This window comes from Equus asinus, chromosome 27, assembly GCF_041296235.1.
Source record: "Equus asinus isolate D_3611 breed Donkey chromosome 27, EquAss-T2T_v2, whole genome shotgun sequence".
In the NCBI taxonomy this organism is placed as follows: domain Eukaryota; kingdom Metazoa; phylum Chordata; class Mammalia; order Perissodactyla; family Equidae; genus Equus; species Equus asinus.
The window spans coordinates 33,812,069-34,100,426 of record NC_091816.1 but is presented as its reverse complement, the minus strand read 5'-3'; the positions used below and the strand labels follow the sequence as shown (position 1 = coordinate 34,100,426).

At 38.0% G+C, this 288,358-nt stretch overlaps 1 long non-coding RNA gene across 1 annotated transcript; it reads right to left on the bottom strand.

Moving 5' to 3' along the window:
• Positions 1–90,701: 90,701 nt before the first annotated feature.
• Positions 90,702–274,925, bottom strand: LOC123281459 (uncharacterized). The gene is made up of 3 exons (XR_011498858.1): positions 274,371–274,925; positions 92,997–93,133; positions 90,702–91,349 (listed from the first exon to the last, which is right to left on the bottom strand). It is a non-coding gene; the product is annotated as an uncharacterized lncRNA (long non-coding RNA).
• Positions 274,926–288,358: the final 13,433 nt, after the last annotated feature.

The window sequence follows — 288,358 nt, the reverse complement described above, 5'->3', positions numbered from 1 at the left end:
GCATCTGGGTTCAGCCTCAGAATTCCCAGAATTCATCACAGTTTGCTCTAGGCATCGCTTACCAACAAAACTATGAGATTAATTGTACTAGATGAGACTCATTGCCATCATAGATTGAGATGGAAGAAAACACCAAAACAAAAAGAAAGGTAAAACACCTTATCAGTTTGCATAGTGATCTCAGTTTAAGAAAAACAAATTTGCAAGCATCTCTTTGGATCTGTGGAGAAGAAACCTCCTACAATGTGTCTAGCAATAAAAGTATAATGAAGAATGATAACTAATCATTAGGGAAATGCAAATCAAAACCACAATGAGATATCACCTCACACTCATTACAATGGCTGTTATCAAAAAGACAAGAGATAACAAGTGTTGGAAAGCATGTGGAGAAAAGGAACCCTTGTGCACTATTGAGTGGGAATGTAAATTGGTGTACACACAATGGAAACACCATCGATATTTCTCAAAAAATTAAAAATTGGAATACCATATGACCCAGTTATTCCACTACTGGATATTTATCCAAAGAACATGAAATCACTAATTCAAAAGATATATCCACCCTTGTATTCACTGCAGCATTATTCACAATAGCCACGACACGGAAGCAACACAAGTACCCCTCAACAGATGAATGAATAAAGAAGATGTGGTGTATACACACAATGGAATACTACTCAGCCATAAAAAAGACAAAATCATGCCATTTGCGACAACATGGATGGACCTTCATGTTATTATGACAAGTGAAATAAGTCAGACAGAGAAAGACAAATACTTTATGATTTCACTCATATGTGGAAGATAAACACATAGATAAGGAAAACAGATTGGTGGTTACCAGAGGGAAGGGGGTAGAGACAGGGCAAAAGGGCTAAAGGGGAACATGTGTATGGTGATGTATATAAACTAGACTATTAGTGGTGAACATGATGCACTCTGTCCAGAAACTGAAATATAATGATGTACACCTGTAGTTTACAAAATGTTATAAGCTGATATGACCCCAACAAAATAAAAAAAAAGCCAAACTGACAAATCAAAGCCAAAGAAAATCTGATTTGAGAAAAAACCTTACAGTGTCATTGTAGGTATGCCAACAGATGTAGTATCCTCACTAAAGAAAAATAAATCATTTAAAAGTGAAAAAAAAATCGAAAGTAGAATTCCTATGTGCTCCAGCAATTCCACTTCTGTGTATTATCTGAAGAAAACAAAAACACACTTACTCAACAAGATATCTGTACTCTCATGTTCCTTGCATCATTATTTCCAATAGTCAAGACATGAAAACAACCGAAGTGTCTATCAGGGGATGACCGGATGAAGAAAATGTGTACATATGCACACAACGGAATAGATACGGATGCAATGGAATATTATTTGACCATAAAAAAGAAGGAAATCCTGCCATTTGTGACAACATGGAGGGACCTTGGAGGTATTATGATAAGTGAAATAAATCAGATAGAGAAATACAAATACAGTCATGTGTCACTTAAAATGTTCTAAGAAATGAATTGTTAGGAGATTTCGTCATTGTGTAAACATCATAGAGTGTACTTACACAAACCTAGATGGTAGAGTACTACACAGCTATGCTATATGGTACTCATGTGATGGGACCACCATCACGTATCCAGTCTGTTGTTGACCAAAATGTTGTTATGTGGTGTGCGACTATACTGTATGATCTGTTATATGCGGAATGTAAAAAAAAATTGAGCTCATTGATAGAGAGAAGAGATTGGTGATTGACAGAGGTGGTGGGGGGGACAGTGGGAAGTGGGTGAAATGTGTGACAAAAGGTACAAACCAGCTTTGTGCCAGCTGTACAATAAATAATTCCCAGGGATGTAATGTACAGCATGTTGACTATAGTTAATAATACTGTATTGCATATTTGAAAGCTGCTAAGAGAATAAATCATGAAAGTTCTCATCACAAGAAAAAAATGTGTTAACAATATGTAGTGATGAATGTTAACTAGGCCTTGTGGTGATCATTTTGCAACATATACATATATCAAATCATTATTTTGTACACCTCAAACTAACATAATGTTATATATCAATTATATATCAATAATTTTTTTTAAAAAAGAATGAAAATAATAATGACAATAGCAACGATGGGTAACTTTTATTCGAGGATTCTCTGTGCTTCCATGAGGTATTTCATTTGAATCTCATAATAAAACTCTGAGTTACATAGCTATTATTAATTCCATTCACCTATGAAAAAACTAAATTAGAGAGACATTGTCACAAGCCAGCAAGTGTCAGAAGGGGCTTCTGTGTAGTGAGTTCTTAACTTCGGTGCTACAGAGCAAGGATGAAGTCTCATTATACCCTAGACATAATTAATTGTAGAGTGCCTAATCATACTATTCTAACTTGAGGATATTGCTATTGTCATTTTTTTCATATATCAATATTATCTTATTAGGGTTTTGATAGATTCAATTTGATATACTTCAATCCTTTGAGCATCATTTTTTTTTCAAAACAATTTTTTTTCTCAAACTATATTCTACTACAGGACACTAATCTCTAAGGCTGTGTGGAATTACTGCATTAAGAATATATTCTTCAGAACTCAGGGCAATGAGAATCATTACTCTGCCCCCGTTTTTAGCGCGATCTGAGAGAGCTGGTGCTGGCTGATCCTGGCTGGTAAGAACTGGAATCCCCAAGGTGTTAGAACTAGAAGTTTGCTTTCATGCTATTTCAACAAAACATCTTTATAGTCGAATGCCCACCAAATAATCCTTATTTTACATATAATTTAGTTTATTGTATGATAGTTAAAATTGTCAGGAGACCCTAAATATCATAGTCACTTTACTGCTATATTATTTTATATATTTGAGGAGCTTGTGAACTGGTTAGTTTGCTACTGTTTTACAGAGTGCAGTCAAAGTGAGGACTCTGGAGAGACTGGAAGGGCCTGAGTTTCTGCACTTACAAGGTGAAGGGTCAAAATCTGGATCCTGCTATTTCAAGACGTCTCTTGACAGCTTACCAACACACTTTCTTCTGTTTATGCCCCTACCACGTATGTGATTTCTCCTCTGTCCTTCCTAGGAAGGTGTTTGTTGTCTTACCATTGAATGAATTAAAAAAAGATAGGATAAATCGCATGTGGAATTCAGTCTTAGGATTCTACAGTATATTATGTGGATTAAGAAACATTCCTAGCCTATAACCTATAACATAAATCAACTAAAAGATGATGAATATGCAGCTTAAGTGTTTGTTTCACTCCACCCCAGAACTCTTTTTTAGAGTCTATGACGTAAAAGGAATTTTGCTATGTATTTCAACTGTAATGGTTAATATATTGGTATAATGGAGCATGTAAACAAATTCTTTAAAACATGCAATATTTAAGCACAGAGCTGGAAGTATCTTTGTTTTAAATCATTTTACCTTTTACTAATGCTTTCCTTAGTTGACCGGGTTTAAATCTAATGGTCATACATATTAATTGACAGGTTTGTCAGACAAGTTTGCTCTGATTCATCCTAATTAGTATAGTGAGATTTTTAAAGGCCAGATCAGCATTTTAAACACCGAATATATTTTTGCCTATATGTGTTCAGGCAAGTAAAAAAATCTGAAATATTGTGAATATGATTTCTCATCCATTTCCTATATATTTTTTATAGTCTAATGGACAAAGTGGTTTACTTTCTATTTGTCATATTGGTTTATTTTCTAATTCTTCCAAAAATAATAGAAATTGTACAGTCATTCTACCATCAGCCCTTTACTCGTGCTTTTTATTCCAAACTTGACAAATATTTCCCATATTTCTTCTCAGATTACAAATTATCCAATCTTCTGAGTGTGGCTAAATCCTTCTCAAACGAGATCATCCCAACATCACTTCTCCTTCCTCAGACTGTTTCAGCTAATATTGTCTGCACCACCAATTAGGGGTAATCATAAGATATTCTGTGTTGGTTTGTTTCATACATATGTGAATGTATCCCCACAGTGATTTAAGTTTTTTAGGGCAAGAGTTGTTTAAAAAGTCAGTATTTTTCTGCCCCTTTATGTATGTAAGAAATACTTGACCGATTCTTTTAAAATGAGTATCTATATGGATTTTGAACCTAAGGTTTAGTTTTACAAATTTTGAGTATTACTATTTTTTTAAATTTTTTGATTCACTTGGAGAAGTCCAAAAAATTATTCAGAAAATTAACAGGGACCTCTAGCCTTAGTGAACCCTTTAAACTTCCCATTGCTCCTTCAAAATGCTTATTTATCTCTCTATATTTGGTAAGACAACTTTTAATCTGAGGAAAATGGAATATTTTAAAGTTGACAACTTGCTTCAAACCAAAGTTAACCTGTCTAGTTAGCTAACTCATTAAGTTGAATTTCTACTCTCGTGCTTCTCAAAGCCAAGCTGTTCTGAGATGATAAGGATCTCAGCTGAGCTGACAGGAACCACATGGCAGCTGTTTTATTCTTATATCCTACGCTCTCCTCTCCTCTTACCAAAATCCTGTTCCTTACTTTTGGGGGTCTGTAATTATTACTCAAGTTAGATCTACTTCAGATCTTTTCTACCTGCACGTATATTGGCCCAATTCCCATTCCACACCTTCTGTATCTATATCTTTCACATTCTTTAAGGACACTCTCTTATTTTCTTCTTTTCTTCCATTTTCCTATCAGTGCACTGGAAAATACGTGAAACAAGTTTAGAAGCAGGTCTAGTGTTGAGGGATAAATTGTATCCCTCCCCAAATTCGTATGTTGAAGTTCTGACCCCTAGCCCCTCAGAATGGGACTGTATTTGGAGATGCGGCCTTTAAAGAGGTGGCTAAGTTAACATGAGGTCATTAGAGTGGGTCCTAATCCAATATGGCTGGTATCCTTCTAAGAAGTAGAGGTGAGGACACAGGCAGACACAGAGGAAAGACCACGTGATGACAAAGGGAGAAGGCAGCCATCTGCAAGCCAAGGAGAGAGGTCTCAGAAGAAACCTTGATTTGAACTTCTAACTTGTAGAACTGTGAGAAAACAGATTTCTGCTGTTTAAGCCACCCAACTCTGGTATTTTATTATGACAGCTCTAGCAAACTAACACATCTACTAAATTCCTATGTTCAAGGACAGGAAACCCATGACCCATGAACAATAACTGGACACCATAAGAAACAAGGCAAGTATGGCAGATTGAATTTTCCAGAAATGGCCTCCATGCCATCTGGTCCCATATGCTCTTACAGGATCTTGCTCTTTCCCCTATCAAAAGATAGAACTTATGTCCCTTCCTTTTGAGGCTAGATGGACATTTTAGACTTTCTCAATTAATAGAGTTCAGCAGAAGTGACAAAATAGGAAAGGTGAAATGACTCTTCCAGGCTCTCTCTCTTTTGTCTTTGGAGCTCTGATGAGCCCACCATGGTAGAAAGACCAAATAGAGAGAAAGAGGATCCAGGAGTGTCCATTGTTCCACCTACACACTAGCTGTTCAAATCTTCCCCATCCAGGCATTAGACATGTGAGTGAAGAAGCTATCAAGAAGCTCCAGCCCCAGAATCATCTAACAACCTTATGAGAGACCTCAAGCTAGAATCATTCAGCCAAGTTGCTTGCAAATTTCATATCCACACAGACCATGAGAGATAATACATCATTACTATTGTTTTAAGCCACTGAGATTTGGGATGGTGTTTTAGGCAGCAGTTTTTACCCAGAATACTAAGAATACCTTGCATAAACAAAAATAATTCCAGAGTAATGAATGTAATAGAAGAAAACTTACGATGATTATGCAATTATAGGATGTACACTCTGCTTACTCTCTGCTGGCTCCCCCAGAATCTTGTCTCAGAACGCCTCTGATTGCCATGTGCCCCATGAGGCTGACCCTGCAGGCTCTATCTCCTGGGCTCCTTGCTGCCTGGGTTCCCACTGGGTTTGGTCAAGAGACAAAAGAGAGGATGCCAGGAGGAGAGAGAAACAGAAGTATGTCTTCTTTCTTATCTGGCTTTGGGCCTCACCACTGTCAATAGCTGGGTCCCTCCAAGATCACAGCCCCCACGTGGATCCCATGCTCCAATGTCCTAGACATGGCCAGGCACTGGAACCACTATCTAGTCACCTTCTCTATCCAGTCCAAGGGAGCCTACAAAACTCTCAGTGTCCTTAGTCTCTGATTCCTCCTGCCCTTGCTGTTTTTGTAACCTAGCCCATATCTCTAACTTAATTTTAATTAAATCCTCTTTATTTGAAACATGTGGGGTGAATTTTGTTTCCTATTAGGACCCTCATTACCAGAGTGGGAAGTCATCCTTAACAAGACTTTAGATCTATGACAGGAGAGGACATAAAGAAAAACACTGGCAGACATTTAAAAAAATACATTAAAAATACATTTAAAAAAGGTTTTATGAAGTTATGAATGATACAAACAAATTCAAAGGCAAGCAACAGAGCCAAATATTTGACAATCCTAAAATATATAACAGATAAATTCTTAGCATTCTTAAAATCCATAACAAAAAATACTTCTGTTAATCACTAAGAAAAATAACTTAGAAGGAAAAGGTGGGCAAATGAAATGAGCTGGCCTTTCTCAAAAAGAAAATCATAAATAGTCATTGCCTGTAACAAAAGGAATTTGGCTTCACCAATTACCAGAGAAAGGCAAATTAATGTATTGATAACAAAGTATTTTCACTGTAAGTTAGGTGAACTCAACAAACATTGGTAGTGCCTTGTGCAAAAACACAAATATGCATTTATGTACAGTGAACTTCTGTTCATTATACCAGCAGTTGGAAATCTAAGTTCTCTTAATAAAAAAATGGCTAAAATATGGTACAGTAATATTATGGTATTTCATGTAATTGCCGAGAAGAGTAAAGTAAGATTTATATGCAGATAAAGAATGACGTACATCAAACATTGTAAAAGGAATCAATAGATCAATTAATAATATGCATGGTATGATCCAAATTAGGTTAGAAAAATAGTGACGTGGTATTGATAGAAATAATAGAATCTACGAAAGCAATAGAAATAGAGCTGTATGAGAAAACGTCGAGGTACTTATAGTTGTATATCCACAGGCCTGGAATGATACATAAACGCTGATTGTTTTTAATTTGGGAGGGTTTTTGGTTGAGAGACTAATAGAAACTTCTACTTTTTCCTTGATGTAATGTGTATTGCTTACCTTTTTTTTTTTCCTACCATAGCCCTCTACTACTTGTATATTTTGAATATCAGAAGAGACCAATGCCAAGAAAGAGTTACGTTCTTGAAAATGTCTACAAGAGTCTCTCAAAGTGTCTAGTGGTCTCCTCACTCATTCTGTTCTTCCTAATTCTACTTCTCACCAAGAACTAGCATTCAATATAAATGCACAACTATTCCTATCAATCTTTAAAAAAAATTTTGTTAAATTTAAATAGTACTTTTTTATCCTTTTTTTCACTATATATGTGCTGTATTTGCATTATATTCTGTTTAAAAAGATTTTGTCTCCAAAATGTCACATTAAGGGAAGGAGGGAGGGAAGAGGGTGAAAGGGGTGATGAAACACATCTATATGGTGACGGATTGTAACAAATTTTGTGTGGTGAATATGATGTAATCTACACAGAAATCAAAATATAATGATGAATACCTGAAATTTACATAATGTCATAAACCAATGTTACCACAATAAAAAAGTTAAATTTTAAAAAAGGGAAAATTAAACTGAAGACCCAATATATTTCCGTGCTAGAACTGTCCAAAGACAAACCATAAAGGGAAGCAAAGTTTATCTTCATGTCTTCAGTGTCCCATGGGTTCCTCTTTTAGCACCTGCTTTCTAGCAGAGTCCCAATTAGTGATCATCGTCACCTATGAGAGCAGAGTGCCCTGACTTTATTTCTCAATTCTGTCATTCTTTTCAAGTAGTTTTTGGTCAATAAAAAGGGAAATTTATGGATTTTAATTCTATTTCATTATGCGTTAAAGGATGGAATTGAAATAACCTGACCTGAGTAGTAGTACAAAGAAAGAAAAACAAACAGTGGACCTACCCTAAAAGACTAAAATTTCACCTAAGATAAATTTTGGAAAATTTGGCTATTCCTGGATCTATTACCAGCTCTGTGCCTGCAGGCTTCTATTTGACAATTTAAAAAACATTTCTGTTGTAGTACAGTCTCTTTCAAGAAGGAAAATAAGTTAGGGGATGCACAGGTACTTAAAATCTGAAATAGATTTGCAAATACATTTTAAGAAAGCAGCTAATAAAAATCCAAACATGATGGCACAGCTTGAAACCAAAATCGGTGCACAATTCTGATGACAGTTCCCAAAGATTTTCATTAAAAACTTTTTCTTTGCTTAGTTCTTCTAATAATTCACCATTTTTGCTGAGCAACCCCAATTCTCACAAATGGATTTACTGCACCGTGAACTCAAACCGGCTCATTGTATCAGTAACTTCTTCCATAAACGTGAGAAATATATTTTTAAAAATACGGGAAAACTTTTATAGATGTAGAATGTTTGTGTATGTACAATTTCTGTTAATTTATACGATCACTCATTTATCATAACTCAATGATCCGCCCACCCATTTTTCTGGTGCTTTTACAACGCCTTTCACTTCTTTAGGATATCCTAATGCCTCACCTACATTTTGCAATTACCAACAAGTAGTCACTCTTCTCCTGTTTTTTGATTAAGCTTTCACGGCAGAATCATAAACTTAACTCTCCCATGCAAAATCACCTAATGCTCCTCTGCCTTTCCACTTATCATCTGGAAAGCCCATTACTATGTTCCATGTTTCACGTATTCATGAATTCCATGCATTCCCATCTTTGGACCTTGCTTATATCATTTCTGCCTCATTGGAATACACTTTCTCCTGTCAATTTCACATGTTCAAAACCTATCCATCTTCCATCACTCTCTCAAAAGCAATTCAGAATGAATTCACCATTCCATGGGAATTCTCTCTCTCTCCTCTCCCTTATATTGCTTCTGTCATTAAAATGTGATATATCCTAACTTAATTACCATTTTTAATCTACATTCTTTTATCTTCCTTGGTATACAAATTTCTCTGAGGACAAGATCTATGCCTGATTTATTTTTAAATTCTAGGCCATGCCTAAAATAAGTGTTCAATAAATATTTCTCAATTTATCAACATTTTGTAAACAAACACCTTTAGTTTTATAATACTGTGTTTAAAAAGCATGATGGTTTAAGAATCCAGAGCACTTTACATATATTACACCATGCTACACTGAAAATTATAAAACTGAAACAGAATTATCTGACTTTCCCAAGATTATATAGAAAATTTGACTTCTGTTTTGAAGACAGTTTGTACTGAATCTCTTAAAGTGCAAATTAAGTACTGCATTAACTATCATGTTCTTAAACACATCACCCTGAGCTTACAGTGGCCTTTGAGATGCAGCATTAGGCTATTTCATCCTTCCCCATGATGAGAGATTTCATCTCACTTTCAGTCATTGCTGAGCATTCATAAGCTTTCATCAGCTTATGTTTTAACAGAGATAGAATCTGAGTCTTGAGCAATTAGAGCAAACATAGCCACCTTAATAAGATGGCTTTTAAAAAGTGCCTTCCCTAAGCTACTCCTCAATATAAATTCTACCATTGATCCATAAAAATCACAGTGTGCCATTTCTTAAGATGTCTTTAATGTCTCTCTCTTTCCCTGTCCCTTCTTCTTCCCTTCTCCCTATCCTTTAGAAATTCCCATTAAAATCCAAATATGCATGAGCAGAGTCGTACCTTAGTAAGGTTTCAGTTCAATAATTCTTATTGAGCAAACCATGCCATCATAGATTCTGGGAACATAGAGATAAACAAAACACAGTGTCTGTCCTCAAGGGTAGCACAATGCGTAAACTGTTACGATAAAGATGTAGAGAAACACAGATGAGATAGTATTCATTCTGCCACACTGGATGCCAGACAGGGCTTCTAACAGGTGTTGATAAATGAACTGGGCCCTAATACAGCTCTATCCTGAGTGGACAGCATAAGGGACAGGGCACTGACATTGGTGGAAACTGATTAAGTGAAAATACAGCGGTTAACAGTGAAAAGCACGCTTACAGAGCAGCCTGTGGCAAATACTCCTTACATAATTCATCTTCAATTTCACATTGTTCTGGTGTACCATCTGATGCTGCTGGAGGGCAGAGAGCGCGTAGAGGAGGGGGATGGAAGAGAGAGGTGAAGTAATGCATGGTGAGAGGGAAGCTACAGCACAATGACAAATCTAGACAAGAAGAAGGAGAGGGCTGTTAGAGAAGACAGAAGATGCTAGGAATGACTTTATTTTACATCACAAAGTGAGCGAGAGACAGCAAAACAATATGTAGAATGAAATTCCTATGGTGATGATTCCAAACCCTCCTGGAAACCTCAGACTCTGTGATGTGGATCTTTACTTTATTTGCAATATCTCACAAATTCTTAGAAGTAGTGAACTTTGAGTTCTATAGGATAGACCAAACTTTTGACCAGAGTGATTTTATCTTAGTATGGTGAGACAGGTATATCATTACATATAATTAAATCTTTAAGTGGAAATATCAATAGTTCCTAATTAATCCCTCTGGCTAGAATATGAAATATTCCACAACAGAAAGTTCTTGGAGGTGGGGCATGGGTAAGTTAAAAGGCCTTTGATGTCATACAAATTGTAGATCATCAATTTAAGTGAATATCCAAAAAGACAAATATCAAGGAAAATGTGGGGGAGTGGAATAGGTGGGAACGACTAATGGAAATAATGTCTTGTAGTTTAAAAACAATTTTTCAGACAAAAATAACTTTTTTTTTCTTTTTTTTTTTTTTACAGCACAGTGCACACAAGGCATTTAGGGATCGCTGAGGTTTTCCTCACCAGCTATATGCCCTTGAACAAGTCCTAGAGTCCTTCAGGCTCTAAGTTTCAGTTCCAGGTCAGCTTAGTGAGCACGCCTCCTACCACCTGGGGGGTCCCCAAGATCCAGTGAGATAGTGATCCACTGGGTCACTTCCCAGTAAAAAGGATAATGCTGGAAGCGTGGTAGGGCTCAGTGAGCACTGTGTTATAGACTCTCCTAATCACTGGAGGTTAGGAAGCGTTGCTAGATGACCTCTTGCCAAGAATGCTACAGAGAGCCTTCACCCACTGGTCAGGCGGGACAAATGCACTAAGAGTCAATGAAATCCACCTGTGAGAGCAAAATAAAATCCCTGATGGAACTTCACAATCAAAATCAACAGCCGCTACCGTACTTTCCTTGGAAAGGAGGATAGAAAAAGTCTTTAACTTTCATCCACTTCAAGTACAGAGGACTCGGACATCAGCAGCTTTGTGGAGTCCACATCCGTCCCAGCTCCTGCCAGCAGGGTGAGCGCCGGCATCCCTACACAGGTGGACAGTGGTTTTTCAAAATGAGTCTGCAGCTCCGTCTAAAGAGAAGATGGTTTGAGTAATGCTATCCACCATGGATCTAAGGAGAGCAGTGCACTTTCGCCTGCTTTGTTATTTAATTTCTACCAGGGCATCTCTATTTTCAGCACTGACAGCTCCGTTTCTACCGCTCAGGCTGTGAGTGCAGAGCGCTTGAAATGGCTGTGGGTGACCTCCCTCCCGCCTCACCTGCGAGGGAAGCGGCCGCTCAGGCAGGGGATCTAACCTGGAGAAGGGTGAGGAAGGAGATGGATTTACTACGAACCCTTCACGCCTTGCTTACCAAAATCAAACTGACTCCCTCCTCCCAGATTGCCTTAAAATGTTTAACGTTTTGAAATTCAGATTCGCTGAACGTGAAGACATAAACAAGCACTTCCCTCCCAGTCCTTCCTAGCCACCTGTGGTAGCTGTCTCCCTAAGAGCCTGGCCCGGCAGTCGCTTCTCTTTCCTCACAGTTTGAGTCGGTGGAGATGGACGTGTGAGTAGTGAAAATGGAGCTTCCCGCCATGCATGCCAGTAGACACTGGGCTGGATTGCTCCTTTCCGCTTTGTGGAGAGCGATGGCATTCTCTTTCCAACTGCATAAATTAGAGCTGCTGCACAAAGTCTGCACCATTGAGCTCTAACATGCCAGCGTGGCTTGAAAAGCGTATTTCTTTAGAAATGGTTTTAACCATTTGTGAAATAAAGGAAATTTAAATATGTGGAATTTAAGGAAGGCCGCTCTCCCTTTTTGAAGACATGCAAATAGTATAGGGATCAGGGCACATGATGTCTTTTGTCTGTTCTCTGGGGAAAATTTGCTGCCCCAGCTCAGCCAAAGGCAACCTTACAGAATCAGTATAAACCTATTACCACTTCTCCAAAACAACTGCAATAACTTCAATACCAGAAGAAATTCCCAGGGTCTCTTTTGGAAAAAAGGAGCACGATGTTTTAAAGTACCGTGGATGGCAAGCAGGCAGCTTTGTTTCTTTGCAATGCCTCCACACAGCACGTGCTCAACAGAGCTTGCAGCCTGGTTATCTCTGCATGTCAGCATCACCTATGCCACAGGGCATTTCTAGAAAATAATAACCGCAGCTACATTCACAGAACCTTCCTATATCTTTCTTCGAGAGCACCGCATGCACTAACTCAGCAAATCCTTAAAACAGCCTGTTGACTAGGCACTATTTTTATCCTCATTGTAAATACAAAGATGTTACAGGAGCAGCCAAGGTCAGAGAACTAATAAGTGGAGAAGGCAGTCTGACTCCAGGGCCCACCCTCTTCACTTCCAAACAGCACGAGCAATGAGACATCAGTAACATGGATAAAGTCATGAGCAACAGAGGATGAACTTTGAGAAAGAAATTCAGGCTGCGGGCTTGACGTTTGATTGTGGTTGAACAAATCGTAGCCTTTCCTCTCTTGATCTTTTAATGCTCCGCACTTAGCAGAGTGACTGGTCAATAGCGGGTGTTGAATAAGAATGTGTCACATGAATCAATGCGAAGAGGAGCGTCATCTATGATAAGGCTGTTGTTGAAGAGGCAGAATCAGTACGACACCTAAAAGTATATGAGCAGACTTGACACAATCCTAGGACATTATTTTAATAGCAAAGAGAAACTTGGCCTCTTGGTGGAGTGATTAAGCTCTGATAAATTAATTTAACCATCTCAACTTCAAATGACTTAGTATTAGGGTCCAACAATGCATATCTAATTAGTGCCTGACCTAAAATATTTACACACACATGCACACACAATGAATACTCTATGCCCAATAAACACTCAGAAAAGGTAAGCTTATCTATCTACCATCTATCTATCCAATCACCTATTTAGCTATTATCTATCATTTATTGATCATTTATTTATCTAGCTGGGGATGTGCAATGGTGGGTATACTTATTAACATGTAAGTCTTCTGTATAGACTACGTAGGATATGTGTACTCTATATTAATACTATGAAAAAGCAAATAGGGAGATATTTATAAAAACACCTAAAATTTGTGATGATTAGAATATTAGCATTTCCAATTTTTGGTTGGATGATTGAAAGGGGGTTGGTTTGTCAAAAAGAGCACACTCTATAATTATAAGACAAATAATAAAAGGTCACTGACAATTGGTGAGTCATTTTTTTAAGCCAGTTACTTCATTTATTTTAAATTATTGCACAAAATAATATTTTATTCTTAGGTACAGCCTGCTATGAGCTGTAAGCCAAAATGACACACTTAAAATGTGTCCAAAGGTTAATTACAAATGAATGCTGCCAAAAATATAAGAAATTAGCAACTGAAAGTCAACTATGTGTTACTATACAGGCAGCTAAATATGGAAAGAAAACTAATATTGAATTGTTGGAAAGTGAATATAAATTGAGTGACAGTTGGTCAAGTGCCTCAGTTTTCTCTCGCATACAACGAGGACAATATCCTTGAGCTCTACTTCCTCAAAATGGCAAGATTAATTAGGATTTGTGAGGAATTTGTAATACCTGAGCTTAGAGAAAGGTGACAAGTAGCATCTAATTCTTCAAGTGTTATTTAATTTGAATCGTAAATAAGGAAATGGAATGTATTTTACCAAAAGTATAACTTCTGTCAATAATGACTGAATAATTAAAGGATGAACCAGAAACAGCTCTACTGATTTTTTCATCCTTTACGTAAGTAGGTTTTCTTTTCTCTTAGCTTTTACCCTGGAGAAGCATTATGTGCAACCTGGTTTCCTTTCTGTACAGAGGGAACAAATACTGAAGAATGATTAAAAAAGAATATCAGAAGGAGCTCTAATACAAAATTACATGGAATGTTGTCTGAGCGCTGATACTATTCTCTAGAGAGCTGATGTCTAGACTAACGCTCACTGTTTCCTGAGGATTTGATTTCAGGTTAAGTCAGGGCAGTGGTTCTCAAACTTTAACAAGCATTTGAATCACCTGCAGGGTCCGTTAAAACACAGAGTTCCAGGTTCAGGAAGCCTAGGCAGGGGCCTGAGGATTTGCACTTTTAGTAAATTCCAGGTGACACGGATGCTGCTTGCTGGGAACCACAGCTGAGAAAGATTGAGTTAGGAAATCCAATGGTTTCCAAACTGGAGTCCAGTTGGTTCTCCCAGGAAGCTTTTTCAAAAGTGCAGATTCCTGTCCCTGGCCAGGGTCCCAAGAATAAAAATTTTGGGGATGTATGATTTAATAATCTGCCCTGGTTTTATGCTCATCAGGTAACCTTGACTCACAGGAGCGAAAAAGCTAGTAAACCAAAAACCATTCCTTTCAGAGCTATTGAATCAGGTAGCCAAGGGCTGCATCAAATCTTAATGGGTTTTATACATTCAGAACCTCTGCCTCGCTCATCTGTGGTCGCCTTCTGGTTCAGTACGCATGCCAATGACATTGCCATGTAGCATGTTTTAATTTCCTAGAAGAGTGCAATCTTCAGTCCTATGGGAAAGACCCTCTATTAGTTCTCTCCTGGAAGCACCCAAAGCAAGAGAGAGGCAGTATGGCATACATAACGTTCAAAAGAACAGATTCTGGAGCCCGAGTACCTGGGTTTGAACCTGACTGTCATTTGCCAGCTGTGCTAACCTTGGGCAAAGTTTCTACATTCTCTTAGTTCCCTTGTGTGTAAAATGGGGATAATAATACCTCCCCAATAAAGACTAAGTCAATTAGAATGTGCACAGTGCCTGGAGTAGAGACAGACATATTTTAAGTGTTATATAGTTTTTTTAAATGTACGATTGGATGCTATTGAGTAAGAGGTTTTAACTAATACAACTATGACTTTTCAAACAATGTTTTCCTAAAATAGCTTATGTTCTTTCAATGAATAGTTATTGCTCTCCTCCAGGTGGCATTCAAATATAGGTGGGGCAAGCTCTAGATCAGATTATTCTAGATGAGGTCCATGATTGGATGAGCAGACAATGTGACATTTCAAATCACCCAGAGAGGCAGATCTCTAAATGCCTGAGGGCTTTTCTCAAATCCTTGGCTCTTGGTGTTTTCTCCTTCTTGATCTGCCATATGTCCCCCTTCTGTTCAGACTCTCTGATTGCCACAAGATCCCAAAAGTCCTCTGTAAACAAAATCAAAAGAAAAGGACCAGTCCAACATGTAATTGGAATTGGCAGCTACGTACACTGTCTGATCCTAAGACTTTAGGGAGTAAATGTTTTCCTGACACTTAATTGCTCTCTGTAAGTGTCATTTGTTTAACCTTTCTACTGGCCTTTTAGAATGCAAACAATACTAATAACAAACATAAACAGTACTAAAAATGATAACTTTTAAATAAAGGCTTATCACTCAATAAGCATTTATCCCTGTGGATAGATTTACAGGATTCGTTCAGAATCTGAGAGTAGTGACCCTTGTGTGTTCTAGTGATGTCCAAAAAAAAAAGGGTAAGGGAGAAGAATTAGGGTAAAGGATGGATGCTGAAAATATTAACACAAAGTTGAAGCTGGATCTCACAGTTTTCCCCCCTTCTCAGATAATGTAATGATCATCACTTGAGTATAAATTTTTATTGTCACTTCTTGTTTTAGAAATTAGAAAATCAAGTGAATTGAGGCTAGGTTTAATAACTACAAAAAAAGTGCTCCAATAAAATGACTATATTTTCCTTTATAAAATCGGGAAATATTTTTTTAAATGCCCACTGTTCCCAAGGATATAAACAATGGAAACTCTTACAGTGTACTGATAGGAGTCAAAACTCAAGAGGTAGTGACATTATGTTTTTAAAAACCTTGTGAACTAGAAATTTTACTTCTAAGGATTTATTTAAGGAAATAATAATGGATGTGTGCAAAATAATCTGTTACATGACAATATTTTAACTACCATTAAAAAATGAAATTCTCAATAATATTTATTAAAAATTGTGACATAGAATAGAATACTATGCCTTTATTAGACTTTTAATTAAAATAGCAAATGAAATTATTAAATTAATTTAAAATTATATTGAACTATAAAATTTATTAACTGAAAATGGTCAAATTATATTTTTAAAAGAAAAAGCAACTTGTATGACAGAATCTTCTGTATAGACTTATATTGTCAGAACAAATAAATGTAAAGAAAAAAGGGATTCAGAAATGTTAACAGAGATTATCTCTGCCTGGCAGGCTTTTGGGGGTTTTCATGTCTTTTTGTTTATCCACATCTTCTATGTTTTCTAAAATGAACATGCATTTTGTAATAAGGGCTGAGGAGCCTGCTGCCTTCCTTGGCTTGCTAGAGCAATGAAGTGTTCCTATATAGACACCTAACATCTTTAATTCTACCTTTGTCCCCTTCCGCCAATAAGTCCAAGCAAGAGGAGAAACAAACAAGCATGGGCTTATTAACCAATTCCATTTCCCCTTAGTTCCCCTCATGGCATTTTTCTTTTTCTGTTTGGGCACTAACGTTGGCGTCTTCTGCACCTTTTACTGCAAAAGGTCAATGACCCTAATCTCTAAGTTTGAGATGGGACAATTTGAGGAGGATCTTGGAGCCCTTTGTGTAGAAAGTTTCTTTCAGTCAGTCAATGCTTATAGACTTGTCAGCAAAAGTTTCCATAATTCCTCAGTCCTTCTTCATTTAGGAACGCAAAAGATCACAGCCAGACATGAGCACTAGGCATAGAGAATCAGTGAGATTTTCGTCTCATAATAGAATCTTGCTTTTTTTGCCTAGTGGAGTCACAACTGAGGAAGCCACTGTGGTCATCAAAATGGGTATAGGTGTTCAAACGAATAGCAAACATTAATGATATGTGTCACAGTGATGCGATCAATGACCCCCTCCTCCCAGAGGAATCCCTGCTTCCGTGGCAACAGGAGACCTACAAACTGTAAAGCATCCAGAGCTTAACCAAGAGGGAGAAGGGTCAACTGTTAAAGACCCGTATTAGTTCAAGGAGTTATTCTTCAAAATGTGCGCTCAGAATTAGGCTCAGGTATTATTATTAATTATTATTATTATAAATCTAAAATGTGCTAGGATTTTGAGCAACCAGTCGAGCATATCGCCTTGAGATTTTCCTCAAGTGTTCGGTGTTGAACGTCAGAGATTTGGTGAGGTGGAACTGTTTGATACTCCACAGGTCCAACTCTGCCACATGATTTTGCAACAAATAGCATTTACACGATTGCAATGTTGTAATTCTGCCTATTTTTACTATCCTCAGACAAAACATGAAAGCATTGATTATATTACAGTACATAATGTAAATGCTATAAACTCTGACATTGTAGAAATAATCGCGCAGGAAAAGTCTGGAGATGGAGAGCAGAAGAGGAAAATATTAGAAGGACATTAACTTATTCTTACTTAGCGGGAAATCTGATGTGCTCTCCTAGGTAGATCAAACAAGAAGTTAAGAATTATATATTCTTAAATCATAAATAGAACCAATAAAATACTAAAAATAAAAATGCAATGAATAAAAACAGAAAAGGAAGAGAGAATAAGACAGAAGTAGCATAATTTCTTCATCTTTCATTGTGGAGAAATTGTAGATATCATCTAAAAGTAATAAAAAAATAGAGGTACATACATGCAATATAGAATTATTATTTTATCAGAAGAACTACAGCAAAATAAAACAAAAATAATTAAAGATGAGCCTGGAGGTGAGAAGGGGCAATAACTATGTTTCTGTTTAATACTGTGATATCGATATGAATTTTAAAATGATACCATTACAGTGGCTTTATATGTACAATTTTATTACTTATATTATATATATATATTTATATGTTATATATAAATATAATTTATTTTATAACGAATGGTCTGGAAGTAGCAATGGGAGCAAAAAGGACAAGGCCAAACCTCCCAAATTTGAGCTGTGTGAGATTGGAAGTGAAAACAGCATCTATTTTAGCTGAAGTTCCCCGTGTCTCAGAGAGCACCCAGGCTTCTTTTGAGGCAAGGGGACAGGGAATGTTCAGAAAAGAGGGAGAAGTATTTGAGATGGGGTTGACTGCCAGCGCAGGCATGGAAGTGTTGGAAGACATAAAAGGAGAGGAGATGGAGGCATCTGGGAGGAGGGGCCGTGGGATGGAGGAGAGAATGTGCAAGATGATGGACAACCCAGAGGCGGAGACTTCTGTGGGAGACTGAGGTCTCAGATGTGATGAGAATCATCAATGATGATGATAATGATATCTGGCTTCACCCAAGTTTGTTTTTTTTAAAATTTCTCTGTGCATGTGCCAATATTGATCTGAGTCCTTCAAACATGGTATCTCATTTAAGACACGTGAGGCAGAAGAGATTCCACTCCAATATTCTGAGGAAATCTTCCTGTTTCTCCTTGGAGCGAGTCCTTGCAACTTCCCCTCCAGCAGTGAAGGGCAGCTCGCTCCCTCCCTGATAGTGTCACACCAGTTCCCTGTGTTCCTCTGGTGGAGATGGAGAGGTAGAAGCTGTGGAAATGATTTCCTCTATCTTTAGGTAATGCAGTTTCACCATCAGCTGCCTCACAGCAGAGTTGTGACATAGGAACAGTAAAGATCAAAATGCAAATATGAATTTTACCAAGGCACAAAGTTGCTGGTATTTCAACGGTTAAAGAGCAAAATAGATTATGTGATTTGCTGAGTACCCTGTACATAATCAGGATCCTCTCCCTTCTCTTCCTCTCCATCTGTGTGTGTGTGTGTGTGTATACATAGAGACACAAATACACATAAAGATATAAATAATGATTTTTAGTGACTAAGTTCAGTTTGAGACATACATTTATACATTTATGCTGGTGTAGGTGAGGAAGACGTTTCCTCTACCCACTCTGGGTCCTTCTGGCCAGACAATGAATTAAATTCACATGAGATAGAATAACAGGAGATAATTAAACAAACCTTTATAACATGCATACATGGGAGAGACCCATAAAAATGGAGTAACTCACCAAAATTGTGGAAGCTTTCACCTTAAATACCATCCTCAGCTCAAGACAAAGGAGGATGTTGTGGGCTAGGGGAGTCAGTTATGGGAGATTACCAGGAAAGCACAGTAAACAAGAGTAAGGTTATTATGCAGGCTTAAGTCCTTGCCTTCTGCATTGATAAGTGTTTTTAGAGATAAGGTCATGCCCCCTTCTTCCTGGTACAGAGAAGGAGACACCTTTACAGGTGGAGATTTCCTTTACAATGTAAATGTCTCTTTACAAAGAGTTAAACTATACTTTTCAGAGTTTCTCTCATGTTTGCAGTTTTTAAAAGTAACCAGTCCAAAATAATCCTCATGCCAAAGAGACATATCTCGGGGTGGCCAATTCCAATCCCCCACACTGCCCTATTTCTGGGATTAGCACTGCTGGTTTTACTAGTCCTGGCTTGACCACCTGGCCCTCTCTTGAGCATACTGTTGGCAGAACTCCAGAATAAGTTATGACCTCTCCATCCTTCCTTCAATCGCTATTTTTGCTCATTGCATCATTTGACCTAAAATGGTGGCTTCTAGTACTCAAAATGCTTCTGACAGTGGCTCGAATTTGTGGCTGACATCTGCTTCCCATTCTATGTCGTCCTGTTCAGGAAACTATAGCCAGAAAGTCCACTCAAGTGTACAATCAACATTACTTATTGGACACTACACAGACAGCTGTGCAATTGTCCTTGTCCTCCAGTGAGGGAATCTCTGGGGACCAGAAAATCTCCCTCTTTAACAGACAACAAACAAAGCATATACTGTGAACAGGTTCTTGAAAGAAAAAGCTACCAGCAGGAAGCTACATTGCTAGGGTTCTTGGTGCTAAAGAGCAGCGTGCTGCAGAAAACAAATGGAGGATTCATATGCAGGGGACCAGGATGCCATGGTAGCTGCATGGACACTTTCCTAACACTCCTTGCAGCAGGAATTGTTAACCAAAAAGTATTCAATTACACGGTGGCAGATGTAAAGGAGAAGTCAGACTTGTGGGAAATGAAGGGTTTGTTATTTCACTTAAAATTTTCAAGCTCTTTGATGTTCCTAACAGCAATTTCTGTCAATTCTCCCCACACAGACCTGGTTTTTGACTTACCCTCTTGTAGAATCTTTCAGTATTGCCCTAACTTCAGGAATATCTTATCTTGGCAAATGTTTTCCAAAACTACTCAAGGAAATGCATAATCTAGTTTATTTTTAATTCATATATATATACATACTTACATGTAAATATGTGTATGTATATATGTAAATATATGCATATATATTTGTATATATGTATGTGTGATGCATGTATATATGTGTATATATATTTATTTAAATTTTTACAAGATGTAGCTGGCTATAAAGGAGAGATGAGGCTTTGCAAAATGACTGAAATGAAACTCATGCTAATAAATCTTTACAATAAATTATCAACATTATCTGAGGTACCAACAGGTACCTTGCAGAGTACAAGGACTAGCCCCAGAATTTTTTAACTGTGACACATCACCATATAGAAACAGTTCTGTAGGTCTAAGCTATGATAGCTTGACTCTGCAATATGTCCCCTTTTCCACAGCTTGGTGGCTATCATATGCACTTTTCTTCCTAAAGAGTGACAGTTTCAAGTAATATAATTCTCCAGAGTGTGTTACTTGGGTCCTTTATGTTTTCTGATCATTGAACCTTGCTATAAAACTGTGCCATGTGAGTATCAAGTTTGTGAGCTTCTGTAATACTTTTCACTTTCAGTCTACAGGTTATCATGATTTCGCTGGAATACAACGTGGGTGTCTGAAAAGAAGAACTGAAATGGATGTTACGGTCTTCAGTTAAATTACCTCTCCATCTCTTTCTAGCATACCTTATAGCACTAAGAGTCAACAGTCAAATAAGCACAATCTCTCAGAACACATGCAGGGGAATTCAATATACCAACTCTTAGGTAGACAGTTTCTACAAATCTAAAGGATGGAACAGAAGGAGCCAGATAAAAAAGTTATAAAACATGTGCAGAATGAAAGCCATAGTTCTTTATTGGACTGAAACTTTCTCCTTGTTCAATAAGTATACATTTATTAACGATATTTTTCCACACTCTAGCAAAGAATGGAGCAGAAGTCTTCAAAACTTGAAAATTAAATGGTCATTGTGTGTCTGTTCCTAATTCTCAAGCCACTTCTGAGTCTCATTTTGGTCTTCTTAAAATTAGGAGATTCATCTAGATAACCTCTAAGGTCACTTTCAATCTGAAGATTCTGTTAACTGATTGATATTACTGTTACAGCCATATATCTCTCCTCTCTTCCTCCACCCTCAAGATAGATAGATAGATAGATAGATAGATAGATAGATAGATAGAATCTATTTTAAACACACACAGGTCCTAAAAACACAAGTTTAAGCCCTAAAAAACAATTTCTGAGAACATATTGTTCTTCTATTTTCTAGAACTATAGACTTTTTGGATAATTTTCTTTTTTATCAATATTGATAATTAGCAAAACCCATCGACATGAATTTTCAGTTAGAGGAAATGTACAGCTATCTCTGTAGAAATAGAATGGCATTGTCCGAGTTTGTCTTCTTGAAAATCGTCTGTGTCAGACCTGAGCATGGTGCCACAAGGAAAGGTGAATTGGGAGGACAGGTGGGTTGCAATCTTCTCACTCCTGTGGTTTCACTTCATGCTGTCTATATGGTCATCATCTTTACTCTAACATCATCAGACTTCATGACCTTATCACTTAGCCATTAAGATTTAGGGAGCTCTTTAGGTATAAGATAATTTTTATATTATAAAGACAAGCAAAATTTTCCTGTATTTTTTTAATTGTTATTTTTTAATTTTCCTCATAGTTTTCTGGTTCTTTGTTACTTAGGGAAAGTTTCTGGCACATTTCCTCCCTAAACAATAAGAAAAAGAAGATTTTCTAAGAGAAACTCTGTGTACATTTTGGAGAGTCAGAAATTCCATACCCCTCAATACCCTCAAATGAAGTTTGGATGATAGTCAAGGTCTGTTTATGTGCTAGCATTCTTAGAGAGCAAAGCATTTTATTAGTCTATCAGCAAACTTCAGTCTAAAGTCAAAAATTCCAGGGTGCACATTGGTGAGAAGAGAATATACACACATGTGCATTGGATTACTGAGACTGAAGAAAACTCAGCGGGTTTTCCATCCTCTCCATTTGATTGGCAATGAGTAACTGAGGCATGGAGAAAGATACCCACCCTTCTGAGGCTTCACGTGTAAGTCCAACTCCTAGTTTTCATACCTTCACTCCAGTGGTCTTTATCTATTACTATCCTTTCAGGAAAAGAATGAACTGGCTAGCAAGGAAACTTCAAATTAAGGAAGCCAAAAAGCCTTCTGTCCTGACAGAAACAACCAGATCGTCACGGATTAACAGCCTCCAGGTTAGAACAAACCTAAGATATAACTCGTGAGAAGTCCCAGTTCTTCCATTAACTACAAAGCAATTAATTGAATGCAAAAAAACCCAAAAATTAAACCACTTTATTGAAGTGGAATTGACATATAAAATGCTGTGCATATTTAATGTTACAACTTGATGAGTTTGGAAATAACTATACATCGTGAAACCATCACTGCAATCTATGCCATAAACATATCCTTCACCCGCAAACGTTTCCTCCTGCTGTCTTACTTACTAAAAATTTTTCTGATAGGAACACTTAACGTAAGATCTACCCTTTTAGCACATTTTTAAGTATGCAATTCAGTATTATTAACTATAGGCATTACAATTCAGCATTATTAACTATGTGCTGTACAGTAGGTCTCTAGGATTCAAGCTATGTGTAGACAAAAATGCCATGTGCGTTCTCAGATTTTCTCAGGCTCCCTCCTTATTTCTGAACATGCCATCTGAGTCTTGGACTGCATCATCTCCTTCATCACATCTTGCCATTCTTCCCAAACCGGAGAGAATCTGGTGGAGCCCTGGGCTCAGGACCCTCATAGCCTACATGCTGACCCCTCCACTTCTGGGAGTAGATAAAGTGCCACACCACGGGGATGGTGACATCCCCAGAGGGCCCTAGGAAGTCAAAAGATACACCCCATAACTGTGGAGGAACTAGCTCCCCTGGGGTAAACCACAGCCAATGAGAGAGGGGAGATGAGAAGAAACCAAGTACATGAATTAGCTTGCTTTCTCCCCTGCCGTGGATCGTTCTGATTTGTGTGTGTGTGAATTTCCCCCTTGTGTACATTCATAATCCCACACTCCAAGAAACACACCTGCCGACAAATCCACCGGGTCTCTTCTTGGCTCTTTGAAGTGGCAGCCAGCACAGTAACAAGTGGGATCACTGCTTCATGTGTTTTCTTCTCTCACATTTCCTTTTCTTCCACATGCTTACCACCTTAGGCTTGAAACTTCCCCAAACTGTGCACATATTGAGGTTTTCCTTGGTCTCTGCTTTATGGAAGACCGAAGCTAAGACAATTGGTGCCAGAAGTGTTTCTCAAAAGCAGGCCCTCAAGATGGAATTTTGCAGTAGGATTGCTTATCTATCTGAAAACAGTAGCAGCCCTCTGTGGATGGCAAGTGTCTTAGTCAGCTCCAGAGGCTATAACAAATGCCATAATCTGGGCATCTTAAAGAACAAACTTTTATTTCTCATCTTATAGTCCTAGAGGCTGTAAGTCCAAGATCAGGATGTCAGCGTTGTGGTATTCTTGGAGAGAGCCCTCTTCCTGAGTGTGTCCTCACATGGCCTCTCCTTGTGCATGCATGCAGAGAGAGAAAGCTCTTCCTCTTTTAGAGGGAATTTAATACCATGTTGGGGGCCCTGCCCTCATAACCTCATCTAAACCTAATCATGTCCCAAGGCCCCATCTCCAAATACCATCACATTGAGGATTAGAGGCTCAACACCTGTATTTTGGGGGGACACAAACTTGCAGTCTATGTCAATAAACAAGATGGTAATAACCTCTGACAAGAAGTGGCATCAGTATGCTCTTAGACATCAGTATTAGCAGCATATTTTCAAGTACCATGTCTAACCAGACAGGGAAAACGATAGAAGAAAACAACAAACGGGACTACATCAAACCAAATCTTTGGAGCCTGCCCTGATGGCCTAATTGTTAAAGTTTGGCATACTCTGCTTTGGAAGCCCAGGTTTGCTTCCCAGGCATGGAACTACACCCACTCGTCTCTCAGTAGCCAGGCTGTGGTGGTGGCTCATACAGAAAAACTGGAAGAACTTACAACTATACACAACTATGTGCTGGGGCTTTAGAGGGGAAAAAGAAGAAAAAAAGGAAGGAGGAAGATTGGCAACAGATGTTAGCATAGCGAATCTTCCCCTGCCAAAACCAAAACAAAACAAAACCCTAAACTAAACTAAAAAGCTTCTGTACAGCAAGAGAAATGACCAAGAAAATGAAAAGACAACTTAACAATTGGAGAAACTATTTCCAAATCATATATCAGATAAGAGGTTAATATCCAAAATATATAAAGAACTCATACAAGTCAACAACAAAAAAACAAACCAATTAAAAAATGGGCAAAAGATCTGAACAGACATTTTTCCAAAGAAGATATGCAATGGCCAACAGGCACATGAAAAGATGTTCAACATCACGAATTATCAGGGAAATGCAAATCAAAACTACAACGAGATATCACCTCACACTCTTCGGAATGGCTATAATTAACAAGAAAATAAATAACAAGTGTTGGAGAGGATGTGGAGAAAAAGGAATCCTCGTACACTGCTGGTGGGAGTGCAAAGTCGTGCAGCCACTATGGAAAACAGTACAGAGATTATTCGAAAAATTAAGAATAGAACTACCATATGATACAGCTATTCCACTCTTGTATATTTATCCAAAGAACATGAACACATGAATGTGTAAAGATACATGCACCCCTATGTTCGTTGTAGCATTAGTCACAACAGCCAAGACTTGGAAGCAACCTAGGTGCCCATCAAGGGATGAATAAAGAAGATGTGGTATATCTACACAATGGAATACTTCTCAGCCATAAAAAAAGGCAAAATCTTGCCATTTGTGACAATATGGATGGAACTTGAGGGTACTATGCTAAGCAAAATAAGTCCGAGGGAGAATGTCAAATACCATACGATCTCACTCAGAATATAAAAACAACGACAAACAAACACATAGAGATAGAGATTGGATTGGTGGTTACCAGAGGGGAGGTGGGGAGGAGAGAGGTGAAAGAGGTGATTAGGCACATGTGTATGGTGATGGATGGTAATTAGTCTTTGGGTAGTGAACATGATTTAATCCACAAGGAAATCGGAATATAACAATGTACACCTGAAATTTATATGATGTTACAAAGCAATCTTATCTCAATAAAAAGAAAATTGCTTCAGCTTTTCACCACTGGTTAACTGACATGAAGTGCAGGTGGAGAGGAAATCAATGTGAGAGCAAGTCACTGTGGAACTTAATATGAGAACAATGGGAAGTGCAATGACTGTGGAGTATGGTGGCTGCTTCTGATGGCACCAGAGAAATTGCAAAATAAGAACGAAAGGACCAGCATAGTCAATTTCCAACTTACCACAGGCTGCAGAAGTTTGAGGTCTCTGTGGCATCTTTAAAGGAGGACCTTACCTCTCTGAGTGCTAGACCAACCTGTGCTGGGAATGAAGATGAGGATCTGAGTACAAAGAGGGCAGAGATGCAAAAAAGGCTTGATGTGCATTCTCAGCAGACCTCAGAAGTCAAAGGAGGGGTCCAGAGAGAAAAATGCATGAAACTTAAGGTGGAGAAATTTTGGCAAATCAACCCCAAAATATTTAATCCCCAAATTCCCCTGAGCCTTCCTGGCTGGTAGAAACAGCTCTGGACAGAGGAGAAAAGGCTCCCTTCACTCAGAGACTATGTGGTGATCCCACCTGAAGCCACAGGATTCACCATAGGTTTCTTGTTCTCCATAAGACTCATCCTCCACCCAGCTCATTACCTCCAGGATGAAAACCAGAGTCAGGGAAGCCCAAACCCTATTCCAGGAAGAAACAGCATTTATACCAACAAGATTAGTATACTTGGTTCATATGGATAGGCATAAACTGGAGGGAAATGTGCAGAAGTGAGTGGAATAGAAGACTGGATAGGGGAGAATCAACCAACGAAAGGACACCTGGGATTTAATGTTTTGTCACGAGTCCCTGGAGCTGGCCCTAAATGTTTAAGGAAGCTCCTCGAAGTGTGGATTTAATGGATAGCAATATATATATGACCTACAGTGATAGTTATATGTGACACATATGACCTATACTAGATGAAGTGGACCTGCCAGAATTTTCCTAGCCTAATGTTGAAGGAGGAATCAGAAGCTTGGAAGTAGGAAAGTTCAAATGGATTTATATTGTATGGTGCCCAGAGGACATTCCCCAAGGAACATGAGAAAGCACTGCTAAGGGAGTGCTCCCACATCTCGTTTGAAATTTAGTGACTGTCCTGTACTGGCCAGGGTAGACAGAGCTGTAGTCTTGGAACCAGGATCCCTACTATCACTGGGGATCATGGGGTTACTAAAAGGCAGAGGCCAGGGGCAGTCCTCTACCATCATAGGCAAAGTGGGTGTAATTATTGCAATGGCAACAAAACCAGAGTGTAAACCTGGGTGTCTATTTATGACAATGTATCAGAGGTCATGATTTTCCCAGAAGTCAGAAAGATGAACAGCTGACTAAGGACCTACATGATTTTCACAATCATAAGGACTAGAAAGTTAATGCACAGAAACCACTGCCATGAGAAGTAGATCTGTGCGTGAGGACTGTGCAGATCCACTGTACGTATATGTGAAAACATTCTTTTGATTCTTCTGTAAAGAGACCTGCAGCCATTTTCTGGAGTATCCATTCAATGGAAAAGTGGACTATCCAGACTTCTCAAGGATGGATAGAAGTGAGGTCTGAACTGACCTATAATTGGGAACCTAAGACACCACCATCAACCCCAGGTTAGAATGGGAGCTCAGAAAAGCCAGGTGAATAAGGGAGTTATGTTTAAAATCTGTTCCACAATGTGTCCAAATGGCTCACCATATTTAGGATCCTAGTACCAATGTGTGGGAGAAGAAATCCTCCCTTTGATAATCACATCTAGTGACCCATTTTCAGTATTTGGGCTTCCTGTTGCTAAAATCTAGGACTCCACTGATTACTGTTCTCAATCCCAGGAAAATACAGGCAGTAATGCCACAGGACACAATTTGAGTTCCACTAAGGCAGATGCTGCAATGATCTCCTGGACATTTTTAGCTCCTCATAGCAAAAGATCCATGAGCAAAAAGGGAGTTGCTGCACTGGCTTGAATATTGATCCTAATTACCAGGAAGATGGACGGTTGCCCCAGCACAGTGGGGGCAGGCAGGGAAGGCTATGGCTGGGCTCCACCTGGGGAGCCTCTTTGCACTTCCATGGCATGACAATGACTGCTTGGGGGAAAATATAACAACTACAACCCAACAAAGGGCAGTAAACTAAGGGTCCAGACCCTCAGCTTCAAGGTCTGCATAGTTCCACCAGGCAATAAACCTAAAGTGAGGGTAAGGGAAACCTAAAATGAGGAGAAAAGGAGAAAAAAGATGAATATCAAAGATGACCTCAGGCCAACCACAACAGTAGGGACAGTAGCTTGGATCACAGATCCCTTAGCCTGGGATCTACAGGAGATAACAACCAGCCCTGAGCTTCAGGGAAGGAAGAGTCCCTTGCCTGACTGGAATTGCACTCCTGCCCTTGGGGAAGGAGTTAAAAGCTTTCTTTCCCACAGGGTCATAAGAAGGAAAAGCTATATCACGGCAGCATGCAAATCAGAAAGAAGACACAGGTACAGGCAAAAGTGGTGCAAGGGGTGGAATATATGGGACATAAACTCTGCATGACTTCTCAAATAATCTCAGTCTTTGTTTTTTTCCCCCAAATTCCTCCCAGACCACGTCACTATCATGACCGCCAATGTCCTCGTTGAGTTTCCTGAGCTTTGACACACATGGATTTCTACCTGTGCCAATGCACCCTTCAACCCTTTGCTTCTGGTCTTGGATGGCATGCCAGCAGGACTTCTGGCTCCCTCAGTATCGGTCATGTGGCTAAATGACATGTCCAGAAGTACAAGGTAATTAGCTCCCCATAGGGATGAAACTCAGCCAATGTGAGATGCACAAACAAATCTCCTCAATCCTTTTATTCCTCTGGGGACTGCTCCAGGGTGTGGGTTCTCCTTGCACACCTTCCTGGAAACGTCCCACCTGTTGAGCAAACAGACCTGATCATCATCTTGTAGTTTCTAATTTATGGCAATGCAGAAGTCCATGGCAAGTGCAATAACAGTTTCCATCTCACTGCATGACTTCCCATCCTCATGCCCCCATTTTTCTCACCTCACTGCTCTAGACTTGGGCCTCTCAAATACAGTGTTAGTATTTCAGTCTGTGCCTTAGGTTCTGCCTTCTGGAAAATCTTGATTAAGACAGCTTACAAGTTGCTGTCTATCATAAAAATATGATAGATGAATGGTAATATCATGACTAGTGCCAGTAAAAGGCAGGAAGGCAGAAGAAGAAGGTCTCATGGTATCTAGAAAAAGTTCCTTGATGTGTGAGATTGTGAGCGTTGGAAATAACTTTGGAACACGCCAAGATCAACTTCTGCATTTTAGAGATGAGGAAGTTAAATCTCAGAGCAATTGCTTGACTTTCCGGGGGTTATATAACTACACAATAGCACAAGTGAGATGAGAACCATGTCTTGGGAGTCTTAAATCAGAAGGCTTTCCACTGAATTATTTTGTGTATAGCAGGGGTTGGTTAAATTCCCCCACTATTCTCAAGAGTGCAGTTTCTAGAAACTGGTTATTGAACCTCAACCCCCCAATGAAGATATGGCTATCTTGTAGGCTGTCACATTAATGAAAATGCTTTAGACGAAAATGGTATTTCTGCATGGACCCAACCATGAGGAATAAAAACAATTATAATTATCTTATTTTCATTGTTACCAATGTGATTTCCATGCATGGAATTACACATGTTTTACAGAGTTCATTCACTCACTGATTCCAACTTTCAATACATGAGCAAATTTATATTTATGGTTCATAAGTCAGTTTTGCATCTGTCCATTCCCCAGAGCCTGACCATTTCTTGGTAAATGGTCAAAATTGAATTTCTAGAGCTACAAGCTTGAGTATCCCAGATCCTAGACCATTTTGAGTAATTCCTAAGGCTCAGCTTAATTTTTACACAGTCTGATAGCCTCTGTGCTCAAGATTACTGTAGGGAAATTACTGCTTCAAAGCACCCAAGAGTATCTTAGTGGGCTAAAAAAAAAAATGAACGAAACATTCACAAGTACCTACCATTCTCCCAAAGAGTTATGTTCACAGAGTGGGAATCTGAATCATGATGCTCTGTGACCTTACATAACATCCATGGACCTTAGCTCTCCCAGCATAAAATGAGGGCTTAGAACAGATGTTCTCTGAGGACTGCTTAAACTCTAACATTCTATGATTCATTATTATTTCCTCCTTAATGTATTTTTCCCTTTCTTGTTTCATTAAAGTTCCTTCTCCCAAACTCTTTATTACTTCTGTTTACAGATCTATTTTTAAAATAGCAATGCCTTGTTCTTCTCTCAAGAAATATTGGAAAATTTAATTAACTTTCATGAAATATTTTCATATGAGTTGCAGTGGGAGATTAGGCAATTTGCACCACTGTTGCATTACAGGCACATTTCAATGTGGCACGCAGGGGTTTGATGTGCAATGCTTTGCACCTTTATGGGAGTCATACAGTTTCTTAAAATGTAGTACTCTCTCTACTCTTTACTTTTGGCTGTTACATAATGCATGAGAACATTAATAGGAGCAATTTGGTAAGTCTAACAAAAACAAAAGAAAATGTACTTAATCCTAAGAATACTTGCAATTCAGCTACATTTTTCATAAATATTGAAATCCTTCTCTATATTTTGAGTTTATACAAAATAGACTGATTGCACTCTTAATGCACTCTTCAAACCTTATTTATGTACTGTTCTTGGAAGAGATGATGAGAATAAACAGGAGACTATGATTAAAGACTCAGAGAAAAGTAGAAAGAGCAAAGGTAAGAGAATTAAATGCTGCAATTCACCTGACAGCATTTGATTCCATTCTCTGGCCAAAAAAAGAGAAAAAAAGGAAATACATACTGTATAGGTAAAAAGAAACCACTAAAATAATAAACTCCTATTATATTTAGACTCCCACGCACATAGAGAGCTGGCACAAGGATCTCATAACATCTGTGTTCAAAGTAGATGCCAGAAAGGGCCATTAACATGAAATTTGGCAAAAGGAAGTCTGCAATTTCCCATCTTCATATTCATGCCTTTTCAGATCCCAACTTCTAGACGTCTTCTGACTTTTTGTCACCTTCCAGTTTACAAAATTTGCCTGCTTTGGTTGACCCATCCTGAACTAATTTCTTCCAGTTTTCCCTCTTGTTAATCTCAAGTACTGCAAAAATGCCTCTCATTTTCCCCTGTAGTAGACACCATATTCCCTTAGGGCATTACTGATGTCTCCCAGGTCTAAATAATTTATAGTCATAAGCATTTATGGGAGAAGCATGATTGGGAAAATGGTCTCCTGATGAGTGCTGAAAGTTTATTTTGGAAAAGGCAGGAATGTTGTGTGGTGTTACCTCCACACCCTGCATGATAGAAAAAGAATGGAGCTCAGCATTTGGCAACCTAATTCTGAAATGTTAATCCCTGATTTAGACAGATCTTGTTAGAGTTTCCATGTTTCTCTTCAAAGGGAGCTTGCTATGGATAAACCAATTTGCAGAAGATTAAGTCAAGATTTAAACAAACTTGATCTTCTAGTTCTCAGCACTAGCCTTTAGATGAGAGACACTTCAATTTCTTGGTTGATACCATGGTCTTTATTACTCCGATAGTGTGTTAATTTCAGAGACCAGAACTAACCAAAGGATTGTAGGTAAAGGGAGGCAGATTGAATTTTAACTGAATTTTAGTTTATGGAAGACAAACTCATATTGAGTTTGATTAGCAAGACAAAGACTGGTTCCTGAACTTCTGATCAGAGGAAATATTCAGAAAGACCCAGAAATGTTAGGAAATGGACTTTTACAGCCCATTTCGAGTTGGTTTCCTGACGGAAATCAGGAAACAAATGTTTCCCTCCTTCCATTCTTACAGGCTCTTCTTATGCACTCTGAACAATCTGGAACCTCCCTTCTGTCTTTTTGTCACTCAAAGATTGGGACACCCCAATCACATCACTGTCATCTACAGTCCGAGAAATGAAACAGAATGGAGGGCAGTCACTGAATTACTTCCTTTAGCTCAGTTCTTCTTCATTTACCAAATAATTCATTCTCCCCTTGTTTTCTCCCAGCCCCTCTTGATGCAGGGTCAGTGAGCCAAGGAGTCAAAAGAAAGATTTCTTGGGCTCTCAAGGTCTGGCAGTAGTGCTCTTTTATTTAGAGAATAGTGTGGAATAGCATGGGGACAGGACCCATGGGCAGGAAAGAGCTGCTGCCATAGGTTGAGGGTAGGGCTAAATTTAAGGTATAGGTATGTGAGTTATCTCTTCATAAGACAAGGGAAAGAATATGTAAAAAAAGTTGTTAAAATGGTATCAGTGCAGGTGGGGTCTGGTTATTGAGTGATCCTATAATTTTTAGATAAGAATCAAACTGGATTTAAGTAAATGGCTGAAGCCACCGCCTTAAATATTATTTTTAGCTAAAGACAAAGGAGGATGTTGGAGGTGGAGGGGGAGTCGATCATGGGAGATTACCACACAAGTACAGTAAACAAGATGCAGATTTAAGTCCTTGCCTTTGGCATTGATTAAGAGTTTCTAGAGATAAGATCATCCCCCTTCTTCCTGGTATGGAGAGGGAGACACCCCCACAGATGGAGATTTCCTTTACAAAGTAAATGCCTCTTAACAAAGGATACATAAATTCTACTCCTCAGAGCCTCCTTCCCGTCTCCAGTTCTTAACAGTAACAAGCCTGAAATAATCCTCATCACTCTGACTATTCTATGTTAGCCCATTTTAAATGCAGACATGTCTCAAAGCTCCATTCTTGGCCCTCACCTTTTCCAGTTCTCTCCTCTGGAGACTCTTCTGGAGAGTCACTCCATTGCCATGGTTGTGTGATAGAGATTCCCAGGTGGACGTCTCTTAACTCTAAACTGAACAACAGACTCAACATCTGCAAAGCTGCCTAGTTATCGTCCTCCTAAGCTTCTTGTTTTGGACGTTGAAGGCATTGCCCCAGCTAGAAAACTCTCAGTCCTCTTTTTTTGCTCATTCCTCACCACCCACATACAATCTGTCAACAATTTCTGTGATCCCACAGATACACTTGCTCACATCCATCTTGTTATTTTCAAATTCTAGGATGATCTCCCAGTTCAACACTATCTCTGCCCTGAAATGTCTGACCAGTGTCCTACCTCCTAGCTACTCAGAGTACATTAGCTTCACCTGGAGAGCCTGCTACAAATGCAGAATCCCAGGCCCCTCCCTGGACTCACTGAATCAGAATCTACATTTTAACAGGTAGCTCAGATGATTCCCATGCAGGCAAAAGTTTGAGAACACAGCCTCACTATCTGTTCTTCTCTTTCATCCTCCCTCCATCCTGTTGTCACTTGTTTTCAAACACGTGTAACTTCCAAGCTCCAAAAATCTTCAAAACAGACTTCTACCAGAAACATGACTGTGACGTTTTCAATATTGTAGTTAAAAACATGGTGGCTTGGGCCAGACTATCTGGATTCACATCCCCTCTGCTCCATATACGAGCTAAGCGCAAATGGTCAAGTGGCCTAACTTTCTGTGTGTCTCAGTTTCCTATCTATAAAATGGAGATAACAATTGCACTTACTTCATAGGATGTCGTGAGCACTAAATCGTGTGGAACACGATGTGGAGAAGTATTTGTCACGTGTACCATTACTACTCCCACTCCGCCTTTGACTATTTTCATTATTGTATTCCACCTGTGTATTGTACAAACACCATTAGGAGAATAGGAAGAAAATGCAAACTCCATTTTCAGCAAAACTAGGGGAGAGATATAATTCAAAGATATGTGTAAGGCCTGCTGAAAGTCGAGGAAGTCAGGCAAAAGCTGTGGCACGTTAACTGAGGGAAATATGCATGAGGTTCAGTGGTGGGATTGGAAGTTGACCTGGGTCATGCTGAAGTTGTAACCTTTATTGCAACAGCTAATATGGGATCAGGGCAAGGAAGACTAGCCACAGAAATGCTATTGCATTTTGTTTTACAGAAGGAAAAAGGAGAGGCTATCAAAGAACTCACACAGAGGAGCCTCTCTGAAGAAATTGGTCTTTCTCTTTCTTCATTGGAAAAGGAGAGGAACTTTGGGTTGGGAAATGTGGAAAGCTATCATTTCCTACAGGAAAGTTGCCCTGTAGGAACTCCTGTGAACAGCTGATCCGGGAAAATACCAAAACAGAAAAATAAACATACAAATAAAAATTGTTAAAGTACAAAAAAGAAGGAAACCTTGACAACAGATGAAGAATATTCTTAGGGAGATATTGTCATAAAGAAATAAAAATTTGGAGAAAAATTTCTCTGCCTTTCAAAAAAGAATCTTAAATGTAGCAATCACTACCACAAAGCACAAATACAACAATTCAGTGAAGAGATGATGAGACAACAGGAGAGGACAAAGCCTGAGTTTGCAATACTAAGGAAAGAAGAAAAACGTCCCAGAATTTAATACAAAATCAGCAAGATCCTAAGGGAAATCCTATGATACTGCAGACAACATAGTGACTGACATCGAAGAGAGAAATGCATAAAAAAGAAAATGGGAACTAATAGGAAGCAATATTGATGAGAAAGAAAACAGTAGATATATTAAAAAAAAAACAAACAGGTGAAGCAGTGCCAATGTATTCATACACAGCGTCTCTGAAAAGACTTTATACTGGAAGTCCCATTGTGTTCCATTCGTCTGTAGGTCTACGCATGGGCTAGCATCATGTGGTTTTGTTGTTGGAGCTTGATAATATATATTTTATATGTGATAAGCCTATTTCTCTTCAGTTTCCTTTTTTTTCATTTTCGTTTTTGAGTATTCCCTAGAAATTACTATTTTTATTTTTTACTTTTGCTTCTGCATGATGTTGAGATTCAGCTAACAACAAATTTTAAAAATCTTGCTATGTTTGTCATGATTTCATTACATTTATAATTTAACTGAGATGGAACAGCCATCTTTTCTGGATGCATAATAAAAGATGGCATGGCAAGTCAACAAAGAAAAGATGGATTATTAAGCAAAGGTGTATTTGGAGACAACTGACTAGATATGTGAAAAGATAACCTGCAGTATTATCTCATATTTTGCATCTAGATAAACTAAAAACAGAACAAAGTTTAAGTGTCAATCTTAAATGCCTTAAAACATTACAATGGCAGAGTGTGTATATAACCGTTCTGACCACTAAGTCAAGTATATGAAAACAAAACAAACAGACAAAACACCATGAACAAATTTGAAAGACAAGTAATCTGTAAGGAAAAATAATACTTGCAATTTATATGACCATAAAGAGTTTCTATCACTAATTTATAATGAAGTCCTTTAAATTTATAAGTAAAAGACCGCTGATAATAAAAATAGGTAAAAGCAGTGAATAGTGAGTTTATGGAAAATAAACACAAAAGGATCTCAACATACAAAGGAAGATGCTCAAATTCTCTTGTAATAAGAAAAGCGATTATTAAACTACCCCTAAGATTGTTTTATCTCGCTGATCAGTTAGTCAAAATTTGAAAGACGGATAGCACACTATTGGTAATGCTCTTGAAAAGGAAGCACCACATAGAATATAAATTAACATAATTCCTACAGAAGACAATCATTGATAACTATCAATATTAGAAATTTAATATCTTTTGAACTCAACAATCTTCATTCTTGCAGATTATTCTTGAAGTATCTTTGCTACATGCAAACCGATGATTTGAGATTGTAAAAGTTTAAAACCACTAAAAAAATATCAACAGGAGACTGGTAAAATAAATTACACTACTCCCATAGCATTCAGCTTTTTATAAAATATGGAAAATCTCCTAAATGTATATTTTAAGGAAGAAAAGCGAAGTAGGAAAAAGAGTGTGTAAGGTGCTTCTTTTTGTGTACAAAGAGGGAAATAATGTCCATTTATATTTGCCTAAAGAGGATACGCACATAAACAAATAAAAGTGGTTACCTGTGGATGTTGGAGGCAGGGGTATGAGCTGAGCAGATAGGAAAATACATATGGTATACATTTTTGGACGATATTAGTACATATACTATTTAGTAATTCTACAAAAGCATTTTTCAGTCTCCTCATTTCTCCAGGATGAAGCCCAAACTTCTGCACTAGATTTTCACCCTAACTTTGATGTGGCTCCTAGCATCGTCTTCCACCATCTAGCCTGGCTGAACTACACGCTATTCTCCTGACATGCTCTGTACATTCCTTTCCATGCTATTATTTAATTGTCATTCTCATTTCAAAATGCCCGTTCACCCCTCCTAACAGGTGGATGGAACCTATTTACCCCCCAACATCATCTTCCCCTCTGCCTTCATCCTCTCCTACTAAGGAAGCTGCCTCCTCTTTGGCACCCATCTAAAATCTGCCGTATTTATTATACTATGTCCTATGTTATAATCCTATTGTTCCACTTACGTTATTAAAATAAAGGCATTTTTACTATCAAAATGTTGATAGCAAATTAGTGAAAAAATATGTAAACAATAGAAACTAAAATTATGTAAGGAGATAATAATTTTACAGTAAAGTTAATGATCATGGTCAAAACACAAACGTTATAGAGTGTTTTTGAGCAGTTTAGAATCACTTACAGCAATAGCACTCTGATCCCAAGGACTTTGTAACTATCTTTTCTAGCTTAAGCACATTGGCTAAGGGTTTTTCCAGCTTCCAAGTATTTTTAGGCTTTAAAATTTGCACCTATATATCTTGTTCTCATTTTTATTACTTCTATTGTCATTTTGATTTATTAACTCTTACAATTCCTTTTCACCCAGAGGCATTAGAAAGGTTACCATGGAAGCCAAGAGGTCAAGAATAAAACAGGCCATCCTTGCTTCTAGAGTAACATGAGCCTGCATTGCAAGGACACAGATTTCTCTTGCAGCTGGCAATGTTCTGATAACCTTACAAATTCATACATTATTCTTGTGTTTTATCTTTTTGTCGTGTCTAACTACCTTGAAGACCTCAGGTCCCTGAAATAACCTCTTGGGATTATTTATTAAAATACTTAGAAAACTATATTTTGTCCTCCTTGACACTTCTTTTGCCCACTTCTCCATCACCCCCCACTCAACCCAATCTAAATTTCTTTAAGATTCTTTGTCTCTTACATCCATGAAATTTAATAATCTCTTTTATTAAACTCTTCACATTCTCTAATCCAATTCCAAACGACCATGCCTAATATCAAATCTTTACCCTTGTCTTTGAGATAGCAAATGGCTCCAGGAGGCAGGGGTCCATGTCTTAGCATTTTTTCACCTTTTCTTTTCTATTATTCTTTTAACTAAGCACTGAGGTGTTTTCAGTCTGAGAAATATTAGACAATCAATATCCAACATCACCAATTAAGATTTTCCAAGCTTGACTTTTCCATGATCTCTGAAAACACTGGAACTAAAACAATCTTTGTGAAAGAGATTTGCTCCAAGTTCTTATGCGTCTCAGCTCTAGCCTTCATTTTCTAATCCAAGGGCATCTACAGTTTTTCTTTCCTGGCCCATGATATGACTCTAATTTTCCAACAATAGGAATCTCTTATTTAGTAATTAAAGCCTCACAGGAATTATACAGCCCTTTAGTAAGACAATTTTCTAAAATGCCTACAATATGTTGTACGTATATATAGAATTTATACAATAAATATTAGTCATTATCATTTTTATATTTATATTTGAAAGCTGATGTTATGTCTTTTCTAATTTCCATAGGATTTTTGATAGAAATTTTCAGTTTCCAGAATCTAGTGAAATAGCATTCCTTTTGTTCTACCAAAAGAAAGAATACATACCACATTCAAATATCAGAGAATATCTTCTATACCACTAGCAGTCACTAACCCCATTTTGAGAAACCCTGGAGCAGGTCTGTATTAGTCAGCATCTTCAGAGAAACAGAACCAATCATGGAGGCTGAGAAGTCCCATCATCTGCCATCTGCAAGCTGGAGACGCAAGAAAGCCGGTGGTGTGGTTCTAAGGCCTGAGCGCTGGAGAGTCGAGGGCAGGAGAAGATCAATGTCCCAGCTCAATCAGTCAGGAGCAGAGAGTGAGTTCAAGCCTCCTCCATCTTTTTGTTTTATTTAGGCCCTCAGTGGACTGGATGGTGCCCACCCACATTGGGGAGGGCAATCTTCTTTTACATAGTGCACCAATTCAACGGCTTATCTTTTCTAGAAACACCCTGACAGACACACCCAGAAATAACTTTTAACCAGCTATCTGAGTACCCTGTGGCCCAGGTCTCATCTTATGCATATCTGTATCTACCACAGACTGGCCCCTGACTTAGGCATATGTCCTATAAGAGTAGGAAAAAATGAATGATGAGTGGGTCTATCAAATCACCACTTGCCACTCTTTTTTTCATTCAGATGACTAACCACTTTTACCATCACAATCCAAGATTTTTCTTTTCTTTTTTTTTTCTCCAGAAAACCAACTACCCTTTTAAACATCAGCACTCCACCTATTTTCCCAAATAAGTTTTTAATTTTTAGGGGCAATTATCTTCCTAGAAAATGTGAAATGCAGACAAACCTTAAACAGAAACTCTCAAATCTGAAAAGAACTTGAAAGAAGAATTCTTTTGAGAGTAGCAACTGCCAGCAATACCCTGGTAAGATACAGCAAAATGTAACCACATCCTCTTTTTTGCCCTATCAAGGGAGGTATATTTTAATTTGCTGAAAGGAAATCCATACCAAGTCAGTCTCAGTCTGTGCCATGCTGCTCCCCTCGGTCTGTAGAGCGAGACACTGATATCTCACCTGCTGCTCAGTAATTGTGAGAAGGAATTTCAATTCCAACCTCCGCAGGAGAAGAGGAACTCAGTTTGGAAGTTTCCATCTTGGTGGTCCGCACAAAAAAAGAAAACTCCGTTCAGAGGGTTAGATTTCGATGTCTCATTACAGATGGGCTCCCTTTTGATAATTCTACAATGCAGAAGGAAGACCCCATAGAGTTTAACTTTTAGAAAGAGAAAAGCAGATTTTCTTCGTTTTCAAGACGGTACCTCCTAAGAAGCATAAGGGATTTTTCTTTCTCATTGTTAATGTGTCTCCTTTTCAATAGACCTTGTTTCTGCCTTACCTCCATTTCTGAGCGGATTTTCATTTTAAGAGGAAAAACAAAAATGTTTCTCAAAGTTGACAAAGAGGCTTAGCCCAAATATAGCTTATTCTAATAGGTGTGCCTTACCTCACAGTATAAGAAAAATAGTGCTATGGCTTATTGTCAGCGAAAATCTAACTCTGTGCAAAACGTCTCTAAAACAAGGATGTTCCCCTGCAGCCACTTTCACCAAGTGAAGGAAGCTTTATTTGGTGTTTATCATTACAATAGGGCACTTAGTGAATTTTATACTCAAAGAGGAAAAGAAAATTACTACTGGTTATGAGAAAGCATTAAATTGCATAGTGCACTCAGCCATTTGCATACGCAGAAGCATTTCTTTTTTTTTTTTTACTTTTTCTTGGACAGTCCTCATAATTAAATGGGCCTATGGACAAATCATTAGTACCCTAACCATGGCTCACTCATGGGCCTATTGAGTAATGATAGGTACTCAGAAAAGAGATAATTGGAGCCAGAAGACTTCATGAAAGCCTCGAAGTTCATGGGAGATAACTGCTAAGCAAAGTTAGAAAAACACAAAGATAGAACATTGCTCATCATTTTGGCTTACAAATGATGAAATAATTCTTTTTTTCTGTCTCCTAAATATTATCATATACGGCATCTATGATGTTTTAAGAACCTGTAAAATAAGCTTATTTTTCCTCTTGCTATAGATGATTCTCACGATTTGGTAGCCACTGTGCAATATTATTTGATGAGAAAACTCAGATTGGGTCAGCGCTAATGACTAACAGGTGTGTGCAATGGTTTGCTGTGTTGTTTACATGTGGCTTACATATCTAGACTATGAGACAGAGCAACGTACAACAAGCTGTTGAGAGAAGCAGAATGCAAAGGGAAAATCACAAGGGGGCTGAGGTCAGATTCCAGTGAGACAAGGCGCAGACAGAAATTCCTAATTGGTACAATAGAGAAATGGGAAAGGAAGGCCAAAGTCAGACACTGGTGTAGCAGGAAGCTTCACATTTGAACAGACGAAGAAAAGACTCAGAGTCTAGGATGTGTTTAGATGAAATCTAGCAGAGTTTGCCTGGGAAGAATGGTCTGGGAATCTGGGAGTGAGAAATCCCTAAATCCACTGCAATGAGGTCTTCTTGGAAGGGACCCACTGTCTTTGGTTTGGCCCCAGTTGCCTTAGGAGCCCAGCCCTCTGGACCTGCTCCTGCCAGTAGGAACTATGTCAACTAGGCATTCTTACTTCAGTGAATATGGTAGTGTTTCAAACCTACAAACCTGTATCTAGGGAAGACAGTGTTTAATCACCCACAACAGTAACATGAAACTAAGAAAGATGTCTACACTACCAGCTGAAAATCATCTCAACAGTGAGTGAGTGACTGAAACCCTGGCCTCATAAATAAGGCTGATAGTTGACTGCTTACGATACATTACACCTCAGCGTTTGTCCAAAGCAATCATTACTCTATGAGTGAATTGCCATTTGCATTTTTTACTGCCCACCAAAGAGTACCTCTGAGAGCATACTGTGACAGTAATCTGCCAAAAACACAATTTGGCAGCTAACAGCAAAGGGTCTGTAGTTCCCAAAAAGTACCATCTCTCTCTCAGTGAGCTCGCTACATTATATTAGTGGACTCATCATTGCAATATTCCACCTGATAATACCAGCAATTATTATCTCTAATATGCTGCAAACAGCTCTTAAATAATGCATTGCAATAAATGGACCTGATAGTGTTCCTGGGCTAAATCAAAGTCTTACTCTCTTATTAATAAATGTTTGAAGGGGCAATTGCACCCTTTAGAGAAAGGATCTTAATGGATGGCCGGCCACCAATCAGAATGTGAACAGCAAATTATGCTTCAATAAAACAACTCCGCAGAACAAAATGCATCATTCCCTGAGCCCCACAGCAGCTGTATAGTGTTCTCTGATGCCCAGTTCGAAACGGGACTTAAATGAGACGGTTTTAATGGGTAGGTTTATTTTATCTCATGTTTTTGCAAATTAACCTTCCAGAGGAAGCATCTGCTGTGGTGAATCAAAGCCATTGGAAACGTCCTTGTGTTCACAAGCAAGCACTGAGTTCCTTCACATTCATCACTTTGTTTTTGCAATTCCCCAAGCCAAATATTTCTGTTTGTATTCTCAAAATAGGCAAATGTGTTTGTCTGCTCCTATTGAGTTTTTCTGTCTAGAATCAATGGGCTAAGACGTTAATAATTATGGCGTTTCTGGAATCTTAGCAGTGCAAGATTCGGAGCTATTGTCACAGCATTCTGCTGTGTCAAAATGACTTTTATAAAGTGAACTCTCTGAAAGAAAGCAGAGAAAACATTTCTCTAATGCACATAATAAAATTACAGAGCAAAAGAGAAGCATATTATACTTAAAATTGCCTATAAAAATGGATTTTGAAATTTAGCTTTATGGATGATAAAAATGAGAATGTTTCAATATAGGTCAATATTCAAATTTATGTAACATATCTACAGAAAATACATCCATAGCATGTCATCATCGATAGCATATTCATCAGTTTAAAAATGTGTCAGTTTCATTGTTAGAAAGTTCCAGTCATTCAATATAGAGCTTCAAACTGACACAAACTCAGAAGCTCCATATATGTTAGAGAAAAAAAAAAAGATCATTGCCAGCATCTACCAGAATAGCTGCTCATATCTGATTAGTCAATGAATAGTCACCAAGATTCAATTTATTAATTATTAAAATGGGTTAAGTAATTTTGCCCTTTCTAAGAAACTAAAAGAAATAAAAAGACGTACTTAACAAAAATGAAGAAACCTGGGGCATCTCCAACTCTACCGGCATACTTGATTGAAAGTCTCATTGATCATGAGTGGTCACACCCTTATTTGGCAGGCAAGAGGAGGCTATCATTATTTCTCACTGGCATCAGCTGTCATATCAGCCATCTGATAGAGTTTCTTCCAACAAGTATCATGATATTTTCCTTTAGGCAGACCAGAACTTAGTATCTATTTAGCATCCCAACTTTCCTCCTTTCCTCTGGTGTCTTTGTGTTTGACTCATCATCTCTTGCGTCTTGGCCTAGGTCTTAACGACTACCACCCACCAACTGTGTCTTGCCCTCCTGTCCATCTGCAAAGTCTCGGTTGTTGCAATTAGTATGTATTTAATACTTAGCACACACTCACATGTCATATAGTAATGTAGCCACCCCTGACATTACAGAGCAGAAAACTAAGGTCCAATGAAACAGATTTACTTAAGATTGTGCAAATACTTAGTGTTAGAACTGATTCTCAAAACAATTTCACCTCTTCTAAATCCTGTAATATGTTACTACCTATAGTCATAATGCTTTGCAATTTTCAAAGTCCTCTTAGGTAGATTGTCTCATTTTATCTTCAATATAAACCTATGAATAAGGAGAATGGGGCAGTCTTCTGTCTTTAAATTTGAGGAAAACTGTCTCTTCGGAGAAAGAGGTAGGGCGTTGTGATCAGGAGCAGTTGCAGGCCTTGGCATCAAACAGGACTGTATTTAGATTCCAGCTCTGTCAGTTATGAGATTGTGACAGTTTCAGTTTTCTTATCTGAGAAAAATAAGAATCTAAAAAATGAGGCTGAACCACTACAACACTTTAGAATGGCCCAAATCCTGAACAGTGACAACACCACATGCTGGCGAGGGTGTGGAGCAGCAGGAACTCTCATTCACTGATAGTGGGGATGCAAAACAATACAGCCAGCTTGGAAGACAGTTCGGCAGTTTCTTGCAAAACTAAACATGCTCTTGTCATACGATCCAGCAATTGTACTCCTTGGTATTTACTCAAAGGAGTTGAAAACTTACATCCACACAAAAACCTGCAGATGGTTGTTTACAGCAGCTTGATTTATAATGGCCAAAACTTGAAAGCAACCAAGGTGCTCTTCAGTAGGTGAATGGATAAACTGTGGTACATCCAGACAGTGGAATATTATTCAGCACTAAAAAGAAATGAGCTGTCTGGCTGTGAAAAGACATGGACAAATATTAAATGCATATGACTGAATGAAATAAGCCAATCTGCAAAGGCTACATATAGTATGATTCCAATCATACGACATTCTGGAAAAGAAAAAACAGTGGAGAGAGTAAAAACATCAGTGGTTGCCAAGGGTAAGGGGGTAGGGAGGGATGAGTAGGCAGAGCACAGAGGATTTTTTAGGGCGGTGAAACTACTCTGTATAACAATAAATGAAGGATATATGTTACTATACACTTGTCCAAACTCACAGAAAGCATAACACCCAGAGTGAACCCTCATGTAAACTATGGACCCTGGGTGGTTATGATGGGTCAGTGTAGGTTCATGGATTGCAAGATAGGTACCACTCTGGTAGGGGTGTTGATAGTCGGGGAGGCTGTGTGTTGGAGAGGTGGAAAGTGTATGGGCAATCTCTGTACTTTCCTTTCAGTTTTTGAGTGAACCTAAAATGGCTCTAAAAAAATTAGTCTTAAAAAATGAGATTGAAAACCTACTGCAGAGGGTTATCATAAGGATTAAATTAAATGAAGTATTTTATGAAATGTGCTTGACCCATCGTAAGCCCTTAATTAATGGAAGCAGTTATTTCAAAATCTTACTCATGCATAAACCCAGCTCACAACCTGTCACCTCTCTGAGGTCATTCTACTCTATTCTTATCATAATTGATAATTTCTCTGGATCATCTGTCAAATAAATTTTCATTGTTTAATACACATTTATTGAAAATTTACTAGGTACTGAGATATTTGAAGGAAAGAGAGAGGAAATACTCCAGAATATTACATATGAGCTTCTATATTCTGTGGGAATGAAGACACCGAGGGACATGAAAATGAGGGCCAGGGGAAGGAAGAGCAGGCCTTGGAATTTGGCTGAAGGAAAACAAAGCGCTAAATATAATGAAAATAATTTTTCAATGTATATTTATCATGAACTATTCATTTTTTAAAACATAAAAATTTTGATTTGGACAAACTTGGGTATATATCATCACCAAAAAGCAAATTTTAGGAAAACTGTAAGATATGTCCTGATCAATATAGACATCTCCTTTATGTAGGATTAAATTGTGAAAAAATCCCAGAATATTATTACCCAGCTAATCCAAATCACCTATATTCTAGAGGCTGATGATGATGATGCTCAGAGACCATTTCTAAGTTTGTTCCCTAAGATGATCCTGGGCCATCCTAATATGGTCAAATAAGGGCAGTAAAAATAATTAAAAATGATGACTAAACCCAAAATATTTCTTAAATAAATTATATTTTTAATTGAGGAAAATTTTTCCTAAACAAATTCAAAACCCAAATAGCTGCTGCGTTTGTCTGCTCAGATGATACAGCGTGCCAATGATACCCAGAATTGATAAGTGCTCAACTTACACGGCCAAATAGCAGGCTCCAGATTCACAGGATGCCCCTCCACGTGTTTTCTGCACAGTATTGTATATAAATTGCACAAGGAGATATTTTTAAATGTCTTCACCTTCGTCAAATCTCAAGATGAAACACTGAATATTCATCTTCTTAAATACTTACTGAAATATTTTGCTAGTAATTCTAACTTGAAAAAAAATTTCAGTTACTTCTTCCTCAGCAGATAAGCAAGTTGGAATGAAGAAGTTATAGAGTTATAGATTTGGTATCAGACAAGGATGTCACACAGGCTAAAGGTGGCACGTGAACAGACTATAGGAGCATGGTGGCTCAAGTTATGGAACACAACAAGTCCGGTTACCATCCTTCCCTTTCTCATCACTGTCTGTTTGCACGACAGGGTCCCCAGACACCCGAGATTCTCTGCCTCTGATTTAGATTCCCCAACCTACTCAATAACAGTTCTAGTTAGTATAGCTGAATAGATTTTGCCCAGAGTCAGGGGCATAGTGACAAACCCATTACTCAGAGAGTAAACTCCCTTTTTGAGTTAAAACATCCCCTTATCCCTGGGTGCATCATTCCTGACATGTAGCATTGTTAATGAGAGTGTGAATACCTTCAGACTTGTCACACGGCCTCTGAAAGTTGATGGAGGTCATTAGAGCACTGGTGAGCCATCTTTATTTCTGTGAAGACATGGAATTCCACGAAGACAGAACCCAGACATTAAATGCTATGTTTCTTCTTTTCTACTCTTTTGCAGGCTGGTGTGGATAAAAATAATGAAAATCATTGTATTAGTACCACATTAGTATTTATGGGATACTAGACATGTGCAAGACATTGTGCTAAGTACCTTACATACATTAGCCCATTTAGTCCTTATTCAATAAGTAGGCTTATTGGATGAGATAACAGAGGCATGAAGAAGTTAAATAGATTTCTGAAGGTACACAGCTAGTAAGTGCCAGAGACAGGCTTCAGAGCCAGATCTCTGAAATGAATCTGACTATTCTACCCGCATCCAACCTCATTCAACCTCCAGGTCAGCCACCTCTCACTGTTTCCTCTTCTCCTCCTACGATTTAGAGATAAATCTCACTTCCTATTCTAAGGTGATCACTGGGACTGAGGAATTATCTCTAACAGGTTCAGCAGCTACAAAAATTCAAGAAATCATTGTTCTAAACTAGCAAACTGACTGGACTAATTAAGACAACTTCTCTGACTAAACAAACCACTTGGGGCACAATCTCTGAACAAGGGCAGGAAACCAAGGTGTAATTGTTTAGTCGTAGTACATTATAATGTTATCAAAGAGGGCACCTAAATGACACAATGCCAATATGTGGCTGAAAAGTTGAAGAGACTGACCAATTTAGCTGGTGATTTATAAGCCAGGGACTCCAGGAGCAGAAATAAGGTGACAGGCTCAGCAACTAAGACCTACATCATTTACTTCTGTAATCAGGAGACAATAAAACATTTATTGGGTTCTAATTTCTAGGCAAAACTGGGGTTGCTTCCTTCATTAAGATTTTTCTGTGCACAGTACTCAGCAACAGAGTATTTCATTCCATCAGCCTCCCTGGGAAAGGATCACCTTTTTCTCTTGCTAGTAGCTGGCCTCTAATCTCCTGGAGAGCTAGTGACACAGTTCTTGCAGGAGTAAGATATACAGGCAATTGAACTTTTTTGTATTAGGATTTTTCTTTGATAGCTCCATCCCAACCTGATCTAATATTACACTGATATTTCTATAGCAGTTTACAATTTGCAAAGTACTTTCAAATTACCCAAATTATAATTTATACCAAATCTACAATATTGGCAGAAAATAGTAACTGAGTTTTTCAGATATAAATCCTGAAGCTAAGAGCATTGAAGAGACTTCCTCAACATAACACGACCATTTGAAATCAGGGCACCAGGGGAAGCCAGCTCTTTTTGCTGCCAATCTCATGCTTCCTCTATCACATCCCACTGCCTGAGCAAAAGCAAGGAATCAATGGTGTCAACCCACAACAATGCCATTCAGATTCTACCCTGACATGGACATAGTATCTATTCTGGGTCTTCTGTGTACCGAGTATTAGGCTCACAAAAGTGAACACAATGACACCTGCCTGTCCTGTTTATTGGGGATGCTGGAAGCATCAGCAGAGAACTACAATACAGTGTGATAGGTGCTCTTGTAGGGGCAATACTGGGGCCTTTGTGGTGCCTAGTGGCAGCACATAACTTGGCAATGATGCTTAGCTAAGATCTGGGGTTAGCTGAGTGCGTCAAGTGAGAAGCAGGCACTCAGGAATAGGAAGATCATATGTAAGAGCTCTGGGGTAGAGACAGCGGTGTCAAATGCATAGAGTCAGAGAGTGGAATGGGGGTCCTCAGGAGGGAGGGGAAGATGGGGAGATACTAATCAACAGGCATGAAGTTTCAGTCAAGCAAGACGAATCAGTTCTAGGGATCTGCTGTACAGCATTGTACCTATAGTCAAGAAAACTATATTGTGCATTTAAAGATCTGTTAACAGGGCAGATCTCATGTTAAGGATTCTTTCCACAAAAGAAAAGTAAATTTAAAAAAAAAGAAAAGAAAACGTGAAGAGGTCATCAAGACATAGGCAGAAGCAGACAAGTTAATTCAGCAGATGCTGGGTGTTCATCTCCGTGAGACCACAGGAGTGAGGGGAGCCCTGGACGTGGCTGGATTCCAGGTAAGTGGAACAGAGGCCCCACAAAGACTAAACCACATGGCCACCACTCCACTGCCCTGTCCATCTTGTAACAAATGTGCACTTTGGCCTTGAGAGAGAGAAAGGGAGGGTGGCCCTGAGGTGGGAGACAGAGACCAACCAGGAGGACATTTGCATATCCCCAGAAAGCCCAGTCCCGTCTGGAGGTGACCTGGAGGAAGCTGGGAATGCCCTTTGCCCTGGGCTTTCCTCCTTACTGAATCCTCAGCTTCTGCTCAACAATCCTTTTCCTAGAGCATCACCTTCACCATACATTCACGTCTCTGTTGTCTCCATTATAAGAAGAATGACATAATTCTGTGATTTGTTTGCCTTTTTTGGAAATGTCATTGGAGTTGTCTTGCTGAGTTTCTTTCCTTGAGATTCTGCTGGTGACATCAAAACCCTTAGCATCTCTGGAGAGTGGGTCAGGAGGGAAAGACAGCCAGCACCAGAGACAAAACTAAACAACAGCACACATGGACTGCTGTGTACGTCAGTGTACATCACTCCATTCCCATAGGATCAACCTTGTGTCAATCCTCTTCTCTAAAGACTTGTCTTCAAACAGCGGGTCTCACTGTCACCTGAAATTCAGCCAGCATGACATACGGGTCACAAGTTATGCATCAGATATTGTGCTGGGTAATGGAGACAAAAAATAAATAAATAAAAAACAAACACAAGCAAACACAAATAACTCTCTGCCTCTGAGGATCTTTGTAGATGCCAATGAATAGCTCCTCCAACACCACCTCTCCGTGCTTTTCCACTGGGAGACAAAATCAAATAAACAACTGAGGTAAAGTGTTTGACATCTTTATTTTTCCTTTTAATGTACAAAAGGAAAACACATTTACACAAACACATAAGGACACACTTTGAGATTGACCAGAACTCCCTATTTTTAATCAACATATAAAATACTCTGGCCTTAGTTCCAAACTCGCATAAGAAGACTCTGATGGCTTCCATCGGTACTTGGTCAGCGTCCCTGAGCCCTCATCTACTCCTCATCACTCTGCTTAACATATGTGTAGACTAATCCAGTGAGTGAATATTTATTTAGTACCTGCTAGGTATCAGAGGCTGATTTAAATCCCCGTACATGGGGACACGTACCGTCCTTACGTTTATTGAGTAATCCCCTCACAGATGCAGCCTGACAATATGAGGGCCAAAATACTTTGTCCTCCCTCACCTTACCTGGCTCAAAGATGTAATGAAAAAAAGGTCAACTGAAATTTTGCCATCTACTTTCTCTTCTACCTACATGTGATTTTTTTCTGAATCCACAGTTTCAATTTTTGTATTTTGCTCTTTCTCTCCAACACTTTTAATTAACTGCCTTTACTTGTTTGCTGCTTGTACTGTCACCTGAAATCCAATGCATTCAAAATCTAACTCAATGTTTTTATTCAAAAAAGATCCTACACCCTGCTTAACTCCCCAATGTCATGTCATCATTCTCCTAATATTCCACGAATTAACAACTTAATCCCAATACACTTTCCTGTTGAAATTTATCTATTATTTTCCTTTCTTCTCTATCCTCACTGCTCTTCTCCCTCCCTCATAGAAACACTTATCCACTTCAACCTCATCGATTGCAGAAGTGTTTCATTGTGTCTTTGACCCGGGGCTCTCTTCTTCCCAGTCTTTCTTCCATTTCAACGAGCCATCATAATAGTACTTCTTACTAAACAACCTTCATTGCATCCCACTTCCATATCAAGACTACATTCTTCTAGCTGCCCAGCCTTAACCCAATGGTACACGCCTTGATTTATTCAGAGAAATCCACGATCTTGAGGCTGCCCTGCTCTTTCCCATAGTCCCAGTCCTGCATTAGAGAAAGTGATTAATAGCTGTAAATATTCAGTTTTAAAGATGCTTTCACTAAGAGTTATTGTTGTTGTTCTTCTGACTATATTATTTCCAATAACACGGTTTTTAAAATTGAATTTCATTTCAAAATTAATTCAGAACAATAGATTAAAAGTTAAAGAAAGCAAGAAGCAAAGAAATATTTTGAGTCAAATAAAATCCATTCTTAGACAGTAAATACATGGAAAATGCCTAACTTCTATAGTCAGTTTCTAAAGCTAACTCATTGCTTCAACATTTACAAAGGCTAAAAAATTTCATGGGGAAAATCCCCCTGTCTTTCAAAGCACCCTCGAAAGTTGGAAGTGGAAGTGGGAAATCTGTCTTGCATTGTAGAAAAAATGATTCCAACCAGCAAAAGAGCTCATCTGAATTTTACAGGGGGTGACAACAGGTGATAATTAATCCTACGCCTATAGCCCAAGTGATCTGGAGGAATCTCGAGAAATTGACTTTCTCCATTCTATTACTCTTCCTTCTCAATTCTGGTATGTCTCTCTCTTTTAATATGTTTTTTCTCAAACACCAAACCTTATTTCCTCTTTACTCTCTTCCTGACTTCTATTTCTATAAAATGTTTTAACAGTTTTCTTTTTGTTACTGACCCTTCCCATCTCTTCCTAGCAGTTAACCTTAACTACCAGGATATGGAACTCAAGTATTTTTCTGAGTAAATATATTCGTTAAATTCAGGTTGTTTTTCCTTGTGTGTGACCCACAATTGATGTTTTCTCCTCAGAGGCAGTGTAGCTTGATTGAAAAGAGATTTCTGCTACTATTCGATAGAAACATCCTGCAAGAAATTTATTCGTTAGTTCCTTAATAAGGGTATATTTGGGGGAAGTAAGAGTCTCTCGTTCCCCTTTACTATTCCAATTTCCTCTTTAATTTGAAAAGATAGTTAAGTATAAAAATTGTCCATTTTCTCTTCAGGACAGCCACAAGAGATCCGCGGCGGGACCACCTCACTATTCTCAGTGTGCTACACCTGCTGGTCCACCTGAAACAGCAAAGCATAAGACAGTGGCATCCTGGTCCCTCTTTTTTTTCTTTAATTGATAAATTTTTATTTTTTTAGAGAAGTTTTAGGTTCACAGAAAACTTGAGCAGACGGACAGAGAGATCTCCTGCACCCCTCCCCACACAGGCACAGCCTCCCCCATTATCAACATCCCTACCTGAGTGGGACATTTGTTACAACTGATGAACCTACACTGGTATGTCCTTATCCCCCAGGGCCCACAATTTGTGATAGGGTTCACTGTTGGTGGGGTACTGTCTATGGGTTTGGACAAATATATAATGCCATGTATCTACCATTCTAGTATCATACAGAGTAATTTCACTTCCCTAGAAACGCTCTGTGCTCTGCCTGCTCATCACTTCCTCCCCTAACCCTTGGCAACCACTGATCTTTTTACTGTCTCCATAGTTTTGCCTTTTCCAGAAGGTCATATTTAGAACCCTGTGGTGTGTAGCCTTTCAGATTGCCTTCCACTTAGTCATATGCATTTAAGGTTCCTCCTTGTCTTTTGTAGCTTAGCTCATTTCTTTTTACGCTGAGTAATATTGTATTATCCACATTCTATTTACACAGGTCTCTCACTGAGTAGAACCCATCCCCATCTGCTGGAGTCTCATGGGTTAGTGAGAATCAAATAGAGCTCCAAAGTGCAAGGCCTTCTCCTTAAACAGTGGTAGTCAAAGCATACTTGTATTCGCACGTTTTCATTTTATTTTTAAAATGGAAAACTCGGATGGGAATTGAAGACAACCATTTCCTATTAGAAAGCTGGATCCACATGCATGGTCTCATTCCATCCTCACCCAAACCCTGGCAAGTAGACTTGATGATCACAATTACCAAAGCAGGTGAGGGGCTCCCTGGAGGTCACACAACTAATTAGGGACAAGAATGAGTCTGAATCCAGGTTCTCACATGTCACCAGTGTTTCTCACATCCAGACTCTGCCTCTCTAGGACTCGTACTCCTTCTCTGCGCTGCTTTGACTGTTTGTAGCTCGTATGAGTCTTTAAAAGAAGAGATTGTGAAAGCCATGATAAAGTACAGCTCTGTGGTTTCCAGGAGACTCTGAATGTCTGTGATGCCCCAAGGAATTTTGATTAAAGAGAGATGTTTCTTTCTTTTTATTTGTTTTCCGTGTCTCCTTTGGATATCAATTTTCTGTGATATTCCTGTCCTACTGCCAGAAAAAAAGAAGAGGTAAGTGTGTGTGCTTAAAGGATGCTATAAAAAGAATAAGTAGGCTAGGGCCTTCATAAACCTCAGGGACAAAAGATTTCATTCATCCCTTCTAGGGGAAAATATAAGCGTGTTCTTTCAGCATCTGACTAGACATATCAATTTGCCATTTTCGCGAAACCATTTGTTTCTCAAATTTCTGTGAGTACAGTAAGCAGAGAGTCCACAAAACATATGGCTCCCCAGGCTCTCATCCTAGGGGTTCTCAGTCAGTGGGTCTTCGATGGAGTCTGTGGAATGTACTTATTGGGTGCTCCATATTATTCTCAGCATCAGAAAATTTTGAGAGAGAGTGTTACAAACAAAGCCATACCTACAATATAGACACCTGGATGCAAATCAGTTAAATTCTAGCCAGGAATTATCTGCCCCCTCTACCAATGGATGTGAGTTGCTGACACTCAGCTCCCAAACATCCCTACAGATGACACATTTTTTTCAGAGAAGAAGAGCGGTGTCAGAAATGGAATTGGGCTCCTGTCTGTCTAGTTTGGCTGCATAAGAACCCAGAGCCCCCCATGGGAAAGCCTCCTGCTCCAAATGGGATGAGTTTCTTCCACCCACGTGCAGGTGGTGTGTGATAGTCTCTTTCATACACAGAAGAAAATCGTGATTCTTATTCTCAGTAATTGATTTTTGGCTACAGAATTAGGAGCTGAATATGGCAGCAGAGGTGAGTTCTTGGCTAATGTCCACCCTTCCAAACTGTGCATGTGTCCTCACATTTCCAACACAGGTGAGAGTACTTATGCACTGGAGTACTGACACTGAACAGTAAAAACTCCCAAATTCCCTCGTGGAAGAATGAAAATGCCACCTTTGTAAAATTACAACAGTTGGGAACTGAACAGTTACATTTCAAAAATAAATTTCAGCTTCTTTCACCGTTTTCTATTATAAAAAAATCTGAAATCTGTTCTTTAATACATAAGACTGTGACGTTGATCTGAAGATGATTATCACATTGAAATATACATAGGCAAGAGGGTACCTCATGGAAACAGAGCCCCGTTAAAGGAAATTCAACCACGTACACCTTCTTAAAGATGCAGAGATGTACTTTAATGAGTGAGCATATACCACATGACACAAATTTCAGTAAGGACATTGTTCTGATTTTATTATATCACACTGGGTTCTTTTATGTGATTGATAGTTATCAGGGTTAGGTCTAAGGCAGAAAGATCGGCATCAGACATGAAGAATGGTCTACGGATGGTTTCGACAGTTCATTCTCAAGGAGCTAAGAACTGAAGTGAACATCAACTCTGGTATGAAATTTTGCCAGAAATGCTAGAATAAGACTTCTCCAGAAACAGAGCTTGCAATTGACACTTTAGCCATATACCAAGGTGTCCCCTGGAATCACGTAGGATTACCCTCAGCCCATTGGTCTATGCAGATTCCTCCATTTCTTCCAGATTTTTTTAAGGAGATTTAGAGCTGGAATTTGTGAATTTCTCTGGTTGACTCAATTTTTTCAACAATGCTTCAAAAGACTTCCTATGATCAACTTGCATTTCACTTAGTATATACCAAGGTGTTCCACCTCATTCCTGACATTAGTAATATGCCCACAGCTCTTCATTTCTTGCCCGGTGGACCAGAGTATTCATCTTAAAGGAGGTTTACTCTTTAATAACCAAGGCTTTTCTAATTGACTCCTTTTTATTTCTATTTTGATTCATTTTCAGAATCAACAGCTCTTATGCTTATTTTTTCCCTCCGACACATTACTTCCTGGAAAACTCTGCCTGTTCTTCAACTTCAACTTGAGACAATTTTACTTTAAGCTCGCTTAACTGGACTCTTTTTGTGAAGAGAGGGACACTGTAGATCCCCATCAATTTCATCTTTATTTCTGACTTTTCTCCACACTCCTGATCTTGGTTTCATCAGTCACTCCAAGTTCATTTGTATCCAGACCCCATATAGATTTCTTCCTTACTTTGTCTTCAAGACTCCATTTTTTATTAGATGTCTCTTGGATTTTCTCATCCACATTTTTGCCCTTATCTCTGCTTTTTCTTGTAGCAGATTTCTCAGCTTAATAAAATTATGAGCAGAAACAGAGGATAGATAGTTAAAATTACTTCTTTATTTATTTTGGATGTTTGAATCCCAATATGGTCAATATTCCAATTTCCATATCTCAGAGACAATGCTGTCAGCTCCTGCTTTTCGGACTTAATGTGTCAGTTTCATTGTTAGAAAGTTCCAGTCATTCAATATAGAGCTTCAAACTGACACAAACTCAGAAGCTCCATATATGTTAGAGAAAAAAAAAAGATCATTGCCAGCATCTACCAGAATAGCTGCTCATATCTGATTAGTCAATGAATAGTCACCAAGATTCAATTTATTAATTATTAAAATGGGTTAAGTAATTTTGCCCTTTCTCAGAAACTAAAAGAAATAAAAAGACGTACTTAACAAAAATGAAGAAACCTGGGGCATCTCCAACTCTACCGGCATACTTGATTGAAAGTCTCATTGATCATGAGTGGTCACACCCTTATTTGGCAGGCAAGAGGAGGCTATCATTATTTCTCACTGGCATCAGCTGTCATATCAGCCATCTGATAGAGTTTCTTCCAACAAGTATCATGATATTTTCCTTTAGGCAGACCAGAACTTAGTATCTATTTAGCATCCCAACTTTCCTCCTTTCCTCTGGTGTCTTTGTGTTTGACTCATCATCTCTTGCGTCTTGGCCTAGGTCTTAACGACTACCACCCACCAACTGTGTCTTGCCCTCCTGTCCATCTGCAAAGTCTCGGTTGTTGCAATTAGTATGTATTTAATACTTAGCACACACTCACATGTCATATAGTAATGTAGCCACCCCTGACATTACAGAGCAGAAAACTAAGGTCCAATGAAACAGATTTACTTAAGATTGTGCAAATACTTAGTGTTAGAACTGATTCTCAAAACAATTTCACCTCTTCTAAATCCTGTAATATGTTACTACCTATAGTCATAATGCTTTGCAATTTTCAAAGTCCTCTTAGGTAGATTGTCTCATTTTATCTTCAATATAAACCTATGAATAAGGAGAATGGGGCAGTCTTCTGTCTTTAAATTTGAGGAAAACTGTCTCTTCGGAGAAAGAGGTAGGGCGTTGTGATCAGGAGCAGTTGCAGGCCTTGGCATCAAACAGGACTGTATTTAGATTCCAGCTCTGTCAGTTATGAGATTGTGACAGTTTCAGTTTTCTTATCTGAGAAAAATAAGAATCTAAAAAATGAGGCTGAACCACTACAACACTTTAGAATGGCCCAAATCCTGAACAGTGACAACACCACATGCTGGCGAGGGTGTGGAGCAGCAGGAACTCTCATTCACTGATAGTGGGGATGCAAAACAATACAGCCAGCTTGGAAGACAGTTCGGCAGTTTCTTGCAAAACTAAACATGCTCTTGTCATACGATCCAGCAATTGTACTCCTTGGTATTTACTCAAAGGAGTTGAAAACTTACATCCACACAAAAACCTGCAGATGGTTGTTTACAGCAGCTTGATTTATAATGGCCAAAACTTGAAAGCAACCAAGGTGCTCTTCAGTAGGTGAATGGATAAACTGTGGTACATCCAGACAGTGGAATATTATTCAGCACTAAAAAGAAATGAGCTGTCTGGCTGTGAAAAGACATGGACAAATATTAAATGCATATGACTGAATGAAATAAGCCAATCTGCAAAGGCTACATATAGTATGATTCCAATCATACGACATTCTGGAAAAGAAAAAACAGTGGAGAGAGTAAAAACATCAGTGGTTGCCAAGGGTAAGGGGGTAGGGAGGGATGAGTAGGCAGAGCACAGAGGATTTTTTAGGGCGGTGAAACTACTCTGTATAACAATAAATGAAGGATATATGTTACTATACACTTGTCCAAACTCACAGAAAGCATAACACCCAGAGTGAACCCTCATGTAAACTATGGACCCTGGGTGGTTATGATGGGTCAGTGTAGGTTCATGGATTGCAAGATAGGTACCACTCTGGTAGGGGTGTTGATAGTCGGGGAGGCTGTGTGTTGGAGAGGTGGAAAGTGTATGGGCAATCTCTGTACTTTCCTTTCAGTTTTTGAGTGAACCTAAAATGGCTCTAAAAAAATTAGTCTTAAAAAATGAGATTGAAAACCTACTGCAGAGGGTTATCATAAGGATTAAATTAAATGAAGTATTTTATGAAATGTGCTTGACCCATCGTAAGCCCTTAATTAATGGAAGCAGTTATTTCAAAATCTTACTCATGCATAAACCCAGCTCACAACCTGTCACCTCTCTGAGGTCATTCTACTCTATTCTTATCATAATTGATAATTTCTCTGGATCATCTGTCAAATAAATTTTCATTGTTTAATACACATTTATTGAAAATTTACTAGGTACTGAGATATTTGAAGGAAAGAGAGAGGAAATACTCCAGAATATTACATATGAGCTTCTATATTCTGTGGGAATGAAGACACCGAGGGACATGAAAATGAGGGCCAGGGGAAGGAAGAGCAGGCCTTGGAATTTGGCTGAAGGAAAACAAAGCGCTAAATATAATGAAAATAATTTTTCAATGTATATTTATCATGAACTATTCATTTTTTAAAACATAAAAATTTTGATTTGGACAAACTTGGGTATATATCATCACCAAAAAGCAAATTTTAGGAAAACTGTAAGATATGTCCTGATCAATATAGACATCTCCTTTATGTAGGATTAAATTGTGAAAAAATCCCAGAATATTATTACCCAGCTAATCCAAATCACCTATATTCTAGAGGCTGATGATGATGATGCTCAGAGACCATTTCTAAGTTTGTTCCCTAAGATGATCCTGGGCCATCCTAATATGGTCAAATAAGGGCAGTAAAAATAATTAAAAATGATGACTAAACCCAAAATATTTCTTAAATAAATTATATTTTTAATTGAGGAAAATTTTTCCTAAACAAATTCAAAACCCAAATAGCTGCTGCGTTTGTCTGCTCAGATGATACAGCGTGCCAATGATACCCAGAATTGATAAGTGCTCAACTTACACGGCCAAATAGCAGGCTCCAGATTCACAGGATGCCCCTCCACGTGTTTTCTGCACAGTATTGTATATAAATTGCACAAGGAGATATTTTTAAATGTCTTCACCTTCGTCAAATCTCAAGATGAAACACTGAATATTCATCTTCTTAAATACTTACTGAAATATTTTGCTAGTAATTCTAACTTGAAAAAAAATTTCAGTTACTTCTTCCTCAGCAGATAAGCAAGTTGGAATGAAGAAGTTATAGAGTTATAGATTTGGTATCAGACAAGGATGTCACACAGGCTAAAGGTGGCACGTGAACAGACTATAGGAGCATGGTGGCTCAAGTTATGGAACACAACAAGTCCGGTTACCATCCTTCCCTTTCTCATCACTGTCTGTTTGCACGACAGGGTCCCCAGACACCCGAGATTCTCTGCCTCTGATTTAGATTCCCCAACCTACTCAATAACAGTTCTAGTTAGTATAGCTGAATAGATTTTGCCCAGAGTCAGGGGCATAGTGACAAACCCATTACTCAGAGAGTAAACTCCCTTTTTGAGTTAAAACATCCCCTTATCCCTGGGTGCATCATTCCTGACATGTAGCATTGTTAATGAGAGTGTGAATACCTTCAGACTTGTCACACGGCCTCTGAAAGTTGATGGAGGTCATTAGAGCACTGGTGAGCCATCTTTATTTCTGTGAAGACATGGAATTCCACGAAGACAGAACCCAGACATTAAATGCTATGTTTCTTCTTTTCTACTCTTTTGCAGGCTGGTGTGGATAAAAATAATGAAAATCATTGTATTAGTACCACATTAGTATTTATGGGATACTAGACATGTGCAAGACATTGTGCTAAGTACCTTACATACATTAGCCCATTTAGTCCTTATTCAATAAGTAGGCTTATTGGATGAGATAACAGAGGCATGAAGAAGTTAAATAGATTTCTGAAGGTACACAGCTAGTAAGTGCCAGAGACAGGCTTCAGAGCCAGATCTCTGAAATGAATCTGACTATTCTACCCGCATCCAACCTCATTCAACCTCCAGGTCAGCCACCTCTCACTGTTTCCTCTTCTCCTCCTACGATTTAGAGATAAATCTCACTTCCTATTCTAAGGTGATCACTGGGACTGAGGAATTATCTCTAACAGGTTCAGCAGCTACAAAAATTCAAGAAATCATTGTTCTAAACTAGCAAACTGACTGGACTAATTAAGACAACTTCTCTGACTAAACAAACCACTTGGGGCACAATCTCTGAACAAGGGCAGGAAACCAAGGTGTAATTGTTTAGTCGTAGTACATTATAATGTTATCAAAGAGGGCACCTAAATGACACAATGCCAATATGTGGCTGAAAAGTTGAAGAGACTGACCAATTTAGCTGGTGATTTATAAGCCAGGGACTCCAGGAGCAGAAATAAGGTGACAGGCTCAGCAACTAAGACCTACATCATTTACTTCTGTAATCAGGAGACAATAAAACATTTATTGGGTTCTAATTTCTAGGCAAAACTGGGGTTGCTTCCTTCATTAAGATTTTTCTGTGCACAGTACTCAGCAACAGAGTATTTCATTCCATCAGCCTCCCTGGGAAAGGATCACCTTTTTCTCTTGCTAGTAGCTGGCCTCTAATCTCCTGGAGAGCTAGTGACACAGTTCTTGCAGGAGTAAGATATACAGGCAATTGAACTTTTTTGTATTAGGATTTTTCTTTGATAGCTCCATCCCAACCTGATCTAATATTACACTGATATTTCTATAGCAGTTTACAATTTGCAAAGTACTTTCAAATTACCCAAATTATAATTTATACCAAATCTACAATATTGGCAGAAAATAGTAACTGAGTTTTTCAGATATAAATCCTGAAGCTAAGAGCATTGAAGAGACTTCCTCAACATAACACGACCATTTGAAATCAGGGCACCAGGGGAAGCCAGCTCTTTTTGCTGCCAATCTCATGCTTCCTCTATCACATCCCACTGCCTGAGCAAAAGCAAGGAATCAATGGTGTCAACCCACAACAATGCCATTCAGATTCTACCCTGACATGGACATAGTATCTATTCTGGGTCTTCTGTGTACCGAGTATTAGGCTCACAAAAGTGAACACAATGACACCTGCCTGTCCTGTTTATTGGGGATGCTGGAAGCATCAGCAGAGAACTACAATACAGTGTGATAGGTGCTCTTGTAGGGGCAATACTGGGGCCTTTGTGGTGCCTAGTGGCAGCACATAACTTGGCAATGATGCTTAGCTAAGATCTGGGGTTAGCTGAGTGCGTCAAGTGAGAAGCAGGCACTCAGGAATAGGAAGATCATATGTAAGAGCTCTGGGGTAGAGACAGCGGTGTCAAATGCATAGAGTCAGAGAGTGGAATGGGGGTCCTCAGGAGGGAGGGGAAGATGGGGAGATACTAATCAACAGGCATGAAGTTTCAGTCAAGCAAGACGAATCAGTTCTAGGGATCTGCTGTACAGCATTGTACCTATAGTCAAGAAAACTATATTGTGCATTTAAAGATCTGTTAACAGGGCAGATCTCATGTTAAGGATTCTTTCCACAAAAGAAAAGTAAATTTAAAAAAAAAGAAAAGAAAACGTGAAGAGGTCATCAAGACATAGGCAGAAGCAGACAAGTTAATTCAGCAGATGCTGGGTGTTCATCTCCGTGAGACCACAGGAGTGAGGGGAGCCCTGGACGTGGCTGGATTCCAGGTAAGTGGAACAGAGGCCCCACAAAGACTAAACCACATGGCCACCACTCCACTGCCCTGTCCATCTTGTAACAAATGTGCACTTTGGCCTTGAGAGAGAGAAAGGGAGGGTGGCCCTGAGGTGGGAGACAGAGACCAACCAGGAGGACATTTGCATATCCCCAGAAAGCCCAGTCCCGTCTGGAGGTGACCTGGAGGAAGCTGGGAATGCCCTTTGCCCTGGGCTTTCCTCCTTACTGAATCCTCAGCTTCTGCTCAACAATCCTTTTCCTAGAGCATCACCTTCACCATACATTCACGTCTCTGTTGTCTCCATTATAAGAAGAATGACATAATTCTGTGATTTGTTTGCCTTTTTTGGAAATGTCATTGGAGTTGTCTTGCTGAGTTTCTTTCCTTGAGATTCTGCTGGTGACATCAAAACCCTTAGCATCTCTGGAGAGTGGGTCAGGAGGGAAAGACAGCCAGCACCAGAGACAAAACTAAACAACAGCACACATGGACTGCTGTGTACGTCAGTGTACATCACTCCATTCCCATAGGATCAACCTTGTGTCAATCCTCTTCTCTAAAGACTTGTCTTCAAACAGCGGGTCTCACTGTCACCTGAAATTCAGCCAGCATGACATACGGGTCACAAGTTATGCATCAGATATTGTGCTGGGTAATGGAGACAAAAAATAAATAAATAAAAAACAAACACAAGCAAACACAAATAACTCTCTGCCTCTGAGGATCTTTGTAGATGCCAATGAATAGCTCCTCCAACACCACCTCTCCGTGCTTTTCCACTGGGAGACAAAATCAAATAAACAACTGAGGTAAAGTGTTTGACATCTTTATTTTTCCTTTTAATGTACAAAAGGAAAACACATTTACACAAACACATAAGGACACACTTTGAGATTGACCAGAACTCCCTATTTTTAATCAACATATAAAATACTCTGGCCTTAGTTCCAAACTCGCATAAGAAGACTCTGATGGCTTCCATCGGTACTTGGTCAGCGTCCCTGAGCCCTCATCTACTCCTCATCACTCTGCTTAACATATGTGTAGACTAATCCAGTGAGTGAATATTTATTTAGTACCTGCTAGGTATCAGAGGCTGATTTAAATCCCCGTACATGGGGACACGTACCGTCCTTACGTTTATTGAGTAATCCCCTCACAGATGCAGCCTGACAATATGAGGGCCAAAATACTTTGTCCTCCCTCACCTTACCTGGCTCAAAGATGTAATGAAAAAAAGGTCAACTGAAATTTTGCCATCTACTTTCTCTTCTACCTACATGTGATTTTTTTCTGAATCCACAGTTTCAATTTTTGTATTTTGCTCTTTCTCTCCAACACTTTTAATTAACTGCCTTTACTTGTTTGCTGCTTGTACTGTCACCTGAAATCCAATGCATTCAAAATCTAACTCAATGTTTTTATTCAAAAAAGATCCTACACCCTGCTTAACTCCCCAATGTCATGTCATCATTCTCCTAATATTCCACGAATTAACAACTTAATCCCAATACACTTTCCTGTTGAAATTTATCTATTATTTTCCTTTCTTCTCTATCCTCACTGCTCTTCTCCCTCCCTCATAGAAACACTTATCCACTTCAACCTCATCGATTGCAGAAGTGTTTCATTGTGTCTTTGACCCGGGGCTCTCTTCTTCCCAGTCTTTCTTCCATTTCAACGAGCCATCATAATAGTACTTCTTACTAAACAACCTTCATTGCATCCCACTTCCATATCAAGACTACATTCTTCTAGCTGCCCAGCCTTAACCCAATGGTACACGCCTTGATTTATTCAGAGAAATCCACGATCTTGAGGCTGCCCTGCTCTTTCCCATAGTCCCAGTCCTGCATTAGAGAAAGTGATTAATAGCTGTAAATATTCAGTTTTAAAGATGCTTTCACTAAGAGTTATTGTTGTTGTTCTTCTGACTATATTATTTCCAATAACACGGTTTTTAAAATTGAATTTCATTTCAAAATTAATTCAGAACAATAGATTAAAAGTTAAAGAAAGCAAGAAGCAAAGAAATATTTTGAGTCAAATAAAATCCATTCTTAGACAGTAAATACATGGAAAATGCCTAACTTCTATAGTCAGTTTCTAAAGCTAACTCATTGCTTCAACATTTACAAAGGCTAAAAAATTTCATGGGGAAAATCCCCCTGTCTTTCAAAGCACCCTCGAAAGTTGGAAGTGGAAGTGGGAAATCTGTCTTGCATTGTAGAAAAAATGATTCCAACCAGCAAAAGAGCTCATCTGAATTTTACAGGGGGTGACAACAGGTGATAATTAATCCTACGCCTATAGCCCAAGTGATCTGGAGGAATCTCGAGAAATTGACTTTCTCCATTCTATTACTCTTCCTTCTCAATTCTGGTATGTCTCTCTCTTTTAATATGTTTTTTCTCAAACACCAAACCTTATTTCCTCTTTACTCTCTTCCTGACTTCTATTTCTATAAAATGTTTTAACAGTTTTCTTTTTGTTACTGACCCTTCCCATCTCTTCCTAGCAGTTAACCTTAACTACCAGGATATGGAACTCAAGTATTTTTCTGAGTAAATATATTCGTTAAATTCAGGTTGTTTTTCCTTGTGTGTGACCCACAATTGATGTTTTCTCCTCAGAGGCAGTGTAGCTTGATTGAAAAGAGATTTCTGCTACTATTCGATAGAAACATCCTGCAAGAAATTTATTCGTTAGTTCCTTAATAAGGGTATATTTGGGGGAAGTAAGAGTCTCTCGTTCCCCTTTACTATTCCAATTTCCTCTTTAATTTGAAAAGATAGTTAAGTATAAAAATTGTCCATTTTCTCTTCAGGACAGCCACAAGAGATCCGCGGCGGGACCACCTCACTATTCTCAGTGTGCTACACCTGCTGGTCCACCTGAAACAGCAAAGCATAAGACAGTGGCATCCTGGTCCCTCTTTTTTTTCTTTAATTGATAAATTTTTATTTTTTTAGAGAAGTTTTAGGTTCACAGAAAACTTGAGCAGACGGACAGAGAGATCTCCTGCACCCCTCCCCACACAGGCACAGCCTCCCCCATTATCAACATCCCTACCTGAGTGGGACATTTGTTACAACTGATGAACCTACACTGGTATGTCCTTATCCCCCAGGGCCCACAATTTGTGATAGGGTTCACTGTTGGTGGGGTACTGTCTATGGGTTTGGACAAATATATAATGCCATGTATCTACCATTCTAGTATCATACAGAGTAATTTCACTTCCCTAGAAACGCTCTGTGCTCTGCCTGCTCATCACTTCCTCCCCTAACCCTTGGCAACCACTGATCTTTTTACTGTCTCCATAGTTTTGCCTTTTCCAGAAGGTCATATTTAGAACCCTGTGGTGTGTAGCCTTTCAGATTGCCTTCTTTCACTTAGTCATATGCATTTAAGGTTCCTCCTTGTCTTTTTGTAGCTGGATAGCTCATTTCTTTTTACGCTGAGTAATATTGTATTATCCACATTCCCTATTTACACAGGTCTCTCACTGAGTAGAACCCATCCCCATCTGCTGGAGTCTCATGGGTTAGTGAGAATCAAATAGAGCTCCAAAGTGCAAGGCCCTTCTCCTTAAACAGTGGTAGTCAAAGCATACTTGTATTCGCACGTTTTCATTTTATTTTTAAAATGGAAAACTCGGATGGGAATTGAAGACAACCATTTCCTATTAGAAAGCTGGATCCACATGCATGGTCTCATTCCATCCTCACCCAAACCCTGGCAAGTAGACTTGATGATCACAATTACCAAAGCAGGTGAGGGGCTCCCTGGAGGTCACACAACTAATTAGGGACAAGAATGAGTCTGAATCCAGGTTCTCACATGTCACCAGTGTTTCTCACATCCAGACTCTGCCTCTCTAGGACTCGTACTCCTTCTCTGCGCTGCTTTGACTGTTTGTAGCTCGTATGAGTCTTTAAAAGAAGAGATTGTGAAAGCCATGATAAAGTACAGCTCTGTGGTTTCCAGGAGACTCTGAATGTCTGTGATGCCCCAAGGAATTTTGATTAAAGAGAGATGTTTCTTTCTTTTTATTTGTTTTCCGTGTCTCCTTTGGATATCAATTTTCTGTGATATTCCTGTCCTACTGCCAGAAAAAAAGAAGAGGTAAGTGTGTGTGCTTAAAGGATGCTATAAAAAGAATAAGTAGGCTAGGGCCTTCATAAACCTCAGGGACAAAAGATTTCATTCATCCCTTCTAGGGGAAAATATAAGCGTGTTCTTTCAGCATCTGACTAGACATATCAATTTGCCATTTTCGCGAAACCATTTGTTTCTCAAATTTCTGTGAGTACAGTAAGCAGAGAGTCCACAAAACATATGGCTCCCCAGGCTCTCATCCTAGGGGTTCTCAGTCAGTGGGTCTTCGATGGAGTCTGTGGAATGTACTTATTGGGTGCTCCATATTATTCTCAGCATCAGAAAATTTTGAGAGAGAGTGTTACAAACAAAGCCATACCTACAATATAGACACCTGGAGCATGCAAATCAGTTAAATTCTAGCCAGGAATTATCTGCCCCCTCTACCAATGGATGTGAGTTGCTGACACTCAGCTCCCAAACATCCCTACAGATGACACATTTTTTTCAGAGAAGCAAGAGCGGTGTCAGAAATGGAATCAGCTGGGCTCCTGTCTGTCTAGTTTGGCTGCACATAAAGAACCCAGAGCCCCCCATGGGAAAGCCTCCTGCTCCAAATGGGATGAGTTTCTTCCACCCACGTGCAGGTGGTGTGTGATAGTCTCTTTCATACACAGAAGAAAATCGTGATTCTTATTCTCAGTAATTGATTTTTGGCTACAGAATTAGGAGCTGAATATGGCAGCAGAGGTGAGTTCTTGGCTAATGTCCACCCTTCCAAACTGTGCATGTGTCCTCACATTTCCAACACAGGTGAGAGTACTTATGCACTGGAGTACTGACACTGAACAGTAAAAACTCCCAAATTCCCTCGTGGAAGAATGAAAATGCCACCTTTGTAAAATTACAACAGTTGGGAACTGAACAGTTACATTTCAAAAATAAATTTCAGCTTCTTTCACCGTTTTCTATTATAAAAAAATCTGAAATCTGTTCTTTAATACATAAGACTGTGACGTTGATCTGAAGATGATTATCACATTGAAATATACATAGGCAAGAGGGTACCTCATGGAAACAGAGCCCCGTTAAAGGAAATTCAACCACGTACACCTTCTTAAAGATGCAGAGATGTACTTTAATGAGTGAGCATATACCACATGACACAAATTTCAGTAAGGACATTGTTCTGATTTTATTATATCACACTGGGTTCTTTTATGTGATTGATAGTTATCAGGGTTAGGTCTAAGGCAGAAAGATCGGCATCAGACATGAAGAATGGTCTCCACGACAATGACGATGGTTTCGACAGTTCATTCTCTTTAAGGAGCTAAGACACTGAAGTGAACATCAACTCTGGTATGAGCAATTTTGCCAGACAATGCTAGAATAAGACTTCCCTCCCACCAAACAGAGCTTGCAATTGACACTTTAGCCATATACCAAGGTGTCCCCTGGAATCATTCAGTAGGACATCCAGTACCCAGCCCACAGCCATCATTTCTATGCCCGCCATTACCAACCAGAGTATTCATCTTTCTAAGGAGGTATTACCTCCCTGTTTGGATAACTTTAGAGGCTTTCTCTAATTCTGACTCATATTTTATTTCTATTTTGACCTTCATTTTCCTATGATCAACAGCTTTCTTTCTAAAGTGTGTATTTTTTTTCCCTCCGACACATTAACTAAAGCCTGGAAAACTCTGCCTGTTAGCTTTACAACTCTCAATACTTGAGACAATTTTACTTCTAAGCTCGCTTAACTGGAGGCCAGAAAGAAGTGAAGAGGTAGTAATCTTGGACCACTGTAGATCCCCAATCAATTTTTAATCACCATCTATTATTTCTAAGACATTTCTCCACACTCCTTGACATCTTGGGTGCCTGACTCAACTCAGTCACTCCAAGTAGCATTTATAAAGACCAGGACCCCATATCAAAACGATGCTTCACAATTCCTTCACCATCTTGTCTTCAAAACCTGTCACTTCCATCAAACTTTGACAATTAGATGTCCCAACTCTTTGGATTTTCTCATAACCTACCTTAATTTTGGTCCTTATCATCATCCGAAATCCTTGACTCTCCAGTACAGATAACACTCATGGCTCTTCCATACACGCACATGCACCCACATGCAGAGGCGCACACACAGGATAGATAGTTCTTTACTTTCTTCAGGACCTCCATTTTCTTATCCACTTTCTCCCAACTTGATCTAATGGCATCCACTTTGCCTAACTCTGCTTGCTCTTTAGACATTGCTCCCAGCTCCACTGCTTCCCCTTCGGACTCACTGTATCTTTGATTCCAGAGCCTACATTAACATTCTTTATCAATAAGCACTGCGTGTTTGAATTGTAAAAGGATTACGCAGCTTAAAGGATATTCCTTGAATAAAAGTAGGTGCCAGAAAAAGCAACGGCTGGGATGGAGTATAATATGATAACAGCGGGGATATTTTAATAGAACTTTTTTTCTACTGTCTCTTTGTCTCTCACAATACCAAGAACACTAGACGCCATTAAATAAGTGACTTTATGAGAGAGAGAAAGTTTGGATCAGCAATGAAAAATGTCCTTTTCAGAGAAGTGCTGCTGAAAGATTTTATTTTCTTCAGCCTTCGCTTTCCCTCCTCCCATAAATCTCCAGGGTTTCTATTTCAAAGGCTCCAAGTTACCACCTGCCACCTTTGATCAGCCTCACCGCCTCTTGAGTGCTGCTGCAAAAGCCACTTGACTGTTCTGGCTCCCAAAACTCTTGATGGCAAGCTTTGCTTATCCTCTTCAAGTTTTCTTCCAATTGATACTTTGACGAGTAGTTATTACTTCTATAGTCAACTCTCAAACTACAGAAAAACACAGGAAGAATTTGCCTCTGTCTTTTTCTCCAGAGAATGTTCCCATTTTTCATGCTCTTTAACAGACATGGGTTCTCATGTCAGATTGACATTACTCATAGAGCAAAATGGGGTGGTTTTATGGTTTTGGTTTTAGCTTTTTAGTTTTGTATTCGCATCTGTGTTTCTTCCTGAATGATGAGGCTTACTACTATGTACCCAAAAAATGTGCCTCTTACCAACGGCTGACCCTGTCTGACCCTTCGTCCTATGGCATCCACCTCAATCATGGTGTAAAGGAGACCATTAGGAGAGAATCAAAGCAGTGTTTCTGGTTTTTATTCAATAATGACATTTTGGAGACTAACATACTGATCTGATATTAAAAACAATTCTTCTAGGTTTTTTCCACAGCAAAAAGTATAGAGCAAAAATTAATGCATTTTTACCTTAGTGATGTAATCAAATTCTGATACTTGCCAAAGAGAGTTTCTGACCATTGTGTGCTTCTACATTCAGTTGAAATATGTGGATACAGAAATGTCATACTTAGTTAGACTGACCATAAGATGTGTACTTCTACTCAGGTGTTTGATTTATGTAAACTAGAAAGAAGGCTCTTACTAACACCTCTATGAAATCACATAGTTCTGTGTAGTCCCAGTAGGGATGCACTGAAGTAAAGGAAATGAAAGGACACCTAGGCTCCCCGTTATTGCTCTTGAGTTTATTATTGATTACCTTTCCTGAGTTTATGCTAATAAGACCTCTCCACCTAGGTACTAATAAATTATTCATTCATTCATTCAATAAATATTTATCGCTCTTTTATGATACACAAGACACTGTTCTAAGTTCTGAGGATACAGCAGTGAACAAAACAAACTCCATGTTCTCATGGAGTTGACATTCCCTTTGGGGAGACAGATAAGACAAAAGAGAAGAAAATGTAGGCTGAGAAGATAGAGAGTGCGAGGGCTGCAACCTGTGATAGCATGTCAGAGAGAGCAACTCTGAGAAGCAATACTCTCAGTGAGAAGAGTTCTAAGAGGTGAACCTGAAGGTGAGAAGAAATGATCTTCATTTCATTTTCTCAATAATTAAAGAAATCCCCATTGTATTTCAATAAAAGATTTAAATCCGGGGTGGCCCAGTGACATAATGCTTAAGCTCACCAGCTCTGCTTTGTTGCCCAGCGTTTGTGTGTTCAGATCCCAGGCGAGGACCTACAAACCTCTAGTCAAGTCTTGCTGTGGTGGCATTCCACATAGAAAACAGAGGAAGATTGGCACAGATGTTAGCTCAGGGACAATCTTCCTCAACAACAACAAAAAAGATTTAAATCTCAAAGCCTACAATATCATTAATTTCCTTTTAATATATTTTAACATAATAACAACATTTCTGTGCCCAAAGTTTTCTTTATTTTAAAATGCTGGTCAAAAATTCTTTAAAAAAAGGATGGGAAGATAAATTCTCTTTGTTATCCAAAAAAACAAGCTGGCATTACAGTCAGCCTGACGGCATTCTCGTGTCCTCTATGCCCACCAGACACTTTGAATCAGCACAATTTCTGGGACCGACAGACCTTGACTAAGTACCAGACCAGACACCTGTTAGAATAGATTTGCTTTTATAGAGCAACAAATTGGTAAAAATAGAGGTCAAAAGAATCGAGTTTCGTTACCTTAGCTGCATTTCAGCATGATTCTCTCTCAAACGTCACCTGGCCATGAACTGAAAACTAGACTCACTTTCTTTGAAAGAATGAGCACTAGGAAGGAAGACCCCACTGGAAGGATTAGTTAAAGTAAGGTTAATGGAAGCTGGGAATTGAGATTCTTGGCTTACTGTTCAACTTCAACTTACAAGGAAAAGTAATTGAGTTCCCCTTCGTGGCAGAGTGGAGAATCTAGAGGATGTATTTGTTGTCCTGGGAGTGGAAAGTCTGAATCTTGACTTTTCAAGCCAGCATGTAACCTCTCTTTTCTGATTCCTTTGGACCCTGGAGCCAAGACTACTGCATTGAAGGAAGAAGCAAGAGTCTCAGACACCTCCTAGACTGCAAGCTGTTTGAGGACAGGTGTTGTATCTGATTCACTTCAGCAATCGCAAAGCTAAAACAGTGCTTTACAGGAACTTGGAACTCAATGAATACTGTTTGAAGGAAGAAAGAAGAAAGAGAAGGAACAAGTGTATACTCGATAGTAAAAGGATTATCAGGCCCCACCATAGAGAATATTATAAAGTCTACTTTGTCTCGCTTACTACAGAAACGGTCCTAACGGTAAGAAGATGCCCTACTCGTTAAGAGAAACAGAGATTCTTATTCAAGAGATGAAGAACTATTCCCAAAACATCTTACTTCTATAAAAGTGGATTGATACAAATGATCTCTTCAGGACTAAAGATATTATTAAGATATTTTCTCTTTAAAGATATAGATACATAACTTAATTTTTATATAAGAACGCATTACTGGGAGACAGATAAGAATCTGGCCTTACTTCCTGGATATGGGTCATGACAAACTTCTAGCCAATAAATTTCTTCCACTCGTTCATTCTGTTCTCCATGGTACATGGCATTCATTCCAGAAACCTCTCATTTGATTCTTTCTCAACAGTTTTACAGGCCAAAGTTTCACCAAAACCGTTTTTACAAATGCTTCCATGGAGTTCAAAATAGGGTGTTGCCATAGTTTCAGTAAGATTATCCAATAAGATTATTGTTAGTCTTCCCAAATATAAATGATATTCATTGTTTTTATCAAAAGGGCTCGATTCACTGATGTCCTGTAAAGCATGTTGGTTTCTAGATCCATATCCTTCCATTAGCTTGCCAAGGCAACTTGGGAAATATCCAAAGACAGTAATAGCAAAATAAGCGAAAATAAACAAAACAAAAATTCATTTGAACTGTGATGCACATTTCACTTTAGCTAACAGCAAATAGGAGGAAATGTTACGTAAATTTTTAAATGGATGTTCTATTTACTAGTCTCACACATTTTGCATAATTGGCAAGTAATGTCACTATGTTCTCATGTCATTGTTTCTTGACTAGTCATGTGCACTTTGGGTGGAAAGCTGGCAACAGGAGCTCTCTCTGTCGATGCATCTGCTGATGCTATTTTTGGTGATTAAACAAACACTGTTAAAAGATTGATCTGTGCAGTTTTAAATTCTTTCCCAGATTTGTAGAGGAAGGTATGTATATAGAAGATATAGCCAACTGACTTTGTTCTAATCATCTACAACAAAATATCTCCAATGTTTCAGCAAAGAAGAGAGCAACATCTGCAGGTGTCCCCTATCAACAACATTGACCCAACTTCCAGCGTTGCCACATGTCAATGTAAATTTACAAGTTTCTCTTCCTTTCCTTTTCACCACCCTGTGCTAAGTTTAGAGCTTGGCCTGGAGCCCATAATGTCCTTCACATACGCTCTATTTCATATTTCATTACAAAGTCCTAGTAAGCCCATTTAATTAATGATATATAAAATGTTGTTTTGACCTCACCACATGGACTCTACAGCCTAGTGCATTTACTTTCCTCTCTGTAAGAAGCAGACATAGCACAGCCCACTGCAACAAAGTACAGACTTCACTAGAACAACTTAGAACTCCCAGTATTTCAATTTATTGATTTTCTCTTATGACAACAATCTTAAGAAGGACTGGAAAGGGGAAATCAAAAGAATATACCTGAAAATACCTTTCAAGGTATTGCAAATTTCATTTGCCATTCTTAGTCACTTTTTGGAACAATTTTGAAATAAAGTTGTAACAATTCCCTAGGAGTAAAAGGAAGATGAATGTATATAATATTGTAAAAAAAAAAAAAAAAAGAAGAAGATACGCATTCTAAGACTCAAGGGGATGATTATTCAGCTTTAGACTTAGTTTCACTTTTTTGTCACATATCTGGTTCTCAATTACTTTTAGGCTCCCTATCTCTGAAGACAAACAAAAAGGATGTGTATACTTTTTCCCTCTTTCAGTTCTGTGATTACAACTTTAATGTATTTGGATTATTGAGTGATTCCTAGATAAAAGTCACTTATATCTTAAGATTAAAAATAATAAGAATATACTTAAATTAAAAACATATATATATATAAAATATATTTACATCAATTCATCATAATAGACAATTGATGTATTAAGAAAACTAAAATACATGGTGGTATAGTGGTTAAGTTCACGCACTCTACTTCAGTGGTCCTGGGTTTGCGGGTTTGGATCCCAGGTGTGGACCTATGCACTGCTCATCAAGCCATGCTGTGGTAGTGTCCCATATACAAAAGAAAGGAAGATGGACACAGGTGTTAGCTCAGTGACAATCTTCCTCAAGCAAAAAAGAGGAGGATTGGCAACAGATGTTAACTCAGGGCCAATCTTCCTCACCAAAGAAAAGAAAAGAAAACTAAAATATAGAAAGTCACACTGAAGTATCCTTCGACTTTGTCTCACTTCCTGAATGTCAGCTTTGCCATGGAAACTGAATAGCAAAATAAGATTGGCTTTATGGTGCACAAATTGCAGTTGCCCTGAGATTGCAGTAATTTTCAAGCCATGCTTGAAAAATACCCATTTATCTTTTGCAACAAAGTGCATGGGGCTTTAGCTCTTCGGTAAGGTAATACCCGCTTTCTGCTGACAGCCCTTTATTTGGGATTATGTAGCACCAGGGTACATAACTTAAATGCGTGTGCTTATTCATAGAGGAAAACAGTTTTGTAAGCTACTAATGTTATATTCTTTGCTGCGATAAGAGCACTTACGATAACAGAGAAAAAGTATATTTGGAAATGACCTGGAAAACTTTCCTTTGTCTGTAATCTTTGCAGGCAGGTGATTACTTTCTGCTCACTATTGGCTATTCCATCTCACTACTGTCATTGCATACAGCCTGGTGCAATCTAAAGGGAGCAGAACCGGAATAGGAGCTCAGTGGCCAGAGTTCCAGCACCAGGTTTCCCATCCATTGATTGATGTTTTGAGTGACCTTGGGAGTGTGCCGGTCAGGGAGGAAATACTCATTGTTACTCTCAGTATTTTCATCTCATCAGCCCCATGAATGTTTGAAATGTAGGTCAATTGAGTTACCACATGACTAGAGGATGCTATTGGTGATATTGGCATTTCCTGGATCCTTACCAGGGATACTAAACATTCTATGTGTAGAACAGTCTTACATACACAAGCAAACAAATAAAGCAGTCTAAAACTAAGCTTATTTTTAGATCTAAGAATGTTCTGTGATTCTAGCTTGTATTTTGTAATCATATCTATGGCCATCATCCCTTATACCCAAGATCCTCAATTCTAATAGAATTCCTATTGAAAACCAAAGGGAAAATAATAACTGTTGAATTTCAGATGTCTTAGCAAAATTTGATTTTCAGAGCTCTGTCATTTATTCCTATCAAACCTTAAAAAAGCATTTATTCAATAATGTAATGGAAATTTTCCCAACATTGTTGGTCTTTTTTACCAAATCTGTGTCCCAAGATTTCAAACCATAGTACTGATATTTTATTTGCTAGTTAAGTGCTAATTACATGTAAAAATTTATATATTAGTATATCATCCTGAGAATCTTGACTTCCTATTAAGATAGCAGGAGAACTGTTTTGAGGAAAAGTATAATTAATTAGGACACCTGAGAAAGAGGTAGATATGATGAGTTCATTTCTAGCGGTCTTCTCACCAGCATGGTCAGCCCAGAAATGAAATAGAGACATTTTCTCCAGATTTCTTGCAAAACAGCTCAAATGAAAATTATGAAACAAATGGAATTAACGTAGTTCAAAAAGAAGTATTTTTTTGAAAAACCTCAAAGTTTGATTTTTATTTTTGATATAAAAAATTGTGTAAATTATCCACTAAAGGAAAAAAAATTTAAAACTTGGCATCTCTTCTTTATTTTCAACCAACAAAACTATTGCACCATTTCAACTTTAAATTACCATGGGCCTAAAGTGAACCAGAATATTGTAACCAGTTTTAAGATAGACAAGGGTTGCATCTGGTACCGAAAAGGGAAACATTAGTAAATTCATGCTAAATATGCAATGAGATCAAAAAGGGGTAATTTCAGGAAAATTGCTCATGCTTAAGATTATTGAAGGGTTTCATGTGTGAAATTACAATGCTTAAGTGATATCCTAGAATATGAAGAAAAATCTTCTCAACCTTATCTAGTCCTCAGAGTATGCCCTGAAGTAGAATGCTTGATCTTTCGTCTAATTTTCTCTCAGCTAATGGGATTGCCAATGCTCTCCTTGTTTTAATTCTTGTTTGAAGATTCTCGAGTCTTAATAACTTGTGGCAGCGAGTTCTACAGTTTAATTATAAGACATCTCATTAACCACATTTATCCATTTCAGATATGTTTCTTTTACGCCTACATTTTATAATCTCTTCAAACAGCAGCTACCATGAAGGCCTTCCAGGATAAATGAATTAGAGAACTTTTATAGGACAAGTCTGGGGTTGCTGCAAGAAAGTCAGCATACTAAAGAAGACAGAAGAAAGCGTATAAGCAAGCTTGCTCTCCTTTGCTTATTGGAAAGACCCCAGGCTAAGTGCTTATTGAACAGGCCATGTACATTATTATCTTGGCTTCCTAACGACTTGCTACCCCAGGCACTTCGTACAGGCTGTCAGTCATGTCGTATGTATTCCTGGAGCTCATAGTTTCACTTTGGATAAACAAATTTACATGCTTCCTATTTCATCATTGACTGAACCTACTAATATCGACAGATTATTTCCCCTAAAGCAGGACTGCAGGATTTTCCTTGCTCCAAAGACTCAATTATTGAAAAATTGCTCCTCTATGGTACTGCTATTTATCTTTCACCCCTCCAACAATCTTGGAATAAATATCATTTTATTTCTCTTTCTTACTTCTTTCCTAACTCCCAACTGGATTACACGTTTTGCAAAATAAGAATTGACTTTAATTGGAGAGTTTGATCTGGTTTAAAGGTGGGAATGAAGGAAGAGGAAAAAATTTAACACTTGTCATTTACTATCCTATATGACCTTGGGAAGTTTGCTTAACATCTCTAAGCTTCAATTTTTCATGTGTAAAATGGGGATAATAGTAACACCTACTTCATACTGTTTTGTGAGGATTAAATTGTATAATCCTTTTAGGAATGACAGTATAATGCCTGACAAGTAGACAGTACCCATTAGTTGTTATCGTTATTATTTACTGAATTTTCTGTAACCTGTCATAACAAATCCAAACTACCAAAAGCTATAACTACACACCATACAAGTCCTTTGACTTCCTGCTTTGTATTTTCTGAATTAAAATACTCTTCCTAAAAAGAGTGATGACTTGGGGCTGGCCCAGTGGCGCAGCGGTTAAGTTCGCTCGTTCCGCTTATCTGCAGCCTGGGGTTCACCAGTTCAGATCCTGGGTGGGGACATGGCACCTCTTGGCAAGCCATGCTGTGGCAGGCATCCCACGTATAAAGTAGAAAAAGATGGGCATGGATGTTAGCTCAGGGCCAATATTCCTCAGGAAAAAGAGGAGGATTGGCAGTAGTTAGCTCAGGGCTAATCTTCCTCAAAAAAAAAAAAAAAAAAAAAAGAAGAGTGATGACATAATCACCAAATTTTCACTCTAACAATACTACATTGATCTGTTGCAGAGAGAGGACAATAATGGGAGATGCTAAAGCAGGGATCCCAGACCTTCTTATCACACACAGCGCCTTAATGTAGATTCATTCTAGACAATATTGAGCAAAGTGGGAGAGGAAGAGAATATGGAAAATTGGTTTGCTGAGATGTAGGGAAACACTTCCCTTTGCCCCAGACACAGAGCATTTGACTAAGCAACTTGATCATGTATGTTCTAAAATGCTGTTCCTGAAATACTGAAATATGAATGGGATATTGCCCAAGTATCCCTTGCATGGTTTCTAATACGTCTGCAAGTTTAGTTATATATATGCTTCCTTTCATCTCTCAAAGCTTGGGGAATGAACTATAGATTTTCTGCAGGTCTACCTTGGTATAAGTTATGTACCCAGATATTAGTAAAAAAAAAAAAAAAAAAATCCCAGAATGTATTCCCTGAGGACTCTAGAGTGTGATGATGTAGATGCCAAATATCCTGTTTAAAAATGGCCATTAGGTCTAGCAGGTTAAGTTGAGAACCCTCTATGGGTTTTCTCAACACATAATCGTAGATTTGTTAGTTCTATCCCAGCAGGCAAATATTCTCATGGACATTCATTCATTCATTCATATTTTTAGTGCCTGGGATGTGTCAGACATGATGCTGAATAATGGAGAGTGAAAACAGACATGATACTGTGTTCAGGAACTTAAGTACAGTAGTGGAGAGAAAACTTCAATCAAAACCTCAAATAAGTAGGGGTAAATTACATTGCTGACAATGCTTACAAACAGATTAACATGATGCTATGGAAATATATAGTAGGGGTAATTGACTTAATCAGGTACCAGCGTAGGCTCACTTGAGAGAGCGTGGATTAAGCAGAGGTCTGAAAGATAAATATGAATAAACTGGACAGAGAAGATGGATAAGAGTGCTCCAGAAGGAGGGAGCATTGTGCTAGATCCATTTTTTCCCCCAAAAGCCAATGAAAAGTCACTGAAACATTTGAGCAGAAGGAAGGGCCCTGATGAGTGATGACTGCCGTTGCTGGGTGGAGATTGGAGTGGGGAGGGTGATAACAGAGGGAGGCCAGCTGGGATGCTATTAGCCTCATCTAAATTAAGGATATGAATGTCTTGGACAACAAAAGTGGACATAAATTCAGTAGAGAAATTTGACAGAATTTTAGGAAAAAATTTTTAAAACTGACTCTCAAATTCTGGCTTCCATTAATGAATGCTTTATTTTTACGTATGGAGACAGGAAATTCTCAAAAAGACCTATGTTTGAGCAGAAAGATTCCTAATTCACGTACCAAATCCTTTCAACACTAGGTTTACACTTTAATTCTCTGGAAACAGGCTGTTGGCCCCCACACGGCTGACCATGTTCTCAGAACCCCAGTATTTCTTGAGGAAGTCAGAATCGGAGCTGGCTGTAATGTCCTGAGAGTAACTCAAACTTCATGAAGAGAAATGTGAGAATGATGAACGCTTCTTCTCGCCTACCCTCTCAAGCTGTGATTTTTTCTCTCATTCCCTTACATCACTGGACTTGTTGGCGGAATAAGTTTAATTCTGTATTAGTTTCCAATTGCTGTAGGTCAGGAGTCCAACACGAGTCTTAGGAGGTTAAAATAAGGCATTGGCAGCCTGTGTTCCCTTATGGAGACTCTAGCAGGGAATCTTTTTCCTGTTCACTTGACTTGGCAGAATTCAGTTCCTTGAGGCTACGGAATCCAGGTCCCCATTTTCTTGCTTGCTGTGAGCTGAGGGCCAGCCACAATTTTTAATGTTGCTGCAGCCCTTGGCTCTTGGTTCCCTTTCTCCATCTTCAAAGCCAGCAACATTGCGTCTTTTGGACTCTTCTTCCATAGTCACATCTTCCTCTAACGACAGCGAGGAAAAGTTCTCTGACTTTAAGGACCCCTTGTGGTTAAATGAGTCCCATATAATCACAAGGTCCCCATCTCAGTGTCCCTAATTTAATCACTTCTGCAAATTCCCTTTTGCCACATAAGGTAGTAAAGTCACAGGTTCTACGAATTAGGCTGTGGACATCTTTGGGGTCTGGGGGCATCATTTTTCTACCGTAACTTCTTACTCCTCATTGCTGCCCCCAAATGATTCTCTCCCTTCTTTCCAAAAACTCTCCAGATTTGCAATAAGGAGTGAGTGGATGATATAAACTGATGGCATGGGATTCAGTCATCTACCAAATCCCAGTTTTTGCCTCTTCTTTTCCTGAAGATATTAGCTCCTGGATCATGATCACCATTCATGTTGTACCTTCTTGCTAATAGCAGTGTCTACAAAGATGACCCTTCCAGTGCTCTGTCCACTAAATATCTGGACCTTGGCCTTTAATTGTCTTGACCCACACCCTTCCTAAACCGTCCACTCTCATGGTCATACCCTAGTCCCTATTATTGCCAAATTCTTCTACCCTTTCCTAATCTCGGTGTCAAGTATTGTATTCTCTGACTATCTCCATCTCTCTTCTGATCTCACTCTTATTTATACCATAACTGCAGTAATATATCAACACTACCTAGACCTACCGTGCATTGTCCTGCCATCTCTCTATTGTCTCTCACTTCTCTCCTTTCTCAGCTTAAATTGCAGGAATCATAGTTACAAATGCTAACTTCTCTCTAAAACCCTGTCCTCACAAACTTTGTTCGTCTTACTTGGAAAGGTCTCAACCCTCACTAAATCTAGTTTTCTGCCATTCTCTGTTAATATTAGTGCAGCTGCATGTGAATGGAGAAAACACACAATACACTGACATGTCCTTCTTTAAATATGTCACTTCACCTCAGTGAACTCTACTATTACCCAGCATTTGAAGCCATTGGCAGAAACATTCATGAAGTCCATCACCACATCAATTCGGCTGTTTCTTTTCATTCTTACTATAAAGCAACTCCTCACTCCTATTTATACCTAAATAAAACACCTCCATTTATGAACTTGATCCTATTCTTAGTTATGGTTTTCCAGAGAAAAAGAACCAAAAGGAAGGAAGGGGTGGGGGAGGGAGGGAGGAAGGAAGGAAGGAAATAAAGATAGAGAGATGTATTTTAAGGAAGTGGCTGATATATTTTCAGATTGTAGATGTGTAAGTCCAAAATCCACAGGGTAGGCCAGCAGACTGGAGTCCCAAGGAAGGCTTGATGCTGCAGCTCGAGTCTGAAGCCAGTGTGCAGGCAGAATTCCCTCTTCCTCCAGAAGGTCAGTCATTTTTCTATCAAGGCCTTCAACTGATTGGACGAGGCCATCCACATTGTGGAGAGTAATCTTCTTTACTCAAAGTCTGCTGAATTAAATGCTAATTTCATTTTAAGAATACAGCAACATCTAGACTAGTGTTTGACCATAAATACAGGTGCCATGGCCTAGCTAAGTTGACAAATAAAATTAAACATCACATTACCTATTGAAAAATATTTATCCAACAATATGCCTTCTCTCTCCTGAATCAATTTTCCCATTTAAAAAAATCTTTTGACTCCTCCCACATTCCCCTTCATTTACTGTCCCATTTTTCTATCCTATTTACAGTAAAATCCTTTGATGATTTTAATTCCTTCACTCTTATTTTTTCTTCCACCTAAGTTGGGCTTTTGCTTCCAACATCACACCAAAACTGCTTTGTGTGAAGGTTACCAATACCTCACAATGATAAATCAAAAGTTAAATTACAGGCTTCATCTCATTTCACCAGGGTTTGACTAAGTTAAACACTCCTCTTTGAATCATCATTCTCAGTTTATCCATGACAATCAGAACATATTCACTTGGTTTTCCTCCTTTCTTGGTCTGGTAACTCTTTCTTAGTGTCTTTTGCTGATTCCTTCTCATTTATCTGACTTAATTTTGGAGAGCCACAGGCCATGGTCCTTGGACCTTTTCTCTATATAAACGTACTCCTTTGGTGAGTCTAATTGCTTGGCCTTAAAGCTCAATTAGATGCTGATGACTCCCACATTTACATCTTCAACCAGACTTCTCCTCAAACTCTAGATAGCTGATAGAAACCTCATCAAACAGCAAGTCTGTTGTCAAGTTTGGCAGAGGCCAAAAATCTTGGAGCTCCCTTGACCCTGTCTTTCTCTTATACTTCATATCTGAGTCTTCAGCAAATCTTGTCATCTAAGTATTCTCTAAAATGAAATGTCAAGGGTAGCTTTTCTATCTTTCATAGGTAGCACTGTCCTGACCACAGGAAAAATTGCTATTCTGAAAAAAATATTAAAACATTGGGAATATTTGCTGTTACATTGTATGCAATAAAAAAATGTTGTGCATTAAAACTAATCAAAAAATAATAAGATAAAACAGCTATAAAAGACAAGTATTGGGCGCCAGCCATGTGGCCAAGTGGTTAAGTTCACGTGCTCCACTTCTGTGACCTGGGGTTTCTCCATCTGGGATTCTGGGTGTGGACCTAGTACCACTCATCAGGCCACACTGAGGCAGTGTCCCACATAGCACAACCAGAAGGACCACAACTACAATATACAGCGATGTACTGGGGGGTTTGGGGAGAATAATGAAGAAGAAGGAGGAGGAGGAGGAGGAGGAGAAGAAAAAGATTGGCAACAGATGTTAGCTCAGGTGCCAATCATTAAAAAAAAAAAGACAAGTATTGATAGAATTGGAGACACTTGAATATGAACTGAATATAAGATATTATGTAGTCAATGATAGTTTCCTTGCTTGTGGTATTGACACTGAAGTTATATAGGAGAATATGTTTTTTATCAGAAAACAGATGCTGAAATATCACAGTGTCTGCAAGCTATTTTCATATGGTTCATCCAAATATTTTTATGTGTATATGTGTGTGTGTGTGTACCAAAAAGAGAAGGTCAAAACATATGTGGCAAAATGTTACAAATTAGTGAATGTAGGTACAGGATTTACATGGGTATCATTGTAACATCCTTTCAGCTTTTCTAGGTACTTAAATAGTTTTTTCAAAATAAAGAGTTAGAGGAAAATGTATGCAGAATTGAATCATTTCTGAAACCACCATGACCACCACACCGGTCAAAGGCATCGCCAATTGTAGCCTAATTTACTGTAAACAGCTCTTCACTGCTCTTCCTTCTGCAGCCCTTGACTCTTTGTCACTTTATAATCGTTTGTAACAATGATCTTTTAAAAATATGAGCCACATAACGTAATTCCTCTGCACAGGGCCCTCCAACTGAAGACCCGTGTTCAAGATTACAAAACCACTATCATCTGACCACCACCAGAGCCCCCGTCACCTCTCTGACCTGGTCTCCTCCTCCCTCTCTTGCTTACTCCACTAAAAGCACACTAGTCATCTTTTTCCTGGACTAGACTAGGCACGTTCCCTTCAGAGTCTTTATATTTTCTCTTTCTTCTGACTGGAACATTTCTCCTCTAGATATCAGTATGAATCTTTTCCCACCTTCTTTCTATCATTTCTCAAATATTTCCTTCTCTTTATGGCCTTTCCAGACTCGTCTACTGGAAATGACAACCCCTTTTCAAGTATCAGCTGATTTTCTTTTCTCCATAATACTTATCATCAATTGACATATTTTATTTGTCCACTTGTTTGTCTATTCGTTCTGGAATGTAGGACATCATAGCAAGAATTTTTTTTTTTTTTCCAGAGGAAGATTCACCCTGAGCTAACACCTGTTGCCAATCTTCCTCTATTTTGTATGTGGGTTGCCGCCACAGTGTGGCTGCCAACAAGTGGTGTAAGTCCACATCCAGGAACCGAACCTAGGCCACAGAAGTGGAGTGTGCCAAACTTAACTATTAGGACATGAGGCAGTCCCAGGATATTGTTTTTAAGTCTCTTCACTGATCTATCCTCAGTGTCTAGAACTGCTCCTGGAATCTGAAGGAGAGCTAAGCATTCAATGAAGATTTGTCAAATGAATAAAATGTTTTCACAAAATGGATAAATTTGGTTAGGTTGGAGGAAGGAACAAAAATAGAAATAGAAACAAATAACCATGCCACTGACACTTCCGTGACATCAGTTAAAGCAGTTACGTTTTGGATATGTTCTCAGAATCCAATCACAGTAATTCTTAAATCAAGTTTAAACAGTCTTATGCTAATCATTTTCATTCTAATTTTTGGAGGCCTTCAGGAACATATGAAGTCCATTCAACAAAATTGTTGAGTTTCCTGGGTGTCATGTTCTTCAGAAATGGCTACATATTACGGGTATATAAAAAAAGACGTTTACAGGAAATCTCTCCGACCAAGATCAGGACCTGTGACTCTCCGCTTTTGTCCCCTCCCCTCCACACGCATTCCACTGCCTTCAGCCTGGGGCATCCTGAGAGGTAGCCTGTGATTCACTTCTGTTGAAGCCTTTCTCCAGAGTGATTCTAGACCAACCCAACAACGCAGGCCTGTGAGTAGTAATTAGGGTTGTCACTTAAAGCCACATAGATAGATATGGTTTCTGAACTTAAATCTCCCCTCTCTGTTTCATAGATGGATGGGGGATTTGTGTGGCGCATGACTCAATTCAGAAAATGGCACTCTTCTGCCTGGCAGAATGGATGGGAAGTTCATCCAATCCACTTCCCTTCTCATGGAGCCTCCTATGCCTTTCTGAAACTGGTCTGGGAATGCCAGCCAAGAGTTGGAAGGCTCTGATGTAATCTGTCACAGATCCTGCCCCTTGGCAGAGAACCTGCATATTTTGATTAGCTGCTTCCTTTCTCTATGGGATGTCAAAGGCTTCCTTGAATTGCTCTGCAAAGCGCCCACTATCACATCATGAAGCCTTACCCTCCATTGCACTGGAAGATGTCAAAATAGTTGAGATACCCTTCACTGGGCTCAGCAAAAGAACTACTTCCTGGAAAAGTTACCTAAGGACAGCCAATTATATCAAGATGTCCCCACCAGACTTTTCCCTCCATGAAAGATAAAGCTAAGTTATGGTAAGGCTGGATTTGACTTCTACGGACATAATCAGTTTTTGAGCCAACAAGTAGGTGACTTAAGGGCCTGGTTTTGTGTCATAAAATGCTTCATCCACTCGGATAATAAAACTGTCCTCTACTAGAACAGAGATAAAGCATTCACCACTTCCAGCAACCGCCCCCCTTGTTGACCAATGGATAGATTAGGAGTGGTGAGATCAGGGGACACAGCTGAAAACTACTGAGAAATATGTTGTCCAGGGACCTTGACCACAGAGGGCCTATGCTCCATAAATGCTAAGAGTTCGGGTGCCTGGGTTAAGACCTTAAAGAGGAGAGCTCCTACGCAAGCTGGGCTGCAGCATAGCTAGGATATTAATTCAATACTATCAACATTTAGCAGACAGCTCTCTGCTGTCTTTTAACCTTAGAAGGAACGTCATATGCAAGAAACATCAACCTTACCATGTGACTGCAAAGGACAGAATTAGGGTTCACTGGTGGAACTGAGCTTCTGACTTATTATAAGAACTCTTTAACAATGGTGATAGCCAGGAGACAGATATATTATTGCTAAACTTGTATCTCCCCTCATGCCTTCATGATATTAAGAACTTGAATAAGATCCAATACCTTCAAGTATAACTTGCGATGCTTTAATTGTATATCTCATGGATCCATTTTTTATGTAAATTGAGGCTGATGACTTATTTCCAGATGTTGAAGCATTATCTTGAGTCTCAGACTCCCTATCGCTAGTGCTTTCCAACATCTCTTGAAATCCCCATATTGGGTTCTCAGTTTCATTGCTTAGATCTGGACATTCTCCTAAGTAAGATTCAAGATTCTGGGGAAATTGCACGGTCTGAGCTAAAACGAGGACCTGTCCTTGGCTTCCTTCCTTTTTCACTATTTCTACCGAAGACATGGAAGTACTTCCTGAAGTTCTCTCTTTGAAAAACTTGTACTTTCCAACATGCTTTCTTCTCAAAAGAATTGTTGTTTATTTGTTTGTCTGTTATCTACTTATCAACTCATTCATTCTCTCTCTCTCAATGCATCTATCCTGTACCTTGTTCTAAAATTTTAAAAAAGAGAAAAAAGGACTTAAGATAGCTCCTAAGTATGCTATCAATTGCTATACTCTTTCAAATCACCCTCGACTTCAAGATTTCAATGAGAATGACTATCCTACAGAGATGTAAATGTTTTAAATTGAAAATTCACACAACTACTTATACCTTATAAAACACATAATATTGTACTTTCTAATGGTGTCTGGAAAGAGGCCTGTATCTGGCCTGCATCAGGGGTTTTCATGAGGAAAAAATAAATCAGAACTTTGGCTTCTAGACTTCATCAGAGAAAATCATTTTTTTATATCTTTGTGAGCTGGAAGAAGCAGGTGGAAACTCCACCACCCCTTGTTGATTCCGTAGAGACTACTGATGGATGTGTACTTGGTCGACCATTCTAGCTCTGCAGAGCTCTTAGCGGACTGACTCAAGTTCAATCATCCTCTCTTATTCCAGAACATTTGCTTTCCCTTTGCAGAATCTATTATTTTTCAGCTCTCTCCAGCCAATCTTCCTGGCTCCTTGATTACTCATTACAAATCAGCATATACTAGCATTTATATACGCCTCAGAGAAAGGAACAGCCTGGCTTGGAGATTCTGAGAAGGCATATGCAATCATGGGGATTTCCGTCCCTCTGGCAGTGGTAGAATCATTTTAGTCTTGCTGCTCTGGAGTGGAGGGGGAGTAAACAATATCTCCCACACCACTAAAAATATTCCTCCAAAGAGAAGAGAAAGATTTAGGTGATCCTTTGGATCGCCTTCAGAAATAGAAGAGTCCATTCAGGGTTTCTGCAGGTTCCCGCTCCCAACCATTCAGGGCAGCTCTCTGCCTTGGCACCGCCTTCATTGTCATTCTCAAATATTAAAGTCGTGCCAAAGATGCCATCTCTAGAGCCATAGATCTACATCAGAGCAGGAGAATGGACGTGGGCTACAGAAGACAATGCCATGGATAGAAATCATTGAAACATTTTTGTGTGCTTTTCAGAGATGGATGAAGACACAATGTTTATTCAGGAAAATAAAGACAATGTCTGACTCAAGGGTTGCTCTCACATCCAAAACATTATTATCTGAAGAAGTGTGTAAACTTGTTCTAGGTATCTCCAAGATCAGAATTAGAGTCAATGTAGAAATTAAAGAGGTGGGTAAAAGCCATTTGATAAATGAATAAAAATATCAACCTTTTGAATTACCTCCCAATGGGCTGACTTCGTGGCTGCTTTGTCACCACAGGCATTTGAGCAGAAGTTAGAAAACTGTTGGTGGGGATATTATAACTACCATCCTTAATTGTACATAACTTCAGATAAAACATTTGTATTAGAAAACATGTTCCCTTGACCTTAGAATTCCATTCATTTCACCAAAATCAATGTACCTAATGCATTGTAGGGTCTGTTTTTGATGAACAAGTATCTTTTCATTTGGCTGCAGGTGGCAGTGTTCAGAGACAAGGAGAGGAATTAGGAGCAAATTTCATTAGAGAAGTTATCAGCCATTCATGGTTCATCTTTCTTGGCTTCCTACCTTTCCTTCTCATTCTCTGTTGTGCCTGCTCAGTGTCATAGCTGCTCCACGTCCCTACCTTCAAACCCTGTGCATCTGTCCATCTGTGAGTTATGAAAAAGGAACATCGAATCCCACAGGTCACTGTATCACTATGACACACCTTCTTTTATTGCTCAGAAGACTTCTTTCATTCCTGAAGACAGTGTATGTTGTATCTGACTTTTATATTACAAGATATATTATGCTGTCACATTTCATTTCTTATCCATCAGCAAAATGGTTCACTCCTCCCACTCTGCCTCAAGACCCCCCACTTCCCATGGACCAGAGCAATGCCATGTCATCCACCACTTCATCAAAAAATGCTTCTTAAGGCCAGCCAGATGGTATAGTGGTTAAGTTCATATGCTCTGCTTCAGCGGCCAGAGATTTGCAGATTCAGATCCCAGGCCTGGACCTAGCACTGCTCATCAAGCCATGCTGTGGCAGCATCCCACATAAAATAGAGGAAGTTTGGCATAGATGTTAGCTCAACGATAATCTTCCTCAAGCAAAAAGAGGGAGACTGGCAACAGATGGTAGCTCAAGGCCAATCCTCCTCTTCCTCAAAAAAAAAATGCTTCTTAAGACAGATCCAGTTTATTTCACTTGCTTTTATTTGAACATTTGTATATCCATATTTAACATTCTTCTGACACTTATTTAGCCCACCGTATCTCAAATGACAAATTAACAAGTAGCTTCAATTCCCCTCTAAATTCTGTAAGTGTAATTTCTGATCGTCACACAAACACATTTGTGCAAGGTAGCCTTTTTAAAAGAAATGTTTCTTTTACTAGAGACTGGCTCTCTAGGTAAAATTTTCCCCAGGTAAAATTTTGACTTGAAAACAATAAGAACAAAAATAAGATAAATGTATTTTTTAAAAATCCCTTCACTCTTTGTTTAAAAAAAGCAACATTATTTGAAGGCCTCTGGGACTGTGTATTCAAATTAGATCAATAGGCAAAATTCAATAAACCACAGGAGGGGATAACAGCCCTTTAGGAAATGTGAATTTTTTAGATGTCCAACTTCAAAGTGTAGACACAGGACATTGAGGTCAGCAGCCCACGGGTAGTAGAGGAAAAAAATCTGATATAACAGGAAAAAGATGGCTGTGCCAAAGGCCAATAAATTGCAGGGTCTGGAGAGCCAGTAGAAATAATTGCAATAACTGATTGAATCAGATTCCTTCCTTTAAAATCTATGACTGTATCTTGTTTCTTAGAAGACTCTAATAGAAAATTAGTCAGTAAAGATGCCTTTCTTGACCTTCTTATGGGGTTTAACCAAAAAACTCTATGCAATACTAAAATGCAGTCATGATATTAGTGCATTTGATATATATAGAGATTGTCATGTAATACACATCCTAAGAGGTATATTTTCTTCCAAATTATTTGAACAGTATATTTTTGTGTATCTCTTAATTTTCTGACATTGTGTACACAAAAAATTACTTAAGAATAAAAAAGGAATATAAAAAGAGAAGAAAGAGACTGTTTACAGTCATTTTAAATATTTTTCCAGTCTGAACACAATCTCTATTGTTTAGTCCATAATTTCCCACCAGCCTTTGGAAGTATTTGATGGTGCAAATAATAGTTTGCACACCAAAATTGAAAGAAAAACTCTCCCTTCTCCTGAAGTTCACGTTTATGTACCTCTAATTAATAGCTGTAGTTGTGTTTGTCCAGGTCTAGCTCTGGGGGGGGAAGTGTTTAAAGTAGTGAGGTCTGACTTCTGCACTTCTCAGTCTCAGGGAAGATTTCCTTAGGATGGACAAGCTGCTGAAGAGGAAGAGGGTAGTGTTCAAAACAAGTGATGACTCAGCACACTCTGTCTAAATGCCTTTGCTCTCATGCGTCTTTTACTGAGATATAGTTGACATGTAACATTATGTAAGTTTAAGGCGTACAATGTGTTGACTTGATACATTTATATATTGCAATATGAATGCCATGCTAGTGTTAGCTGACACTTCTATCATGTCCCATAATTACCATTGATTTTTTGTGGTAAGAAAAATTAAGATCTAGTCTCTTAGCAACTTTGAAGTTTATGATACAGTATTGTTGACTGCAGTCACTAGGCTATGTCTCAGATCTCCAGGATTTATTTATCTACCAGTTACAAATTTGTAGCCTTCAACAACATGTCCCCAATTCCCCCACCCCGTAGCCCCTGGTCACCACCATTCTACTCTCTATTTTTATGAGTTTGACTTTTTCAGATTTCGTATATAAGTGAGATCATACAGCATTTGTCTTTCTCTGTCCGACATATCTCACTTAGCATAATGCCCTCAAGCTTCACCTATGTTGTTGGAAATGGCAGGATTTCCTCCTTTCTCATGGTTGAACAATTTTCCATTGTATATATATTTACCCCACATCTTCTTTATCCATTCGTCCACTGATGGACATTTAGGAAACACGCGTATGTCTTTGAATCCCAGTACGTGTTCCTGATTCCTACCTGCTCCCTAAATGTGCTTCTCTAGCTCTTGATGGTACCCTTTGGCTCCTCATCACGACTTGGTGTGGTTTCAGCTTCCCCTTTGGCTTTACCTGGGCTCCATCATTGCTCCTTTGCAGATTTGTGTTTCTGGGTAATGGATTGAACTGGGCGTTCTGCATTTGAATCCCTGTTGCACCACTTACTATATCCATGTACAAGTTGATCTTGAGTTATACCCAGCCTCTCATGCCTTGGCACGTACATTTCTCTTGATTTTACTCCATGATTTCCGTACAAGCATCCTTCTCCCAGGCCATAGCAAATTGTTCGTGAGTGTTTCATGCCACTGAGGCTTCCCTTACGTGCCTTTCCCTCTGCCTGGATTCCTTCCCTCTCTTCCCTCTACTCCCCACCTTCACAGAGCTGGCTTTTATTTATCCTGAAGTTCTCAGCTCCATTATTACCATCTCTATGAAGCTTTCCCTAATCTTCCTGAATTACATCCACACCTATGAACTCAAAAGGATTTAGCACATTTCTCAAATATCATACTTATAACACTATACTCCAAGTGTTGAATTATTTTGGTTATCCTTACTACAGAGCAAGAACCTCAAAGGCAAGGATTATGGCTTGTTTGATTTTTCATGCCCAGTGTCACACTAGGCATTTCATATGCTTGTGGAATAAGGTTAACTCCTATGAGCTCCTGTCCTCATTCATAAAATGGAAATAATGACACCTGTTTTGGTGATATTAGTATATAATAAAATAAGACGTGAAAACTCTTAGTATAGTTCCAGATACACATTAGATGCACTATAAGTGTTAATTTTCTTATCTTTTCCCTCTGGCAACTATTTTTAAATTCCCTCAAGCTCAATTTGTAACCCTTTAATCTACCTTACTTACCTTGTCTTTGCATCAGATTTGCTGTCTTGCCTGGCTCCTCTGACAGAGATACTATTTCTCCTGCCAGGGCAAATAGCACCTGAAGGACGTATGCCTGCTAGCCTCATACTTGTTTGTGTCCATCAGAAGTGTCCTTATCCTCATGATGAGCTTAGATCCCATCTAGTAACTTCTCATGGTTCTCTTTCTTCTTCAAAGACCTCCTCATTCAGTTTTTATTGTTTTAAACTTAGGATGAATATGATATTAAACATATTTTGAGTCAGATTGTGGTGTACACATTTTAGGATGCAAAAAACAAATGCTCCCCAAGCATTCTTGTGTGGTGAGGATGTTGCACATAGGATTGGCTGCAGTGTGCCCATGCTGTGCCAGTGGCATGCACAACACGCTGTGGGACCATACAGGAGGAATCCGCTCTTACTGCCTGTAGGTAGAAAGCTATTCACAGAGGCTGTCCATCTGGCTCTTTCTTTGAAGCATGCATGAGATTTCTCCAAGAATAAAGGATGGTGTAAATGCCTTTGTATGCCACATTGAGGACTATCTTCTAAAGTATTCCCCAACGCTTCCAAAATCCACAAAAGATCTCCTCGGTTTTCTCCCATAAGCTACATATTAAGATATATATTTGACAACCAAAGTAAAAAAAAAATCATTGAGATTCTCACCTGGGATTAATCAAAATTGTGTGCGTGTGTGTGTGCACGTGTGTGCAATCAGAGCTTCTTGTTGGAATAAAATAATCAGTTTCCACAGTCACATAATAAATCTGCCTAAAAGTAAAGAAATATAATGTTTCTCTTCAATTTTTGTTTTGTCATAAAAAAGTCATTCTTAAATTTCTTAAAATAACTCATGTATCCAAACGATGAACTCTTGCTTTAACTAAAGGAATTTCGAAAATAATTTCCAAAACAGAGAACGACAAAATCATATGTATGTGTCATAAAGATACCTCGATGGCATCTAGAGAGAGAAGAGACTGGGTAAGAGGATTAAAGCAGATCCGAGGGCTCTGAGGAGATGGGAGGAGATGTGAGGAGGCCTGGACTGAGGCCCTGGGAACACCATGGGCAGGAGGCGGCCTTCGGTGCCCCGCCCCAAGCAGGAGGCAGCTGGTATTAAAATAAGTCAGTAATCTGGACGAAAGTTGGAGATTTCTTTAAAATGTATGAAAAGAATACAAAATTCTTGGTCCAATAGGCGAGGTGTTGTGGTGAGCAACAGAAAAAATAAAAAGCAAACCAAGAATCATTGGATAAATACTGACCGTTAGAATAGGTGGAACCCCACCGACGTTGGTTCAGCAAGGAAAGCGAAGAAGCAGCCTTCGTGATTTCAAAAGAGGAGGAGGGGAATCAAGTGAAAGGAATACGTTCATGAGAAATTTTGAAATGCTGCAAAATAAAGACACCTGGGGAGGAGAAAAATGACTCAACTGGAAAAGACAGACAGCGATTAGTGAGACAAACCGGGCGAGTCTGGGTGGGAGCCCAGCACTTCTTGTTCCTGACTGTCTTGGTCTGAGTTTTGTTTGAGGTTTTGTACAGCATGATGCCTGCACACAGCAGGGCTCTCCCAGTGACTGTTATGACGAAAACGTGTCAATGACTTGGGGGGTCGAGGGTGCAAAGCGCAGTTCACTAGGTTACCACTGTAACCCACAGGCTATTTCCAAAAATACGTCCCATAATCCATAACATGGAACGAATTTCAAATTTCTGTACAGAAAGTATATTTCTTTCTTTTAGTACTAAACATTCCTCTTTCTTGAAACATTGGGTTTTTCTAGTCAGTGAATTGTCGGCATTTTTTCCAACTGGTTTAACTTTTGGTATGTTGAAAATTGAGTTCATATTCCTCTCTTCATTTATTTACTAATTCATTAGTTCATTTATCCAAAAATCCAGTGAACGTTTACTGATCATTTACTCTAAGCCAAGTTCTTTGTCCTTTGTAATGTATTGTGGCCCCTTTCTCACACTTTGTAGCTCTGAGGAAGAATCCCATTGGGGAATACATGCTAAATGAGGGCAGTGGTGATGAAAGGGAGGCAGGCTTATTTTGCAGAAAGAGAGCCTTCTGATGTCTTGGTCATGCTGCACAGCACCTCCCTGAGGGAGAATATTCTGCTCGTTAGCTTCCATGATGAGAGAAGATAAAGAGAACAAATCCTGGAATCTGGACTGCAAGCCATCAGCTCCTGTTGCAGTTCTGCCACTTCATATCTGTGAGAACTTTGGAGAGTTATTCAGATTCTCCAAGCCTCAGCTTCCCCACACAGCAAGCAGGATTTAATTTATCCTTTACAGGACTTGCCAGCAGGGCATGGGGAATCTTGGCACTGGCCCTCCCAGAGCCCATTCAAACACTACCTGGATATTAGTCAGTTTTCTGATTCCCCCATCAGATGACTAACTACTTTCCCTTCTCACATTGCCTGGTTGGCACTGGGAATCCGGTCCCTCCAACAGTCTTGCCTTCCTTCCCTCCCCACCGCCCCGGTGGTCAGATCTACATTGGGACTAAAGACCAGAAAGAGAAATTGGAAACAATTAAAGAAGACAGAAACAGGCTGAAGCCAGACTCCTGAGACAGCACGGCCGTTCCTGCCTATATTCCTGGAAAATCAAGATATGAGAAAAAATCACCATGTTCTCCTTTATTTACAGAGGATTTCTGCAGTGAAGGTGACAGACACACAAAGTGCTCTTCATGAGCACAAAGAGCATCAGTGTTGGAGAAAGAGTCCAGGCTTTGGAGTCAAATATAAAATCTGGCCGCACCATCCATGTGCTATGTGATCTTAACCCCTGTAATCTCTCCCAGCCTGTGTCCCAATCACTGAATATGGAGAGTCCTGACTGCTGAGCAGGCAAACTTAGAATGTGCATGCAGTCATTTGGACTTGATGGTCATTGCTATCTTCAAAAGAGGTCAAGAACTGTTTACATTTGTCAATTATAGGTGCACCACCCCAGATGCTCATTTGTCCCTTGTCACAGTAGAAAGGGAAAGCATTGTAAACAGTCACCAACTCCAGTATCTTCAGGGCTGGCAACCCTGGAATAACCTGCCAAGTTCTGCCAGCAGTTAAGGATTCAATTTTCTCTGTGGACCTGTTCTAGAGGCAGCCGGATAATCACTTCTGATCACCTGCCAATTGATTGGGTTGCCTTTTGTTTAAGCAACTCTGGTAAGGGCTGAGGGCGGGGCCCAGCCAGGACAAACACAAGGAGGAGGCAGTGCAAGTCATTTCATTTTATTTCATTTTATTTGTTTTTAAAAATGTGGCAAGAACACAACATGAGATCTACCCTCTTCGCAAATTTCTAAGAGCACAATACAGCGCTGTGAACTATAGGCACAACATTGTACAGCGGATCTGTAGAGCCTAATTCATCCTACATAACTGAAGCTTTGCATCCATTGAACAACTCCCATTTCCTCCACTCTCCCTGCTCCTGGCAGCCACTACTCTCCCCTCTGTTTCTATGAGTTTGACTGCTTAGGATGCTTCATATAAGTGCTTCACATAAGTGCTTCAGGTAAGTAATATTTGTCTTTCCATAACCAGCTTATTTCACTTTGCATAATGTCCTCCAAGTTCATCCATGTTGTCTCATATGGCAGGATTTCCTTCTATTTTAAGGCTGAGTAATATTCCATTGGGTGTTTATACCACATTTCCCTTATCCATTCATCCATTGACGGGCACTTAGTTTTTTCCATACTATGGATGTTGTGAATAATGCTGCAATGGACATGTGAGTGCAGAGATCTCTTTGAGATGGTGTTTTCATTTCCTTTGTGCATATATCCAAAACTGGGGTTGTTGGATCAATAGGAGTTCCATTTTCAATTTTGTGAGGAAAATCCATACTGTTTTCCATCGTGGCTGAGCCAATTTACCTTCCCAACATTGCACAAGTGTTCCCTTCTCTCCACGTCTTCAAAAACACTTTCCTTTTGGGGCTGGCCCCGTGGCCGAGTGGTTAAGTTCGCGCGCTCCGCTGCAGGCGGCCCAGTGTTTCGTTGGTTCGAATCCTGGGCGCGGACATGGCACTGCTCATCAAACCACGCTGAGGCAGCGTCCCACATGCCACAACTAGAAGGACCCACAACGAAGAATATACAACTATGTACCGGGGGGCTTTGGGGAGAAAAAGGAAAAAAATAAAATCTTTAAAAAAAAAAAAAAAAACACTTTCCTTTTGTCTTTTCAATAACGGCCATCCTCACAGGTGTGAAGTGACATCTCATTGTGGTTTTGACTTGCATTTCCCTGATGATTAATGATGCTGATCACCTTTTCACATACCTGTCGGCCATTTTTACGTCTTCTTTGGAAGAAGACATATTTGGTTCCTTTGTTCATTTTTTAATACAGTTTCCTGCTATTAAATTGTAAGAGTTCCTTACATATTTTGGATATTAACCCCTTATCAGATATGTGGTTTGCAAATATTTTTTTGTTTTGTTGTTTGAGGAAGATTAGCCTTGAGCTAACATCTGCTGCCAATCCTCCTCTTTTTGCTGAGGAAGCCTGGCCCTGAGCTAACATCGATGCTCATCTTCCTCTACTTTATATGTAGGATGCCTACCACGGCATGGCTTGACAAGCAGTGCCATGTCTGCACCCAGGATCCGAACTGGTGAACCCCGGGCTGCAGAAGTGGAACGTGTGCACTTAACTGCTGCACCACCAGGCTGGCCCCAATTTTTTACCATTCCGTAGGTTGCATTTTCACTCTGTTTATCTTTTCCTTTGCTGTTCAGAAGCTTTTTAGTTTGATGCAGACCCACCTGTCTATTTTGCTTTTGTTGCTTGTGCTTTTGGTGTCATATCCAGGAAACTGTTGCCAAGGCCACTGTTGAAAGAAATCAAAGACGACACAAATAAGTGGAAAGACATCCCATGTTCATGGATTGGAAGACTTAATATTGTTAAAATGTCCATACTACACAAGGTGACCCAGAGATTCAATGCAGTCCTTATCAAGACTCTTATGGCATTTTTTACAACAGGAGAAAAAAAAAATAATCCTCAAATTCATATGGAACTGCAGAAGACCCTGAATATGAAACAATCCTGAGCAAGAAGAGCAAAGCTGGAGGCCTCACACTCCCTGACTTCAAAATATATTCCAAAGTTACAGTAATTAAAGCAGCATGATCCTGGAACAAGACAGATATATAGACCAACGGAATAGAACAGAGAGCCTACAAATAATCTCAGACATAGATGGTCACCTGATCTTTAACAAGGGAGCCAAGAACACACAATGGGGAAAGGACAGTCTCTTCAAGAGGTGTGTTGGGAATGGATATCCACATGCAAAAGAATAAAATTAGACCCTTATCTTACACCATCCACAACAATCAACTCAAAATGGACTAAAGACTTAAACATGAGACCTGAAATTGTAAAACTCTGACAAGAAAATGTAGGAGAAAATTTTCATGACATTGATCTTGGCCCAAGCCTTTTTAGACCCAACTCCATGACACCCTGAGACAAGCCACATTCCATGCCCACTTTGTCCTCTTCCTGACAACGCAGAGCTACTGACAGCAGCCTGCCTCACCGGTTAGTTGTAGTGTTTGGACTGAGAGGCACAGTGAAGTATTTAAGAAGGCAAGATACCAGGAAGACTGCATTGATTTTTATGAATGATTTATATAAAGGCTAGCACTAAAAAATGTTTATGATAAAACACGTTTTTTCAAAAAGTGACTGTATCCGTTCTTCTGCTGTCACAAAATTGTGTTTGCTTCATGACAAGGTCTGAGAGTGGGAAGCAGGAAACTAGGTGGATTTCTTAGGATAGTAGAATTGTGTGAATATGCCTCTTGTTTTATTTGGTTCATTCTTCATTCACTCAAGTATTTTGAGGACCTTCTCTGTGCTCAGGACTCAGCTAAATATGGACAATGTAGATTAAAGAAAAAAGAACAGTACTCACAACACAATGTGGTGCGCACTGGACCAAAATTAAACGCAGTGGGCTACAGAGCCTGGGGAAGTGCCACTTGAGCCTGAAAGAGGCAGGGCATGTATGGGTCTTTCTAGCTGAGGTGGGGAGTATGCATCTTTAAAGTAGTGGAAGTTAGTCAAATAAAGGGGGGAGAAAAATCCAGGATAACAGAATAGCATACAAACTGTACGCACACACATATGTATGCTATTTACATGTATACATGCACAGGAATGCATGCGTGAATACACATACACTTGCAGGCACATTGCTTTTTCAACTATATGGCCCTCATCAACCGGGCTAGCACAGCATGTACAAAACTGGTTCCCCATCTCCCTACCATGGAAGATTCAGCGTGCACACAGCAGAGATTTTTCAATCATTCACCATGTGATCTCCTACATGCGGCAAACCATACCCACTGGGAATCATACTTCTCATCTAGCATCGACAACAGGATGTCAACACCCACCCTTGGGGTGTCAGAAAAGTTGGAGTGGCTCTGCAGGGCTGTCATTCTTCGGAACAAAGACTCACCTGCCAGCCGATATGTTTTAGTGACTCCTGCTAATTTGACAGCGTTCACTGGAGACCTGGGGCACAGCATCAATATGTTATCTAAGCCAAAATCCCTTCAGAAGGATCAGTAGTCGGGGCTCCAGGCCTTTGTGTCACTGGGATCAAAGACAAAAATGTAGAGAGAATTTACTTTTAATCCTCCGTCTATTATCAGCTCTGCCCCAAATATTACAGTGGTCTGCACTACACTTTGTGAAAACTTTAAAAGGTGAAGAGGCATGTGCGACTTAGGGAAATCTGTGTCTTGTTAAATTTAATTTTCTAGATGCCATAGAATACATTTGGCCACCGAGAAAGGAATCAGCTGAGAGGAGAGGGACCCCAGGTGAACCCTGGACAAGCCCAGAGAACAGAGAATTCGAGTAGAACAAATAGCTGTGGTTGAAACCCTTGGTTACAAGTTCTTGTGGCAAAATCAACTAGTATGATACACCATCCTCAACTATTAAAAGAGATTTTGAGACTCGCAGAAGAGACATTTGTTTACTTGAGGGTAAAACAGTACTAGGATTGAAATACAATTCAGAGGTGGGGTATGGAGACAAAGACATTTGATTGAGATGCCTCTTAGTAGCCAAATTTACCTGCAGATCCTCACAAAGGAGTCCTTAGCAATGGCCTTTAGCAATCAACTGATGGAAAACCTAAAAACCCTGAAAATATCCAGTCTTGCCTGTTCTGCATCTACTCTGTCATTTTCTGGTCACTGTGACTTTTTCTTTGGGAATTATCACTTCCTCATTCTCAGCTTTGATAGGATTGAGGCAATCACCTGTCTGCTCGCCCAGGATTGCATCGCCCCAGGCTGCTGGTTCTGAAACAAAGCGGCTAGGTGCAAGGACAAGGGAGAGGTCTCTGGGGACACAGGCAGCCCCAGTTGAGAACCAGCAGGGAACCAGGGACCTCAGTCCTGGAGCTGCCTGAATGAACCCAGAAGCTGATTCTCCCCAAGAAGCTCCAGAAGGGAACGCAGCCCTGTTGACGTCCTGATTCAGCTACACAGACTCAGAGCAAAGCAACCAACCCAGCCAGTGGGTCTTATGACCTACAGAACTGCAAGACAACAAACGTGTGCTGTATGAAGCTACTAACAGTGTGGTAATTTGTATGGTAGCAAGAGAAAACTAAAACGCAGACATGTATTTTAGCGCATATTCACCAGGTCAACAATACTATCCTGCGGTATGATGGTTTCATGGTTATAGTGCTGTGTTTTGGCTATGGAACCATGCAGGACAGAGGTTTTTAAAAATCCTAAGAAAATTATACCAAGGAGCTAAGCATGTTGAGATAATGCTAGATGTCCACAGGACATGTTTAAACACTATAAAGGTATTGTGAACGCAGTCACAATACGGGGAAAATGTGTGGCAGAGAGAGAGGTTGGTCCTTTTCAGTTTAGAGGTACACATGCTCCTCGTTCTAGTAAAGGCCCTTTGTCATCAGAGAAGCAGCCTAAGTTCAGTCCGTAGACTTCTGAGTACGCTCTCAGCCATGGGAAATAGTGACTATTGTTACCGTAGACTTCATTTCTTCTGACGATGCTTCTCAGCTCCTTGCTCCTTCCACTACCAAGTTGAACAGCAGCCACCATTGCAATGTCAGTAACTCAAGTCTAGGTTTTCCTTATTCCCTGTGGTTAAGCCAAAATTTTACTTCATTAACTTTTCCTTCCTTACTAGTAATTATAGAACTAATAGACCATTTGTTCAGGATGACCAATCAGTGAGTGATTGGCCAAAGGCCACTTTAAGGGCCAATGTCCTATTATGTAGAAACTAAAAACGAACCCCCCTGTCTTAGCCCATTCAGGCTACTATAACAATACCACAGATTGGCAGCATATAAACAACAGAATTTTATTTCTCACAGTTATGGAGGCTGGAAGAGCAAGGTGCCGGCAGATTCAGTATCTGGTGAGGGTCTTCTTCCTGGTTCACAGATGGCCCTCTTTTGCTGGGTCCTCAAATGGCAGAAAGGGGCAAGGGAGCGCTCTGACGTCTCATTATAAGGGTACTAATGCCATTCAAGAGGGCTCCAAACTTATGACCTAATCACCCAGCAAAGCACCCCCCTCAACATCATCACATTGGGCTTTAGGATTTCAACATATGAATTGAGGGGCAGGCACAAAACTTCAGTCCATAGCACCCACCAAAGGATTTATGTAGAGTATTATGTTCACGATCTGTTGTTGGATCTGTTTCACAACACTAGCAGGAAATGGGTCATTGATTGCTCTCTCTCATTTGCAACCTAAACTTTGGAGGCAAAACCTTCAATGAAAGTGTGTCTAGAATGAGGAGGAGTGTTGGAGTTCTCTGCAGCTATATGGCTCACTCTGCTGGTCTACGGAGCCCACCTCTGACCTGTATGGCTGTCCTGATTAGAAAAACAAAAAAGTGAACTCAAGAGGATAATTCCAGCACACATCCTGAAAGAGATAGAAGAACATTAATTTTTTTTCTTTCAGGGCTCTTGAGAATCATCAAAATTCCTATTAAATGAAAATACCATGACCCAGCTATCAATATAAACATTTAGTGGTTGATTAACACTTAATTTGAAAAAGGATAGTAGAGTCAGCTGATTCTACAGATCTTCACTATTTGGACAGGGGCAGGCTTGGGTTTTAAAGGGCGACCAGAGCCAAACTTGTCTTATACCATAAATGCATCCGGAGCAGAGCCAAGGTCTGTCAATTAATTAAATACTCCTACATCAGGACTGTTCATGTCTATTTTGGGCATGTGTGTGGTAGGTATGGGGGATAGAGGGTTTCATTTGTGTGTGTATGTGTATTTTTTACTGATTCATCAGCTAGGATAATGTATATTCCCTTTTTCTACTTGATTTAGACTAATTCTGTATTTCTTTTAAAACATTATTTTCGTCACATCTTAAACATTACATAATTGTTCCCAGAGGGCATGGATGTTCACTTCTTTATCTTTTTTTATCTTTTTAGCTTCCAATATCTCAGTTAAAGATGGAAAAGGAGCAGTACTAACTAGAGATTTTTTTTGGTTGTTCTGCAGGACCCTAGAGTTGTCCTCGCCACATGGTCCTGTCTGTGTAGCTCTACAAGGAAATTCAGGCTGAGGAGCACTGAGCAGAATCTGGAAATTACTATGACTCCTTGCAAAATACCATTAAAACTCCTTTCACTTTGCCATTACATTGAACAATTTCCCATCAAAGTGTAGAAATCACAGGGGCTGGCCCCAAGGCATAGTGGTTAAGTTTGGCACTCTCCGCTTCAGCAGCCCAGGTTTGCAGGTTCAGATCCCAGGCACGGACCTACACCACTTGTCAGCCATGCTGTGGTGGTGACCCACATACAAAATGAAGGAAGATTGGCACAGATGTTAGCTCAGGGCAAATCTTCCTCACCAGAAAAAAGGAGTAGAAATCATAATATTTGGGAATTCTAAAAATATGCTAGATGATACATTAATAGGAATTTTGTATTGCTAGTTGCACATATTCAAAGTAAAAAAGATATGAAAAAGAGAAAAAATCTAAATTCAGCAATGTTAGTTAACTTCACGTGTTATTACAAAACTTCCTTTTTCTTTTTTTGTTGAGGAAGATTTGCCCTGAGCTAACTGCTGCCAGTCCTCCTCTTTTTGCTGAGGAAGGCTGGCCCTGAGCTAACATCAGTGCCCATCTTCCTCTCCTTTATGCGGGATGCCTTCCACAGCATGGCTTGTCAGGTGGTACCATGTCCGCACCTGGGATCTAAGCCAGTGAACCCCAGGCAGCTGAAGCAGAATGTGAGAACTTAACCACTGAGCCACCCAGCTGGTCCCCAAAATTCCTTTCTGATCATCAGGAACCATGGAAGAACTCTTCCATATCATTTATGTGTGTGTGTGTGTGTGTACAGACAGTATTCAGAAGGGACGGGTGCTCATTGCAATCTCTTCCTAATTGTTCACTTACATTCTGGCTTTCAAAAAAGGATGTTGCAAAACAAAATAACAAAATAAAACCCAAAGTTTATATAGGAAAAGGAATAGGAGAAAGTTTTTCTGTTGTTGCTTTTTAATTGAGGTCATATTGGCTTATAACATTGTGTAAATTTCAGGTGTACGTTATTATATTTCAGTTTCTGCATAGATTGCATCATGTTCACCACCAATAGTCTAATTTTTATCCATTTGTTTTCAATTGGCCAATATTCTCGGAGCAACCAATCAGGTGGACAGAAAAAGCCCAAGCCTTGGATAACGACAGGAGACACTCTAATCAGAAAGAACACAAGCTTGGAGTCAGCAAAACCTTGGTTCATATCTCAGCTCTTCAATTTAAAAACTCTGTGATCCTAGAAAGTCACTTAAGCTCTTCAACTTCAGAATCCCTTTTATCAACAATTTGATGGTAGTATCATCAGGAATATTAAATATTTAAATAGCCAACATTTCAAAGTGCCCAGTGCATAAGAAATGGGCAGAGAAGGCCCGGACTGAAGCTCATGGTCAAAGGACAAGCATTTCCCCTGCCATCAAGAGACACAGTCCAACCCATTTCCCCAGGATCACCTTCAATCCTGCCCAGGGGAGAAGTGCCCACTTGCTCCTTCTCTGCTTCCAAGATGACAAGGAAGCAGAGGAAGGTTTTTGCTTTGCAATTCCCCAGCATCAAATAAAAGGAGAAAATCTGTTCTTAATTTTTTTGCACAGTCATTGGATATGTTTTTTTTTTTCCTCTCAAATGTACGAAAAGGACTTCTGACATTTATAGGGAGAGATGTGAATACTGTTCTCTGAAGAATAATAAGTGAGGCAGTGATTCCGCTTTCACACCAGGTCCCGGACCACCAGCTCTGGTCCAGAGATGCCTGCAGGTGAGGAATTGGTATGCAGCATGCGGGGAGAGAGGGGCGTCTGGGTGGTGGAGGCGGGAGGTATAATCAAGCTAAATGTGTCTAGTCTGAGGGAAAAAGGTTATTAATATTCCAGTGAAAACTCCAGTGGAATTCATTTCATGAAACTCTATTTCCTTTGACTTTTTTTTTAAGTGCTTCAGGATAATCCTTCGCAAGTTAAGGCCTCTCTTATGGACACGTGCCATGGGCCACAGAAAGCAATATACATGTGTTGTGAAGCAGTTCATATAACTAATTACTTAATAAATCAGACAAAAGCCTAGTGAAATATAGTCTGTAGCCAGTGATCACCCATTTATTTACTGATTTCTTGTCTCATTCATAAAAATAGAGTGGATAGTCTATTCAGTTTAGCTTCATTCATTCCCTCAGCACATCATTAGGAGCCCTGGAAAACCACACTGGGTAAAGGAATAGAATACAATGCAACATGGAAACCACACTGAGCAAGGGCTCAGGATCACAGGAGCTGTGTCGAAGTCTTAATTTCATGATCTTCAAATGGTAAGTAATAAACAGCCACACATGATTTCTTACATAGTGACATGAGCTAGAGGAGGACATCAAAGATGTAAAGGGCTGCATGTGGTATGTTGTCTCTCTCTGTTCTTCAGAAGGTTATCATTTGCATTGATCCTGAATAACTTTTAAACAAATCATTGAAATCCTTTATCTAAATGACAATAACAATTAATAATATGACTCAATTACAACATACACAGAACCATTTCTAATGAAATGCTATATATGCTTTTATATGCTATAATGCTGTTAAAATAAAAGATGCAGACTAGGAAATGTTGTTAGGCAAAAAAATTAAAATCTTGTTTTAATTTGCATTTCTTTAATTGCTACTAGGGGTATAGTGGACATGCAGTATTCCAAATATTTGATGCCTCTGCGTGTGTGCAATTTATACTTTTAAAGAATCTAATACACTATGAGATATTTGAGATTTAGAACTATTCCTCATTCACTTTCAAATGGCTAGTGCTTAGCAAATTGCATAGTGTATAAAAATCAGTTCTAAAATTATTTGTTGAACATTCTACACTGTATTTTAAATTAAGTGATAAAAATAAGAAACAGGACAGAGTTCTGAGGAACTTTCCAAGGGAGCATCTTCTGGTGTGATATAATCCATTAATCAGATCTCCATGGATACTGTCATTTCAACCAATTCCAAATTCACCGTCTACGTATGTGAAAATTCCTAAAATCCAAATATACCTGATTTCTCTGACCAGGAGTTCTGTTTACCATGTCAAGGAAGAAGAAACATGGATTAAACTGACTACTTTTAACCTATTTTCTAAATCTCATGTGTTCATTTTAACAATGAGTTCTCAATTAATGCTAAAAAAACCAATAACAAGTTACCAGTTTATAGGTTGTAAATTATGTCTTCTTTGCATTTTTGAAACTAGGACCTCTATTTGTTCACTGATTGTCAGCCAGTCAGCTTGCAGTGACATAACTCATCTTGACTTCTCAAGGATCACAGACTATGCGTTGGTGACCTCACCTGAAAGTGCTCCATCTGTGCTATGACACGACTCGGACAGGCACATGAAATTAGTAAAGCCAGTAACAGAACCACTTTTCAGGATAGGTATTCATCTCCAATAAGCAGCAAATAATAGTAATAATGGTTTGCAATAGTTCTTGAACACAGAGAAGTGTAAAGAATCTGGTAAATACAACGTGCTGGGCTGGGGCTGTGGCTGCTCAGAGCATCTTTCGGTCCATGTCCCTTTGGATTCTTCAATTAGGAGTCCAGTTGCAGCCAGTCTCCTCTCTGTCCTTCAGAAAGACCTCCGTTGCAATCCCCGTTTCCATTCTTGCTGTGTGATGGTGGTCAGACCAGCAGAGGAGCCCCTGAATTCTGAGGGCCTTGGGTTGACTTCATTGACTCTTCTCTTCTCTGGGCTTGCCCTGATCTTTCCTCCTCTGTGTTTGTGTGCTTCTTTGTTTTCTGGGCTCACCTCATCATGCTGGTCTCACTCAGGAGATGTCACATCTCATCACCTTATAAAAACCTTCTGTATCTCAACAACATCCACTAATGCGTTTGAACAATATTGTGTGGTTACACCTACAGAAAAATCAGTTCTAAATGTCTTTCCTGCTACTTTAGATACAATAATAAGTCGCATTGAACCTGTGTTGTGATTGTGCTTTCATGTGACCACGATGGCCTGTCCAGGTAGGTATTACTACTGCCTTTTTGAAAATAAAAAGACTTGACTCAAGGAGACTTACCAAGGGTAATTCTCTAAATTGCAGTCTGGTGAGGGATTGTGGCCTGGTTGACCTGATGTCAGATCTTACATTTTTACCAGATATGTGTGATCTTCCTGCTTATTTAAATTTCATTTTCAAAAGTGAGTTCATTGGGGCTGAAAGGCAGCATAAGAAAGTGTAAAGAATACTGAACCAGTTACACTGTTTCTTGACCCAAACTTTACACCAATCCACTGTGTAACTGGGATCATGGCCTAAGTATTGCTAGGCCCTATTATCCTCATCTGTCAAGTGAAGTTGAACCAAGTGATTTAAAAACTCTTATATATCTAAAAGCGTGTCTACACAGTCTACAATTCTATTTATTTTTCCAGCCGTGCATGACAAATAAATTTATTCATAAGATTTTTATTGATATGGTATAGGGGGAAAACTTGCATTCAAACCATGGTTCAGATCATCAGACCTTTATACAAGCATTTCTTCCTTCGTGTTCTACCTCCAACCTCCTCATCTTCTCCCATCCTCACAATAGTTCAATACAGAGACACATCCTCACGTGCACCAAAGCACGCAAGCAGGCATGCACACAGCATCCCTCCAGGACTTCTCCTAAGGGCCACCATAGGTCTTGGCAGGCTTTCAATTAACTTGGCTACTTCTTACTTAAGTTAGAAAGGAGGAGGGAAAAGGAGGACAGCACTGGGATGAGAGAGGAAGAAGAGGCAAGTTGGGGGCAGAAGAGAATCACAAGCAGAGCCAGGTAAAACTTTGGCTCTTTCTTCTGCAAATCCCCCCTCCTGACTGCTTGGCATCTCCCACTAAGGATTCTGCATCTCTAAAATCAGGCTGTGAGGACTAGCTAGAACTTTTCTTGGCCATCTGAGTGGCCAAAGAATGAAGCTTGGAATACTCATTCAAAAATAATGTTTCTACTTGTTAAGCCAACATAATGCCACATGGAAGAACTTCCAGCATATTTATCATTACCCTCTATCTCCACCTTAACTGTCAGGTATTGAAATTCAAGGATATTCAACAGAGAAAAAAGGGGATTAAAAAAAGTAGTCACAAAATCAGAGAATGTTAAGAACTGGGAGGTCCTTAGAGGTTCCACTGCTCTTAGGATGAATGTTCTGATGACAGTTGACAAGTCCCTCTGTGAGAGGGCTCTTAACTACACCTCTCTTCTTAGACCCCATCAGGCACACTGTTCATCTTTCAGCTCCTTGAATAGAGTTAAGCTGTTTCCTGCCTCATGACACTGGTACAGAATGATTTCTGTGCTCAGAAGTCTACTCCTTAGGTTCCTCTCATGACTGTCTCCTCCAAGTATCTGCTGAAATGTTGACTTCTCACCTGCCATCCCTGATCATCATGACCACTGTAGCCCGCTCAGCTCTTTGACATTATGTAATGGATGTGTACATTTCCTTGTTGTTGTTGTTTTGTCCTTTCTTCCACATTAGATTGAATGTCCATGAGGTCCAAGGCCATGTCTATCTCGCTGGTTGCTGAAGACCATGCTTACCACCATGGCTGGAATGGAGTAGGCACAAAGTATATAATGGTAAAGGTCATGAACCATCTTTTTCTCCAATCAAGTCATGTTTTGAAGGGGCAAGAGGTCTGTCTAAGGCTACATGGCTAGTTAGTCAGGGGCAAAAGCAAGCTAGGATTTCAAGGCAGGTCTTCTGACTATAAAACTAATGCTATTTCTGTGAGGCTCTGCTGCTATGCCACAACAGATGTATTAGCTCAGTATTTTCTTCTCTGACTTCCTTATATATTAATAATAAGGTTTACATCTCCTTATCTGATTATAATTAAACAGTTATTTAATTCCTAAGTCTAATTTTGTGATATACTCTGATCCTTGGTCCTAGCCTGAGCCTTGTAATCACCACTCCTCAAGATACGTCAAATGATATCACGGATGCCATGAAATTCTTATTAAACTTTGAGATATGATTAATGTCATAAAGTCTTTAAGTGAGAGCTTTTTAGTAATTGAGATGGCAGAGTGTTCTATTTCAAAAGATGTGAGACTCGCCCTCTTATAGGCACGCAATGCTAAGTACCTCAAAGACTGTGAGCCAAACAACACTGGGAATATTAATAAATCTAGATGTAACTCAAGATACACGGCATGTAGCCTCACATGGCCATGTTTATGGATGGAAATACAAAGGTTCTGGGGGACGTAGTGATTTGCTCAATATTCATGCTGTTAAGTCTGTGGCAAAAATGACACCAAAAATCTGGTCTCCTAACACTGCACTTGGTATAATTTTCACTGAAAATAGCAATTTCCAGAGAACCAAGGTGTAAAAGGAAACAATAATTTGTGGGGGATCTTTCCTGGCTCCTTCCTATTAGAAATTGCGGGATTCACTCCTCCCATCCTTCAGCAATACCCCACCCCCTCAAGCACACAGATTAGGCTGTTCCCTCAGCCTCCATCTGCTTCAAACTCACTCTCCTCACTTCACTGTCTCTTCAACTCATCGTCCTTTGACTGCTGCCCCCGCCTCATTACACCCTCCCTCCTGCGACTCGCTCTCACTGCACATCGAATTCCGGGAGACAAGTTCAGTCCTTACTTTACTTGAAATTTCATTTATTCAAACACTTATGAAGCACCTACTGTGCTTCAAGTACTCTCCTAAGCATGTTACAACATTAACTCATTCAATCTTCATAACGGCCTTTCAGAATATGTATCATTTTTATCATCCCCATTTTACAGATGAGGATTTGCATCACAGAGAAGATAATCACTTGCCCACAGCTAAACAAAGGTGTAGTTCAGACTCAGCAAGCCCTCATGTCCAGGCTGCCTCTTTTTTTGTTTTATTGTAGTAAGAACAATTAACATGAGACCTATCCCTTTAATATATTTTTAAGTGTTCAATCCGATATTGTTATCCATAGGCAAAATGTTGCACAACAGGTCTCTAGAATTTATTCGTTTTACATAACTGGAACTTTATACCTGTTGAACAGCAACTCCCTGTTTCCCCCCAACCCTCAGTCCATGGCAACTGCCATTCTCCTCTGTTTCCATGAGTTTCACTACTTTAGACATCTCACATAAGTGCTACCATGCAGTCTTTGTCCGTGTCTGATTTATTTTACTTAGTATAATGTCCACCAGGTTCATCCATGTTGTCACATAAAATAGAGGGATATCCTTCTATTTTAAGGCTGAATGATATTCCATTGGGTGTTTATACCACACTTTCTTTATCCACTCTTTGATCAGAATTGACATTTAGGTTTTTTCCATGCCTTGACTATTGTGAATAATGCTGCAACAAACACAGGAGTGCAGAGATCTCTATGAGATCCCGTTTTCATTTCCTTTAGATATATATATTCTGCATGGGTATCTAGAAGTGTGATTTCTGGATCGTACAGTCATTCTGTTTTTAATTTTTTGTGGAGACTCCATACTGTTTTCCATAGTGACTGCACCATTTTGTTTGCACACCAACAGTGCCCGAGGTTTCCAATTTCTCCACATCCTCCTGGCACTTGTTATCTTTTGATTTTTTTGGCAATAGCCATCCTCACAGGTGTGAGGTAATTTCTCAAGCCTTGAGGAGTGAGGAACACACCTTCCTTTCTTGCTCTTTTCTCCTGATTTCACTCTCTCTCTGTTTTCTCCCATCCTTTTGGTTGCTCAGTCTTCTTTTCAGGTTCCTTTTCTAGAGCTATTTCTTACACAAGAGTGTTGCTAGGGATTCTGTCCCGGGGCCTCTTTGTGTACTCTCTGGACACCCACTGCTACTGCTGTAGTCAAAGGGTGGTGCTTCAGGTGCCATTCACAGCCCAACTGCCTCCAAATTTGTGTTCTCAGTGCCGACTTCTTGCCTGGAATCCACACACATGTACACACCTGCTGCTTTCAATCTTAACTTACCTGTCCATGCAGAACTCAAGCACACATTTGAAAATACTGACCTCTCCTCTCCTCCCCCAAAGCCCTGCTCCTCATCATTTGCCTCTATCAGCAACAAGCCCCCCATCCACACAGTAGCTCAAGTCAGAAACCTGGCAGTTATCCTTGAGTCCAGCAGCCCCTATGACTACCAATCCTAATGATTCTGTTCTGTAAATGTCACTCGATTCTATTATTTTTCATTCCAGTTGTCTCAACCCTAGTTCAAATACAGTAACACATTTGAAAATACTGACCTCTCCTCTCCTCCCCAAAAGCCCTGCTCCTCATCATTTGCCTCTGTCAGCAACAAGCCCCCCATCCACACAGTAGCTCAAGTCAGAAACCTGGCAGTTATCCTTGAGTCCAGCAGCCCCTATGACTACCAATCCTAATGATTCTGTTCTGTAAATGTCACTCGATTCTATTATTTTTCATTCCAGTTGTCTCAACCCTAGTTCAAATACAGTAACTTCTTGCAATATTGGTGTAATGTCCTCCCAGCTCCTGTTCCTAACTCTTGCTCTGCTGCTCTCCAACAATTCTCCACATACAACTCATTATTTCCGAAATGGACCTGAACACATTTCCCCTTCCTTGAAAATCGTTCATGATTTTTTTTTTTTTTTTTTTTGGAAGGCAGCATGGAGCAGTCATATTCTTTTTTTTTTTTTTTTTTAAAGATTGGCACCTGGGCTAACAACTAACAACTGTTGCCAATCTTCCTTTTTTTCCCCCCTGCTTTATCTCCCTAAACCCCCCCTGTACACAGTTGTATATCTTAGTTGCATGTCCTTCTAGTTGTGGGATGTGGGACGCCATCTCAACGTGGCCTGGTGAGCGGTGCCATGTCCGTGCCCAGGATCTGAACCCTGGGTCGCCACAGTGGAGCCCGCGAACTTAACCACTCGACCACGGAGCCGGCCCCCCATTCATGATTTTCAAAAGCTCTCAGGACACACTATAAAAAGATCTATACATTTACAATGGTTTTGTGATCTGGTCCTGATTTACCTCCTCAAACTTTCTCAATATTTCTTTCTTTCCACTCATCAGATTTAAATGAAAGACCTGAAACTGTAAAACTTATAGAAGTAAACAAACAGAGAGAAAAAGCCTCTTGACGTTGGCCTGGGCAATGAATTTCTGGATATGACATCAAAAGTCCAGGCAACAAAAGCAAAAATAAATAAGTAGGACTACATCAAACTAAAAAGCTTCTGCATAGCAAAGGAAACCATCAACAAAATGAAAAGGTAATCTAAAGAATGAGAGAAAACGTTTGCAAACAATATAGCTGATAAAGGGTTAATATCCAAAATTATAACTCCTAGAACCCATTAGTAAAAATACAATAATCCAAATAAAAAAATGAGCAAAGAAACTAAATAGACATTTCTCTGAAGAAGACATACACATGGTTAAGAGATGCATGAAAAGGTGCTCGACATCAAAGAAATGCAAGTCAAAACCAGAATATTATCTCACATCTGTTCGGATGGCAATTATTAACAAAACAACAACAGCAACAAAGTAACAAGTGTTGGTGAGGATGTAGAGAAAAGGGAATGCTGGTACACCATTGGTGGGAGTGTGAAATGGTGCAGCCACGATGGAAAACAGTATGGAGTTTCCTTGGAAAATTAAAAATAGAACTACAATATGATCCAGCAATTCCACTTATGGGTATGTATCCAAAATAATTGAAATCAAGATCTCAAAGATGTATCTCTACTCCCACATTCATTGCAGCAATACTCATAATAACCAAGACGTGGAAACAACCTAAATGTCCACTGACGGATGAATGAATAAAGAAAATGTGGTCTATACATACAATGGAATGTTATTCAGACTTAGAACAGCAGGAAATCTTACCATTTGTGACAACATGGATGGACCTGGAAGACATTATACCAAGTGAAATAAGTCAGTCAGAAGGACAAATATTGCATGATTTCTCTAATAGGCCAAACTTATAGAGGCAGAAAATCAAATGATGGTTGCCAGGAGATGTGGGGAGGATGATATGGGGAGCTGCTCAACGAATCTTAAGTGACAGTTATATAAGATGAGTAAGTTTTAGAAATCTGCTGTACAATATATTGTGGTGTATTTTCTTAGTCTGTTTAGGAGGCTATAACAAAATACCACAGACTGGGAAGTTTGTAGACAACAGAAATTTATTTCTCAGAGTTCTAGAGTCTGGAAGTCTTAGATCAGGGTCAAAGTCAGGGGATGGCCCTCTTTCTTGTTGCAGACTTCTTGTATCCTCACATGGATACAGGACCAAATAGTGGATGAGAGAAGGGAGCTCTGTGGGGCCTCTTTTACAAAGGAATTAATCTCAATCATGAGGGCTTTACCCTCACGATATTACCACCTCCCAAAGGCACCACCTCCTACTATTATCACATTGGGCTTTAGGATTTCAACATATGAATTTTGGGCAGACACAAACATTCAGACCATAGCCTGTACTTAAAAACTTAAGAGGGTAGATCTCATGTTGAATGTTATTGCCACACACATACACACACAAACAAAAGCAAAGAGACACAAGGAAATTTCTTAGAGATGATGGATATGTTTATTGTCTTGATTGTGGTGATGGTATCACCAGTGTATGCATATGTCAAAACTCATCAAAATGTATACATTAAATGTGCAATTTTTTTGTATATCAATTATACCTCAACAAGGTTGTAAAAAAGAGAAGATAAAACATTGTTTTAGACAAATTAATCTAACATGAGTGCGCCACTGCAAATGATAGCCCCTCAGCCATATTGTTCTGTCCGTGCCTTTGATCAGATTGCACCTCCCATCTTCTGGATTTCAGCATATGCATCATTTCTTCTGGTAAGTCTTCTTTGATTCTTCAAAATTGGATTAGATTCCCCAAATATGTGTTACATTATGCCTTGTATTTTCCCCATACTAATATTTAAAGGCAGAAACAGGTAACTGCAAACAATGTGATATTTCCCTTCCAGTAGTAAAGTTCCATTTCTTTAGTGTGCTATAGACAACATGGTGCCTGGAACACAGTAGGAAGTTCACAAATAGCTGTTAAATGATAAAGTGAATACATTCCCATCATTTCCACTAATTTTGTGACTTTAATTTTGAAGGAAACTGTTCCCCAGAGTTCATTTTTTCATGTAATTTACTTCTTAAAATTATACATCAGATATTTCTTAGCATAGCAATGCACTTCACAAAAAGAGATATAAAATGCTATAGCAGTAACTTTAGTGTTTCTCGTTACAAAAAATCGTGGGTAGAATAAAAAGGGAAAACTTGTATTCACCATGCTGTAGCACTCCTGAAGCGAATATATATAGCATGCAATATTGTAGAGTCTTTAACTCATTACCAACTTTTTCTGGCTAGGTTAAAATTTTTTTAATCAGAACTATTCTAGGCACGAGAATTTTTTTTCTGCTAATGAATCAGATTCTGCAAAGATTTAAAGTCCTCTTTGGCTGTAAATGATGCAGCTTTGGGAACTATTTGGCAATGAAACTATCTGGTTCAATGTGCAATGATTCTTTCCTCATGACTCTTCAGGAAGCTGCAAAGCATTATTTCAAACTGCTCTAGGCACATAGAATCCTGTATTTTTGCATCATTCTTCAAAGATGTTTGTGTCTTGACAGTTTGATTCTTCAGACCTGCTCAAGGGTATGATTGTCTTATGCTGATTTTTATTTAAAAAGTAATTTTGTTTTATATTATGTGGTTGGATTGTTTTTTCTGGAAAAGCCCAATCTCTCACGTTATTTTACTATTTCAATCTCTTTCCTCATCATTTGCCTTTATTTTGAATGTTTGGGGAAACATCTTTTATAGAAACTGTGCTGAATAAAGGCATCTGAATCATCTCCATCTCAAAAAATATACCGACATAGATTTCCAGCTCATTAAAACAAAACTCTTCAATTTTCCTTTAGCGTATTAAATCCTCTATGGAGCCTTTTTAATTCCAAAATGTATTTCGTGCCATAACTATTGTGTTTTATTCATTTTAATCTATTTGAGAGAACAAAGAAGAGTGGTTACACTACCTACTTCCACCAATGGATAACATTTCACTCTTTAAAAAAAGGAACACAGGATTTTCAGTACTGATAAAGAAAATACATGATTCATATCAGCATTTCCATTGAGATAAAACTAAAAATCATGTTAAAAGCATCGAAGAGTTACATGAAATCAAATCTCAGAAAAACCAAGGAAAGCCCACCTCTCTTTTGCCCTGGGGGACATTTTCCTAAAAAAAAAAAAAAAAAGGAAACTATGAAGAATCTGTTGTTTTTATAGGGTGAGAGAAATTAAAAGCAAGGAAGAATCTCGACTGTAGAAACAATTAGTCCACCACCTGGAAAGCTTACCCTCCATTTTAAGCGTGCTAGATATTGAATTTTGGGTTTTTGTTGCAACCAGCATTCATCCTCATTCCTTTCCATTCTCCTCATCATATTACCGAGTCAGGAATCCTGGGAGCTTCATTTTCTAGAACCTCTTTTCAAGCAATGTTCCATTTTAGATTCTGCCAAACCAGTAGAAGGAACTACTGTGCCTTCAGAGGCTGCAGGTTTTCCAAGAGCTTCAAGATTTATTCCAGAAAGTATCTGTATCATCACAGCAGGCAACTTAGGTCATTCCGAGCAGTTTCCAGAGAATCCTGAAACTTCCCGATTTCCACAGGCAACTTCTAGCTTTTCCTGACTATCATTCTAGCCCTTTCAATGGTTTGATAGGGATTGATTTCTACTCAATAGTCAGAGTAGTATTTGATTTCCTGATTGACTCCAAATTAATACAGTGAAAAGAAGAATGAGAAGCAAACTTGTGCTCGAGTGAACATGTACATCCAAATTGTGTCAACTGAGTGGCCCAGAGAACTTAAATCTAATAATTGCAGACTGCAATTGCCCAACACCAGGGGGCAGAATAGAACTAAAATTCACATCTTGAACCTCGAATTGTTTCTGAAGTTACTGTTTATCAGTCAGGGATTGTGGCTAAAATATGTTTGCTATATTGAAATAAATGAGACAAGCTTAAAAACATCCAAGGGAACAGCAACAACATAGTAGATTATAAAAAGAGTGAGAGAATGAAAAATGAAAAATACAGTGTTAAAAATTAGGACTCGAAGGGGGCCAGCCCAGTAGCACAGCTGTTAAGTTCACATGCTCTGTTCCTGTGGCCCAGGGCTCCCCAGTTCGGATCCCAGGTGCAGACCTACACATCGCTCATCAAGTCATAGTGTGGCAGGTGTCCCACATATAAAATAGAGGAAGATGGGCACAGATGTTAGCTCAGGGCCAATCTTCCTCAGCAAAAAGAGGAGGATTGGCAGTGGATGTTAGCTCAGGGCTAATCTTCCTAAAAAAAAACTTAGGAATAGAAAAGATAAGCTTAAAAGTATATTAGGTAAAGATGAAGAGAAAATTGATGAATTATAAGGTCTATTAGGAAAAATTACCCAGACAGGCAAACAAAGAAATAAAATGAACAATATATGAGGGGAGAATATGTACAATTCCCCAAAAGTCAATAAAGAAAAAATGGAGACTCTGTATATTCCTAAAAACATTAAAAAAAATTGAATCACTAATGAAGTTCCCACACCACACACACACACACACACACACACACACACACACACACACACACCCCAAACAGCTCCAGGCTCAGATCCCATGGTTTTGGAGTAAAGCTTATTTGAAGTGACTTTTAATCAAAGACACAAACAACTGAGTTAGAGTTATGTTCAAATTTTAACAAACAGAAACTTTCAATATATGAGGATAACAGGTCTCCTGGAGTTAATTTGTAAATTTAATGTAAGCACAAATCAAAGGAACAAAAACTGCCCTTCTAACCCAGAGCTGGACAATTTGATTCTAAAGTTTATCTAGAAAAGCAAGTATGCAAAAATAGCTAGAAAATCCCTGAAAAAGAAAAACTACAAGATGAGACTTGCCCTCCATATATAGTAAAACATATTACCAGTCTCCATAATTAACGCAGTGTGATGCTACTGCATAAATAGACACAAACCGGCAGTACAGAAAAGAAAATTCAGAAACAGATCCAAATTTACATGGAAATCTAGTGTACGATAAAAGTGGCACCTCAAAGTTAGATATGCGGGGAAAGATAATGCTGAATTCATTGCTTACACCAGGAAACAAACTAAAAACCCAGTCTAATATTCACAGTAAAATGAAATCACTAATTATCTCTGAGAACCCCCAAGTACAAGCTAGCAAGAAGAACCTACCAACAGCTGTAGAACCTGTACCACGAAGACATCTGTGCAGAAGGAAGGAGATAGAAGCAAGGGGGTATCTGATGGCCACGAGAATGTGAAAATGCTAAAATAGCCAAGCAATATAATGGGAAAGCACATCAGACCAGATTGTGAAGCATGGATGAAACCAGGAAGGGCTGCAATCATCGCAGCAGTGCAAGGGAACTGTCATGGGTGCAGCGGAAGCTAGAGCAGCCCAGCCCGGTGAATTCTCAACACCACCTGCCAGGATTTATTTACAGGAGAGTAGAAATCAACTATTTGGAGGAGGCATGGAGAAGGAGAGTAGAGCCACGAAATATCACAAAGCAAGCCATTATATATGTTAACACTATAGACACACACACTCTAGGGGACAGCTGTATGAAGGTGAAAAACAGCTGAAACAAGCTTCTTTTTAAACTATAGGAAAACTAATTTCACATAAAAATGAGCAACAGGAAATTATCAAGGTCAAATATCATAAAAACTTATCATAATAGTAAAGAAAGAAGCAGAATAACATCTCTACAGACAAAGAAATCTTGACGGAAAGACATGTTAAAAAAAACTGAGCAAAATTGTTGATATACTGTTTCAAAATGAGGCATTGAATGGATGATGCACGATGTGAAAACAGGACCACGTAAATGAGAATCAGAAAAACTCAAACATGAGGAGACAGACTCAAAAGTGGATTAGATATAAAAAATAAATTATTATAAAAATGAAGATTAAACAGGAAAGAACGCAAGCATGAGTAAATACAAGAATGCCTTCACAAAAATAGACAGCAAAAAGAGGAAAATATAAAAATTAACAAGAAATGAAGAAATAGATAAAAAAATTTTAAGAGAAAATGTCAAATATTGAATACAGGTGAAGAAGACATGATCTAAGAGTAATGGGAGTCCCTGAAAAGAAAAAGAAAGAACAGAATAGAACAAATACTAAAAAGTATAATACATGACAAATTTCCTGGAATAAAATGGATTTGAAAATATGTATTGAAAGAGCATACCATGTACCTAAGAAAATCAAATCAAAATGACTAAAGCTAAGATGCATTCTAGTAAAGTTACTGAACTTTAGAGACAGTCTTTCAGCAGCAGTACTTTATTCCAGGAGAAAATGGAGTACCAGGTATAAGATACTCAAGGAAATAAAACATGAACCAAGGATTTATAGCCAACAAAATTGATAAAGCATAAAAATGCAATGACAAACTGTTATTAATATGCTTTTGTATCTTTGCACATTTTCTGAAGAGTGTATTGGAGAACAAGCTTCCCATAACCAAAATGATTATGAAAGAGAGGAATAATAACTGGTGGTTATTAAAGAATATTGGCCAATTAGCCTGATGAGCACCAATGGATTGTGTGCTTCTTGAGCAGAGGACACAAGAGGCTAGAGAAGATGTCATTGATAGGTGGCTGATTTAAGGTTTCGTGAATATTGATACACTGCTCATTTCATTTGGCTTGTGAACATTTGATGCCTAGGAGGCTTCAGGTATATTTAATTTATTAAGCATATTTGATGCCTCCTGATCCTTCCATCCTTTTCTATGTGCAGCTAAATGCTCACTTACCTACATCTTTCTCATCAGCTACATATATACCTGGTTTTATCTTTCCTCCTAATTTGCGTGTTTCTGTTTTTTTTCTCTTTTCTGCAACAGAATTAAATCTTTCTACCTAAAACAGAAAACTCACCTTAGTGAGAAACAAGCAACGATGCAAAACGTTAACGTTTGATGAAGCTAGATGATTAGATGAAACTAATGGGCATTCATTACTCTATTCTTGGAACTTTTAAGTTTGAAATTTTCCAAATGAAAAGGGTGAGGTAAAACAATAAAAATTTTAAAAAAATAAAACAGTAGAGAGAAGAGAATTCCAGACAGAAAGAATTGCATGTATGAAAGTCCCAAGAAAATAAAGAGCTCAGTTTTTTAGAGGGGCTGACATAATGACAGGTATAACTGGACATAGTCATGTGTCAAGGAATGGCTGGGAACCACACTCAAGAGGGACCTGTGGGAAATGGTTATTTCAGGAGTCCAGGCTGAAGTTGGTGACAGATGGGATTCTAGTTGTGGCAGTAAAGACAGGAAGAAATCAAAGAATGTGATACATGTCAATACGTGTTTTGTAATTAGAATTGACAGAATCTATTGAAGGTTTGGACTTGAATAGGACAGGAAAGGTGGTATACCAGAGGATTTCTAGCTTCATAGCATTGGTGGTGTCACCCGTTGAGACTGGGTAGAAGACTAGATTTTGAGAAAATATCAGCTACTTACTATTTAGCAGACACTCTGCTAAGTACTTAAGACATATTATTTAATATCTAAGAACATATCATTAGTCCAATGTTCCATATGAGGTCATTAAAGTTCAGGCTGAGCCCAAGATTTTGAAAAGGTATGTACTTATATTTAATATCTCTATGATTTCTAAAACCTTTGCCCTTAACTGCGATACTATACTGCCCCCCAGCAAAATACTTGGGGATTATTTGGGACGAAAGTGCTTATATTTTCCCCTACTTTCATGAAGCTAAAAATTCATGTACACACTAAGGTGCAATTCAAGGGTCAAAGCATTAAATAGAAGGAATGCAAAGGGGATAAAATGAGCATTCTTGTTACTTCTCAGAATTCTCTACACCCAAAGACAACAGGGCAATTAGTGGAAGGAACTCTGTGCCCTGTGAGGTTCCAGGCCTCTAATTCAGTTATCTAATACTGAGAAGAACAAAGGGCCAAGTCAGACTAGGGGACAGGAAATGCAGCCAGCAGACTGAAGCAAACCCTAGCTAGGCGCTATCTACCACCTCAGCATCCAACCACAACCATTTCAGGTAAGCCTGTTAGGCAGTAGAAATTCACCAAGGCTATTTTTCACATTGCTTTCCCCAGGTGACATCATCAGCCCACTATGAAACAATGCATCTTATTCTCAGAAGTATGAGCCTCAATTTTGTGTGTGTGTCCCTCTATGGATTTTAATGGTGGGTTCTGACTGTATATTTTAAGGTAGCACAAAACTTGTTGCTGTCCTTTACAAGGGCAGTGTCCACCCTCTAGATCACCTCTAGTTTACAGACACCTTCAGAATTATAGACGCCTCCAGCAGGGCCTGACTATACAATGGATGATCGGTTATTAGCCATACCCACATAAACCTATTAGGATCATCCCCTAGCAGCCAAAGCAAAGCATTTAACTAAACAATACCTCTGATTACACTGCAGTAGCAGAGAGATGCAATTATGTCATCTCTAACTAGAGCTTCAAGTTTCGATACTTAAGATACTGATTATCTTCACACAGAAGAAAAACAACAAAACCCGCTCCATGTGGAACCGCAGAATATTTGGAACAACAGTTTAAGATTGTTTACACCTAATGAGGTTCAGCAATACGTACACAGGGCATGTTAAATGTGCAAGACTATTGCAAATCTTTCACACAATTTCCAGAGCTGTGAATGCGCCTGGCAAACAAAACATAGGAAACTCAAGCACTAAAGAGGGGACAATCACTCAACCAAGTTTGTTTTTTTAAAGCATAAATAAACTTTGAAATTAACATTTTCACCTCAACTATAACAAGTGTGAAGGAGACAGAAACGTGTTTATAATACTTTTCGAACCACGACAAAATAGACTACTTCAGACCACAGCAATAAATGAGCCCTTGCCAATTCGTAAGAGAAAGAAGTATGGGAAATTATACAAGATGACAAAATATTAATACATTGGGCTTCATTTTCGGTCCATTAGGAGGGTGATGAAGTGACTCTGCAGTTGTTTCTTTTGGCTACCTTGACACTCTGAGGAGGAAGTTTTAACACCAATGCTTTACACCTGAATTAAGGCCACTGAGTTCAAAGGCTGACTCTGCAACAGTCTTGCTATACGACCCTGGAGAAATGATCTAACATTCTTTTACCAAGTCTGTGGAAGATAGTTTTAAACGCATTTAAAATCTTAAGATATTATAGCCGGGAAAAGGACCTTAGAGGCCATCCAATTCCATGTTTTATAGAGCAGCAAAGTGATGCCCCAAAAGGTTAAGATTCCATTTAGACCAGGATATTTTTTTCCTGATTCTTATTTTTTCAATCCACCAGCAAGGATTTAAGGGCAATTAAACACTTTTGGAGAAAAGAAAAAATATATGTAATTAATGCTACCATTTATTGAATCCCTTTGGATACGATATTGGCACTTTATGTGTATTATCTAATTTAAGTCTCACTATATTGATTTTATGTATTTCAGATTAAAAAAAAAAGAAAACTGAAGCTCAGAGAAGTAACTTGCTTAAGTTCATACAGCAAATTAGTGTCAGATAGGAAACCTGCTTTTTTTGCCTTTTCTTGGTCTTCCATGTTAATGAAAAAGGTCCTATATCTGTGACTTCCTCAGAACCAGGTTCAAAAATCAATGCTTAGTTGTACATGAGTGTTCATAGCAGCATTACTCCTAATAGCCAAAAAGTAGGAAAAAAAATGACCATCAGCTGATGAATGGATAAATAAAATGTAGCATATTCATAAAATGGAATATTGTTCATCAATGAAAACAATGAAATATTGATATATGCTACAACTTGGATAAATCTCAAAAACTTTACACTAAGTAAACGAAGGCAGTCACAGAAGACCTCATAATGTGCAATCTTACCTATATGAAATGGTCAGAATAGGCAAATCTATAATGATAGAAAGTAGATCAGTGGTTGCCTGGAGTTAAGAGATGTAAGGGAGGGAAGGAAAAGTGACTGCTAATGGGTATGGTTGTTGGGAGGCATGATAAAAATATTCAAAATTATGGTGATGGTTTCACATTTTGCAAATACACTAAAAAATTAGTTGTACACTTTAAATAGATAAACTTTATTATAAGTAAATTATATTTCAACAAGCCTGTTAAAAAATTAACATTTATGTCACTAGGTAATGATACCAAATATCTCCTGTAGTTAATTCGCCAAGGTCACTTTGAGTTCATCGACTGATATCCAAGGTGGTCTATAAACAGAACACTAGGAAATCCGGGTACCATGTATGTCAGAGTGTTAAATTTGAAGAATCCAATTTCCCATTTTTGTCTCTTCCTGTTGGTGCATTTTTCATCGTTTTCAAGAAATCTTTGTTTTTTCTAAGGCCATGAAGATACTTCCTTTTCTTTCAGAAGTTTCATAATTTTAGTTTTAGGTTTAGGATTATGATCCGTTTCAAATTAATTTTTGTGAAAAGTGTGAGGTCAATTTCAACTTTTCTCCCTCACGTGGATAACCAGGAATTCTGAAACCATTTTTTGAGGAGGAAAAACAGAAAACTTTCCTATTTATCTTCTCACTGCATTGGTTTCTTTGCTAAAATCAATGGACTATAGAAATGTGGGTCTGGGTCTGGGGCTGGCCTTGTGGCCAAGTGGTTAAGTCCACGTGATCCACTTTGGTAGCCCAGGGTTTCACTGGTTCGAATCTTGAACGGTGACATGGCATGGCTCATCAAGCCATGCTGAGGTGGCATTCCACATGCCACAACTAGAAGGACCCACAAGTAAAAATACACAACTATGTAGTGGGGGGCTTTGGGGAGAAAAAGTAAAAATAAAATCTCTAAAAAAAAAAAAAAGAAATGTGGGTCTATTTCTGGACTCTATTCTATTCCAGGGATTTTCCACCAGTTTACTTCCAATCCATTGTCTTGATTAGTGGCTGAAGAGTAATTATTGAAACCAGGAAGAGTGAAACCTCTGATGTTGCTCTTCCTCTTCAAGGTTGTTTGGCTATGCTAAGTCCTTTGTAACTTCACGTAATTTTTTTTTTTAAAGATTTTATTTTTTCCTTTTTCTCCCCAAAGCCCCCCGGTACATAGTTATGTATTCTTCGTTGTGGGTTCTTCTAGTTGTGGCGTGTGGGACGCTGCCTAAGCGTAGTCTGATGAGCAGTGCCATGTCCGTGCCTAGGATTCGAACTAACGAAACACTGGGCCGCCTGCAGCGGAGCGCGGGAACTTAACCACTCGGCCACGGGGCCAGCCCCTAACTTCACATAATTTTTAAAATCAATTTCTTAATTTCTCCAAAAAAGTCTTCTAGGATTTTGATAGGAATTGCACTATATCTGTAGACCAATTTAGAAAAGCAACTAAAAAATATTCCATCTACCTTTCCATGGACATGGTATGTCTGTACATTTATTGAGATCTTTAACTTGATCATCAATATTTTAGAGTTCTGTGATTTTCAATATTGAGCTCCTAAATTTTTTTGTTAATTTTATTTCCTAGTATATATACATTTTCATACCACTGTTGTAAATTGATTTTATATTTTTCACTTGTCCTCAGCATAAAAAATTATAAGTTTTGTATATTTACTTATCAACTCTAGAAGTTTACTTGTGGATTCCTTATCATTTTCTGTATAAATGTTTATGCCATTTGCAAACAAAGACCATTATATGTCTCCTTTTCCAAACTTTGCATATTATATTTCTTTTTCTTGCCCTACTGCACTGGCCATGACCTCCAGTATATTGTTGAATAGAAGTGGTGAGAGCAGAATATACTTGACTTATTCCCAATTTTAAAAGGAAATGATAAGGGTCGGCCCAGTAACATATTGCTTAAGCTTGTGAACTCCAATTTGACAGCCCTGGGTGTTTGCAGGTTTGGATCCAGGGCATGGACATACACACCACTCATCAAGCCATGCTGCCGCAGCATCCCACATACAAAATAGAGGAAGATTGGCACAGATGTTAGTTGAGGGCTGATCTTCCTCACCAAATAAATAATAAATAAATAAATCATAAAGGGAAATGTTCAATAATTCAGCTTAACTGAGCTGTGAGCTATAATTTTTTTGTGATATGATGTGGTGTAACATGTTGGACTGAAGAAGTTTTCTTCTATTCCTAGTTTGTGGACAGTTTTGATCCTAAGTGGGTCAAATTTTGTCAAATAATTTTTCTGCATTTACTTATATGATTTTTCTACTTTATCTTGTTAATGTGTCAAGTTATCTTGACTGATTTTCATATGTTAAACAAAACTTATATTCCTGGAATAAATTCTGATTGGTGTTTGTCAATTTTATATATGGTTGATTAGACTTGCTAATATTTTTAAGTGAATTTTTGTAGCTAACTTCATGAAAGATCTTGACTTAAAATTTTCCTTCCTTGCAACGTTTTTCTGAAGTTTTAGAACCAGAGCACTTTTGCCTTTCAAAAATAAGTTCAGGAGTGGTAGATTATCATTTTCTATTTCCTGAATGAGTAAATGTATTTTTTTCCTTAAGTATTTGATACAATGATCCAGTGGTACTACCTGCACCACTGTTTTTCTTTGAGGATTTTGATTATGGATTCAATTTATTGAGCAGATACATGCCTATTTTGCTTTTATATTTCATCCTGAAACTACTAAATTAATTAATTTTTGAAGACATTGGTCAATTCTATTAAGTTGTCAAATTAAAAGTGCAGTAGGACAAGAAAAAGAAATAGAAAACACAAAGAATAGAAAGGAGATAGAAAATTTTCTTTGCAGATCACATAAATATTGTAGAAGATAAGGAATCTATAAATAAACTTCTAGAGCTGATAAGTAAATATATACAAATTATTTATATTTATGCTAACAAATGAAAATAATGTTGTTTGCAATATTACTTTATTATTTTTAAATGTTCTTTCTGTAGTGATGCCACTTCTCTCATTGTCAACATTGATAAGTTTGATTTTTTTTTCATTTTTTCTCCTTGATCAGTCTTTTTTTTTTTATTTCAGTGACACTGGCTTGTAACATTATATAAATTGCAGGTGTACATCATTATATTTCAATTCCTGTGTGGATTACATCATGTTCAACATCCACAGACTAAGTGCAATCCATCACCACACACATGTGCCTAACCACCCGTTTCGCCCTCCTTCCTCTCCCCCTCCCCTCTGGTAACCAACAATCCAATCTCTGTCTCTATGTGATTGTTTGTTGTTGTTTTTATCTTCTACTTATCAGTGAGATCAGATGGTATTTGACTTTCTCCCTCTGACTTATTTCACTTAGCATAATACCCTTAAGGCCCATCCATGTTATCACAACGGCTGGACTTCATCAATTCCTGTGGTTGAGTAGTATTCCATTGTATATATATGCCTTTCAGTTTTTCTCTATTGAGAATGATATTAGCTGTGGGTTTTTTCATATATGGCCTTTATTTTCTTGAGGTACTTTCCTACTACATCCATTTTATTCAATTTTATCATAAATAGATGCTTTATCTTGTCAATTGATTTTTCTGCATCTGTTGAGATCATTGTGATTTTTATTCTGCATTTTGTTGATTTTGTGCATCACATTGATTGATTTACGCATGTTGGACCATCCCTGCATCCCTGGAAAAAATCCTCCTTGATTATGGTGTATGATCTTTTTAATGTATTGCTGTATTTACTTTGCTGGTATTTTGTTGAGGATTTTTGCATTGCTGTTCATCAAGTATTGTCCTATAATTTTCATTTTTCATATTGTTCTTGTCTGGAGTTGGTATCAGGATAATGTTGGCTTTTTAGAATGAGTTAGGAAGCTTCTCCTCCTCTTCAGTTTTTTGGAAGAGTTTGATAAGCATAGGTATTAAGTTTTCTTTGAATGTTTGGTAGAATTCACCAGGGAAGCCATCTAGTCCTGGACTTTTATGTTTTGGGAAGTATTTGATTACTGTTTCAATCTCCTTACTGGTGATTGGTCTATTCAAATTCTCTATTTCTTCTTGATTCAGTTTTGGAAGGTTGTATGATTCTAAGAATTTATCCATTTCTGCTAGATTATCGAATTTGGTGATGCATAATTTTTCATAGTATTCTCTTATAATCTTTTGTATTTCTGAGGTGTCCATTGTAATTTCTCCTCCCTTATTTCCAATTTTATTCATTTGAACCTTCTCTCTTTTTTTCCTGGTGATTCTAGCTAAAGTTATCTTTTCAAAGAACCAGCTCTTGGTTTCATTGATTTTTTCTATTGTATTTTTAGTCTCAGTTTCATTCATTCCTCCTCTAATTTTTTAAATTTTTTCCTTCTACTGATTTTGAGCTTGGTTTGGTCTTCTTTTTCAAGTTCCTTTAGGTGCACTGTTAGATCGTTTATTTGAGATCTCTCTCGTTTGTTGAGGTAGGCCTGTATTGCTATACACTTCCCTCTTAGAACCACTATTGCTGTATCCCACAAATTTTGGCTTGTCATATTTTCCACTTCATTTGTCTCCATGTATTTTTTTCATTTCTCCTTTGATTTCTTCATTGACCCAATCATCGTTGAGGGGCATTTTGTTTAATGTCTACATATTTGTGACTTTTCTTCCTGTAATTGATTTCTAGCTTCATATCTTTGTGATCAGAAAAGATGGTTGGAATTATTTCAATCTTATTAAATTTATTGAGACCTGTTTTATGGCTTAATATGTGATCAATCCTGGAGAATCTTGCATGTGCTTTTCAAAAGAATGTGCAACCTGTGGTTTGTTCTATATATATTGACTAAGTCTACCTTGTCTAATGTGTCATTTAAGGCCAACGTTTCCTTATTGATGTTCTGTTTGGATCATCTATCTCTTGGTGGAAATGGAGTATTAAAGTCCCCTAGTATTAGTGTGCTGCTGTCTATTTCTCCTTTTATGTCTGTTATTAAGTGCTTTATGTACTTAGATGCTTCTATGTTGGGTCCATAGATATTTACAAGCATTATATCCTCTTGTTCGATTGTTCCCTTTATCATTATGTAGGGTCCTTCTTTGTCTCTTGTTACACATTTTGTTTTAAAGTCTATTTTGTTTGATATAAGTGTTGCTATCCCAGCTTTCTTTTCATTGCCATTTGCATGGAATAGCTTTTTCCATGCCTTCATTTTCAGTTTGTGAGTGTCTTTAGGTCCAAAGTGTGCCCCTTGTATGCAGCATACTTGTGGGTCTTGTTTTTTTATCCAATCTGCCACCCTATGCCTTTTGATTGGAGTATTTAGTCCACTGACATTTAACATAACTATTGATAAGTATGTACTTATTGCCATTTTGTTACTTTTTTTCTGGGTGTTTTAGTAGGTTTTCTCTGTTCCTTTCTTCATCTCTGATATATTCCTTTGTAGTTTGATGACTTTCTTTAGTGTTATGTTTCAGTTCCTTTCTCTTCATTATTGTGTATTTATTATAGGTTTCTGGTCTGTGATTACCATGAGGTTCATATATAATAACCTACATTTATAGCACTCTATATTAAGATGATAGTCTCTTCAATTTGACCTCTTTCAGAAAGCTCTGCTCTTTCACTCCCCTTTTCCCACATTTTATGTTATTGATATCATATGTAACCTCTTTGTGTGTGTGTGTGTATTTGTTACCCTCTTATTATGGAAATAAGTCATTATAGTACTTTTGCCTTTTGACATTCATATTATCTTCATAAGTGATTGTTCTGCTACTTTTACTGTATTTTTGCCTTTACCAGTGATTTTATTGCCTTTTTTGGATAATTTTCTTATTACTGTTTGTGGTTTGCTCCTTCCTACTTAAATAAGTTCATTTAGCATTTCCTGCAAAACTCATTTCTTGGTGATAAACTCATTTTATTTTTGCTTGTCTGGGAGACTCTCTCTCTCCTTCCGTTCTGAATGATAACCTTGTTGGGTAGAATATTCTTGGATGTAGTTTTTTTCCTTTCAACACTTTAAATATGTCATGCCACTCCCTTCTAGCCTTTAAGGTTTCTGCAGAGGAGTCAGCTGACAGCATTATGATGTTTCCTCTCTAATTAACTGGTTGTCTTTCTCTTGTGGCTTTTAGGATTCTCTCTTCGATTCTTGACATTTTAATTATAACGTGTCTTGGTGTGGGCCTCTTTGGATTTATCTTGTTTGGAGCTCTCTGTGCTTCCTGTAACTGGATGTCTGTTTCCTTCCTTAGGTTAGGAAAGTTTTCAGCTATCATTTCCTCCAATAGATTCTCTGCCCCTTTGTCTCTCTCTCTTCTCCTTCTGGGACACCTATAATACAAATGTTTGTGCCCTTGATGTTTTCCCAGAGTTTCCTTAGACTGTCCTCATTCTTTTTAATTCTTCTTTCTTTTATCTGTTCAGTTTAGGTGATTTCCTTCAGTCTTTTCTCAATCTCGCTGATTCGTTCTTCTGTAGCATCTACGCTGCTATTGAATTCCTCTAGTGAATTTTTCATTTCTAGTATTGTAGTCTTCACTTCTGATTGGTTCTTTTTTTATACTTTCTAATTCTTTTCAGTGTGCATCCTTATGAGTTTTTTGACCTCTGTCAGGTGAATCATTTATTTGTGTTTCATTTAATTCTTTTTCTGTGGTTTTGTCCTGTTCTCTTACTTGGAATGTATTCCTTTGCCTCCTCATTTTGCCTCTTTCTCTGTTCTTGTATCTATGTATTAGGTGGGTCACCTACCTCTCCTGATCTTGAGAGGTAACCTTATGTAAGAGATGCCTGATGAGGCCTAGCAGTGTGCTTCCCTCTAATCACTAGTTCCAAATGTTGCAGAAGTGACCCCTGTGTGGGATGTGCGTCCTTCTGTTGTGGCAAGTTTGCTTTTGCTGCAGCGGCCCAAGGAGCCTAGGCTGATGCCCTGGCCATCTGGTTGTAATGTTCAGCTGGGTGTGGCTACTATGGACACTTCAGTCACTTTATCCAGAATGGGGAGCCCCAGTACAGCTGACTGCAAGGTCTAATAGCACATTCCTGTTGCAGTTTTTATGTTAAGTGAGTAGGCCCCTAGTGTGGCTGATTGCTAGGTTCTGGGGCTTACAATTGCTGTAGGCCTCTGACCTCCCAGGCTTTTATCAGCTCTCTCAGGGTTGCAGCTGTGTGGGGCAGTCCCCAGGCATGGGAGCACCCAATTGTTCCAGTCTTTGGAAGGTGGGTGTGATCCCCTCTGTGGATGTTTGAGAAGCACAAGTCTTCATCAGCTGACAAGACCCACCACCCACAAGGTCACACATATCATCAACACAGTACAGCCCTGTGCACAGGCCCTGACCTTCTGAAGTGGACACAGTTGCCCCTCTGCAGAGGTACCACACACTGTACCCACACTCACACACTCAATCCATTCCTCGTGTGTATGCTACCACACAGAAGTGGACCCAGGCACCCAGTCTATGCAGGCCCACAATTTGCCCAAGAGTTTGCTGTTGCCTTGGGCCATTCCCTAGGGCAGTCTTCTTGACCTAGCTGAGCTGGATTAAATCAGTGCTCTAGTGGGCAGGGCAGACCCTGGGCTAACAGGTGAGGGAAAGAAATCCAGTGGTGTCTGCAAACATCTGTGTCAGCACTCCTGTACTGGATCACAATGATAGCTACTGCCAATGTCTCAGTCCCTGGAGAGTTCTCACCTCCCACCAAGATGCACCCAGAGCCTACAAGGTGAGTCTCTTTTCAGCAAAGGACTGTGCACCTTACTTTCTAGTGATTTTAGTTTGCCTTCTGAAACAAGTAAATTTGTGCATGGGCTGTTTAATAGTTGGCTTTTTTCCCCCTTATGTCTAATAGATTTTTCTGGGGCCTATTCCCCATTGCAGTAATAGCCAGCAAAGCCAGATATTATGACATCTGTCTCAGTTGTGCTGAGTTCAAATGCTTATAATGGTAATGCTGCCCCACTCAGATATACCACACCTCCAGAAAAGGCTTCATACTTTAGCATTGCTCCTGGCCTGCCATGAGGTGCCACAGCTATGATGGTGGCTCCTTTCTCTCCAGAAAGGAGTTTCTGCCTCTTCGGCCTCAGTCAGCACTATCTCTTGTTGTGGGGTTCTTTTTGTCCACTTTCCAGTTCTCTCTCAGGTGTAATTGTTCCCAGAGTAGTTGTAAATTTGTCGTGTCTATGGAGGGGGTGGGTTCCAAGTCTGTGTATGCTGCCATCTTGATACCTCTCTCCTCCTTGATCATTCTTGCTGGATTTCCATCGTTTATTAATCTTTTCATAGATCAACTTTGAGGTTTGTTATTTTTCTCAATGATTTTCCCATTTTCTATTATTTTCATTTCTCTTATCTTTTCTGTTTCTTTTCTTCTAATTACTTTGGTTTAATATTTTAACTCCTTTGGTTGCTCTTTTTTCCTAACTTCATAAAGTGAATATTTAACTTATTTCACATAATTCAATGTTTTAATAATATAGATTTTTCAAACTATAAATTTTTCTCTATCTTTAGCTACTTTCCAAATTTGTTATATTCTCATTATCCTTTAGTTATAATATTTATAATTTCCCTGGTAATTTCATTTTGACATATATCGGATTTATAAATGTGGTTTTAAGTTTCCAAGTATTTGTCTCTTTTCTAGATATCTTACTTTTGTTGATTTATAGTTTAGTTTTTTTGTAGTTACAGAATATATAATCTTAATGATATGTGCTGGAACCAATTTGTTCTGACTTGAGACAGTTAGTTGTTATATATTTTGGATTTTAACAAGCTTAAATTTGGACATGGCATGGGAATCTGCAAACACTGCGAATTAGGGCTTTTGTTTTGTTTAGATTGCTTTTGGAAAAGCTGATTTACATGTACAAAAAGTTAACATGGTATTTCAGTCTTTTTAAATTTTAGATGTATTTTATGGCTCAGCATGAGGTCTATCATGGTGAATATTTCATGTGCACTTGAAAAAATGTGTAGTCTTACATATATCATATGTAGATATATTTCATGCCACATTGGTTAACACTGTTTTCAGATCTTCCATCTATTTACAATTTCTTTTGACCAAATATTAAGAGGTAATATTAAAATTCCAAAATAAGAATGTGGATTTCTCTATTTCCTTCTTTAATTTTACCATTATACTCCTCTTTATTTTATTACTTGTTCTTTTGAAATATAACTTGTCTGATATTAAGAGAGCCACATGGCACTATTTGCATGAAATATTTTCAATCCTTTTACTTTACACCTATCTGTGCGTTTCTTGTAAAGTGTCTACTATGGGCAGAATATATTTGGGACTTGGTTTTTGTACTGATTCTGAAAATTTATGCCTTTTAATGGGAATGTTATCTCCATTTATATTTGGTATAACTATTGGTATGTTTGGGGTTATGTCTACTCTCTTGTTATTTGCTTTCTAGCTTTGCCATCTGTATTTTCCCTTTTGTTTCTCCTCCTTCAGCTTCTTTTGGGCTAAATGAATTAATTTAATATCAATTTTATTCCTTTATTGGTTGTTTAGCTACCCATCTTTATACACCTTAAAAAACTTATTCTAGGTGTTATTCTAGTCTTCCATACCTCAGTAGAGTTCACTTTAAGTTAGGCATGATGCCATTTATGCAACATGGAACATCCTTGAAACTGTAAAATTCTACTTTTCCAATCTTTTGTGCTGTTATTGTCACATGTTTTACCTCCAAATATGTAATAAACTCCCAATAAAATGTTATTATTTTTGCATTAGACATTCAGCTGTCTTTCAAGGAAAAATAGATAATCTTTTATATTCACCCACTTATCATTTTTAGTACCCTTCATTTCTCCTTTGTATCTGAGCTTTGATTTGATATTTCCTTTCATCCTGAAGAATTTCCTTTAGCATTTTTCTAGTTTACATTTTCTCACAATGACTTCTCTCAAATTTTCTTTTTAATCTTAATATACATTTATTTCCTCTAATTTTTGAAGAAAATTTCATTGGATAAAAAAGAATAAGTTTCAATAGTTTTGTTTATTCCCTTTCAGCACTTTAGATATGTCTTTTGGCATTCATTGTTCCTGATGGGAAGTCATCCAAGATTTATATCATTTTTCTTCCATATGCAATGTGTCAATTGTCTTTGGATGCTTTTAAGATTATCTCATTATCTTTTATTTACAACAAAGTGACTATGATACACCAAGGTTACTTATGTTGTATTTATATCTATATATTATTTTGTATTTATATTTATGGTTTTGATATATTTATATCTATTGCGATTGAGCTTCTTGGTTTCATAAATGAACTTTTTAAATTTAATTTCATATGACCCATCATTATTATTTAAAATATTTTTTGACTCATTCTGTTTCCTTCCTTCTGGAGCTACAATTACATATATGCTAAACTATTTGATATTGTCCCATTGATTACTAAGGCTCTGATGTCACCCCTGCCATTATTTTTCTTCCTGAATGAATTGTTTTTATATGTTTTCATGTTCAGTAACAATTTACTCATCAGTATCCAATCTGATGTTATGTTCACCCATTGCAACTCCTATTTCAAATATTACATGTGTAAATATGAGATTTCTATTTGGTTCTTTTTCATACTTCTCATTTCTCTGTTATGATTCCCTATTTCTTTTATAATTATGGATATCTTTTTCCTTAAGTCTTTGAACATACGTATAAATCATACTTAAAATAAAAAAGTTCAGGCTACTATTTGCATCATCTGTGTTATCTTTGGATCTATTTCTACTTGTTTCTTTTTTAAAATTGATAACATTTTAGTTTAATTAAAGTTTAATTGTTATTTTTAAATTGATAATGTTTTTCTGCTTCTTTGTATGTCTTTGTAGTAGGTTTTAATTGCAGGCTGCTCAGACTGACAATGTGCTGTAGAGAGACTAGCTTCTTTGGAGTATTTTTCTGGCAGCAGTTGAATCATTGGTGGGCTTTTTGTTCTTATCATGTTTGATTTTACTCTTTGCTACAGTGGCTCTATTTGGGTTTTGATCTTAGTCCTAGAGTAGGACTGTTATGTAGGGAGTAGTCATAGCCTTTCTGGGATCTCACATGAATGTCTGACATGATGAGAGAGGTATCCCAGTCTGCATGTGCTAGAAGTCTCTAAGCTCTCCACACTGTTCAAGTCCAGTGCCACAGCAGAGGTTATTTTATTATGTGCCACAGAGTCTCACTCTGCACATGTAAATCATAGACCTCAACCAAAGACCAGTCATGAATTCTCATGCCTCACAAATCCCAGCTGGTTCAGCAGCCTGGACCTTATATCTATACCTATTTAGTCAGAACCCCATGCTGCTTGGCATCTAACAAGCTGTGCTATCACAGGAAAATGCACATAAAGTAGAAAGCTGGGCAGTCATGGCACTCACCTCGTGGATTTATCCTCTGTCAAAGACTAAGTCCTATGCTACTTGCTCTTCAGTGTCAGAGAGTTACTGCAAATGTTTTGTCTACCTTTATAGTCATTTTGGGGAAAGAGAAATTCTTGTCCTATTTAAGCTATCATGGCTAGAAAGGAAAGTCCCTCAATATGCTTCTTTTATTGTGAATATTTTGCTCTAAAAGTGCCATATTTTTTTTAAGTACAGCAGGAAGTTCAAATTAACATACATAGGCCTCCTTGCTTTAGAGTCAACAAATCTAAAGCCTTATGATGCTGAACTGCTACTAGGGCCCAAAAGCTAATCATTATTTCTAAATAGGAAACGTAGTTCTTGTTCCTTAGTGGTGGGATGGCTACCCCTGAATAGATCTACTTTACCTTAAAGTGAAAGTTTTCTGGTGTGCTACATTACAAATTCAGTTCTCCCATTTATACTCTGTTGTATAGTATGACAGATTGAACTTATACAAATGACCAGAGTACCATGGAATTGAAGGCTTTCTGTAAAGTAGATTTGTGGAGAAGGCCTATTTATTTCTGTTTTATTTTCTTCAGAGGCATCATAGATTTCCCCAGTGGCACTATCTACAAAGATAGTATGATTATTTATAGATTTTTATCCATATTCACTTCGTATTAATTTCCAAGGATTGCCATAACAAAGTTTTGCAAACTAGATGGCTTAAAACAACAAAAATTGATTCTCTCCTGCTTCTGGGGGCTAGAACCCCAAAATCAAGGTTCCGGTAGTCTCACTCCATCTGAAGGGTCTAGGGAAGAAGCTTTCCTTGCTTCTGGTGGTTCCTGGCAATCCATGGTGTCCTTGGCCTGCAGCTGTGTCACTCCAATCTCTGTTCCCATTGTCACATGGTCTTTGTCCTTGTGTGTTTCCTGTGTTTCTGTATCCAAATTTATCTCTTCTTATTAAGACATCAGTCATTGGATTTAGGGCCCACTCCAATTCAATATGTATGCCTATTCTTTCTCTGTCGTGTCCTATCACATTGTCAAAAACTTCTAGCACAATGTTAAGTGGTAACGGCATATTTTCATTCTGTTTCTGATTTCTATAGAAATATCTCATTGTTTCACTGTTAAGTATGAATTTGTTAGTCTAATTCAACATTTTTTATTATGTTCAGAAGTATATTTTTATAAATGGCACTTAACATTTTATTGACCACTCAGCTTTCAACCCACTACCTTTTTCTGATTTTAAGAGTCCAAATTTTGCTAGCTCTAGTGGAAGAGAGAGCCCCACATCCCATCATAAAGGATAAATAAAGATACCCGCCTCATTTTCTGCCCAGGAGCAGAGACTCATGATGGAGGATTGGTTGATTGAATGTTCCAACCCTTGATGTGGAATCTGGTGTGAGTGATGAAAAGTTGACCGCAATGAGTTGTAGTTCATGGTGATGACAGTCTAGTATCACTAGCCCGTCGGTGTTAGAAGATTTCAGGAGCAGATAGAGTACAGAGATGACGCTGGGACATAGAGGAAACAAACCTTTGTATGGCTATTGTCATTCAAGGCAGCTGGAAACTCATATCACAAAAAGGCACTGCAGTAGGACAGCTCAGAGGAAATAATCATTAGTTCCATTGGGAGATCAGAGAGAAAACTTCATAGGGAAAAAGAATTGAAGAAAGAAGAATTTTGATAGAAAAGAGATTAAAAAATATTTCCTAGGTTATTTCTTTAACATATCCTCAATATTTTTTCTGTTAGGAAAAGTTGTTAGGGTATTAAAATTAGCCAGGCTAGCTATCTATGAAATTTGATGATTTGAGTATACCAAATTTTGATACTGATTATTGTAAATTATACCTTTTTCTTAAAACATTTATAAAGATTTTGGATTATAGTCTTCCTGTTTTCAGAAAGAAAACAAGTGCAGAAAAACCATGAAAACAGAATGCTTCAGATGATCATTTTCTATTAATTTCAGCAAACTCAATGACATATTAAGCATTGTCCACTAGTTTTGTTTTAGGAACCCAGGATTGTTTCACTAGACTATAATTTTTTTAGAGCATGAAGCCTTAATCATTCTTGTATCTCCCTGGAATCAGAATTTTGCCTTTTCCAAAGTACCAATAAATATGTTCATGGCAGGTGGGTAATGAAACCCTGCATCTCCTACTGGAAACAATAGAGTAAGGTGACAAACCCTAAAAGATTGTTGATTCTCTCTGTTCCTAACTGAAATTCAGCTCAGAGCACCAGGCAGAGCTGCTGCTCTTGAATTTCAAGCAATGTTCTTCACTTTAGATATTAGGTTCTTATTGTTAACAGCAACTGCCAAGTCACAGCATCTGTTTATTTGGCATTGGGGTAGTGATCCCAATTTAAAATGTAATGCTTTCCCACTGTTTATGCATTGCCATAAGCCATCCATCCAAAAGAATTTATCAAAATCACTATTATTTATCACTTATTGTCAAGTATACCATCACTCACTGCAATGAAGATCTATTCCAGATGAATAATTCAAACCATATAACCCACACTTTGCATAGCTTATAACTGACTACAATTTTATTTCCTCATATATAGCAATGATCACAGTGCCGGTATGCTTACCTTAGGAATTTTGTAATATCAGAGTGTTTACAAGAAGCCTATTTTGTGTGAGAAATCACAGTAAATTGGAATAAATAAAGAATTAAAATTAGGGCTCATAGTTTATCCTAGGATAGCAAATAAGAAAGGGAGAGACAAAAGATATCCTAGCATTCCATGACCATTCACTCCAAGCCAAACATGCACATGTTGCATTATGTTGCTTTGCATCCTAATGTAATAGATAACCAGAGGGAAGAAGGCATGAGCAATTAATCAGAGGAGCCAGAGCAGTGGAGCATAGCAACAGTGAAAGAAAGACAAGGAATTGAGGTAACCCAGTGGCAGCAGTAAAGTAGAGAATGGCACCAGAATACATTTCCCATCCTTTAGAGCTGAGGAAGCATCAAGATCGTGGGCTTAAATTCTAGTAAACACCCTGGTGTGAATCAGGATATGGAGATGCTCAGTAAGTGTGATAGGTCTACCCTGATTCTCAAGACTATATTTGTCTACCACTTCTTACACTGCATGCCCATCCTCTGTTGAATAGTGAAAGTAATATATATTGTGTCCTAAGTCCAATTGTCACAAAAATAAAAATTAAGAAATTCACAATCAACTATCAACTAATTCTGCACCTTAACATTACCAATGAACCATCTCTGTGGACTTTCACAGGTAAATGTTGTCTTCATATCCTGGTTGATGCCTCTACCTGCCACTCACGGTGGATATTTACCTCTTGTTTGCCTAGCATTGGTTTATTCTTCAGGAACGACATCCATCTTCTTTTAGAAACTGCATCTCCTTCAACCCAACCTGGTGTTTTCTGCAAAGGCCATTATGTTTATACAAGATCTCAATGTCTTGGCCACAATAGATGAGTGTAAGAGTAAGCACCTGACCTACTCAGGGCCCATCAGTGTATTTCCCCTAATTGGAACTAGGAAAACAGTCATTTGAACTCTAGGAAGCGAAAACTATGGAATGAGAGTTTTGGAAACTTCTAGGATGCTTGCTACATGTCATATGCAGAAAACTGACATTGTGGGAAGGAATAATGCTGATTTGCAAAAAGAAGGAGGGCTGAGAAATGAGAGAGCAATGATGACATTCAACTCTGTGGTTCCAGCTCTACCAGAGATCTACCTGTATACTTGTATCTTTTTATTTTCCTATGATTTTGTTGCTCTATATCTTTTTTCCCCCCCGGACCATGAGTCAATAAATTTTTCTTTTATCTAAGTAAATTTTTATCTTTTTTTAGCCATTAGTCCTGCCTAATTCACCTCCTCTTCAACATCTCTTGCCTTAACCAACACTGTTAATTCAGGTTCACTTTCTCTCCGAAGCAATAGCAATAGACTAACTTATCTTCCTTCTTATAGTAGACTTTCCTCCACTTCATCATGTATAATACAATTAGAGAGGATTTTCAAAATGCAAATCATATCATGTTGCATCTTGCACAGTGTTTTTCAGTGATTTCTAGTTATGCCAACATTTTGATCGCCTGTTATCCAAACTTTCCATTTGGGAGAGAAATCTCCCAACATGGACTCTGAGAGACAAAAGGCATCACCTCTCTAAGGAAGTCAAAACTGGAATAGTATCTGACACTTTTCTCCCCAAGCCTCCAAGAATCCAGGGTGAGGTTTACTTGATTGAATATTTCACTCAAGAACATCAAACATGTGACTCAAAGAGGGTGGCTGATGGGAATCGTCTATGCCAGCGTTCAGCAGTATCGTTCACAAGAGCAGTAGCAGTAACACTACTAGAGGAATTCAAACCAGCCCATTCCTGCAGTCTTCCTATTTGGCCTCCTTAGTTTCCTGACCTTGTTCTGTGCCTGGTTCTCTAGCACTTCCCATCAATTACACAAGCTATCTGAGCAAGATAAGATGCTCTGTCCACTACTACTATATAAGATCACTCAGTTACCCTAGTCATTAACTGATAACTGGAAAATGTACCCTGCATCCAAGTTAGCAATGGGAAGGGACTGAATGGCTGCTGTGAGCAACTCACATCTGACCTCATCTTCTACAATGATGGAATCTGCAAAGAGTCTACAAGACTGTACTTTAATATCCAATGTCCACACGTAAATATTATCTATCAAATTACATAAAAATGAAGGGTGTCATATGTCATCAGGAAAATGCAAATTAAACAACACTGAGATACCACTACACACCTACTATAGCATGGCTAAAATCCAGAACACTGACAATACCAAATGCTGGCAAGAATGTGGAGCAAAAGGAACTCTCATTCACTGCAAAGTGGTACAGCCACTGTGGAAGACAGCCTGACAGAATCTTAAAAGACTAAACATATTTCTTACCATGTGATCCAGCAATCACACTCTTTGGTATTTATCCAAAGGAGTGGAAAACTTATGTCCATGCAAAAACCTGTACATGGATGGGCTTTATTTATTATTGCCAAAACTTGGAAGCAACCAAGATGTCCTTTAATGAGTAAATGTGTAAATAAACCATGATACATCCAGATGATTATTCAGTGCTAAAAAGAAATGAGCCGTCAAGCCATGAAAAGACATAGGGGCAAGCTAAATGCATATTACTAAGTGAAAGAAGCCAATCTCAAAAGGCTACATACCACTTTACTGCAACTATGTGACATTCTAGAAAAGACAAAACTACAGAGACAGTAAAAGAATCAATCAGTGGTTGCCAGTGTTTAAGGCACAAAGAAGGAATGAACAGGTGGAGCACAGAGGAATTTTTAGCGCAGTGAAAATACTCTCTATGATACCATAAGGATAGATCCATGTCATTATCTGTTTTCCAAACCCATGGAATATAAAACACCAAGAGTGGATCCTAATGTGAAGAATGGACTCTGGCTGATGATGATACATCAATGTAGATTCATTAATTGTAACAAATTGTACCATCTGATGAGTGGTGTTGATAACGGAGGAGGCTGCGCATATAAGGAAGCTATATGGGAAATCTCTGTGCCTTCCTCCCAGGTACCCAAGAGGTACCTAAAACTGTGAACCTAAAACTGCTCTAAAAATGTAAAATCTTGAAAAAAGTGGATTATAAATTATGATGAAATATGATGTTAAGCTTCTTATAGATGAAGACAGCTTTTTCAGATTCTCCTTGATAAGGTTAAGACTAGGAGGGATTTTCATGGGACCGTCCCCAAAGCACTCCTGCCAGACTTGCTCCACTGAGTAAGAGGTTAATTCAGCTCTTACAATTCAGAATTCAGCTCCCCCAGAATTGCCAGTCCCTCTCAAATTTGCATCACCTCTTATCCTGGTACTTCTCCATACTTTCTACATCAGTAGAAATAAATTATTTAAATATCTTCATATGATTTCTCAGTTACATAAAGGTTTAAAGAATCAACCTTTTTATTCTGGAGTACAGCATTTAGTTATCTACTTTTATGCTTCAAGAACTTTTGTTCCTCTAAAATTCTCCTAAGAAATCAAGAAAATTCACCCTTGTTTCCTTATTCCCTATTAGCTGTAAGGAACAGTGAGAATGTTTTCTGTTTTCCACCACTTTGAAGCATTTTAAGATAGAGTTAACATACAAATATATTTATTTTATTGGAGTTCAGGTATTTTCACATTGTTTAAATTAAAAAAGTCATTTGATACTATCTGCAATAAGAAAGTAAACAAAATTTTATAAGAAAATGTGTTAAATTAAAAGCCAGTTAATATAAAGATCACAGCTGTTTAATATTAATAAAAAGGAAGAGAATGATATTGGCATTAAGAAATATATTATCTCTATTGAGACAAAGGATTAAAATTTCGTGTTTGAAGTTAAGTCTGATATAGAAATATTACTACAAATCTAGATAGGAGGTGGGCTTTACTTCCTTAAATTGTCTGCATCTCACTCATTGGTCCTTGGTGCTGCTCTTCCTACAGCTCAATAAGTTCCTGTGTTCCAGGGACTTGGTTCTGGAAAACTCCTCCTTGAAAATTTCACCACATCTTTCATAGACCTGGGGGGAAATGCAGGCAGGCTTCCCGACCCTTGGCAGTGAGGAATGTCTGTCTGTTTTTGGCTGTTGCAACATTGACCAAATAGTTCTGCCTCCCACATTTCTGAGTGGTCTCCCTTCCTCCACATTTGCTGATGAGAAATTCCCTCCTTGGAAATTTCCTCCTCTGCTTATCTCTCTGGTTTTCCACATAGTCACATTTTTAGGAGTTACACAACAAAACCTCTCACATTTACCTCAGGAAAACCCTTTTTCATGAAAGGAAACTGGAGCCAGTTTCTTGGTGTTTCTTTGAAATCCACAAAGGGTTTCTGAAAACCTAAAACAGAATCAACAACTACTTCCTTCACTCATCATAAAATTTCTTCAAATTCTATTTTGATCTCATCTTTGCTGTGAAGCTTTTCCCAAGTACTCCAAGAATTCTTCATACTGCCTTGCTTTCAAGGCAGCACTGTTATCTGAACAGTTTGTCAGTTCTTATCACAAGCTAAACTGTATTGTTTCACTATCTTTATATGTGTGTCTATTCATTGCAACTTCCCAATGCAGTTTTGTGTACAACTATGTCCAGCATCTAACCACATAATAAATTTTTGATAAATAACTGCTAACTGATTCATCTTTCTACTAAATTGCATGTTGAAGAAGACAGATGTTTTAACTATGGAGAAACATTGCACATTCAAAATATAGCAGATAAAATATTGCTCATAAACAAAAGGGCAGGTTTTCTCAGAAGAAAATTTTAACAGGAAGTTAACTATGCCCTGGCTGCAAACCAAAACACTATGAAATTATAAACCTTACTTTTCCAGAACTTAACTTAGTATCTTTACATAGCAAGATCCTTCTGGTACTTGTGTTGATAAAGATTTTCAAGAGTTCGTTTCTGCTCTAGTGAAGCCACATTTCTGCTTCTGCTAAGAAAATGCAAGTGTGGGCTTTTGTGTAGTTGAATAATACAGAGTGACTCCTACTTATGGGACATCAGAAAAGTTAAAATCGTGGGAGTGCTGACCGAAGAAGAACAAGAAGGTTTGAATAAAATTATATTCATTGACAAAACTGAACCAGTAATTACAGAAAACTTCCCACACAGCCTGATGGCCTTGCAGATGAATTCAACACAACATTGTAAGGAACAGAGAGCTCCAAACTTACACAGAATTAAAAGACTTTTTTCCCTATTTTAATAAGAGAGCTTATCTTACCTTTACAGATTTAGTTCTGACTTTATAAAAAGTTAAGCTATGATAGTTTGAGCTTAGAAAATCATAACTATTATATTTTGATTGTGAACTGTGTTCTTCAACATTTTAGGGTGCTTTCTTTGTTTTAAACAGTGGTCCTTAGCCTAAATATAATCTTATTTTATCACAGGATCATGACTTCTACTAAGTTACTTTATTGTCCATCTATTTATCTATCTATCAATCATCTATCTCACTGTATTTATTTATTTCCATTTTCCTGGTATGTGTTTGCCAATCCATTATTTTCATTGTTTTTGAGTCATTCTGTTTAAAGTATTTCATATGACTTCACAGACAGAGTTTTGATCTCTCTTCATTTGCATTTATATGTTGGTATTACATCTGTTATATAATTATTTTGAGCTTTGTGTCTTATAGATTTAGAAAACAACCATGCAGGCTCTCTCATCAGGGTATATTGTTTGTGTATATGTCTGTGTTTGTGCATAGCTAGATATATTGATCTATCTATGTATATTTTTTCTTATATGAGTAAGAATTTGATCCTATCAGTAAGTTTCCCTTATCCTTTATGTGTATCTAGCAGTATCTGTTTTCCCTTATCTTCTTTCCAATAATGTCTGTATTGCTTCTATTTCGGATTTTTCTCTTTCCTTATCTCTGCCAGCCCAAGTTTTATTTCTTCCCATGGTTTTCCCATCTGTTTCCTGAAATCTTGCATTCCTACCCTGCGTTTGTACTTCATACATACAGAAATTTTATTTTATTAGCATTTTTAAAAGTTCCTTGTGACATGCTTCTGCACAATTTATAACTGCTCAGTAATTTTGTTTTCTGGTAAGAGTTCTTTCTTGGTCATTGTATAGTTTTCTGCACAATATTCAATATCCCCCTGGAATATAACCTAGAGAGAATTTTACATATGTACACCAGGTAACATCTACAAGATTGTTCACATTATCCACATATTTTCCATAAAGACATTTGTATCAATACCAGTGGCATAGCAGTAGAAGTATAGAAAGGAGACAGCTTTTAGAAATAAAGGCTCCTACCCCACATAGAAAAATACTGAGAACAATCTGAGACCTGGTAAAGCAGAGAACTTGCTACTATGAAAAAAGAAGGACTTGGAAACATGCAGACAAAAGGTGGCAGTCCTAGAAGGATATGACTTCTAAGTGAGAGTAAAGGGGCTTGGACCGGGAGGTAACCCCTGGAGACATGGAGAACAAGACGAAGGAAGTAATAGGTAGAAAGGGCCCTTCAGAAATAAGAGAAAGCAAAAGTGAACCACCTAGAATCCAAATTCTTCAGCCATGCCTGGTTCATGAATACATAAAACAGTCTAAGATATTTTAAATAGCAGGAAAAAACCCCCACAAAACACAGACCAATTCCATACTGTTACTAAAAGAAGTCACTAAAACAAGCTGACGCTGATCCAAGTTCATTTACAAATTACCCAAGCCTTAACTAGGTATCCTTAAGTAGCTATTTGTAGATACAGAAAAACAAAACACTTTCAATCAGAAATTTAAGACCTTAGAACAGAAATAAACAAACGGCAACAAATGAACTGAGTCACTCAACTCAGGAAAGAAATTGAAGGGAAAAAATTTCACCTTTAAAATGAAGAATAAGTTACAAAGTCCCAAAGAGAAAGGAATGCAAACAGACAATAAAAGAAACATGATGTAAAATGTATATAAAGTATCGAAGAGGAAGTTGGTATAAAAGTAAGGAATACACAACAAAATTATAGAGTCCTCAAAGAGGGAAACAACAAAACAATATAGCAGACTGTTTAAAACTATAATCTAAGCAAACTTTTCAAAAATTAAAGAATGCATGGTGGCCAGCCTGGTAGAGCAGTGGTTAAGTTCACAGGTTGCGCTTCAGCGGCCTGGGGTTCACCAGTTCGGATCCTGACATGGACCTATGCACGGCTTCTCAAGCCATGCTGTGGTAGGCGTCCCACATATAAAGTAGAGGAAGATGGGCACTGATGTTAGCTCAGGGCCAGTCTTCCTCAGCAAAAAAGAGGAGGATTGGTGGCAGATGTTAGCTCAGGGCTAATCTTCCTCCAAAAAAAAAAAAATTAAAGAATACATGAATTTGCATATTGAAGAGGCCCACCAAGTATTGAGGAAATTGACTTAGAATGGTCAATTCCAAGACACAACCTAAATATGTTTATTTGACTTTAAAGTCAAGAAACATTTTCTCAGCCTCCAGGCAAAATAAGTCACAAAGGAAATAAAATCAAGTTGGGATCAGAGTTATTGAAAGGAACATAGAAAGGGAGGCACAAGTAAAGCAATATTTTGAATAAATTCAATAAAAGAAAGAGACAACGATTATATTTAGTCAAGTTATCTTTCAAGTACGAATCTATGGAAAGGGTTTTAAAAATTCGAGAACTCAGGGAATACTGCACTCAAGATCTAGTCCTAGGGAGGAGCTGGCTCTGTGTCCGAGTGGTTAAGTTCGTGTGCTCCGCTGCGGCGGCCCAGGGTTCGGATCCTGGGCGCGGACATGGCACCGCTCGTCAGGCCATGTTGAGGCGGCGTCCCACATCCCACAACTAGAAGGACGTGCAAGTAAGATATACAACTGTGTACGGGGTGGGGGGTGGGGGGCATTGGGGAGATAAAGCAGAAAAAAAAAAAAAAAAAAAGATTGGCAACAGTTGTTAGCCCAGGTGCCAATCTTTGCAAAAAAAGATCTAGCCTAGGGAACCTACTGGAAAATGAGCTTCATCTAATGAAGATGTAACTGGAGGGCCCTCAGCTTACAGCAATGATCAGCACTGACCATGTTAACATAGATATAAAAGTAAATAAAAAATGGGACAAGAGCGGAGGCATTGTCAACATCAAAACAAGAAACTAAAACAAATGAGAGGGGAAGGAAAAATATACTAACCTAACTGGTTATCGTATAAGTAATGATAAGGCACTATTTAAATTTGATAAACACATAGATGTTTCAGTTAGGAAAAAAGCACTCAGGTCATTATAGGAAGTCTTATTATAAAAGTAACCACTAGGACAAAAATACTTTGTTTCCGCTTCCTGAATACAGTAAGTCGTAAAAGTACACAAAAGTTCGGAGAGAGAAGAACACAGTAAACATAACAAAAAGATACATAAATGTAATATAAAATCACAAAATTTATAAATGTAAATGAGCATAAGTCAACTATTAAAAAAAGTTTTCTTAGAGTAGTTTGCATAGAAAAGTCTAACTCTAGGGCCGGCCCAGTGGCACAGCGGTTAAGTTTAACGTTCTGCTTCAGCGGCACAGGGTTCATGAGTTTGGATCCCGGGTGCAGACATGGCACCTCTTGGCAAGCCACACTGTGGCTGGCATCCCACACATAAAGCAGAGGAAGATGGGCACGGATGTTAGCTCAGGGCCAGTCTTCCTCGGCAAAAAGAGGAGGATTGGCAGTAGTTAGCTCAGGGCTAATCTTCAAACAAACAAACAAACAAAAAGTCTAAGTCTATACTGTAGAGAAGAGACACACCTAAAAGCCAAATGAATCGGGAAAACTGAAAATAAAGGGACATAAGTATTACAGAGCTAATGCAAACAATAAGAAAGCATGGTTGCAAAAGACAAGGTGGAATTCAGGCTAAAAACCTTTAAATGAGTGAAAAAAAATAAAGATACTTTCTTTAAAAGGCCTCAATTCACAACAAAGATACAATATTGATAAATATCTATGCACTGAATAATATAGAAACAACCATTATTGAGCAGAAACTAAAGGAGATGCAAGAAGAAACAGATGGAAAGACGCAAATTAAAGAAGACTAACACATTATTTTCAATCCAAGACCAGTCAAAAGCACTAAAAGGTAAGAATACACCAGGCATGAATTATCCAATCAATTCAGTAGGTTTTATGGATATACATCTCACTTTAGCTTCAGATAATAGAGAACATACCGTCTCAAATACACGTGAAGCACCAAGCAAAAAAACCCAACCATATATTAGGACAAAAGAAAACCTTAATACATTCCATAAAGTTGAAGAGTAAAGGAAATTTCTGTGACAATTATGTCAGGCTGTTATGTACAGTACGTGAAATGGGCACCAAAGAATAATGCAGACAGCAGCAGGAGCCACAGAGATCTCAGGACTGCCTGCAGCAACATGGTCCTTGAGTCCTGGAACACTGACAGAAATGCTCTGCCATTACTCCAGATCCCTAGGACAACCTTTCATACTCTCCCTCTGGGCTGAGGTCCCAACTGGGATGTTACTTCCTTCCATTATGCTCAGACATTGTCCTGGAAATTACCAGGTGTAGTAAGATCTCAGAAGCTTTAAAGTCCTGCATTGTACCTACTGTTTGTGGTCATTCAGAGTTTCAGAAATACTTATTTCTGCTTGCCTTGGAACTCAGCTTCCTGAAGCAAATAGAGGCAGGTCTCCTTTATATTTTGCCTCCATAATTCAAATTATGTTTAAATAGCTGTTTTAATAATTCCTTTAGAGAATCCCTTTCAACAAGAGACAACATTCTTAAAAGTTTAGCTTATCATATTGAAGTCTGCTGAGTTTTCCAATTTTGTTCCAAGTCAGCACTTATATAAACAACAATGTCTTACGGGGATTCAGTTATGGTTAACTGATGAACAGACAATACCTCATTGTGGTTTTATTAAAAAGCTATTGTCTAAGGAAATCTTTGAAGGCTTTTTGATTTGCCTGCATAATGGCAGGAGGAAACAAGAAAGGTAGTTGTTCTTGTTTGAAACATTCAAAGTTGCCCTTGGACTGCAATGTTTCAAAACAATACTGGGACTTCAGCTGGATGAATTATTTCAACTCCATTCTCACTAGCATCCTTAGTTCCTTTTCTCTTTTGAACTCCCGCTGTACCTGTTCCACCTACTCCAATCTCAGATGATGCCAACTATTTTCTTCCAACTATTTCTAGTCAAGCACTGGAGAAAAAGCACATAAACTTTGAGTCACTTCCCTATACATGTGTTTTCAATTTTTACTGAGTTGTGTTTTCAGTATTGTTCCTCAAGCCCTTAATTGGCTCTTTTTTTCATTCCCTAAGGTGAGTCTTTCAAATCTTTGCCCATGTTCACCAGAAGCCAGTTTCTCCCAAATTCTAGTTAGTTATCATCATTACCTAGCTTCAGACTTCAAAAATAATAGAGGCTGGATGGATTCTCACACTTTCCTCCCTTCCAGACCTCTCTCCACAGCTTTATCAGAACTCTGTGCCCTTCCCACCTCTTCAGGGTTTCCAGAACTGTATTCTACACCGTTAGGTAGCTGGCAAAGATATTCTGCTTTGGAATCAGCACTGAATCTCGTGCTGGGATACCAACAGGAGCAATATGTTCTTAGCCCCCTCCTTAAAAGAATATTTGACAGTTTAATGATGAGACAGACTAGAAAACATAATTTTACATTGCAATGCAATTCATACTCTGAAGGAGAACTGGATAGTGTGATTTCTTTAACCTTGAAGACTGCCTCTTGTCAAGAAAGGTATCAAAGAGGTACTGGAGATGAGTCTGGAGACTCAAAGAAAAGAGATTCAGGTGACACCGCCAGGAAAGATTTTGGAGGGCAAAGGGGGGAAAGGAAACATGCAGGTGAGCCCAGTAGCTCTGCTCTTGGTCTAGTTTGCTTTACTGCCTCTCACTGCAGCTCAGCGAGAATTTCGGTTGCCAAGAATTCTGTGATGTCCCACCTAGCCCCCTTTCAGACCCTCCCAAGCAGCTGTCAGTATCAGCTGAGTTTTGGGGGACTTGCCTGAGGCTGGAAATAGTCCCCTGTGGGATGGGCTGAGGCCTTCCTGCCTCTGTCCCACATGGAGCTTCTCCTCTTGCCCAGACATGCTCCCTTCAAATCTGCACAGGTACAACACAGCGCACTCCCCAGTCCAGTTCCTGCGGGCCAGCCACTGTCTCAGATTCGTCTTGGCTGGGAACCTAACTGGAGGGAGTTGTTTAAGGAAGGAAGAGATCCATGAAGACTGGGGTGGCAGAATAGCTGGGACTTAGAGCGTGCAAAGGGGTCAAGGGTGGCTAATACAGGAGAGACTCCATGTAGTTCTAAGGAGAAAAGTGAAAATATCTTTCACAAATAGGAGACAGACAAGCCACGTGGATAAAAATGTAGAACATTTGTTTCTGCATTGATTTATTTATTCATCCATATTATAGTGGAATACATTTTTTTTCCCATAAAACAGTCACTTAAATTCTGAGATAGTCACACTGTAGCTGCCTCTTGAGTGATGGGCCTCTGTAGTTCTTATGTTGGACATGCCAGCTGCGAAGGCCCCTGAGAAAGGCTTTCTTCCCTCATATTTAGGGTCTCTGGGCCAGCTCAGCCTCCTCGATAGAAGATCTTTTGAATGTTTGAAGTAGCCCCGGAACTCCAGAGATCCAAATTCAAAAAACACTGATCTAGTGTCCAGAAAACTGAGTTGGTGATGTCCTTTGTCTGTTCCATTAGTCATTTCCAAGGATGTGAAGTTTTAACAAGATTGGAGCAAATAGAATTGGTTGGTTGATTCACTACAATTTATAGAGTGTTCAATTTTGAGTGTAGGGGACTTTTAAAATCATGCTTTTGAAATGGCATCAAGAATTCTGAGCTATTTCAAAAACAGAGGAATGTAATTAGTGTGGAAGACTTCAAGGTCTATGCTTCCCAATATTCCTGAAATGATCAGAACTGTGCTCTTACTGAACTGCACACTTTAAAAGATCTGTCATTTCCATATAGCCTGGGACAATATGCTGACAATCTACAGCTGTGAAAAAGCACACTGATGGTGTCCAAGAGGCATGGGACAAAAACTGTTGGATGGGGCCAGCCCTGGTGGCCTAGTGATTAAATTCCATGTGCTCTGCTTTGGTGGCCCAGGTTCAGTTCCCAGGTGTGGACCTACACCACTCATTAGTGGCCATGGTGTGGCAGCAGCCCACTTACAAAATAGAGGAAGATTGGCAACAGATGTTAGCTTAGGGTGAATCTTCCTCAGCAAAACAGAGGAAGATTGGCAACAGATACTAGCTCAGTACAAGTCCTCCTGAGCAAAAAAACAACAACAAAAAAACCCCTTTTGGTTGAACTGAGTTGTCTCTAGAGTTAAACACTTCATTGGATTTTATGAAGACTAAGGCTATTGTAGCTCCTAGAATTTCTAAATAGTAGGAGTCTAGTTTCATAAATTGGGGATGAGTCCGCAAATTTCTGTATGTTCCTTGTCCTGTATTTCCATGAGAAGCTCACCATTCTTACTTAAGTTAGGTACATATTTGAGGATGAGTTTTGGGCAGGGAGTTGGCTGATAGAAAAAGGGTGGTGCTGAAGAGATCCTCATGTAGTCATTGACCTATGAGGATAAGAACTTTTCTGTTAGGATTTTCAAGCTAAAAATACTCTTACAAAGAACATCCCATGTAATCACATCTTAATATTTCAACACAAAGTAATCAATTTTCAAGCATCATTTGTGTCCTACAAGAATACCTTTCATTATTGTGCTTGTTGAGTATTTCTTTCCAAAACCCCTTAAGAACTTACCCATTTCATTCAGACTGGTTCTATCATTATAAACTCACCAAACAAATGTACGCTCAACTCTGCTTGAGCTCAATCACTACTTCACCATCTCTCCTTATACGAATCCACCTACTCTTCCTTTTCTTTGAGACCGAACTCTACTTTCGTTTCCATCAGGCCTTTTCCCACCATTCATATTCATGGCCTCTGTCTCAATCCTTCTGGGCTGTTATAACAAAGTACTGGACCCTGGGTGGCTTAGAAATAAGAAAATTTTATTTGTCACAGTTCTGGAGGTTGTAAGTCTGAGATCAGGGTTCCAGCATGGCTGAGTTCTGGTAAGAACCCTCTTTCAGGTTGCGGACAGCCGACTTCTTGCTGTATTCTCACATGGCAGAGAGCAGAGAAGGGAGGAAAGCTTCTTGTCACTCTTATAAGGGCACTAATCCCATTCTTAAGGGCTCCACCCTCACGACTTTATCTAATCCTAACTACCTCCCAAAGGCCCCATCTCCTAATACCACCCCACTTGAGATTGGGGTTTTGACATACGAATTTTGGGGGGATACAAACTTTCAGTCTATAATAGACTCTCACCCTCAGAAAATTACAATCCTTATTTTAAATCAGGGTATAGAATTACTTACCATAAAATGCATAGATCTTAAGCATGCAATTTATATGTCTTGACAACTGCACATGCTAGGTCACTAATGCTCCAACCAAGGTATAGGATACTGTGATCACCCCAGAAATTTTCTCATGTCCCTTTAAGCCCAGTACCCTCTCCCTGTCCCAGGTGCAACCGTTTTCTTATTTCTCTTGTCACAGATGATATCTGTCTGTTCTTAAACTTCACCTAAGTGGCATAATTTTCTCAGTGCAATGTTTTTGTGCTTCCTCGAGTATAACAGGAACTCATTGCCTTGTATTGCTACATAATATTTATCATATAAATATACTATAGTTAATTTAACCATTTTGCTGCTGATGAATATATGTGTTGTTTTCAGATTGGGGCTATTATAAATAGAATATTCTTATGTGAGTTTCTGGTTGGATATATGTTGTGATATGGGGGGAGTAAACAATAGGAGTGAGATTATTGCATCATAAGGTAGATGTCTAACTCTAGGATAATAAACACCCAACAGTTTTCCACAGGAGTTGTAACATTTAAAACTCCCACAAGCAATGTATGAAGCTTTCAGTTGTTCTGGAAACTTTCCCAAATGTAGTATATCCACTCTTTTTAATTAAACCATTCTCATTGGTGTAAAACTGTACATTTAGTTTGCATTTCTCTAATGAATAATGATGTTGAGTATCTTTTTATCTGCTTATTAGTCATTCACATATCCACATTTTTGAAGTGCCTGTTTAAGGTTTCCACAAACTTTTAGAGTTGTTTGTCTTTTATTATTAATTTTTAAGTGTTCTTTATATATTCTGGATATGAATCTTTGTAATAGATATTTATTGCATATATTATCTCCCAGACTGTGGCCCAATTATTTTCTTAGTGGTGACTCTTGGTGAGAATGAGTTTTAAGTATTTAAATAAGTTTAACAATCCTAAGTTTAAACAATCCTAAAATTTGTATGAAACCACAAAAGATCCCAAATAGCCAAAGTGATCTTGAGAAAGAAGAACAAAGCTCGAGGCATCACGCTTCCTGATTTCAAACCATATTACAAAGCTATTGTAATCAAAACAGCATGGTACTGACGTAAAAACAGACACACAGATCAATGGAACAGAACAGAGAGCCCAGAAATAAACCTACACACATAAAGTAAATTAATTTATGACAAAGGACCAAGAATATACAATAGGGAAGAACAGTCTCTTCAATTAACAGTACTGGGAAAACAGGACAGCCACATGCAAAAGATTGAAACTGGACTACTATCTTACACTATACACAAAAATTAACTTGAAATGAATTAAATTCTTGAACATATGACCTGAAATCATAAAACTCCTAGGAGAAAACATAGGCAGTAAGCTCCTTGACATCCATCCTGGTGTGATATTTTGGATTTGACATCAAAAACAAAGGCAACAAAAGATAAAATAAACAAGTGGGACTACATCAAATTAAAAAGCTTCTGCATAGCCAAGGAAATCATCAAGAAAATGAAAAGGCAACCTACAGAATGGGAGAAAACATTTGCACATCATGTATCTGATAAGACGTTAATATCCAAAATATATAAATTGCTCATTTAACTCAATAGAAAAAAAATCAGAATGAAAAATGGGCACAGCATTTGAATGGATGTTTTTCCAAAGGAGATATTCAGATGGCCAACAGGTACACAAAAAGTACTCAGCATCACTCATCGTAAGGGAAATGCAAATCAAAACAACAATGAGATAACATCTCACACCTTTTAGAATGGCTGTTAGCAAAAAGACAAGAAACAGGTATTGACAAGGATGTGGAGAAAAGGCAACTCTTGTACACTGTTGATGGGAATGTAAATAGATGCAGCCACTATGGAAAACAGTATGGAGGTTCCTCAAATAATTAAAAGTAGAACTACCACGTGATCCAGCAATCTCACTTCTAAGGAAACGAATATAAGCTCTCGAAGAAATATCTGCACCTCCATGTTCATTGCAGCATTATTTACAACTACCAAGAGATGGAAACAACCTAAGTGTCCACTGGTGGATGAATGGATAAAGAAAATGTGGTGTGTGTGTATATACAGGTATACATACATAATACAATAAACTATTATCCGGCCATAAAAAGAAGGAAATCTTGCCATTTATGACAGCATGGGTGAAGCTTGAGGGCATTATGCTAAGTAAAATAAGTCAGACAGAGAAAGACAAATGCTGTAGGATCTCACATATAAGTGGACTTAAAAAAAAAAAGCCACAATGAACACATAGATACAGAGTACAGATTAGCGGTTGTCAGAGGCTGTGGGTAGGGGGTGGGCAACATGGATGAAGGCGGACAAAATAAAATAAACAAGTCATGGGGATGGCATGTACAGCCTGGCGACTATAGTTAATAACACTGTGTTGTATATTTGAAAACTGCCAAGAGAGATCTTAAAAGTTCTCATCAAAAAGAAATTATAAAAAAATCTGTTACCTACACGTGGTGATGGATGTTAGCTAGATTTATTGTGGTGATCATCTGTAATATATACATATATTGAATTGTTATGTTGTACACATGAATATGCTATATGTCCATTATATCTCAGTTAAAAAAAGAAATGTAGTTTATTATTCTTTTTTGATGCTTAATGCTTTCTGCATTCCAAGAAATCTTTGCCTAAAGTTGCAAAAGTCCTCTAATATGTTGTCTATGAGCTAGAAAGTTTTAGTTTTTACAATTAGATTAATGGTCAATCTGGGATTAATTTTGAGGTGTGGTATGGGGTGTGAATAAGATCTGGTTTTTTCCAGCACCGTTTGTTGAATAAATTCTTCTTTCCCTGTTAAACTACATTGCTGCCCTCTTCCTTTTCTCCCTTTTCCTCTTCACTAGTCTTGCTAGAGTTTTGCCAATTTTATTAGTCTTTTTAAATAGCCAACTTTTGGCTTTTTTGATTGCTATACTATTTATCTGTTTGCTGTTTCATTTTTCTCTCATATATTTATTATGTCCTTTCATCTTATTTTTGGCATATTTTATTCTTTTTATAATAGTTTTTCAGGTGGAAAATCAGATTTTTTTATTCTGAACTGTTCTTGTTTTCTAACCTTAGCAAGTAAAGCTATGATTATCCCTCTTGGCATTGCCTTAGCTTCATCTCAACAATTTTGAGATACTGTTGTGATACTTTTATGAAGTTCAAAATATGTTTGGTTTTCCCTGTTGCTTCTTTAACCTATGAGATAATTTCAGATGCCTTGTCGAATATTCAGATTTGGGGGGCTTTCCTAGTTATCTTATGTTAGAGGCTGAACTGAGTCAACGCCAGAGTCATATTTTTAAGTCCTAACACCCAATACCTCAGAATGTGACTATATTTGGAGATAGGATCTTTTAAAGACGTTACTAAGTAAAAATGAGGTCATTAGCACGGTCCCCAATCCAGTATGACTGGTTCCCTTATAAGAAGAGGAAAATCGGATACAGACAGGCAGCGAGGGAAGACCATGGGAAGAACACATGGAGAAGACAGACATAGACAGACATCGACAGACCCAGGAGAGGGGTTTCAGCAGAAACCAACCTGGCTAACACCTTTGATCTTAGACTTCCATCCTCCAGAACTGTGAGAAAATAAATTTTTGTTTTTTAAGCCACCCAGTTTGTGGTACTTTGTTATGGCAGCCCTAGCAAACTAATACATCTTATTTGTTAGTATTCTCATTTAAGTCCATTGTGGTCAATAATATATCTTGTATGATTTCAAGCCTCTGAAATTTATTGAGATTGGTTTTACTGCCCAGCATATTGTCTATATTGGTAAATAATTTATTTACATTTAGAAAGAATGTATACCTAGTAATTTGGGTAGTCTTGATAGCGTTATTCAAATATAGATAATTATTTTTAATCTCTGTGTTTAACCACTGGGAGAGGAGTGTTCAAGTCTAACTTTGATAGTGAATTTTTCTTTCTGTGTCTTGCAGAATGATTTATTTTTGCTTGTATGGCACATGTATATAATCATCATACTGTTAAATTACTTTCTATTTCCTGAGTGCTTTATAAGCTGCTCAAATGCTTTTCCTATACATCTTCTTGGTTCTACACAGTAATGAGTATATGTCTGTATTTGTATCTAAATCAATCCCTCTCATGTATGTGCTCTCTCTCTATGCATGTATGTATGTATAATATTTTGAAAAACATTGTGTGCTTCTTCTTTATAGAATGCTGTGTTGCCTTTCCTTATCTTGCACTTAAACTCTCTAAGTTGGATTTAATTATAAACCAATTCTCTACTACCATCTAGAACAAATTATTTGAATCATGAATTCCTGAGGTTAATGAGAGCCTGAATACCAACTAACCATTAAGTTGAAAACTTCTGCCTGAACAGAACCACTATCTCTCTGAAGTCCCAGGGCATATAAAAGACCAAGATTCTGCCTCTGATACAGAGAGACTGCTAATCAAGTCAATATCAGATATAGGGACCCCTGAAGAGAAGAGAAGAGGAGAGGAGAGGAGTAGTGAGGCACAGATAATAAGAAACAGAAATATTTTTGTCTTCACAAAGATAAAAAGACTCAGAAAAGGGATGGCCGATATGTAAGTTAATGACTTGTGAGGAATCTCTGAGTGGAGAAAATTTATCTTTTAAAACAAGAATGAAACATATGTCTGTTATAAAGAAATAGGCAATAGAAGTTTAAATTAAAGTTGAGGTTGTTGAAGTCATTTTTTCACATCAATCCTTAGCTAAATAGTTGTCATAATCTTTCATTTACTTTATCTTCTTTCCACATACATGCTGTATTTGATACTAAACTAACAAACTCTGATTATGGATTCTGTAGTTTCTGTAAGAGTTCTTTTCAACAGGCAAAGTCTTTCAATAGAAAAAAATGTAATTTACTTTGACAGTATTTTTATAGCTTCTGCTTGTTTTAGTAACTAACTTAACATCAGACATAGAATTGTTCCTCTATTCCATATCTAAGAAGAATTCTTTACTTTTTCAAGGCTCTGTCAAGATTCTCATACACAGGGTCTCTCTTAAATAGATAAAGACATATTCCTTAGTTTCATAATAAGAAAATGGTATGCTGGCTGATGATGTAGTTAAAATGTTATGGAAATTGGAGGAAGAGAACTATCATCTACCTGAGGGATCAAGGAAATTTTCAAGAAGGGAAAAATCAATGGAAAGTGCTCTTTAAAGGATACAGATTGAAATTGCATTCAGGGAAAAATGTTGAAAGAACATTTCAAGAAAGGAATTACAAAGAAATGAATCACAAATTAAGAAATTACAAAGAAGGAGACGGAAGTCATTAGAAGATCAATTGAATTTGAGCATAAAGCCAATGGCTGAGATTAATGAATAAGTTTTTAAAAATGGTTGAAGTCAAAATAAAAAATATCTTGAAAGATTAAGAAAACTGGACTTTCTAACAGAATGGGGTTTGAGAGGGGAGTTGTGTGAAGAGGGCCCTGACTTCAAATGATTAGTCTGGTAACTACTACAAAATTCTTTGTAGAATCATACCGATTATAATAATCCCACTGTGGCTGCAAAACTGTAATCATATCTATAAGTACTATTCAGTTGTATTCGCCAGCTTTTGCTAGGTTGTGTTGCAGTAACAAATGATCACAAAATCTCTATGGATTAGCATCACAGAAATTTATTTCTCACTTATATTCCAATTTCTTCACCAGTCAGTAGCAACTCTGTTCCACATCGTTTTATTGTAGGCTTAAGGGGCATAACCTCTCTGAATAATGCTTGTCTTGTGGAAGAGGGAACAGAGCACAATGGCTTGCATAGCTTTTGCTGAGACACAGCAAACATCCCTTCTAATTACAAGTCCAGGCCTGAGAGCAATGAGTCATAAATATATCTCCCCACCATTTGAAGTTAGCTATGGCAATATTATTTGCTTTGGCACTGAAATTGAGCAAAAGTTCCCTGTGTTGCTTCTGGGGCACAGCATTTGGTTGTCATTGCTGAAACAGTATAGCATTCTCTTTTCCCATTCACAGTCCCATTCATGGAAATAGTGGATATGAAATGTTAGGAGGAAATAAAATCTTTTTGTTATAAGCACTGGGATATGCTACCGGATGTAATAAACCAGCCCATCATGACTCATATAACCAATATTGAAGCTACATTGTGAGATAACGTAACTCAGCTATATTAGTGAGGACCACAGTCAGGAGTCAAATCCATGCCTATCTGACTTCAGCGGCCATATTAATTCCAGTGTGCCATAGTACTTTCATTTATTTATGAATAAGTAATGATTAATGTATAAATAAGAAAGGAGACTAGAGGTAATAGTCATTGTGTATGTTAAAGTCTTAATTTGGTAAAGAACAGAGAGCTGAGTAGAGAGAGGATCAATAACAAGAAGATAGAACTGATAGAAAAGTTAAAGTTGGCTCTGAGGTCTTAATGCTGGGAGAATATTAGCAAAATTAACAGAAGTTAAGGAAATAATGAAGTTCTAAGTTGGGAGAAGAGATAGTGAGTTCTGTTAGCCAGTAACTGAGGATCAGCAGGGTCACAAAGCAAGACACCTGGAACATAGCTAGATTGTAGTGGTGGAGCTGCAGAAGGAAGCTGTAGGCTTAGAACAAATATCAGTAGGTTAGTCACATAGGAGTAACAGATAATACCATGAAAATGGATGAGATTGATGAAAAAGTATAGACAGAAGACAGACAAGACAAATAAGGAAATGGAGAAAGCCTGGACAAGTACAGGAACTGAGAATCGAGAAGAAAAGATGCAGCATTCATAAGGAGTGGCAACCAACAGACCCAACAGACTTAGAAGGACAGCTGACAATCAGGTCATGAATAGGAAGCAATCTGTCACTTCATGGGGAAGGAAAAGAGAAACTATGTATTTATTGATATTCACCCTGATCTGAAAAATAAGAGAAAAGATAAGATCATGAAATGAAGCCAAGAATGGGCCTAATAAAACAGTGTACACCATTTAATGTATTTATATTTGCGATCAGAAAGCCACATATTGAGTTCTGTGTTTTTAAGCTGTTACCTAGAAAAGGGAACTATTTTCATAAGATCATTAATAGGAAAGATAAATCGATTACTTAGAAGCAGCATAACTTACCAATTTAAATATAATAATTCTCTTCTATCAGTCTTCTTTTCAAAATTACTGTGTTTTATAATAAACAGTATTCTCAACACCATGCCTAGAAAGAAATAATCATTTTCATAGCTCTGGTTTTCCTGTCAACCCTCAATACAAACTTATAGCATCTCATGAAAGAGCACAATGTGAAAAAATTATTTGAGTAGTAGCTGAGAATATTTATTCACCTTTTTTTGGATTTTGTTAGTCTGCTAGCTTATTTCTTGTTTTTTTGGGGATAAGGGAGAGACATGTATTTGGAGGACGGAGGGAGAAACGTAGGGGGAAAGAGAGAGGAAGAGAGTGGGAGAGAGAGATTCTAGGGAGAGGAAGAATTGAAAGTGCAAGACAGAGGGCTAATTGCTGGATGTGGAGGCCGGTGAGTCAGGAGACAGTGGTAAGAGTGGCCAATATGCGGGGGCTGGCCCCATGGCCGAGTGGTTGAGTCTGTGCGCTCCGCTGCAGGCGGCCCAGTGTTTCGTTGGTTCGAGTCCTGGGCATGGACATGGCACTGCTCGTCAGGCCACCCTCGGGTGGCATCCCACATGCTACGGCTAGAAGGACCCACAACAAAGAATATACAACTATGTACTCGGGGGCTTTGGGGAGAAAAAGGAAAAGATTTTAAAAAAAAATCTTTAATAAAAAAAAAAAAAAAGAGTGGCCAATATGCAAAATGGAGAGGTTGCTCTTAGAAAAAGAGGCTTGCTCATTCTCTTACACCAGAGGTGACACGAGTGAATGGTCAAATATCCAGTGCCATGTTGAAGAGAGTTGAAGCAGAACAAATCCAGCGAGTTGAATTTCTCAATAAATTGTTTACCCAACCAGTATTGCTACCTAGTAGCTGTGTATTGAATTAAATAAACTTGGTTCTTTTTCCTTTAAACACACCAGTCTTATCCTGGAAAATGAAATACAAAGTAAAATTACCACTAGGATATTGGAATACCTTTGGGAGGCAGGATTTTAAAGCGTTACCTGAGTTGCTAATTTTAGGTAGCCAATATATGTTTTCCTGGCCCACAAACTGAGCACCTGATTCTTTTCGGTTTTTTTTTTTCCATAATTTGCTTCTAGAATTTCTCCCTCTTGTATCATTCTATCTCAGGACAAAAACAACAAAAAAATTTAAACGGATTTCAAAATAAGTGAGGAAATAATCCAGATGATCTCCCAGCACCCAAGAGGTTGGCATTCCTTTCTGCATCATAAGCAAGTGTACCATGTAATTTTGGGGGAGGGGAGAGGGTGGATTTACCATTGTGATTATTACAACAGCTGAATGCCAGATTCCCAAAATAGGCCATGTTCTGTTTCAAGCAGGTGCTCCCTTTAACCTAGCAAGCCCCTGCTCCCGCACGGATGGTGGGACTAAACTGTAAGAGCGCCACGTTGCCCTCAATGTCTCCTTTTAATGTGTTTTGGAGAGGCAAGAGCAATCACACACAGAAAGATTAGAGGAGGCCCTTGGAAACCGCTCAAAGCTACTTATTAAAGGAAGCAGCAGAGATAATTAAAAGTAATTTTGCCAAACTCCAAAAGGGCGCTGAACAAAACACAAAGGTATAGGAGCAAATCAAATTCTGCTGTGAGCAGAAACCCAGCCATGCAGCTATTTCCAGAGAATGAGTGAGCTCTCCAGATGGCTCCAAAGCATACAGTTAGATAGAGCTACAGATTTTTAAAAATTATAAATAAGAAGTGATTCCAGCAAGTCTCTACAAAGAGGAGAGAGAGAAAGTATGCCAAACGTGAAAAGGAAAAAAGGAAAACTCAATGAGAATAATCTGATTGGCAGCCAAATAAATATTTTTGTTAGTTTTCAAGCCTTGTTAATAGAAAATGGACCGTGAGGCTTAGAGTACACATCAGAATGAGTGGAAGGATAGAGAGCACCAACAAATAACTAATTGTAACATCTGTGGCCTCACAGATATTGACACATTTCTGCAAATACACCCTTTACCTCCTTAAGTCATCCATTCATTCAATATTTATTTATTCATCCAGTAAGCAGACACCTCTTGAAGAGCTATTTTGCACTAGGAAACGCACCAGACCCTGGTCAGATGGATGCTGAGCAGTGGAGGGAGGCAATACAGAATAAACAAATAGAAGGCGCAGGCTTTATTCATTCACTTTGAAAAGGTGTTGCACCTCCTCTTTGCTCTAACCACTCTCAGATCCTTTTCTGAGTGACTCCCCCAAAGGTGGTTGTCTGCACATCCTTGCGTGAACACACTGAGTGACTTTCCTCTGGCACTCTTTCTAATGTGGCTTCCACATTAGAGTTCCTGAGTTCCATAAAAATTGCACTTCCCATATGGTATTTACTCCCTTCTGTAAAGTGAAAGAACTCTTGTGTATATCTTTCTGTCTCAATTGCTACTTCGGCACTCTGTCTATTCGAACTGCTATAACATATTACCATATAGTGGGTGGCTTACAAACAACAGGCATTTATATCTCATTACAGTTCTGGAGGCTGGAAGTCCTGGGCACATATAGATTCAGTGTATGGTGAGGGCTTCCTGGTTCACAGATTGCATCTTCTCAGTGTGTCCTCACATGGCAGAAGGGATTAGGGAGGTCTCTGGAGTCTCTTTTATAATGGTACTAATCCCATTTGTGAGAGCTCCTCCCTCATAATCTGATCACTTTCCAAAGGCCCCCACCTCCTAGCACCATGACTTTGAGGGTTAAGTTTTAATGCTTGAACTTTGCAGGGGGCGCACCATTTAGACCATAACATATACCCTCTGCTAGGCATATGCTTCTACATTAGTTCGGGTCCATTCAGAAGTCAGAAAACATGCCAGGTAATTGAACAGAGATGAGTTAATACAAAATAAAATTGATAACTAGGTATAAAGTCAACTAGTAGAATGAGATGGTAAAAAGAGAAATCTGATTTACCCCAAGGTAGCACCCTTTCAGTGTTGGAGACTTTGCTCTTCAGGCTTTACCCCCTCATGTGCAAGCAAGCCTGTGAAGAATGGTCAGAGAGAGAGGCAGGTGAGAACAACAGTTCAAATGAGGGATGAACGATGACTACCACACCATGCATCACTAAGGTCCCAGGTCTGTTCTCCAAGAGAGACACCTGAGTTGTCCTGCTCATTCCCATGGGCTGACATTCCTTTGCTTTCTCTCCCACAGGAACTACAACAAGTGGCCCCAGGGCAGGTAATCTGAGATAAACAAAAATCACGGAATGTCAGAACAGGTGGAAGGATATTAGACATCCTTTAATACGATGCTGCCTCATGTTAAATTAAGCTTATTGAGGCCTAGAGAAGTGAAATTGTGTGTCCTGGGTTCACATTCCTAAATGATAGCAAACTGGTAGCTAAAGCTCAGTTCTTCTAAATATCAGTTAAGTGCTTATCCCATAATGTGCTTGGCAGATAACCGAAACCCAAATGCCACTATCCACCCAATTCCATTCCTTCAGAATAGAGAGGTTCCTTTTCCAGTTTGCAGTTGGACGAGCATATGAGAAGACAATAAAAACAGCTTTTGTTCCTTGTAAATGTTCTATGAATACCACCAAACCTCTTCATCTTTTTTTTACCCTTTACTATTTCATCTCACTCTTAAAAAAATCATGTTCTTTTCTTTAGTGCTTCTTTAGTAGCTCTCATCCATCCATGTTTTATTCATTAATTGCATACATGTTCTCATATCCTGCCCCATCTCAGGAGAAGCAAGTGAGGACATAAGACACACAGAGGAGACATGTGGCCCATGTTGGAAATTCACTTCTGGGTTTCGTCCTCAAAGAAAGAATCAAAAGCTCTCTTAAGTGCCCCAAAAGGATAATTTTTAATACGAATTTCACAGGAAGCAAGCTCCCATGTCTAATTTACAGAAGCATTAGACAGTTAGATTACTCGTGCCTGAATAATGAGAATATTGTTTCTATCATTAGACTGTGCGAGATTATTGTTCAAAATAGTCACCCCTCCTCTCTCATGTTTATAAGGGGAATCCACTTCCCTGGTCCCTTGCTCTTCAGCTCAGCCATGTGACTTGCTTTCATCTAGGAGATAGTAGTAGATGTTACGCAGCAAAAACTTGAAATGTGTTTCCCAGTTGAGTTTGCTATTTTGTGCTCTGTGATCACAATAAGAGCACCAGTGCAGCTGCTGCTTCTTTTGGCCAAAATCAATTCTGTGGAGCAGATCTGAGTCAAACCCACAGCCAGAAGTAGGTCCAATAGGACCTGAAAGTGGATGCAGAGCCACCGAGCTGAGGCCAGCCTAAGGGAACCAACTTATGGCTCACCCTCAGACATGGAAGTAAGAATCAATAACTGTTACTGTAAGTCATGATTTGGGGTTGACTTTTACACAGTATTAGAGCAGTAATAACTGACCCATAGATTTATGACAGGAAGCCAAGTCATAACCAGAATCGTATTTGATAAGCATGAAATTAGAGCTGGCAAGAGAAATTAAACGAAATATCTGATAACTTAGGCAAGCCTTCCCTGATGCACCCACCTAACAGTAGTGACGGTCTTACGGATGAGACCAGAACATTTGAGGTAACGTGACTCAGGCTCCTTATCCTCCCTGCAGTGTTCAAGGGGACTGCAGTGGCTTACATCAACAACTCCTGTTTTTTCTATGATTCCATGGCAGGCCAACCCCTCGTCTGATGAGTAACTATTTCTTTAAACATGTTTGTTCTTAAACAGGTCATAGATAAGAACTGCAGATGCGAAGGGCATTCTGTTTCTTTGAGGTGACTATATGTTTAGGAAGGTCCAGTCTTATTTTCAAATACATGGTGATTTACTGAAGACTGGAAATATTCACAGCATCATTTATACTCTATTTTTATGAATAAAGAGACTATGGTTTAGAATCATTAACTAATTCAAAATCATAACATTAGTAAAGAATGGATTTAAGACTTCTAGATTAGCATGAATTCCAATATAACCCAACTGTCTTTCATATTTAGTGTTTCTTTTAAAAGTTCTGAAAATTATTTTTATTAATGTTCAGCCAGCTTGAAATCAGAAAAACAACTGTACAGTTTAAACCAGTACTCATCAAGGTAAGGGACGCTTTGGAAGAAGATAATAATAGAAATAGAAGGGCTTTTATACGTATCAAGCATGTACAGCTCATCCAAAACCTTTCCTTACTCCTAGAAACAATAATGCTACCATGAGCAATGAACCCAAAGTACATAAATAATTATAGTTTATGAAACAGGAAATGTCTAGATCCAGTAGTGAGTTGGCATTCAGACCATCAGATTAAATTTTGGAAAATAATTAAGTTGCTTAAATGCTTTGAAAGGTCAACTTGCAATTGGCATTTTGATGGATGCCTGGGGTAAATGCAAATACAGGTTTGGGTTGGAATAAGGCCTGGTGATAGACATCTACTGATGGCGGAAGGAAAATGCAGCCCTGGCTGTGCGATGGCCTGGAGCTGAGCCTCTGTTCTGTCTCAAGGCTGCTTGTCATCTTACTCCTCTTCTCAGAGTTCGAGTCTTCTTATGTATGAAATCAGGACAGTGGATTGAAAAATTCATTAGCCATTTCAGTTTGGTGATTCTTTGGTTCCACATTTAAGGACTAAGACTCAGCAAATACTCATTCTATGATCTCCCTTGTACTAAATGATCTATTTTGTTCCTATCCATGTGTTATGTGAATTTAATACTGTAAACCATCCTAGGAAGAAATGACAGCTCAAATGAAATAATTTTAGGGCCAAAACTAGGATGTGATGGAACTGAAATTCAGACTCAAAGATCAGTGCTCTTCCTACTAACCAGAGCTACTGAAAACAGCACAGTATTTTAGAAGATAAAAATGGAGGAGAGGGGCCACGAAGAAGAGATGCAGATGGAGAACACAGCTATGAAGAAATGGTTTGAACCAAGACATTTGAAATTTCTAAACTGAGTTTAATTCCACCCACATATGAACAGAAATTGTTTTCTCCTTGTTATATTCCATTTAACATATATTTAGGAATATTACTCAAAAGAAGTGAGAGTTCCCAAAAAAGTTCCATTGAAGAAAATACAGATTTCTTATTAAATACTAAGCTATATGCTTTTTTCCTCCAGAAATGAATGCTGTTTGAAACATAAAAAGAATAAGAAAAATTCATTTCATTCAAACAGAAATATTAGGAAAAATCCATCCCTAACAGAATTTCCAGAGAATAAATGAAATCTATTTATTTTGGTGTTTGGTCTTAAAACACTGACGTAGGATTCAATTCAAGTTGCATCCTTCCAAAGTAACTACGATCACTGTATGCATAACCCAAATTCTAAATAAATATAAAAAATTTAAGAAGCCATGAAAAAACGTCAGAATTAATATGCATGGACCATATTTTTCATCCCACTAAATTTCATAATTTGTAAAGGGAAAAAATATTACATTGTTTAGTGCAAATAAGTCTCCCATTCACTTTTTAAAGGAGCAGTTGTGAGGAAAAAATGCAAATTTCTTTTTCTTCTACCTTATTTTAACAGCTGCTGGCACAGGGGGATAAAAGAGAGAAAGCTTTTTTGGTTTCCATGGCTGCCTCTGAGGAGCCCCCAGGGGCCCTTCCTCATGTTACGTATCAAAGCCTTTGTTTGAAAATCAGTGTAGATGCTGAATTGAACAGTACAGTGAAATGCGGATTTAAGATGTTACAAATAAAACGATTTGTTTGTATTGTATAGAGATGCATTTTACATACTTTTAGGCTTTGGGAAAATAAGTAGCTTTCACAAGACATATGTTTATTCACACAAAACACATTTTCCCTTTAGTGTTAAATTGAATATAATCCCCCCAAATCAAAATTAAGCCTTGTCATTAGACAACCTTTACCAAATTACACCTATAGATATACACAGAATAGGAAGATAATTCATTATGACTGTCCCATGCACACGTTTTTTAAGTTTATCTTTTATAGACTTTATCATGAGTAAGTACATGCGTTCAATTCAAATGACCTATCACCGTGAAGAAGGTGATGGTTTGAGTTTCTCAAGGGCAGATATGAACTTTCTCAGGGGTTCAAAGGTATGTGGTGGGAGGAGAGAGACAGAGATTCAAGAGCGTCATATTGTGCACATTCCTGGAGCATCAGCTTTTCTGAAAAGTTTGGGGGTAAATTAGTAAGGATACTTTCTTCTGTAAGTCTCTGAAAGCTGAAACTCATTGCCAGAAGAACGTTTCATCATCTCACATAGCAGGGCCACATGGCAGATGGCTCCAAGGTTGGTTAATCCAGAGACTCAATGATACCATGAAGATTCACATCCCTAGATTCTCTCTATTTTTTGCTCTATCATTTTCCTCATAGGTGGTTGCTCCTCAGGCTGGCTCCCCAGTATTTACACAATAACTATCACAGCTCTAGATACACATCCTGATACAAGAATGTCTAGATAAGAAGACTAATATGTCACCATCTATCTTTTACTAACAAGGAAAAATTTCAAGTATCACCCATCCAAAGAACAAAGGAACACCTAAATATATGCCTGGCAATAATGATGGGATTCTCATGACTGGCTTAGATGAATCAGTATTGACCCTTGTGTGGAGACAGCATTGAATTTCCTATGCACATGCATGGCTGTGTTGCAAGTGCAGACAGAGGAACAGAACTAAGGATTTATAAGTAAAGAAGGAGGGACTGGACATGGAGTAAGTAACCTACTGTCCCTGTAATTCTGTAACTCTTTATATAGATATATATATTTTTCTGATGGATGTATTATGAAGAAAATTTCAAAATTCACATAAATTTTAAGATCAAGCAGAAGGTTTAAAAGAATGTTTGTGCATATTTATGCTTAGTAGATTTGCTTTGAGTTATGCTCTATGCTCCCTAGGAGCACTTGACGCGTCTTCTCTGCTGTTAGGAATGCTTCATTGGAAAAGATGATGAAGTGTCTGTAGGCTGATCTTGCACACTTGGGTCTGGCCTCATAGTCCCCTCTTTGACACCATCAAGGGAGACAGGTGTTTAACAACCGATTGCAAATAAATGATTCCAAGTAAATGCCTCAGGCTGTTTGGGCTGCTATATCAAAATCAACATACCCTGGGTGGCTTTGTAAACAACAGAAATTTATTACTCATAGTCCTGGATACTGGGAAATCCAGGGACATGGCACCCACAGATTTGGTGTCTGGTGAGGGATTTCTGGTCCATAGATGGTGATTTCTTGCTGTTTCCTCACATGGTGGAAGGGGGACAGCAAGCTCTCTGGGATCTATTTTATAAGGGCATTGATCCCATTCATGAGGGCTCCACCCTTATGACATAATCACCTCCCAAAGGCCCCACATCTTAACACCATCACATGGGGCATTAGGATTTCAACATATGAATTTTGGGGGGACACATAGCAGAGCTATCAGATCATAGCAGTGTCTTGCTTCTAAACATGTCTCACTAGACTGTCATGATAGTCCCCGAAATACTTTAGAATACAAGATTATTGTCTCCTCAATACAATTCACCTTACTAGACTTAGAACAACCCCACTTAGTCAAGTCCATCAGGCTCTAGTCAATCTCACTTTTTTTTCTTCAATAAACGTAACATGCTCTTTTGTGCCTCTGTAACTTTCCACTTCTGAGCCCTCTCCTCAGAATGCCATAGTGTTTCTCCTCCACCTGCAGAGTTCTTGTTCATTTTTTTCAAAATAGGGGTGGATATTTGTTTTTCTCCTGTCTGGTGTCCACTGTCTTCCTAATAGCACACTGACCCCCATAAAAGTATTATGTCTCGTTCCATTTAGTCTCATTGGCAGCAAAGCGTAATCCCCCATCTCAACTATGGAAACCTAGAGAGTCAGTCTCCCTTCTCTGAGTCCTGGTGAAGTAGGAGGGGGCACATGCCAAGAGCTTGGAAAATCAGACCTTCTCTTTGGAGGCTTAAAATCTTGAGGGGAGATGCAAAGAAAGTGGAAATGGCTGAAGCTCGTTTTTCGCCAGGGCTTTGCCTAAAGCAGCATTGATAGCAACTTGTTAAATAGGCTCTTCCAGCTATAAGATGCTTCGTCCACTTGACTCTCAACAACACTCTTGGTGTCTGCCCTTTGCTAAGCCATTGGCCCCAATTCCAAGTCAGTATTGGTTCTGTTTCTGGAATCAAGAACCCTGACTACAACAAAGAGCTGGGTAAACTGTTATCTCTTCTCTAAATTCTGCACCCAAAGCAGTAATTAGTCATTCCCTTCTTCATGATTCCTTAACATATGACGTGTACTCCAATCATAGCATTATCACCACATTTTTTAGGAAAATGAATATTATTATTAATTCAACCAAAAGAAGAAGTCTGACATAGAGGAGAAAGCACAGCCTTAGGGATCAAAAAGCTGAATTCATTGACTGACTTTTTCTTTTACTAGTAGATAATCTTGTATGAATTAATTAACCTCTCTGGTCATCCGTATCCAATCTTAAAAATGAAATTATAACAGAAGCCTTGGAATTATGAGATTAAATTACACCATATGTTAAGAACTAGCAATATGTGAGACTCAAAAAATACTTTTGGAATGGATAAAAAAGAAACTCAACAGTTAAAGGGGGGAAAGCAGTCAACATGTTTAGTCTAGGTATATTCAGTCATATTATCATTAGGTACCATCCAACACATGGATGACTTTTCAGTTTGCAGAGGTGTATATGACATTGTTTCATTTAATGCCAAAGTCTGCAAGAAGCCCACGTTACAGTTGAGGAAGTGAGGTTTAGAGATGTTAAATGTCTCATCCAAGGTACATGGTTTTGAGCTGTGCTCCAACACAAAAAAGAATCAGGTACCTAACTTTCTGTTGCCTTCTAGCTATTAAAATGTCCATAACAGCAAGTTATTTTTCTCAAACTAGAATATGAGGTCTTTGAAAGTAGAGGTCTTTACGTTTATGTGTCGTAGGCACATTGAAAGTACTCAACAGCTGTTAGATAAGTGAAGGAATAAAATAAAGTTTTGAAAAGGGACTGAAGTAAGATTTCAGTGTAGTGGGTAAAGGCCCTGGCTCTGGAACCGGGACATCCAGGGTCAAATGCTGTCCTCACCTCCTACTCGGCATACAATTGGCCAAGTTACTAGCCTAATTTGTGCTTGATTTTGTCATCAGGAAAGTGGAGATAACAGGCACATAGAATTTTCTGGACAGAATTAATGGCTCATATACATTTAGTACTTAGAATAGGGTCTGGAGTGTAATAAACACCCAACATAAGAGAGCTATCACTAGGCTGCTGCTGCTGCTACTACTGCTAATATCATCGTCACCATCATCACCACCATCGAGTCATGCAGTCTCTTAGTCAGCGTGGGCTGCCGTAACAATGCCATAGACTTAGTGATTTAAATCACAGCCATGTATTTCTCACAGTTCTGGAAACTAGAAGTCTGAAATCTGGGTGCTAGCATTATTGAGCTCTACTGAGGGCCCTCTTTCAGGCTTGCAGACACAGTCACTTTCTGACTGTATTGTCACATAGAGAGAGTGAGAGAGAGAACACACAAGCTAAGTCTCTGGCGTCTCTTATAAGGATGCTAATCCCATCATAAGGACCCCCCTCCCCATGACCTCATCTAAATCTAACCAGCTTTCAAAGGCCCCATCTCCAAACACCATCACTTTGGGAGTTAGGGCTTCAACATATGGATTCAGGGCTGGGACACAATCAATTAGTCCGCAACATGTAGCAAAAAAAGCCAAGGCTAAATTCTAGCTACCCAGGAAGGACCTAGTAGATAGTCAAAGTCAGGAAGAAGATAATCCCGGGGAATGTCCCCAAGAGCCAGGAGAGCTGGGCATATACAGCAGATTCAGACTAGTCTGAAGCCTATGAAGCCAAATCATCACAAAGTCATCTCAAGCTAGAAAAGCTCATGAACGCCACCTGTACCACTCCCTAGTGAGCCCCTCTGCACATATCTTACTACATGCAACTTTCATTGTATAGGATTACCTGGACTCCAAGGGCACAAGCCACACAGGAACCCACAGAGGAGCAGGGATTATTTCATAGTCTCTTTGCTCAATATTTCAACTTTCTTCTCTAACCCCAAAGACAACGTCACTACCTTCAAGAGAACACTGAAGTCATTTGGCAAAAGGTCCCCTCCTACCTTCCGCAAGTTTGCTCATTCTGAGTAAGCTGCTGTCCATCCTCCTCTGATGCACCTGGGGTATGGCATAGCTTGTAGTAATTCCAAATGACCACAGATACTCTCTGAGTTTCACTACAAAGAATGCAGAGATCTTGACGGTTGACTCACAGTAAGAATTTGTCATAGTCCCCACTTATTTTAGGGGGAAAAAAAGGCCCACCAATTGACAGGCAGACCAAGATATTTTTTTCATGCTAGCACTATAATCCAAAGAGAATAGCTCCAGGCAATCTTCAGTGATACTCCAAAACTTCCAGCAAATGATCAAAGACACAGACTACTGTCTTAGAATGGGTGATGCTGCTGATAAATACCACAAACTGCAGCCTCTGCCAGCGTCATGAATCAGCAAATGTGCTCCGCTGAGACAAGCAGAGTGTCTTTCAAAATAACTTTAAACAAATAACTGTTTTATTATTTGACTTAGCCAGATAGTGGTTTACATGGGAACAATTTGTCATCATTGATTTGATAAATGGGACTTCGTCAATAAATTTGGAATAAGATTCAGCCTTGTGAAGCTAAAATGGAACTCAAGATGAAAAAGAATTGAAGATTAAAACAAAGATCACGTGGGACTAAAGATGTGATGACCTGACCAAGGAGGAAAATAAGAAATCTCTGAAGCTTCTCCACACACTCTCCAAGCATAACTAGTGAATTTAATCTTCCAAAACTGAATCATCAACTTATCTGCTCACTAGAATCCCCTAGGGTGATATAGCTTCTGGCTACCTTAGTTTTCACAGAATATTTGTAGCATATAGGTATTATTCTTTTCCAGGTTGATTTTATTTCCCTCTTGTTGCAATAATCCTATGCTTTGATCTTCTGCACACCCACAAAGCTGAGAGTCAAAATGCAAAATTTAAGTACAAATTATGACAGCAAATTTCCATTATATTTAATGGGTTTTCCTTTCTTAACATGTTACGATTCTTTTCTCTAAATTTTCTTAAGATTTTGTATTTTCAGTATCTTTCATTTATAATAAGGTTAAACATTATCCAAATGAAATAAACATTTTTCTATAAATACAAGCAAGAAAAAAAGAGTAATATACACAAAAAAAGAATGATGTGTTGATTTTAAAAGTCTCCTAATTCTCTCACCATGTATTTTCAATCAATAAATTTTAATTTATTTGAGTACCCTATTGTATTCCTAAAATGACGTTAAAATGTCCAGAACAGTTACAGGTCATAAAATGAGTAGAACAAGAGTCAGAGATTTACTCGTTCTGTATCTGCACATCAGAGGAAGAAACAGAATGTGGAAAGGAAGTCCTTAATTGGATTGAAGGGTTTTGACAAAGATGACTTAAGTAGGAGAAGCACTTAGAAGAGCAGAGTGGCCACACTTTCTTCTGGGAGAGGCACTGTTATCCGCTAGTGGGTCTGAGATCTCATTTAAGCATCACACAGAAAAGCAAGAGAATGCACCACTAATAATTCAACAATGACCCAAATAATTCCCTTTATCTTTTTTCTCATTTATGTCAGTGCTTCTAGTAGAGGAAAAATGCATCACAAAACAATTCTGTTTCCATCTTTCTGCTATCAAAGAACAAACATTAAGCATCTTTATAGAACACGAACCAGGTGAGACCAACCCATAGCAGTTGTGGGAAATGCAGAGGAAACTATTCAGTTTCTTTAGAAGTTCAGTGGCTCAGCATTTAGTGGTAGAATAGAAGTAAGCCAACTATGACAATGCAAACACTGTTAGAAGAAAGGACCAGAGTTGTGTAAGAACAAATCATTATTAGATTGGATTATTGGTTCTAATTTTTCACTCCCCTGAAAGAATTCTGCATCCTCATCTTTGCCTCATGGCAAAAGGGATTTACTTCCCAGCCTCTGATTTGGAGTTTGGCCATATCACTTGCTATAGTCAATGAGACATTACTGATATGATATCAAAAGAGACTTAAACCACGTTTGTGAGGTTGGGCTGGCCCTCTTGCGCTTCTTCTGCAATCCTGAGATGAATGAAACGCAAGGAGTCACTGCCCCCACAGCCTGGGCCGATGAACAAGACACGAGGAGCACAGGTCTGGGGCCTCACCTGGACCACAGCTTGAATCAGACCAGGGGCTGGAATCACAGCTGTTCCAGCTACTCCCACAGAACCACCATCTGAGGTGGAGTTGCCCTAGTTGAAGTGAAGAGCTGCTTATTGTTTTCTGCCGATGAGACTTTGCGGGTATTCGTTATACACCAACATGACTGATACAGAAATTGGTACCAGAAGTGAAATGTTGCTGTCACCAAACCTAACCAAAGCCTAAAATACGTGGCATTGGCTTTGAGATTGAGTAATGCAAGCTGAGGGACTGTGATAAGACACTGGAAAAATGGTAATCTGTGTTATATAATGTAAGAAGAAGCATAGCAAAACTGTCAACTTTGATAACTGGAAGACAAAAAATGTAGTTAATGAATAAGTGTATTTTTTGTTATTCTTGCAACCACATTATCTATTTATCTAATATATGTATATTATGTACTACAGATGTATAGTATAAGTATACATAAAATACCTTATTTTTTCCCTTATGTTTATGATATTGTTGGAAATCTATACGATATACTTCACTATTTATAGCTGTCTTACATACATTTAAACATACACATAATACTTGCTGTTTTTGATACTAAATAGAGGGATATTTTACAATGGAAACATTAGATCTTCTGGCATATTTATCTGTGGAAGTAATTCACTCCAATTTAATAATTGGCATGTAATCATATTTATGCCATTGGAACAGACTGCATTTGAAGCTATTTATTAATTTTACTTGAGCTGAGAACTGTAGGATTCCTTTTCACTTCCTCTTTTTGTGGTGGCCGAATATTTGCATGTTTTAAAACTACTCACTGCCAAATGACATGGATACACGGACAGTAATTTACAACACGCAGATACTTGTAAATGGACAGTAGAATCTATGAATTTGGAGGCCAGGCTCTATGGATATCAAGTTCATGGTGCTTCAGAAAGAATAATGGAGAAAATTAGTGTTATAAACTCATAGAAGCAACTTATCTATCTACAAATTTTTAAATGCCCATATCATACAAAATTAAAAATGATTAAGAATCAAGTTCTTACAATGACTTAATGCCCTGAGAAAAAAGGAATGAGTGTATCAGAGCTCACATGTGAGTCCCTTTACCATGTTTATTCCAATTAAATGACAAAACTCACCAAACAATCATTTAGAAATAAGCTGCCTTGCCTTTTACTTGTTAAATGATTCATGGAAAGTACAGATCACCTGTAAAAGTAGGACAATTATAGAATTCTCAGAGTTGAAAAAGATGACTGCCATTCTACTAAAATAATATAATCCTGCTGAAAAGATTTTGGTGCCCATCATAAACGTGTCAGATACAAATCACAGAAAATAATGATCAGGGACTCTAAGACTAGCCAACATGTCTACCTTCAGAGAGGATTCCAGAATATCTCTCTGGTCAAGGGGGCCTTTGTCTTGAAGAAGGCGTAAGAAAGCAGCACTGAGGACTCATTTCAGCTGCCTGTGGCTAAGGCCCGAGGAGAGTGAAGGGAGTTGAAATGATTTTTCATATTTAAAGAGGAACTCAGGATGCTACAATTTCAGCCTCTGCAGGAAGAGTTTGGTTGATGCATTATTCTCTCTGGGAACACATATTGTAACAGAAAATCCATTGGGTTCACTATTAGAGGAGATTAAAAAAGAAATGGATTTTCATTTCTGATTGCAGTAAGAATTTTTGCCATTCATTTAAACTCACCACGTTATCAACGAAAACCACACAAAGATGTCCCACAAATTCTGAGTCAGTGCTTTTTAATAATAAAGTTATCTAAAGAAATACATTTTAAATTAACCTTTCTTCAAAATCCCGTAATATTGTATGTAAATTGATATGTTGTTAGAGTTTCCAGAAATTGAAATATTATGACCAAATCAGCATTATTTAGTGAATGCAGAGACAGAGACACACACACACACACACACACCTTATTAGTTTTAGGAGCTAAATTACTCATCAACAAAGTCATCCATTTCAGAAACAAGAAAAAAGAGAAATTGACGATTTTTTTAATTTTAATTTTTGTTTCTTGCATTTTGTTTCCTACTAATTTTTTTCCTGTTGGTTTTAGTCTTTTCCATTCCTGTTAAAAAAAAAAAATTACTACTTTGCTGGAGATCACTTCAGATGGTAAAACAAAACTGAAAAATGTTCATTTTCATCCCTTGATAGAACAGCTAGAGTAAAATTACAATCTCGGGGGATTGCGCAAAAATTTATGTAATTCATATTTTTGTTGTTGTAGAGTAAAACTCCATTTATCTATGATCTTTATAGCTTCATAATTATTTTCCATAAAAGTTAACATATTTAAGTTTTTAAATCCAAAAAGACAATATTATGAATAAAATTATTTAAAAAAATTATTGCATATGTCTCATCTTCTGTCTTGAATATAATTATACCAAACAATAGCTGGCTATAACAAAAAATAGAAACTATGGGTATTTTAAATAAAGCATATTTAATATAGAAAATTGTCTAAGAATTTTGGGTAAACTGAGAGAGTGAAAGCGGAAGTTGAAGGTATCCAGGGATCAGTGACATCAAGAAACTGTGCTATCCCATTGGTTACTGTTTCACCCAGCAATCCCACTTGTGGATATTTATCCAAAGAGATTGAAATAAGGATCTCAAAGAGACACCTTACATGGTCATTGTAGCATTGTTCACACAGCCAAGATACAGAAACAATCTGACTGTCCATTGATGGATGAATGGATAAAGAATATATACTATGTAGATACAACAGAATATTATTCAGACACAAATAATAAAGGAAATCCTGCCATGGATTGGTTGGATCCAAACAACATGGATGGATCTAGAGGACATTATGCTAAGTAGAATATGCCAGACACAAAGATAAATACTGAATGATTCCATTTATATGTAGAACCTAAAATATCCAGACTCATGGAAGCAAAGAGTAGAATGGTGGTTGTCAGAGGCTGGGGGGAGAGAGAAATGAGAAGGTGATAGTCAAAGGGTACAAAGTTTCAGGATTTGGGTGTTTTTTTTTTTTTTTGCATGCTTTTTGGTGAGGAAGATTGGCCCTGAGCTAACATCTGTTGCCAATCTTCCTTTTTTTTTTTCTTTTCCTCCTCAAAGCCCCAGTATACAGTTGTATATCTTGGTTGTAAATCATTCTAGTTCTTCTATGTGGGATGCCGCCACAGCATGGCCTGGTGAGTTGTGTGTAGTGTGTAGGTCCACACCCAGGATCTGAATAGGCAAACCCTGGGCCACTGAAGCAGAGTGCAAGAACCTAATCACCCAGCCATGGGGCTAGGCCGCCAAAGTTTCAGTTTTACAAGATAAATAAGTTCTGGAAATCCACAATACAGCATAGTGCCTATAGTTAATAATACTACATTATATACTTAAAATTTGCTAAAAGGGTAAGATCTTATGTTGTGTTCTTGCTGAAAAATAATAATAATAACAAAGGGGATGGGGAGAAACTTCCAGAGCTGATGGATATGTCTGTAGACTTGATGGTGGTGACGGTTTCATGAATGTATACTTATTCCCAACCTCAGAGAACTGTATACATTAAGTATGCATAGCTTTTTACATGTCAATCATACCTCAATAAAGTGGTATACAAAATGAAAAAAAAGTCCTGCTCAGTTTCATGGAAGAAATTCAAATATTGAAATCAAGAAGAGAAACAATAGTTGCTTATACATTAATTAAAAGCATTATGGCATTTTATTCTCAAATAAATAATTTTATAATTTATATTGATGTGTTATTGATGAGCATAGAAAAGGAAAGGAGGAAAAGAGGGAATATAGCTCATTTATTGAGAGTCAATTATGAGCTAATGTAGTGGGCATTGCAGTTGTATTTAATACAAAAACTATACGTTAAACCCATTTTGCTCATAAAGCAAGTGTGGCTCTACCAAGTTAAATAACTTGTCCAAGATCACTAAAATCTCACAGCTGAGGCAGCAACCCACATCTATCTGAATCCACAGTTTGGTATTTAATCCTAGTTCTGTTGCTAAGAGTTTTGACCCCCTCTAAGCACTGATTTTCCAACTTACGAGAACTTTGGATGATTACTGGATGTAGGATGCATGTTGGTTAACGAATAAATGAACTTTTTCCAATCCTAAAATTCTAGTGTTCATAGAGGAGTCTTTTAATACTTAATTGATTGCTTCCGCACTTCAGAGGCATTGCAAAAGAGATTTCCTTAAATGAGAAAAAGGTGAAAGAAAATGTTATTTTGTTAAAATTAAATTTGTTTAATTTATTTGTTAACAAAATCAGTGCATGTTTCTAAATACGATTGAATATACTTAATTTGAAAAGAATTGTTTGTGTAACCCTTTTCTTTTTTTTGAGGAAGATGAGCCCTGAGATAACATCTGCTACCAATCCTCTTTTTGCTGAGGAAGACTGGCCCTGAGCTAACATCCAAGCCCATCTTCCTGTACTTTATATGTGGGATGCCTACCACAGCATGGCTTGCCAAGTGGTGTCATGTCCGCACCCGGAATCCAAACAGGGGAATCCAAGGCTGCTGAAGTGTAGCACATGAACTTAACCACTGCACCACCAGGCTAGCCATGTTTAACCCTTTTTAAGACAGCAATTTCATGATTTGAATCTAAGTTCAGATTGCTTCAGTAGTTACTTCTCATGACCGTCCTAACTGGAGAAATATTGTTACTTCAGATTATTGGCCCTGCTTACTATTCCATCCGCCAAACAGACAAAAGTTTATCCTAAGTATGGCTGGTAAATTATCATCTTCCCTCACGTATATCAGTTTTTCTAAAAAATTAGTTGGGAAGTGTTTTATTTTGTGCTTGTAACTTAATGTGTTTGAAATATAGTGCATCCTCAGTCAGGTGACCAAGGTCAACATCAACAGAGATAAGTTCTTCAACAGTATACACCCTTGATGTGATGTGTGAAAATAGCCCTTTACCCCTGTGATCTTCCTCCCGCAAATTCGTAACCCCAATCTAATCATGAAAAAAGCAACATCAGACAAATCCCAGCTGAGGGGCACCCTGTAAAATGCCTGACCAGCATGCCTCAAAAGTCTCAAGGTCATCGAAACCAAGAAAGTTTGAGAAAATATTGCAGCCAAAAGGATCTTAGAGACACGCCAACTAAAAGCAATGTGGTATTTTTGATGGAATCCTGGAACAGAAAACAAAACTTTATGTAAAAACTAGAGAAGTATGAAAAAATAATAATATATTAATATTGCCTTATTCATTGTAACAAATGCAACACACTAACCTAAGATGTAACTAATAGGGAAACCGGGTACAGGATATATGGACACCCTCTGTACTACCTTAGCAATTTTCCTGTAAATCTAAAATTGTCCTAAAAAATACAAAATATTTAATGCAACTCCTCATTTCAAAGATTTTGAAATTTATTTCCAAGCTTAATTTTTCCAGTGTGTAAATATGAAAAGCTTTTAGAGCATACATAACATTTTTTGAAATACAAATCATAGAAATATGGATACAATTAAAAGAAACTCTTTACAAACTAACACTCCCTCTGCAACATATTTGCCCTCCCTAAAATAGAACATTCTCTAGTATGCTTGATTAAGGATGACCTGTTTTGAAGGCTAGATCTTGTCTGTGGTTTCGGATGAGCACCTGCTGTTTCCTTGCTGTTCATTTGTGCCGGCCTCATTGATATTATTTTCATTCTATAGATTCCTCATGGGAACATTTTTTTCACTTTTTGTTATTTTGTGAGGGTTGGTTTGGATGAAATTGGATAATTTATGAATCTACTTTACCAGACAAAGGTAAATTAAAATATGTTACACAACTTAAAAGTAAGCTCAGCGCCTGCATTACCCCATCAAACTCTTCCTGCAGTGGAATTCCTGCTCTTCCCTGAGGATGCCTCACTCCTCAGAACAGACATAAGTCAACCTGACATATAACCAAGCACAGGTACCACTGGCCTTACATTAGATGTAGTAAAAATCATTTTATTTAGAAAAAAAATAAATACAGAAAACACGTTCTAAAATTTCATTTTGAATCCAATAGACATTCATGAGTAATTTATTTCGGGGACTCATTCTTCGTACACTTTACTCTCATTGCGTGTTATGATGACTAAGAATAAAATTCAAACACTTCCTTGTAGACCAACTTGGCATTAATTCCAAACTCTATTCTGAGTCTCAGGCAAAATTCCTTCCTGACATCCCTCTCCCCAATATGTGTTAGACACATTTGGACATCAAGATAATTTAAAATACTGTTGTCCAATGACTTCTCTAGTGAAAATAATCCAGCCAGGAACAACCCAACTTAAAAAAGTAAAGGGCAGAGTGTGTGTGTGTGTTTGCACACACAAGTACTTGTGTGAAGGCATTTGAAAGAGCTGAGATGAGCATTTGGGTGGCTGTTAGCTAAATCAAGTATTAATTCCAAAGTCAAATTCAGATACTGATACAAAAAGTATGCATAGGTCTTCCCTTCTAGGGAGTAAGTGTGTTATACGTAGTGTATCTCGAGAATTTGATCATTTTAGGACGGAACAGAATGTTCTAATTGCTTCCAAGTAATGAAGGATGAAGATGCAGGTTTGTACTGCTGAGAGCTACCAGCTCCTCCTACTTCCACAACCATCTGACCTCAAAGAACTGTGTGCCTGTCCCTCAGGAAACCCAAATGGAATATTGCACTTGAGCTACAGAGGAAAAGACTTGTTATATTTCACTTTCATTGTTTTGTTTTTTCATCAGAAGGATAGAAGTCACGCTTTATATAACCCAGCTGGAACACCCAAGACATTTCTTTTCTGCATATTAGTCCCCCTGATAAAACAGAAAGTGATCATTCTATACCCAGGTAGGATTTAATTGGTTGTTTCATAGAAAAACAATGGAAAGCCCATGTGGTTCACAGGGAATTATTTCATAAAGGAGGAAAAGAATAAATCAATGATAATTTAATGTGAATCTAGGATCTCAAAACAGTTTTCTCTTAACTTTCTTTTGTTAAATATATTATCTTTTCTTCTCTGAAGAACCAGTAGAGAAGCATATGTAAAGGCATACCCCTGTGTATGTTTCTCAAAATAGTACGTGGTCATGCTATTTGGTAAAGGAGAGTTTAAACACAAAGGGGAACATGAGGTTTGAAGGATCCTTTTAGTTCATCCACGTAAAATAAATGTGTTTCTTATCCATCACTCTCTTATAATCACATTTTTTGATAAGCTAGTTTTCTTAATGGGAAAAGAAACTTAATTTTGTCCAAAGCATGAAAAGAGTGTATTATCTGTGCTACTATTTTTGAGATCCATTGATTGTGTTTGAGGCTGTTGGCCTTGATTAGAGCTGGGAGAGTAGGGCTCCCTTGTGAAAAAGGAAGACTTGTGAAATGTAAACACACGGTGGAAATGCAAACACATTTTCATTTACTAATTGCTGTAATCAAGGCAAAGCTCATAAATCATTAGCTTTGAAATAGTATAAACAGAAGTAATAAATTAATTAATCATCTTCTACAAAGACATTAAACTATATGCGCCATTTAAGCAGTTTAGAGCTGCACTGTGACCTTAAATTAGTTAATGGCTGGTTTTCTATTTTATTTACTCATTTGTTTATAAAGAAGCAGGGGATTTGAGAGATTGACAAACTGCTTAGGAGAAGAAACATCAAAGATAACTCCCAGAATGGAAGACATGAATTGCATTAACAGGCTAAGAACAGAAGACCCTGAACTTGCTCACTGCTTTGCAACTAAATCCGCGAACAAATGAAAAAAACAAGGCAAACATTTGCGTGAGCTCCACAGGGAATGTTGGGGCGTCCAGCTTGATGAGAGTAGATTCGACAATTCTCGAAGGGACAGGGGAATTTTATGTTTGATGTAACAGGACAGAAGATGAAATATGACTAGCGCTTAACTAAAAAGATAGAGAAGAATCTCCTTGCTGTCTTGGAACTAAGCACTTAAGAAGGAAGATAGTTTCATACTTGGCTCACCATCAAATAAATCAATCCCTGAAACATATTTAAACCAAGTGCATGGAGAGTCGAAGGGTTGGAAAGCTTGACTCTGCAGGAGGGAATCTGGCGATATGCAATTTCGTGAAGTCTCCCAGTATGAGAAGGCAGGAGAGTAAGTAAGCTGAGTGGCAATGGGGCTACATCCAAGGATGAGGCATTGGGGTTATGTTTCTAACTGGCTATTGCAGAATGTACTTCCAAAGTCTTTCCTTTGGTTTCTACTTGTTATTCTTAATTGCAAGTGTTCTAAAGTCAGCAAGACAGATAATCGATGTTAGGGGAAACAGAGTAAAAATATATCCAGTGCTGTGAGAAATGTTTTTGTTCTTAAGACAGTTTGTGTAAAAACAAACTTTCTAAATTATGCAAATGTTTATTCAAATCACTTAATAATATAACATACTAATATGACAAATTATAATTTACGACGTGTTTTTACATATTATCCAATAATTGATAATCATGTATAATTATTTTATTGAGGGCTTACTGTATGCCAAGGATATTGCTAAGCACTTTATAAGTGTTAATTCATTTAATTATAAAGTCCCATGAGCTAGGTATTTTTTTTAACCATATCAACTAATCAGAGAGATAAATGAACTTGTGGAATGTCACAACCTGAGCCACAGAATGGAGGGCTGACTGACACCAAACCACATTCTTCAATCTCCATGCCACTGGTTTCCAATCTCTTCTATTTTGTTTTGTTTTTACTTAAATGCTGAATGAGACCCACTAAACTAATTTCATGACCCACTAATTTGAGTTACTATTTAAAACATCCTGCCCTAAGCAACATGCTTAACTACAGAGATGTTGGGAGTTTAGGAAAAGCCTTTATATATCGATATCTCATTTTATTCTCACAACACTGCTTTGAAGAGGAAGTAGGTAGAAAAACTAAAAATCAATGCCTTACCCAGGGCCTCCTCGCTAGTATATTAGAGAACTAAGACATAAACCCAAGACTCTGGCTCAAAATTCTCACATTCTCCTCAGCCCCTCTACCTCTCCCACGTGGATCTAAGCCATGGTCCTCACTTCCCTGGGCCATTACAACAGTGTTCCACTTACCCCTCTGCTCCCTCCAAGAGCCCATTCTCCACAGGGCAGCCTCAAGGATCCTTGCAAAACCCGAGTCAAGTCATGCCACTCCTCTACTCCAAACCTTTCAACTGGTCTGCACCATGACATAAGCATGACATACAGCATGTCCTAGAGGCTCACATGACATGGCTCACAGCCACACAAGTACTGCCGTTTGGTTGGTTTGTTCCAGGCTGGTTTATTTTCACTAGAGAAGCCATTGTATAATGGTATTTTAAATTATTCTGACATCTAAATGTGTCTAACACACATTGAGGAGAGGGATATTAGGAAGCAATTTAGCCTGAGACTCAGAATAGTTGTTAGAAATATTGCCAAGCTTGGACTAAAAAGAAGCATTAGGATTTTATTAGCCATCATAACACACAATGAGAGTAAGATGTATGAAGAATGATTCCCCTAAATAAATTACACATGAATATCTATTGGATACAAAAGGAGATTTTAGAGCTTATTTTCTGTATTTATTTTTTCAAATAAAACAATTTTCATTATTTTTCATATAAGGTCATTGGTGCCCTCACTTGGTGATACACCAGGCTGACTCATGTCTAGTATAAAAGTTTTAAAGATAAAGATAAAAGAATAATTTTTCTGGGCCTTATTCACGTTTTAGTGTATCCCTAGTGTTACAGCCTAAAGTGAACACTCTTGACTCCTGAATCAACACATTCCCTCTAAAAAGCAAGAGCATGGTGTGAAATAACGATTTACTTTCCACAGCTTGCTCTCCCCAAATGTTTCCTTGTAAAAATCCTCTTTCGGGAAGGAAAAGTTGACTGCAGAGCCATCCATAGCTCACCACCCAGATGCCTGGATTACTATTTCCACCACCAGCAAGAGCAACTCAACTTTCACTTTAATAGAAGAGAAATTCTCCTGATTGATGAAGTAACACTCAGAATTAAATCTCCCACATTAGAATTCCAGTGCTTGGATGGAAACAGAACACTGCAATAACAAATAAGAACTGACAGGTTCACAACCTGCTCCTTCGTTTATTCATTCATGGATTTGTTAGAAAGTGTCCGCCCTGGCAGGCTCTGGGGCTGTCAAAGTGAACAGTAATATGTAGCCCCTGTCATCAGGAACCTACAGCCTTGCCTCCAAGGAAGACCAAATATTTATCAGAAGGATGTCTGAGAAATCTTTGAAATGCCCAATTAATGCTAACAATAGTGCTAAGATCCTACTCTGCAAGCTTTCAAGTTTAAAGGTAAGTATTCCTGCCCATTGATTACTAATAGAGATTCCTCAGGAATTTTCTCTAGTGATATGACACTGAGTTTTTTTCCTTTCTATAGAAAAAGCTACAGCTGCTGCCTCAAGAGAGAACGTGGGGTTAGTGATGAACAACATTGAAGGAATCCAGGCAGGGAAAGCAGCACCAAAGTCAGCAATGGGACCAGATATGTGGGGAGTGCGAGACCAGGAATGAACATCAATTGACTGGGTCCCAAATCCCAAATTGTGAGAAAGAGGAGCAGAAATATGAAAGCTAAGGGAAAGATGTGTGTGCCAGGGTTTGGGCGAGAGGGAGAGTGACATTTATGCTTGAGGGAAAACTTGCCGATGCTCATACTTGCATTGATTGCTCTTAGAACTGAACTAGCGTGTCATCAACCACCTGGTACCTTACACATACATTCTCCTAAAGATGCCAGAATCCAAGAGATACGATTGAGGTGTCTTAAGATGTTTCGATTTGTGGAAGCCAAATAAACATGTCAAGTTTTAGAGGGCATTGATTCTTTTGTTGAACTTCCAAAAGCATTCACAAGTATTTGGGAATTAAAACTTCATTTTTAGAGCTGATGACAGTAAGTTTTCTTGAATATAAGTAATTCCATTAGGACTACTTCCATTTTCTTATGATAATCTGGTTTGGCTCTCTATGTGTATATGTGTATGTATGAATATGTATACACACATATGCCTAGTATTATTAATAGCATATATTATACAATGTTTTATTATATATTATACATTTTATACATATTTTATACAACATTATACAATGTTTAATGAAAAAGGGCTAACAGTAACACAAAGTACAATAAAATAATTCATCATGTTAGGAAATATGTATTAAATTACATATTCATGGCAATTTTAAATTTACCCACAAAATATAGTTTTCAGACAATCCTAGATTTAGGCCATACATTTTCAGGGTTTTGATCAACTGTCACATCCTCAAAGATATCTTTCTGCCCCTCACTCTAACTGGTTTTCTCACCATATTCTCTCATAGTACCTTATATTTTTTCCTTCACTATTCTTATTACAATTGAAGACCATAGACTATTCCTAACAAGATATTTTTTACTTCATCAGGGAAAATAAAGCAAAACTTTCTCTATCTCTAGCAAATACCTTCTGTCTCTTCCTACAACATTCCTGTGTCATCTTCAGATGCTACATTAATCACTCACTCACTACTTAATCCCTCTTGACTCTCTATAACCACTGTTCTTGGAGCTCAATGGCTTTCACAGACCACCACTGCATTGCTGCCTTCCCCTAACACCTTCCCTTAGAATTTTCAACCACAACCCTGCAGGTATTTCATATTCTTTCAGCGACACCTGTTTGCCACATAACTCAGTATTAACCTGTAGCATCCCCTCTGCCAGGAAACTTTCCCTCTCTCCTCTTCCAATTTTTTTCTCTTACCTACAAAACATAAAACATACATAACTCTGCCACGATGCCTATCTATTATAATAATGTAACTGACTTCCACCTTAATCACTTTGCCCTTACGCCTCAGTGCTGTTTGAATAACACTATTTTCCATTTACCTTTTTGTTCAAGGAGTCAGAGTAATGGTGAGGGAAGACCACTGGCGTAGGTAATAGCAGACCTGAGTTCTGATCATCCCTTGTGAGATGTGTGATCTTGAGCAGTTCACTTATTGTCGTTGAGCTTCAGCCGTATTCGTAGATGTGAATAGTGCCATGGGCTGCTAAGAATGCTTTGGGGAAAGCATGAGCTGAGAGATCTTTACAAAAGCCACATAAGTCACCTTAAAGCCTATTTAAATACGAAGTCATATTATTGTGGCAGCATTTGGAGAAGGAAAAACAAAGTAAGAAAGTATAAGCTTCGTTCGGCCTGGAGTATGGTAATTTCTTTTCAAATGCAGGATCTGTTTAAGCCAAGCAACAAAATTATTAAGAGTCTGAAGAATGAAAAATATAAAGTTTCAGGTTCACCTAACAGAGAAAAGAAATGGTAACTTTTGTCTTTATGTTTTATTTAACTGTCACCTATGTTTTCCCAGGTGTCATAAAGTAAGAGTGATATTAACAATTTTAAACTGTTTTTCTCTGATTCTTATCTCCATCCACCGCAGCTAAGTGTCCAGTACTCTTCACAGTCCTAGGATCACCTCTGAGGGAGGTGCTAGGGGTGTTTCATATATTATCACAGATGCTCTCTTATAGCATGAACTGTCTCTCACTGTTTTTCTTGCCTTGCTCTCCCCACAGAACTCAGGCTAGTATCCCAAGTGAATTCAACCTCTCTGTCTACAAAGCCCTCGGGGTTTTCATATTATTGCTGGAGTTTACCCAAAGAATGCCGGTCTTCATTGTGTGGCTGATATCTGTGAATGGACTCCAAGCTTTCTGGGTCTGCTCTCCATTGGTCCTGCAGACTCCCGGGTGTGCCACCTCCACTGTGCACCTCCATTGCCACCACAATTGTCACTGCTAAGCACCCATGCTGCTGGAAAAACTTCTCACAAAGCAGAGTTTGAGGAACTTCACAGTTTCTCTGGCAAAGGACTTTAGGTCCCTTTGGGGAGGATCGGGGATATTCAACAGATACCCGTACAAGCGTGTTGCAGAGTTCTTACTCAAAAGGGTCTGACCCTCCTTTCAATCAACAGGCTGTTTCTGTGAACTGACTTAGATCTTGGAACTGGTGAGCAACATGACTTTCTATTTGAGTGGTTGATGTCAGCCTTCTTTTTGCTAGCACTATTTTTTCAATCACCTGGAGACTGTAAAAGACCTACTAACATCTGCATATCATCCTAGAACTATATCTGTGTAGGTAGGAGCTGGCATTGGGAGAACAATTGCCACAGAGTTAAAAACAGAAGGAAGACATGGTAGGTGACTTTAAGGAGTGTTCAGTCATGTGTGTATACTATATACATGTATATAAATACACTGTGATCGATGGTATCATAAAGACAACCACAAAAGGTTTGGAGAACACAGAGGAGGGAATAGAGAATTGCCTACAGGCGTTGGGGAATGCTTCAGAGGTGCTGACACTGAAGTTGGTCTTGACAGCTGAATATGTTATTGACAGGCAAAGGAAATTACATGTGTCAGCACATAGATACGAAAGAATTTGGTGCATTTGGAGAAAAAGTAAAATTTTAAGGATGCTGTTACCTGGCATCATATTTTTTGTCCTTTTCCTCTATTTCCGTTACCCACTGCCAATCTGGTTAAGCAACTGCTTAGATTTGAAGCCCCTTCTGGGCAGATGTGCCTTTGATTTATCTCCCCCTCCCTTACCTGCTGTCTCTCAGCCCCAGGGGAGGGCTGGCCAGGCCCAGACTGAATCAACACTACTGATGGGCAGAGATGACTTATTGAATAGACAGCCCTCTTACCTCCAGAAGTAATTCCTTTTCACCAAGCTCTGGAGGAACAAAGTGCACTGAGCAGCATGTTAATCTGCCTCTCTATTCTGTGCAACCTGCTCATTCTGTGTGCACCTAGGATATCTCAACAGCCATCCCCATGCACCAGGCTGATGATCAGCCCTTTCTCTGTCTCCATGAGATCCAGGACTGCTGCAGAGGCCCAACCCCTGCCTGCCCACCACAGAAATGGAAACAGGAAAAAGAAAAATGCTCAGCTGTTTGGGGCTACAAACTTCAAAGCAAGGTGGGAGAAAACCAGCAAAAATCTTCTGAAAATCATCCTTGTGTTTATTCAACAAGTATTTATGGAGCTTCTGTGATGTCTCAGGCACAGTTCAAAGCTGAGAGAGGGCAGTGAGCAAAGCATTTCAGACAAGCTGCCTTCAAGGAGCTGTATTCTTCAGAGCCAAGGAAGACAATGAACAGACGGCGGAGTGAAATCTTAGGTGCATGTGGGAAAAGAGGGCAGGTGGCGAGGGCAGGAGCGAGGAGAGCTTGCTCCTCTAAATCAGGAAGACCTCACCAAAAAGTAAACATTTGACCAGAGACCTCAAAGAGGGGAGGGAGGACGTCATGTGAGCACTGGGGGGCCCAGAGACAGGAGTGGAAAGGCCCTGAGATGGGGGCAGTCTGTGTGTGCTCAAAGGACAGCAAGGAGACCCGTGTGGCTGAGCCACAGGAGCTGGGGGCGAGTCGCAGGAGTCACAGGGGCTCATTGTTAAGAGCCTTGTGAGCTGTTGTCCATCCTTTTCCTCTTCCTCTGAGAAGCTGGGAAGGTTGTGAGCAGTTGTGTGCCTGCGTTTGTCTTTGCAGAACTACTCTATGCACAAGCACAGAAAATATTTTCAACAGGAGGAAGTTTTCAGCTTAGTCAAGTGAGACGAGTGGGTCAAACTGTAAGATGAGTCCTGAGACGAAACGGTTAGACTGAGCAGTAGGGAGAGGCCTGGTGATCTTGTCAAGAGCCATTTTGGTGGAGCAGTGTGGGTGAATGGTGACCTGGAGTCAGCTCAAGGGAGAATGAGAAGAGAAGAATGGGAGTTTGAAGGTTCCTGTAAAGAGATTTAGGAAAGTTCCTATAAAGAAAGATAGGGAAATGGGGCGGTAGCTGGAGAAGATATGGGTTAATTTTTTTTTCCCAAGATAGAAGAACATGCAGAACTTCGTATGAGACTGTCACTCAATTTCTGACCACTTGCTGACATGTAAGGTACCAACACACGCTCCTCTTCTAGTATCACCAACTTGGACAAACACACACAGAGAATATTCTTATCCCAAATAGGCTGTGGTTTCTAAGTAGTCTTAGCGTGTATTTTGTACCAGCTCAGAGGGCTACTTTATACTGCTATAATACATGCTGCCTCATAGATAGCATTTTCTATGTAGCAATTATTTAATTACTTCTAATAACTTGTCAGTATCCACCTTTCCAAGGACAGGGTCTCTGATAGCTGCATTAACCCATGGTCTCAGATGTCTAGCACAGTGACCATTTTATAGTACATACTTGTTTGAAATTTGTAAACTCTGAGCTTGAGAGTGCCAAAAATCTTCACAATACACCAGCATAAAAGAATCTCCAAGATTTGAATGGACTGGCCCTAGAGTGCTAATAAGTCATGGCAATTATGCTGATAACTTAACCAGACATGAATCTTAAGGACATCCAAGCTTTGAAGGTCCTGTTGAAACAGCTGCTCTTTATCAAGGACCAGTCTAACTAATTCTATTTATTTCGTGGCAATCTCTGTAGTCTTGGAGAAAAAAGAAACAAACACTATAAAGAGGTCATCTTAGGCAACTCTCTTATTCAGACAAAGCAAATGTGTTTTTCATCCCTTTTTGCACTGAACCCAAAGTGAGAATCCAAAGCAAGAAGTTTGTTTAGCAATAAGAATTTACACACCAAAGAAGATAAGAAGAAAAGATTATTTTGGAAGACAGGACTTTTGATGCTCTCAAATCATTACACGTTTAACATTTAGTCAAGAGGGAAAAAAATCATACCACAGAGTTCAACTATGTTCTTCTTTCAAACACAAATTAATTGGTAGGTATGATAAACAAGATGAGATCTTTGGGGCATAGCCTTAATAGGATTCTACTGAGAGTGAGAGAAAGCTAAACAGTTCAGTAGCAAATGAACAGGAATTATGAGATTTTTCTGTAGCTCAAGAAGGGGAGAACGTGGAGTCTCAGGAAAGAGAATGATAGCACATTGATGGAGAGACAGGAAATTTTTAGGAAGATACCTAGCCAGTGAGGTCCCTCGAAAATAGAGCTTGAGGCAGAACTTCAATTCCTGAGGTGCAATCTCAAGGTAGTAAATGAATGAGAAAATGGTAGTGAGGCAGGAAAGGATGAGATGAAAATACATGGTGCATAATTGAATCATTCACTGTTTCATGAAAAAGAAAAAACCTGACAGGTGTTCAGCCCTACAATGCACCTTTGGGCATACTTTAATAAATTAGTGCACCATCAAATAGTTCATTGCAGGGAGAGATGGGGAGGAAATTTCTCTGCTGCTCCCTCCCATTTCCAGTCCCCTATTAGTCAAGGAGCCTTTCAAGTCTGTGTGGTTACTTTCCTTTCCAGATCTTTTAGCCTTGTGATCAGATCCTGGGTCTGATTTTCAGCAAAGTATGTCCTGTGGCTTCAGGAGATAGCAGTGTGCTCCTAAGGTGACATTAGAGCACTCTGACCTTCAGAACACATCCTAAGTTGGCAACTAACTGGCATAACTCAGTTACTTTGTGACATGCCTCTAACGCCATCAAAAAGTGACCTCACTCCACAGACCTTATCATTTTCACAGCTTGTATATTTAATTAAGTGCTGAAGCTACTTGTTCTCCCAACCCGTCATCTCATTAACCACAGGTGAAAGCTGAGTAACTGTGCTGCCACTGCATGCGAAGGGTGACCTCCAAACCACTTACCACCAGCAGTGTTTCAGATAGTGGGCAATGTAACTGCAGAGTCCCATTTTGAGAGCCTGCTTTCTAGAATCAGTTAGGCAAAGTTCTCTAGAAGAGAGAGCTTGAGCCAAAGGTTAAAATATTATGCTTTATTAGGAGGTGCAATCCTTGGAGTAAGAGTGAGGGAGGGTGGGAAGAAAACACTTCATGATGCGTGACCGAGTTGCCCAGTGCTTTTGAGGAGACATTGCTGGTTACTTGGGCCAGTGGGATATTTACAGACAAATTCTACAGAAATAACATGCCTTGGGACAGTCCAAGAGAGAAAGGAAAGGAGAGGGGATTTATCTGCTGGCTTCTCCTATCTCCTACTACCTCATTGATCAAAATTTCACCTCATGAAAGTTAACTTCCCAAATACACTTTCAAGTTATAATACCTGAGAAATTGAGTGGCTTATGGGAAAGCCAGACCTCTTGCCCTGTGGCACGTACTTTACAGGGGGCAGGAATTGGGAAGAAAAGCCAGGGAACACTGCCGCTGGCTTCAGAGGATGGGACCACATTTTCCCACATGGATTCAGTATCTGTAGTGAAAGCTGGGGTGGAGCAAAGGTCCAAAGGCTCAGGAAAGAGAGGAGATCATCAGAATCTGAGACAGTGTCCTATAGAGCTCCTGACAGCTGCAGAAAGATAGATATTTTAAAGCATAGGAATACCTAGTATTGAATATTTCATGGTCTGTTGACATGTGGTGTGATGTGATGTGATGCTGCCCCTCCTCCATCAGCAGGAATCCTCAGTAAAGGTCTATGAGTTCTGCACCCAATTCCAATATGTAGGGGTTTTCCCATAGCACCAAGCAATTCTCTGACACCAGAGGATGTTCTACAATTCAACTCAATTCTGACACTATCTACCCAGAGACAGCCTCAGATCCCACAGGTTAAGGGCTCAGTCCTACAGTGCTACACCCTACTTCAGATGCCAATCACAAGTCCAGATTTGTCAGCTGTGCTTCTGATGGACTGGCTATAAATCAGAGGTTCCCATGACTCCTCCTTGGGTTCGATTAATTTGCTAGAGTGGCTGACAAGACTCAGGAAACCCATTTACTCACTAGGTTACCAGTTTATTACAAAGGGTGTTACAGGATACGAATCAACAGCCAAATAAAGAGATACATGGGGTGAGGTCCTGAACAAGAGAGCTTCTGTCTTCTTGGAGTTTAGAAACCAACACAGTGGCAGGTAGATGTGTTCTAGTTTACCAATATGGAAGCCCTCCAAACTCTGTGTTTTTGGGGTTTTATGGAGGCTCCATTACACAGGCATGATTAATTAAATCATGGGCCATTGGCAATCAATTCAGCCTCCACCCCCTCTCCTCACCCTTGAGGTGTGGATGAGGGGACTGAAAGTTCCAAAGCTCTGGTCACATGGTTGGTTCTCTTGGCAACCATTCCTATCCTTAGGTTACCTAGATACGTTCCAAAAGTCACCTCACTAACATAAACAAAAGAAATTCCAGTGGTTTTAGGAGAAACAAGGACAGACCAAAAATATATTTCTTATGATAAATCCCAATATCACAGGGTCTATTACGATAAGATCACTGCCTTGTGAGAGTGATATTATGGGTGGGAAGTCAAGGCAAGGGGACTGTTTCCATACCCAGGGCCCTGTGAAGCTGAGAGATCAGAACATACACCTCAGGGAGGATCTGAGTCAGGCCGGGAGTTGGGTGGCCAAGAAATCAGAATGTTATGTCTTGATGAGAACATAGACCCTTGGAGATTCAGAGAACACTTGGGGAGGCCTTGGACTTAGATGCTGAAGGATGGAGAAGTCAATCCAGTTCTAGTTAAACCATAAAGGGCACATGATACCAGCTCACATACAGATTTCACGGGGTCACCACCTACCAGTCTGCCTAGGTTGCCAGATGAGGACTTAGTAAACCTGGTCTGTGTTGTGACTTGGTGGTTATCTGGGAAAGTTAATTCTTCTCTGAGTCTCAATTACCCCAAACATGTGATGAGGGAATTGATTTGGTTGCTACTCACACCTTCCAGTTCTGTGACTCTGGTTCTGATCAACTGAAAATTTTGGCAATCATATTGAAGTAAAGAGTAAATAAAATAAAAAACTCTTTAAGTGTCTATTTGCTCTTTTGGCCAAATCACACATCTCTAGAGCTCATTAGCTTCTTATCATGGTGACCTGCTAATAGAACCTCCACCTCAGGCCACACTACAGACATCCAAATTTGAATGAACGGGTTCTGTTCAAAGAATGGGTCATTACATTGTCAGTTTCATTAGTATAAATTACATGCTGGTTTAATTCATTCCCTGAGAGCCACCACAAGTATTACAAGAACAAATTTGATCAGAGTTCAATTTAAGAGAAAGAAAACACAAATAATGCTAAACAACATTTCCTGTATTGAAGTGGCTAGAAGTCTGTTTAAGAAGAGAAAATTATCACAAACGTCATAAATATACTGACCTCATTTCTGATAAAAGTCCATATAATTTCAGTGGGAAAAGACTTCTAGGCTTTGAGAGTTGTAGTAAAGGGAAATATACCTTGATATAGGAGATCACTTTTTGTTCAGGTCAGGGATCTGCGTATTGATGCCTTTCATTTGTATTAGCACCAGACACCACCTTCTAGCCAATGCAAAGAGGTTTCTCTGTGCCTCCCCAAGTGTATATGGCTTAGATATTTAAGTGCCCGAAATGTTCAAGAGTATTCTGTATTCCTTATGGCCCACTTCCACACAGGCAGAATAGTGTGGCCAAAGTCTAGTTATCCCTCCACAAGTCTTGCCCCGGGTGGTTATCGTGTGATTGCGAAGGCAGGCTTCTTGTGTTCTTTGCCTAAATTCTTGGCAAAAGTTTCAAAATTTTAATTAAACTTCATGATTTTTACATTTAATATTTCCCCTTTTATTACGTGGATGGAGTTGACATTGAGTGGATTTTTGTTTGTGGAAACTGATTTGGAATGGCTTTCTCTTTTAAGTTTTAAAGAAATTGGCAGGGTGAGAAAAAGGGATAAAAGGGACTAAGGAAGATCAGTTATGGTTTTGTGTTTTGCAAAGGCATAGTTTCTCCTTCCTGCTATGCTTTGCAGTCTTAAACCAACCATATTCTACGGTTGACTTAATCCCTGGAATATTCTCGATTCAAGCATAAAGCAACATTGCTATGAGTTTTCTTGTAAAGCCTAGAAAGTTCAGGAAAATGGTAAACTTATTCACCTGTACAGGACTGTTCAATCAACTCTTAAAATTGCGATGTAGCTGTCACATCTCACCACTCACTTGAGTGATCAGATTTTCTCCTACTCCCAGTAGAGCTCTTTAGCCAATTTGCAAAAGGACGCTTCTCTGAAGATAAGCAACTACATTTGCACAATGCCCATGAAAAATAATCTTAAATTGCATCTTGAATATAACAAAGTTATAATAATGTTTTGGGAGCCTCTAATCTCTGTGAGAACCAATAGAAATGAATTTTGCAGAATACTTAGATAATAGGACAGTAATTTATAGCCCCCTATTTTATACTGAATCTGAATTTACTTCTTGAATCTAACAATTCAGTTTCATCATCCTGAACCTTAAAATATTGAAAGCAGTCTAGAATCTAGAAAAGTTCCATGTCACTAATATATTTACTATAAAAGAAGTTTTAAATATAACTGAAATAAAATATTATTGTTTAGATATACTATATACATGTGTATGTATATCATATATACATGTGCATAACATGCAATAATATCCCTTTCATTGTTTACATGTCCAATACCCATCTCTATCTGGATCCCAGGAAAGAACCAAAAAAGTGAGAAAATAAAAACTTCTGAATAATTATAATTGATGTTACAAAAATATCTACTAAAATTCGTATACTTTGCTAATTGAGAAAGTCTTCATTTACATACTCTGATCTGATATCCTAACAGGTAGAATATTAAAAAGATAAGACCTAAACGTGTATCTTTGTTAAATGAATATTTTGAGGCAGTTGGTCTCATGGAATTTTACTAGGCATTATTTCCCCCTCTTTTCTTCATAACATCTGAATTTTGTGCATGTCACTCTTACCAGTTAACATAAACTTGGTCATAAAGGTTAGTCTGAACTTCTATATGACACATACACAGTGGTCCATTGCATATATGTTTATGTGGTGCATGCATGTAGAAGGCTTCTAGGTTCTAGGACTTTATTGTATGCACTTATGCTTCTGGTTCAGTCATTTGGTGTTCAGAGCATACACCCAAATTTACAGAACTTACAGAAGGGAAATTAGATTTCCTCTCTAAATGGACAATTGGCAAGAAAACATCATCAAAAGCATGTGGGAATGGGAGAGATTTGTGGCCATCTTGGGAAAACACAATTTGCCACAGCATATAATACCTTGGGTGTATTTGCATCCTTGATCAATCTTCTAGTTTTCCAGAATATGACAATTTTTATTGGAGCAGATAAGTCACTCCTTTCTCAAGGTAACTTGGGTAACTATTGCACATGGAAGCCCAGCAGAAAACTCTGACATACTCTAGTAAATGGTTAGCTAACTATCCATGTGATGTTGACCCCTCAATTGTCTGTGCCTCCACTTTCTCATTGGTAAAATGGGGATAATAAGTTACTTATGGGGCTGTGATGAAGATTACAAAAAGTTGCTTTGAAAAATCTGTAGCACTTATTAAATATGCAAGATATTTTACTTATAACTATTAATGTCATGTCATCAGTACATTTTATTATAACTGTTATTTTTCACTCCAAATCCCTATGCCAGTGCTACTAACTGGGCTCCCAAAGATCTCTAGCAATAATGTATCCCTGAGGTGTGTCTGCTACAAAGAGATTCAACTAGAAGAGGGGAAAATTCGGGTACAGGAGACTTCAGCAAAGCCTCCATGTTCAGCAAAATGGATGGCTAACAGTCCAGTTAACACCTCCTGCTACAACCTAAATTCATTAGATAAAATCTATTTTTCAAAATCTTTTTTTATGCCTGTCTGACCTGAAGGCAAAATAAGTGATTTCTTCAGAGGACAGAAATAAAAACGCGTGAATCCATTGGGATAAGCAAGCACCAGAACCAGGGTTTACCTTGGGTGTATCTGAATGATGATTTCTGGCAGCCCAAAGTCTAGGTTTAAATGACACACATGAACTAGAATGAGGAGAGAAATACAAGGCTGTAGTAAGATGAAACATGATGACACAAAGACACTGAAGTTTGATATCCTCAGTAGAAGCAGGCAAAAAGAAGATCAAGATTTTTCCCTACTTCACAGGGTAGACAGCAGGAATATGTTGTCTCTGGATAAGGAAAAATAAATACATAAAACCCCTGATAATTCCTGCACATGAGCCCAAAGTTAATATAATACCTGTCACTTCGCAAAAAGAGTAAAGATACATTTTTATGTGATTCCCAAAGTGATATGCTATCATGTACTTAGCAGAAGCAAACCTTTTCTGGAGAAATTCACTTCAAAACCAAGTGGCAGGGAATTTGGCTTCTGATATGAAGAAGGGAGTTCCCAGCAAAATGATCTGCCTACAGATAGCAACTATCAACTCTGGGCAAAATTGAAAACAAAAAAATAAAATTTAAAAAAACCTTTCTGAGCACTCTGGAGATTGCACAAAGTAGGTAGAATTTTTAGAGGGGTTGAAATCTAAAGGAAGTAATCAGCAATCGGTGAGCTCCACAGTTTTGCAGCTTTTCCCTGACTGCTGGCTCAGAAATGGAGACAGCAGGGAAGGGAAAGATTCTGCTAGAAATTCTCTCATATTTCTTGTTGAAGGAACCAGTGAGAGAAGCCTGGGGGAACCAGGGCTGCAGGAAGGGCAGAGCCATCAAATGGCAGTTCAAGTTCTGGGTATAAATTTGACTTTAGTCTCCAGCATATCCCTCCGCCTCTGGGTGCAGTGCAACAAAAACAGTGCAAACTGAGCTCTGAGCAGCCACCTGCTGCTTGCATGACAGAATGTGAAATTTGAGAAGAGCCAACTTTATCATCTGTTAAGGCAAATTTTTCATATTCTTGCAAAGAATATCAGAATCTGTATTTCCGCAACATAACATCCACAATGTTGAGGATACAATCCACAACTACTGAAGATACAAACAGCCAGGAAAACATTTTTAGTATATTCTCAGAGAAAAAGACAATCAATTCTGTGATGATCCACATATTGAAATTGTCACGCAAGGACTTTAAATCAGCTATGATAATCATATTTAGTGCAGAAGGGAAATAGTACATACTTATATAAAAAAAATTAGGAAAGCTCAACAAAGAGAGAGAATAAAATATAAATATGTTTGTGTGCATGAATACACACAAATGTGCATTTAGAACTGAAAATACACAATACTTGAAATTTAAAAAAAATACTTAAAGGGTCTGGGAGTGAAGAGAGATAACAAGGAAGGAGTCAGTGAATTTGAAGAGAGGTCTATTTGAGATTGAGGAGACATAAAATTGTGCAATCTAAAGAAGAGAAAAATATTGCAAAAAATTAATAAAAGAGCCTCAAATTTGTAGGACAATAAGAAATATTCCAACATAAGTGTAATTGAAATCTCAGAGGAAAGAAAGAAGGGGACATAAAACATGATTGAAAAATAATGAAATTTAGCTTCCAAATTTGTGGCATATATTTATTTTATTAATATTAGGTAAAATAGACTATAACAGAAGTAGTACTAGCAAATATAAATGGACCATTTCATAATGATAAAGTTACCAATTCATCAGGAAGACATAGCAACCATAAATATGTATGAACAAAATAAGAGAGCTTCAAAATATGTAAAGAATAAACTGCCAGAAAGAAAGATATAGGATTCCACAATCACAATCAGAGATTTTCATGTCCTCTCAACAATTTATAGAAAATCAGGTAAGTTAGTAGACACAGAAGACACGAAAAACATTATTAATCACATTAACCTCTGCATTGTCTAAGAACGACAGAATAAACATTATTTTCAAGTGCACATGGTATATTCATAAAGATAGACCCATATAGGCAGGCTATAAAATAAGTCTGAAAAATATTAACAAATGGAAATTAGATAGATTATGTTCTCAGGTGGCAACAGAATTAAAATGGAAATCATTAACCGTAAGATAGATAGGAAAACCTCAAAGCTTTGGAAATTAAACAATATACTCCTAAATAATCCATGGGTCAAAGGATAAATTACCAGGAAAATTAGAAAATATTGTAAACTACGATAATAAAAATATTAACATTTGCATTAATATTTCTGTGAAACAACTAAAGCAGTGCTAGGAGGAAAATTTATAGTTTTAAATTCTTTTATTGGATAATAAGAAAAATCTTAAATCACTACCCCAAATTTACACCTCAAGAAGCTTAGAAAAATAAATACAAAGAAAACAGAAGAAAAAATACAAACAGAAGAGCAGAAATCAGTAAAATAAAAAAGACAAAGACAACAGAAAATAAGTAGTCAATATCTGGTTACAGGAAATAATCAACAAAATTGGTATGTAATTAGCTAAAGTGAAGAAGAAAAATGAAATATCGTAACAAAAAAGAGGTTCTCACTACAGATCATACAAAAATTAAAAGTACAGCAGGAAATACTTATTACAACTTTATGTCAACAAATTCCACATCTTAGGTGAAATGGATAAATTCCTTGAAATATACAACTTAGCAAAATGGCACAACATAAAAGAAAAGCTATTGAAGGATTGAATTTCCTATAAAATTTTTTCAATTAAGAAATATCAGAGTGACGTCAGCATCACTGCAAAGTAACCTCTCCTTTTAGATTCCCTTCTAAGATACAATGAAAGGGCATTCATAAACCAACAGAGGACACTCAGACAACACAAAAGATGTCTGAGAGACCCACACAGCCATACATCTGAAGGTGGAGGTGCTGCACACCCCAGGGGAAGTGCAAGGAGGTAAGAGGAATCTTCTTTTCCTCCTGAATGGCAGTGACATGGGACTGCCCGTGGCTCTGAGAGGAAACGGGTGAGGGTCAACCCTTTGTGGGAACATTATCACTCTCCAAGTTTCCTCATAGGCCATGGGAAAGTCCCACACAGAGGTAACTAAGCTATCACAGGGGTGTCTTCATCAAGCTAGTATCCCAGGAGAGCAGATAGCAAGGGCCCAGTGAGAACACCCCTGGGATTGCTCAGGCAAAATAAAGTACCCTTGCTTCCACCTGGTGCTCCAGCCCAGCCAGTCTTCCAGAGCACTGTGCAGACAGAAAAGCAGTCAGCGTGAGGGGATTGCACAGGCAAGAGAATCTTCCCCTCCACCTGCCTGATGCTCCAGCTCAGTCAGTTGGCCAGAGCACCACACAGACTCAAAAGCAGTCAGTGGCTGGAGTGAGGCAGCCATGGATTGTGGTGGGCTCAGAATACACAGCTCCTGACCCCCACCCAGTGGCAGCAAGTGGAAGCTGCTACCAGATACTCTCACTATGCAGAGGCACAAATCCATGCCTTAAAGCAGTGTGAAAAAATATATTGAATCTCCAGACCAGAAGGAAAATGGCAAATACCCAGAAATCAATACTAAAGGCACAGAGATTTATAATCTACCTGACAGAGAAATCAAAATAGCTATCATAAAAAAATCGAGTTACAAAAGAATACAGAAAGACAGTTTAATGAAATCAGGAATGTCTTCACAAAAGAGATTTAGAGGAACCAATTAGAAATGTTGGAGATGAAAAATACAATGGAGGAGATAAAGAAAAATGTGGACTCTCTAAACAAAAGAGCTGACACAATGGACGACAGAAGTAGCAATTTAGAGTACAGAAATATAGAAATGCTTCAGATGGAGGGAGGAGACAGAGCTAAGACTAAAAAGCCATGAAGAACTTCTTCAACAAATATCCAACGCAATTAGAAAATGCAACATAAGGATTACAGGTTTTCAAGAAGGAGAGGAGAAGGAGAATGGAGCAGAAGGTTTGTTCAAAGAAATAATAGCTGAGGACTTCCAAAACCTGGATAAGAGCTGGAAATACAAGTGAAAGAAGCCAATAGATCTCCTAACTATATCAATGTAAAAAGACCTTCTCTAAGATGTATAGTAGTGAAGCTGGCAAAAGTCAATGACAAAGAAAAAATATTAATGGCAGCAATGCAGAAGAAAACAGCTTACAAGGAAACCCCTATCAGGCTTTCAGCAGATTTCTCAGCAGAAACCTTACAGTCTAGGATAGAGTGGAACGACATATTCAAAATACTGAAAGACAAAACTTTCAGCCAATAATACTCTATCGAGTGAAAATATCCTTTAGATATAATGGAGAAATAAAAACTTTCCCAGATAAACAAAAGCTAAGGGAATTCATCTCCACAAGACACCCATAGAAGAAATTCTCAAGAAGGTCCTCATAACAGAAAAAAAGTAGGAAAGGGGCTACAAAGCCCAGAGCAAGGAGATAAATAGGTAGGCAAAATCATAAAATTGCAGCTATCAAAAGAGGTTAGCAAATACTTAATTATAACATTAAAGATAAAGGAAAGGAAAACAAAAAATAAATATAATCTCCTCATGTTAATCCAAAATTCACAACACAAGATTGAATAAGATATGACAATAATAATTTGGAAGGGGAAGAGGGGAGGGATGGAATAGGCTTAGTCTGAGGAAATAAGAGCCTATAAGAAAATGGACAATATCATCTGTGAGGTATTTTTATACAAGCCTAATGATAAATACTAAACAAATAATTAGAACAGAAACATATATGATAAGAAGAAAACCATCATAGCAAACTACCTACCTGAATTGTAGTCTGAAATACATGAGATGAGAAACAAAAGAAATGTGGAAGAATTGGAAAATGAGTGATATAATGGAAGTAATAAGCCCTCATATGTCAATAATCACCCTAGATGTAAATGGATTAAATTCTCCAATCAAAAGACAAAAAGTGGCAGGATGAATTCAAAAACAAGATCCAACAATATCCTGACTCCAGGAAACAATCTCAGCCCCAAAGACCCTCACAGGTTCAGAGTGAAGGGATAGAAGATGATACCCCAAGCTAATGGGAAACAAAATAGAGCAGGTTTTGCCATACTTATATCATACAAGGTAGACTTCCAGATAAAACAGGTAAAGAGAGACAAAGAGGGGTAATGCATAAGGATAAAAGGGATGCTCGACCAACAGGACATAACACTTATAAATATTTATGCACCCAACACAGGAACACAGAAGTACCAAAAGAAACTATTAACAAACATAAAAGGAGATATTAACAACACAATAATAGTAGGGGACCTTACCACTGCACTTACATCAATGGATAGATCATCCAGATAGAATGTCAACCAGGAAATAGTGGAATTAAATGAAAAACTGGACCAGATGGACTTTATAGATATATATAGAACACTCCATCCAAAAATAGGAGAATACACATTCTTCTCAAGTGTGCAAGAAACATTCTCAAGGATAGACCATATGTTGGGAAAGAAGGTAAGCCTCAATAAATTTAAGAAGATTGAAGTCCTATCACCTTTTCCAACCATCATGCTATGAAACTAGAAATAAACTACAAGAAAAATGCTGGGAAAGGGACAAAGACGTAGAGACTAAATAACATGATACTGAACAATCAATGGATCACTGAAGAAACTAAAGGAGAAATGGAAAAATATCTGGAGACAAATGCAAAAGAAAACACCGTACCAATTCATATGGGATGCAGCAAAAGCAGTCCTAAGAAGGAAATTCACAGCAATATAGGCCCACCTAAACAAACAAGAAAAATCTCAAATAAACAATCTAACTTAAGCTATACCTAACAGACTTAGAAAAATATGAACAAACAAAACTCAAAGTTAGCAGAAGGAGGGAAATAATAAACATTACAGCAGAAATAAATGCAATTGAAACCAAAAAAGGCAGTAGAAAAGATCAATTAAACAAAGAGCAGCTTCTTTGAGAAAAACAAAATTGACAAACCCTTAGTCAGACTCACTAAAAAAAAAAAAAAAAGGCTCAAGTAGACAAAATTAGAAATGGAACAGGAGAAATATATCACAGAAATAAAAAGCATTATAAGAGAATACAGTGAAAAACTATATGCCAGCAAATTGGACAATCTAGAAGAAACAGATAAATTTCTAGACTCTTATAAACTCCCAAAACAGAATCAAGAAGAAATAGAGAAGCTGAAAAGACAAATCACAAGTAAAGAGATTCAAACAGTAATCACAAACCTCCCAAAAAATGAAATTCCAAGACCAGATGGCTTCTCTGGAGAACTGTACCAAACATTCAAAGAAGATTTATTACCTATCATCCTCAAACTATTCCAAAAAATTGAGGAAGAAGGAGCAATTCCTAACACATTCTACAAGGCCAACATCACCCTGATACCAAAGCCAGACAAGGACAACACAAAGAAGGAAAATTACAGGCCAATATTCTGATGAACATAGATGCAAAAATCCCCCCAAAATATTGGATAATCAAATACAGCAATACATTAGCAAGATCATAGAGTATAATCAAGTGGGATTCATACCAGGGACACAGGGATAGTTCAACACCCACAAATCAATCAATGTGATATATCACATTAACAAAATGAGGAACAAAAACCACATGACAATCTCAATAGACACAGAGAAGTGATATGATAACATCTAACATCCATTTATGATAAAAATTCTCAATAAAATGGGAATAGAAGGAAATTACCTCAAAATAATAAAAGCAATATATGACAAACCCACAACCAACATAATATTCAATGGGGAAAAACTGAGAGCCATCCCTTTGAGAAAAGGAACAAGACAAGGGAGCCACTCTCATCACTCTCATTCACCATAATATGTAACATAAATGGAGGTTTTGGCCAGAGCAATTAGACAAGAAAAAGAAGAATAAAGGATCCAAATAGGCACTGAAGAAGTGTAACTCTCACTGTTGCCTGAAAACATGATTTTATATATACAAAATCCTAAAAAATCCACTAGAAAACTATCAGAAATAATCAACAGTCACAGTAAAGTTTCAAGGTACAAAATCAAGTTACAAAAATCAGTTGCATTTCTGTACTCTAATAACAAACTAACAGTAAGAGAACTCAAGAATACAATCCCATTTACAATGGCAACAAAAAGAATAAAATATCCAGGAATGAACTTAACCAAGGAGCTGAAAGACTCATACGATGAAAACTATAAGACATTATTGAAAGAAACTAATGATGACCTAAAGAAATGGAAAGATAGTCCATGCTTGTGGTTACAATAAATTGTCTTGGGAAAACTGGACTGCCACATGCAAAAGAATGAAAGTAGCCAATTATCTTACGCCAGACACAAAAATAAACTCAAAATAGATTAAAGACTTGAAGATAAGACCTGAAACTGCAAAACTTCTAGAATATAAGCAGTACATTCTTTGGCATAAGTCTTAAAAGGATCTTTTTGAATCGCTTGTATACTCAGACAAGGGAAACAAAGAAAAAATGAGTGAGACTTCATCAGACTAAAGAGCTTTTGCAAGGCAAGAGAAACTATGATCAAAATGAAAGGACAACTCATGAGTTGGAAGAAAAAACTTGCAAATCATATATCTGACAAGGGGTTAATCTCTATAATGCATAAAGAACTCATACAGTTGAACAACAACAACAAAAAAAAAACAAGCAAAAAATGGGCAGATGATATGAACATTTTTCCAAAGAAGATATTCAGATGACCAATAAGCATATGAAAAGATGTTCAATATCACTAATCATCAGAGAAATGCAAATCAAAGCTACACTTAGATATCACCTTCTACCCATCAGTATGGCTATTATTACTAAGACAAAAAAATAACGAATGTTAGAACGGATGTGGAGAAAAGGGAACCCTCATACACTGCTGGTGGGAATGCAATCTGGTGCAGCCACTATGGAAAACAGTATGGAGATTTCTCATTAAGTTAAAAGTAGAAATGCCATGTGATCCAGCTATCCCACTACTGGGTATCTATTCAAAGAACTTGACATCAACAATACAGAGAGACGTATGCACCCCTATGTTCATTGCAGCATCATTCACTATAGCCAAGACATGGAAGCAACCCAAGTGCCCATCGACTGATGATTGGATAAAGAAGATGTGGTATATATATACAATGGAACACTACTCACCATACAAAAGACAAAATCATCCCATTTGCAACAACATGGATGGACCTTGAGGGTATTACGTTAAGCAAAATAAGTCAGACAGAGAAAGAGAAACACCATATGATTGGACTCATATGTTGAAGATAAACACACAGAGAAAGAGAACAGTTTAGTGGTTATCAGGGGTAAGGGGTTTAGGGACTGGGCACAAGTAGTGAAGGGGTGCATAAGTAGGGTGACTGACAAATAATAATATACAACTGAAATGTCACAACGTCATAAACTATTATGACCTCAATTAAAAAAATAGCAAGAAATATAAAATCTATTTAAAAGTAAAAAGAAAACAATAAGAAAGAAAGATCAGTCCCTGATAGCTTTATTGGTGAATTTCATTGAACATTCAAGGAATAAATACAAGACTCAAGCAAATTAACTTGAAATAGGTTGAAGACAAACATTAGACCTGATCATATAAAACTCCTAGATGACAGTATAAAGAAGAAATTCTATGACATTGGTCTTGGCAATGATTTTTTGGATTTGACACCAAAAGCATAAGCAACAAAAGCAAAACTCAATAAGTGGGAGTACATCAAACTAGAAAGCTTCTGCAGAGCCAAAAAAACAATCAACAAAATGAAAAGGCAACCTATGGAATGGGAGAAAACATTTGCAAACCATATATCTGATAAAGGGTTAATATCAAAAATTTATGAATATCTCACATAACTCAATAACAAAAAGACAACCTGGTTAAAAAATGGGCAGAAGTGGGCCTGATCCAGTAGCATAGTGGTTAAGTTCATGAGCTCTGCTTTGGAGGCATGGGGCTCACATGTTCAGATCCTGGGCATGGACCTGCATAACACGCATCAAGCCATGCTGTGGTGGCATCCCACATATAAAATAGGGGAAGATTGGGACAGATGCTAGCTCACTGACAATCTTCCTTAAGCAAAATGAGGAAGATTGGCAACAAATATTAGCTCAGGGCCAATCTCCCTCAAAAAAAGAAAAAAAAACAATAATATAGGAACTGAATAGACATTTTCCCAAAGACGACATCCAAATACCCAACAGGTACATAAAAAGATGTGCAACATCACTCATCATCAGGGAAATGCAAATCAAAACACAATGAGATATCATCTCACACCTCTTAAAATGGTTAGCATCAAGGGGACAAGAAGTAAGTGTTGGCAAAGATGCAGAGAAAAGCGAATGCTTGTACACTGTGGGTGGGAATATAAATTGGTGAAGCCACTAATGAAAACAGTATGGACGCTCCTCAAAAACTTAAAAATTGAGCTACCATATGATCAAGAAACCCCACTTCTGGGTATACGTCAAAAGGAAATAAAAACAGGGTATCAAAAAGGTATCTGCATTACCATATTTATTGAAGCATTATTCACAATAACCAAGATATAGAAACAACCTATGTGTTCAACAATAGATGAATGAATAAAAATGTGGTGTATATATATACAATGGAATATTACTCAGCCATGAGAAAGAAGGAAATCCTGCCATTTGCAACAACATGGATGGATCTCAAGGGTATTACATTAGTGAGATAAGTCAGACAAAGAAAGAAAATCACTGCATGATTTCTCTTTATGTGGAATCTAAAACAGTGGAACTCATGGAAACAGATAATAGAATGGTGGTTACTGGGTGCTGGGGGCTGGGGAAATTAGGGACATGTTGATCAAAGTTTTCAGACTTGCAACTAGAAAATAAATAACTTCTGGAGCTAAGGTGCAGCAGGGTGATTATACTCAAGGATACTGTATTATGTATGTCAAAGTTGCTAAGAGACTAAATCTTAAATGTTCTTACCACAAAACAGAAATTATAATTATGTGACATGGTAGAGGTGTTACCTAACACCACAGTGGTAATTATATTGCAGTATTTAAATGTATCAAATCAACATGGTATACACCCCAAACTTACACAGTATATATGTCAATTAAATATTATAAAAAAAAAAAGGATAAAAAACATTCTGACATAAGCTTTTTCAGAAAGTAGAAAAAACAGGGACCAATTCCCAACTTGTTTTATGAGGCTACCGGTATCCTAATATCAAAAGACACAAAGCCATGAGAGAAAGAAGCAGGGGTGGAGAGGAGAGAGAGATAACCTTAGAGACCACAGTCACTCAGGTTTATAGATGGAAAAATTCTTCACAAATATAAGTAAACAGGATGCAACAATATATCAAGAGGATAATATATTATAAATAATAGGGCTTCTTTTAGGAGATGAGGTTGTTTGACATTAATATATCAATCAATGGGACTTCCATATTCAGCCAAGATAAAGTAAAATGTATTATATTTGCCCACCAGCCATAATCAACTAGAAAACTACACAAAATACTGCAAAGATTGACAAAAGATAGTGTATTACTATTATCACTGAGGGAAGGAAAATAAGTTGTCTTGTGTTTATACCAGTTTACTGTTTGGGAGACTGTTTCCAGGATATAGTGAACAGAGGGGAAACACAAACAGAGTCAGGTGAGGAATTGGCAAAGTACAGAAAAGCAGAGAGCTGCCTTCAGAGACAACACTGGATATGTGCAAAGAGGTTCTTGAGTCTTTGGCTGAGTACTGATGTGTACATTTAAGAAGAAATATCTAAAGTGGGGAAAGAACTGTAAGAAAGAATTAGGATGAACAATCCCTAGGGCTCACATAGGTCCCATTCCCACAGTGGAAAAGCTTTGTAACACACAGGGTAGAGTCTTCAAAAGGATGTTGTCCTACTAGAGGGGTAAATTCACTCTGCACTCAAGGCTTCTCTGAACTCACCCTAAGAAAGATTAAAAGGAAGTCTTGAAAGGATTCCAATAACTTAAGTGCATCCTGGGAAAAAATCTAACAGCATAATAATAAAACTAAATCCAGTAACAAACAACATAAAATTTTCCATGTCTGGCATGCAATCAAAACTTACAAGACAGGCAAAGATGAAGAATAATATAATTCCTAACAGTAGTAAAGTCAGTCTATAGAAAGAGACTCATAAATGGCCAAGATAAGAGAGCTGGTAGAAGATAAAAAACAATAATTAGAAATACACCCCATATGAGTGTGATGGGGATACAAATAAAAGATATAAAAAACAACTGAATAGAACTTCTAGATAAAAAATATACTATATCAGGAATGAAAAACATACTGGCTGATATGAACAGCAGGATCATCCATTCCAGAAGAAAAAAAAAGCTAGTAAACTTGAAGACATAATACTAGAAACTATTCAAAATAAAGCACAGAAATTTTAGTAAATATTAAAAATAGTAAACAGATCATCAATAACTTGGTAGGCAATAGCATGTACTCCAATACACATATAATTGATGGAGAAGAGACAAAAAATTATTTTAAGAAATGCCAAAAATTTTCCAAATTTTGTGTAAACTATAAATCAAAAAGTTTAACTGACTCAAATTCTAACCAGAATAAATATAATAAAAAATACTCCATGGCAATTGTAATTATACTGCTGAACATCAATGATATAGAGAAAACTCTTATAAGCATCCAATAGGGGTTCAGGTTGCATCAAATCAGCCATCAGTCAAGGGAGAAACATTGCTAATATACTGAAAGGAAAAATGAAACTGTAAATCTAGAGTTCTTTTCCCAGTGAACTGTCTTTCAAAATAGAAACAAAATAACAAGATTGTCAGACAACAAAAAGATGAGATCATTAATTGCCAGCATATCTGCACTGAAATAAAGGTTAGATAAAGTTCATCAGACAAGAGGAAAATTGTACCTTTTGGAAATTTGGATATAAACACAGAAATAGAGACTGGTAGAAATGGCATATACATATGATTCTCTCACACACACATATCTATGGCTATGTGACATTCTTCTCCTTTTTCATCTTTAAAAAATAAGACTTTCAGCTATGACAACATGAAGACATTGATGAATGCCCTACACACACACACATGCAAACTTTATAAAACTGAAAACAACAACACATTCCAGGTTCTGGCAGTTGAAAAAAGGGCAAACAAATGGAGAAATGTATACTCATGAGAAGCTGGCAGAGATGTGGGTAGGAAAAGTCTGTGAGCTTTTTCCTACTACTGCACTCCTGTCCCCCAAACTTGGTCAATGAAAATGCTATTTTATCAGGCAAGGAGGAGCTTGTCACAAAGGCAAGCAGCTTTGTTGCAAGCAGGGCAAACAAAACAAAATAGTGAGTGAAAACCCATGGTGGCATTATCAGTAAAATCATTAAACTCTGTGAGAAATGAATGGGGAAAAACTTGCATTTCAGCTATCCTGAGGTCTATCCAGTTGCAGGAGTGAAGTGTAACCAGAAAGTTAACAGGGAGATTCTGGAAATGAGAGCACCACAGAAGTTCTTCACAAACTCCTGGCTATCTGGGAAACACTTTGCATGTGCAGGGAAACTAAAAGGAAAGTGAAAAATAAAAGATGAGAGAGATTTAGGAAGTTGTAATGTAGTTCCTCCTTGCCCCACCACATCCATCTGCAGAGACTGGAAAACTTACAGGCTTGAAATGATTGAGCACAGTTTGCGCTCAAATCACTGACTGATCATTAAGCTATGCAGTCACAGGGTCAAGCCCTAGAAAGCCAGTCTGAAAAAGAAAACTAAGAATTCAAAAGCAGAGCACAGACAGACATCAGCAGGGGTACATCCCTCAGGAAGATAGATTCCTTAGTGTAAGCCCAGGTAAGTTTAAAAGAAAAGTCAAGGGAAAAAAATTAAAACTCAAAGATGCTACAATATATTACCTGAAATGACCAGATTTCAACAAAAATAAATTAGAAGACAGACAAGCAACAGAAAACTATGTTGTATAATCTAGGGTTAAAAACTTATTTTGAATGGGTCCAGATGATGGATTCGGCAGACAGCAATTCAAAGTGGCTATGATAAATAGATAAGAATAATGAATGAAAAGTTATGTTTGAAGAATTATAGGAAAATACATAATAATGACTCAATAAGGAGGATCTCAATAAAAAATAAACTATCAAAAATAAATATATAGAAATACTAGAGTTGAATAGTTTAAAATAAAAACTTCACTAGATGGACTCAATAACAGATTTGAGGTGACAGAAGGAAAAAGATCAATGAACTTGATGACACCTCAGTAGAAATTATTCAGTTTGAAAAACAGAAAGGGAAAATATTGAAAATAAATGAACAAAGACTCAGAGCCCCAGCTTAAACAGTAAGTAGCATGTATACATGTGATAGGAATCCCAGAGAAGAGAAGTGAGAGAAAAAATATTTTAAGAAATAATGGCTGAAAACTTCCCAAATTAGATGATAAACATTGACCTATATATTCAAGGAACTCAACAAACTCCAAGTAGCATAAACACAAAGAGATTCACACCTAGTCACGTCATAGTCAAACTACTCAAAGCCAGTGAGAAAGAAAAAATTGAGAAAGCAGCCAGAGACAGTCTACTCATTGCCACAGGGGAACAAAAGTATGATTAATGCTTGACTTATCTTTAGAAATAGTGTAGGTAGGAATGCAGTGGAATGACATAAAGCACTGAGAAAAAAAAAATCTGTCAACCAAGAAGTTCACCTCCAGCAAGACTATCCATCAAAAATGAAGCAAGACCTCCCTACTGGCCAAGATAAGGTAATAAGGGAATAGATTTATACTCTAACCAAAACTAATTTTAAAAAGAACAAAATATATGAAACAATGATCTGCAAGACATTGGGGATCAGGTAACAGAATGATTCTGGAGAGGTTAGAAGGAACCAACTTGAGCCCAACGATTGCCCAGCTCACTGTCTGGTGTTAGATTTGAGGCTGTGGCAGAGAGAGGAGCAACCAGGTGGAGCGTGGTGGTCTTCTGAGAGTTCAGGGAGAGTAAGGAGTCCAGAGTGTTCAGGGAGGATCATCATAGAGCAGCAAGCTGCACAGAGACAAATCTAGTGATCTCAGTGTAGTACCCTTAAGGCTTGGATGAGTTCTAATCAGCATAAGCACCTGAGGAAACTGCAGAAAATCAAGACATAATCACCCAAAAGGTTAGAGGAAAGAATCTCCTCAGCTCACTGAGAGCCAGGAATAATTCCTATTCCCACAGTCAGAGCATAAAGCACTAGAATTCACAGAGCATCAGGTAAAGTAATCAGAATAGTTTTGCCTCAGTCATCAGGCAAAATGAGCCATAGAGTAAATGCTGTTTTGCTGCCTCCCACCAAAGCTTAAAGTAATACCCAAAATGACTAAGAGTTTTCCAAGTAATTTAACTGTATCTCAAGAAAAAAGCTCAACAAATATTCACAGGAACATCTAAATATTCAGCACCTAAAAATGTAAAATGCACATGGACTGGCATACAAGTACAAAATTACGAGGCATGCATAGAAGCAGAAAAACGTGACTGATAATGAGAAGGAAAAGTCAAACAAAATCAACCGAGGAAAGATACATTAGGCAGTTACTACAGCTGCATTCCATATGTTCAAGAAGCCAGAGGACTGGTTGCAAAAGATAAGGAGAGATGGGGAAGATTTTTCTTTTGCTGGGAAATACTCTGAGCTAACATCTGTTGCCAATCTTCCTCTCTTTTTCTTTTTCTATCCAGAGTCCCACCACACAGTTGTATGTCCTTCTAGTTCTTCTCTGTGAGCTGCCACCACAGCATGGCTACTGACAGAGGAGTGGGGTGGTTCCATGCATGGGAACGGGACCCGGGCTGCCAAAGCCGAGTGTGCCAAACTTCAACCTCTAGGCCATCAGGGCTGGCTCTGGGGAAGATATTTTTTAAAAAACGGAATCAAATTTCTAGATGAAAACGATAATGTCTGAAATGAAAAAAAAAAACTGAATGGGATGAACTGTAGATTAGATGTCAGGATACAAGATCAATGGATATATAAACATAGTAATAAAACCTATATAAAATGAAACAGAGAGAAAAGAGCTTTAAAAAAAAAACCCATAAAGCATCAGTGAGTCATGGAACAACTTAAAACAGCTTAATATATGTTTAATGGGAGTTCCAGAGGGAGAAGACACAAGGAGAATGAAAGAAAAAATATTTGAAGAGCTAAATGGCTAGAAATTTTCCAAATTTGATGAAAAGTATAAACTTTCAGATTCAAGGAACACAAGGAACTCCAAGGACAAAAAGAAATATGAATAAATCTAAATTAAAGTCAAATTGCTTAAAAACAATGAGCAAAAGGAAGATATCACCTAGAATTCTATACCCACTGAAAATATCCTTCAGAAATAAAGCAAAAAGACTTTTTTTGAGAAATAAAAAGACTTAAAAAAAAACTGAAAGAATTCATCACCTGCAGACATGAACTATAAAAAATGTTAAAACTAATGTTCATGTAGAAGAAAAATGATAGAAAACTAGATCTACACACACACAAAAAAGAAAATCACAAATAGTAACAACGTGGGTAAATATAAACATATTTTTCTTATTATGTAAAACTCTTTAAAAGATAGGCAGCTTATTATATTTATAAAATATATATATATAAATTATATATATAACCATTATAGAAAAAGTAAAAATGTGTTGTTGGGTTATAACACATATAGGAGTAATATGTATGCCACCAATTAGGTCAAAAGAGAGAGAGGGAAGTATATTATTTGAAGATTCTAATATATTTTGTAAGTAACAGCGTATTATTACTTAAAGATAGGCTTTAATAAGTTAAATATATATTTATGATATATATATTAGAATATGTAGTATATATGTACTATGTATTATACATGTAAAAATATGTATTAGAACTAATTTACTGTATGTACATATATACTATGCATTCTACTATTATGCTAAATTTATGTACAAGTATATATAATCTATAAAATATATATAATTTATATCATATATGCTATAAACTATAAACTATTAAAATAACTATTAAAATATAAACTATTAAAATAACACCAGATTTATAGCTAATAATCTAACAAATGAGATCAAATAAAATCATAAAAAATCATTTAATCCAAAAGAAGGCAGAAAAATAGGTAAAGGGGAGCAAAGAACAGATGGGACACACAGAAATCAAATAGCAAGATGGTAAATTTAGACCCTGCTATATCAGTGACCATATGATATGGAATGGTCTAAACATCTAATTAGAGATACAGATTGTAAGACTGAATAAAAATCAAAGCACAACTATTTAAATATAAAGATAAAGCTAGTTCAAAGTAAAAGAAGAGAAAAAGATATCCCATACTAAAACAAAATGTTTTTTTAAAATCTGGAGTAGCTATATGAATATCAGAAAAAATACATTCATGGTAAAGAGTGTTACCAGAGACAATGAAGTTCATTTCATAAACATCAAGGAGTCAATTAATTCATCAAGAAAACATAAGAATTCTAAATGTTTATGCACATGAAGGAAACAAGGAGTACTCAAACTATTCAAGACCTCTCCCCAATACCTCATAGACTAACAGACGCTAAATCGATAAGGCTTTAGAGACTTGAATACTATAATGAACTTTAATATAAAATTTAAAGAACACTCCACTCAAAAACAGCAGAATACACATTCTTCTCAAATGCAAATGAAGCATTTACCAAAGCTGAACACGTCTGGGCCATAAAAAAGTCATAGTAAAATTAAAATGATTGAAGTCAAACAAAATTTGTTCTTTAAATACAATAGAACGTATTTCTGGAATACATTCTTGAAGCCAAACAACACACTTCAAGGAGAAAAGCATATCATATTTTTCTTTTATATTTAATAAAGAAATTTATTTTTAAAAGCTTTCTCAAAGAAAACTCCAGGTTTGTGAATTCTACCAGACATTCAAGAAATAAGTAATATTAATTCTAAAAAAAGCTAACAGAACTAATAAATGTGTTCATCAACCTTGCAGGATATAAGATCAATATATAAAATAAAATGAATTTCTATGTACTAACAACAAAGACAGAAATTGAAATTTAAAAATCAATACAATTTACAATAGCATCAAATATATAGTATCAAGGATAATTCTGACCAAAAAAATCTCTACACTGAAAACTATAAAACAATTCAGAGAGCAATTAAATAAGACCTAAATAAATGGAGATATATTCCATATTCATGATTCAAAAAGCTCAATATTGCTAAGATGTCAATTTTTATCAAATACATCTATAAATTAAATGTAATCAAAATCAAAGTCCCAAACAAGCTTTGCATAAAAATTGACAGTTTTGTAACAAATTCACATAAAAATGCAAACACAGACTATAAAAAAAAAAAATAAGTAAAACCACGTTGGAGAATATACATTGTCTGACTTCAAGTATTATTACAAATCTGCAGTAATGAAAGTGTAGAGTATTGGTATTGAGAAGGCTGAAAGGATCCATAAAACAGAATAGAGGGTCCACAACTAGATCCACATATGGTCAATTGATTTTCAACACAGGTACAAAGGCAATAGCCTTATCAACACATGATGCTGGAACTGTCATATTCATATACAAAAAATCCCCAAACTAGATGCATACATTGTACATAAAAATAATGTTAACTCAAAATGAACCATAGACCTAAATGTAAAACCTAAAAGCATAAAACTTTTAGAAAAAATCATAAGAGAATATCTTTGTGACCTTGGGGTAAGAACAAATTTCTTAAATGGGTAGTAAAAGCATAAATCTTAAAATATTGACAATTTAAACTTCATCAAAATAAAAACATCCTTTTCTCCTCAAAAGATTTCATATGAACATACAAAAGCAAGCTACAGAATGGGAGAAAATATTCTAACTTAATAAAAAGAATTCAGACAACCAATTAAAATGCGTAAAATATTTGAACAAATAATTAAAAAATAAAACATGTGAATGGCCAATAAACATAGAAAAATGCTCACCATCATTACACGTTAGGGAAATGTAAATAAAACACACTGTCAAATAGAAGTACACACACACTAAAATGGCTAAAATTGGTAGTGAGATATAGAGCTCTTAAAGTGCTCTTAGTATATAGAGTACATATATACTACATATTCTAAGCATTTGTATGCACTGCTAGCAGGAATGTAAATAGTACCTCTTTGGCAAACTCTTTGGTGGTTTCTTAAAGAGTTGAACTTTCACTCATTGTGTGAGGCACTAATTCCATGCATAGGTGTCTAACAAAAGAAATGAAAATGTTTTTTCATGCAAAAATTTGTAGACATGAAAACACTAACTTGAAAAACTATCTGCACTCCCACATTTGTAGCATTATTTACAATAGCCAAAGCATGGAAACAAACTACATGTCCATCAGTGGATAAATGGATAAAGAAGTTGTGATACACACACACACACACACTCAAGAATATTATTCAGCCATAAAAAATGAGGAAATCCTACCATTTGCGACAACATGGATTATGCTAAGTGAAATAAGTCAGACAGAGAATGACAAATACTATATGATCTCACTTGTATGTAGAATCTAAAAAAAAGAAAACAAAAAAGCCAAACTCATAGAAAAAGACATAGGGTTTGTGGTCACCAAGGTGGAGGTCAGAGGGTGGGGGAATTGGAGGAAGGTGGCCAAAAGGTACCAATTTCCAGTTATAAAATAAGTAAGCACTAGAGACGTAATGCATAACATGATGACTATAGTTAACACTGCTGTACGAAACACAGGAAAGTTGTTAAGATAGTAAATTCTAAGAGTTCTCGTCACAAGGAAAAAAAATTCCATTTCCCTTTTCTTCTGTCTTTACTTTTTATTGTATCTATAAGAGAACATAGATGTTAGCTGAACTAATTGTAATCATTTCACAATATATGTAAATCAAACCATCACACTGTACACCTTAAACTTATGCAGTGACGCATCAATTATTTCTCAATAAAACTGGAAAAAAAACTTGAGGACTAATGTTCATAACCACTTTATTTACAATAACCAGGAACTGGAACTAATCCAAATATCTACTGGCAGGTAATATGGGTACCTCCACACAACGTAATCCTACTCAGGAGTAAAAAGAAATGAATTACTGATACACTTAAAAAGGATGTATAGAAAAGAATTATGCTGAGCAAAAGCAACCAAGCATGAAAGAATACATAAGGTATGATTCCATTTATAGAAAATGCAAACTAATATATTTTGACCAAAAGCACATCAGCAGTTGCCTGTAGCTAAGGACAGAGGAAGGAAAAGACCACAAAGGGACATGGGAATCTTTGAGGGGTGATGGACCATTTCTGCACCTTGATTGTGATGACAGCTTCCTGAGGGTATACAAACCTCAAAACTGAATAGATTTTGTATGTAAATTATACTGCAATAAAGTTGATTTAGAAAAAATATGAGTTTGAAAGAAATGACATAGATTATTATAGAACATGTGCTCAAGATTGAAAATGTCCACTCATTAAGAGAAAGAGTCAACAGAAACAAAAGATTCATTCAGATCTGACAGTGATGTAGAGACTGTATTAGAATTGTAAGATACTAGTTATTAAAAAAACAATGTTTAATGGGTATTAACAAGATAGTTTTATAAGAATAATTAAGTAATACAAGACAATCAAAATGATCAGAAAGATCTTAAGAATACATGAAAATTTAGCGAGAATCTCAATGGAGACGTTAAATAGTAGACAAGACACGGTAACAGAGTTCATCATCAGATGGCTAAATAGCGAATAATATAGAATGCCACATAGAGAGAAAATGGGATTGAAAATATGGATGAGAAGTAAAGAGAATTGGAAGACGCAGTAAAGAAGACAAATCAATGCCAAATAGCTATAAAGGATTCAGAATGGGGGAGAATGGGAGAGAAGCAATATTCACGGAAATAATAGCTGACAGTAATTGAACAAAGGGAAATAAATACAGTCTCAGACAAATTGCACTAAGCTGCAGAACACCCAACAAAGACAAAACATTAAAAGAATGACCTATACATAAAGGACAATTACCTACACAGGAAGGATATTAGGACTAAATGGCAGACTTTTCAAGAGTAGAAACTAGAAAAAAAGTAAAATGATATCATGAAAGTACCAAAAGAATTTAACTACTGTGTCAGAGACAGTGCTCCAGAGAAACAGAACCAGTAAGACATATATAGAGAGAGAGATAAAAGGAGACTTAGCATTCTAGGAATTGGCTTACATGATTGTGGAGGCTGAGATATCCCATGGTCTGCCCTCTGCAAGCTGGAGAACCAGGCAAATCAGAGGTGTCATTCAGTCTGAGTCTGAAGGCCTGAAAACAAGTGCAGATGCCAGGGAGCAGAAGATGGGTGTCCCAGCTCAAGCAAAGAGTCTGTTCTTTGCTCTGCATCTTTGTCCTATTCAGGCCCTCAACAGATTAGATGAGGCCCACCTGCATTGGTGATCTTATTTGCTCAGTCTACTGTTTCAAACGTTGATCTCTTCCAGAACCACCCTCACAGACACACCCAGAAGTAACATTTTACCAGCTATCTGGGCATCCCTGAGTCCAGTCAAGTTTATACAAAATTAGCCATCAAAATTATCAACTAATAGTGAGGGCAAATAAGAACATGTTTGGGCCAAAATAAAAAAGACAATTGAGAAAATTCCACTAAAGGAAAGTCAAGAATGTGCATAAGAAAGAAGGAAAGTGATCGCAGAGGAGGTTCTAATATGTAAAAAGGAAATCTGAACAAAGAAATCATGAGGATGGCAGGATGCTATGATTCTCTTCTATCTTAGTGTTTCCCAAATTTTGTCTGCATCATCTTTGTTAGTAATTTCTTAGAGCAGAGTTATCTGGGAGCATACTGTAGGAGCAAACAGCACTGACTTCTCAACAGGCCCAGAGGGCATGGCTCTATCACACCACAATGATGTATGGTACCATCTTCACATCTTAATTGTGAAAAGTTGAATGTAGAAGGGCCTTAGAGAGCATCTTACCTTCCTAATTTTTAGTGAGGGAAGGAAAAGTCAGATTATAATATGTTCCTTTTTAAAAGGTAGAAATATTTGTAATATATTTTAGGAAAATTTCTATCCAAAATAGTTGAACACTTTTAAAAGTTTTAACACTTCATGAGTAAGCTGTAATAATGTGGAAAATTATCTCGAGTGAAACACTTCATCTAGTATTGCTGGAGATATGCAAACATTAATTGCATCTAATTGCTTAATAGAGAACTTTTAATTAATAAAGAAATGATTTTTTTTATTGCTATAACATTAGATTATAACATTATATAGCTTTCAGATGTACATCATAATATATTTCAAATTCTGCATAGATTACATCATGTTTACCAGCCAAAGACTAATTACAATCCATCACCACACACACTGGCCTGATCACCGTTTTCACCCTCCTCCCTCTCCCCTTCCCTTGGTAACCACCAATCCAATCTCTGTTGCTCTGTGCTTGTTTGTCATTGTTTTTATCTTCCACTTATGAGTGAGATCATATGGTATTTGACGTTCTCCCTCTGACTTATTTCACTTAGCGTAATACCCTCAAGGTCGATCCATGTTGTCACAAATGGCTGGATTTCATCATTTCTTATGGCTGAGTAGTATTCCATTATGTATATATACCACATCTTCTTTATCCATTTGTCTCTTTATGAGCACCTAGGTTGCTTCCAAGTCTTGGCTATTGTGAATAATGCTGCAATGAGAATAGGGGTGCATATATCTTTTTTTTTTTTATTGAGTTAATGATAGGTTACAATCTTGTGAAATTTCAGTTGCACATTAATGTGGGGTGCATATATCTTTATGCATTTTTGTTTTCAAGTTCTTTGGATAAATCCCCAGCAGCAGAACAGCTGGATCACATGGTAGATCTATTCTTAATTTTTTGAGGAATCTTCATACTGCTTCCATAGTGGCTGCACCAGTTTGCACTCCCACCAGCAGTGTACGAGGGTTCCCTTCTCTCCACATCCTCTCCAACACTTGTTGTTTCCTGTCTTGTAAAAAGAAATTATTTCTAATGTATAACATGGAGAAACAAAGTTTTCCTTTCTACATGATGAGCTGATGGTGGCAAGAAATGGCACTTTATTTGCTTTTTTCTCTCTGCACTCTACACAACATAATACTTTACACACAGTAAAATTTAATAAATGAACTGAAAGAGAAATCACTAACATGATTCAAAGTTTATAGTCTCTTTTTTATGGGTAGATAATGGTCAACATAATGCAGAACAGTCAATACAATACTTACTGATCAAACGATATTCCTGATGAGTTGAAGAGAGTCAAGGAGGGAATCCAGAAGATGACCCAAGAAGTATCTAAGGGAATAAGATCCTCTAATTCCCGTTAGCCTGGGTAGACGCTGGAACTATAGGATGAGCTCAATAAAAGCATGGCCGAAGGTGGGGGTGGGGGTCAGGGTTGGGGTGGAGACTGACTGATCCATTGTCAGAAAGCAGCAGCACAATGAAGATGATGTTAAATGCTCTCAGAAAACATAAATATTACGGCATTTTTAGGGTTGTGATTTAATTGTATCAACACAATAGCCAAAGATCGGATACAATGCATCAATGGAAGCCTAAATCAACTCAAACAAGGGACAGAAAGAAATACTATGAAGCTAAAAAAGGAACGACAGAAGTCTTATGTACTTATATGGAAACTGAAAAAGGGGAAAGAATGATGTATATAGTACCGTGTCTCACATGTATTACATGGGGCAGTGACACTGTACCTTGTTACATCATTTCGGTTTTTAAACATGTGAGTGCACTACCTCTTCAAAACAAGTCATACCCACACAGAGGTCGCAGTGGAAAGGTACACCTCTGAGTACATTTGCTCTATATATGCCCCATTCTTCACATTTAACATGAATGAGGGATACGAGACTATACTTCAGTTTTACAGCCATCAATCTAGCAAGTCCCAGAGAACGGTAGGAAAGAAGTAACAGCAACAAACACAGTGAACGTTTCCTGCCTGCTTTAGTGTATGGGGCACTGCTCTACATGAGTCCGTGCACGATAATCCAGGCAACACAAGCCCAGCCCCCTCCTCCTCTGCCTGCCACAGGCAGGCTGTCTTTGCTGCCTGCTGTGAAAAATTGGCACAACAAACATAGAGACAACACCAAAGACACCGACAGGCCAGGCTGATTTACTTTGCAAAGGACAAAAGTTTCCAGAGACAGGTATATAACTCATCTAGAAGTTGAGGAGACCAATGAGAAAGAAAGGAGTGGATGCAATCAGTTGTTTGCATAGAAAGAAGAAACATGTTTAAGATATGGCTGCCATGAATGCTTTTACGTTTCTTTCTTTTTTGGTTGACAAATTAGTGATTTTCTATTTTCTTCTGTTTTTATTTTTTGTTACTGTATAGAAATGAACTCTAAGAAGGAATATATATAAATATATATATTCTATATAAACATATGTAGAATAGAATATATATGTTACAATGGCCAAATGACAAAATATTATGTGAAAGTGTTTTGTAAACAAATATATATACAAATGCATAGGTGTGTAGAAATATATACATTCATAAATCTATAAAATGTGTTTATATAAAAATAATTTATATATAATATATAGATAATATAAAATAAACAATACATAGAAATATTTATATATTGATATTTATTTTTATATATCAAAAATATATTTTTATAAAATAAATATATATTAATATGTACAAAATATTTATATCTACAAAAATAAATATATATTAACTTTGTTACAATGAGCAAAGGAGAAAATCCAAGTAGAGGAGGACAAAGGTCACACACATGTGTGCTCTGGAGGACATGTAAGCAGGTATAGGGGAGGCACAAACTGAGGCCTCGTGTTCGGTACTGCAGGTGGGTTAGGCAGGACTCTATGCACAAGGTCACCTAGAGCTGACCTGGAAGCCATGCCAGCATTCCCAGGTAGGTGGGACAGAGAGACAGGCAGAGTGCCTCCAAAGAGGAGCTGGGTGTCAAAGAGCCTGATGCCTTAGGTGAACATCACATAGCCTGTCGAAAACGCGAAGTGATAGAAGCTGGTACTCTTAGGGAGGTGGGAGTCAGTCCACAAAATCTTTTCTGTCTCCAAACCCGATCTCTTTTCACGATTCCAATGGTTTTCAAACTTCAGTGCACATAATATCACTCGGGGTGATCATTCAAAATTCTCGGTGGTCACCTGGGGATTCTGATTTTGATTCACAGGGTGTCAAAGAGAGTAGAAGCAAAACTTCCGAAGTCTCTGGGTTAAGGAGAGATTGTGCATGTTGTATGAAATCAGCAGGTGATGGAGCGCTGGGGGCATGGATGCCAGCCCTGACTTGGCCACCATTAAGTCTCTTCACATCTTTGTTTCTTAAGTTTCAACTCCCAAAGTGATGGTGTGCACCAGGTGAATAGTTTCCAAAACATGATTTTTGTTTTGTTTTGTTTTATTGTAGTGGAGGATTTTTTCTGTTCAGAAACTTACTATACAGAATAGGAATATATAAATAGCTCATAGTTGGGTTATTCAGAGGTGAAAAGAGAAAGCACTCATGTTTTCTCTACTGCTCACGCAGAATACTTCTGTGACTAGATGTGTGGGTGTCCCCCCACCAACCAATTCTCCAGATACAAGATGAGTAGTCTACAATTTAATTCAATTCTAACCCTACCTGGACATAGAATCAGATCCCAGAAGTCAAGGACTCAGTCCCACAAGACTGCCCCACTTCAGATAGCATTTGCAAGTTCTAGGATGTCGCCTATACCTCTGATGGATCAGCTATAAATTGAGTTTCCCATGATCCTCTCCTTGGGTTCAATTATTTGCTAGGATGGCTCACAGAAATCAGGGAAACACTATTTACATTTACCAGTTTATTATATAATAAAGATTGTGATAAAGGACACAAATGAACATCCAGATGAGGAGGTACATAGGGAGAGTTCTGGAAGGATCCAGAGCTTCTGCCCTGGTGGAGCTGGGGTGCGCCATCCTCCCAGCACATGGATGTGTTGGCCAATCCAGAAGCTCTTGGAACTTCAAACCTTAGGGATTTATATGGAAGCCTCATCACACAGCCAGGATCAACTGTTAACTCAATCTCTAGCCCCTGCTCCCTCCCCAGAGGATGGAGTGAAAGCTTCTAATCACACTTGATCTTTCTTGTGACCAGCCCCCCAACCAGCAGGCCACCAGGAATCAGCTCATTAGAACAAAAGATGCTCCTACCACCCAAGAAATTCCAAGGGATTTAGAAGCTCTCTGTAAGACACTCCTATCAGTCCCATTACTCAGAAAATTGCAAGGATTTTACGAGTTCTGTGCCAGGAACCAGAGTCAAAGACCAAATATTAGCAGTAACTGAAGGCAGAGACCAATATGTGTATATATCATTATTTCACAGGAGGTAATTCTGGAACGCACATAGGCTTCACTTTCTTCTTAAGGCCGTACCTGAATCACTGCGGAAAAGTCTCAGAGCCCTGCTATGCACACCCAAAGCCCTGCCACACACCAGCCGTGGGGCTAATGGAGGACAGATGGTCTACCGCTAATCCCTCTTCAGCTGGAACTAGAACAGGTTTCAGAACATAGCAAATAAGTGCATTAGAAAGGAGGCATGGTTAGAAATGTCCCACACACCTTCATGGGACATTATTCAGAGGAAAGTTGATTGTGCCCAAAAACATAACTGCAGTTTTCTTTTCACAAAATAACACATTTAGCCTTATAATTGAAAACGAGGTAATTCCCATACGGACAGAAATTTCCATGAAGTGAGCCACCATGCATAGTTTGTTCAACACTGTATCTCCATCACATAGTACAATGTTTGGCATTTTGCAGCTGCTCAATGAGTACGTCTTGAATGACAAGATAAGATGAGAAAATTAAGGGCAAATATATTTAACTAAAACATATGAAAGGGAAGCACAAAGTGAAAAGTCTAATTCCTTATATTATACAACTATTGCTGTTTGTGGGAAGAAATGAGTTTGGGGAAGAAAAAAAAGGAATAAGCCAATAAACAAGTCAGTATACTCTCTACCCTAGAGTCTACCAGGCCATTCAAGAACTTGGAGTGAAGCAAGATTAGCTGCCTCACAAAATTTATCTGAAAATATCCCGGGGAAATGCCACAAGAAAAATGGGCATAACATGTGCCCATCTCATCCACATACATCTATAAGAGAAAGTGCTGATAAATGATCGAGTCTCTGACCCGTTTTAGACTCTCTCATTGAAAGTGATGAATTGGGAGCTGAAAGCAGCTGAGACATGGTCGGAATTACTTGGTACCTAAGCTGCATATTTTAGAGTTGATATTTACTTTGACCTACAAGGGCAGGCTTGACCATTCTTATTCATTAACACATCTCCTTCAGGGGCTCAGATATACATTCTGATTTTTTTGGAGGTAACAAGTAGAAATTTATTTGGCTGTCCCTAAAAAATATGAAGAGCCTGTAGAAAAGAGAAATGACTTACAAGGCCAACAGCAAGGAGACTTGATACCCTAAAGGGGTTAAGAGGTGCATTAATAGAGAGAACAGCATGGACTAGCAAGGCAAGTTTCCGACCTGATCCATCATCGGCCAAGTGTGTAATTCAGGAAACTCCACAGGTAGTAAAGGAGCATTGATTAGCACAGGTAATAAGGCATTGATATTTGAAAGTTGGGATAAAGCTCACAAATCAATAAATTTTGGCTTCTTCCTAAATGTAAATGCCTAAAGGAGAAGAGTTTATCTTGATTATACAATAATTATTAAACAGCACATGTGAGTCACAAGATTCTGACATGCTCACATAATATTAGCCATGGTTCTCATGCAGACAGCACAGAGTTGGTGCTTAATTTACATTGATGACAAAATGAATAAAGATGAATGACTTAAGACTGAAAAAAATTGAGGCACAATATGAAGAAATATTGGAATTAACTATGAGATAAATGCTCTCACATCTACCATTTGTAAACAACGGCTCTGTTAATCTAATTCTGACTTTTTGTCCATTTCAGAGTTTTAAAGCAGTTAAAACTTGAACCACTTTCTATCCATAAGCCCAAGTCCTTCAAACCACTTTAATCACTTTGCTTTTTAAGCTTTTGTTTGTCTGGCTGTCATTCATCCAATAATTTTTCCAACCATTCACTCATATATTCATCTATCCGTCCAGTCATGCATTCATTCACACATACGTGCATTTTTCACACCTGTCCCTCTCTCTGTCTCCCTCCACCTCCTGACTTCTCTGAAAACTTGGAAAGCTGGCTGCTGCTTGTCCATTCATATTAGAAAACCCCTCAGTACAGCAAATTGATGCAGCCATTTTCTCCTCAAACCAAGACTTTGGCTGGATGACCATATGACAATATCAGCATAGCAGCTAAACTCAGAATTGTCCCTTTGCTTGCCATCTTCTTAACCCCTCCAGAGTTTTGGAGGCCATCTCTGTTTCTATGAACCGTGTTAAATGTTATGTTAATCACAACATAAATGAGTCCATAGCTACAGAAAAATAGAAGAAAAGAAGCCCATATCAAATTTGGAAAAGGAAAGAAAGAAAGAATGTCAATTCAAATAAATGTCAGAATCATCAGTAAGCATTATGGAAAATGAAATCTTCTCCCTTCCCTCATGTTGATATGCTGCTGAGAGAAATAAAACAATTAGCCATTAGCACTAATAGGAAATATATCACACCATGGTGATATCCTTCCGAAGTCATAATGATGATATAATAAGATTCTCCTCTCTAAGAGGACTTTTCTCTCCTCCCTCTGCTGTTTTTCACTTTATTAAACTGGTGGGTGTTTCGCGTTTACTTATTTTTCTGGGTTTCAGTATTTGCAAACACACATTGGGTTTGCAAAAAGAAAAAAAGTCATCATTTCCTGCACAAAATTTATTACTACACTATCTCCACATGCATCGTTAGAAACAGAATATTTCATTTCTAAAGAGTCTCTTCCCTGATCTAAGAAAAAATAACAGGAGAGTCTCACCTTCTGTATTTTAATTTTTAAACATTTTATCTTCCTGATATTTCATGGATATAAGAAAGCACTATGTGAAAAGGTTCATACTTTGTAAGTTTTATTTTAAAATGTTTGCCTTGGGCCAGCCCAGTAGCATAGTGGTCAAGTTCATGTGCTCTGCTGTAGCGGCCTGGGGTTGGCAGGTTCAGATCTCAGGCATGGACCTAGCCCCACTGGTAGAGTCATGCTGTGGCAGCACCCCACATACAAAATACAGGAAAGTTGGCACAGATGTTAGCTAAGGGCCAACCTTCCTCACACACACACAAAAATGTTTGCCTCACTGTCTCAGAAGCATAGACGATTCCTCTGCCACATTGTCCAGCTTCAGCATCCAGATGCTTCATTGCACTAAAAAATGAATGGGCTCACCGTATAGGTTTTAGAAATAAATTTTACCTCATTTGAAAAGCACTGATTTAACCAGATGCTATGGGCCTTCTCACAATCATTGAAATCAATTTATTAAAAGTTTCTCAGGTATGTTACATGAAGAGGGCACCATGCTGATGAAGAAACAGAGGATTAAGATGTGGTTCCTATCTTAGAGTAAATTACATTCCTTTGAGATAAAACCTATATATCAATAACCCTACTCCCAGGCAAAATATAATAAATGCTACAGTCGAAGTACAAAGTGCTACCAGAAAAGAAGAGTTTTAACTGTCAGAAACCCAGGAATTCTTTACAGAGGAGATGATATCTGAGGTGTTCCTCAAATCAAAGGCACAGTCGTTACAGGTAGAGACAGTGGAGCAGACCGTGAGGTAGGGTTTGCTCAATCATGTCAGATTACATGACTGGAACCTCGGGGTTGGGAGGAGGAGGGAGAGAAAACAGCATGGAAATAAGTTAGATGAGGGAACGGAAGGAAGGAAATGTCAGAACAATTAGTTTAGACTTTAATGAGTGGGCATGGAAGATTTCTAAGCAAACAAATGACATAATCAGAGTTGTGTTCTAGGAAGAATTTGGAACCAGAAAGTGTTTCTCTAGTGTGGGATGAATTTAAATTATGTTTAAATCATTGATGTATCTAATTCATAAAACATCTTTGGATGACATTGCTTTACTGGAGGACCGTTTGCAACTGTTAATACTTTATATCTGCAGAGTGATTCTTAGTGAAACGTAATTTTTATGTGTATTATCTCATTGTATCTTCACAATTACTTCCATGAAGTGGGTAGCATTTTCCCTACTTATAAATAAAGAATAAATTAAGTTTCCGTCCTGAAAATTTTCATGTGCATAGTAATTAGGAGAGCTGGGACCAGAATCCAGGGATTGTAAAACCAAGATTTTGTGTGATATCAACAGCTACATAAAGTAAATGTCAACAAGTGAGAAAGAGAATAAAAGACTTTGGAAATAACAGCAAATGAAAAAGTAGTATTTAAAGAATATATGTGCCAATTTAGGCGCAAGTCATTGCTTCTACTTCTGCTCTACTTGAACACATAGTTTCACACTAAGAAAAAGGCGTTAACATAGAAGAATGTGGGTGGAAGATTGCTAGGAGGGAGCAACCTGAATACTTTGGCCAAATTCTGTGCCATTCTCCCTGAACGTTAGCATGAGATCCAGTGCATCCAGGTGTTCTAGTTTTACATTACCTATTTCATTATCAGCCGCTACTGGTGTCTGTCTGAAGACCTTGTTTGCACTGCTCATTCCTAAAACTTCAGGGCAATGGATGCTTGGGTAAAGATCATCTTGCTCTTTAGAAAAGTCACTGAGTTATTTGACTAGAAAACTCACAAAATTTAGAATCAGAGTGAATTTAGAAGAAAACCCCTTGAGAGTAGGCTGAATTTTAAGACACAGTCCTAAGGTTCCTGGGCCCTGTTGTATACACACTTTCCCCAGTTATTCATCAAACACTAACATAGGTACTAGGAAGGAATTTCACAGACATAATTAAGGTCCAAAATCAGCTGACTATAGATAGGGAGATCATCTGGGTTGTCTTGATCTGATCCCGGGGACCCTCTAAAAGAAAAGAGTTTTCTCCTGCTGGTTACAGAAGGGAAAGACACACACTCTGGCCTGCCTGGGAAGAAACAAATGTGTTTTCAACTACCTATGGGGATCATGTGACAAGAAACATGAAGGGCCTCTATGAGCTGAGAGCAGTCCCCAGCCAGCAGCTACAAGGAAAACCAGAACCTCAGTCCAACAGGTGCATGGAAATGAAATCTGCCGATAACCAGTGAACTTGAACGTGGTCCCTGGATGACAGGCCCACCCCCAGCAACATCTTGATGTCAGATCAGCTTTCCTAACAAGAGAATCGAGCCATGCCATGCCTAGACTTCTAACATATACAAAATATGAGACAGTAAATTGGTGTCATTTTAAGTCACTAAGTTTTTGGTAATTTATTATACAGCAATATGAAATGCATACACCCTTTACATTATAAACAACAGAACAGGCCAAGAAAGATTTCATTATTTGATTAGAGGTCACTCCGCTAGTGACAGATCTATAACTAAAACTAAGGTTTCTTGATGGCTGGTATGATGTTATTTGCTCTTCCCTGCATTGGTACACTCAAAATCTCCTTATTCTCGCAGTTCTTCAAGACATCTGTTCCCAGACTGGATCTCTGGTATTGCATTTTTTTTTTTTAAAGATTTTATTTTTTCCTTTTTCTCCCCAAAGCCCCCCTGGTACATAGTTGTATATTCTTCGTTGTGGGTTCTCCTAGTTGTGGCACGTGGGACGCCGCCTCAGCGTGGTCCGATGAGCAGTGACATGTCCGCACCCAGGATTCGAACCAACGAAACACTGGGCCGCCTGCAGCAGAGTGCGCGAACTTAACCACTCGGCCACGGGGCCAGCCCTGCATTTTTCTTTACTTAACCTCTGTGATGGTTAATTTTGGGTAACTTGACCGGGCCACAGGCTGCCTAGATATTTGGTCAAACGTTATTCTGGGTGTTTCTGCGAGGGTTTTTTGGATGAGATTAGCGTTTGAATCCATATACTGAGTAAAGCAGATTGCTCTCCTTGATGTGGGTGGGCCTTATCCAATCAGTCGAAGGCCATAATGGAACAAAAAGGCTGACCATCCCTGAGTAAGAGGGCACTTCTCTTGCCTGACTATATCCAAACTGGGACATCAGTTTTCTTGCTGCTTTCACCTAGAACTAAAGCATCAGCTCTCCCTGGGTCTTGAGACTGCCAGCTTTCAAGGTGGAACTCACATCATTGGTTCTCCCACATCTCCAGCTTTTTGACTATAGATCTACTACTTCTCAGCCTCTATAATCACATGGGCCAACTCCTTGTAATAAATTTTATATATATATATATATATATAAAATATTATAAGGAATTGGCATACACACACACATACTCTAATGGTCCTATTTCTCAGAGAACTCTAACGTACCTTCCCCTCCATACACTAGCCTGAAATACTTGCCATACCCTTCCTGTGGGACGCACTCACACACATGTCCAAATGCCCAAAGCTGTGCTCTCTGCCCTGTCTCGTTGCCAAACCCTAACTTAGCACACAACAAGACAATTTCATCTTCGCAATGTGTGCCTGACCCATTTGGAACCACTTTAAGAACCAGAGGTAGTGGAAATGGCAAAGCACTGCAGAGCTGGACAGTGACCCAAGATCCATTCCATCCTCAGTCTGCTCTCCTGAGCTCCAAAATTGGGTGACACGCCTCTCCACATCCCTTCAAGAACTCTCATTGTGTCCTGCTTTTTATGTTGTTTTCTTCTTCAATTTTCAGTTTCTACACTGGTAGTCTTGGTGTCCTTCACTTTGGTGACAGATTCACTTCCAGGATCCTCACTCGTGACCCCTATGGCCTTAATTATATGGAGCAGTTCATATACCACTCATGCTAAGAATACCACATAAACTTAGAAGGGTAGGTATATTTACTTATTCGTAGTTATTGTTCTAATTACTGTCAGTTGGCACTCCAATATAATATTGGTTGAATCAAGAATAAATAAAATTGTTTCAATTAAAATATACTTTTGCATTTACCAAGGACAAAAAAAAATCACAGATCATTGGAGCAAAACTACAAATACCATTCTTTGAATGTGGAAATGCTAACAGATATCACCCACAAAAGTTTATGCCCCAAGCTGAGGTTCAGTTCAACACAAATGCTGAAATCTAAGTCCAAGCTCAAATGAAAGGAGAAGACATCAATCCTACTTATGTGTAAATGTATCAAAATCAAAAGGTGTCTCATCCTGCAGAATTTTCAATGCTTAAAAACGAGAGTTTCAGGACCTCACATTTTCTACATCCTTAAGTTTTCCTAAGGGATTTTGAATTTCAGTTATGTTATCAATCCGAAAACTTCCATCAGTTGACTTTTAGATGATGGCTTGAATGAGAAGGCATTGAGATGACATGTTCGCATTTGTAAATATGTACACACAGCTTAATATTCTTTTAAAAGTTAGTAACATGCAGATTAGCCAGTGGAAAAAGAACTTGCTTTTATCAGCAGATTTTTAAATAACAGCTAATCAAAGGTTAGACATTCATTTTCTCTGAACAAAAGAACACTTGCTTCATTAAGCAATATGTTGACAGCTAATATGATAAATTTAAATAACAAATACAAATTTTACAAGCACATTAACTGATAACAAAATACGCAAAACAGCATACTTTTGAAAAGGGTGATTGCTTCATCTAGATCATTTTTGTCACATTTACTTGAAATATACATGAAAGAGCATTGATGTTGAATAAATTATCATAGTAATCCAACTTTAATTTCTATTATAGTACTACTTATAACTACACTTATCAAAAGATAAAAAAATTATGAGTAGCAGATGAAGAATGGGAAAGAATAGATAAATTGATGCTCAATGAGTGAGCAAAGTATTCAAAGAACATTTTAATTCTTAAATAAACATTTTTGTTAAAACATGGCAGGAATAAGTTACATTTATTAACTCAACTGAAATTTATATATTCTATTTTTGAAGATATCTTCCTTATCTACTACTTCTAGAATAAATTATCCCTTTTTAGCAATATATAAACACTCTTTCTCCTAATGTGATTCCAGTGAAAACTGTGCAAAAATTTTAAATGTCTTAAAACAGGGGAATTTCTAGCTTCTTAGAAAATATTAACCTGGTTAACAAATGAAGATATTCCAAACAAAGGTTTTAACTTATTAAGAGCATCCTATTGCCTTTCCTCCTACTCTTTGACATCATTGAAAGAACTTAGCAGGATAGAATAGTCCATTTGTCTCCTGAGTTCTGAGGTACCCACATCAGTTAGTAGTCTACCTGTGGTGGAATTCTTACAGAGATTATTTTACTTCCATGATAATGCATGAAATTGATTTCTCCAAATGTCTTTCCCAACTTCAACAAAGCCAACTAGTTGCAGTGTCTAAAGAAGCCATAGCATCAAAGTATTTTCTTCACGTAGTGCCTCTTAGCAAGTAATGTCAAAGTGCGTTATGGTGTTTAAGACTGATGCTGAGTCACTGGAAGAATAAATAAAAAATGAAGTTGATAAAACTACTGAGTTCTTCCAAACACCATCCAGCAGATTCGGACCTCAGCAGGACAGCAAGTCTCAGATAAAAATGGAAGTCTGGAGCAGTGAGCACCTTGCTTAGGCGAGACAAGACTGAGACCTGTTGGGGAGGTCAGATGGAGTTCCTTGAATGCTTTCACAAGGAACGTCTGCTTAGGACGATTTCTATTTGAAAAGTAAATCACTGAAAACAAGGCTGTATAGCGGGAAATCTATCAGTATCGGGGTCAAAGTGTACTCTACTTCACTTCTTAGCAGTAGAAATAGCTTCTCCAGCATGAAGTCTTTCTTGTATCAGCAATGGAGTTAAGCTTTCTTGCTTTTAAATACCCAGAGAATTGTTTCTTTATGTTTATTTGTATTATGATATTTATCATCTTGAATCCTGTATTCAAGATTTATAACTACTTGACAATAACTTTAAGGGAAGTATTTTTTTTTCCGATTTACTTTGTATTCCCCATAATGCTTAATACTGTGCATTACATGCAATAGATGCTTGTTATTTGTTCAAAAGCTAACAAATGACTCGCAATTTCCTAAATACTGAGAGTCCAAATATAGTCATTTGTCATTGCACTTTTAGGTTAGCTCATTCAGATACTAAGGTATCTTTAGTCTACCACAAATGATCCCCATTTAGGATGTTTTGTCATAATATGGTAGAAAGTGTCTTTACTGGTATAGTCTTCTGATAAATCTATAAATATTACTCATTCTCTGAGGTTCCTGTTACCTGCTCAAGACAATGGAATTGTAATATCTATGGTTTTTAAATGTTTTATAGAAAAATAAGTCTTTACTCAAAAAGAAAGAAATAGCATCACACAGTACATATTTAAAGATGGTATATATAAAACAAACATGGTATAGAAAAGAGTATTATCCAAGGAGGGAAAGGATGCAATGTGATGACATATTTACATAATTGCTTTCTTCTCTTTCACTTTAGGTCATGGAGGAGAAGATACGTATAGAAGACAGTTCATTCATTTATGGATTTCCTCTCAGTCAGCTCTTATAACTCCAAATTTCTTACTTTATAGGCTCTCCAATGAATTTACCCAACACCAAGGAGAGTACCTTCAGAATAAAAAGCCCTTAATAAACATTTACTGATGTGAACAGCCATACCCAAAGCCAGTTAAAATAAACATAGAAAATTGATTGTAAAATTAATTTTATAATGTCCTTGAACTAAGAGATAATTTTTAATAATTGATTATCCTTCACATGAAAAGTTCTGATTTAAGAATACTATTAATTAGAAACATGCTAGGTGCTACAGTACATAATTCCTCCCAAATCTTAGAGGTGTAACACAACAGGATTCTTTCTTTCCCACAGGAAGCTTAAATGGGGTGTTTCTAGTTGTTGGGTATCCTTCCAGCTGGTCCTAGAGGGCCCAGGCTCCTTCTGTATCATGGATCTGCCCTCCCCTAGGGTTCAGAGTCCTCACATTCAGCCAATGGTTGGAAAGAGCATGCTCATCACTTCCACTGGCTGGAATTCAGCTATATGATGCCCATGCCTGAGAAGGGGCTCTGAGACATGTTTAATAAGGGTATGATGAAAGAGGAAAGAAAATGAGTCTGGGGGCAGCTAGACAGTCACTGACACATAATATATGTAATAAGGAAGAACAGGCAAGACATTTAACATCTCCACCATTAATGAGATTTAATATTTCTTTTGCCCAAATTCCTCACGAATATGAGGATTCTTGTATGAATACAGCACAGAAATAATATGTTCTCTACCAGAGCTGAGTATTTCACTTTTAAATTGTCTAACAATTGCTTTCCTCGATCTTCATATATTTTCTTGAAAAACTGACTTATTTATTAACATTCACAATCTTCTCTCTTGAGAAAAAGTTGCAGTTGTTGTCACTAATCAAGATTTCCCACAGATGTAAATTTTCTTTTAGAAACAGAGAAATGTTTTTCTGTGAATTTATTTGCTTGAAACACATCTTTGTTCCTGCAGTGGTGTCAGCCTTTGCTTCACCTGTGCAGCAGATCTTCAGCCAGCTCTCTTGGGACACCCAGTCCTTTGACGCAAACTCTCCCTGTTCTCCCCAAGTCAGAATGACTTCAACTCAAGTTAGATTCTCACTTGCTGCCTCATAAAGCTGTCCTCAACATAATTTAAGAACCATTTGATGGCTGTATTTGTAACCCAACAGATGTCTAGGTAGTTAAAGTCCCCTGGAGAATTGTGCCGTGCAGCTTGGAACTTTTTGAAAGTGGTCCAGTATTTTTCATTGTTGCCATCACTTCATCCCAAGGGGCTCCAGCAGATGCCCACTGGAGTCTCTTGTCTCTTGTTTGTTCTTTATATCCTTAACTAATACCCAGCAATTTTTTATTAACCAACTATAGTCCCTTAGCAATACAAGTCAAAATAGCATCTTGCCAACAACTAATTCCTTTTAAAGAGGTCAAAAGGATTCACATATGACATATGTTCAATGTTACACAAGACACGAAAGGAAGATGATATTGCTTCATTATATCAAACCAGAATTTTGGGAATTCAGAAGTGAAATAACACTATTATAATATAATGATATTAAATTTTAATATTATGTAATTTAATATTATGTATGTAATGATATAGAAGTTTATGTATACTATTTCATCCTTAAAAATGAAAATTCGTAGGAAAAAAGTAATTTGATTTTAACAGGGGCAATTGAATTTTGCTCACTCTCCAAATACTTTATTAATTCTTCTCTGTGTGCTCTTGTTTAAATTGATTTCCCCTGTTCCGCATTAACTGTCAATCATCCATTTGGGATGAAGCATCCCTTCTAATCTTCTAAAATCCTCTTTCCCACCCTGCTCCTCAAACACATACACACATATACACACACACACAGCCCTCTATAACCCATACTACACAGAACTGGCATAAAATTGAGACACGGGTAGAGATGCCAAGAACCCCATGCCATATTTTGTGGGGCAGAATATTTTAACCAACTTTTGTGAGATGTGATTTGTACTTGTTGATTTGCCAAGATGTAAGAGAGTCAATCCAGAAATTAGAATCTGTGAGTATAATGAGAACCTGACAATCCTTTAACTATAACAGAAGGAAAAATTATTATTATAGGATCGTAAAACCAACTACATGAGTATGAACCCTCTAAGAGAGGCCAAAAATTCTTGGCAACATTCTTCAGGCATAGAACAAACATAATTCATTAGAACAGGAAGAGATAAATTTTCTCTCACTGAGTTGTGAAATCAGTTTTATTTTGAAGCTCCTATTTATCACATACACACAAAAGATTTTCAAATTCATAGGTCAGGTTCCGTATAAACAATCATATAATTCATCTATACGCTGCATAAACTCTTCAACATCAAAATGAATAGTGCATTTGTATATTTGCTGCAGAACTTTAATATTTACTAAACAGATTTTGAGATTTTTAAGGTTTTTAGGAAAATTTTCCTTCATAGAGATTTTTTTACCCAACTCTCCATGGCACTAAAATGAAACTATACAAGGAAAGGAGCTTGTTGTGGTGATAATGGTTGTTCATTTATGTATCTCTAGGGCCTAGAATAAGGTGTTGAACAGAGCAGTTGAACAGTAAATTTTTTCGCCTTTCAATAATGACCTTGCTAAGTGAAATAAGACAAACACTACATGGTATCCCTTATATCTGGAATCTAAAAAAAACAAAGTCAAACTCAGAAACAGAGTACAAAAGTGGCTGCCACAGGCTGAGGGGTTGGAGGAAATTAGAAGAGGTTAGTAAAAGGGTATAAACTTTCAGCAAAAAGATGATAAAACTCTGAGGGTCTAGGGGCTGGCCCCGTGGCCGAGTGGTTAAGTTCAGGTGCTCCGCTGCAGGCGGCCCAGTGTTTCGTTGGTTCGAATCCTGGGCGTGGACATGGCACTGCTTATCAAACCACGCTGAGGCAGCATCCCACATGCCACAACTAGAAGGACCCACAACGAAGAATATACAACTATGTACTGGGGGGCTTTGGGGAGAAAAAGGAAAAAAAATAAAATCTTTAAAAAAAAAAAAAACTCTGAGGGTCTAATGCAAAACACAGTGACTATAGCCGATAACACCATATTACTAGGAAAGTAGAATTTAAAACTTCTCACAAGAAATAATTATAAATTATCATTTTGAAGGATGCAACAGCTCTTTGTTTTCATGAATGTTTACATAGGAGAACTCATATCAACTAAAATTTCAAAAATATACATAAAGGTGTTTACCAATAGATCATGCATGTCTTTATTTGATCAGATAAAATTCATTCTCAATATTATTTTTATTTTAATGAAGGATATCAAATACTGATCAGAAAATTTGTGCACCTAACTGATCTGTCACTCCTAAGCCAGAGAAGATAAACAAAGCAAAAAATTAATTAGACGTTGGTGGCATTCTTATTCTTCTGAGGGAGACATGGCATGTGGATACCCAAGTCACCTACTAAGAGTTATCGTATCCAATTCCTTGACTGTAGTTCAGCCAAAAGCCTGAGGAAGTGGAAACCAAAACTGATGCCACATATTTCTAAGCATCTTTCTTCACTTAGTTTTGTGTGGTCCTAAAACACAAAGTATGAAGGAATGTTTAAAAAAGAAAAAGTGTTTCTTACAGTCGCCTGGACACAGGTATGTGCTATTATTCTTACTAGGAGGTGGCTTCTATAATTTCTTCTACATAGTTTCTAAATTTTAATCCCGTGCTTAGTCACAGGAATATATACAATAAAGTAAGGTCAATAATATTAGATCTCTATTTTGACCGTATCACTTTATATGCAATTGCTTTTTCTAGACTAACTAAGGGAAAGATAAGCAGATGCCTCTTGCTCAGAGTTTTCTGTCTCCATACGCAAGGGTACTTGGAGTACCACTCTCAGGAATGACGCAGTTGAGAGAGAATTTCACAAAATAACAATTTCTTTTCTAGAACAGTCTAAATACTAGGTTAATGAGAATTTAAATTATCCTTCAATAGCCTTCACAGGTTTTTCCCATGTTTTGTGATATCAGGCAGTGGGACCCGAGCTGTGGGAAAAAGGGTGACTTAGAATTTGAACTTCCAGATGGCTTCAAGTAACACCCCATCTTCTATAAAAAAAAAAAAATGATCCTAAAGAGATGTCACTATCTAGAACCTCTTTTATAGTTATATATGCAGATAAATCAAGATCAAGAGGCTTGTCATACTGACCAGTGTGTTGTCTGGAATTCCCACTTCCTCTCAAGTCTGTATGTCCCCTCTGACCACAAGGCCCTTCTCTTCCCTATCCTGCCTTTCCTTGTCAACCTGAAGGTGCCTATTCATCTTTCCAGCCTCAACTCAAGGCTCAGAAAGCTCTATGAGTCCTTGCTAACCCCGCCAGCATCTAAGCAGACTTACCTACTCTTATCTTTGTACCCATATTATGCCCTGCACAGACCTTGATTAAAACTTGATTCTACTCCATCCGATTCTGAGGTTCTCAAGAAACATCTTCGTACATACAAAGCAGAGCATCATTTGTGCACAAGATGTATGTTCAACGAACACTTGAATGAATGAGTCAATCAATCAATGAATCAATGCGTCATCAAAGTCAAATTATGCACCAACTCATCCAGTCTCCCAAAGATCCTCCTGAATAGTTTATGTTTAGTTGAGAGAATTTAGCTGAGCCTCCTTTTAATATGCCAATATCTGTTGGAACTCTTTATTTGAAAGCAACAGGAACAAACTCTGGATAACATTTAAAAATATCAATTGGTAGGATGTGCATAGCTAAGAGGACCAAAGGAAGGCTGAAAAAATCCAGGATTCAGCAAATGCCAAAATCAGAGGAGTTCTTGGAGTGTAGATAGTGGATTCCTTAGGATGTCACCATCAGGATAAATAAGTTCTTACAATTTTCATACTTTGTGTCATTCCACTCAAAATTTAAATTCCAGCAGAGCACTTGATTGGCCAAGTTTGGGTCAGATACTGAGCCTCTATAAGAGAGAGTGAGGTAACTTTCTTGACTGTGCTAGTGCATTCTTGTGATGGTGGAGGGATTTGTATTCAAAGAAAAATGAGTCTACTGTTATAAAAAGAAGGCAGAATAGACATTGGATAAGAAAAAAAGCAGATGCCCCTTATGCTAACCATCTGGGCAAGGGCACAGCCTGCTTTGACGTGTGTTCTCTATCTTCTGTCCTTGTTCTGATAGAACTTTATTATTTATTCTTTCATTCAATAAATATTAATTAGGAACCTACTATGCCAGGAATCGTTCAAGCACTGAAGACACAACATGAATAAATCTGACACATCCCCTCTTCTCATATATCTTACATTTTAGTGGAAGGAGATAGAAAATACACTAATATATAATAGGCCATGAGTCAATTAGTGAGAAGGAGAAAGATAAATCAGAGAGAAAGGTAAATAGTGCTGGAGCTGAGGGATGGATGTTGCTGCTATTTCATAAAGGATGGTCAGGGAGAGCTTCTCTGAAAAGGTGACATTTGAGCAAGAATCTCCAAGAAAAGATGGTTAAGTCATGAAAATATCTGAGGATGAAACAGGGAACATTTAGGCAGAGAAGCGTAAGGTGGGGATATTACTGGAAATTTAAAGTAACAGTAAGAAGGTCAGTGTACCTGAAATGGGGTGAGGAGGTGAAAAGTTGTGGGAGAAGAATCAGAGAGGCAGTAGCAAAGCCAAATGAGATAGGGCCTTAATTCTTGCCGGCCTTAGTAAGTACACTGACTTTTACTTTGCATGGAATAGGAATTCTTTGGAGGTTTTTGGAAAGGTAATTACACGATCTAATTTATATTCTTAAGTGGTCCCCTTGATTTCTGAGTGCATAACAGACTCTATGTGGTCAAGAACAGAAGCATAGGACCCCATTATGCTGCTGTTACAATCCTGGTTAAATACACTTTTGCCTAGGAGTGGGTCAAAGAAATAAGGGGTAGATAATTGACTGTGTGGAGGAGGGGTAGCATTAACAGGATTTGCTGAGGGATTAGAGGTAGGATGTGAGGTAAAGTGTTTATCTTGATCAAATGCAATGATGGAGTTTCCATGTACTGGAAAAAGGAAGACTATGTAGAGAGGAAATTTGGAGGTGGAGCGTGAGCAGAAATTAGTAATTCAGTTGTGGATGTGCTGATTTAGAAATGCTTATTGTATATCCAAGGAAATATATCCAATAGACAGTTAGATGTAAGTATTCATTTAGGAGAAAGTTCTGGCCTGAAGATATAAATATAGAAATCATTAGAGTAAAAATAGTTTTTAATGTCTGAGGCAGGTTGAAATATCCCATTATGTAAGTGTAGATAGAAAAGCTAAAAACTGAGCTCTATAATCCTCTAAATTTTATAGGTTACAGACCTGGGTAGGACCCACCAAAGAAGACTAAGAAATAAGGCCAATGGTGTCAGAGAAATAAGAGAAAGAGATGCCCCAGAAGTCAAAGAAAATGATCCAAGAAAGAGTTCTGGTGGGAATATAAAAATGGTTCAGCCACTTTGGAAAACAGTTTGACACTTTTAAAAACATTTTTAAAAATTACTATACAGTTTTGCAATTCCACTCCTAGAAACATGTTTACACAAAGACTTAGGCTTAAGTGTTCATTGCATCATTATTTGTAAGAGACAAAAGTGGAAACAATTAAAATGTCCATCAACTAATGAATGGATAAACAAAACGTGGTATATCCTACAATGGAATACTAATTGGCAGGAAACAGGAAAAAGAAAAGTGATAGATACTACAACACAAATGAACCTCAAAACCCACACTAAGTGGAAACTACTACTTGAAAGGAACAGGATGACAAAAGACCACATATTATATGATTCCATTTATACGAAATGTTGAGAAAAGGCAAATGTATATATACAGAAAGGAGTTTAATAGCTGCTTGGGACTGGGGAGAATAATGCAGAGTCATTGCTAACGGGTATGGGGGACTAATTTGGGTGATGAATATGCTCTAAAATTAGATTGTGGTGATGGTTGCATAACTCAATAAATTTACTAAAAGTCGTTGAATTGTACACTTAAAATGGTTGAATTTTATGGTATGTAAAGAATGCTCCAATAAAGTTGTTAAAATTAAAAAAGAAATGATCAAGTCAGACGACCTTAGGATTTGGCCACATGGAGGTACGAGTACAGTTTACAGGAGCTGGTTGGGAACCAACACTTGCCCTTAATGTTGAAAAGACAATGGGAGAGTAAAAATTGAAAGACCGAAATCATTCTTCAAATAAGATTAATGGGTTAGGTTTTCCTAGTATAACTGCTTAATAATAGTTAGAGAAGTTTACTTTGAGAAAGATAACAGTATCGATAGTCTCCCAAGTTTTTCATGCACAATGTCTGAAAATTTGTCTAAAATTACCAGGCATGCCAAGATGAAGCATCAAGGAGAAAGTGCATGTTAGAAACAGACTCATTGTCTGGAGTTAGGCATACTTAACTTTACTTAAAACAGTGGTGATTAACATCTTTCAAAAAATAGATAAATGAGATAATGAATTCCAGTCACTTGAAGTTTTATAAATTCCAGAGAACTGTAATTTATAAAAGAAAATAATGGAAATTGTAGAGTTGAATAAGAAAAAACTGAAATTAATAATTCAATAATTGTGTCAAACAATAGATTAAACACAAAGAGAGGATTAGTGATCTCAAATATTGGTCAGCAGGAAATATTCAAATCTTTCAACGCTGAGAGAAAAAGATGTAAATACAGAAGAGGATTTTCGAGTCATATAGAACATGACAAAACGCTCTAACATGTCTTTGTTGTTGGAGTCCCAGGCAGAAAGGAGAGAGGAAAGAGACAGAAGCATTGCACAAAGAGATGTGTAAGGGGCCGGCTCCGTGGCCAAGTGGTTAAGTTCGCATGCTCCGCTGCGGCGGCCCAGGGTTCGGATCCTGGGCGCGGACATGGCACTGTTCATCAGGCCACGTTGAGGCAGCGTCCCACATGCCACAACTAGAAGGACCGGCAACTAAGATATGCAACTGTGTACAGGGGGCGTTTGGGGAGAAAAAGCAGAAAAAAAAAAAAAAGATTGGCAACAGTTGTTAGCCCAGGTGGCAATCCTTAAAAAAGAAAAAAAGGCGGGAGGGGGAAGAGATTTGTAAAAATTTTCCAAAATTGTAAAAAACCACTGACTGTCTCAGGTTTATGAGGCTCTATGAACCATCAGAAAAAAAGTAAGGAAAATCTCACCAAGAAATATTAAACGAAAACTGCTGGAATCTGAAGACAAAGAAAATAGCTTAAAACATACAGAGGAAAAAAACGCACATTGCCTCAAAAGGAGCAACAGTGAGATTTACAATTAAGTTTTTAACACACCTGATGGAAACCAGAATTCACTGGAATGACATATGCAACTTCAGAAAGAAAATAGCTGCCTACCAAAAAATGTATGTAAGCAAACTATTCTACAAAATAAGAAAAAAATTTAAAAAAATAAAGATGACCAAGTACATGGTCAACACCAACAGACACACATCAAATGAAATACTGTAAACTAATCTCAAGGAGAAGCAAGATGAATGCAAAAGGAAGAAAAGCTTAAGAAAGAATAAAAAGCAGTGAATAGATAGCAATAAAAGGTAATACATGGATAAACCTAAATAAATATTGGTATGTAAAACAATAAAAAACTAATAACGAGGAATTTTAAGTAAACGTAAAATTTAAATACATAACAAAAAAGAACAGAACAGGTACTGAAGAGATCTTTATTTATCCAGGAACAGTGAAAGATCATGTTTCTGTCTTAACAAAACCCCACAGACTTGGGGGCTTAAGCAGCAGGTATTTATCTTCTCACAGTTCTGGAGGCTGGAAGTTCAAGATCATGGTGTTGGCAGGGTTGGTGCCTGGTAAAGACTCTCTTCCTGGTTAGCAGACAGCTGCCTTCTCGCTGTGTCCTCACATGATCTTTCCTCCATGTACATAAAGACAAAGAACTCTGTGTCTCTTCCTCTTCTTATAAGCACACCAGTCCTATCAGAAAAAGCTCCCGCCCTTGTGCTTTCATTTCACCTTAATTACCTCCTTAAAGACCCCATCTCCAAACACCCTTATGGTGGGAGTTAGGGAGTCAACATAAGAATTTTAGCAGGGGTGGGCGTAGCACAATTCAGTCCATTGCAACTACTAAAGAGATAACAGAGAAGATGAAATGTATTAGAATTATTTGATTAATCCAAAATAAGTAAAAGAGAGGAAAAGAAACAGAAAGATTTAGCAAATAGAAAGAAAACAATAAGATGACATTATAAATTGAACTCTATCAGTCAAAATAAAAGTAACATCTCTAAATACTTTAATTAAAAGACAAAGATTAAAAGACTGTTAGAAACAATGAAACCCAACAGTGCTAAAAATAACACAACTTAAAAGGATAAGGAAAGTTAGATATAACAGGATGGAAATTTAAACCTTAAAATAGTAATTTAAAAAAAGATAGTGCTATAGACTGAATTGTGTCTCCCTAAAATTCACCTGTTGAAGCCCTAACCCCCAGGGTGGTTGTATTTGAAGTAAAGAAGTGATTAAGCTAAATGAGGTCATAACAGGGGAGCCTTGATCTGATAGGATTAGTGTTTTTCTGAGACAACAGAGAGCTGTCTTTCTCTGTCATGTGAGGACACAGTGAGAAGGTCACCATCTGAAAGCCAGAAACAGTTCTCACCAGAAAGTGAATCCACTGGCACTGTGACCTTGAACTGTCTAGCCTCCAGAATTAGGAGAAAATAAATTTCTGTTGTTTAATCCACACGGTCAATTTTTTGTTATGGCTGCCCCAGCAGACTAAGGCAGATGGTAAGCTATGAACAGTGGGCAAAGTAGACTATGGCAAGAAACAATATTGGTGATAGAAGTACTCCTTTGTCATTACGAAATATCTCTAACAGAAACTATAAAAATTCTTGTTTGCATGTAGTAATGTATATTTGACATAAATGAAGTGAATTTTTAAAATCCACAAACTTTTTTAACAAACCTCTCTCAGTAATTGAGAACTAGCAGACAGAAATACCAATAAGGATACAAATGACTTGTAAAACATAACTAATAAACTTGTTTCAAGTACCATATATAAAGCACTGCGTCCAATAACTACAGAATGTACATTTAAGACACACACACACACACAAATGAACTAGAAGTGGCATTCTGTAGGAACTTAAAGCAAACTCAAAAAATGTCAAAGGATTGCCATAATACAGAGTATGTTCTCTGATCACAGTGAAATTAAACTAGAAAAGAATATTAAAAAGATAACTTAAAACATTCCAAATATTTTTAAATATAGCAATGCACATTCAAAAAATGTCTTTTGTCAAAGAAACCTAAACAGAAATGTGAAAATATTAAGAAACAAAAATAATAAGAAACCATAATGTGAGATGCAGTGAAAACTATAAGTTGAAGTAAATACATACCCTGAATACCTACATTAAAGAAAAGATTGAAAACCAATGAGAAGCAATAAACCAAACAAGTAGAAGGAAATAATAGCAAAGATTAATGAAATGAACAAGAAATAAATAGTAGAGACAGGCAATAATGCCAAATGTTTGTTTTTTGAAAAACTAATAAAATTCATAACCTCTCAATAAGGCTGATAAAGAATAAAAAAATAGAAGGCACAAAATGCCAATGCCAGAAATGAAAAAAAAATAAAAGAAAAAACACCACTATCAGATCCTACATACACAATAACCTTCCACAAGAACATTTATGAACAACTCTTTGCCAATAAATAAAATGTTGATGAAATTCAAACTAGTATTTTAAAACAACACAAGTAACCAAACCTACTATTAAAACAATTTTAAATGAGCTATGTCCTCTATGTATTTAAAAAACATAACCTTCTCAAAAAGAAATCTCTATGCTAAAAGGGCTTGATTATTGAATTCTTCCAAACCTTCAAGGAAGAAAATAAAGCCAAACATTTACAGAGACTAAAAATAAGAGATGGAATAATTCCAATTGTTAATTTGTTATGAGGCCAGAAGAGCTTACGGCTAAAACCTAAAGAGGGCATGAAACAAGAAAATGCAAGACCGGATTTCTCTCATGAACTTGAATACAAATGTACTCAACAAAACATTAGCAATAAAATCAAGACGTACATTGAAAGACAATGCATTTCTCCTTCTAAGGAAAGTGGAGTAGACTGCGGTAAATCCAAACTTACTAGAAAATCATGTAAAATATCCCCCGCCCCCAAAAAAATGTCTATTTAAAAGTATAAGAGAAATACCAAAACATGAGAACAAATGGGCTTGAGACTCTAACTAATGTTCTGCAGTCACATCATCCCTGGGTATTTGCCAGTTTTAGGTACAAAGCAAAAGGAGAAGAATTCAGGGTCACTGCTACAGATCTGAGAAACCAGTTGAGATTCTGGCCATCTTCAAGGACTGGAAAGATAAAACTAGATGCTGGAGGGATGAGAAAAGTATGGCATTTCCCCCCAAAACGTCTACCACATTTTGAAGCTGCATGGGTAGCAGGCTACAATTATAAGGAGATAGTCTCTGAAAATCCGGTTTCTCCAGTGTGAAAGAGACAAAAAATAGAGCTCAAGAGAGGCCCTTCAAACATACCAGGCTCTCAGCTCTAGGACGATACATGTCTTCCATGACACGGCAGCAGAGACGAGTCAGAGACAGAGTATCCTCGTCAAAAGAGAGCCCCTTCTCTATTCTTTCTCCCTAGCAGAGGAGAACGCAAATAAATCCCCCTGTGATCTTTGGCATTATGTACAAAATCTTTCTTATTCAACAAAAATGAACAAGCATGCTAAGAGAAAAGAGCCTGAAACCCACCAGAAAACAAAACTGGTGATATAAACAGATCTTTATTTCATCCAGATATTGAACTTAGAAGACAAAGACTTAAAATAACTATGATGAACATGTTTGATGTAGGAAAAAGAGGAAAGTTTGGAGCATCTCACAAGAGATTTAGACAGTTAACGAAGATAAAAGTTGGTTCTTTTGGGGAAAAAAGTATAAAACTGACAAACATGTTGCAGGAATGATTTTAAAGAAAATTGGAGAAAACACAAATTACAATATCAGGAATGAAAAGGGAGAGTATAACTAAAAGTAATAAAAACATTAAAAATATAATAATTAAAACAACTTCATACATATATTTTTGAAAGTTTACTTGAAATAACTAAATTCATGAAAAATGAGTTCTATAAAATAAGAAAAAAGTAGAAATGTGGTTTGTTATAATGCTGTTTTAAAAATTAATTTGCAGTTAAAAATATTTTCAAAAACAAAACTTCACGCCCAGATGTCTTCATCAATAAATTCCTCCAGTAACTGAAAAAATGTGCTAGCTCAGAAAATTTGGAAAAAAGTACTTTTCAAAACGTTTTGTGCTGATGACCTTAACAGCTGTAGAGAAAGCATTTGATAAAATTCAAAACCTGTTATGATTTAAAAAATTAGCAAACAAGGAATAAAAACCAATTTAATCTGCAATCTGCTAAAACATATCCACAAAAATACCTAAAGAACACACCATACTTCATGAGGAATTATAGAAGGCGTTCTAATTGAGAATGAACCAGAATACTCACTATAAATACTACAATTCAACACTTTACTGGAGGATTTAGCTAATGCAATAAGGTAATAAAATACTGAAAAGCCTAAGGATTGGAAACAGAAAAAAATTAAACTGCCATTTTTCCCACATAACATGAGCATATTTATAGAATATCCAAAGAATCTAGAAGCAAAGTATTAGGATTAAATAATGAATTTAGCAAGGTTTCTGAACATGTTAATATTTTAAAAATCAATAGTATTTCTGCATAACATGAACTGGAAAATAAAATTTTAAGAATATCACCATTACAATAGCACCTGAAAAATATCAACTAAAGATATGTGTGATCTGTACAAACACAAAAAATACATAAAAATGAGATATATTTAAGAAGATCTAAATAAACAAGGGATATGCTACGTTTATGTATAGGAAGGCAATGATGTAAAGATCTTAGTTCCCTCCAAATTGATCTATATACTCCATACAATCCCAATAAAAGTCTAAACAGAATTGTTTTTGATAAATTGAAAAGATGATTTTAAAATTTGTGTGAAAATTCAAAGACCCAAGAACAGCAAAAGCAATCTTGAAGAAAATCAAGACCGGAGGGCTTATACTATAAAATATCAAAATTATTATGAAGCTATTGTAATTAAGATGGTATGGTATTGACACAAAGTGGAGCAAATAGAGTTAAGGAAGAGAATCAATAATCCAAAAGCTGGCCGTTGCACATACACTCTCTTCTATTTTGACAAAATCCTCAAGGAGGTGCACTGGGGAAAGTGGTCTTTTCAATGGTTCTGGAGCAAATGCATACGGAAAAGGAAAAAAGGTAACTTTGACTTTTACTTCACACATATGAAAAATAATTTCCAGGGAAATTCTAGGTATTAATGTAAAAGGTAAAGTGATTTGGTGAATACCAAAATTTTCTTCATCAGAATACAAAAATACTAAACATAGATGAAAGTGCTGCTACATTGGAAAACATCGAATTAAAACATTCATCAAAAGGCAGCATTAAGAGAAAAAAAAGTCACACAATTCTCCTCTCTCATTCTATGCAATACATGACAAGGAGAGATCCAGTGCAACATAGCAACTTCCAATAGCTTGTGACATATGTATCCATCTATCCATCCATCTGTCCATCCGTATCTATGTAGATGTATGTGTTTATATTTATATATGTATGTATTTGAAGGGAAAGTGATACAGCCATAAAAAGTGAATAAATTTTTACTTCAAATCCTTTATTAATGTTCGTTCAAGTATGTAAAAGGTAGATATTCATAATAATAATAATACCCCATCACAAGGCTGTGTGACTCAAGTAAATGTGCTGTGACAAGTCATCTAGAGCTCAGCATATGTTCTTATCAAGGATATGTTTTGAAAGGCTGGTAGATCTTTAGGTCTGTGACTAAATTCAGTGCACACTTCCCTGTTCTCATGCTTTTCACAAAGTAAATCTTGACCTTGCGTCAATGATGGGATTTGTTTTATATAAATGAGCTCTCTAGAATCATGATCATCTTATTGTCTATATAAGGGCAAGAGCTGTCTGGACATGCTCTTAGCTACATAACCCTGGACTTCTCTGTCCTCAAGAGACACCAGGAACCAAACTTAGCCCTGGTTCAGAGAATCAGGATGGTTTGCTAACCCCAAGCAAGGAAGCAAGTGCTGTTTTTCTGTTCCTCACCTCACGAGGGATTTCACATGTTATCTTACAAAAATGTTTGCACAAAATTTGCAAATGGCTTTGTAGTAGCTGCTCTCTTCGTCTTCCCTGTCCCAGACATTCACTCTATAAAGAGTACTACTCGGGAGAATACTGAAGAGTCAGCTAGAAGCATGTTTTTATGATGTTATCATATTCCTCTCTTATTCAACGATAATCCAAATTTTTGTAAACTCCTGAAGCTATGTAAAAACATTACCCTTGGAAGTTTTTAAAAAAAGAAAGAATGGAGAAACGCATTACTTTGAAAAATTGCTTAATATTCCCGGCACAGAATTTTGAGCACATTGCCTGAGTGATAACTACTACTCATAGTATGCTGACAAAGGCAGGCATAAGATGGACAGTAAAGTCTGTTTTACTGAAAATCATTATCTGCTGCAGTTGAACTTCTGTGAGAATGTGAGTAATAAGAAACTTGGAAATGCACTCCTTTTGAAGATGGATTATCATAAACCAGTATACTGCAAAATTTACCTGGAACATTTTGATTTTCCACTTGGTTACAGAAAATAGCAAGGTGTTTCAGGTAAAACTTAGCTCAAATTGTTGATTGCCTTGGAAAATGGGACCTTCAGATCTCATAATCATGAAGCTAAAATTAAAAATAGGAAGGAGCACAAGAAAGAAACAATATCAAATTATTACTCTAGTTCTAACCTCATCTTTCAATTTCAACACCCACATTTCTACCTGGGTAGCACAAACCACAGCTGGCTTACAGTTCCTCTCATTATATTCTCTCCAGCCTAATCCTATGTTTTTTCCACGTAGGGAGACAATTCGCCCATGGGCCTCTTGTGTTGCTGTGAATTCTCATGAAGTGAGAAATCTCCTGCTCTTTGCTCTAGACCATCATTTCAGTAACGCTTATGTTGTGGAAGACAGAAACAGCCTCTCCCTCTGGAGCTAAGAGAAGCTATGCCTACTGCCCATTATAAAAGAGTCAGTCCGCTAAACTCAGGGCTCCCCTCCTGTAACAGGGCATTGTGCATGCAGCCCTTTGTGCTATCTGATCCTTCTGTGTCACCTGGAGGGAATTAGGGCTGAGGGAACTAGCAAGCAAATGATGCCACTGTGACTATTGCTGTGGCTGTGACTGCGAACTTGTCCTTTGTTGCTGACCCAAGGAGTCTCGTGTCTCCCACCCACATCTGTGAAACCAAGGAAGGCTAACTTGTTACTTTACAAGTAGAGTAAAATCTGAGACCCTTCATGGTTCTTCACACACCACAACTTCACAACCACCCAGGTTTGAAACCTGGAAGTTAATACTTACTCCCTTTTCAATCTCAACACTCATATCCAGATAATTGACAAGTATCATCAGTTTTACTAATGCAAATAATAATAATTAACATTTACACGTATATGTGTATGCATGTGTGTACGCATATACAATCTTCACAAAACTACTTGGCCTAAAACCCCTATTTTATAGGAAGTTTAAAGCACAGAAAGAATATATCCCCTTTGCCAGACCACCCCACATGTAACTGGTGGACCTGAGATTTCAGCACACTCCATCTGTTCTCTCCGCCTGAACTCTTAACAATTCTGACATATCCCTTTTCTTGATTTCCTTCTTCCCCGCTTCCTTCTGCTGCTGCTGTCATTTCTAGACACCCAGGGAAACCAAAACTTCATAGTCTAACTTCATAGTCCAATTGTAAAATAGACACACAACTTACATTAATATAAGTAGGCTAAACTAATCACTCTAGAGATTCCAAAAAAAGCAAAAGGGAGGTCAAGATAAGAAGAGATTCATTCTAGCCTGAAGAATCTAGGAAATATTTCTAGAGTGAGATCAATCTGAGTGAATTAGTGTCACTGAAAATTCATGGTCTCAGATCTCAGTTGAGCTCTCAACACAGCTGAGGAAGTCTTCTGTACCACAAATCATCTCTTCGCTCCACCCTCCTCAGTACTGCGTCCAATCTTCACTACCCACTCCCAGAACCCCACTGACCTTTACTCCTACTAGCTAAATTTCCCAGTGGCTTCATGAAGACTATAGGTTATCACACCAAAAAAAAAAATAAGAAAGTTAAAATAAAGACACTCAAAGAAATCAGTCTGAAATGGCTGCATATTGTATGATTCCAGCTATATAACATTCTGGAAAAGGCAAAACTATGGAGACAGTAAAAAGATCAGTGGTTGCGACGGGTTGGTGGGGGAGGGATGAACAGGAAGAGCACAGAGGACTTTTAGGGCAGTGAAACTATTCTGTATGATACTATAATGATGGATACGTGTCATTACACACTTGTCCAAACCCACTGAATGTTCTATACCAAGAGTGAACCCTAAGGCAAACTATGAGCTTTGGGTGATAATGGCGTATCAATGTAGGTTCATCAATTGCAAGAAATGTAGAGCTCTGGTGGGGGATGTGGATGGGAAGAAGGTTATGCATGTGTGTGCGTAGAGGGTACATGGGAAATCTCGGACCTTCCTCTCAATGTTTTTGTGACTCTAAAACTGCGCTAAAAAAATAAAATCTGTTTAAAAATAAATAAATAAATAATTTGTAAAAGATGCTCTGTCACCCCACAAACTTACCCATGATTACCCATAACTCCGCAGAGGGTTGAATTTTCCTTTCCTTTCTTCTTGTCTACTTTTAATCCCCTCTCCCCACCCTCACAACACTTGCAAACTGTATTCAATTAAAAAAAACTCATTTCATCAATTAATTTGCCCAGATTTTGTATCTCTAAACTTTCCTTTGCCATTCATTTCTTCCCCTCCCCATAGAAAATTCTCAATTCTTTGCCATTTCTTTTTAAAGACCTATTATGAACTTCAAGAGCCAACCTTCTAGAAAGAAGTATCACTCTACTGTCTTCTCATCTTAACCTCCAATTCTTCCCTGTAATCTGACATTTGCCCCTGCTACTTCTCTGAAGTCATTCTATGAAATTATTCATTTCAATGTTAATTAATATTGATTAATCAATATCAATATTCTTTCTCTTTTTGACACTGAAAGCCACTTTCCCCTTAGCAACTTTCCCTTGGTTTGGTTTGCATTGCACATTGACTCCTAATTTTTCTCCTTAAATTGTGAAAATTCCTCCTTAACCTTCTTCAAGGTTGGGTTGCCCTCTTCCTGCACCTCAAATAGTGAAGTTAATCTGGGTTATTTTCTTGGCTTTCCTCTCTTCTTGTGCAAGGATCTCTTCCCAGGCAATTTCAACCAGACCCATGTTCGGGTACCTATATGTGAGGGACTGAATTTGTTAGTGGCTGCCTAGAACTCTGAGTTAAGAATGATTCTAAGATTAAATGAGGTTAGAGAGAAGCACTATGATTGACTAGTGAAGTCTTCAATGGATAGAGGAAGATGTTAAGGCTGCACAGACCCACATTTGCCATTCTGTATGTATAGGCTGATGATTGCAGAATCTATTTCTCCTATCTAAATCCATATATCCATCTGCAACCTGGATAATGGCATACAGATCTACCAAAGAGACTCAAACAAAGTTTGTGAGACCATTAGATATCAGTACAATGATGTAGTCAAAAAAGAATATTGTTTGCATGATTGACACACAGGCTACCAGGTCCAAACCTGAATTGTTCACCTTGCGTCAGACCTTTTCTTCCTCATGTCTTCCTTATTCTGAATTGTGTCATTCAAATTCAGAACCCCTATGTACAGCTGCATAGGTTGGATTCTGAAAACTCCAGTGGGTATCATTCATATAATATACAATGTCAATGGGTCCCCTACACTTGTGTGGTGCAGCAGACCTGTCACTCCCCCTAGTAATCCAAGCCAAAAGTCTAGACTCCACCATGTCCTTAAATCCAGTGGATCAATACATCCTTCCACCCCAACTCTCTCCCATAACTGCCTTATCTCCATGCCCGCTCCCACTCCTTTAGGTCAAGCTATCTATCTTTACTGTGAACCATTGTAAGAACTTGTCTCCATTCATGGCCTCTTCTAATCTAGCTGTCCATACACCAAGGTAGGCAAAGTCAAATTTTAAAACACATATTGTTTGTGACATCCCTTACTTAAAGCACTCCAATACCTTTCCATCAACCTACAACAGCATCAATTCCAAAGCTCCTTAGCCTGATACTCTGTCTTCCAATAACAGAACCTGCCTCCCTTTCCATCCTAATCTAAGGCCGGTCCCTGTCAGCAGCATCTGTGCCCCACACCTCACGCTCTTCTCCAACCTTGGCAAAGATGTCAGCGTTCCTCACACATGCCATGGTATTAGTTCACTTCATGCCTTCTCACATCTTATTTTCTCTTCTGTAATGTCTCCAGTTTCAACATCCTTAAAAATGCATGTTTTCAACTGCCCTCTCATGGAAGTTTTCTACTACTCCTTCCTCTGGCCTGCTTCATGGATCTACTCATATCTTATTAATGTCTATTCCTTGAGCAAGAGGAAGAGGAATGGTCTACAGTTATATTGTAAGCAGCTAACACAAAACTGGTGACTCAGTGAGGCTCAATAAATGCTGTTGAATTCATTAATAGAGGCTTTCATTATCACCAACCTCATGTTTCTATAGTTTTCAGGTAAGCTCATGAAATTAGTATTAGCAAAAAGAAACTAGCCTATGTATATTAAAATCATATAGACACAGGATAGAAACAAAAATATACATCTGGAATACAAAGTATTTCAAAGGAAATGAAGGTAAGTGCAGGTGGAATTAATCTCAGTTAACATATTTTTTTATCTCTTTCATGTAAAATACATCTCATTGAGAATGCCATCATAGAAGATTATTGACCATTCATGAGATCATGCTTTAATTCAAAGGTCAATGGGTGTCTCCATTTGAAATCCTATTTTCTTGTTTCAAAATGAGATTTGGAAAAATAAAATCTCATTGTACTAATTCCATAATAAAATATTTAAATATAATATTTTATAAGCTACATTTTGAATGGGTGATTTTTTAAATAACTAATAAAGGGTTGACATATTCAGGAAAAAAATATAGGATATACAGTTAAATTTGAATTTTGGATAAACAATGAATAATTTTTTTAGTATAAGTATGTCCCATTTAATATTTGGGTTATACTTACAATTTAAAAAGTCATCCATGGGGCCAGCCCCGCAGCTGAGTGGTTAAGTTCGCACGCTCTGCGTCCGAGACCCAGGGTTTTGCCAGTTCGGATCCTGGGCACGGACATGGCACCACTCATTAGTCCACGTTGATGCGGCATCCCACATGCCACAACTAGAAGGACCCACAACTAAAATACACAGCTATGACCAGGGGGGTTTGGGGAGAAAAAAGCAGGGGGAAAAAAAAAAGATTTGAAACAGTTGTTAGCTCAGGTGCCAATCTTTAAAAAATAAACAAAATCATTCATTGTTTATCTGAAATTCAAGTTTAAGTGGTGAAGGCCTATTTTATCCGGCAACATTATTCTAATATGAAGTTACAGAAAGTGGTGAATTCAGAAGTCATAAAACTCTAGACTATGTCAGCCTGTCTTTAAGTATAGATATAGATGTAGACAGAGACACAGATATAGATATAAATTCCATGCAAATCCTTGCTTTGTTATGCCATAAAATTGTAATATTCTCAGACATCTTCTTTTTTTTATTCTAAAGATTGGCACCTGAGCTAACAACAGTTGCCAATCTTCTTTATTTCCCTTGCTTTTTTCTCCCCATTTCCACCCAGTACATAGTTGTATATTTTTTTAGTTGTGGATGCTTCTAGTTGTGGCATGTGGGACACCACCTCAACATGGCCTAATGAACAGTGCCATGTCCACCCCCAGGATGCGAACCCTGGGCCGTGGAAGTGGAGCACTCAGACTTAACCACTCGGCCACGGGGCCACCCCTATTCCCAGACATCTTTTCCTCTTGATAAATTTTTTTTAAAAATGATACTAATATTTTATTCAGCTTAAGCCAAGACCATACTTTCTTGGCTTGTGGGTACTCTGTATTCTGGGAAGCTGTGCCACAGTATTCTAATTATTTATCATAAAGGTTATCCCATCATGTTAACAGTCACACAGAACAGTTACTCTGAATAATCTCAGGGCAATTTCCTCCAAACAAAGTCTCCTTCAGCACAGCCTGAACTCATGGAGCTTTTTTGGACCAATTAGTCTAATCAGGTATTCAATAAAAGAATCCTAGTATTTTTCACAAATGCATTTTAATTTAATGATGAAAATGATCCTGTTTCACTTAATCCCCTAATCACATGGAAAGTGCAACTAACAGTTTATCTGCTGTCCAGCACCTGTAGCCTTCTGGGAGTTCAGCAGACCTTTACAGGCCTGGGATTAAATGCAATTTCTTCTCCTGGTGGTTTCAAACACATTTTTGAAGTTAAAAAACAGCTAAGGACATGCAGTAAGAAAAGATATACTACAAGAACCAATCCACTCTTTACAGGTAAAGTACTAGACCTGGATAAAAGCTACATGATTTAAAGATGAGTAAGCAGGAAAAAATAGTTTTAATAAAAGTTTCTAAAACAAAAGTCAAAAGGTAAGGAAATCATTGCACAAGAAAGGGGAGGAAAAGTGTTTTACTGCAGAAAGCAGACATTTCAAAGGGCATGCTTTAAAATTCAAAGAGAAGGTAAAATTGTTGAAAAATGATGTGTGAAATATTAGACTGTTAGATCATAGACGAATGCTAAAAGAAATACGGCCAACAGACAAGCATAAATTAAAGGTGAGTCAGATGAAACAAAGAACATTTTGTATTTAATAGAAGAAAAAGTTTGATTACAGAAATTCAACCTCCATTAGAATGGTAAGGAACAGAGGCAACACTGTAGAAAATTCAATTAGTGGAGTGGACGACAAGCTTGAAAAACCGCCCAGTTTTCATGAATAAGAAAAACAAAGAGGTAAGCATAATCTGAGAGAAGGCACAAAATGGGCATGAAATTGCACATAATTTGTGTTCCTCGAAAAAGCCACAGAACACCACAAATAGAAGCAATGCTAAATGCATAATAATGAAAAATTCTTCCTGGGGCTGAAGATCTGAACCTAAAGTTGAAGAGTATTCTAGATAGCAGCAAAATTATTTTTAAGGAAGAATTAAACACCTAAATTTCATCAGATGAAAGTTTTGCTCTGGAAGGGAAAGGAAAGAATTTTGTAGGTACTAAGTCAAAAAATTAGATCAGTGAGTCAGAAAGAAAACTTAGATTGAACTCAGATTTCTTATTCCCAACATCAGATAACCTTCCAGAATCATGAATAGAAAAGTTTATGACTTAACATTGTATATACAGTAATTCATTCAACAAATATTTATTAAGGATCAATTCTGCCAAACATGGGGCTAGGTGTGGCTTCCACAGTAAGTTCATGTTTGGAGGCAATAGAAAGTATTGGAAAGTAACTCTCCTACATCCTTTTTGGGGTGGCATTTGTAAGCATTGTAGCCTACTAAGAGATAAATCAAGGAACCCCAAAGAAGGGAAGTTGCAAATGCAATTTAACTAGAAAATAATTGACCAGACATATATCTATTCCTCTCTGTCATCTGGGTGAAGGCTGTGGCCTCAGAGAGCCAACCTTGCTTTCCCTCCAAGTAGGAAAACCCATGTGCCTTTGTCCAGGACACTTTGCTTGGACTGGAAATGGGGGAGAGTGCCAGGTAGAAAGGATTCAGTTTTCCTTCAATGGCAGAGGGACTTTGATGAAGAAGAGAAGACAGATGCCTTGGTGCTGTAAGTCATGCAATTGCTTAGGACTGGATGCTGCCCCGGGGAGCCCATATATTCCCAGAAAGGAACAGAACTGAGCTCTCTTCTCCCAGAAGTCAGGATCTCCTCTCATAGATGGTCTAATGTCCTGTGGCCTCAGAAGCGGTCATGGCCTCCTAGAAGGCAGCTTCCTTTCATATTTTCCCTTCTGCCATTGCATTCCATTTCTCCCTCTCCCAACTCTGTCCTTTGCAAACTTTCTATCTATCAGTGGCAGCAGATGCGTTGCAGTAAGAATGTGCTGCTGTGGAACTTGCTCCAGAAGGGAGCTCTGGATATTCACCATTACTCAGTGCCCCTCTAGGAACCCTAGACAAACTGCATCTGACTATCACAGCTTAAAGTCACAGGTACTGTCATTAACAGAGTCAGCTAAGTTTTGTCATTGAGTTGGAGTATAGAAAGATTGATGTGTAGCACAACATATAAAAATTATTCAGGAAAATGTAAGTTTGATAACAGTTATAAATCAGAATGCACAAATCTTTAATATATTGACAGAGATAAGACATATAACCTAAAATAAGAACCTTCATCTAAAATTTCAGAACAATCCATAAAAGGTGGTACTAGTGTAAAAGAGAGAAATGTAATAATGCCCTGTATCTCGTGAGGGTGCCAAAAGAGTTTATTTCTGACATTGACCATTAGAAAACATAGCATAAAAACTGTTTTTGAAATTGGCAACAATAACTGTAGGCCATATAAAAATGGTACTAGTCCACTCAGGCTGTCATAACAAACACCATAGACGGGTGGCTAAAACAAGAGACATTTGCTGTCTCATAGTTCTGAAGGCTAGAAGTCCAAGATCAAGGTTCTGGCTGACTCAGTTTCTGGTAAAGACTCTCTTCTTAGCTTACAGATGGCTGCCTTCTTGCTGTGTCTTCACATGGCCTTTCCTGAGTGCAAGCTCATGGAGAGAAAGAGCAAGCTTTCTGGTGTCTCTTCTTATAAGGGCACTAATCCTTTCAGATCAGGGCCCTGCCTGATGACCTCACTTAACTCTGATTACTTCCTTACTTCAAATACAACCACACTGGGGGTTAGGGCTTCTACATGTGAACTTCGAAGGGACACAAGCATTCAGTCCATAACAGAGAGCATACAAACTCTATATTATAGACAGAGGAGATGAGACGGGATAGGATACGATCAAAGAGAAAGCTCAGAAAGATGACGTAAGTAAAATAGATTCCATCAGGTAAGGCTATGGACAAAATGGGAAAAACTTCTCTTTCAAGGGCAAGACTCTCAAACTGAATTATTTAGTCTCCAAAATAAGTTAAAAACTCCACTGAAACAAAACAACTCATAAAAGTTAAAATAAAGTATTCATAAACTATGTTAAGCCATGATAAACCAAAGAATAGAAGGGTTACCTGTATTAATAAAAAGATAGAATTCAGAGTTAAAGTTAAAAAGAGATTTTACTTGAGTGGGCAAAATCCACCATGAAAAAGTAAATGTGAATATGTATCCCCCAAAACTTATACTGTATAAATATGTAATGCAGTACACACACACACATATCATAGAAATAGATACAATTTAAAGATGGGTGTTTTTAAAAAAGGAGAAATTGATAGACATAAAGGGAAACCTCATGCATTCTTTTCACTTTTCTGCATTTTAAGCAAAAGATAGAAAACCTATATTGAATGCATTTTAATAGACTATGTGTCATATGAACAGAAGGATTGTTTACTTGCAACATTCAAGAAAAGCAAATGAAAACATATCTGAACTAATAAGAGAACTCAGTAGGATACAAGGGCTACAAAACAGTATCCAAAAATTAATAGCGTTCCTTTATACCAGGAATAATTGTCAGGAAAATATAATGAAAACTATCCTGTTCACAAAAATAACTAAAAAATATTGCCAAGAAAATAAAGTTTAAAATATTTGTGCCTAACTATATGAAGAAAACTACAGAACCAAAGAGAATGCCCTAGAAGATGGTTTAAATTAAAGGAGAATCCCTACCTAGCAAGAAATCATTAGGGTAAAACTGTCAATTCTTTCCAAATTAATTTATAAAGTTTATGTTATTCCCTTTATAGAATTGTATTCCTTTGATAGGGCTGTTGTAACAAAATACCATAGACTGGGTAGCTTAAACAATAGAAATTTGTCTCTCACAGCTCTGGAGAACGGAAGTCCAAAATCAAGGTATCGAAGGGCTGGTTTCTTCTGAGGCCTCTCCCCCTGGCTTGCAGACAATATCCTTCTTGCTCTGTCCTCCCACAGTCTTTCCTCTGTGCACAAGCATCCCCAGTTTCTTTCTTGTGTGTCCAAATTTCCTCTTCTTGTAATGACAGCAGTCATATTAGCGTATGGCCCCTGCTAATGACTTCATTTAACCTTAGTTACCTCTTTAAAGGTTCTATCTCCAAATACAGTAACATTGTGAGTTACTGGGGGTTAGGGCTTCAACATCTGGATTTTGAGGGGATATAATTCAGCCTGTAACAAGAATGTAGCAGGGACTTACTGAGTAATTACCAATCCTATGTCCTCTGCCTTTCTCCATTGCAGCTGATTTGGTCACGTAACTGCACTCTGCCCTAATGGATTATGGGTAGAAGCGATGTGCTCCATTGCATGCCAGGCCATTGTGCACACTTGATTTTCCCGTCAGTGACATTGGAATACCTATGTTTAAGTGACAGCATCCCAAACAGATGGAGCCTAGATCTCTGAGTGATGTCTAGGAGGAGACCTCCCCTCACAATCTGCATCAGGTCATCACAGAAGCAAGAAGTAAACCAGTATTTTTGTTAGGTTAGTGAAGTTCCCTGTTGCACTACAACAAACATAAATATGACTAATGGAGAATATACACAGTGCCACATATTCTAGAACATTCTCTTCCATTCAAGAACTTTAAAACCCTTCATAGTTCTTAGTTATATCCCTCATTAAGCATTTATATATTGTATTGAAGAGGCGTGTTAGTCTAATAGTAGTGAAAACATTAAACCCTATCAAGATCAGTTACTCGTGAAAAAACTTATGCTCTAGACTGAACGTTTGTGTCCCTCAAAATTCATATGTTGAAACCTAATCCCTAATGCGATGGCACTAGGAGCTTGAGCCTTTGGGAGGTGAATAGGTCATGAGGGTGGAGCCCTTCTGAATAGGATTAGTGCCCTGATAAAACAGACCCTTGAGAGCTCCCTGGCCCCTTCTGCCATGTGAGGACACAGCAAGGTGGTCGTGCATGAACCAAGAAGGCCTTCATCAGACACTTACTGTGCCAGGCCTTGACTTCCACACCTCCAGAACTGTGGGAAATAAATGTCTACAGTTTAAGCCACCAAGTTTGTGGTATTTTTGTCATAACACCCCAAGCAGAGTAAGACAATCTACTTTATGTGAGGATCAATGTTGTCACAGGAAAAATAGCCCTGTTAAGGGCCTTTGAGTATGATTTATTCTAGAAAATCCCCAATGATGAAAGCAAAAGAATACTATGTCCTACCTAGAGAGCAAAGCCTTTAAATCAGGCCCAAAGTGTAAAGTGATATCACAATAAATTAGTGCCTGAGACGCAGCTGCAGCCACATGTCCACAAACATAAGCATCCATTGACAGGCAAATGGTGACCAGATACAACATCCCCACCTCACATAACTCCAGGCCGCTGCGGTTAAAGGAGGTGTTCAATAGTGTTACAATGGACATATGGTAGAGTCCATTATTCTGCCAACTTCTGCTTTAATCCCATCTAAAATTATCCTCCAACTGAAAAGCTAGGGACTTGAAAACTTTTTTAATGCTTTTCAAGGTGGACATCCAAGGACACGGAGCCCTGGGAGCAGACACGCAGATTTACAGCCGAGCTACAGCACCATGCGCCTATGGGAGGAGCTCTTTCCAAACGAACAACCGAGAAAGTGCACAGTGCTTATTGATGAAAAGCACCTCTTTGAATGAGTATTGATGAGGATTGTAATTAAAATTTAGCCCTTGAACACATGCATATGCAAAGACTGGGAAATTTTTGCAAGTAATGAAAATCCTTTAAAAAGCCAAAACCCTTCCAAAACAGATTGGCACAAGGCAAGAACAGTGCAGTAGGCAAAGAATAGGCCAAAACCCATGAAAATATATATATATATATATATGTATGTATGAAGATTTTTCTTAGCACAGTTAAGGGTTTTTACCATTGCTTCAATGAGGCTACAATAGACGTTATGTGCCATGCACATGCATGAACACACGCACACACACACAAGTTAATTGTCTTCTACACAGCATGGAGTTTTCACCCCTTTGGTCTAACTTCACTTATTCCCAATGTTTCTTCTGCAAACATGTCACATCTGGAGTATGTTTCAACTAGCAGGAGCACTGGCTGCTTGCATAGCTCTAAGCACCACAAATATTTGCAACCTTGGCAGCTAGAAAATATTAAGAAAGTGCCATTCCAACATTGGGCATCTAAAAGACGAGTATTGTGCTATTTGAAATTATTGTATAGAAGTAAGTTGCAGATTGTTTTGGCAACATTTTGGTATTGACAGGGAGAAAGTAGATGCCTTTGTTTTCCTTTGCTAATTCATCACGCAGTATGGGACAAAGATGCTTGAAATAAATAATATTAGGAATATCTAATAGACCCAAGATCATTCATACTAACAAAAAAATTACTCTGAAACTTTTAATAGCACTCAGATTTTTTCTAACAATAAAATATGGCATTCCTGCTTTGTGTCATCTCCATCATTTTGAAAAAATATTAAATTTACACTGTAACCAAGTTAAGGTCAAAAAAATTCTGTGCACAGTAGGGGCCCTACAGGCCTGGCAAGGCTGGAGGACAGGTAGATATAGGACCTCATACCATGAGTTGGGAGAAGTGACTTGATGTCAGAGAGTACTCACTGCTGGAATGGAGGGGTTTGTTCAGTGCAACATGGGGCTGTCACCCCAGCTGTGCCCAGGTCAAACCCTGTGGCTTCATGCCAGAAACCTATACAGAAAAATCTAAAATGAAGAGCAATTAGGAAAACAATCAAAATAGCCACTTTTCTCTAACCTCATAAACAACTTGAAAGTATAACACAACAGTGGAGCATTAAAGGTTAAGTAATGGAATGGAACAGAGTAGAGAAGCCGTCGGTCCCACCTGCAATGACTGTGGGAACACGAAACAGACTAGGTGTCCTGAGCAGTGAGCTGAGTCAGAACAGAAAAGTAGCATAAGCGTATTTGAGAGTCAACAGTGCCAGGAGATATCAAATGGGAGCCAGAGCAGGAGAGGAAGAAATCCATGCTCTTCTGTAAGTTCTGCATTGAGGCAGGGGATGGCTTCTGTAAGCTTTTTCAAGCTCATGAGAAATAATTGCTGGGGAAACCCAGAACTGATTGGGAATAAGATGGAGTTCAACTGGAGGTGAGTTTGGACACCAACAGGATATCCGTTATTGTTTTCTGATATTAATCTCATTACTTAGCTATTGTGGACAAGGAAACATGAATTTCACTTTGAGAAAATAAGTGACTGAACTATGCATTCGATGCACTGATGTTTGCTCTTCATAGTGATGCTAATTAACGAGTGGACCTGCACTTTGGTGAGACAGAGAAAGCACCAGGACATTTCTTCCCCCTCCACACTGCACCACTCACTGCCCTGCCCTCCACTGCACCTTTCTGGCAGGCTTGATATGCACGCGTGAGGAAGCCAGCGTGGAGAAGGACGGAAGGAACCAGGAGCTGCATCTACCCACATTGCATGTTACAAAAATTAGAGACAATAAACCAGTTATTTTGAACCCTTGGAAATAATAATTTATGGTTGAAGATTAGCATAGCCGAGAACAATTAGGGATAAAGGCACATAATGAAAACATGTGAGGAAAATGTCGAGTTTAAAAGTAAGCTATATAATTCAGAAGTGTATTAGAAAAGAGAATTATGTTTGGAAAAAAAAGAATCCATAGAAACAGGAAAAAAGGGGCTGTCAAATTATTAAAACATTATGAGGATGAACTAGACGTTTTAGTAAGCTTTGCTGCAAACAGAAATCATCAAAATTTCTGTCCTTAACTGAGGCATGCCCTTGTCATGACTGGAGGCAAGGAGCAAGACAGTTGCAGAGAGCGGAATGCCTGTAGCAACACTGGTTGGATGTGCTGTACCTCATGTCCACTCATACTTGTTGTCCAAATCATGTCACACGGCCAATTCCAAAGTCAATGGGAATAGAAGTGATATGGCCCTCAGAGGGAAAGGGGATGTGAAATAAAGTGAAAATAATAATAAAATCTATTTCAAAAATCATCTGCAAAATTTATAAAATACAGACAACAGTAAAATCTATTCTTTACCAAATAGAAAAATAGTATCTGAAATAATGTAGCACTGCTGATTAAATAGATCAATGAAACAAGGTAAAAAAAATCTGAAAATAGGACCATATGTACAGAGAATTTTATAAACAATAAATATGACATTTCAAATCAGCGGGAAAAAATGTCAATAATGGTGTTAAGATAACAAGATAGACATATGGAGAAAAAGCAATATCCATCTCCCAATTGACCTCCAAGAAATACCAGCTGGCATAGATTTTTAAAGCTGAGAAATGAGACAAAGTAGTAACAGGGAGCAAACCACGTTTTATAAATTCTCTGAAAGAAGTCATTTCTGAGCAAGGTATACAATTCAGATGTCATAAAAGTAAAGATTGACAACTCTGACTACAAAAATAAATAATTCCTGCATGGCTCAAAACAACTCAAGGTGAAAAGACAAGAAACAAGCTATGAAACGTATTTGCAATATTGCCATAAAGGAAAGGTTAGTCTCCTTAGTATATAATGATCTAAACATCAATGGGAAATAAACAACCCAAAAAGAAATCAAACAAAAAAGTAAAGCTGAAAAGACATTTTGCAGAGAAGGAAATACAAATGAATCTTAAATAAAAGATCATAATTCTCGGCAGTAATAATACAAATGTACAACGATTCCAATGAGATATATTTCACCTGTCACACTGAGGAACTTCAAATAAATAACATTCTACATTGATAGAAGCATGAGTTAATAGGTATACTCATGAATTGCTGGAGGAAATGTAAATAAGTTTAATCTCTGCAGAGTATTGGGCAATATCTATCAACATTTAAAATTCAAATACCCTGTGACCAAAAATTCTACTTTCAGGAATGGTTTATAGATAGACTTGCACATATATGAAATAATGTATGAATAGATCGTTACTCTACTTTTTCCCCATTTGCACCTCAGGGAACAGACCTGAATTATTCCTGATACTTATTCGTGACATGATTTCATCATTGGTCCATAAAAGAACCTTTAATTAGCTCTCTCTCTTAATGTAATAAGTATTTACAAACACTCCAGCCAAAATAAAAGTTATGACCTCGAAGATAATTATGACACCCACTTCCCATCAGCCTGAATCCACACTCTTCTCTTCCACTTGTAGTTTAATTGTTCGAGATCTGATAATATTCCATCATGAAACAAACCATAGTTTATTCGTCCATTCTCCTGTGGATGGGCATTTGGGTTGTTCCCAGGTTTTCACTTTTGTGAATAGTATTGTTGTAAATATTCCCATTCACGTCTCCTGATGAAAATGCGTAAGGGTTTCTCTTGGATACACACCCCAAGAGTGGACTTGTGGGTCATAGGCGAATAAATATTTAACTTTAGGAGACTACACTAACGTGGTTTCTAAAGATACGCCGATTGAGACTATCATCAGCAACGTCTAAGAGATCCTGTGAATTTATATCTGCTACAAAACTTAATAGCATCAAGTTTTTAATTTTTGCAAATCAAACTGATGTAAAATTGTATCTCACTGAGGTCTTCAACTGTATCTTCCTGATCACTAGTGGTGTTAAAATTCTTCTATGTTTTATTGGCCAAATGTGCTTCCTGTTCTGTCAAGTGCCTGTTTATCTTCTGCCCATTTTTTTCCCATTGGGTTGCTCTTCTTGTTGTACATATATTCTTGATGTAAGTTTTAATCAGTTGTGTGTTTGTGAAAATCTTTACCCTGTTGTAATTTATCTTTTCACTTTAAGATATCTGTTGATGAACGAGATTTTAATTTTAACAGTCATAACTTTTTTCTTTCATAATCAAAGCTTTTTGAAACTCATCTTACTAAGAGAAGTTTCTTTACTTCAAGGTCCAAAGACATCCGCCTATAATTTCTAAAATATTTATACATATTTACCTTTTGTTTTTTTCACTTAATTCCTTGATCCTTCTGCTTAATCCTTCCCTAGTTAACTTGTATATATTGTAACTCAGTTTCATCATAGCTATTTTCCAGTTCCACATACTCCGCCATCTCTACTGACTGATCTCATCTATCACGTGCAGGGGTCTTTTACTATCAGGTTTATTCCATTCCTCTATTGTCTGGTCCTGAGCCATTTCATACTTTTATAATTAACAAAATTAATAAAATCTCACAATAAAATCTTTTAGGGCAGGGGTCTGCTTTCTGCTCTTTTCCTTTAGAAGTGTCCTACCCATCCTTGGTCATTTTTTGTTTCCGTATAAATTTAAAATCATCTTGATGGTTTCCAAAAAAAAAAATTGATTGGATTTGCATTGTATCTACATACATCTATTTGGGAAGAATTGAAATTTTCACTATATTAAGTCTTATTATGCACTCATGACAAAGAATATCAACAATTTGTACAGAATTACCATACGTCAATTCATGTGTATTACATTCAATCTCTTTCTAAATTTACACGATTTTCACTATAGAGGTTTTATACATCTACTGTTCAGTTTCAGTCCTATATATGCTATCCTTTGATGCTATTATAAATGAAGTCTTCTCTTTAATTACGTAATCTAAATGTTTGCTGCACTGATATTTCTAATAAGTTTTCCGCAGCTTTTTTTGGATTTTCTACATAAACCATTGGAAGAGGGAACCCGTGAGGTGGGGCTATAATTTTGGGAGAAGAAGCTCCTTCAGAGAAAGACATTCTAGAGGAGGGACTCAGCTGTTGGCCTTCAGCAAGCAACACTCTCAGCAGCTGGCACCTGGAGGTATAAGTGTGTATGTCTAGAAAGTGGGTATCTGTGTGGTTCCTCTTAGTATCCACTACATTCTGATGCTATTCCTCACTCTGGACAAGGTAGTACCTACCAAGCAATGCTGCATTCCAGGAGCAAGTTCAGAGCTGGCACCATCAAGACTTAAATGATGCAGGCATATGAGTCCCTACGACAGCCACATTCAGTGTGCCTGTCTGGCTCCTGGATAATTGTTGACAGCCATAAAAATAACCAAGTAAAGCCCAATAGCATCTATTGCCCCAGATGTGATGTCATTACCACAAGAGAACAATGCAGACTCTGGCACCTGATGTGGCAGCGGACGGTGTGGTGAAAATATTGTCAACAGGAAAAAACAAAGGAGTTTGCCTTCACGTCACAGGAAGGGCGCGTTCATTGTTTTGCACTCATCCTATGCCAATTCCTATTCCCTGTTATAATATACTTTGCAGGGACCTCATTTATCTTAACCTTCTTCTGAACATCACTTTGAGTCAATATGTTGATTAAATCGTTATGTCTGGACCTGGAGAACAAGTGGTAAACACCCTAGCGCCGCCAGAGGATACTTTCTATCTCCCAAATCTTACTAATAAAAGAGAACGCCATTTGGTGGGCCTCTTTGGATTTTTTAAAAACTTTTATTGAGATCATATTCGCTTATAACATTGTGTAAATTTCAGGTATAATTTCACCTTTGGTATAAACAGCACCGTGCTCACCAATAGTCTAGTTTTATCCGTCACCATACACACATGCCCTTTTACCACTTTCACCCTCCCCCCACCCCCTTCCCCTCTGGTAACCACCAATCTGTTCTCCTTATCTATGTGTTTGATTGTTTATCTTCCACATGAGTGAAATCATACGATATTTGACTTTCTCACTCTGACTTATTTCGTTTAGCCTAATACCCTCAAGTTTCATTTCATGTTGTCACAAATGGAATGATTTTGTCTTTTTGTTGGTTGAGTAGTATCCCATTGTATGTATGTATGTATATATCACATCTTCTTTAACCATTTATCTGTTGACGGGCACTTGGGTTGCTTCCAAATCTTGGCCCTTATGAATAATGCTGCAATGAACATAGTGGTGGATGTATCTTTTTAAACGAGTAATTTCATGTTCTTTGGATAAATATCCAAGAGTGGAATAGCTGGATCATACGGTATTCCTATTTTTAGATTTTTGAGAAATCCCCATATTGTTTTCCATAGTGGTTGTACCAGTTTGCATTCTCACCAGCAGTGTATGAGAGTTCCCTTCTCTCCACATCCTCTCCAACACTTGTTATTTCTTATCTTGTTAATTATAGCCATTTTCACAAGTGTGAGGTGATATCTCATTGCAGTTTTGATTTGCATTTCCCTGGTAATTAATGATGTTGAATATCTCTTTTCATGTACCTGTTGGCCATCTGTATATCTTCTTTGGAAAAAGGTCTGTTCATATCCTCTGCCCATTTTTTGATCATGTTGTTCATTTTGTTGTCGTTCACTTGTATGAGTTCTTTGTATATTTTGGAATGTAACCCCTTTTTGGATAAGTTTAACTAAAAATTACACAGGAAATAAAGAGTTCCCATATAGCCCCTCTCCCACTTGCACAGTTTCTCATATTATTAACATTTTGCATTGGTCTGCTACATTTGTTACAATTGATGAACCAATGTTGATATATTCTTAATAACTAAAGTCCATAGTTTACTTTAGGGTTCATTCTTGGTATTGTACATTCTATGGGTTTGGACAAATGCACAATGACATGTATCCACCATTATAATATCATACAAAGTAGTTTCACCGCCCTAAATATCCCATATTCTCCACCTGTTCATCCTTCCTTACACAACCCCTGGTAACCACTGATCTTTTTACTGTCTCCATAGTTTTACCTTTCCCAGAATGCAACGTCATAATTGGAATCATATAGTATGTAGCCTTTTCATAGTGACTTCTTTCACTTAGCAATATGCATTTAAATTCCCTCCATGTCTTTTCATGGCTTGATATCTCATTTCTTTTTAGTGCTGAATAATACTCCATTGTTTAGATATACCACAGTTTATCTTAATGTCCTAAGCTTGGTAACTCATTTCTTTTTATTGCTGAATGATCTACTATTATATGGATGGACATTCAGAAGTGTCCTAGACATTTTTGATCATTTTTTCTTCTAAGTTTTGTAATCATATAGTTAGTTTCCATGCAAAAATACTCATATATTTTTATGAATTTGTACTGCATCTCCATATAAACTCGGGAAAAACTGAAGAACATTTTGATTGCTTCTAATTTTTGGCAATTGTGAATAAGGCTGCTGGAAGTATCTGTTGCAGATTTTCACAGGAATGCAAGTTTTCAACTCATTTGGGTAAACACTTAGAACTCCAATTGCCTCCTTGGATTTTGTAGGCACCATACACAAAATTTGGTAATACCACTCTGACCCGTTTATTGGGTAACTTGGAATTTTTTGTTTCCTACTCCCAAAAGTAGGCTGTCCCAGATTAGAATCTTAGGAGGCAGATGGGTATGCTTTTTCCAGGGGATACAAGTCAGTGTTCCATTGGCTTTGAAACTCTGACTACTACCTGATCATTTTGGGTTCATCATGTAGGTGGATCCACAGGCAAAGAAAGGATTTACTCTATTGACAGATTAGTCAACCCAGATTACCATGAGGGGGTAGGGTTGCTGCTACATAATGAGGGCAAGTTTGAGTATTTGTGGGACTCACCCAGGGCTCTTTACTGGACTTAATTGCTGAATCTTGGTATTTCTATGTCAAGCAATAGCAGTAAATATGCATTTGCAGTGCACTTGGCTTAACAAGGCACAAAGTCTTCAGGGAGAAAGATCTGGGTCACACCACTAGACAACCCTGATGAGCACAAGAGGTGAGAGAGAGGGAGATCTATAATGGGTGGTCAATTATTAATTTCAGTCAGTGTTTCCCTACTCCTCTTGTCTTCATTCTCTCTTGAGGTTGTCTTTGCCAAAGAAGACTCTCAGATTCCATTAATAACCAAGAGCATCTTTTTCTCACAAACCCAAGGCCCAATTTGCAGTATGACAGCTGGATATAACGAGGGGCGCAGTGTATCTGAGTCACGCATGGGCAGACATTATTGGACATTGACACTATTTCAGGTCTTCTCTGCTTCACCTGTCTTTTGTTCTGAAGCAGATCTGTCTGGGTTCAGGCCAGCTTCTTGCAGGGTGCAACCTACAAGCATCTAATCCTATGCCAATGCCTTCAGAGAAAGGTGCTAGACCTGGCCGTGGTCAGCTCCGTAATGCATTCTCATGCTGGCTCTCCCTTCTGCCCTGTATCCCCTAGCTTATCCCTCTCTCCTCTCCCTGGGCTTGTACTTCCTAATGATGAAGTAACAAGCATGCAAGCCCTTGGCCTCTGACTCTGCTTTCTAAATTTTTAAAGAAAATGCAAATGCATGTATACACACACATAAAATTTATAATTAGGATGATTATATAAAATTAACACTTTTTTTCCAAGAACGTAGACACTTACTCTAGGTGATGAATGAGGAACATTAACCTAGGCTCCTCAGAGGACAGAAGTTTGAGTGACTACCCTCATAGAACACTTTCATCCCATGATATCCCAAAATAATTCTAATTTTTGCAGAAAAATGAGAATAAATATGCATATTCCAGATTTTAGTAGGCATATTTACTCTCCCCTACAGGACAAGTTTAAGTTCAACAACAGACTATCAGGTCTTTACTCAAGGATAAAATTCTTCCAGGAGACATCAGCTAGGGAAGAACCAGAAAGTGGTTTCAGCTGTCCAAACTATGGTAGGGGTATTAACATTTGAAGAATCATGGTGTGGATAGAAGGAAAGGGAACTACAGTTACTCATACATTTCCTCAAGATGACATTGTCCCGAGATCAGATTAAGAGAGTTACTCTGTCAATGTCTTTTCCTAGCTATAGAAAACAACTCCAAACTTTCAAGAGTTTCAGGAAGATCACCCCCACAGCCTCATCTAGCCTTTACCTCTGCAGATGAATGTCCTTCAGATTGGTGCATCAACGATATTGCCAGCGAACCAGCCTTTCCATAGCACCAAAGTAAGGGATGCATGTAGAAATGGAGGCTTAAAGAGTCCATGCATAAACCCCCATGAAATACCAAAGTAATTTTGTCAATAAGCATCCAAGTGGGTGTGCATGTACACACATACACACACACACAAAAGAAAGCAATTCATTTAATGCTAAAAAACGAATGGATTACCTGAGAATTACACAAACAGACTAGAATATCAAATTAAAAATACAGATATTCAGGGGCCGGCCCAGTGACGCAGCTATTAAGTTCGCACATTCTGCTTCTCAGCGGCCCAGGGTTCGCCGGTTTGGATCCCAGGTGCAGACATGGCACTGCTTGGCAAAAGCCATGCTGTGGTAGGCGTTCCATGTATAAAGTAGAGGAAAATGGGCATGGAAGTTAGCTCAGGGCCAGTCTTCCTCACCAAAAAGAGGAGGATTGGCAGTAGCTAGCTCAGGGCTAATCTTCCTTGAAAAAAAAAAAAAAATGCATATATTTAGGTGGGCCAGCCCAGTGGAGTAGTGGTTAAGTTCACACACTCTGCTTTGGCAGCCTGGTGTTCAGGGGTTCGAGTCCCAGGTGCATACCTACACATGGCTCATCAAACCATGCTGTGACAGTGTGCCACGTACAAAATAGAGGAAGATTGGAACAGAAGTTAGCTCAGCAACAATCTTCCTCAGATAAAAAGAGGAAAATTGGCAAAAGATGTTAGCTCTTCACCAAAACAAAACAAAAAAGTTTAATAAAAACAATTGTTAAAAACTACAGGTATTTTGCAACATGCAATATGTAAGTTTCTGTCTAAATATATATTTGGCTCACATCCCATGACAACCTCACGCAACTTCCCAATCCTTAATTTAACAGATATTTATTGAGATCATCCATGTTCCAGGCACTGTTTAGGGCCCTGAGGGCACATCTGTTGAACAACAGAGGCAAAAATTCCTGTCCTCATGGAGCTTACATGCTAATGAAGAGGACGTACAGCAAATGAAATAAATAAGCGAAGTATCTTGGAAGCTGAAAACTTCTATTGGAAAGATAGAACAGGAAAGGGTGCTAAGAAATCCGTGGGAGGGAGCTGCAATTTTAACAAAGCGGTCAGCAAAGACCTCACTGAGAAAGTGACTTCGAGTGAGGTTTTCAGGAGGTGACAAAGAGAAGTACGGGAGAAGAGTATTCTTGGCAGAAGAAACAGCCCGTTCAAAGGCAGGAACATGTTTGAACATCAGTGTGGTGGGAAAGGAGTGAGCACTGGGCAGACTAGTAGAGATGAGAGCAGAGGGACAAGCGGGGCCAGTTTATGTAGGACGTAGGAAGCCAGGTTAGGCCTTTGGATATTTCTCCCAGTGAAATGAAGAAACACTGGGAGATTCTGAGCAGACCAGTAACAAAAGTTAACTTCGCTTTGGCAACTGTGCTGGAAATAGACACAGAGTTGAGAGTTAAAGGGGGAGCCCAGTGAGGTGATTGAAATACCTCAGGTGAGAGGTGGAATAGCTTAGAGCAGAACGTGACTATGGTGGGATAAGAACAGGTGGATGTCTCAGTTTGGGCTGCTGTAACAGCTCACCCACAGACTGGGTGGCTTATAACCAACAGAAACTTATTTCTCACAGTTCTGGAAGTCTGATCAGGGTGCCAGCACAGTCACATTCTGGTGAGAACCTTCTTCCAGGTGGTAGACTGCCAACTTCTCCTTGTATCCTGACAGGGAGAGCTGAGAGGGGAGGCAAGCCTTCTCAGGATTCTTACAGGGACACGAATCCCATCCTGGGGCCTCTACCCTCATGACTTCATCTAATCCTAATCACCTCACAAAGTCCCCACCTCCTAATGCCACCACATTGGGGGGCCAGGTTTCATCATATGAATTTTGGGGAGGACGCTAACATTCACAGTGGGATTCTGGACATGATGAAAGAACCAACAGGCCTTTGCTGATGGATTAGCTGTGGGTGAGCGAGAGGGAGAAGAGTCAGGGAGAACTCCAAGGTCTTCAGCCCGAGTGACTTAAAGATACCTTTGAAGACGCCAGACCCAAACCCACACCAGCTCTGAAAATTATAAGAAATCTTGTTTGTCTGGAAAATGATCTAAGTACACAGGTCAAAAAAGATCACCACGTTCTAGGAAAAATAATTAAAAAGTTAACCCAAGTCAAATATATCCTAGAAGCTATTGAATTTCAAGGACAGAGAAAAAGATTCTAAAAACATGCAGGCATTAACCAAAAGAGTTACCTACAAAGGATGAAAAACCAGACTTCTCTTCAGCTCTAAATACAAGAAGACAACCAAGACACATCTAAAGAGTTTTGATGGGTAACCGATGTGATCCAAAACTTCTCTGCACAACCCGCTGATCTTTTATACATGAAAAAAAAAGAATTCTCAGATACACAAAGAAAGCTTCAGAAAAGATTCTAGCCATGTAAATCTGCAAAAATTACTTGACTCCATACATATAAATTAAGAATGGGGAAGTCAAACTACTAAATAACTGATATTTTCACCTTCTTAGCATCTATAACGAGAAAACAATCTTAGATGCAAACATTCGCAAATATATGCATCATATTGTTATAATCAATAGTGAAAATTTAATACAACCTCAATTCCAAAATGTGGTTAATGTCTGTGGTAGTATACTATTTAGCCATTAAAATCTCTAATGTGGTAGAATTTTAACACTATGAGAAAATGATTATAATGTGATGTTCAGAAAAAAAGAACAATGAAAAAATTTATATACAGTATAATACTATGTAAAGAAAGTTTATAAGATAGAGATTAGAAAGAAATATCTCAAAATATTAACGGTGACGGTTTTAGAACGGTAAGACTATTTGTGCCCATCTTTTTCTCTTTGTTTTGACTTTTCTGTATTTTCCTCATGTACCAATTTTATAATCAGAAAATAAAAGCAAAAATGTTAAGGCAATAGTCTGGAATCTAAAGGATAACGAAGGAAGGTCAAATAAGTAAATAATAGCAGCTCATGAATATGAAGACTGAACAGAGCAGAAATGTTAATCAAGGATATAACTGAAGAACATGTTTAAGAAAATGAAAAAGTCTAGAAACTAAAGGGGCTAACTATGCCTCAAGTAAAATTAACAAATTAATACCGATAACAAGACAAATGTTGATACAATTCTTCAATTCTAAAAATAAAGAATTTTCTGCCCTTTGAAACAGAGAGAGAGAGATGAAGATGAGGAGGGAGAAAGATGGGGGTGCAGGGAGGGAAGTGAGAAATACTTTTTGAAGCAGGGCTGCTTTGAGCTTATTATAAAACTTTAACATGAGAGTATAGAAGCATGATCATCTAAGAATCTTTTAAGAAAAAGCTTATGATCCAAGAATGCCAGTAATCCAAGGAAGTCAAAACGTGAAGACAAAAGAGACCCTTGCTGAGGCCTGAGAGCTGGCCCACTGAGGTGCAGTCTCTGTGAGGACCAATGGAGGGCAGCACACAAAATGGGAGCACAGGGTAGACGGAGAGAGATTAGCAATAAGCTTGCATGAAAAGATGGCTGCGGAACCTTATTGACCGAGATGAACAAGACCAATTACACAATTTGGAGGAACCAAAATATCATGAACGTGGGAGGTCTATTCCTGATAGTTTTATTTACTTTTTGGTCTCTAAGCAGGAGAAACATTGTTCATTAGTATAATTAACTGTAGTAATTGACGAAACAAATAGAAGACTTTTTTTTTTTTAAAGGATGGAGAAAAGACATTTCAAATCTAAAAATTAAACGAATGAATAGAAAGAGTCAAGAGATTCAAAGGGGGAAGAGGACAGCTAAAAGGCTAAAAATTCTTTTCACACAAAGAAATGCAAGATGAACTCCATGAATGGAGATTAGACAGACGGAGAGAAAGCAATAGACAATGCTCTGGACAATAAAGAGCAGGAAGGATCTTGATATCCAATAACATCTGTCAGAATGGAATATTTGTTCACTGCCCACACCTAGGGGTGAAATTGCTTAGACTACCCACGAGGACATAGGGGTCACTGCAAGCCTCTTCCCAGATGCCCAGATTTGAGGGTTCAAAGACAGTGTGTTAGAAGCTGAAATATAAGGAACAGGACCTGGAATAGATTTGGGCAAAAGCTTTCCTTGTAGAGGTTATAGAGTCACCCAATGTGCTGTAGATTTTACAAAGGGCTTTCACATCTACACGTGATTTTCAACAACCCCGTTAGGCAAGTCATGCCCCTACATGACTCAAGAAAAGTGTAATTCAGCAAATTTGCAATAGATCCTGTCTTCAGTTTCTGGGCTCTGGCACCGAACCCCTCATACTTGCCACTCCTCTTGGATCCCTTTGCCTGGAAGTAAGCATTCTTTACTCCTATTCACTCCCCAAGCCTGAGGAAAGATTCCCTCGATTTTCTACTAGTCAGGAGTAAGTACCAGCTACTACTGTTTACCACACGGCCAAATGTACCTCAGCTTCACAAAACAGAAGGGGTAGGTCTCAGGCCCTTCGGACTGATATAGCAGAATATTAGGTGGCCTATAAACAACAGACATTTATTTCTCACAGTTCTAGAGGCTAAAAGTCCAAGATCAAGGTGCTAGCAGATTCCACATCTGGTGAGAACCTGCTTCCTGGTTCATTGACTACATCGTCTCTCTGTGTACTAGCATGGCACAAGGGACAGGGAGCTCTCTGGGGTCTCTTTTATAAGGGCACTAATCCCATTCACGAAGGTGTTACTGCACAAAAGGCACGATCTGCTCGCTGTGAGACAAAAGCCAATCATCAAGAGGCAGGAAGGTGGCAGAGAAAGGGCATTTTATTCCAGCTTGCTAGCAAGAGGGAAGATGGCCAACTAATGTCCTAAAAACTATCTTAAAGGGGACACAGAATCTTGGAGCAGTTATATAGGTCAGTGGGTTAAAGGGGAGGGGTTAGGAATGTTGACCCAGGAGTCTCCACACCAGATCTTTCAGTTGTCATTAATGATGGCTGTCATCATAGACTCTCTGTTCGGGGGTCATCACATTCCTAAGGAACTCAAAAGAACAAAGTTGTCTTATCGCAGCTGGGAGGTACATGTACAAGCAGGGGTCCTAAAATCCACAGAGCAGGTGGATCTCCTGGAGGGTGCACGTCCAGCTGGGTTAGTCACTCAGAGGTCATTCAAAGTTACAATATGGTCTCTTTTCTACAATATGGCTTCCCTCATGTCAACTTTGCGTTGAGCCAGTATCAAGGGCTCTTCCCCCATGACCTGAGCACCTCCCAAAGGCCCCACCTCCTAACACCATCGTATTGGGGGTTAGCATTCAATGTATAAATTTGGGGGGACACATTCAGTCCATAGTAGGACACGTGGAAACTGGATAGCAAAGATCCTCCTACACTGTAAGCTTTTGAGGTCCTATCTGCTCTCAGTGGCTGCTGGAGAGATGACTGAGGATCTGGGCCTCAACCAATTTGATAAATAATTCTTCATTTGACCCCATACTGGTGGTTCACAATAAAGCGTGTAATTGAGACCTAGGTTCCCCAACTTCTCTGGGTCTATATCTGTCTTTCCATTACATCAGCCGCTAGACACACGAGGCTATTGAGCACATGACATGTGGCTGGACTGAATTGAAATAAGCTGTAAGTGTAAAATACACCAGATTTCCAAGAGAGTATCAAAAAAAGGTAAAACGTCTGTAAATATGTTTATATTGATCACATGTTGAAATGATATTTTGAGTATATCATGTTATACGAAATATATTACTCAAATAAATTTTGCCTGGTTTTCCCTATACTTTTTTAAAGACGACTACTAAAATATTTAAAGTTACATATGTGGCTCACATTTGTGGCTTGCACTCTATGTCTTTTGGACAGTACTGGTCTAAATAGTGCTTAATAGATGATAGATGAGAGCAATCGATCTCTCAACATGTGCCACAGTCTGATGTACACACTGTGGCTCTCAGACTTCAGCCTCAGGAGAATTACCTGGAGGACTGGTTCAATTGCTGGGCCCACCTGCAAAGCATCTGATTCTGTGGGTCTGGAGTGGTCCCAAATAACTGCATTTTTAACAAGTTCCTAGGTCACATAGATGCCACTGGGCCAAGGACCAGACTTTGAGAAACACTATCACAGCACATGGTCAAGTTCACTCCACCACCTCCTGTGGCTTGACAGTTGGTTTGAACAAAAGGTTTCATTTGGATTCTGTAGTACTTCTGGCTAGCCACCATGAAACTTATTGAAAATTTTTTAACAAAACCTTCCAGTACAAACCTTGCACAAATTTATTATTCTCCATTCTCACAACAACTGTGAATAAGGTCATAAGATGTTATCTAGTATTCTGAGGGCCATTATTAGGTAAACTGCTGCCAAAAATTCTCATTAACTTAAACTAACACAAAAATACTTAACAGCAACAGTGGACCAGATTTGGTGCCCATGTTGCAAGAGCTGGTATACACCACTGCTGAAATACAGAGGTCAAAGGAGACAGGACTTTTTATTAAAACTTGACCTTTGAAACATACACTGATTCTATTTCTCTCCACTTACACCAAGTCCACAGCCTGGCATACTGCCGAGCAGACAGTTCTGTTTTTTAGCATTGCCTGGGTTACTATCTCACCCTCCTTTCTTCATGTTGATTTCATAGCTTGAAAAGTTATTGCAAAAAGAGAGTGGCAGGCACTGGCTTATCCCTTGTCCTAATGGATGCTGGGCAACTTTGAGCCATAGTTTAAGATGATTTGTCCCCCGAGATTAGGAACAGCTCCTCCCAAATGGTGATTTAAGGTCACCAGCTTAGGTCAACCACTAGAAAAGTCCTAGAACCCGAGTGGACCTATGGGGGTCTTACAGAAGATCACCTCCACCAATTATTTCACTGGACTTCACATTGTCTTTATTTTGTATCATTAAAGGATTTTATATTTTAATGCTGTTTTTGTGACATTGCAAAGCCAAGCTCTGCTATATTCAGAGGACACAGAGGCTGGCCATCTATATCGCTCACCAAGAAAATGAAGTTGCGTTTATTTTACAGTTTCAGGATAAATTTAGTGTTTTTACTTTAGTTTACCTAGTTAATTCTCAATGAAACTCTACTTCTACAAAGTCCATGCTTAGCTCCCCAGAATTCAGTCATTTAATCTCGCTGATTCACACATGTACTTCTGGTGAATTGCAATAACCGTGAACTGTGTACCCACAGACAGAATTCACTTGGCAGGGGTCTTCAATCTGTCCATTTAAAAGGCATAATTCTATTGGTATATTGATCAACATGTAGCATTTTAATTTCACCTGTTTTGTAGATGACCACAATTCCTGGAGTTTTTACAAAACTCAGGCCAGCCCCAGTGGCCTAGTGGTTGAGTTCAATGTGTTCCGCTTCAGCATTCAGTGTTCAGATGCCAGGTGTGGACCAACATCGCACATCTGTTAGCAGACATTCTGTGGCAGCAGCTCACACAAAGAAAAGAAAAAAGAGCAAAAAAAAAAAAACTGAAAAACCAAAAAATACCCTGTTCTCTAAAGAATACACTAATATGGTCTCAAGTAATTCATACAGAAATAGAGAAGAGAAACAAAAACCTCCATCCACCACTCCCCACACTGACAGCACTGCCTTCTCTAGAGGAAAATCCTGTCACCACTTTGATGTAAATTATTCCAGAACACCTGCTATGTATGTGTATCTGTACCTATGTAAATCTTTTGTTTGCCTTTTATATAAATGGGATTATACTCAACGCATTTTTTGGAACATTTCTTTTTTTCCATAAGAATAGTATTTTAATGTTTGGGATGACAGTTCACACCTTTCTGAGCAAAGAAGAAAGACTACATATGTGTTCACGTGTGCACGTGTGTGCATGTATGTGGGTGCACACAAGCATACAGGCGTTTATCAGTCTTTTCACCAATGGAAAGTACTTCATATTATGGATGTGCCATTTTGCTTTGGTCTTTTCGGTCATTAACCATTATTAATTATTTAACCATTTCCTTATTGATGAACATTAATTTTCTCTCCAATATTTATTTCAAACTAGGAGACATGAATATTATAATAACAAAGTATTATATGAACATTTATCCAAAATAGAAAGTTGGAAACGGAATTACATGTTTTGTTTTGATAAATATTGATATTGCCAACTTGCTTTTCGGAAAGATTGAACCAATTTATACACACAATATCAATACATTCCTATCAATATTGGATGTTGTTTTTTTTCTATTGAAATATGGTAATGAATATGCATAGATCATTTTTGCATGGATTTAGAATAACAATTTCATCAGATATTCTATTACTCCCATGCATCTTTCAACATATCTGTCCGTGTGCCAATTCCACATTGTTTAAATACCGCAACTTTATTTAAATTAGGATCATTTCTCTTTTTCAAAATTTTCTTTTCTATTTTTTTGGTTACTCACTTTTCTAGATCAACTTTAAAATTGGACTGTCAGGATCCATAATAAAAAATTCTTTTGAATTTTTATTGGTATCATGTTGAACTTAATTTGGGAAAAATGTTTAAAACAAACTTGAGGAGCATATTCTATTTGAGAACATGGTATGCCTTCCTAATTTTTCATGAATCTTCACATTATAATTTATTTGATTTAGTTCAGTGTATGAATGTTTGTGGACATCACAGCTCTACCGCTTAATGCTGTGTGACCTCGATAACTTATCCTCCCCTGCCTCCATTTACTCATCTATAAAATGGAGATAATGCCAGCTACAAAAATAAACGTGTTAATGTAAAATTGTGAATCTTTTAAAAACAATGCCTGCACTCCATCTCATTTCTAAAATTATGTGTGTCAACTTATATTTTTCTTAATAAATTTGACAAAGGTTTATCCATGTTATTGATTCTTTTAAAGTATCAGGGTTTTTGTTTTATTGATCAAGAATACCCTTTTATTGTTGTTTTCTATTTTTATTGACTTTACTTTTTAACTTTGATGATTTCTTACATTTACTTTCTTTAAATATGTTTTACTAGTTTTTTTTTTTCAATCTTCTTGAGTTGAATGCTCAGTTCTAACACAGAGCTGTCTCCTCTTTAGGAGGGATTTCTAATGGTTTCTGGGTGTTTGTATGTACATTACACACACACACACACATATATATATATATATATATTAATATGTTGTATCTACTACTATTATCCCAATTTTAGAAATGAGAAAATGAGGTTATGTAACTTGTCCAAGGTTATAGAAGAAAATAAATGGCCAGTAGATGGCAGACCAGGGTAAAGAGCAGGGTGTGTGGCATCATGGGCCATGTGCTTCACCACTGCACCATTCTGCCTCTGAATATGACCTTAGCTGCACCCTCACAAGTTTTTATGTGAAATTCTACCACTTTTACTAATTTATAAAAAGTTATTTTTCCTTTTTAACACTACTTATTTTTAAGGGTTTTGTTTGTTATTGTTGTTTATTAACTCCAAAAAGATAGTTTTGGTATGGAAATGACATTTGGTGTTTGTTTCTGTCTTTGTTGTAATTATTAAATGCATTATATTGTTTTAAGTGAACATTGTATATACGATTTTCCCTTTTAAAAAATCTGAACATACCTTCTTGCCTAACACAATATTATTTTTGGTACATATTGCATTGTGTTTAAAATGACTACATATTAAGTGTCAAGTACAAACAGATATCACACTGGCTCATTGTTTCATTGAAGCATTTATGTTATTACTATGTTGTTTGCTTGCTTGCCCTGTTAATTTTGAGTGAAGCATATTTGTCTTTCACTCTGTGACTGTCATTTTTTACTGTCATTTTGTCGTTTTTTCAATTGTTCCTCACGTAGATATATAGATAAATATATTTTAAAGCTATATAGACAGTTTAATAAAGATTTATGCTCATATTTTGTGGATAAATTAAATATTTATCAACATGAAATATCTCTTTTACCAAATTAAATGTTTTGGGGTTTGCTATTTTTTTCTGTATTGTCACACTTGCTTTTCCTTTTGTTTGCAATTTTTTTTTTAATTATTCTCTTTTCTATTTGTAGAGGTTCTCCAACATTTATTCTAAGTATATTTCTTACACACTGTAGCTGAGTGTTCAAACTGGCCCCTTTCTTTTATTGTGGAATTTAATTCATTTATTTTTATTTGGTTACAAATATGAACTTGCTTCTTTCTTACCTTAACTTCCACTCTCTTCATTTGAAATCCCTAGTAGAAAATGCATAGTGTGACTTGTAGATTCATTCTTCATACCTCTAATCTTATATTTTTAACTGACTTTTTCTATCTCCTCCACAGTCTGAGGCAATTCCTATTTTCTAGATTACTATGCTTTGTCTTCAGTTATATCCACTTTGCTAATCTTTTTTTTTTGAAATAGCATGCTTAACTTTCAAGACAAATTCTTGTTCTCCAATTACTCCATTTTAATGGTATCCTTTTTATTTTGTGGAAACAGAATCCTCTCAAATAACTTTAAAAGTATTATTTGGAATATTTTTAACTTCTCTTCTGTGTTCTGAATTCTGGTGTATCTGATGTCAGTGTATTGATTGATTTGCTTGCTTCACTTTGATCCTATTATAAGACTCTTGTACTGCATGGTGTATAGGTAATGTACAGCATGGTGGCAATAGTTAATAACACTGTATTACATATTTGAAAGTTGCTAAGGGAGTAGATGTTAAAAGTCCTCATCACAAGACAAAAAAATTTTGTAACTATGCATCATAATGGGTGTTGACTAGACATTGTGGTTATTATTTCTCAATACATATAAATATTGAATCCTCATGTTGGACACCTGAAACTAGTTTAATGCTATATGTCAATTATATTGCAGTAAAAAATGACTCTTGGTTTTAACAATTTTGTGATCCCTATTTTTTCCACTTTAAGGATGAAAACCTAAGATTATTAGTATAGACAGTTGGATAGGTTTCTTCTGGGGTTGTATGAGCTGTTTTTCTAGCTGATATCTTCTTGGAATTGGAACGCTGACTGCCAATATATAGGCTTCCCTTTAGTTCATATGGGTGGGAAGCAAGCATTTGGGATTGAAAATGGCCGAAAGGATAAAATCTTTACTCTAGATTTTGAGGATTGTAATGAATTTTTCTTCTTAGAATTGTCACTCAGAGCCTTCTTTTTCTCCTTTCCACAATTGCTATGAAGCTCTTAATTATCTCCATTTCTGGTCTGAGTTCCCTGAAGCCAATACACTCGAAATTAAGCAGATGGTTGGCTTCTGCTTAGTCTGTGCACAAACACCAACATTATACGTGTGGCACGTCTGTGCACTGCCTGGGGGAGATAACAGGCTGACCTCTGGCCCACTGTCCCGTATTCAGTTATTTAATCAATTACCCAAAAGATCATCTTGGGACAACCTCTGTTCTTTTCGTTTGTTCTCTCTGATCTTAGAATTTCTCTTAATTTGCTCCCTGGGTTACAGCAGCTTTTCAGCTTGTGTTTTGAGCTATGGTATTGTTGCAGCAATTGATCCTGTTTTTTCTATTAGAAAAATCCTGATTTTCTAATAGAAATGTGTTTTCTATTTTCTGGGAACTCCTCTTAATTTTGTTTTGATATTAGCAGCCCTTCTTATTACAGAATAAAGATTTACTCTTTGAAATAATATGTTAAGAAAATCCAAGGAGAAACTACCATCAGGCTTTTGAAGATATGAAACCATACAAGGTTCAGATCAGTGATGTTGAAGTGAATCCCAGAATAGATGAGAGATTGAAAACTGCTGATAGTAAGAGATAATAGGAAAGATAAGAACACGGATAGAGGCTTAGAGGGAGAAATCCACAAATAGAGAGCAAAAGAGGATTGAGGTCTTTATAAAAGAGAGGAGAAAAAATGTCAGAGAGGCAAGAAGAAAACCAAAAGATAAGAAAATAAAAAATTATTAGAGACTACAAATGTGTTCCTTTATAGCAAGAAATGCATGTAAGTTTTAAAGTATCAACAAGGCAGGACAGATTTTCAGGGAGGAAAGCCCATTCAATAATTGTAAGCACCCGGGAGCTGTTGTTCTCCATCCTTAACATACATCCAAGTCACCTGGAAAGCTTGTTAAGCCACAGACCAACAGGTAGCAGGTGTGGTCAATGCTGCTGGTCCAGGGATGAGAACCACTGCTCCAGAGAGGAGGAGGAGAATGAGAATTTTACAAAGAGCATGAGATCAAACAAGTCGAAAGACCTAGATCGTAAAGAGAGCCATATCAATAAAGCATGTGAGTGGGAATCAGAGGGAAATAGAAGGATAGGTAGTAAAAACACGCAAGGAGCCTAGGAGCAAAGGGAAGAATGAGATTGTGTCACTGTGGAGACTTAGTGCACCTCCAAGCTTAAATTTCTCTACTAAGTTAGAATCCCTGGGTATTCGAGCAAATTCATTCTCCACCTCATTGCAAAAGAAGACCAAAATTGGTATGGATGAGTGTGGTTACATCCTGGAAACAGTGATCTGGATGGAAATGCAGGGTGGGAGAGGAAAGAAAGCTTCTGGGTGGTGGAAGTGGGGAAGGAAGGGAAGAGCTCATGAGGACCAGGCCACTGATTCTGATTCCTGGGCGAGATGAACACAGGTAAATCACGTGTGTGTGTGTTTAGACACTTAACACTAAAATTATTTTGAGTAATAAGGGCAAGGTCATATTCTAGAAGAATCTTGAAAACCAGTGTAAGGAGTTTGGGATGATCCAGTATTAATAATGGTAGCAAATATAACTGCAGCAAACCAAAAGAAGGCATTGTGATTTATTGAACCAACAATAGTAATGAAATTGTTATTTTAAGAAGAGTGTGCATCAATACTTTATTTGAGAGAAAATCAGGCATGAGAGGATGTATCTGGGTTTGTAACTTCAGACACTGACCATGTGGCCTTTGGGAAGTTAGTTAAACTCTGACTTTCCATTACCTTATTTGCAAAATGAGGTTTATCATAACTACTGTATTGTCCAGTATTGTAATTATTAAATATTACATAATTAAAAGATATATGTCTGGTATAATTTACACATTTACTAGGAAGTTGCTACTGCATTATTTTCATAATTTATATTATTGTTACTCTTTATTATTTATAGCAATTCATAGCCTGATGTCACTCTTGCCAAGAGGCTTGTTTAAGATTAAGCCTTACATGGTGGGGCTGGGGAGCTGGGGATACCAAAGAGAGAGAGAGAATGAGAGAAACCGCTGACCAGCTTGGGGGAATGCATGTTAATGACCAGGGTCCCCAGAACCCACCCTTTTTCTTCACTCCTCAGAACCCCAGCTACTCCTCCAAATGTTTACCCTGAACTAAATAAAATACAAAAATAAGTCCAGAAGGGGATGTTCCCTAGATGTAATGACGACTATCAAGACAATCCTATGTGCTTACGAGACACCCCATTGGTACACATGAAGCATGTCTCTCCCTAGAGAAGGCACAATGTGTTCATTTCTTGATCACTGGTGGCCACTAGCCATTGACACCAATGCACATCAACCCATTGTTTGGAGCCAACAGCTTCATCCTCATACTCATGAATTTTCAAACAGCCAAATGGCATGTTTAGAGCAGTCAGAAATTATCTAGCACATGGTAGTGGGGCACCTCTGCTCTCCTCACTCTCTAGCTGCCTCAACTGCCTTAAATAGGATCAGAGGCGTCCCCTGGGAAAATAATTCAAGTCCTCCATGTGTCCCTGAGGCAAACATCCTATCATAGCTCTGTGAAAGGTCAGAGGGCAAATATCAAAGAATAACGGCCAGGCTTCTAAAAGCAAATTCCTCCTAAGTGAAGGAGGACGATCAAGTGGGCTTAGCAACTGGCCAGAGAAGAAAGAGAGGACCCCGGAATAGCTTCAGCCCACCCAATGAGTGCCCAGGGGAGTTCACATGCTTCGGGGAGAGCAGGCTGTGGAGAAGTAAGAGAAACTCTGCTTCACCTCGTACACCAGCAACTATGATCCTCTAGACATTAAGAGCCAGGAGAGATGCAGGCTTATACTCTTCAAAGAAGCTAACCACTCACACTCTGGGACAGAATTCCGGGGGAGAATTGATTCAAATGGAAAGCCGTAAAGGATGCTTTGTAAGCAATGCAGGTATTCATGAAAATGGGGTGACAGGAAAAATTAATAGCATCAGCACAAAATTTAAGGAAGCTGGAAAATTGGGTATTTACTGAAGACCAGCATTGGAGGAAGTATCAGTCAGTACCAGCTTGGTTATGATGCAATAACAGGCACCCCTAAAGCTCAGAGACTCAAACAACAAATTTTCTTTTCCACTCAGATTACAGGCTCATCCTGGGTTGGCTGGGGGCCCCCACACCCATTCTCCTTCACAATAGAACCTAGGTCAACAGAGATACCAGTATAATCAAATAGAATGTTTCCTGTTACAATGCCCTAGAGAAAGGAGAGCACAGAGAAGCTAAAACCACATGTACACTCCATCCCTGGGCCTTCTCAGAAATCCTTGAGGAGTATAACACACAGGGGCAAGTGCCCAAATGAACGCAGGGCAAGAGGAGTGAAATGTGGGTAACTATGGTTACCATGACCCCATTGCCTTTACCAAGCCACATAATTACAGGATGACATATTTATGTAGTACTAGCTATGGGACAGCTCCCTATAAACAGTAATTCACCAGGAGCCCTAAAATATGACCTGCTTTACAGCTGTGATACAGAAAGGCTGCTACAGAACATCCACATAAGAACATGAGTTGCTGGTCCTGCCAGAGATACAAGGAGCAGAATTCCCAGCCACCCTATTTGCATTCCCAACTCACATCTCAGATTCAATCCCAACCCTACCGAACACCATGAATGATAACATAGTGCCTTCCGAGTAAGACTTCTCACGTTCTGTTAAACTACCCTTTCATCTGTAAAATGGAGACAACCGTAACTACCTCACAGAGTTCTCAAGTGGCTTGCAATTGCCCCGTATACAGTCTCACAATAAGCAGTTGGTGTCCTATCTATGTTAGTTCTCACACTTAATTTATCTCTGGTTTTCCAGCACTCTCTCTCATCGAGCTCAGGGTGCTCTGATGTTATCCTCTTCCTCAATTTTATGGAATGCTTTAAAATTAAACTGCTTTGCATGGCACACTGGCTCTTGGAAGTAACTTGTCAGTGCTGCCTCATTAGTAAATAAGCTAATCCAAAGCTTGGCGAGCGATAGGACTTTTTGCTCCCTATGTCCAAACACACTCAAGACGGCAAGTCAGAGGTGCAAAATGCCAAAGTCCTGATTGGTTCCCATATAAATCTCAGCCAAGGCTCCCAGACAATTCTCAGAGACGGAGCTTTGCTTACTGATGACACTGAAAAATTGTGTGAAAAGAAAATAAAAAGGAACTTAGTTCTGCCTAAGCATTTCAGCGTGTTTGTTGCCTTTTTAGATAAGGAAATGTGCAGAGCACTGTGAATGCCACTGGCCAGAGGCCAGGGAACAGCACAGACACTTGGAATGGTGCCCAGAAACGGCATCCGAGGGGCCAACCTGTGCAGAGGAATAGCTTAGCAGCCACTGAAGGACCAGAAGCTGTCATTTTGGGTGAAGGTGGGCCATGAAAGGATTCCTAAAGATGAGTTAGAATTGTAGTCATAAGTTTACATATATATATATATATATATATATATATACCCACACACACCGGCACATTTTCCCGAGGGAGAATTCCAGTTCTTTCAGCAGATTCTCAAAGTGATCCAGGACTCATAGCCAAGGAGAAAAAGAGGAAACCGGAGAAACAGAATCCAAAATCTTTGCAAAAGTAGGACAAATTTAAAGCCAAGTTTTGCATTTCAGCCTTTTTCTCATTCTTCACACATTTTAGAATAAGCAGCCCCCTTTGATTTGAAACGACTCAAGATTCTTCATCCATGCCCACCAGCCTCTGTTAAAATGTCCAAAATTTACTTGTTTACAATTTCTCCCTCTGCCAAGTCAAGCTAAATGTTTCTTCCTCTTATTTTCTCTTTTTTTTATATCTGCATTTGTTGTCACTCACCAGATCTGACAGTTTAAGACCTTGAAGTTTTAGTACTCTAGTCGATTTTCTCCTTTTGCTGTGGTCCTTCAGAGCCATCTCTGTCGCTCAGCATTGAGGGGCCCAAAGTGACTCGGGGACAGATCCCAAGGACTCCACCTGCCTGCTCCACCCTGCAGCTGCCCCTCCTGGCATTTCAAAAGACTGCCAAACCGGGCACGGCCAAATTCCCAAGTAACTCATAGCATGATGTCACCTGATATGCAGAAATTGTTTATTCTCCTACCTTAGAGTTTTTTCTTGTGTGCATCAGCTTTTCTTTTAATCACTAGTGGTTTCTTTCTTCCCACATGTCTTATCTTAATCCAGTCCTTGATTTCATGCTTAACATACACCTGAGTTTAGTATAGCACCTACTTATGGAGTGACACCTGTGTACCAGAGAGACACTCTGCAACCAGGCATCGTGTCATTCACACCTTGGAAAAAACAGAACCCCCATTAAGGGATTTTCGTCTGGTAGACAAGATGGCAGGTTCACAAACAACTAACACAAAGAAGAGCGTGAGAGTATCGTAAGAGAAATGCATGAGAATGCTCTGAGACGAGAGAGGTAACACCCAGCTAAAAGCAATCAGAAAGGGCTACCTGGAAGAGATGTTACTGGCCTTGGAAAATGGCAGGAAACCTGGATAACAGTGAGTCGTTGTATTAGGCTGACCCTTATGTTTTATTTGGGGAAATTGTGGAAACATAAGCATAGATTGCATGGAGTTCCTGGCATGAAAGAGCCTAGTAAATTCACTAGACTTGTTAGATGTGATTAATTTGCTATATTAATAATAAATATGTCTTTCATCATCCACCTTGCTTAATCCTTAATTAACACAGGTAACTAGGGAACACTGGAACGAGGTCATCCACATGTGGGGTTTTCTCGTGTACCTAACGCTTGCCCTTTCGAGTGTCGATTATTTTTTCATCTTTTCTGGGTTGTAAATCTTTCCAGTCTGCATTAAACACATCCCACTATTACCAGTTTTCCCTCATTACATGAACTTATGGTTTCTTTCGCACGTGGGTCTGTCTTTGGGTTTTTCTCTGAATTTTGCCCCCTAAGGTTCCTGTGGGTGAGATTCTTTCCCTCCCATCCCAAATTAGCTGTCCCTCTGGGCCCCTGCTGGCTTCAGTGTGAGCGCTCCAAGCTGCTTCATTCCCTCCTGTGCCATCAAATACCATCTCTGTGCTCATTCACCTCCCAATCCCGTCTCTGTCCTACACTGTACATTCATGTAGCCCCACCTGATGGGCTTTACCACTTACACTCAGGGGTGCATCTCAAACTCAACATGTTCAATACTAAACATGTCTCTTTTTTCCCCATCAAATCTTGCTTTCTCTTTCTTGGGGATATCAGTTGCTCAAATTAGAGAGCTAGAAGATTCCATGACACCATTGTCTCTCTTAAGGGCTCCACACCTCATTTGTTACCAAGTCCTGTCCATTGGACCACCAAAACATCCGTGAATCCAGTCCCATCCGTGCTGCCAGCACCTGAGATGACGTCCACGTCACTTCTGCCAAGATCAACCTCACCAGCAGACTCATGACCCCCTGCCCCCAGTCACTTTCCCTTCCAATCCGTATCCACCCAACTGGCAGAAGACTCTTTCCAAAACATTTTCCATATTGAAACCTGTCAGTCTCTTCTTTACCTTAGCATTGAAATTCAAGCTCCCTTAAAAGGGTTCACAAGGACATCAAGATGAGGTCCCTCTCTGCCCCTTGACCTCTACCCAAACCACTACTCATGCCCTCAGCCCAGCTCAGTGGAAAACAAGCCATTTCTGCATACCTGATCCAGGCAGGCTTCCTCCTGCCCCTTCGCTGCTCCCTCAGCCTGGAATGCCCTTCTGGCTCACGATGCCCCATCCCCAGTGGGACATCTTTCCTGGCTGCCCCCCAAGATGTTGGGCATTTCTCCTAAGGTGTTCTTTCCTCGAGCATCCTCTGTGTTGCCATTATGTGAAATGATCACGTCGTATGGATTTGTTTCTTTTCCGCCCCCTCTCTCAGCCCATGTTGGACTGTAAGCTTCCTAATGATAGAGACTGTCTTCACATTTGAATCCCAGCCATGCACACAGAACAGATGCCCAGCCATTGGCACACGTATGAGAGGAGGGTGGCTCAGTGCCATTCTGCGACTCCCTTAGGAGAACAGTGTATGGCGTCGCTACTTTCTATGACCTCAGAGCCTTTTTCACGTGCATCCAGGTATATCATGATATTTTATAAATGCAAAATGGATGGAAATCTGAATTCTGAGTAATTGAAACACTACCAGAGACTCTTAAAGATTGTTCCAAATAGGGTAAGGAATGAACTCACCGGTCTAAAATTCCATCTCAGCATCTAGGGTTTTGTTCATCTAGAAAACATTCATTACCTGCTTCTGCCCAAACTTAGCAGTAGCTTGTAGAATGCTTCATATACACCAAGTACTGTTTGAAGAACTTTTTCTAAGAGTTTGTTTAATCTTGACAGCAATCCCATAAGTACTATGATTACTGTCCCCATTGTACACATGGGAACACCAAGGCACAGAGAGGGCAAATAAACCCCCATCATAGCACAGCCACAGCAAGGCAAGCAGGGGTTCACGCCTGGGGGTCCGTGAGCTTAGCAGCTGCAGGACGTCTCTCACGTCTGCCTCTGTGTAGCTCAGGAGTTGTCATTTTTATTATTATTTTTATCCAGTATTTCAGCCAGCTTTCATGTGCCTGAACTCTAATAGTTTTGAGTTCAGTTTCCAATAAAGCAGAATAGGCAAGTTTTAAAAGTCCACACATGCAGTAACATTTGTTGGCTGTTTTACAAGAGCCAGGCAATATCCTAAGCACTTTCCTGGGATTATCCCATCCCAATCTCAAAACAAACTCGTGGCTGCTCCTCTTTCCCCACATTTCACGTGTCTTAGATCCTGTTCTCTATTCTATATACTCTGATACAAAATGGCTGGATTCCTCTTCGCAAATGATAAAATGTTCCCGAAAAATACCAAAGTTAGTCTGCATAATTTTTTTTAATAAGCAGCCCTAGATTTTTTGTAATTCAATTACAAGTTAAAGATTATAGATTCTATTTTTAAAAATGAAGAAAGTTTATCTTAAAATGTAGTAGGGAAAACCCACTTCATAGAGAACAAAAAAGAAATAAAAATAAGTGCCTTTTTATAAAAGTAAATAAACAACTAGTAAGGCCAGGAAAATAATTCGAACTTCTAGGACATGTTCAGGTGTTAGTAAGCATCTAATCGACCTTTAAGCAAGATTTGAGCAAAAGGATCAATTTTTAGAAATAGAGTTCTTGACGAGCACTAATTGAATGATGAGGGTTGGTGAAAAATGCTCGCTTCAAAACATCAGCCCCAGTTCTTAGTTTGTCCCAGCACCTGTGACGCCGTAGCTCCCCTCAGTAGTACCCTCCGACCGGGCTTGCTTTGCAGCAGTCATACAAAACACATAAGCACACAATTCTTACCTTTGGAGCCAGAAGCAGAGGACTGGGTTGCCTGCTCACCTGCGCTGAGCTATCTTCTCCACGTGAACTCTCACCGTGTGCTCACACTCGACATGGGTCGGGAAAAATTCCAAGAAGTCAGGGGAGCCGAGGGCATACGAAATGGAGAGAATCCTGAAGGAAACCTCTTCTAACATCATCAGATTAGAAAAAACTGGGGCCAGTGGGGAGATGAGCTACCAGAGGCCACATAACAAGTGAAGGGTCAAAGTGAGAGCAGAAATCCTCTTCTTCTAACTCGGGATTCAAGGAATTTCCAGCCACTTTGCAAAAGCAGAGCGAAGCAGGTCTCAGAGCTTAGTGACCGTTCCAAAGTGGCAGCCCTGTCCTCCTGGTCTCCCACTCCTTGCCAGGCCAGCGGGGGCTTCAAGTAGATTTGCTTCCAGGAGAAAAGCCCCACGCCCGAGTCCAGGAGAAGTCACGAGGGAAGCAATTAAAATCACCTGGGTTTTGCCTGGGCCTTCCACGCCCAGGCAGAGGTGCCTGATTTCACAGGAGGCCCAGCTCACCTGCAACTGTGCCTTCTCGCTGCCTCCTAGTAATTAGCTCCTGGGAGACCCGCATCCTATTAGGCAAACCCTAGCCTTAAACAACCCCTGTAAAGACTCTCCCAGGCTTCCAGTGCAGTTTTGTCAACTTTTATTAAGAACTGTCTCCCTCAGGCAGCTCATTTTTCCCTGGTCCCCTGAGTGGTCCCATGCAGGCAAGCTTCATCATCAATGAATTCTGCACCCATCAACAATTTTGTGCCATGACAAAAACCTAAATGCATCTGATGTGCTGAGGACATGGAAGTGGCAGAGCAGCTTGAGAAAGGGCAGCATCTCCAGCAGCTGTTACAGAAATAGCACAGCCAATTAAGATTCCAGCTGCAAAGAGACGGAGATGCAATCTGGAGCAATAATACCTCTGTGCTGTGCATTTGAAGGAAAACAGATTTGCCTTTTACTCCCAGAGTTGGTGACAAGGATTCAGAGCATGGCTGACCAGATGGCAACCCCATAAGTCTCTCTCCTCTCTGGTACGTTCTAGTTGAATCCTCCCGCACTCTACATCATGGCTCAGACTTCCCAAGTGGCTTTTGGTTCCTCTGCTTTTTAGGCTGGTCTTCTCCAGTTGAGGTCAAAGGTCATTCCAGAAATAGTTCTCAGAAGAAGAATTAGATTTCATAAAGAGAAAAAACTATAGGAGAAGTTGCATGCATGGATATATCTAGTGCGTGAATATGGGAAATAATTCAGTGAATAGGAACAAATCGCCAGCGAGGAAGCCAGCACCAATATTTCCCTTTTTCCTTTGTTGTGGATGGAAAGCAAGGCTGCACACATTCCCAGGAGTCTGGCAAACTTTGGAAAGGGAACACATCATCCTTGTGTTGAGGACTGAGTGTGGGCCTACCCCCAGTGCATAAAGCCCTATTTCATATTAGATCCAGAAGCAGTTTACAATTCAGTTCAAGACCTCATTTGTGGGAGAGTAAACAAAATTTTGATTGTCCTCACAAAATGCTGCTATCAGGTTTTGTCCGTCTCTGTAAATGGCAGCATATTCCACCAAGCTGCTTAAAATACAAACCTAAATTTTGATTCTTCCTTTTTTGAATTCCTCAGTAAGTCCTGGTCATTTTATTCCCAAAACATATTTTCAGTTGTCTCGTTCCCTTTATTTCCATTGGCTCCACCTCAGCTCAGGCTGACATCATTTCTGCCCTGGACAGTCACGAAGCTCCTGACACTTCTTAGCCTCTTGGTTACCACAGCTGATACTATCACTCTTGTCCCACGCCGTCTCCTCACCATCCATCCCAAATACATACCTCGCACATAAGTCAAATCAAGCCCTTCCCTGTCTGAAAACATTTTAGCAGCTTCCCATTATCTTTAGAATAAAATCCAAACACCCAATCATGAACCTCAAAGCCCTCTGTGCCTTGTGTCTGCAGACCCACTCACCTGGCCACTGGGCACCACTCTCAGCCACCCCCATGACTGGCTCCCTATGTGAGCCCCGATACAGTGAATGTGAGCCATTGCTGGGAGCTCATGAGCATAGGCAGAAAGCTGACCCAACTCTGCAGTATTGGGAGGAGGTACAGAAACATGGGCATTTCAGGAAACCACCACAGGGAAAACATATGAAAGGCTCTCAACACCCTGCCTGGCTTTGTGGGATCAAGAGAAGGCATACAACCTCTAGACCTCCACCCCAAGGGGAAGCAAGAGGTGTGGAGCAGTAGCATCCATAGAAAAGGTCTGAGCAAGCATCAGAATCCCTAGCTGGGCTCACTAGTGAAGGCATTTCTCTTCTGAAGCCAGACAGTAAGGACAGTAGGAGGTGACAGATGCTTCAAATGTGAAGACAGCCTCAAAGATTTCATGGGACACAAAAAATCAAGGAAACATAACACCACCAAAGGAACACAATAATTTTCCAATAACTGATCCCAAGGAATGGAGATCTATGAATTGCCTCACAAAGAATTAAAAATAATTGATTTACCCCTGGGACACAAGAATGTTTCAACATACATAAATCAATAAATATGATATACCATGTTAACAGAATGAAGGATAAGAATCACATGTTCATTTCAATAAGTGCAGAAAAAATATTTTACAAAATCCAACAATATTTAATGATAAAAACTCTTACAAAATTAGGTATAGAAGGAATGTAACTCAACATAATAAAGGTCATAAATGACAAGTTAACGTCATACTCAATGGTGAAAAACTGAAAGTTTCTCCTCTAAGATCAGGAACAAGAGAAGGATGACCACTCTCACCACTTTTATTCAACATAGTGCTGGAAGTCCTAGCTAGAGAAATTAGTCATGAAAAAGAAATGAAAGGCATCCAAATCAGAAATGAAGAATACAATTCTCACTATTTGTGGATGACATGATCTTATAAATCGAAAACCCTAACAACTCAACAAAAAAATTGTTAGAAATAGTAGATGAATTTAGTAAAGTCACAAGACATAAAATCAACATAAAAAATAAATTCTTTCTATACACTGATAGACTATCTGAAAAAGAAAAAGAGTTCATTTACAATAGCATTAAAAATAATAAAATATTTAGGAATAAGTTTAACCAAAGAGGTGAAAGATCTGTACATTGAAAACTATAAAACATTAGTGAAAGAAATTAAAGGAGACACAATTAAATAGGCATCCCATGTTCATGGATTAGAAGACTTAATATTGTTAAAATACCCATACCCATACCCATAGCTATCTACAGATTCACTGCAATCCCTAAAACTTTCTCATGTAGTTTTTCACAGAAACACTAAAAAAAACTGCTAAAATTCATATGGAAACACAAAAGATCCAGAATAGCCAAAGAAATCCTGAGCAGAAAGAACAAAGCTAGAGGCAGCACACTTCCTGATTTCAAACTATATTTCAAAGCTACAATAATCAAAACAATATGGTACTGACACAAAAGTAGACACATAGGCCAATGGAACAGAATAGAGAGCCCAGAAATAAACCCACGTGTATACCATCAACTAATCTTTAGGAAAGGCACCAAGAATACAAAATGGGGAAAAGATAGAGAAGTCGATAAATGATGCCGGGAAAATGAGATCTCTGCATGCAAAAGACTGAAATTGGACTCTTATTGTATACCATACACAAAAATCAACTAAAATGGATGAAAGACTTGAATGTAAGGCCTGAAACTGTAAAACTCCTAGAAGAACTCATATTGAAAAATCTCTTTGGTGTCAGTCTTGGCAACGACTTAGTGGATACGACATAAAAACAAACGCAAGAAAAGCAAAACTAAATAAGTGGGACTATATCAAATTAAAAAGTTTCTGCAAAGTCGAGGAAACAATCAACAGGATGAAAATGCAGCCTCCAGAATGGGAGAAAATATTTGTAAACCATGTATCCAATAAGAGGTTAATATCCAAAATATTTAAGGAACTCAAACAACTCAATAGTAAAAAAAATAATAATTTAAAAATAGTCAAAGGACCTGAACTGACATTTTTCCAAAGAGGACATACAAACGGCCAACAGGAATATGAAAAGATGTTCAACATCACTGGTCATCAGGGAAAGGCTTTGCCTTTCAAAATGGAATACCAAGCAGCCTTTTTTTTTTTTTTAAAAGATTGGCACCTGAGCTAACTGTTGCCAATGTTCTTTTTTTCTGCTGTTTTCCTTTTTTTTCTGCTTTTTCTCCCCAAATTCCCCCAGTACATAGTTGTGTATATTTTAGTTGTAGGTCCTCCTAGTTGTGGCATGTGGGATGCCGCCTCACCATGGCCTGATGAGCGGTGCCATTTCTGTGTCCAGGATCCAAACCAGCGAAACCCTCGGCAAAAGCACAATGAAATATCACGTCATACTTGTTAGGATGGCTACTATCAAAAAGTCAAAGGATAAGTGTTGGCAAGGATGTGGAGAAGAGGGAACACATACACTATTGGTGGGAATGCAAAATGGTGCACTTGCTATGGAAAAGAGTATGGAAATTCCTCAAAAAATGAAAAATAGAACTACTACAGGAGGCAACAATTCCACTTCTGGGCATATATCCAAAAGAATTGAAATCAGGGTCTCAAAGAGATACCTATACTCTCATGTTCATTACAGCATTATTCACAATAGCCAAGATAGGAAAATAACCTAAGTCCATCAACAGATGAAATGATAAAGAAAATGTGGTACACACACACAGTGGAATACACATTCTTCTCAAGTGTGCATCTCAAGTGTTCTCACCACAAAAAAAATCTATGTGACGTTATGGGTATGTTAATCAGCTTGACTGTGGTAATCATTTCACAATACACACATATCAAAACATCACACTGTACACCTTAAACAAGGACAACTTTTATTTGTCAATTATACCTCAGTAAAACTGGGGAAAAAAACGTGTGGTAGAGGTGTATGGAAAGAGGCAGTCCTATATTCGTTATTGGAAGTGCCAATTAGTGCAATCTCCATGGAAAAAAAATTGACAGTTTCATAGCATGTGGAATGATAGACATGAAAGACTTTTCACTGCATCATTATTTGTAATATCAAAAGATTAGAAACTATTTAAGTGTGGTTCAGTAAGGGAGTGACTAGGAAAATTCTGACTTCCACAAAATGGAATACCAAGCAGCCTTAAAAAGCTATTCTAGAATGATCCTAAAGCTATATTGATAAATGAAAAAGGAAAAGATGAGGAAAATATCTATGTTCTTTTATTTGCATAGAATATCTCAGCAAGCTGATCACATGGGTAACAAGATAATGATAAATAGATAACTTGGGTTTCCAACTGCACTGGGAAGATAAGTAGATGGAAAATTATTTTTCTTTTTTTTGGTAATTTTTTTGTAGCCTCGATTTTCTTTTACTTTTGCACATTTTTAAATATATAAAAACAATTTTTAAAATGTAGAAGAGTTTCAGATAGGTAAGTCCATCAGTAACGATAATTTTCAAAGGAGAAAATTTTGAAGTTGTTATGTTGTTGTTGCTGACGCTGCTGACATTGTTATTACATTGCACCATTAGGAAATGGCATCATTGAGAAACTGGTGATCAATACCACGTAGACAGAAGCACGTTTTTCTTGCTTTGAACTCTTTACTCTTTGTTATACCATCTTCTACTGTTCAGAAGCTTTATCCTTTTTAAAAAACAACTAGTCTAACAGTCTAACATCAACTTTGTAGATCAAGTGTATATATGGTTATATATATACAGCCTCCTTCCAAAAACATTTTGGAACAGTTTACAAGAATACATAAAATGTGACATAAGTCAGAAAAGACTGGCAAAGTAAATCCATGAATTTTAGAAGTATCCTGAGTATTTCCTTCTTCTTAGACTGAACAATATTCCATTGTTTGTATATATCACCCTTTTACATCCATTCATCCGTTGCTGGACATTTAGATTGTTTGCCTATCTTGGCTATTGTGAATAATGCTGCAAAGAACATTGGAGTGAAAATATCTCTTTGAGATCCTGATTTCAATGCTTTTGGATATAATATGGATGAACCTTGAGGGCAAGGTAAACTTAAGTAAAAGATACCACTCACAGAAGGACAAATACTGCATGATTCTATTTATATGAGGTATCTAAAATAGTCAAAACTCACAGAAACAGAGACTAGAATGGTGGCTGCCAGTGGCTGGTGGGAGAGGGAAATAGGGAGCTGTTGTTCAAAGGATGCAAAGTTTCAGTCATGTAACACTAATAAGTTCTAGAGATCTGCTGTACATTATGCCTATAGTCAACAATAGCGTATTGTGTGCTTAAATTTTGTTAAGAGAGTAGACCTCATGTTAAGTGTTCTTACCACAATGAACACAAAAAATAAGATATCCTGAGTTAATGAGCTTGAGAGAGCTTAACACACACAGAGTGACCCAAATAGCTGTCTTACCCTTCATTCCCACAAACACATACTTAAAAGATTTTTGAACTTAGGATGTTCAAACTAAACTAAAATTTATGGAACACATGAATCATGGACCTGTAAGTTTTCCTCAAGAATAACGCATTTACTAAATAGGATTCAAGCACTTTGTCAACATATCAATTTAAATTGGTAAAATTATATTGAGTGTCCAAATAAGTAAAATATATAGAAGTATTTTTGAAACTAGGAGGCACTGTGTCAGTGTAAGATGTTTATACAAAGAGTTATTACATGATCAGCATCTATGAGAAAATTATCAAAGAATGATTTCTTTCAGAAGATGAAAAGATTGTTTAAATATTTGTTATATTTTTAGTCAAAAGACATATCCACCCAAGTGGATGTCAAATTTTATTTTTGCTGATTAAATGGGTTGAGCTCTACTGGCATACAGTACACTCTCGGATGCATAGTGTAATTTTTCGCCCTCACTTTCTAGGTAACGGTTCTTTTAAAACATAGAAAACAAGCATTTTTGAGAGCTTGATTGCTTGGCCTTAGCTCTCTTGAAAACAAATAAAAATATCTCATAAACAAATAGAAAAATATCTCATGAGTATGAGAGCTAAAAAGCCATTATCATGATAAATTAAATCTATAAAGACTGTAATTCACTCATCCACTACAAAAGCTAATATTAAGAGACTGAATGGTGAAAACTTTGAACGCTAATGGCTTTTTTCCTGAATTACTTCATGATTATTACTAAATAATTAAAATGTACTGAATAGTTATTAAATTAATCAATATTACTCTCTATAACATGTAGCACAGAACTACAGGAAATTAAATACAGAGAAACTCAATTCTTACACTCATGTACTTCATATTTCTGAAGAGATAGATATAAAAATTTAATTAAAAAGATGAAAAATGGTAAGTGTTATTTGAATGTTTCAAATTCCATTGGATTGAGAGGCGGAAAAAGTTAACTTTGTATACTTTATCAAGCACGTATTTTTTTAAATCACTTATCTCATTCTTCTCTTTAAAAGAAACCTCACTTCACACCTGTTATGATGGTTATTATATATATAAAAAAAAACCACAAGTGTTGATTAGGATGTGGAGAAATTGGAAGCTTTGATCTCTGTTGGTGAGAAGGCAATATGTTCCAGCCACTACGGAAAGCAGTATGGAGGCTCCTCAAAAAATTAAAGATAGAACTACCACATCATCTAGCCATCCCACTCCTGGATATTTATCCAAAAGAATTGAAATCAGGATCTTGAATAGATATTAACATTTCCATTGAAGCATTATTCACAATACCCAAGATGTGGAAAAACCTAAATGTCTCTCACTGGCTGAATGGATTAAAAAAAAGTGGTATATACATACAATGGAATGTCATTCAGCCTTAAAAAAAGAGGGAAATTTTGCAATATATAACAACATAGATGAATCTTGAGGACATTACGCTAAGTGAACTCAGCCAGTCACAGAAGGACACACACTGCTTGATTCCACTTATATTGGATATCTAAAATAGTCAGACATCTAAGATACTCAGAAATGGAGTGCAGAATGCTGTGCCGGGGAGGGGCGGGGAGGGAACTGCAGAGCTGCTAATCAACAGGGATAAAACGTCAGTCATGCAAGATGAGTAAGATTTAGAGATCTGCTACAGCATTGGAGCTATAGTTAACATTACTGTATGGCACGCTTAAAAATCTGTTAAGAGGGCAGTTCTCCTGTTAAGTAAATGAAATAAAAACTAAAACTAAAGGTTAAAAAAAGTCTCATGACAGCGATGTTGTTACTTCAGTTTTAGAGATTCAGAAAGCTCAAGAAGTTACCCAAAATCACTCAGCGGGTAAAGGTGAAAGCTAAGAAGCAAACCAAGGGTTATAGAACTCCAAAGCTGATATTTTTCCTCTACACAAGGTTCTACAAGCAAGGAAGACGACCGTGGTCTGGAAAAGGAACACTGTGATGTGGATGGTGGACAGGATTCATATAAACGGAGAAGGGTAAGGAGAATATTTACATATTACATTCCTTTGTATATTATATTATAAAAAATTGTAGGAATAATACACTATCCTGGCTAGACTAGAGTTATTATACAAAACAATGTAGTTAATTAACATTGGACTAACAAGCAGGAGACAAATGGCAGTAAATATGAACATTGGCATGAGAAGTTCTTTTTGTTCTTTGCAGACAAGGATTAGGCCTGCAACGATTTGCAATACGGAATTACCAAAGTAAAGTGTACTCAGAAAGACGTCTCATCAGGATAGAAGAGAAAGAAGTGAAAATCTAGAAAGTTGTGTGTGCCAGGAATGAAACATTAAAGGAATGTGCAACAGACACTAAAAAGAAAAAATAAATTTTAGGAAAGAAAAATCACAAATCTAACTTTTCGGGATCAAGTCGGAGCTAAGATCTGAAACAGTTGAAGAGTTTGTTTCTGTTATAACTGTACAAAAAAAGAACTTGGAAGACATTATAAAAAGAAGTAAAACATCAAATTAAACCATTAGGAATATCAGTAAAATTGCTCAGTCACTGAACAGGTTTCAAATGGACGTTTGTATGCACCCAGACCAACTCCAGGAAACGATCCATTGTTTCTAACCTCATCAAGTGGCACAACCAGATTTGCTGAAACATGGAGAAATGAGGCTAGTCCAAATCATGTGGGATAGCCTGTTGGTTCAAGTAGAGAACAAAAAGTAAGAACTTCATAAAATCAATATTTATAGAAGATAACATTGTGAGAAAAAAAAACATCACTTCTAACTAAGAAAATGACATCTTAGCTGTCAAGAATCTATGATGGAATTTAAGAGTTAGTAAATAACATGTAATACCATTGATACTTGTTTTGGAATACTGCTCCCAACACTGGCTTATATAGCTGGAAAAAATAGCATACAAATCTATCTGAAACATGGAGTGGTTGTCTGCGTCTCTTAATTTGTTGCCACTGAAGTGTGTTTGATGATACCCTCCTCCTTGAGATCCCATCGACTCAGGAAAATAATTTTGTTCTAATGGACAATAGCTCTGTTTGCCAAAATGTTAAAAACTCAAGCAGGTAATTGATGTCTGCATGATGCTAAGTGAAGTATCTTGAGATGGCAAATTAAGGAACAATTTAATCTTAGAGAATTCAGGAGTCACAAATTGTTGAAAAACGTGAATGCTGACAAAGTGATTGCCAAAAAATTAACTAAATTTATGTGTTAATGTATTCATTGTATTTTTTAAAGAAATGATATGTATATAATTTAAAATTATATATATAATTTTAATATAAATTATATATAATATTATATATCTTAATATGTAACTATATCATGCAAATAATCTTCAAATATTTTTGAAACAAAAGTGGAGGAGAGAAAACAAAACAGAAAATGTGATTTAAACTTTTTCCAGCATTCGGCTTTGGCACTTAATAAACTTTTGGTCTGAATAGAGGTTACTGACTAGGTCCTACAGTTTAAGCTAACGCTTCTAGTCTGTGCTGTTCAAATGGCAGGTAACTTGTTACTCAGGACCCAGTAAGTGCAGTTACTATTCTCTTCTGTGAGCTAGTTTGGATGGAAAGAAAAAGAAGGAAGGGAGGGAAGAAAATAGACAGACAGATGTCATTGCACATAGTGGAGAGTAAGAACCAGCAAAAATCATCTGCTCTCTAAAAACAATGTGAACACTGGCAATATGGTCAAAATCAGCTTTATTAGAACTCTGGAAATTAACCAAAGGCTTGAAATAATGTTTCACATGAAAATATGTTCCATATTACTAGTCATGCAGAAGCTGTAAACCAAAACCGCAATGACCCACCACGTCATGCCAAAATGGTGCAGTCACTTTGGAAAATAGTTTGGAAATTACTCAAAAAGTTATTCATAGAGTTACCATATGACCTAACAATTCCACTTCCAGGTATTGAACCAAAGGAATTAAAAACATACATCCACCTATAAACTTGTACATGAATGCTCATAGGAACATTAGTAATAATAGCCAAAAAGTAGAAACAACCCAATGGCATGATAAATGAATTAAAGAAGTATATGCATACACTGGAATCATTCTATTTGGCCATTAAAAAGAATGCTACAATGAGGGGTTAACCTTGAAAAGATTATTCTAAGTGAGATAAGGCAGACATAAAAGGCCACAAATTACATGATTTCGTTTATTTGAAATGTCCAGGATAGGCAAATCCGTACAGACAGAAAGTAAATTAGTAACTACCAGTGGCTAGCGAAGGGGAATGTGGAACGGTTGCTAATGGGTACAAAGTTTCCTCTTGAGGTGATGAAAACGTTCTGGAATTAGATAATGGTGACCATTGCAAACCATTGTAAATATACTAGAAACTATCGTATTTCATACTTTAAGTGGGTTAATTTTATGGTATGTGAATTATATCTCAGTTAAAATAAAAGTTTCTGCTGGTATTAATAAGTATGCCAGCTATTACCTTACAGTTGTTTTAAAACAAACACACACAGAGGTGAGAGGTTGGAAAGATGTTGGCAGCAGAGATAAAAGAAGACCAGCAAATTTTTCAAATAGAGGGATTAAATTTGAAGATCAATAATCTTGTAAAACAGTAACAGAGAAGTTTTTGTGAAAGTGGAAATTTCCTCTAATTTAGTCTGGGGTGACTGCATGAGTGTATCCATATGCTTAAATATCATTGAGCTGTCCCTCTAATATTTACACATTTTACTGCATATGAATTATACCTCAATTAAAACAACAAAGGACAGGTTTTGCATCAAGATGTAGTACACACGTGTACAAATCCACACACACACACACATACTCATACACCTGAAGAAAGTTTCTAGAAACACAATTACTCTTGTGTCTCAGGATATATTCCAATCTATTCTAACCTTGTCTATTGATACAAAGCAAACAACAAGAAAACAATGACAAACACTTTAATTCATCCGAAAACTATTGCTCTAAAGCCATTCTCCTCTCTTTGAGCCATTTTATGCAAAAATATATTTATATCATATATATACCTATAACTTTTACCATGTTACTCTCACACCTGAACAAATTTTAAGTTTTACTTTTAGTATAATACTTTCTTAAAATTCTTACCTCCTTACATCCCTTCACGAAATCGTCTCGATTAACAAAAGAAAGTCAAGAAATTCCTTCCCCCAACAAATTTTCTGGCACTTTTCTTTTTAATGTAGTTGTTGTCTCCTGAAATAATCACCATAGCTTCCAACAGTTTCTCTCCTTGGGAGTTATAAGCATCAATCATTTTTATGGCATGAGGCAAAGTGATGTTTTTAAGTGCTTCAGGCACAGAATCTTTATCCTCACCAGGGTAGACTCAGGGTTCAAATAAAGATACATTGAGCAGTGATTCACCACTGACACTGACCCCATGTGGGGTAAAGTTCAGCAAGGCAATTCACAGTATTTTATGAATTGAAATAAACAGAGAGAGAACACAAGAGTGCGGACGCCCTCACTGTAGGTTGAGCTCATGTGATGAACCAGTTTTCCTTGTTCTCACATTAGATTGCTTCCTTCCAATTCTGACCCTGGTTTAGCCTGCTGGAGTTCCCAGAAAAAGTCTTACCTCTGCCTCCCACAATAGCCCCTTTTACTTTTCACCAACACCCTCTGACACCCTTAGGACTTCTTCATACTTCTGCCAATACCCAAGTCTCCCCCATCCTGTTGTGGGCAACTTTTCCTCTGAATCCATGTGTGGAACTGCATTTCTTGCTGTAAATTGTTATCTTGTTAAATTTGACTCACTGGTCTTGTTTGGACATATACTTGGGATTCTAACTCTGTCAATATTTCTCCCTCATTGCATCGTACCTCCGAGTATATCTAATAAGTATAATATCTACTTAATGGAGGGCTCCTTGAAGACAGAAATTGTGTTTTAATTGGCTCTGATCACTAGGCCTAAGATGCAAGACCCGAGCTTCCACTCTTGGTCAGCTGTCATTGCAACATTATTTTATTAGCTGCAAGTTGCATGTATGACCTTTCCTCATTGTTGTTCTTATTTCAGGGGCATATATCTACATCTAAGGGGAAAGTGAAGCCACATCTACATTTCAAGATAATTTCCAATTGTGAAATAGTTAAAATATACAGAAAATGCATCCAATAATTTAACAAAACACACATAATCCTACTCATGTTTAACATACTGTCATATTTGCTTAGAAGACTTTTTAAAGTATTATGATAAATGCCATGAATATCCCTCTCTCTTGGATTTCCCTGATCTCATTCTCTTTACTTCCCAGAAGTGAAGAAAAAGAATTATCCTACAGTCAGCGTTTATTATGTACATGCATTTCCCTATAGTTTTATAGCATGTATATGGATATGGTACATAGATACATCTCTATATTCCGAACAATACATAGAATCCTCTGTAACCAGTTAGGACATAGCCTCTTGCAACTAAAGTTTTCACATAACTTTATACTTTCCTATCAAGTCCTCCATTTTTATGCATTTTGATCTAGTTTATGTATATACGCTGCTGTATGATATTCAATTTTATAAATATGCCACAAATTATCTACCCATTCTTCTGTTAATGGATTTTTTTGCTTTTCTATTGGTTCTTCCTGTTTCTATATTTGTTTTGTTGTTTTATTTTTGCTTGTGTTTATATATGTAATTGTTTCTGTTTTTATAAACATAACGTTATGCACAATCTTTGACTTGTCTCATTAGGAATGTACAAGAGACTTTCTGTAGAATATTACCTAAGAGTGGAACGGTTGAACACTGAAGCGTGTACTAACGAACTTTGTTAAGTGTTAAATATTACACTCCTATTTTACCTACTATGTTTCTTAAAACTACTCCGCATAGTCCAGACCCATTCTTAGGAAATCAAAGACTGAATGCTTTCATGTCTACTCACTACATTTCACCATGTCCAGAAATCCATTTCCTTAAACGGATCTACCATACTCAGAGTACAGTTCCAGCCATCATGAAGCTCAAAGGAAGACAGAGTACCTCCTACCCCAGTCTACAGGCTGCTTCCAGATGCTGATTCCTGACTTGGGGAACAACCTATTTCTAGGATTGTTGAATGTGGAAGAGTGACCCTCACTTTGCTCTTGTGACCTCAGCAAGATGGTTAAATAAGTACTCTCTGGTTAGCATTAGTTTCTTTCTCAAAATCTGGGCTATTTAGACTGAAATAATATCCAAGGAAGGGATCCCAGGTCACATTTGAGACAGTGGGGAAGGGGGACAAAGGAGAGAGAACCAGCCAATTTGCATTAATTAGAATATTACTATCATTATAACAAGTATATTACACTGGAACTAAATAATGACCCCCCAAAAGATAACCACACCCTAATCTCTAGAATCTACAAACATTACCTTGTGTGGCAAAAAAAAGAACTTGGCAAATGTGGTAAATTAAGGATTTTGTGATGAGGAGGTTATCCTGGATTATCTGGGTGGACCAATGTATTCTTGTGAGACAGAGGCAAAGGGGGATTTGACA